This window comes from Babylonia areolata, chromosome 1 (genome assembly GCF_041734735.1).
Source record: "Babylonia areolata isolate BAREFJ2019XMU chromosome 1, ASM4173473v1, whole genome shotgun sequence".
In the NCBI taxonomy this organism is placed as follows: Eukaryota; Metazoa; Mollusca; class Gastropoda; order Neogastropoda; family Buccinidae; genus Babylonia; species Babylonia areolata.
In genome coordinates, this window is record NC_134876.1 from 73436718 (window position 1) to 73676717 (window position 240000).

At 40.9% G+C, this 240000-nt stretch overlaps 6 protein-coding genes across 25 annotated transcripts in view; 3 read left to right on the forward strand and 3 right to left on the reverse strand.

The window, feature by feature from the left end:
- LOC143287281 (uncharacterized) overlaps nt 1-21131 on the reverse strand; it is a 224924-nt gene extending 203793 nt beyond the window's left edge. For 9 of the 10 annotated variants that reach the window (XM_076595285.1, XM_076595233.1, XM_076595278.1 and 6 more), the window contains exon 1: nt 20815-21131. The gene's annotated coding sequence lies outside the window, so the exon portion shown is untranslated. The remainder of the gene's footprint in view (nt 1-20814) is intronic. The other variant, XM_076595293.1, reaches the window with a different exon arrangement.
- Nucleotides 21132-42695: 21564 nt separating this feature from the next.
- On the reverse strand, nt 42696-134448 carry LOC143287360 (delphilin-like). 8 transcript variants are annotated; one of them, XM_076595336.1, is made up of 32 exons: nt 134303-134448; nt 92449-92844; nt 91765-91967; nt 82564-82718; nt 81737-81931; nt 80329-80484; nt 79918-80018; nt 79385-79503; nt 78945-79015; nt 77859-78007; nt 77289-77354; nt 76661-76817; nt 75777-75922; nt 74248-74352; nt 73800-73834; nt 73100-73292; nt 70205-70497; nt 69431-69650; nt 68377-68489; nt 67975-68053; nt 64147-64167; nt 61282-61341; nt 60155-60282; nt 59317-59385; nt 57889-57975; nt 57276-57344; nt 55751-55837; nt 54449-54578; nt 52353-52405; nt 51265-51348; nt 49913-50077; nt 42696-47507 (listed from the first exon to the last, which is right to left on the reverse strand). In XM_076595336.1, the coding sequence occupies exons 2-32, from the start codon at nt 92822-92824 to the stop codon at nt 47469-47471; spliced, it is 3924 nt and encodes a 1307-aa protein (XP_076451451.1). In that variant the 5' UTR covers nt 92825-92844; nt 134303-134448; the 3' UTR covers nt 42696-47468. The 8 variants fall into 8 exon arrangements, 6 of the variants coding, with proteins under 6 accessions (XP_076451451.1, XP_076451463.1, XP_076451454.1 ...); XM_076595348.1 differs by lacking the exon at nt 134303-134448 and adding an exon at nt 96081-96187 and having other exon boundaries at nt 70205-70479; XM_076595339.1 differs by lacking the exon at nt 134303-134448 and adding an exon at nt 96081-96187 and having other exon boundaries at nt 69431-69647.
- On the forward strand, nt 96281-115912 carry LOC143287351 (palmitoyltransferase ZDHHC4-like). The gene is made up of 6 exons (XM_076595315.1): nt 96281-96455; nt 97347-97488; nt 99023-99096; nt 99718-100022; nt 100944-101191; nt 102091-115912. Exons 2-6 carry the CDS (start codon nt 97360-97362, stop codon nt 102460-102462), a joined length of 1128 nt encoding a protein of 375 aa, XP_076451430.1. The 5' UTR covers nt 96281-96455; nt 97347-97359; the 3' UTR covers nt 102463-115912.
- On the forward strand, nt 122142-158816 carry LOC143287420 (uncharacterized). Of its 2 annotated transcripts, XM_076595416.1 has the most exons (6): nt 122142-123905; nt 126304-126393; nt 134334-134613; nt 137862-138065; nt 142455-142500; nt 158802-158816. In XM_076595416.1, the coding sequence occupies exons 2-6, from the start codon at nt 126367-126369 to the stop codon at nt 158806-158808; spliced, it is 564 nt and encodes a 187-aa protein (XP_076451531.1). In that variant the 5' UTR covers nt 122142-123905; nt 126304-126366; the 3' UTR covers nt 158809-158816. The 2 variants fall into 2 exon arrangements, with proteins under 2 accessions (XP_076451531.1, XP_076451524.1); XM_076595409.1 differs by lacking the exon at nt 158802-158816 and having other exon boundaries at nt 142455-142794.
- On the forward strand, nt 146399-183564 carry LOC143287401 (trafficking kinesin-binding protein 1-like). Of its 3 annotated transcripts, none has more exons than XM_076595397.1 (15): nt 146399-146787; nt 167594-167670; nt 168539-168655; nt 169132-169229; nt 169909-170002; nt 171130-171208; nt 171920-172050; nt 172504-172578; nt 172949-173163; nt 174399-174584; nt 174916-175047; nt 176629-176786; nt 177587-177733; nt 178446-178554; nt 179520-183564. In XM_076595397.1, exons 1-15 carry the CDS (start codon nt 146766-146768, stop codon nt 180040-180042), a joined length of 2163 nt encoding a protein of 720 aa, XP_076451512.1. In that variant the 5' UTR covers nt 146399-146765; the 3' UTR covers nt 180043-183564. The 3 variants fall into 3 exon arrangements, with proteins under 3 accessions (XP_076451512.1, XP_076451503.1, XP_076451496.1); XM_076595388.1 differs by lacking the exon at nt 146399-146787 and adding an exon at nt 153040-153206; XM_076595381.1 differs by lacking the exon at nt 146399-146787 and adding an exon at nt 163271-164346.
- Nucleotides 183565-198049: 14485 nt separating this feature from the next.
- LOC143293534 (uncharacterized) lies at nt 198050-224994 on the reverse strand. The gene is made up of 5 exons (XM_076604458.1): nt 224672-224994; nt 206342-206423; nt 204883-205939; nt 203108-203317; nt 198050-201197 (listed from the first exon to the last, which is right to left on the reverse strand). Exons 3-5 carry the CDS (start codon nt 205828-205830, stop codon nt 199140-199142), a joined length of 3216 nt encoding a protein of 1071 aa, XP_076460573.1. The 5' UTR covers nt 205831-205939; nt 206342-206423; nt 224672-224994; the 3' UTR covers nt 198050-199139.
- Nucleotides 224995-240000: the final 15006 nt, after the last annotated feature.

A 240000-nucleotide genomic window follows, 5' to 3' on the forward strand; every position in this document is an offset into this window, starting at 1 on the left:
TCTTCTAACCAAGTAAAGCCTACGTTCCGGCAACTAGAAAGCGATAAAATGGTGTTTTCGGAATCCGGAAATATCCACAACGAAATAAATCGTTAATGATCCGGAAACACGGCTTAATTCTGGAGACTTAAAACCTATTATTGGTATAACTGTGAAGATTTTTTTCCTACTATTTTTAAGCTAAATTTGGTATTGACAAAGTATTTCCAGAGAAAATGGGAACGTTAAAGTTTACCACGGACACACAGATATACATACATACAGACAGATAGACAGACAGACGCACACACAGACTACCGAACGCTGGGTTATAACACAGACCCACTTTGTTTACACAAGTGAGTCAAAATGACTTCCCTTTGAGCTTTCGGACTGGACCATTTCAAAATATAATCACCCGAGTTTATCTGGAGAAAAAGAGTGAATGGATACACAAATAAATCAGTGCATACTGTTCCACCACCATCTTTGTGGGGTTTTTTGTGAGCTAAAAAATCCCACAAAGATGGTGGTAGAACAGCATGTCATTTCTTATATGGATGGTTCACATGATAACAAAACCATACATATTATCCAGTTAGCGTTTCGAGCCAGTTGAAAGAAAAGCGTCCAGATCAGAACAGTTGTTCTGTGTTCTAAAATGATTCTGATAGCGCAGAGTCAGTCTCGTTAATCCTCACTGATATTTTTGACAGCTAACGATTAGAGTTCGGAATATAAATATTCTCGATGTTAAGGGGCGGAATGTTATGTTATCATGTGAACCGTCAGCATAACATTAGCCATTGAAGTTTCCAAATTCATAGTCGCAGGTATATGATATTTCTAATCACACACACGTTAAATGTTCCGGAATCCATGTCAATGTTCCATGGGCCACAGAAACACAAACCTACCCAGCATGCACACCCCGAAAACAAAAGTATGGCTGTCTTTTAGGCAGGGTTTAAACATTTATTCATGTAAACGTTCGCAGAAAAAAGTCCATCTTCCTTGACTTGAGATACAATACAGTTACCCCCACCTCTCAAATCAGGTTTTCATTTTCATCAGACCGAATGGTGTGTTGGCTCACAATATATAGTGTGTCGGAGAAACCAAGAAACGTGTGTGAAAGGTGCGTGGAGCAGTCATGTTGGTGTGGGATGGGATAGTTGTTACTCACTATTTAGTCAATCAGTCGTGTGTTTCCGTGTGGATTGATCCCCGTGGACTATTTATGAAAGACACTGAAAGACGTTCTGCACACTTTCCTCTGGAAGGGGTGGCAGGGGGAACTGATCGTAGTGGTTGACAAAGATTAGTTGGACATGGCAGGAAAATTCAAGGTATGCGTCAGAACTGAGTGTCCGCTGTTGCTCTTTACTGCAGACTCGTTGCTGGGCATCATCACCATCATTATCATATCTCCCCCTCTTTCTCTTTCTCTCTCTTAAATTAATAAACTAAAGTTAGTGGAGAAGCATGACAGGGTAGCGTTAGTATCAAACGTTTTAAAAATAGCACCATTTGTTATACCTAACATGACCACAGTTTCGGCTCCTGAACGAGACACGTCAGATGCCTGGCCAGTGGAAACCCCATCCCCTTCTTCACCTCAAAGTGCCTAACTGATAGACACCGCTTACAATATAGTAGTGTTTCCAACCACCAAAAGAAAAACAAATCGCAATTCAATTACTTCATAAAGCTGCCAGTGAATGGTGACACTGACATTGGAAATAAAATGATAAGAAGAGGTACTTTGCAGATAAAATCCCTATTAAGTAATTAATCTTTTAATCTGGGTGTCCTCGAGGAATCAATGGATGCCAAAATGTGAGTTCAGCTTGAATGATCAGCTCAGATGAACAAGAGAACCGGAAGGAAATACGTTCAGGTAAACAGCCGTTCCATTATGGAATAGAGAGGATTTGCAATTGGGGATCCGTTAAATCCTGTTGGAAGAGAGGGGTCATCGGATTGCAGACGAGGAGGGGTGTCAGCTAGAAGACAGAGAAGACATGGAGTTCCAGGTGTCGTTCTGATATTTACTGCTTGCTATTACTTTTAGTGTCCGTAGAAATGAAGTCCACAGATTTGTAAGATCTTGTGCGGCAACCCTCCAGCTCCGGCAGACGGTAAGAGATCACATCAAAAACGACAGTCACTACCGAAGCCAAGTTGAAAAAACACAGTGACTTGCAGTATTCATGGACTTTATCAGGCATTTGTGATCAACTTTCGAAAACGTTCTGTTTCAAAATTCAAGCCACGTTGTACTTATTGTACTTAATTTCTGTTAACCAACGTCAAGCAGAAGAGAATATAAACTGTACATCACTGTTTCACACACACACACACACACACACACACATGCATGCATGCATGCACGCACGCACCCCCCCACCACCTACACACACACATACATGCATAGAGACATGCTCGCTTTTCCGCCAGTCAACCTTAATTATAGTATTGCACTCCCATGTTTCCTTCTTCCACTCTCTTGACAATGGTGTTTCCTGTACGCACGCAACATGGAAAACGACATCTGCTACGCCCTTCCTCACAAACACACACACACGCACGAACACATGCACACACGCACACACACACACACACATACACACGCGCGCGCGCGCATACGCACAGGCAAGTGTTGGTATCTTTACTTCCTCCTTTCCTCGTCTGTCCACATTCCCCTTCCATCCCAACCCAAATTGCTCCCTTCTCTTTTCTTGCAAACCGTCCCTTTCTCATACCTCCCTCCACTCCCCCCCCCCCTCCTCCCCCCTCCCCCACCCCCTTCTTTTTCTTATTTTCCCGCGCACGCGCGGTATGTGTGCACAAATGTGTGCTTGCGCTCAGCGCACTCAGATTTATGGGAGCAATCAGTTTCTTTAACTTTGTGAGCTTGAATTACAGTCAATATCAAAATGGTCAACCAAGTTTTTTGGGTGCCGTTGCACATCCACTTGTGCAAACCTAAACGAAACAAGTCCCTATAATATGAACGAGATATTTCTGTCAGTTCAGCCTGAGTGTTTACTTAGTCTTGGCGGTTGATCCGTTCGCCAGAATTCATTCAAATCAGTCAATTAAGTGTTCAGATTCATGCAAATCAACCAAATGTTGTTATCGTGAGATTATGTGTGTGTATGTGTGTGTGTGAATCAGCACTGTTTCTTCTTCTTCTCCCCCCCCCCCTCCACTTCCCAACACACCGCCTTTCCACGGCTATCCACACCTCCCTTCCACCCCACCCAAGCCAATTCCTTCCCTTCTATTTTCTTTGAAACGGCCCTCCTCGTACTCCCCTCCCCTCCACACCGGCATTTTTTTCCAGCGTGCGCCCCGGTGTGTGTGTGTGTGTGTGTGTGTGTGTTTGTGTGTCTTTATTCATCAAAAACACTTGAAAAACGTTGAAATCCTCCCAAAAGAGATGTCTCTTTCAGTTTAAGGCTCAGTGGTAGGCATGAACACAACACTGGTGTGAACAGCGATGGAAATTCCAAGGGAAATAACCAAATTACATACATGTTCCAGTACAGAACTCACAACTTGAAACCTGTCAGTCTGCTGACATTTATATATCTTCTTTTCATGACAGGGGCTGGTAAATATTTACATAAGCTAACATAAAATCATCGGTTTTCTCCCAAAGTCTGAAAACACTCTCCAAAAAATGATGGATTGGTTGTCCTGGTTTGTTTTCATCCATGAAGTTTGAAAATGCCAACTTTGGTCTGTATGGAAATGTATCGGGTGGCTGATCTATTTTCCTGCCGTTCACTGTGAAGACGCCAGCTTATCAACAACATTATTTACCAACCGGAAAAGGAGGGAAAGTGAAACACCAGTACAGAAGATTCGGTTCTATAAGGAAAGAGTGAAGTTGCAGCTCAACGGTGAAACAAAAAGAAAAAAAAAAGTAGAGTATCCAAGCAGTTCATCTGAGTTCAAACCCGCTATATGTGGTACTCCTCTCGTGCAAACTTTATCAATTTTTCTCCCTAGGCAGTATCCGAGGTGATGCTATCTTGTGTAGGCCTACGGCACTGAAAGAAAGAGGGAAGTGTGAGCTGAGGGAGACCGTGAAGTGTAGATTCTTATCTTCAGACAAAACTGGCGGGGTTGAGTCAAAGAATGGCAAGTTTCTCGCGCTGAACCGAAACGGAAAAAGTTTCACACGGTCCTTTTTACGTCATAACAATCATCGACGTTTTCCAGACGCCAACATCTCATAGAAACTAAAAACTAGGTAAATCACAGAAGCACAAAAGGTAACAAGTGGTTACATCACCTCGAACTCATTTTGAAAATAATAAAATCGGCTGTTCTTTTTTTTTTCCACAACCCCTAATACTATACTGCGAGTGTGGCTTGGAACAATATGTAACTGGAGTCAACATTTCAACCAAAGCCTTTCATGTCAGGGACAACTGAGTTATATCTGCTCTTCTGGAATAGGGGGCCTCTATCCACGGGCGTATCCTTGTCACGTGTACGTCCAAGATCCACATCACATGGGTACACGTAAGGTCTCCCGAGCGAGGACTCTAAAGGACTTCTATCCCTGAATACACAAATATCAAGTGTCAATGCAGGTATAGAAGCGATATCAAATGGGGCATTTTGCGAATATTGAATCAACTATGGAGTGTTGAACTATAAAAATGATCCAACCATCCTGCGAAGTCTCCTCTTATGGGTAGCCTCACTGCGACCTAATACCGGTAATTCGTTATTATAACATTGTATTTAATCTGTCATGGAAGGTTGAAAGGAATAGATAAGAATGATGATGCGGAGGGGAAGTAAAGATGCGCTAACAAGGTGCCTAAAAATTTTATTTATTTCTATTAATCCCACCATCCACCCCATCCCCGTTCCCATGACAAATGGAAATAACAGACAAAATGCAGACAAGTGAGGTCTTTCATAACAAACTCAGATATACGATTTAAAAAACGTGATCAGACATGAGAGAGGTGACGAACAGAAAGTAAAAGCACAGCAAAGACAGGCCGATCGGCAGACAAAGCCGCGGGTAGAGAGAAAGAGAAACAAGGCGAGTAACTGAGACAGAGACAAACAGAGAGAGACAGGGAAGGTGGAGAGGGAGAAAATTGGGCCCGAAAGAACCCATGTGCCAGCAATTAAGCATCAGTTAGTTCGTTTTGGCGGCTGGTTTTATCTCCAGGAAGCACTGCGAAAGCTTTACGTAAGCAATTTCAAGACCGAGAAGGAGCTGGGGTTTTCGTAAATCTAAAAAACACAAACATATACGTTTACCTACCACAATGACACGCATGCTCTCTCTCTCTCTCTCTCTCTCTCTCTCTCTCTCTCTCTCACACACACACACACACACACACACAAGAACACGACAAACGCTGCAAAGGTACACATGCATGTATACATAACAGTGTGCGCATGCATGCATGTATGTCCATAACACGGCATAAAAATACATGCAAATATTAATTTAACGATAAGATTTCATCTCTCTCTTTCCCACTTTCCCTGTCTGCCTGTCTGTCCGTCTGTCTGTCTCTGCGCGTCTCTCGCTTTTCCCGCTTTAACCTTGCATCACAAAAATAAAGAGGAAACAGGAAACCTGCAATTTGGCATACACACCTCCAGGCAGACCGAAAGCCATACCCAGAGAGAGAGAGAGAGAGAGGGGGGGGGGGGCAGACAGACAGAAAGACAGATAGGCAAACAGTGAATTTGTAGCACGTTATACAGAAATTCCGAAAAGGAAAGGAAAAAAGAGAGAAGTTTCGGTATTCTGGATCCTGGCACAACGTCCCCGGTGAAGCGTATTCTCCATGGTCTAATCAGCTCCCTGTTGTTAACCTTCGGATTGCTCTATTTCACCTTCCCTGAAGCAGGTGTATCTGGGTTCAGAGATAAACTACAGAAAGGATGGTAACTTGGAAATAGGGATGCCTTGAGTTTTCACTGCGTTTTGAGTTCATTTCCTTTTCCTCACATTTTGCTTCTTTCGATTCAGTCCCTCTATAAGGCAAGGGCTGGATGTAAAAAAAAAAAAAAAGCTTGTTCCTTGCTTACCTATTACTTTCGATGATAAAGAATTTCTCTCTCTCTCTCTCTCTCTCTCTCTCTCTCTCTCTGTGTGTGTGTGTGTGTGTGTGTGTGTGTGTGTGTGTGTGTGTGTGTGTGTGTGTGTGTGTGCTCCTTTCCTTACCTCCGGAATTATTTATTATTATGATTTTTGCCTGGTAACGCTATAGACTGGTTCCTGTTGTGGTATAATTTGCTATCACACCCACACCGACCAGCACTGCAATGGCATTTCTTCGATGTTTCTACATGCGTTTTGCTCTGTGTGTCAACACCCAGCATTAAACATGGTTCACAAATGACTTTTCAAAAAAGTAACTGTCAACTAAAAAGGCCAAAAAAGAAAAAGTAATGCATCTCAAATTAAAAAACAACAACAGCAGATGTATCGCAGAGGAGACGAACTGGTTACCTATCGGTGCGCAAGCGAGTAATATCGAGAGGACACGTTTGGAGCAAGTGTGGCCAGGGATGGGGTCCCTTTTCCGGCCATAAGGCGTTAAGCTGGAGCGTGCAAGCAACAATGAGAAAGACAATGGCTGCCAGTGTCATGCTAATGTATCTACCCTCGACAACAAGTACCAGCCTCATGCTTACCCTGCAGACGCTAACAGTCTTTCCAGGCAACCGGCCTACACAATGGACTGTTCACGTCTAGTTGACGCTGGGGGGTCATTTTCCCTGTTGGAGGTCGGGTTGGGGGAAGAGGAGATAATCATCTCCCTGGACAAAACTAAATAAAAGGGAAAATAGTGGAGGACAAGAAGGAACGAAAACAATACGACAGAAAGACCACATCACAAAGTGTGTGTGTGTGTGTGTGTGTGTGTGTGTGTGGGTGTGTGTGTGAGGGAAAGAGAGAGAGAAAGAGAGAAAGAGAGAATGTGTGTGTGTGTGTGTGTGTGTGTGTGTGTGTGTGTGTGTAATAAAATAGAATAGAATAAATTTTAATGTCATGAAACCTTAAGAGGTGTGTGTGTGTGTGTGTGTGTGTGTGTGTGTGTGTGTGTGTGCGTGCGTGCGTGCGTGCGTGCGTGCGTGTGTGTTTCTGTGTCTGATATGTCATAATAAACGTTCTTCTGATGCTGACCCCCTCCCACCACAAAAAAATGCCTAAGTTATTTTATAAGATAACATTGGTTTCAAAAGGAAATTATTCTTGTAACTGAAATTAATACAAGAATTGCCGAAACAAAAGTAATGAATGGCAGATATCATAACAGGTAAATATACCCCAAAACTAGTAAAATGTAGATACTGCAACAGGTAAATCTTTTTGCTTACTGTTGATTTGGTCGTGTTAAATATGGTATCTCGTGTTAATAATTTTCATTGCAAAAAGAGTTCTTAATAAATACGAATATAATTTTTAATGTGTACAGTATTCTTTCGAATTGTTAGAAAATTCTCCAATTTTTCAGTGAAGGGGAGGGGCTTCCGTTTTTAGACCATTTTTTTCTTCTTTTTTTGTTTTTCAATGATGTAACTGTTTACACTAATGTCCAATAACTTGCCTTTTTCAAGGAATGTTCAGTAATCTAACTGTTATGTATTATGACGGTAGTGGTGAATTGTCCAAGAATGTTGTTCCGTCGGAAGATCATCCATGTTATGTTTTGCTTCGTTTGTTGTTCTCTAAACGTTACAGATCAAGTTGTTGTTGTTGTTGTCTTAAAAGAACCTTCCTTGGAAAGGTAGAAAAAAAAAAAACTGTCATCGAAAGAAAAAGGAAGAAAGTAACGAACAAAAATAGTGACACGATAGAAGAAGATAAATCCGGGGGGGGGGGGAGGGGGGGGGGGAACAATCCAAAGAGGATAGAAGAGCTTTAACGGTGCCAAAGAAAACAAGGAAATATGGACTGGCAAAGGACTGTGTATAACACTATAAGCTCTAGCAAACTCTTGTCATCTTTGCCCAACAAAGCTTTAAAGGTGCTTCGAAGTAATAATCGAAACCACATGAAAACACATACACGCGCGCGAGATCGAAAGCAAAAAGAAACATACACACAAAAAAACAAAAAACAAATACAAAACGAATAAACCCAAAACACCACTATATGAACTCATACCAAAAGGACAGAATCGCATGGTCATTGGCCTCTCACCAGTGGTCTAACCTTTGTTAGGCAACAGCCGAGTTGATCTTGGAAGCCACTCACATAACACTTGCAATCTCTTCCTCATATGTCGTAGCTTTCCTCCAGAACACTTTAGCCCGTGACGTTTGTGCCGTCCACAAGTGTGTACTTTACGCATGTTAATGGAAGATTAAACTGGCGAAACAAGCTATGTGAATAGATAGATACAAAGGAACACATTGATGTAATCATTGAAAGATCGCATCTGACAAAGAAAAAGAGGCAGAATCAGGGGTAACTGTACACGCACATATATATGGTATCAAATACGTTATGTTTATACATCTTTATCTGCTGTATTCGTTACGAATCATCTTTCACCAAGAGGCATGAGCAGAAACGACGGCGGCTGTTTGCATCTGTCTTTTCACGAGTTTAACGGTATCTCGAATTAATGATAGTCTTGTCTGAGCATAGGTGCCGATATGAATTCCAGTTATTTAACAGTTGGCGGAAACATTATTTGAAATCTATGACATACGTTGTTTTGTTGTTTTACACAACTTGTTTTAAACGTAGGGATGGCTGAAAGGTCATATCAATATATTCAACCATACCAACATTCACATCAAAAGACAATGCAGTTCTTGAGAAAATGCCGACGTTTATTTACAACGGGCACACACTCACAGATGGGGCGATGGATATATGGATCAACCTGCATGCTTTGACGCCACTAAAACCACGAAACTAAAACCACACACACACACACACACACACACAAGTACATAAAGACAACCGACACAGGGTTGTCATTTAGACTCGGTCTGTTTACACATCAGTGTGAGCCGAAAACAGTGACACGAAGAAAAACAAAGAAAAACAGAAGAATGATTAGAATGGAGGTTCTGAGATTATAAAAAAAAGAAAAACTAGCCGGTGGACAACCAAGACCAGAATACTGAATTTCTTTCACATGATCTACACAATTTTTGCGAACAGCGTCTAAGCAAATGAATGCAAAAGACAGACAGCAAACAAAGAAGTGAATGTTGAAATCCAATAGCTTTCGGCTTGCAGAAAAACTTTGGGCCCGGTTAAAATTTCATCCTCGGAGGGAAACGTGGGAGGAAAGGAGACGCCATTGGAGGAAGAACAATCTATACTGGACCCGGCACTGAACTGGCGCGTCCTGTGTTTGTATGCTGAGCTCATCGTGTGTAGCCCAGATGCGCGAGGCAAAAAAAAGAACTCATTACGAAGAGTGCTCAACATGTCTTCTCTCTGCAGAGCATCAGCGTCTTGTGTGGGCAATGTCGTTATGAAAATTTCTCACTGATCCGAAACAGACTATTTCGAGAACATGACAGAGCAAAAAAAAGAGAAAAAGATATAGAGAAAGAGAGACTCCCGGACAGACGGACAGAGACAGAAGAGAGGGAAGGGTTATGGAGGTCATTTTAGTAAATAAAAGAAGAGGACTTCTGAAGGGTTTGTGTTGTTTTTTTAAACTTGTTTCAAGCCCTTTATACGCCAGTGTTCGTAGTTTACTTTCGAGATGGGTCCTGGAACGAATTACATATATTTGTAAGGTGGATCAAATGGCAAAATCCAAAATAGACCCTGTAAAAACTAACAGATTACCGGCCAGTTCTATACCTTCTTAGCTTGTTGATTAAAAACATTTGTTCTCAAATGCATACGCTAGGAAAACAGATTTAAAAAGAACCATGAGGCGATTTTAAAATAATGTGATTATCTCTATTTTCTCCCCCATCAGTGCAGATATGAGCATGATGATACTGAAACGTTAGATAACACTATACCGTTCACACATACATACATATGACGTGCGCATGCGCACACTGTACCAAAGTACCACATCCCTCTTCACGGCATCACAGAAGCACACATGCTGTTACGTATCAAGTTTCAAGCAAAAAATATGTGCTTCAGGTTTCATGTTGGCAGTACTCTTTCTCTCACTCTCTCCCACCACCACCCCCTCTCCTCTCTTCAAACTAAAGCGCTGAATCAACAACCTTCCGTACATCCAGACCCAGCGTCTAGAGCACACCCCAAGACACCCCGAGTCATACATCTCAAATTTCTGGAAGTCAGTAAAACCCATTCCGCACGGGCACCATCATCACCAAGGGCAAGACATTCCCAGCCGTACGTCGAGCCTCACGCGACCCACTCCCTTTCCTAGACCTTACACACACACACACACACACGCACATACACACGCTCCCTGTCTCTCGACCGCTCACTGAGCCGAAAAGTCCTCAATATCGAGCACAAACAGCTGAGGTAAGCTTTTCCCTTCCTTTATTTTCTTTTTCTTTTTTTTCTTTTCTTTTTCTTTGTTGGGTGGGGGCGAGGGTAGGGGGTGGACGTGAGATGGGGAAAGGAATGGTGGTGAGGGTTCCTTAGTTCCAACTATCACCATATCTGTGGTATCCAAATAGGGAGGGTATCGCCGAGTTTCCGTGTCAGCAATCTTTTCCCCGTTTACCGTCTGTTCCAAACCCCCCTCTCTCTCTGTACCTCTCTCTCTCTCACGCACGTACACACACACACACACACACACGCGCGCGCGCGCGCGCGCACATACACATTCAGACTACACACAATCTCTCTCTCAATGAAAGAACTTCATCCGTTCATCTTCCTCTCCAGCTCTCCTCTCTCTCTCTCTTTCTGTGTCTTTCGCATTCATTCTCACACTCTTATCCTCAATCTCTATCTGTCTGCCTCTATCTCTCTCTCTCTGTCTGTCTGTCTCTCTCTCTAAAAGAAAATAAAGGTTCCTGATACTCATCCACGGAGTTTAAAAAAGTGAAGGGAGCCCATGATGAACAGCGACCAGTTTAACTTCAATGCAATGGACTCCAAATTAATCGGTGTTCACGAAGAGCTTGAGGTCTTTTAGAATACGCTGCACGTGCTCGTCGACACGCTTGTGTTGTCCCTGCAGGTAAGTCCACTGCGTCTATCTGTCGAATACATCCCCTCGACTGACAGGAGAATCGGAACACAGCACCGCTCTACAAAAAGACTGGGCGCGAAGTGTGTGTGTGTGATTTCGCGGGAGAGGTCGGTTGGGGATGGGGATGGCAGCCGGTTGTGATGAGAGAAAGAGCAACGGACCGCAGCAATGTGGCGGAACACTGTTCCAGTATTCCTCCCCGTCAGTTCCCCCCTTCCTTTTTCTTTTGCAGCATGCGAGTCAAACACAACGTGACAATCTTATCAGCTGGCTGTTCACACTGCATGGGGGGGAACCAACTCTCTCAGCATTTCCCGTTTCCGTGTCTCGCTTTCTCCCTGTGTGAGACACGGCGAGTGGAAAACGGCATTGGTGTGTATTCTCTCAATAGCTTGGCTAGATAAAATCTTGTTTTGTTTCGTTTTTCTGCTTCTGCTTTTGCCTCTCTCTCTGTGCGTGTATGCGCGTGCATGCGCTCGTGCGCGTGAGAGGGTGGGATACTGAGAGAGAGAGCGTGCGTGCACGTGAGAAAGAGAGAGAAACAAAGACAGAGACAGAAAGGGGCAGAGTCAGCAAGAGAAGCACTACACGGACAAGTTATGACTTCTTTGTTCTTGTACAGTGTGGACCTCTATTGTGTTGTACCATAAAATACTAGTGTCAAACACGTCCGTATACCTGTATCCGAGTAATTGTATAAAACTGTTCGCACAAATCATCCATTCTAACAAATCCCAACAGCTCATTCCCTGCTCCAATAAACAGAAGTTATTGGTGCACGACGCAAGGATAACGAATATAAACTGGACTAATCTGTTTTGCTTTTTTTCTTCATGTTGACAGTTCCACGAGCATCTGATTTGCAAGATGGTGAAATCTGCTCATGTCTATTATTCAGAGTTACAAAGAACACGTGTTTTTTTGTGAACTGTAGAAATGTGCACACAAACGGTGCTTCCAAAACGACGTCCCCACTATGGAAAAGGAACGAAACATGCTCAATTTAACAAGAGAAGCGTTTTCTGCGTTGTTGTACACCTTCCGAACAATAACCTATAGACCTATATTGAAACGAAAACCGTGGCGAATCAACCTCACAAATATTTGTTTGTATTTCAGCGGTAATCGTTTTTCATACGTCACGTTTGTTGTCCATACTTTTCCTGGGCCTTTTATAGACTGAGAAACACGTAAAAAGATGCATACGGGAAAATAAAAAAGAGCCAACAGGAAAGAAGTCATGTCAAAGATAGCAAAGACTACATCAGCGCTCATTCGACTGAATCCCATTTGGAGAGACAAAAACATGACACTCAGATCTAATGTGAAACTTATCGCTCACTGGTTCAGTCAATGCTTCCCTGTGCTTGCGAAACATGGACTCTCACTGCCGACCTCCAGAAGAAGATCCAAGCCATGGAAATGAGATCCTTCCGAAAGCTACTACTCATTCACTGAGCACGTCACGAACACTGTGGTCCGCCAGAAGATCACACAGGCCATTCGACCTCACGATGACCTCCTAACCACCATCATGAGGAGAAAGCTTTTAATGGTTCGGACACGTCACAAGATCCGGAGGGCTCGCAAAGACCATTATGCAGCGCACCATAGCAGGCAAGAGGAAGACGCGTAGGCAAAAGAAAATGTGGCAGGACAACGTCAAAGAATGGACAGACCTGAGTTTCCCAGATTCCCAGAGAGCTGCGAGAGACAGGAACTGATGGAGAGAACTGGTCTGGAAATCATCTGCGGTGCCCCGACAACAATTCACTGGGTTACTGATGAGATAGGTTAAGATGAAGGCAAAGAGCAGGAAATCCTTTACTGGGGAGGACTTGGGAACAACACATTGGAAAATTATTCACAGTTCAATAGGTTGTTGTTATATGTTGTTGTTGTTTGTTTTTTGTTGTTGTTTTTTTGTTGTTGTTGTTGTTGTTTTTATGGAAGTTCTCGTTACGTGCCCACACGTGCTTACGAATGGCGAGCCAAGGTTCTCAGCAGATTGTTCAATAAACAGGGGTGATGTCTCTGGTTTCACAGTCCTTCGGAAAAGCAGTCAGCCGAGATTAAAAGCAGATAAGAGAACGTCTATACACACACACACACACACACACACACACACACACACACATTTATTTTCATAGCGTGTTCACCAAAGTTGTCATATCAGGAGCAGTTAAGTTTTTGTCTCGCGCGTGTGTGGTGGATGGGTGTGAGATTGGGGGTGGGAAGGTGGCAGAATGGTTAAGACGTTGGATTCAAATGCCAGTCACGTGAGCGTCTCGTCATTCGAATGAGACCCGAGTCCAGTATGTAGCAGCACGCATATGGCGCACTTAAAAAGAACCAGTGGCAACATATGTGTTGTCCTCTGGCAAAATCCTGTAGAACAAATCCACTCTGATAGAAAAAATCCACTCTAATAGGTACACAAATATATATTCATATATTCAAAACCTAAGCGCGTTGTGTTATGCTGCTAATTAGGCATCTGCCTAGCAGATGTAGTGTAGCGTATATGGATTTTTTCCAAATGCAGTGATGCCTACTTGAGGTACGTGCGCGCGGGGGTGAGGGGTGTGTGTGTGTGGGGGGGGGGGGGGGGTGCGTGTCTGTGTCTGTCTCTGCCCCATCCCTTACATATGAATATACATAAAAAAAAGAAAAGGGTGTCGGGGTGCAGAGACATATAAACAGAAATACACAGAGAGACCGAGACAGAGAGACAGGGAGAGTGGAGTATGAACACTTTCTTCCACACATTCAAATTCACCGTGAATTCTCATGATATTGTCTCAGTATTCTGTGTTCATCCCACACTCCCCTCACTCCTCCTATCCCAAGACCTCACATTACCTTTGTTACCGTCTACATTGAATAAAGATGAAGCTTTAGCGTGGATGGCTCTGCTACATCACTGTAATAACGATGAGTATGAGACTTTACCTCGGGGTGAAACCTGAACATAAACGCCAGGTTGTGCGTAATGGTTTGTTGTTGTTATTGTTCGTTTCCTGGTGGCTGTTGTTGCTTTTGATATTGATTTTTTTTTTTAATGTATACGGACATGAAACGTCTTGTACGGTGCAGTGTTTGCGAATGGTGTACATCTCTGGCCAAGAACCTCCGCACACTTCAATTGTATTTTTGTTATACATTACAGATCAAAATAGACAAATAAACACAAAATATGGACAGAGGAATGGAAAAGGGTGGTAGGGATTGATAGCGACACTTGACATTCTGACACTATAAATTCCATTGTTATCACCTCCAAGTGTCTAAGAGAGAGAGAGAGAGAGAGAGAGAGAGAGAGAAAGACAGAGTGAGAGAGAAGCTGCGGTAGAAGGAGGGACATCAGACTCCGTCCTGAGGAGGAAAAAACGGAGATAAAAATGTCACAATACATCAGCATTGATATATGTACAGTGTTTAGAAGGCATGTGGACTTGGATGACAGTAAATACCAATTGATAAACAACATCGCTTTCTGCCAAACAGGACTTCTCACGTCCATTGTTGTACTACTACTGCCACTACTACTACTCTCTCTCTCTCTCTCTCTAAATATTCTGGTATCATATGATTATTTCTGATCATATGATTAGTCGTGAATCCTTGAAGAAACGCTTTACGCTAATGGACTCTGTGCGCCAAATTTCCCCGTTAGAATTAAGTTAAATAGGCCTTCCACAGTGGGATGGAATCAGAGAATCCGAAAAAATATTTACTGTGATAAATTATTCATATGAAATCAGCGATTTTACGAACACGAGACTTCTCGTTTGTTTGTTTTTTCAAGTGTTAAGTGTCGCTGTTTTCCCCAACGCGTCGCAAAACAGGATGTACGGCCAACTGGCTTGCATACGCAGCTCCTTTACCGCGCCGCTACCCCACCTCCTCCAAACACACCAATTCATTCGCCTACACATATGCATAAGCAAACACACACACAAACACACACACACACACTGGCTCGCTCGCTCGCTGAAACTCGCTATTTCCTCATTGTTTTGTCTTTTTGGTTTGTGTGCCTCCCTCCCTTCGCCTGCCCCCCACACCTTCGCCCCTCTCTCTCGTATGATTCCAACCTTCTCGCCTCAGTCTCTTCATATTCTGATTTTTGCCATGAACTGCATTTGCAACCCTGTCACGGTATGCTGATAACACACACATACACTCACACACACACGCGCGCGCGCGTGCACACACACACACACACACACACACACACTTTTCTCTCAGTGCCTGAAAAGATTCCCAATGTCCAGATGATGACAAAAACCACATTTTGATGCATGTTAATATTTTGCTATGGGTTTTATACAAACGAACGCGATACAAATAGTTCTATTCGATTTTGTTGTTGTTGAGAGTTCTGTCCAGATAACTATAAAATTTGACACTCCCGCCGCGGAACTCTGTTCCTTCATTGGGGTGTAATTTTGTTGGCACAAAACTAACCTGTGAAGAAAAAGGACTGTCGACATCACTGAGATGAGGAAGTGGGGTAAAACCGATTGGAGATAATTTATGATCGTCAACAACGCTTTCCCAACCACATAGTTTCTGTCAGCACATAGAGGCAATGGAGAAAAACGCTTCTATCCCGGGTCACAAAAAAGAACTTACAAAATAACCAATCTATGCGATGATCTCTTCTTTGCGAAACTATGACATAGAACTGGCGTGTGTTTTAGACCCGACCCAGACAGTCGTAAATTCAAGAGATTTTTGACACCGCGTTCCGACGTGTCAGTCTTGGATATAGATGGAAATTACTGGAAGCCTGCACACATATGCCTACTGTATGGGTAACTGAATGGATGCATTGGGAGAACATGGGATAATGCTCTTGTCTTTGCCTTGTCAGTCCCTGATGGAATGCCACTGGAAGCGACTGGTTTGGTTTGTTTTTTGTTTTGTTTTTCAAAGTCAACTCACACAGTCTTGGAATGGGTCAGAAGCACCTCAAGAAAGTAACCAATGCGCTCTTTGGAACAGTAAGCCTGTTGGCATATGCTTAAAAATCTTCATCACAGCTAATATTAGCTGATCACTCTGTAGCATTCAATAGGCCAAGCCCCGTACCGCCCCCTTACTCCCCAGTACCTGTCCATTGTCCCCCTCCACACACACACACACACACACACATACGACACGACACGCTTTTACCATCAGGAAAAGGTTTACGTTTCATTCCGAGTCAAAGAAACATTAACTCCGTCAACATTCAAGTTTATCACTGCTCTGTGTGTGTGTGTGTGTGTGTGTGTGTGTGTGTGTGTGCCGCCTCCACCCCTTAGCCCTTTCTCCCAACGCTCTCGATCTAACCCCATCTGTGTCAGTCTGCCCCAATGTCCCTCTCCATGCCAAACTCTCTCTCTCTCCCTATCTGTGTGCTCCCATGCCTAATAACCGGAAACGAGCTGATCCCCATTATCTTACACACACAGAGACAGGCGGAACTATCTCAAGAAAGCATACAAATATAAATGAAATGAGGGAAACAAGCAACCGACATGTCAAGAAGTAGTGGGGAGAAGTGCAAAGAGAGAACAGCGGGAACAAAAGAACAAAGAGTGTGTGGTACATCTGTCCACTGATTCAACATGACAGCCCCTGAAGGGCCGTGCCATTTTCTGCTCCTGCCTACAACAATAGAACAGCTGCTGGAAGCTTATAGGTATCAAAAAGTTGGCGCAAAGAACATACTGGTACTGGATTCTTAGTATTAAAAAGGATGGAGAAATAAGAATGGAATTAAAACAAAACGTACAGTGAAGGTTTGCCCGGAAGCAAATTTTCATGATTCTGTCTTATCATGTTTCTTGTTCAGTGGACTGGCTATTGTCTGAAACGTGCGAAAGATTTGATGAACTACAATGAATTTTCACAAACTTCAAGTAACCAACTTAAGCATCTCAACCGACTTCAGATTACTGAATGGGAAAGCGAACCAAATCTGAAATAAATTGTAGTACATGAGGATGGGTGTAAAAGCTCCACTTTCTGCGTAAACACGTATATGCCATCACAGTTCGATCTATTGACGACAACGCCACCTCAAAAGATCACAGAACGTCGTAACAATTATGTATTCTTTCATTAGCATTATAGATTGTAGAAAAAGACCTCTTCATAATTCTATAGTACTTGGTTATTTTAAAAGGCACTCTGAGTCACTGTGTATGAAGAAGCAAAACTCCCCCCTTCCAAAATGAAGAATAATACCTTTGTAAACATTCATTTGTATTCGACACTGGGATTAGCAGGAGTTTTTCCTTGCAAACTTATATTCATCTGCTCATGAAAAATGATATCTTTATATCAATATGCACCTGTATGTTCTTCCTATTTTTTCGTTGGACAAAACATGACATACGCTAAACAGTAACAGACAGTATATGATTCGATTTTCCTGCTTAATATCTTGAACACTTTATGTGCGTTTTATTCCCTATTGTGCCGCATGCATGCCCAGCCATGCCTTACTTTGGTAATTTATATATCTCTTACTAGATTAGAAATGTCTGACATTTATCATCTTTTATCAGAAATATAAACGAATCTGGTTGATTTTTACAAGTCTCTCACTCGGACTCTTTTTCAGACTGCTCACTGTTCAGCCTTCAGATCCCCACAACCCTCGCACCCTGACCTTCCCTGAGGTCACTTTCCCCATCCCCATCACAGACAAATGAACTCACGCGAGGCGGACAACAAAACAACCGTTTCCTGTGTAACCCAGACTGAATTCTCTGGGGGGTTTTCCAAGCATGCCACCACAGGGGGTGTAAGATTTACGGGGATTGTTGAGCCGTTTGCAAGGTCAACACTTTTTCCAGTGGGGGGCAAGGGGGTGAGACGCGGAGGCAAGGATGGAGATTTTGAATCTCACCTTTCATAGGGGTAGTGTAAAAGGGAACTCGGGAGAAGTGAAAAGCTCGGCATTCGCCCCACCTCCACACGTACACCTCCGCATCTGGCGGCATGCGATATGCCAACGTGGAGGAGCCATCGGTGTGCATACGTCATCAAGAACTGGTCCCTGTACCAAGTCTCTGTCTTCAGTTTTGGGACTATTCTGTTCATTCGTTATCTCTACGCTATAAATGTATTGCTAAGATAATGGCCTTGGGTTGAAACTCCATTTGTGTACTTGAACATTTCTTCTTTTTTCTTTCTTTTTTGTTTGAAAGAGAACTGGATGCATCTAAATATTATTCTGCTTCGAATGTTTTACATTATGATATTTAATGTAAATATGTTGAATGTGGAGGACGACGACGCTTGCGATAACAAAGCACGAATAACGCAAACAAAATGGTCAAATCCTTATTGTCGAATAATATCCAAATCTTCGAGCTGCCCTGATCACACTTTGGAACGCATCTTTGTTCTTAGAAATAAAATACATTGTCCACTTACTGAAGAGATGATGGAGTCAATGGAGTTCAATTTACGCAGAACGCCTAATACCCAGTCAGTCACAATAGTATAGTACCAGTATATATGCAGATAAAACTTTTCGTGTCCGCTTTGGTGCATGCTTCTGGCTATTTCCTTCTTTGTTTCTACTGGGAATTCGGGTGAATGAAGCCCTTTTCATCGGCACAGCAAAGTCGATCATTTCTACCATTTGACTTGTGGAAAAAGAAAGAGAGACACAATGCTAGAGATAGATAGAGACAGATAGAGAGAGAGAGACAGGTGGACAAAGAAAGATAGATACAAAGCTTGAGAGAGAGAGAGAGTGAGAGAGAGAGAGAGAGAATATGGATTAATAGACAGATAGATAGATAGATTGATAGATAGATAGATAGGCAAATACGCAAACACTGAGATACAGACAAAAACAGATATGCAGATAGAGACATACAGGCAGACAGAAAGGTACACAAATAGACTGAAAAATAGAGAAGGACAGAAAAAATAAACAGGCTGATAGACAGAAAGATAGATAGATAGCCAGATAAAAGATAGATACATAGATAGACAGACAGACAGACAGACTGACAGACAAACACACATGCTGTTACACAAAACTTTTTGCACAGACTGACACACAATGATGCACACCGGCAACCCTCTATAATGGACGGAAATGAAGGTAAGAATAATGGTCTTATCAGGGATAATAAATGACAATTAAAAACGTTAATGACTTGAGAAAAGAAACCCACTGTCATGTTAATATGAATTGTTTTGATGACATTTTTCTTTGGGAGGTTGGTTTTGTTGCTGCTCTTCCTCCTGTTTTGTTGTTGTTGTTGTTTGTTTGTTGTTGTTGTTTTTTGTTTGTTTGTTTTTGCTCCTCTCGATTATGAATAAGAACAAAGTATTACAGATTCATAAGTCGATACTTTTCACAATCCACGATCGTAGATTTCAATCAGTTTCAAACAGGCAACTGCTTTACCTTTCTCGATACTTTTCACAATCCACGATCGTAGATTTCAATCAGTTTCAAACAGGCAACTGCTTTACCTTTCTCAGTTTCCTCCACGTTTTTTGTGTTTGTTTTTTTGTTTTTGCTTTTCACAACACACACACACACACACACACACACACACGCACACGCGAGCGCATGCGCGCGCACTCACGCACGTGCATATATATAGATAGATAGATAGAGAGAGAGAGAGAGAGAGAGAGAGAGAGAGAGACGGAGAGAGAAAGAGAGAGAGAGAGAACTATACAAATGAATCTATATATGTGTGCGTGCGTGTGTGTGACTGTGTGTCTGTGTTTGTGCATCTCGGGGTGTGTGTCTATGTTGTCTCCTGTAATTTCACTGTGTACCTTCGCCTCATATCTGCCCAGTGTTGTTTGTATCTCCAACCATGCCTCCACAGCGCTAGACAGTTACTTAGACACAGGTGCCAACATAAGTACAGCAGAAGATGGAATTCATTAGTCTTCCAACCACAGCCCTTATCCTGATCCCATAGTCATACTGTGTGTGCGTGCGTCAGTGTGTAAGCATGTGTGTGTGTGAGCGGCGCGTGCGGACATGCGCGCGCTCGTAATTTTCAAATGTTGCCACGTTGGCAGTGGATTTTTTTTTTAACATGCAAGGCATGGTTTCCCCAAACAAAGAACTCGTGGTTCATGACCTCCCATCACCCACCCCCACCCACTACACACAACCCTTCCCCACAAACTCACCGCTCTCTTACTCCCCGTGTGTGTGTGTGTGTGTGTGTGTGTGCGCGCGCGCGCGCGACGTACACACACACAAGCACTGAACATACATAAGCACACATGTACGTAGCACACACACACACACACCGGGCACACGCACACACACACACTCGAACGGACGCACACACGCGCGCGCGCACACACAAACACACACACTCCCCCCCCCACACACACATACATTGGTTAATAGATGTACATGAATATACATATATTTATATATACATATATATATATACTGCATATATGCACAAATTATATAACATTGCATTAAAATTATACTTGACCTTGTATTATATACTATACTGGCAGCACAGCCTCAATATATGCAAACATACGCACTGACAGACCACCAGACCGTGAGACAGATATGCACATATCAACTGTTGACTGCAAAACAAAAACGGAAAAAAAAGAAAAGAAAAAAAATCCCAAACACCAACAAAAAAGCGCTTACCTTGAGCCTCAGTACCGGTGGCCGGCCGAAGCACAAGCGGGAGTAAATGGGAGAAAAAAACTAGTTGCCCACTGTCACCACAGCATGCACTGTCCTTCTTGCTGAACCCTGCAACACTATTCACTCAGGCTGCGGGCAGCCAGGTTCCGCATCGAGTGACCAGTCAGCTTGGCTTGTTGTGGACAAAGCGTCTCCCACAACTATCGTGCAGCATGTAGCATTCCCAGCGTTTCCCCACTGGTGTTAGCAGTCAGGCTGCTGCTGCTGTACTGGAAGGCTGGGTGTAGGCGCTACAGCCTGATATAGTCCCTGGTCTGGCCGACCCCGCAGATTATGCCGGTCTGCTACCAGAAACCGCCACTCTGACGTTCCGGAAACGCGCCGCAAGTGGAGTCAGACCTTCAGCAACTGAATGTCAGTCAAGTCCGTCACCGAAGACCTGCATCGTAGAGAGTCGCGAGAAGTGTGGGGGCGGGGTACTGACAGCGAAGCATCACGCCAAATCATGCATGGGAAATACAATTAAATTTTCGCAGCACGCGAAACCCGGCTAAAGTCGCATTCAGCGATTCTTCGCTGTACATAAAAACAAGTGGTTAGGGTCAAAATCATCAAGATCGAGATTTTTTTTTAATATAAATATCGCATCCTCAAAGTCTTATCTTTGCTGTCGGTAAGTATCTTTGCACAAAACACCCTGGAACTGTAGTATTTTCAATGTTTTCAGGTGCATGTCTGTCAAAAGCATGTAGAAAAATACTGCACTCTTTTGCCCTATTTCAGTTGCATGCTAAAAGCAGCGAAGACTGGGAAATTCCGGTCTGTCAAGTAACTTATATATGAAAATGAGCAGTGAACAGGCATTAATCATCTTCCCCAGACCTTCTGAATCAAGATAGCGTATGAATGAAGTCGGTTTTCAACGGTTTTACTGGCTACCCTCTGTAAGTTGCGACTTCGCCGGGTCCCATCGATTCTTCGAATTTTGCCGAGTTTCCGCCGCAAAGTTAGAAAAAAAATTATTTAAAATTCAGGCTTTGTGTAGGGCATTTTAATTGATGTTGTTTCATTCTGTGGTGTGTGTGACTCACAAAAATTCATCGAAGTACCTATGTGTTCATAAAATCGACGCAACGTGAAGTGAAGAAATATGGCGTCATCGAAAACACCATCTGCAAAGCGGCTCGCTGCAATTCTCAACGCATCGTAGGCTGTCAAGTGAAAGCATGACCTGTCGCACACATGAACTGTGAGTCTATCTGAACATCTTTAGGCAACAGACATCTTGAAACGTTCTCCGTTCGGCTACAAATAGCTATGAAATTAGGCCACCCTTCACGCACCAGTCGCATTACTGTAACTGCAGATCTAAATGTTTTTCCTTCGAGCATCACTTTTGATTTTCAAACAATCAGTGTGTTGTTGTGTTATGTATATCACTATATGATTCGTTTCAGACACTTTGCTGAATAGATTTACCTCTAAACATGTAATTTGGTCACAGTATAACCAGATGTCCTTGACCGGCATACCTGAACATTTTGAGGCACATAGACCTACCAGCACTTTCTTCAAATGGCAAAATTTAGTCGCTACACGCACTGACTACATTACGGTGATTCCTGTTCAAAACAGTGTATTTGTTTATCGCACTACTTGTGACCATTCACACAAATAGTGTGCTGCACTAGATCTGTATTAGCTACATTCATAAACACTCTGATTACCTGGAATTTAACTGATTTGTGTTGTTTAAAGTCTATCAGCTGCACGTCAGGAGATTAAATAAATCTGTAATAAGGTCACAGCAAAATGTGATGGCCTTGACCAGCAAATCCATAATTAGGCCTAGAAGGTATTTCTAATGCCTGAACAACAACATACATTGCATTAGGCCGTGGTAACTGCGTATAATCATGCTATTGTAACTACCAAAACATATATTTTATAATGTGGGAAATATAGCAAGACCGTTCTCCTCGTTATAAATCATGGTTGCTATGATACTAAAAATGAATGTTTAACTCACAGTTCTCAGAAGTTTAAAAACATGTAAAACTGCTTTTACCCATCAGCCAAGGTCCTCTTCTTCCAGGTAACAGATTGTCTCTTTCCAACTGGGCAGTGTTTAGTCTTTGTGACAGTTCCTGCCATATGTACACAAGGATGTGCACTTTAAGCTGGTCTTGCAGCATTTGCACCTGTCTCTGCATACCACTGTGCAGGAGCAGTGAGTCAGTCCACATCAAGTCCACATCAAGTTTCTTGAGCTTTTGCAGAATGGTCCACAAAAGTCTTCCCCTCTCCTTTTCGCAATCCCCACCGTTCTACCTCCAGATATATGCAGTCTCTCGGATAAACTGCTCTTTGTGTGCCGTTCAAGAGCTGCTGATGTGGGTGGAGTATATTCCAAAGTTTTCTCTTCTTTAGCGAGGAGAGGCTGTCTGACCATCAAACAACAGGGCGACAAACTGCTCAACTATGTCCACAGGGACTTAGTCTGGTTATCCATCATCATTAGGAAAGCATTAGTAGTTTGCTTACAGTCTATGTGTCCCATGCTTCTCTTTTGCTTCTGCCAACAAGCAAAGCCATGTTTATGCGCGCATTTCCACTCCGAACAATACAAGATTTTTTTGTGTTCAGGAGCGCGTGGATTTGCCCATGGCCCTATGTATGTGGTTACGTGTGTGTGTGTGTGCGCGCGCGCGCATGCGTTCGTGTGCACACTCACCATGTTTTTCACACTTACAGGGAAAACACGTGCGCGCACGAACACATTTTACCATCACTCACATACACAAACATATGCACACAAACGTTCATAAACCACACACGTACACGTGGGTACACACGCACACACACTTATACACAAGGGCACATAGGCACACGTACAGATGCGAAAATGTACAAAACACACAAACGCGCACACATATGTACATGCGCGCGCGCACATACACACACACACACACACACACACACATATATATATACGCACGCACGCTGTGATCTGGATCTAGGCCGAAGTTCCAAAGATTCATGCATCATCAGCTTATGGTCGTGAAATATTTGAACATTCACAATTGCCGTCGGCTCTCTTGTGGCTGTATAATCTGTATTGCATGACGTCATTCCTTCACTTGCCATTCTTTGAGTACAGAGATAAAATACGAATTTTCCTGTGCCTTTGTCATATCGAAATATAAAATTCACTTAATTCTGAATCGTCTGACACCACATTTATGTTCAGGAAAATAATTCTTGATTTGAAGCTACAGTCAGACAAATTGTATGTGGGTTTTCCCATGAGCATATTGTGGCTGAAGAATCTGTATTGCATGACGTCACTCCTCCACTTAAATACTTGTCTTCGTTTGAATAGTGCAGAGAGAAAATACGAATTTTCCTGTGTCTTTTTTCATATGGAAATTTCTGAATCTTTAGACACAACATACATATTCAAGATAATTCTTGTTTTTTAAGTCACAGGCACACAAATATGTGTTGTTGTTTTTTCAAGAGCCGATTTCTCCATTTCTACTCCTCAGGGACACGAACTTAGAAAAAATCATAGATTAAAAAAAAACTATGACATATGGATCCATTCTGTTTTTATGTATTAATCTTTGATTTTTAAACTTTTAGGAGCTATGCAAAAGTTTTTTTTTAAAATTTTTAAAAGATAAACTGCGACTTTAGCCAGGTTTTCGCGTGCTGCGTCACTTATAAAAGTCGTTAATTAAGGGAGTTGGCACAAAAGGAATAAAGAAAACAATGTGATAAAGTTCAGATCATATAAAATCATGTCAACAATGTCGATCAGTCATCGTGCTTGATGCAACCACGGTTTTCGACAAAAGTCTAAAAGTGTACAGAACTTTAAACTTTAAAATATTACAGAAGGGTACTGTATTACCTTTTAGTCACAGTCAGGTCAGGTCACTAGATCTGCTACTGGTAACCTGTAATCCAGTACAACCTGTTCAGGGTCGGGTTGCCGGCAACTAAACCGGCACTCCCACCGCTCCCTTCTGGGACTGGTGAGGCGGGTGGCTAGACACCCTTATGGAATTAAAAACGAGATCCATAAAAGGGCGTCGGCTCAGGAGAGCCACCGACGGCCATCTAGCTCCACCGTGCTGTGTGCATGCCACACGCAGTTGGCCCCTGGGGTGTGTCTACCCATGCATGTGAAGTCTGGATCCGGCAGAATCTGCGGCAGGAACCTATCGGTTCAACGGAGAGGAAGGCGGTTACAGCAACGCACTGTGGAGTGCAGAGAGCAAGACGAGACACCGAAAGGATATCTTGGTCATCCACTGCATCTGTGCTCATCCTCCAGTCGTCTCGACTTAGTCTTGCCACTGGAAATTGGTGGACCCGGACGAGAGAGTGAGGTTGACGTTGCGCAGCTCCTCTTCACTTTAAACAAACTCACTGCGCAAGACATCAGTCATCCTTAATGACCTTTTATCATTCATCCCTTCATCACCCCCAAGTCCTGTGGCGACAAGCGATCGACGAAACGACAGGTGTGGGTACACTGGCAGTCGCAGCCGCGGACCTGCACGCAGGCGGCTCAGGCCATAGGGTCTTTCTTCATCGACAGGAGCAGCGATGGAGCTCGGCAGCCGTCTGAGCGTCTGAGCAGCCCTCTTTAGGAATGCACTGCTCACCTCCCTGGCATGAGGAAAGGGCTAGAAAAGGTGCCCTAAAAATTGCCTGCTCCGTATCACCCTGGCCAGCATACCGCGGCTGGCGGGGACCCTACATCAGCGGTCGAAACAAAGAGAAAGAAAAGAAAAAAAAACAAGGATCGTTCCTCTCACCATTGGTGCTTGGAACATACGGACTCTCCTGGACAGAGATGACGCGGACAGACCCCAAAGGAGAACGGCACTTGTTGCATCCGAACTCGCCAGATACAACATCGACATCGCAGCCTTGAGTGAGACTCGGCTTGCAGGCGAAAGCGAGCTCTATGAACGGGGACCTGGTTACACCTTCTTCTGGAGTGGACGTGAGGCTGGCGTTGGTTTTGCAGTAAAAACAGCACTTGTCAGCAAGCTAGCTGGAATCCCAAAGGGAATCAACGATAGGTTTATGACCATGAAACTCCCGCTGACATCTGGCCAGAAGCACCTCACCATTGCCAGTGCCTACGCCCCAACCATGACTAACCCGGATGAAGTGAAGGCGAAGTTCTGCGAGAACCTTCACCCTGTCATTGCTGCTATCCCGACAGTAGACAAGCTCACCATTCGTGGGGACTTCAGTGCTAGAGTTGGCTCTGACTACATCTCCTGGGATGGAGTGATTGGAAAGCACGGCGTGGGCCACTGCAACCCAAATGGATTGCTTTTGCTTCAGACCTGTGCAGAGCACGAACTGCTGATAACCAGCACAGTTTTCTGCCTCCCTACCTGTAACAGGACGTCATGGATGCACCCTCGCTCAAAGCATTGGCATCTCATCGATTACGTCATCGTCAGGAAAAGGGATACGATAGGCAAGATGTACGTGTGACAAAGACCATGTGCGGTGCCGAATGTTGGACAGACCATAGCCTTGTAGTCTCGAAGCTGAATATTCGAATCCAACCCAAGAGACGCCCCCAAGGCCAGAAGGCTCCAAAACGGCTCAACATCGCTAAGCTGAAAAACATCACCATCAAACAGACCTTTGTGGAGCTGCTGGAAGATCGTCTGGAATCCGCCTCTCTGGACAACCAGAATGTGGAGTCTGACTGGAGGACCCTGCGTGAGCTGATCTATAGTACAGCTTCAGAGACCCTGGGACCCATGACCAGAAAGCACAAAGACTGGTTTGATGAAAACTGTGATGAAATCAAGCAGCTTCTGGATGAGAAACGCCGTCTGCTCCTACCTGAGCAACCCAAAGTCCGCATCAAAAAAGGATGCTTACAATGCCATCCGCAGGACTGTTCAGCAAAAGTTACGTCATATGCAGGATAAGTGGATGAGTGACAAAGCTGATGAGATACAGGGATATGCTGATAGGCACGATATGAAGAGGTTCTATGATGCCTTAAAAGACGTCTACGGCCCCACATCCTCAGGATCATCCCCCCTCCTCAGTGCAGATGGGAATACCTTGATCACCAAGAAGGAGAAAATTCTCGAACGCTGGGTCTGAGCACTTCGACAAGGTCTTAAATCACCCTTCCTCCATAAATGATGAAGCCATAGACCGTCTCCCACAAGTCCCCATCAACGAAGCACTGGACGATCCGCCAACGCTTCTTGAGACCCAGAATGCAATCCGTCTGCTATCCAGTGGCAAAGCACCTGGCTCAGACTCCATACCAGCAGAGCCCTACAAGGATGGAGGCACTGTGCTGACTGAGAAGCTCCATCAGCTGTACTCACTCATGTGGAAAGAAGAGACGCTCCCCCAGGATTTCAAAGATGCCTCTATCATTCACCTGTACAAGAGAAAGGGGAACCGGCAAGCCTGTGACAACCATCGGGGCATTTCCTTGCTCTCCATCGCAGGCAAGATACTTGCCAGGATCCTACTAAACCGTCTCACAAAACACCTTGACCAGGGTCATTTGCCTGAGAGCCAGTGTGGATTCCGGAAAGAGCGCGGAACCATCGACATGGTGTTTGCTGCAAGGCAGCTGCAAGAGAAATGTCAGGAGCAAAATGCTTATCTGTTCTCCACCTATGTCGACCTCACCAAGGCCTTCGACACTATGAGTAGAGAGGGTCTGTGGAAGATCATGGCCAAGTACGGATGCCCTCGGAAATTTATTTCCTTGGTCAGCCAATTCCATGAAGGCACGCAGGCTCGAGTCCAGGACAATGGCAAAACATCTGCTCCTTTTCCAGTCACAAATGGTATCAAGCAAGGCTGCGTCCTGGCTCCAACACTGTTCAGCCTCATGTTCTCTGCAATGCTTACTGATGCCTTCAGAGATGGCGATGTTGGAATCAGCCTAAAGTACCGAACAGATGGCAAGCTGTTTAACCTCAGAAGGCTTCAAGCAAAAACGAAGGTCATGACAGACATCATTAGAGACTTTTTGTTTGCTGATGATTGTGCCCTCAACGCTGGATCTGAAGCGGACATGCAACTCAGCGTCGACAAGTTTGCCACAGCCAGCAGGAACTTCGGCCTTACCATCAGCATGAAGAAAACTGAAGTTCTCCATCAGCCAGCCCCAGGGAAACACTACGTTGAGCCCAACATCACAGTCAACGGTCAGAGACTCAGTGCTGTGGAGCGGTTCACATACCTTGGCAGCACACTGTCACGAAATGCGACCATCGACGATGAAGTGAACGTCAGGATTGCAAGAGCAAGCGCAACCTTTGGCAGGCTCTATGCAAATGTCTGGAACAGAAGAGGCATTGGTCTCGAGACCAAGCTAAAGGTCTACAGAGCAGTAGTTCTCCCCACACTACTGTACGCCTGCGAAACTTGGACAGTGTACCAACGACACGCCAAGAAGCTGAACCACTTCCACACAACATGCCTCAGGAAGCTACTGAACATCAAGTGGCAAGACAGGACCCCAGACACAGAGGTGCTCGCAAAAGCCACCCTTCCCAGCATATTCACAATGCACCATCCAGACGCAGTCCCAGCTTCGCTGGGCTGGACACGTGGCGCGCATGCCAGACCATCAGCTGCCCAAAAGGCTCTTCTATGGCGAGCTGCAACAAGGGAAGAGATCACACGGAGGCCAGAAGAAGCGCTTCAGAGATACTCTGAAAGTCTCTGTGAAAGCGTTTGACATCAACCCTGACTCCTGGGAGGAATCTGCAATGGACCGTGACAAATGGCGCGCTGCTGTGTACAAAGGCGCCAAGTTGTGCGAGGCCAACAGGACTGCTGCAGCTGTTAAGAAGAGGCAGGCCAGAAAGTCACAGGCAAACAAGCTCCCTGACAATGATATGCCTGTCTTTGTCTGCCCCAACTGTCAGCGAACATTTCGTGCGCAGATTGGACTATTCAGCCATCGGCGCATTCACAGATAGACTCATGAGCATCCCCCCCCCACACCCCATCACCACCACCCTCCCCCCATCCCCCAGCTGGATGACAACGATGGTCATCATCGATCTCGATGGACACACACCACCACCAGTCACGGTGACAGTTAGTTTCTTCCCCTTTTTTGAAATTCGGGCTCTTCTTCCCAGGGAGAGCATGTCGCCACAGTGCAGTGTCATCCATTGTCTTCATTTTTCATGTCTGCAAGTGTTTTATTTAATAATCAAAGTTGATTTTTATGAATAATTTTGCCACAGAGATTGCCTTGCTGTTACGGGTTCGTTTTCGCAATCTGCACATTGGCCTAAGCACCGTCTTGTCCAAAAGACTATGTCACACCAACTGTTCCTAATCAGAACAACCAAATGAAATAGTATGAAATAAAACATACCGGCTGTAGGTGTTCTTGATCACAACAATGAAACAAAATAATATGAAATAAAACGGACTGGGAGTCAGATCACTGAGTGACAAAACGCTGATCCCTTTTCGCCACAAAACCAGAAGGGTGCAACACCCATCGAATGTAGCAGATCATTCTCCTCGCTAGTCTATCCGAGTCTTTTGGGTTCATCACGTGCCACTTTCATGCAACCCCTTCATGTTTTAAAAGAAAAATGCATAAGACAGGATTGGCTAACATCAAACCTGTAAAGCAGAGTAATGATAATGTATTACACACAGTACCTATATGGCGCGAACTCCCCTTATAATGTGGCTCTAGGCGCCTCACATAAAACAATACATATGAAATGGTAAATAATAGCATTCAGCAGCACATCTAGACAGAGACGACAAAGAAAAAAACAAAAAAGAAAAACACAACTACATACACCAGACAATACTGCAAATTGCAAATACGAACAATCATATATAAAAATGATCAAACATGCCTTCACACGCACACACACATTCTTGCGCGCGCGCACACACAGAACAAACAAACACCATACATTCGCACACATGTATATGCGCGCATATACATACAGCAAACACCCATCCACAAGCACACACACCACATGAAGACTTCAATAGAGGGAAGAAAAACAAAACAAAACAAAACAAGGGGGCAACAGAACACACACACACACACACACACACACACACAGAGACGCGCGCGCGCGCGCACACACACATACACACACACACACACACACAAACACGCACATGCATATACGCTCATACACACAAACACCCACCCACAACCACGCACACCACACGAAGATTTTACCAGAGGGGAGAAAGAACAAACACATGGTGGTGTTGGGGTGGGATTAGACAGCCGAAGAGACGACTACGCTTAGTCATCCCAAGGCCATTTTGAACAGGTAGGTTTTTAATTTTGTTGGTTAGCGACAGAAATCCTGAGGAACAGATTTGCAAACAGAAGGTGCTTGAATCTAAATGATCGTTTGACCATATACCTTTGCAGAGACTTTGAGGACTCGAAGGACCTTTTTTCCAGAAGACCTGAGAGATCGGGAAGGCGCGTACATATAAGAGACAGAAGATAAATAAGATGGAGAGATCCTTCGAAGTGGGATATGCCGATGTTGTTACTGGATAAGCAGCCAATGAAGGTGACGAAAGAGATAGGTAATGACGTGATCTCTGTTTTTTTATATATATACTTTCTGAAAATAACCCTTATAGCATTCATCAAGATCATCTGAAGGTACCATCAACAGCAAAAAACACGTCAATTCAGAAGGCAAACCAGCAAGTAGTGTTTTGCAGAAGGCAATACGACTGAGGATCAAGAAGCAGAAAAGCGATCAAATGGTGCGTGTCTTTCTCATTTGGAAGTTTGCAGTTTTACAAAATTTACTGACTGAATGGACAGAACTGAATCGAAATTTGCACCCAGGTTTCGGACAAAGTTTTGATAGCTGCCATCAGCATTGCAGACAGTCAAGATAAGGTCCGAAATATGACTAAGCGCTTACTTAGAGCCTTAGAACGGCTTCTGTCATTACATCATAAAGTCTAAGCTAGTTAGTCATTTTCCATTCCTTCACTGCAACAATGCAAATGTATATGTGTTTGCGAACTTGGCAAAATCACACCGATGATGGCTGATGATGTCGGACAGTAGCTGTGTGTACAGACTAGATAGTAATGGACCAAGAACTTAAACTTGGGGAACACCATATCGAACAGGAAAAGGTCTGGAAACGAAATGAGAACTGGAGATGAACACACTTTGAGTTCGACTGGAAATGTAAGATTTAAAACTGAAGGCTGTAACAGAGATTCCAACAGTTCTATGAAAACAGCTGAGAAGAATATCGTGATCAGTTGTGTTGAAAGCTGCCGACAGATCGAGCTGACGCACAAATGAGACTTCTTTCTTATTTTTATTTATTGTCACAAAGCAATATTGTGTTAGACATGTGTAAGAGGGCTGAGTCGGTACTGTGATTCTGTCTGCAGGCAGGCTGGAACACCTCAAGGAAGTCACTGGATTACAAATGCCCGAAGGAGTTTTCGTAATACGACTCTCCAGGAATTCTGACAAAAAGGGTTACACTGAAACAGGTCTGTACTTCAAAACTTTTATTTTCCAAAACCATCATTGAGTAAAGGAGTAACTAGGGTATGTTTAAAATCTCCGGAATACGAACTTGTAGAAAGAGATATGTTCGCAATTTTTGTGATAAGTGAAAGACCATCTAAGCACAGACTGCACATATCGGCAGACAGAGGATCCAGATCGCAACATTATAAGTGGGTACTTATCAAGCAAATCACGAATTATGTTATCAGACTCAAATGGGCGCATTTGAAAGTATCCTCCATCTAGTTTCCAAAGTACTTTGAGTAATCATGTCGTTATGATCTTGACAAATGTAGAAGACAGTATGGTTTATCCAGTATTAAAAAGGCAGGGAGACAGGGACAGAGAATAGAGGAAACAACGACAACAAAAACAATCATAATAATAATAATAATGATAATATTTATAATTATAATAACCAGTGCTACGCACCTAATCTAATATGAAGTTTCACGATAACTTTAATGGAAAGCTGAAACGACCAAAACTAGTTAAAGAGCAAAGTTTCACCCACTTCGGCTATTTCTAAATGTCTCGGTAAACTTATGCGACTAAGCATCGTAACACTGATCCCTTACCAACATCCACACATCAGCTGCATTCTACTGCTGCAATACAACTGATGGCAACAGACTCAAGTTCGAGTCGACCGGCAGCATGAGGGCAGCGTGTAAAAAAGCATTATAGGCTTATGTTTAATCCTCGATAACAGAGATTTTTTTTGTCATGTCTTATTTTGACGACCATAGCCCATACAATTTGTTTCCGTGTTGGCTATGACTTCACTACAGCAAATCAACTCACCCTTTCCCTTCCCCAAGCGATCACTGTTTCCCTCAGCCCCCTTTCACCATTAATTGTTGAAAAGTTATTTTCAACGTTGTAGTTGCAGATTATTTATGTAGTCTTTTGCTGGAAATTGACCATAAAGTAGAAAGAATATGTTATCTTTTCATCATCTTTTTGTTGTTGTTGTTGTCACTAATTTGGGCTGTTCAAACCCCGCGCATGCACGCATGTACACACACACACACGCATGTGCGTGAATGCACGCACGACAACACTCAAAAACACGCAACACGTGCACGCGTGTAAAACCGACCAGAGTTCAGACAGAAAGAGAACTTTTGATGATGCTGATTACCCTATTGATGTTGACAGCCATTAAGATGCACTTCAGAACTCTGCTTAGTAACCTAGTTTCTTCTTTTAAATAGATTACGAATTTTAGATCGACTGTTAGTGTATGTTTGACAAACCCGAAAACACCTAAAACATTAATCTTTGGTTGGAAGTGTCCCAAAAAGTCCTTAACATAATTTGTTATCGTGATTAGTTTCGTTCCCTAAGTTTTGTATGTAATTTTCAAAGTAAAGCGATTCCGTATGTTGGAAACGATTCCGTTCCTTTGTACAACCTTTCATGTCTTCATTGTACTTTCTTTCTTGGGCATATCTGTTGGGCGAGGGCTAGACTTTAAAAAGAATTAGGTCTACTTGCTTGTCTGTTTTCCCCGTTCGTGAATAGTTCGACCCCCACCCCCACCCCACCCCACCCCCCGCCTCTCTCTCTCCCTTGCATTTCTTTTCTTTTTGCTCTTTCTGTTCTTTTTATTTTCTTCTTTTTTGACGTTAGAAAATTGTTGCTTGTCTTCATGTCCCTCTCTCGATCACGTGTAAAACTAAAAGCAAGTATGAGCGTGTGCGTGTGCGTGTGTGTCTGTGTCTGTGTGTCTGTGCGTGTCTCTGTGTGTCTGTGTCTGTGTGTGCGTGTGTGATTCACATTTTTTACCCGACACTTCGTGAAATGGCTTTGACGGCTGCACTGCCAACAGCAGTGGATAACGACATGAAAGAAAACGCTCCCATGACGAGGTAGAAGCGTAACAGGTTCAGAAATTAGCGATGGGGGGAGACGAGAGCTTTGCCAGTTTCATCTGCATGCGATTTTACATGCGGACTGAGACATCTCTTGTAGGCACGTTTTTCTTCGTTTTCTTGTTGATATGTCCCATCATTCGTCTACTCTTATTACCTCTCCTCCAAAGCTAAGACTTCTTTACGTCTCTACTCATATCCTCCCTCTCTCTCTCTCTCTCTGAGGCCTTATTGTTATTTCCTGTCATAGAATCCTCATGGTCGCAACATGCTTTCAATTTATTACTTCACTTTCTTGTTCTTGATTGAGACAGAAGACGGGGCAGTTGCTTCTCTTATGCACACACACACACACACACACACACACACACACACAGATTACACACACACACACACACACACACACACACACACACATACGCAAGTCATTCATTCGTCTCTTCGCCTTAACTCACTCCTCTCACTCCCAACCCCCTGCTGGGCCATGAGCAGCACACACGCGGAACACCCTGTCCCCTTCTCCATGTCCACACACACACACACACAGACACACACGTACACGCACACACACCACCGACAAACACACATGTGCTTGCTGTGACACAAGTGATTTATATACTTCTCACACTGTTGGGGGTTGGGGGTGGAGAAACCGGAACTGTCCTGTTTCTGTACCTGGAGAAATGGTACTGTAGAGTCTACATAATGAAAACTGCACAGTCGTGTATTCCAACAAAAATCCCAGTGAATGAAAATTTGGTTTGGTATGGATATGCGGACATGGACATGATAAAATCCAAGAGCCTGAAAGAGTTGAGCTGCCTCAGTGGCGAGTATGGTTTGATGTAGCCGATGAGATACTGGTGCAAGGTGTCGAAAATTATAACATGACAAAAATTTTGAAACTGTTTAGTTTTCTATCATCCACGTGTAGCCAGTTAAAAAAACTGCAACAGAATATTGAATGCGAATGTGCATATAGTATGCATATAGAAAAAGAGAAATAACTGCTTCATTTAATTGCTTTGCATATTTCATGTTCGCATTATAAATAATCTGAGTAGACTGTTATCGTTCTTTTCATGACAATGGGCCGTGCGCTGCATCCCCCTGCACCATTATCTCCTCTGCTTTCCCTTTCCAACCTCTGAAATCATGGCTCCTCCACTCCCCTCAGTTATCTGTCTTATCTTTGACAAGTTGGAAACACGTGCATGTACGCGCTGTGGCAATGAACATGCATCTTACAGACATTTGCTGTTGGGTTTGTTGTTTTGTTTTGTTGGGTTTTTTTCCGCTTTGATAGCCATCCGTTTCTTATCTTGCCAATAAGTCAAAATGAATAGGACAAGAAAAGGAGAGCAGACATGCGAGAGACGGTAACAGCCTCGGTTTTGACTTGTTTAGCACAAGACAGCAAAATCTGAAAGTATCATGGTTACGAAATGGCCTGTTCTTTCTACCCCCTTCATGTTCTCTAATAAATCAAGAATAAAGAAGGAAGGGTTCTTGAGCAACCTGATTATTTGACTCCTTCATGTTCTCTAATAAATCAAGAATAAAGAAGGAAGGGTTCTTTAGCAACCTGATTATTTGAATATATCTATGCGTGTAGGTGACACACGCACGCGCGCCTGGGTTGGTATGTATGCAGAGAGAGACAGACAAACAGACAGAGAAAGAGAAACAAAGACAGAGAGTGTGTGTGAGACACAGAGAGAGTTAGGGAGCATACCATCGTTCCCTTCCTGGGTTAACAGGGAATCCAAACATGTATACTGCATGACAGCCAGAGAAGAAACAGGGTTAAAACAGATCAGAGACAGGCATTGTTTGTAAACACACTGACCATGGCTCATGTATAGATAAGTTGAACATTTTTCAAGAATACATGACTGGCCGCAACCTTCATAGAAAATCACACTTCCAAACAGTGGGCTATGGCATTTATCAGCATTTGCACGTCAAAAAAAAAAAAAAATCAAAGCATTAAAGAATGTTTGCGGATTTTTTGTTTGTTTTGTTTTTTGTTTGTTTTGTTTTGTTTTTTGTTTGTTTTGTTTTGTTTCGTTTTGATGCAAGTACAATTTCTAATCATTTTAAAACCTCTTCAGTGCCGAGCGTTATTTTGACTTGTGCTTCCTATTTGCCAAGCCGTTTTTGGTTGCGAAGGGTGATAATTCACATACAAAAGTTCTGGCAGGCAAACTGCTACAAGAAAGCATGCATAACCCACACTTTTAAAAGGAAAATGAACAAACTATCAATTTTGATAGTTTGTAGCTTACTTAACACACTGGTTACCAATAAGTGAACCATATATCCAAGAAAAGACATATTTCACATAATTTCTGAATACATGTTATAAAATGTTAGTAACAGTAGCTGAAATGAACCAAGAAAATATATGAAAATTAAAAACTGAATGTGTTGCCGTATATTATGTGCATATAGTGTCATAGATTATAATCCAAAATTCTGGAACTCTGCCCTGAATAAGTGGATGTGTTGTCTTTGAAGTCAGCTCCAGGTCATATCATCTTAACTGAATGCAGCATGCCATATCTGCATGGTGAAATTACCTACTTCCCCTACTTAACAAGAAAAAAGTCCCTTAAATTCAAACATGATTGTGAGCAGCAGTCAAGAGGTTAATCACGGGCAACAAGACCTTACTTCTGTCAGTCCAACCATATAGTTTATTATTCTGTTGTTTGGTTCAAACGTGATTAGGAGTTTCCCAAACCGCCTTGTGAGTCAAATCTTTCCAAGCCAGTCTTACTGCATGTCATTTAACACACACACACACACACACACACACACACACACAAACACACACTTGCCTTCAGTTTTACACTGGATCGAAAGAAGAACTTGCAGACAAGCACCAATGAAAAGCGTATCCGTGTGTGTTTACGCATGTGTGTGGAAGGATGCGTGTGCATGCTTGTGTGGGTGTGAATGCAATATCGAGTTGTTCAATCGCAATGGGTCGGGTCTTTACTGGCGAATCTGAGAGGTTTAGAAAATTCACACACACACACACACACACACACACACTACCCACATCCTTCACACACACACACACACCACTCGACCACACACACACACAGTCGACCACACACGTTCAACATACACGTGCATTCACGCACGCACAGACGCGCGCGCGCACAAACACACACGCACACACAAGAAAAAATAATGAAAAATACGCACGCGTGCGATCATACATCTGCACTAAACCCCCCCCCACCCCCCCCCAAAAAAAAAAAATAAAAAATGGGGGGTGGGGGTATATGAACAGAATTCAGAGAATGGATTGCGGAAGTGGGGGCGAAAAAAAGCAGGAAGTGCTTTGATCGTATTCGCACGCGAACAAAGTGCTCTGAACTTACCTTTATATTTCGTGTTGGCCTTGCGTTTCGTATTCACCATGGAATGTTGTGTCACAGCGTGCTGTTTAAAGAACAATACACTGATTCACCGCGCGATGAAAGGAACTCAGCCATCTGGTCGTTCAAAATAAAACCATGCAACTGTTTCAATAGATCTAACAGTTTTAATTTTTGATAATTTATTCTTCCAATATCTGGCCCTCTTAAAGCCTGGGAATCGTACATGAACATTCGTCTGCTCGCTGGCTTGACCAGGCCTTGGGCTTATCGATCTGCTTGTGTGTGTGTGACACCTCCTTAAATCTAAAATTGAAACCGCATGCTGGTTACTCCTCAGTCCATCACTGATAATGGATATGCCTCCTTGACACAGACCCGACAGAGTAGATCTAAGTTCACAGTGACTTAGCTCAAGCCTTCGAGTTCGACTTACTCTTAGTTTTCAGCTATGTGTGTCCGTCTGATGGATTTCCCACCTTGATGTTTTGCGAGAATGTGCGTGGTTGTAATTCAGTACAGTACAGTACAGTAGCCGAAAAGCTTGGGCCGTTCTCGAGCACGGACTGAATATCTAGTTGTCCGAAGCCCTCCGTTTCTGACAATTACAGTGAATCCATTCCAAAATTCACCGCTCGAAAATACTTGAGGAACCTTACCCTGCGTTTGGAAACTCAGACGTTTCCTTCTTTTAAAATTGTCTGCACTGGGAGTGGGAAGCGCTGTTCACGTCTGCTATCTTAAGCAGACGACATCACGTCACAATGACGTCATTTTCATTTGGTTTTATTTATTTATTTATTTATTCATCTATCTATCTATCTATTTTACCTATTGTGTAATTCTTCAAAACAATTATTTATTCATTTATCAATTTATGTTTTACCGATTATTTGATTTTCCGACACAGACATTCTTTTCGATTTCACTCATGGTTGCTGTCAAGCAGCAGTGCTCGTTGTCGAACTGTATCAGAACTGGTCAAGTTAATCATTTTCAGTGCACAGTTGTTATCACCCCTAACCCAAAGACATATCATGGATAATCCAAATCTAACTGTTCATTCAATTATCCTTTCATCCACTCGTTCGTTTGTGTATTTCATTTTGTTTGTTTTATTTTTTGAAGGTTCTTTGTGTAAAGATTGGAGCCACACAGCTAGAGAGTGTCAAACTGGCTGTTTATTTTCTTGTATAGAGAGCTCTCAGTGGCATTGGCTGTACGGACTATTACAGAAGGAAAACTCTCTCTCTCTCTCTCTCTCTCTCTGTAGCGGGAAGGGTGGAACTAAGGGGTTTCAGAATGAAATGAGGTAACCACAAGCGTCGCTCGGGGGAAAAAAAAAAAAAAAAAAAAAAAAAACGCGTTTATCAACTTTTTTGTTCTTGTATGACGTCTTCTCAAGCTACATTGCAGAACGAATGACATTGTTAAATGTGGATTGAAATGAAAATAAAAGGAAGAAAAGACTTTGTAGGGTTGTTCTGGCATATTGTAACGACCTACTATTTTCTCTTCTCATTTCCAATGTTATTTTCTCGCTAAAAAATAATTTTCTCCACACCCACAACTGATGAGAGAGAGAGAGAGAGAGAGAGTGTGTGTGTGTGTGTGTGTGTGTGTGTGTGTGCGCGCGCACGCAAGTGTGTGTGTGTGTGTGTGTGTGTGTGTGTGTGTGTGTGAGACAATAAGTGATGCAGCTACTTTCCTGTGTGTATTTATTTACTTTATCTGACTGCTTATGCACGTGATTTTATTATAAACTAGTTTTTTTGCAATTCTTGTCTGAAACAAGCAAACATCAAATCAAAAAGTTCTCAAATGAATTCCACGGTACATGAACAGAAATTGGAGGGGGTTGGAGGAAATCAAAAGAGAGAAAGGAGATGTGAAAATGACGTGCCTCCCGGAGGTGTGTGTGTGTGTGTGTGTGTGTGTGTAAACAGACAGGAGTCTATCTTGCTATCTTCAGATTCAGACGGCGTCTGAAATGTCAGTTTATTAACTTTCTTTCCTACAAATTAAAAAAGTGCTGAAGCCATCTTGCAGGTGAAGGACATTTAAAGACAACAAGACTGATAGTTTGGATCGATAATTTTGTAGAGCGGAGTATCATTAATTCAGCATGTTCTCAATACCTACATGCTAGTGTGCTCGTTCGTCTTTTCACTTTGAGTTTGACATGCAGATTTGTTGTTGTTGCTGTTGTTGTTGTTGTTGTTGTTGTTGTTGTTGTGTGTGTGTGTGTGTGTGTGTGTGTGTGTGTGTGTGTGTGTGTCTGTCTTTGTGATGTGGTGTGTGTGTCTGTGTGTGATCTTACTTTCATTTCATTTTATGCTAGCATCTTACAGATCCAACAATGAAGCGAGATTGATGGGGTAAACAACATAATATACACATTACTAAGTACATTACAAAAAGAGTTGTGAAAGCGTTAGACAAATCGAGTACAGACAGACGAAAGGGCGTTGCTGCCATATGCTTTTAAAAAAATATTTTTAACTCCGTCGTTGCGTGGATGGAAAGATGTGTTGTGTGGGGGATAGGGGATGGATTACGAGTGGGGTAAGGAAGCTTAGAGAGAGTTTGCATGAACGAACAAAACTACAAGTCGTACGTTCGTCGCAAGAAAACACTGTATGGTCATCTGTTAGTGAGTCACAAAACTTCCCAGAGCGGATACGAATCTCGAATCTTTGCTGAGTGAGGAAACGAGTCGAAAAGAATACGTCATAATTATGGAGGGAGGGGAAGGACCATGCGAAGCAGTGTTTGATGTCTAATTGCCAACGGAAAGGTTGATAGCTGCGCTTGAGTTGATAAGGGGTTGCAGTTCTGGCCTCCTTGACCACTTCTCCAGTTGCACCGTTGTGCGGAGTATACGCGCCACACGCGTGCGAGACAACGTTTTTGTGCACATGGTTGGCCATGTAAACTAAGATTTGGGCTATCAAAGTTCGTGCATATGGGCATATCAACATAAGAGGTGCTCAGGGGTTGTGGTTAGAAACAAAAGGAAGTAATTAAGTAGCTGGTCAAATACAGAGAAAACTCTCTTTCTTCCCGTCTTTCTCTTTCTCTGTATACCGAGCGTGTGCTCGCGCGCGTGTGTGTGTATATGTGCGTGTATGTGTGCGCGTGCTTATGCGCGTGTGCATCTTCATAACAGTCAGACAATGAGCTGAGAATGCGCAGTTTGGTGGTAAGGGGTGGTGGGGAGGGTAACCAATCAGTAATATGAAATAAACGTAAGCAGTGAGAACGCAATTTGTCTTTGGGCTGAGAAAGTGAGATTGAGAATGGTGTGAGAAAACGATGGGGTAAGAGAGGCACATCACAAATAATGATTCAACTATCATCCATGCGCAATATATCGTTTGGGATACTCGCCACCAATCATGATTTGTGCAGTGAGTGCGGAGTTATTGGCGGAAAACACTTGAATGGGCAATAAATACGCAGTTTGCTATTTGCGGGGCGTGTGAATTAATCCTGCTCTCTTCTGTAAATGAGAGCTACGAAAATACTTTGCTAAATACAGCAGGCATGTCACCTACTAATTAATCACTGTTCATTGCTAATCAACAATCAACACGATTTCAATGTAACAGCAATGACGAAAACCTATCGGGAATATAGTGTAACCATGGATGATGATCACAAACAATAAAGTACCTGTTGTCCTTGACTGTCATAAGATTTCAACACTTCATGTGTAATTCAGTTCAGTAGACTGGTCACGCGCGCGCGCGCGTACAAAACACAATACACAAACAAGCACAGTCATCGAAGAAAGTTGTGAAGCTGCAATAGTTTTGAAATGTAATGTCTTGTACAAGTGTATTGACAAATTACTTACGACACTTTCTTTTTTAGATGCTAGAAGTAGACTTAAACGAAAATAATTAGGATATCTATCTATAAAAAGCAGGAGGGATATATAATGTGCTCTCAAACTAGTTAATGCAAGACGACATAAAACAAAATGCAGCTTATCTTCATATCCACTTTTGCACAATGGACACATTAAATCAAGTGCAGAATGTTTCCTGTAACGATAATAATGCTGAGAAATTTCTGAAATACCAAAACGAAATCTTGTCATGATAAATTTCAAGTGCCTGTCTAAGTTCATACGCTGGTAAATTTTAATGTCATGACCAGTACAAAGTCCTATACATGCAAAACCTATCACTATCATTAACATGAAAAATTGCACTCTTGCCACCTGCATGCAATCAGTATATCTTTAAGGTCACATAAAGATAATTTGACATCTTGCACACCTTGATTTTCCCATACAAAACCAAAACCATCCTAATACAACTTATTACGAACTTTTGAAACCCAATTTCTTGTACCTTTTGCACCCGTCAGTTAACATTTGTATAAGCTTTCCGTGGTAACCTGCAATTATACATTCTTGTTGATTTAACCCAGTAACGAATACAAATTGATACAGAATTAATATTGATTGGGTATCTGTTAGTTTCTCCATAAACGAGGTCATTTTGTGTTTTCAACTCAACCCCTTACACTTTTTTCAATACAAACAAATGAACCTTCTCACAATGACGTGCAGTATCACCAAGGCCCCAAAGTTCAGACCCATGCTGTGCACTAGACTGGACCTGATAATCAAACAATTTTAGAAATAAAGGCAAACTATTATTATTCAAAGTACGTAGTTTTCGCATTATGCATAACAAAGCATTCTGAGTTTGGTGGAAAACAAAATACCTAAATATTCCATGTATTTACCACTGGCATTTCTGCATTGTTGTGAGTCCATTTTTCTCTTACAGACAAAAATGCACTCATTCTAAACACAACTATAGTACTTTTGTTTAAATTTACCTTCAACTCAGAGAACAAACTGCCCGTTGTAAACTGTTTAACTGTGTTTGCAGTTCAACGACTGAGAGAGAGAGACAGACAGACAGACAGACAGACAGAGACAGAGACATAGAGAGACAGAGAGTGGAGGATTGCAGGAACACATTGCTTTATCACGAGATATTATCGCATCGTCAATCATACAGGAATCCTCAAGAACCATTGGGTCCAATCTAGGTCTCCTCTCTTAATCTTGTAACTGAATACGCTTGACATTATGTTCATTAGCACATTTTTGTGAGATATCGAATGTCAAAGCAGAAGGGGGGGGGGGGGGGGGGGGCGGGGGGGGGGGGGGGTCTTTACGTCAATTATCAGCACAAGAAATTCCATGTTGCGCGTTCGCCTGAACGAATGCAGTCAAAACAGATTACAAAACCACGCTGTTTCCCGTCCTCTTGAGTTTGCTGCCATGAGCATTAACTAAAACACATCCACAGCAGCAGCAACAACACAATTTTAAAGGGCTGCCAAACGCTCTTGAACTGAAAGGATAGTTACAAATCCAACAAACCTAAAACGACATACCTTCCTTTTTTCTCTTCGTTTTTCGTCTTTGGCCTGTATCTATTCATCTAAATTTTTGTGTGTGCTAGAGCGCGCGTTTGTGTGTGTGTGTGTGTGTGTGCGTGTGTGTGTGCGCGCGCGTGCGTGACTGTGTCTCTGTGTGAGTATGAATGCGTCCATGACTGTTGTCTGTGTGAGTACGAGTGCGTCCATGACTATGTTGTTTGTGTATTTGTGTTTGTGGGCGTGTGCGCATGGGTGCACGTTTATTTATGAGAGAGAGAGAGAGAAAGAGAGAGAGAGATTAGGCGTGTCGTGTGTGCACATATATTCTCACAAGCACGATCACCCCACCGACGCAGCCATTTTTTCCCTTTCTTCCCCATTTCCATCCGGCTTACTTTATCATAATCACGTATTATTCTTCGCAGTTTCGAATACCTTGATCGTGTTTCTTTTCTTAAGCCCTGCTAAATGTAATCATATGATCAATGCTGTGTATTTTAAGACTGGACTGCATTCAAAGGTGTTCAATAGCAATGACGCCACCTCCTCTCTCTCACTCCCTCGAACACACACAAACGCACACGCGCTCTTACACAGAACAATGGAAATAAATCATTCATTTGAGCTTCCATCAAGAAGCGTGTTATCAGAGTGTTTATTGAAGTTCTGACGCAAAACATTGGAAACAGATCATTTATTTGAGCTTCCATCAAGAAACGTAATTCAATAGTGTTTGAAATACATTCCGTTGACCTCCCTTTTTTTCACGTCCCAATGAAACATTGTATGATTTCCCTGCAGTCTGTCGTCAACTCTGATCACAAAGTAAAATTAAAGATATATCTCTACCCATTTTCACAGGGCAGAATGATTTTACATTATTTGTCTTGCTCTTCTGTTATATCTTTACATTATATTCATTGGAGCAAAGAAGGAGTACGAAAATTTTAAAAAAAGAAAGAAAAAAAGACGACGTAAAATATAACTTTTGTTCACTGCATTGACCAGACAACAGTATATTTAGCATTACAAGTCAACAAGAACACGAAAATACACCCATGTGGTTACACAGCTGACGATAAAATGTGGGTTATGAACTTCAACATTTAACGAATAATTCACGCTGCGGGAGTTTTAAATTTCTAATGTGGAAGTATTTTGTCGGTCTGTCTTCGAACCTTCTCCCACTGAAATAACACTCTGACCGCCCCAGCAAGCAGCGATCTAAAAGCTACAGACAACAAATAGCCGTGGCTCGATTTTCTTCATTCACAGTCTGATCATTTGGGAGAAAGATCGGGTGTGGGTTGTGATAAAGACATCAACAGAGAAAAACGAAAAACGAAAGAGAGAGAGAGAGAGAGAGAGAAAAGAGACAAGGTCATATACATTATTTGGATTTCTGACATCCCTGTCAGTCATCCTTGTCAACAGTTTTCCTCTCTGTATTCAATCGTGCCTAGAAAGAAAAACATAAACAAACAAACAAAAAACCCAAACAACAACAAAAAACAAGAAAGAAAGAAAGAAAGGGTACGAAGATAAGAAATGAAAATTTTTTTTTAAATGAGGCGGACAAAACATCGCGAATGAAACTAGAGGAGAGGTTCACATCGAACGGGTGACTAACTGATTTCTATGATGTGCACTATTTCTGTTTTCATTGTTCTCAGACTCCAAAATGCAATAAAATTCCTGATTCATTACTTTTCAGCGATTGGTTACACACACGCGCGCGCGCACACACACAAACACACACCCAAACACGCGCGCATGACACACACACACACACACGCGCGCGCGCGACGAAAGACAAGACAGCGAGACGAAAGGAAAGCGAGATAACAGGGTGGGAGGAAAACCGGGAGAGAAATAGACACTGACAGGATGGGATGGACTGAGGGAAGAAATTATTTAGTTGGTGCACCACGATATTATGGTTGTGCAATTTTGGTTGGTTTTCGTAAGTACGTTTGCTTAGAGTACTCACTAACGCCTGAAAAGAGAACATATTCATAGGAATTGACCTTCGCGTTATTCTAAGATGGGCGTTACCAAACTTGCGCAACGCAGCTTTCGTTGCTGGATGTTTTAACGACATTGCCAGATGGTAAAGATGAAAACGAAGAACGCGGAAGAAATAAACAGAAAGACTAAAAAGAAGCGTACCCACCCATTTTTATAGCGTCAGATTTTGGGAGGTAGTCATTTCCCAGATGATTCGTTAGTATCGCGTTCTGTTCCCATGCGATCTGTCAATGTCTGGGCATGGTATCCTCTTCTATTTTCTCTCTCTTGGGATTACAGAAGTCTGTTTTAGATTGCTGTTTTTGAGAGTCTCTCTTCCACCCCTCAACCCCTGCTGAGGCTTTGGGCGTGTTTTCTGCAGTTTTGAAAAGCAGCCATCACACTCCTGCTTACTTTTTACTGCTGATTTCTTCTGCTGTGTCTTATTCACTTGCCTTCCGACTCAGCCAGCTGTATTTAAAAATCCTTCGTAATTTTTGTGTCGTTTTTCACTGAGGTGGTGTGGGTCATTTGTATGACTTGCTTATCCCGTTTTATTTCTTTGGATAAAAGGTCTCGGACATGATTATTATCATATATCCTTTCTTATATTCAGAGGGGTAATACATACACAGTGGTTGACCCCAAAGGCATCTCTTGGTATTGTGTACTTGATGAAGGCGGCTTGATAACCATGCGTTATTCTTTCTCAGGAACCAACAAACTCATACACGTATTGATTTCTGCACATGTCATGTGGAAAGTGTAGAGTTAATTGTTTCAGTGGCTGTTTTGGAGAGATACTTGCAAATCACCTTTGCGTGGTCTTTGTGGCTAATAAAATCATAGAAACAGTCTTAAGCTGTCCCATCTTACTTGAAATGAGAGCACGGTATGTATTGTCCAAATCCTCTAATATCCTAATTTATGAAATCTTTACCAACGCAACCTGCAAAATGATAGTTAATCTATTTGTCTGACACGTTACGCTTACAAATATACTTTTATGTCTTAAAACATCAAGCTATGTGCGCTTATTGATGACAAGACTGCAGTTGTATTATTTACATTTTCACTAAATGATAATAAATTTGCATCCTTCACGAAAAGCAATGGTGTACTTCTTCCCTTCCCACCTCCCTCTCTCCCTCACGCACACATAAACGCACACATACCCACGCATGTTTGCATCTGCTTACCAAGAGCAGAAGGCACGTGTGGCTTGTATCTGTCATTTATTACGTGACTCCCATCCCATCATAGCATGGTTGCCTACATGTCGGGGTAAATAAGCAAAACGGTCATACACGTAAACTGTTGAATGTTACATGTCTGTCTGAGTGTGTATGTGTGCGTGCCTGAAATCTGATTGAATGACACAGGAAACGAATGATGAGCGCCCAATGGCAGCCGCCAGTCGACTCTACGCAGAAAGACAGTCTGTTGTGTAAATGACTCCGTGTTTGTAAAGCGCTTAGAGCTTGGTCTCCGACCGAGGATAGGCGCTATATAAGTATCCATATCAATCAATATCAATCAATATCAATCCTCAACACTGACCTAGATTTGCAAGAGGCCATCACGGGAATACTGATTTTTTCAAACATCGTTCAGCATGCAAATTTGTAATAGAATTCGCGTTTTTGCGATCAAACCATTACAGTTACGAATTCCAGACAAATAACTGCATCATATCATCATGAAAATAAGTCCTTTAGAGATTACTGATATCGAATCGCATTCAATGATGTATCAGCAATTCTTCTCTGGGAAGCATCTGAGCGCTGAATCTGAAGAAAAAATCCTTCCATCGGAAGCTGCGGGTGCATGGAAATGTTTGTGGATGCTACGTTATTTAGAAACACATGTGTATACTCTGGCAATTTGTTTACTGAGATCAGGTAACTCACACACAGGCATGCAGTCATCGGGCAAATAAACAGATATACATGGAGAACGAATGATTATTTAGGTTTGCTTCATTTCTTTTGAGATTTATACGTTTATCTGAATCTTTTAGCAAACAAAGTTTTCAAAAATGATCAAACCAAAAACATGTTTCCACAAACGAGCATATGGGGTGGTCAGACTTGACAGATAACTGTGTCACAAAAATGTGTATTTCCTGGTTCAAGCAACAGTTTAATGGGACCACTGAATTGCAACAGATATTCATAGATGTGGATAGGTATAGACGGATTCACACTCTATATGCATGCCTGTTAGTAGTCATGTTACGATACTGTTGAACATTGCTAATCGACTACTTTCACATAGGCACGTATTATAGGCGTGCATACCAAGATAACACAGGCGAAGGAGAAAGAAAGAAAGAGACAGAGAGAGAGAGGGAGAGAATGACAGACAGACAAACAGACGGAAAGACAGATAGAGACGGACAGAGACATTGACAGAGACGCAAAAAGAGACAAAGAGAGACAGAGAGCGACAGGGAGTGGCAGTGCACACACAACGCACCCCCCTCCGCTCCCTACACAAACACACACACACACACATACAAACATGAGCTGAAACAAAATTTTTAAAAATCACAGTCTTACAAGTGATAGCATGAAACAAATAAAGGAAGAAATCCCAACTATCACAGAATAAACAACACATTTATATACACAATAACGAATGATGATAGCATGAAACAAAGGGAGAAATCCAAACCATCACAGAATAAACAACACACTCATATATACAATAACGAATGAATGTGTGTATCATAAAGGAGCACAGACCTACCTGGGTGGTGAACAAACATGGCAATGGTGAATATATCTCTGTTAATAACTGTGCGTAACTTTTGCTTTGCTCCATGGAGCCGGAATTTACTAGAAAATAGTTAGACCTGATGTTAGTGATAAATCAGTTCTGCATTTTTTGGCAAAGAAAAAAGTACAAAACTGAAAAGTACTCTAGCTTGTGTAAAATGTTTTTAACACAAACAACAACGAAAAAGCTCTCACACAGATTTGAGATTTTCCCACAACTGTGAACATATAATTACAAGTTAAATATAATGTTGTTGATATGATTATAAATGATACGTTGAATATATATTCAACAAAAATTTACAAACAGCACGAGTGCACACTGTAAATATCATCATACAAAGAACACCTGCAAAATGAAAAAAACAACATAAGAACAAAATAGGTGTTTGTCCGAGGACGGGATGGCGATGGGGAGGGGTAAGTCAGACGTGAATAACAAGTTAAAAAAAAGTTTCTTATTTTTATTCTCTTTTGTGTCCATTTTTAAGCCGGTGTGTATTGCAAGTCTTGCATTCCGCAGACACTCGGGACTGGGTGAGACAGGTCCTTTGCAGGTCTAAAGGTATCAGTGGTGTCCATAATGTAGAACACACATGGGTGGCGGCTGTTAACGTCTCTTGTACATCATGTTGTGTCGATGGGCTCTCTGGAATGGTTAAACAACAACAACACCACCACCACACACACACACACACACACACAAACACACACACACACACACACACACACCATACACGTCGTTAAAACCAAAATACACTTTTGTGTGCATTTGAATTCACGCCAAGGTTTAAATATTCGAAAAGGAAATCCATTTTTGGCTCACCTGTGTAAACATCTTGGGTCTATGAGAATGTGATAACCATGTATGTAAGCATGCATTTCTGTCTGTGTATATATATATATATATATATATATATGTGTGTGTGTGTGTGTGTGTGTGTGTGTGTGTGTGTGTGTGTAATACGTGTCCATCGTTAACTTTGACAAGTTCATGTTCTCTGAAATATTCCAAATCTGTCTTAAGATTTAAAATCTGTCGGCTCTATCCACACATTCTAATTATAACAATACGTTTCTGGGAAGGGCACAAACAATTGTGAGGAAGGAAATAATCTTTCCACAGTCATTTTACTGTCACATTATTTCTTTTTCGCCAAAATTTTAGCACTCAATTCTGAAATTTTGACACAATAATAAATAACAGCCATTTTAAACGTTTTATTTAAAACAGAAATTTCGTCTGCTTCTTATAGACGTTACATTGATGTACGCATCTGTTGTTGACAAAAAACCCCACTCCAAGCACATGTTTGTATTCAGGCTTCTCCTTTTCTCCGTAATTGTACAGGACACGCCCCTTTTCTCTCTGCACTCCTCCATTATTTTTTCATCTAACTACACAGAGGCCGAGAATGTGCCAAGTGTATAGGAAGTGCCATAGGAAGCGGAAACAACGAGGTGTGTGTGTGTGTGTGTGTGTGTGTGTGTGTGTGTGTGTGTGTGTGTGTGTGTGTGTGTGTGTGTGCGTGCGTGCGTGCGTGCGTGCGTGCGTGCGTGCGTGCGTGCGTGCGTGCGTGCGCGCGCGCGTTAGGAAAATTAACCCCTCCTTTTTTTTCTTGAATATGAAATATGTGTTGTGGATGTGTATATTTTTGCATGTGTTTTATATGAATTTGTGGGCTTTTTTCGTCCAGAAGGTTGAGCGTAAATACAATAGTAAAAATAAAAAATGATAATAATGATGGTTATGATGATGATGATAACGCTCATTCCATTGTGCCAATGAAACAAAACTCGTTTCGTTTCGTTGCGTATCATTTCTCCTGTATTGCGTTCTCGCTGCCTCTGCACACACGTCAGTTCAAGTGCGCGGCACTAAGAATGTAAACAGTCACAATACTCATAATATAGCTGCAATGGAAAGAAGTTCCGACACGGTCTCTGCCAGAGCCAATAAATTTCCCCCCGACAGCCAGCCGTAGGCGAACAGCTGGAGAAAAAGACCGTACTGCTGACAGACTGAGGACTGGAAACGGTGCACGAGCTAGTGGCTGCCAATGACGTCAACTTTCATTTACCCACGATTTACCATCTGCTGTAGAGATTTCAGCCTTACCGAAAGAAAGGGGGTGGCAGAATGGTTAAGAAGCTTCTCTGCCAATACGGTGTCCGTGAGGGTCTGGCTTCGAATCTCGGTCTCGCTCTTTCTCCCAGGTTTGACTGGAAAATCAAACTGAGCATCTAATCATTTGGATGAGACGATAAACCGGGGTCCCGTGTGCAGCACGCACTTAGTGCACTGAAAAAGAACTTATGGCAACATAAGTATTGTCCTCTGACAGAATTCTTTAGAAAAAATCCACTCTGATAGGTACACAAATATGTATGCCTGCACACAATACCTGACTAGCGCGATGGGTTATGCTACTGGTCAGGCATCCGCCTAGCAGATGTGGTGTAACATATATGGGTTTGTCCGAACGCAGTGACGCTTCTTTGAGAAATTCAAACTGAAACTCACTGAAAAAGTTCAGTATGGATCAGAGGTTTTCAAACCGCGAGTAACGACTGATACGGTCGGCTTCTGGCAAACTTCTGAAACTAAACCGGTCGGGAAAGTCTGCTCTAACAAGGAGGTCCGTCCATGCACGTTCCTCCCTCCCGCGTCCCTCTGCAGAGCCCTGTCATTCTGAGATAACAGTATGGGTGCAGATAGGTGGCAGCACTACCATCTATAAGCTACACATGAGTGCACAAGGGTGGCATTCTCAAACACTGACAGACGAGACTTTGTACGTGTCGATCTTCAAAATAATTGCGTGTTCACCATCTTGATAGGCAGAAACGCGATACCTTTGGTAAATACATAAACAACTTATGAAAATAGTTAACTTTTAATCTGAATTTCCATCGTGCTAAAACGCAACATTAAAACAGCTTTTATTTATCAGAATCTCCTAGCACTTACATGAATAGCACACACACACACACACACACACACACGCATACGCACACACACATACACACGGCACAGAATTGACTGTTGCTCACCTCAAACTTGACAACAAAGTCATCGAAGATGTTGAATATGTCTTCTGTGGACACAATGTGAGGGTCTTCCCCAAAGAAGAAGACCATGGCGTTGAACTCCCCCATCACGCCCGCCTGCAGGCGTAACAGACTTTGGATCTCGTCCGAGGCCTCGCTAATGAAATGCTGCGTGAGTTAAGATTGATACTCAATTCTTCAGTACTACTCTTTAAGGCAAACTTACATTGTCGTTCTTTTTCTTTTACAACTTCAGTGTTTACTTCTCCTTTCTAGCCATTTACAATTATTAACAAAAGGCTACAAACTCCTACTTTTTGAAAACATGTTCCTTTGAAATTAACAAAACAGTACGGGTGGGAGAAGGAATGGAGGTCCCTTTGACCTCTCTAATTATCATATCACGATTATCAGGTTGTTTATTGCCTATGCACCTGAGAACACAGGCCATTGCAGACGAGGGGTTTAACGTCGAGAGGCTTGTCAAAACAATCACAACTGAAGAAAACTAAATAATGGCTGCCTACTGTCTTGATGAGGAACCCGAATCTGTTGCAGACCCAAGGCTGTTACCAAGTGTTTGAAGCAATAAAGTTTTTTGAATTTGAATTTGAATTTGAATATTATCGTAAACTTTGGTGAAGGTCACTTGAAAAGCTATGGAGTTCGACAACTCTCGGTGTTACATCTGACGTCAGGTTTTGTTGCAGTCTGCAAAAAGTGGACCTACGTTGACAAAGAAATGAGCTAAAAAGTCACGGGTGTTCTTCGGACTATGCCATCTTGCAGACAACTGAAAACGATGGCACACTTTTATGAAACAGACTGTGAAAGTTCACGTTAACAAGTCTACGGTACGTTGAAATCAATGTATGAATATGCGAGATTATCCCCTTTCAACCTTCGTTTTGGGAGAAAGACGCTTTTCCGAACCCATGGATCTGTATCCTTTTATTTTTGTTTCAGCGAAATATCACTTTAATTTTGACCCTTTTTTTCTCCCTCTTTTGGGGGGTGGTTATGGTCGTGGTGGCGAGGGGAGTAGTAATTTGTTTCTTTTTCTGTTTGGGATGGGGTTGAATATTATACTGTTTATCATACTGTTTAATTATACTGTTTATGTATTTTGAAAAGTAGACACAAGCATGGAAATTAGCACTTTTTGATCGATTTTGCCGGCAGTCAACAAAATGACATTGATCATTTTCAACAAAAGCCGTGATTCTATGCATGGATAAATGGTCTTGCACACACACACACAAACACACACACACACACACACACACACGCGCGCGCGCGCGCGCAGTGCCGTGGGCACATCAAATATATCGGTCAAGCGGTAAGGGAAAGGATACACCCATGACATCCTGGAAATGATCAGTACATGTGGTGATAGAGTGGCCATGACTGCCTATCTTATCCAGAGCCGCTGAGATCTCCTGTAAAGAAAGGAAAGCCGATTCCACAAAATGTTTCGTATTCAACACAATTCATGATTACCAAACGACTCATGAAAATAAGTGAAAATAAGTAAGTATGTCTCTTGTCTAAAATGTTCTCTGTTTATTTTCAGCCGAAGAAAAAAAAATAAAGATAAAACAACAGCATGAAGAAAATTCTTCAGCAGACTTCATCTTTTGACTTGAAAATCAATAGGCTGTGCCCAGGTGACAAGTGTTGGTTTTGCATTCTGAAAATTCTCGTGAACAGTGGTGTGGTGGCCGAGAGGTAACGCGTCTGCCTGGGGAGCAAGTGAAAATGAGCGTATGGGATTGACTCCCACACTCACCAGTATCTTCTCTCCTTCCAGTGAACCGTGAGTGGTGGTCTGGACGCTAGGTATTTGGACGAGTCGATAAATCGAGGTCCTGTGTGTAACATGCATTTAGTGCACGTAAAAGAACCCTCGATGACAAAAAGGATGTCCTCAATTCTAGAGAAAATTCCATTATGATTAGAAAACAAAACCTTCGCGGACAAAAAGGTGGCACTGCACCGTAGTGATGCACTTTTCCTGGGGACAGCAGCCCAAATTTCACACACAGAAATCTGTTGTGACAACACGTAGTACAAGAGTAATACAATACAGTATATTACAATATAACACAACAATAGGCTGTCACATATCCAGCAGAATATCACAATTGGATGGACCACTCATCAGGGCGTTGGGTATTAACCACTACACAAGTCAGGTTCATGTTCGTTGGAAGCCAGTACAGCTTAAGCTTTTGGCCTCAAGAATAATCGTAGGCATTTCAGATGTGTTAAGTGAAGATATTCTTACGGTTTCTATACCCACTACCTACATGTATGTGTGTGTGGGGGGGGGGGGGAGGGTGTCGGGGGTGTTTGTGTTGGGTGTGGGTGGGTGTGCTCGCATGCGTGCGGGTGTAAGTGTGTGTACAAGCGTGGGCTTGTGGGCTTCTCAGACAGAGAATACCTGCAATCCTTTGCGTAGTTCTTGGATTTCTTGAGTCAGTTCAGAACCGGACACTGAAAAGCGAAATCAGTACACTCATATAATAGAAAGTAAACGAAACAACACATTACCGTTGCGTAAATAAGAAATATCACACACTTCCATTCACGCAAACGTCCACAAAGCATACGTATATGTGAACAATGCTGATTACAATTTCTATGAAACATATACACATCCATATACACACGTCTGCACACACAAAGACACGCGCACATGTTTTATCTCTGTGTGTCTGTCCAGTCTGTTTCTGTGTTTCTGTGTCCCTCTTTCTTCACTACAAAATACAAACACACACACATACACACACGCGCGAACGCACGCACGCACACACACACACACAAATTGACAGATAGATAGAAAGATAGATAGACATACAGATAGACAGACAGACAGATATAGATAGATAGATAGATAGATAGATAAACTGCACAGATAGAGGGGGGTGGGGAATGAGATGAGATGCACACGCAGTGTTTCTTGCGCGCCACACCTTTTCCCTCTCCTCCTTCCACACGCACAACTGCCATTTCTTGTACCACTCGAGGAAAACTACAACATACTTACGACAGCCATGCCCAGGGCTGTGTGAAGCTGGAAGGGAAAGTAATCACCTGCAAAGCGGCCCGGCTCTTCCCTGCATGTGCATGTTAAATCACCACCACCTCTACAACAGAAGCGCATGCAATGTAGCCAATGTGCAACTCCAGCCCACATACATGCAATTACGAAGTGAAAAAACACATTGATTAAATTAGAGAATCAAAGGAAAGGCCTTGAACGTCAGGGAATTATAAAACAGAAGAAAACAGAAAAACATCTTGCAATGGGATATTTTTAAACAACACATTGTTGTCTGTTGTAACCTTGATTTTCGAAACCTAACCTCCTCTTTTGAAAGGGTTAGGCTATATTCTGGTCATAATCATCCATTGTATCTAGTTTGATGAGAAGTGAATGAAAAACTGAAGCTCGACCACACGTCTGTATTTTTTCATCATGCTGTATTGTAATTTTGATACTATGACCCACGACTTGACTATGTAATGGTTTTGTTCTCACAATGGCTAAACATGTCACCCAATTTGATGAAGATTGCATGCAATACACTATCTCCCATGAATAATTATAATAATTAATCTTTTATCATAATTATTGCTGTTGTTATTTACAAACACAGTCATTTGCACAACAGGCTGCCTACCTGGATAGAGCTGACAGAAAGTGCCTTTAGGCGCTCATCATTCGTTTCCTGTTTCATACCTACTATGATACAAAGTTTGAATCACATACCATCTGAATCAACTGAGAAGATGCTAACGTCAGATTTTTTTCATCAAAACACACACACACACACACACACACACACACACACACACACACTGGGTCGTTACATAGACTCACTTTATTTGCAAGAGTATGCAAAAAAGAAAATGACACACACACACACACACACACACACACTGGGTCGTTACATAGACTCACTTTATTTGCAAGAGTATGCAAAAAAGAAAATGAGACAGAAAGACATTCCCTCCTCTCTCTCCACTCAACCCTTCAGCCCCTCAACCACCATCTCCACAGAATGAAAATCCATTCAGCTGGCCAATCATACACCAACAAAGGGGGTGGGATAAGAGATAATCAACCTGAAATTTTCAGGTGAAAAAAAGGAAAGAAAAAAAAGCCAGCAAACAAAACAAACTAAACTCCATGCCAATGCAGAGTCCCACCTATCCCGCCACCAGCCTGTTATAAACCTTTACGCTCTGACAAATGGAAGAAAAAACGTCAACATGGAACTCATAAACAAAACGAGTGCCTTGTGTTGTGTGTGAAAGCCTGTTTGCGTGATGTGTGTGAAAGCCTGTTGGCTTGGTTTGGGTGATAAAAAATCATATCAGACAAAGAAATGATCGTGAGCACACTAAATTTACAGCAGTGTGTGAAATACCTACACACACACACACACACACACACACACACACACACACTCCACAGACAAACAAGCGTGCATGTTCATGAACACACACACACACACACACACACACACACACCTTTGACAGCTTCAGAGAGAGACGGCAGCTCGTCAGCCAGGGGCAGCAAGTCCGGAAACTTGGTGTAGCACGTGTCGGCCAGCACGTGCAGAAAGGTGGACTTGCTGTCTGCCGTCTTGGTGATCTCCAACTGCGCAGTGATACAACAGCTATAACAGTTGTGGCAATAAATGTACCATTACGAAGAATAATAATACTAACAACAACAAGAGGCGACAAACACGAGACGAGACGACACGATAAAATAACATAATACATCACAATACAACATAACAATACAATAAATAGACAAGTAAATAAATATACAGTTTTAAACAGTTATCAATGTCTGTCAACTCATACAGCCATATGATCAACCCTCTTCTCCTGATCTCCTGATCATAACTTCATTTTGTTTTGTTTTGTTTTTTTGCAATTGAAACAGAAAAATAAAAGAAAAAAACAACATGTTCCGTGGACGTGCATGCATCTGAGATAAAACTGCTATGGTGAAAAGAATCAACAAACTGAGCATACTGCGTTTGATTTCATACGAGACCAGCTTCCTTTTTCTTTCCTTTTCTCTTCCTTTGTTTTCTCCTACAGTTGTTACCATGTTGCCAGTTCCAGGTGAGGAATGGGTCTTCAGCATAATCATTTTTGACAATCATAAATAAGCAGGCGGGGTTGCTTAGTCAAATAAACTGCGCATTTATCATCCAAGCATTCCAGCTGAGTAACAGGCAAGCTGAAATACAGAATGTGGAGCATTGTTCTTATCCTCCTGAGGAGCGGGGATGGGGACGGGGGGGGGGGGGTTAACTCTGCATGTGTGTGTGTGTGTGTGTGCGCGCGTGTGCGTGCGTGCGTGCGCATGCGTGTGTGCATCGGAGAGAGAGAGAGCAGGGGGAGAGAACAGCAGAGACAGAGAGAGACAGGGAGAGACAGACAGACAGACAGCGACAGAGGAGCATGTGTTTTGCCTCAGCCCACCACTTAGTAGTTTAAAACACATCAATATTGTTACAGTGACAACACAGCAGCCAATAATAATCATAATGATAGTGATGCTATTAATGTTTAACATCAGTGAAAAGGGAAAATGTAAACACCATATGAATGGAACAAATTTCGCTATCAAATTCCATATGAATGGAACAAAATTTACCATCAAACTCCATATGAACAGAACAAGTTTTACTATCAAACAACATATGAATAGAACTATTTTTTTCAATCAAACTCCATACGAATGGTACAAATTTTATAATCAAACTCCGTATGAATGGAACATATTCTACTATCTTCTTGTAGTAATGATACCTGTGTCAGGAAAGTTATTCTGAAGCCTGCCGCTTCCCCAACACGGGAGTTGCCTTTGTTCATGTAGTTGCCCATCGCCAGGATCAGCTGGAAACAAAAGAGATGTGTTAACACAGAAGAAATTTCACAACACAAAATCAAAAGTTGAATTATGTAGGGAAACCAATTTCTTTAAGGGGAAGGTTAAAAACAAGACAACCAAAACAAAAACAGAAGGCTCAGCCTTAACCGTGACACTGGCCTGGAACTCCTTCCAATTTATGGCAGTCAATTGTAGTGCCACGATCGGGCGCCTGTGGTTGGGAAACATTGACGTAGCCGTGATTTCATTTCACTCACAGCCTTTGCAACCCCAAACTTTCTTGTACCAATTGTGCTGAGGAAGAGGGCATGAAACCCCCGAATCAAGTTCAACTTTTGATTCTCAGTTCTGAGCTTTCTTCTATATGTAATCAGAATCAGATAACCTATACCGACGAATTTGTTAACACCTTCAACACGTTTCTAACCAATTACTTGTCAAGAAGACTATACCTATGAAATGGTCATGTTCCCGCAGGTTTTACTGCCTCTCTCTCTCTGTACACATGAGGCCCAAATATCAGAAGCTGGTCGCTAATTTGGAAATCCGGTGAAATGTATTTGTACATGGCGGGGGAAACGTGCTTAAACTTTATGTATGTGTTCGCGCGCTTTTTAACCATAAGTTATAGTAAACAAACTTCATTAAACGAGTCACCTGCAGAAATCTTTTTGTTTTCGCTACAAAACTCTGATATTTTTACGCAGACTTCCCTGCACACGAGAGTGGGAAAAATCTGGGGTGGCCTGATTCGCACAATAAACATCCTGGAATGACACACCGCTGTTTATCCGTTCACTTATAGCTGCTGCCTCATGCTATTAGGTGCAAAGCATTTTCAACGCAAATGTCTCGTGTTTCGAAATTCCTTAAAGATGACAGAGAAAAACAAAAGACAAGAGTTTCAGTTTCAATTTCGAGGAGGAGTCAGAGCGTGCGGACAGATCCATAATTATTATACGCTAAACTACATTTGCTACAAAAATAATAATGAACAAAAAAGCAAATGCCTGCCCTTCTTGCATAAACCAAACAAGATGATCATGCCTTGAGAAAGACAAGCACATTGCACAAAAAAGAAAACAACCGAACAATGGAGAAAAACGGGGAAGAAAAGAGGACAAGGGAGAGTGGGTGTGGTGTGTGAGTTAGAAGCAGGGAAGGAAGAGGACAAGAGAGGGAGGGAGGAGGAGAGACAGAGAGAAGGTTGAGGAACAAAATCAGGTATGCATGATAATTGGGAGAGATCTGCTGGAGAAATGGAAAATGTATTTAATTATGACGTGGAGAGGGGGAGATACAGTCAGACAGATAGAGGTCGAGAGCAACACACACACACACACACACACACACACACACACACTTACACACACACACACAGATGGTCAGACAGACTGCCAAGCAAGAGACGATGAGCACACAGAGTGCTCAAAAATATTTTACCTCAAGCAAACGCGCCAGCTTCTTACTGTGGCGAAGTTCATTGGAGGCCATTCTGACACATCGCATGTTCTGCAGAGAAACGAAATGAATTAGCCATATCTGCCGCTGTAACAACATGGATTGACAGTCCTAAAACACACTCTGGCAACTACCTAGTGCCTGTGTTTTGGTAACCCCAACGCACTGAAGACACGTCTAGCCAGGTGCTATTTCCCCATTAATGAACACATTAAGGACAAAACGGCAAACTACCAGTGTGGTTTTTGAGAATGTGATTGTTTTTTTTCCACTCCGATCAAGATTGTAGTTAACAGAATCAGGCACTGAGCTTGATAAAGAACTGAGTAAAACCATAAATAAACAGTCCTCGCTTCAATTGGCCTGGCACTCTTTGGTACACTCGCGTATGAAGAAAACAAAGTTTCTGTAGGATCACAAAGTGGAGATGGCAGACTTGAGGGGAGGGGGGTGGAGAATAAAATGATTATTTTTCTCGAGAGTGTGTTCTATTTACTTATCTATTTATTTTTTCATACATATTTATTTGTCAATGTATTTGTTTATCTATTTGCTTTCTTCAATCATAATTTGTTTTATTTACTAAGTGACCTACCTCTTTCATCTCCTCCGTCTTCTCCTTGAAGTTGGCCTTGAAGAGAAGGGCTTTCAGGCGCTCCTCATATCCGTAGATCTGGCTCATCTGGTATCACACACATAGTCCTCAATAGTAATGATAATAATAATGTCTTCTTACATAGCATGCTATCCGGAAAACTGCTCTAGTTGCTTCACAAAGACATGATATTATATATGACATGTTACATCAATGTTTCATATGTACACCAAATGTACAGGTCTTGTAACATATCCACACACATAAACACAGTGCGTACATACATACAAACATGCTTTCAAACGCACATTCATACATATCCGCCCCCATCCCTACACATGGATACGTGCTAATGCCATTGAAAAATCGGCAAATTGTCATGAATGGCATATCAATGACACTGATATGTCAAGAAAAAAAGGAGCGCATTGTTGTATGTAAGTTTCTGTGCCTTTATACTCATTGTAAAAGTGATACCTGTATGTGTATCCCTCATCAAGTGGACCTATGCCTTGTGCTATCTAGAACGTTGGTTTGCTTTCCGATAGTATAAGAGACAAGAGAATGAGAAACAGACAAACATGAGTGGATGGAGAATGGCTGACAAACGAAGACACGGGCACAGACAGAGATAGAGAAAGAAAGACAGACAGACAGACAGAGAAGTAGAGGGGAATGGAAGTGATGGCGGTGGGACAACTGCACGTCTAGAAGAGGCGGGAAAAGCGAGAGGAAGAAAACTGAATGACAGATCGGGATGGGAACACAATCCCCGCAAACAACTTTTTTTTTTCCTCAGGGGGTATCACTGACGTTCGCCTACGCTGCAGCGCGAAGGTTTTATTCTTCCCACGTTCATTTTCTCTGCTCCGCGGGTGTGTATTTCATTCCCAGTCCTCGGCATATTCCTCCTTCGCATTTCCAATCTGTGACGGAAATGCAGAACCTGATCTTGCAGCCTGGCTCTTAGAAAGCTCCCAAGTCAGCTGCTAGACACATGAACCTGTTTACCCAACACGGCGAAAAAGAAAAGTAAACAACAAAGAATGTGACAGTATTAAAGGCACAGACAACGAGGAAAAAAAAAAGAATTACAGTGGAAGGAAGAAAATAACTTTCAAAATGGGTGGGAAAAGATGGCGGGAGGGCAGAAGAGAGAAACAAACTCTTCGTTTCTGAGTTTAAAACCTGGTGGATAAATAGAGAAAGAAAAAAAAAAGAGACGGAAACATGCGCATGCATGCACAACACCCCATGTAACCCACTAAGCCCATGGTAATATTTTAAAATTACACTTTCGTGAAAACGCTCGTAAACACAATATTTGTTCAGCGCGCATTCCCCGACACACGCACGCACGCACGCACACACACACACACACACACACACACACACACACACACACACACACGTGTTTTTCTGTCTTGCCTCATATGAGAACTGGTCGGGTTTACTCAATTCGTCGATTTCACCTGCGTAGGCATCATAGTGGGCCATCTAGAAATATAGAAACAAACACACACACACACACACACACACACACAGGTAGACGCTTGCATACACATGCACATGAAGGCGTACAAGCACACGCACACCAATTCAATCAGCTGCAGTCTTTTCAGACCAAAACCTGCTCCCTCTCCCTCTCTCTCTCTCTTGTTTTTTTTTCTATCCTGACACTCATGGTGGAAATTAAAAGACGTTTAAACGTTCGTTGATTTGTTGTTTTAACTTGTTTAATCACAAATTTACTCATTCATTCATGCATACGTTCGTTCACTCCTATTATTATATCACTTATCCTACGAGTCCTACTCTCTTACTCTTCCCCACCCCCCACCACTCTTTCCCCTTTCCCCTCTCTTACCTTCCCTGCCCACTCTCTCTCTCTCTCTCGTCTTTTCTTTTATGCATACTATTATATAAATATTGTAGTTGAAAACTTGGCCAGAGTTTAGTAAACCTATATGAGCAGAGCTTTGCTTTTAACATCTTGACTGCTGATGATAGGTAGGTATGTTTCGTTAGTGAATGGCTGTCACTTTACTGATTATGAGACTGAACGTTCAGGTCACGAAATCAGTTGTTTTTGTTTTTTGTTTGTTTTTCTTCTTGGGAATGCATTTCCCCCCCATAAAATCAAATAAATCATTCAAATTATACACAAGAAGTAGTTATTGTTCTTCAGATTCATGCCACAATGACTTAATTTCGTCAAGGCTCAGCAGGCAAGTGATTAAACACGTGGAAAGATGTGCGCACTCACCTCTTGTTTGCTGGGGGCGTATGTGATGAGCTGAGGCAACAGTTCAGGTGTCAGCGTCTCCTCATCGAGCAGGTACACGGCTTGTTTGATCTCCTCCACACTCAGTTTCAGGTGGCCCAACAAAATAGCTGGCACACAGGTAAGACACTTGTTTAACAATAATAATAACCATAATAAATAAAATGAAATAGATAATAATGATAATGGTAATATAACAATAACAATAATATGACAATAATAACAATAAACTCTTATTTAGCAATTAGTCAAAAAGAGCTCAATGTGCTTTGCATGTACAAAAACCTATTAACAATATAAATGAAGAAATAAAAGAGCAAATCAATAAAATAAAAAAAAAAACAACTTCAAATAGAGACCATGACACGACTGTTCAATACCTTCAGCTTCGTGTGCCCACAGTGTGAAGTCTTATTTCCTCTTGTAGCAACATAGTGGCCATATTCGCTTTTGGAATATTTCAATGTAAAGTTGGGCTTTAAGACTTAAATACCGTTTTTTCATGTAGGTAATTAAAGAATGAAAAGTATATCAAAGATGATTCCAGTCCACATGTGTTTGTTTAATTTTCTTTGGTTAACTCTCTCCATACGAACGGCGGAAGAGACGACGTTAACAGCGTTTCACCCCAATTACCATCATCAAAATATTGCAAGCGGAAGGCTCTTATACTGAAGAGGTGAATGTTGACAAAGAATACCACAGTTCTGACGACGGAAGCTAAAGGTTGGGTCATTCAGACACCCACTGGACATCCGAGGTGTCTGTGCAAAGGAGAAGAGAGGACTGGCCGTACTGAGTGAGTTAAAGAAAGTACGAATCACGTCCCTCAAAAAGATAAACAAAAATAAGTAAACAATTTACATATGTATATATATATATATATATATATATATATATATATATATATATATATATATATATATATATCATAAAATATAAATGACAATATAATAATACAAGAATATAATCACAAATAAACAGAAAATTGTATTTCGCTGAATGCTTACGCTTTATCAATGTTCTTCGAAACATGGCAGATATACTACTTCCCAAATGTAATGGAACTAAAAGCAGGAAATACAAAACATCCGGAAATCCACACTTACATATATTATAGGCTTTCTTTGAATTCATGATGCACACTTCCTTCTTCTTGTCCTTGTCTCCTGTAAACACACACACACACACACACACACACACACAGAGATATATATATATATACACATATTTTCACAACAGATGTTAAAAGTATGTCAACACTTCGAAACGGCGTACTCAAGATATTGTCACAACCTTCTTTATTTTTTTTTATTTTTCAAGACATGAAAGAAAAATGGCACAAAGTTCATGCAGCTGTTCAAGCGACCCCACAGCCCACGTAGTAAAAATAGACGATGTATATCGACACAAAAGAAGTTTTTACATGTTTATGATGGCGATTAAAATAAATTTATTGTCTTTTTCAAAGCATTTCTGCACGCACAATGAGGGGGGAAAAACATAAAAAGGCGAAAGCAAAGCTGTCCTTCTCTCTCTCTTTCTTTCCCTCTCTCTGACTAAGATTAATGGACGCAGAAAAATAAAAGAGCAGTGGAACAGTAAGAAAAAAAAAACGTGTTTCCAACGGTGGTGGGGTATGTGCGGAGTGACAGACGATGGGGACGGGGGCTGATGGTAGTGGCGTGTGGGTGTGTGTGGGGGTGGGGTGGGGGGAGTTGAGGGGTGGGGGGTTGGCTAGAGGGAAGCACCGACACCAACTGTCAGACGTTTCAAACCAAATCGTGGGGCCGAGGGGTGATGGAAGTGGTGTGTGGGTGGGTGGGGAGGCTTGGGGGAGCACCGACTGTCAGACGTCCCAGACCAACTGCTGTTACCAACGAGGAACGGGATCACAAATACACTACTTTGGCATAAAATGCAACCTTAAAGAAAAAACTATTTTGCACTCCAGTGTCTCCCTTCTCTCCGCATGAACGGGGACGGCCGGTTCTGCGTTTAGACATTAGGTTCAAGTTTGGCTCAGTATGGTGCCTGTGCACATGTTCAGTCGGAGAACTGCCACATGGAAAAGTGAAAGTGGGGGTCGGTTTGGTAGATAAGAGCTCCCTGGGAAACAGAAAATGAGACTAGCGTGAAGCCTATGGTTTAAAGAAAGGGATACATGACTTTGGAAGCTGCAGCCCCCAACTAGATTCCGCGCACAATTTGTCTTCATTTTTAATATACAGCCATCGAAATACATATCGAATCTATACACGTTTCATTTCCAGTCTATTGCATGCTCATTGTGTTTGATTGCATAGGTGTAGATCTGGAGCTAGAGGGTTGGCAGTAGGTGGATAGTGATGGTTATGTGTGTGCGTGTTATACGCGCGCGCGCGTTTGTGTGTGTAAGCGTGCGAGCGGATGCCAGTGTGTATGTATGTGTAGGATCAACATTTTCGTGTGCTTTCGCGCATTAAACCATCAGATATTTTGCAGGTACATATAAGATATTTTGCAGGTTGTCAGTCAAATGGCGGAAATAGGAAGGTCTCGGCTTGTAAAAACACTTTCCAAGTGAATGGCTTAGTTTCAACTCATTTCAGTCTTGTGTTGAAAAAGCGGTCAAGACAGCATGATGTGAAAGAAAGTCAGACATACAGATAGATAAGGAGACAGATACCAATGTTATTTGTTTGCTAAATGTAATCTTTGAAGACCTTCCTGCCTGAAGTGTATGTATGCAAATCTCGTCTTCTCTGGAAAAAAACACCAACTACTTTAGCGTCCCAGACAGGTGTCATGGAGCGGCTTACTAACTGAAAGCGAGCTTTCTTAAAAATTATCATTATCTAATACATTGTTATATATTCCTCCCAAAAATCCCAAGGACTGACACGTGGGAGTAAAATCTACTAACTTTTAAAACTCCAGAATTTGCCAGAAGACACATTTTAAGTGCAGAAAAAGAAACAAGCGTCCCATAGAATATCGTGTGTCGTCATGATGAAAAGTTCAGTTTGGGCAAGGACTTCCAGCTTAAACAGAGCTTTAGACAAGGACTTCCGGCCGAAACAAATTATTCACGTGACTAAATTCCTAAAAAAAAAAAAAAAAAACCACACACGAAACTCTGGACCTTTGTTAAACTTGAAGCCGATACAGCATACCATATAAAGCACAAAACATCCCTGTAAAAAGAAGCGACGCTCAGTGCGTAATTATGGGCCCCCGTACTCACAGCCGGTATGACATTTTTTCCACTACCACTGGTGTGGTGGTCTAGTGGTGACGAGCCCGTCTAGGAAATGAGGAAATCTAAGCGAACACCATGCTGTATCCCCCACCCCCTCCACTAAACCTTGAATGTTTGTCTGAACGCCAGTCATTCGGGTGAAACGATAAACCGTGGTCCCAAGTGTAGCATGCAGGGAAAAGATTCCACGGCAACAAAAGGATTGTCCCTGGCAAAATTTTGTGGATAAAAATCAACTTCAGTAGAAAAACAAATACATTTACAGGCAGAAAAAAATATGGGTGGAACTGCACTTCAGCGACGCGCTCTCCCTGGGGAGAGCAGCGCGAATTTCAAACAAAGAAATATGTTGTGATAAGAGAGTCACATGATACAATACAAGACTCTGTGTAAAACTGATACCATATAGCCAACGTAACCCCTTCGACATACAGATGCAAGGCGACTTTTTGAATTAATCAGCAGTTAGATCAAAGCTTCTTTATGTGCAAAGCAAACTCACCCGTAAATACATGAATAACCCTCTTTTCAATGTCCCAAATAACTTTATTTCACCTTTTGGTTTAACATCACACGCACGCAAGAAAACAAATTGCCACGAACTATAAATAATTCATGCTGGTAGTTAAACTGAACATTTGTGCCCACAACATATAACGATACAGAGAACAGGTATGAGTCTGCAGCTATTAGCTACATATAACTGGCATACATCTACATCCCTCTAACATACCACTGCCGTCCTCTGGCACTTCTGCAAACGATACAGATTCAAAACATTATAGCAAAAATACATCTTGCACAATTTAAAGAACGACATACGATGGATGTTCATCAAAGATTTTGCCTCACCCACTTCCCATGGACTGAGAGGAATGAAACTTGGCACAGTTATTAATCTTTCTTTACAAAGGTACCATCAAGGGTGACACACTTCTTCCATCCTTTTGTGCAGCTGTGAAGAACTTGTCTGTAGAAGTCTGCAGGTTGCGCCAAATGCCACGACCTGACCTCGAAAATATGCGTTTCATCGTCTGGGAAGTGCTTGCTTTTGAAAACTGAGTTTATGGTTGGAAAGTGGCGGACGTCAGATGGTGCGAGGTCGGAAGAGTAAGGGGGGTGAGGGAGGATTTCATAGCCGCAGGACCGTGCTCCATCTGTGAACCGAGGCTTTGTCTTTCAGGAGGCGCATAGCACTGGTCAGCATACCCAGCCTCTCGGTTACGATGGCTTCCCGCATTTTCTGCAGCAATGAAGTGCAGTATTTCCTGGTAAATGTGGTGCCATTTGCCATGAAATCCATCATCACTATTCCGCGCTGGTCCCAAAAGACATGTGAGCATAACCTTGCCCACCGAGGGTGGGACACGTGCCTTCTTCGGCGGTGGTGAGTCAAAATGCTTTCATTGCTTCGAATGGACTTTAGTTTCTGGATCATAGTGATGGACTCATGTTTCGTCTTTCGTGATTTGTCTGTCAAAGAAGTCCTCCTGGTTTTCTTGGCACATGGCCTAAAGATCCTGGGAACACTGACTCGTTCCTGCTTCTGGAAAGGTTTGAGCAACCGAGGAATCCATCGTGAGGACACCTTCCGCATGAGCGGATAGTCATGGATGATTTTTTTCCACAGACCCGACGCTCCTCGTGACATCTTGGGCTAGCTGGCTAACGGTTATGCAGCGATCCTCCAAAATGGCGGCCTCCACTTTCCGGATCTTGTCTTGATTAATGGCGGACTGTGGTCGCCCCGGAATGGTACGATGGGACATCCTCCCCATAAGTTTCTTTCATCTCATCGAATGTCTCCCTTCGTGTGCGGCCTCAAGTATAGAAACTTGGTGACCGCCTTGCATTCAACTGGCTTATCGCACCTTATTACACCATAGCACCTGTACAGGAGAAACTGTAAATAGTTCAGAGATGCAAATTGACACGTGAATTTTATACATGTGCAGTTTCAGCAAATCAGAGGAAATCTTTAATGAACATCCCTCGTAACAATAAACACATGAAAAACAACGGCTAAAGTGAACTGTACAGATAACACAATAAACATAAAAAGTACCAAAGACTAAACCGAACTGTGCCACGAACACACAAATTTCAGAAAGAAAAATGACTAAAATGAACTGCATTGTAAAGGCATTAAACGGGAAGATCGGTGACTAAAGTGAACCGTTCTGTGACCCTAATAACGTTAGGAACAGGAATGACTTAAGTGAACTGTACAGTTAACACAGGAACAGTAATGACTAAAATGAACTGTATAGTGAATACAATAAACACAGTAATAGCAACGACTAAAATGAGCATATCTGTGAATAGAATAAAGTAAACACGGGTTCAGAAGTGATTAAAATGAAATGGACTGTGAATTACAATGCTTTAATAATAGGAATCGAGAATGAAACTTCTTACTCCCTCAAGAAATTCAGTGTGGAAATAAAACACTAGAGAGCACGAGCGTTTTACAAAACGAACATGCCAGGTAATAACCCAAATATTTATCTAACACACACAAAGCCACACAGGCACTTACACGCAAACACACACACACATACACACGCACGGACGCACATACAGACACACACACACACACACAGACAGAGACACACACATGCGCAATGCAGTATACAGAGCACAAGAACAAAACCAACAACAGAAACACATCGTAGTGGGTGAGCAAACAGAGAAACGGGGTGCGGGTGGTCGGTATGCAGTGTGAAAAACTGGAGGCAAGAGCAAACAAGGGAGCGGGGAAGGAGAAAGAGAGACGGGGAAGGGGGTCGAAAACAAACTGGCAGAATGGTTGACAGACACAGGCAGACAGACGGAAAACCTTGACGCAAGAAATACAATAAGACGGAATGAACATGACAAACAGTACAAAGGTACATAGATGACCAAGCAACAGAAGATGAAACGATTTCGACCTTTTTCGTTTTGTCTTTCTTTACATGACGCTAAGTAGGGTCAGGTAAAGGGTTTGCTTTCCATGTTTGTTTGTCTGTTTGTTATCTGCCGACATGCAAGTCCATATTTATTACTACCTTTTTTCATATTATAATTATCATTTATTTATTTATCTATTTTTGTATTTATTTACTTATTTATGTACGCTTATCTATTATTTATTCACCTTTTTTTTTCTCAAGGCCTGACTAAGCGCGTTGGGCTACGCCGCTGGCCAGGCTCTGCTTGGCAGATGTGGTGTAGCGTATATGGATTTGTCCGAACGCATAGACGCCTCCTTGAGCTACTGAAACTGAAACTGAAACTGTTGCCTTCAGGCCCCCGTCACAGAGAGCTATGCGTTTTGAAGCTTGGGCTCAGATACATCTTCCGTACAGTTCACGTCTTTGATGATGATGATGATGATGATGCTGATAATGATGATGTTGACTGCGCAGTTTACGTCTTTGTCGGCTTCAATGATGATGATGATGATGACGGTGAAGCTCACGTCTTTGTCGACTTTGATGATGATGATGATGATGATGATGATGGTGATGAAAGTGAGGTTATAAATCTGGATTCGCTTTACACGACACCCCGGAAGGATCTGTTATGTTTGTTGTTGGCTTTCGGATACCTTTTTCTATATGCGCGGGCGGGCGCGCACATCTCACACGGAGAAAGAGAAGCGGAAGACAAACCAACATTTCGCAGGCAAAGAATGCTTGAGAGAGAGAGAGAGAGAGAGAGAGAGAGAGAGCGTGTGCGCGCGCGCGCGAGTGTGTGTGTGTGAGTGTGTGTGTTTCTGTTCGTGTTTATGGGTGTGTGTAGTGGGGATGGGTGTGGGTGTACAAGCGTCGTTGTTTATTTGTTTGTTTTTGCGTTTGTTTTTTCCCCTCTGCATTCTGAGTTGGCTGGTGCTAGCTCCGATCTTTGTTCTGTCCTGAAAGACCTTCAGGCGTCATGTGGTGTCTCAGTGCAGCACTATCTGTTTCTCGTCTGCCACAAAGGAAGAGACGGGAATGTGTGGGAGTGTGTGCGCATGTTCATACGTGTGCATGTGTGTGTCCCCCCACGCCCCCCACCCCCACACATACACACACACACGCGTGCACAAACATACCCACTCGCACACACGGCCACGCACAAGCAAAAGCACAAACACGCACACACACACATACACACGCACAGAAGCGCGCGCGCGCGCACGCACGCGCACACACAGAAGCAGAAGACAAACCAACAACAACAAATCTCACACGCAAAGGCTGCTTGAGAGAGAGAGAGAGAGTGCATGTGAGCGTGTGAGTGTGTGAGTAGAGCAAGTTTGTGTGTGTTTGTGTACGTGCGTGTGTATGTCTGTTTGTGTGCGCGTGTGTATTGTGTATGTGTGTGTGTGTTTGTAAGCGTGTGTGCGTGCGTGCGTGTGTGCGTGCGCGTGTATGTGTGTGTGTGTGTGTGCGCGCGCGCGCGCGTGTGCTAGCGTGCGTGGGTTAGATGTCGAGGAAGGAGGAAGGTGCGTGTCATGAGTGACAAGAGGTAAGCGCTTGTTATCCCCTCTTCCCTTTCACCTTCCACGTGTATACAGACAAGCAGAAGATCTTACTAGTTTTCGACGGTTTCGTGCTAAACTGGGATTCCAGCTCCAGGTATCGAATGACTTCACTCAGGTCTGTGTCACACAGCTGCAAAGCAGACATAGCATCGTGAGAAAAATGTAACTATGTCAGTCTACCGATGACATTTGTCTCTCAATACAAAAAAAACCCCAAACAAACCGACCAAGAACAAAAACGAACATACAACCCCCTCGCCACCCCAACCATCGCTCTATCACACACACACACACACACACACACACACACACACACTTACATACCCATTCTTTCTTCTTTTTTTGTGGTCGGTAAGCCGGATGACCGAAAAGCATGCATGCTGTTCCAGGTTTACCATGATGAAAGTAGGTAACCATACTGTATTCAAATAAACTTTCGTGAAGAACTCTCACCTGCTGCCAGATAGTGTTCTCCACATGTTTGTTGTCCAGCTTCTCCCAGTTGATCCGTTTGACATGCATCTGTGGCCCCCAGTTATGTGTGTCCGCCGACTTCTGATCTTTTTCTGCTCAAACATACGAAAACATTTTAACGTGAAGAAGAACAAGAACAAAAAAAACAACAAGAACAATAACAACAACAAGAGAGGAAGAAGCAGAAGCAGAAGAACAACAACAACAACAACGCGAAGAAAAACGAGGAAAAAACGAGAAGAGGCAGAAGAAGAACAACAGCAACAAAAATACATACTTAAACGATTTCAAACATCTCAAAGCGGCTTACAATAACATGTCAGTCAGTTACAACACACACACACACACACACACACACACACACACACACACACACACACACGCACAGACACACACACACACAGAACAGGGGGGATATAAAGGTTTGGACTAGAATCAGAGAGGAATCCACTCTTTAAAACAATCATTATTATTGCTTTTTTAAGAGGATATATTTTTAAATTCCACACGACTGTATTGTTGATGGAATTCCAGACAGACACTGGAAATGGAATTGATCATTAATGAACTTGGAAATTGGTTTCTGAATCTACCATCTAAATATACTGCACCTGAAAGGTTACATCTCTCTTCATTAGGGGCCATGGCCTATAATGAATAAATCATCCATATCCGTCTCTCTCTCTCTCTCTCTCTCTCTCTCTCTCTCTCTCTCTCACGAACACACATGTACACACACTGACACATATACATACATACACACGCATACACATGCGCGCACGCGCACACATACATACACACATACATGGGCGCGCGTGCTCTTAACTCCAACCAGTTTTGTAACGGAGCATGGACGGATTTCTGTTTTTAATCAAAGAACAGTTAGTTAGGCAGAACAACACATACGTATACATACATACATACACAATTTACCGCTAGACATTCAGACTGACAGCCACTACTTGTCTTTCCGACGAGACAACAAGAAAAATCGCCAAGACTGAAAACAGAGAGAAACTACATAGTTTCATACTGAAGAAAGGCAAAGGAGGAGGTGGAGGTGGAGGAGGCGGCGGAGGAGGAGCAAAGGACACGGCAGGGACGGTCTTTCTGATCTTGCTGTCCGGCAATGCCACGTGATGACGTGGCGAGTCCGGATCGGACGAAGCCTCCGCCGCCATGACGTCATCCAGTTCTTTGAGGGCCACCATGGCCTTACGATTCGCTCCCCCAGGGTACGGGTTCTTCGACTGCTGAACACATTGAGATCAAAGCACGTGTTTATATGTGTGCACTCGGATGGAAGCATTCACATTACACACACACACACACACCCGCGCGCGCGCACACACTCAGACTCGTGTGTACAACGATATGTATATATATATATATATATATATATATATATATATATATATATATATATATATACCTGGAAGAGGAAGAGATCGACAGACAGAGACAGAGATATGGAGAGAGGGTGAACAAATCCAAAACATACAGCATGCAAATCATCTCTGTAATCTCTTATCAAAATTTGCGCTTATGGTGTAACAGTTGAAATAACGTTTGATTTTAGGTTCAATACATTCAAATTTTTCTACTCGCTTGACTTCAAGATACATGTTACAAGCTGTTTGTATATCCTTAACGTTCTGCAACCTCGGTATAAAAATGAAAAAAGATCAAACAAAGTTTGATTCAATTGAAGGAAAAAAAAACGAAAAAAAGATTTACAATCATTCCAACACCAAAATGGATTATTGTACATCTAAACAACAGAACTAGTTGGATGCCTCATACTGACCTGCACCGAAAAGACCATTTCTGTGTCGCTGTCAGAACTATCGTCCTCTTGATGTTTGAACTTCAGTCCCTGAAAATCGGATTTCGTGGAGTCCACATCACCACCACCTCTCTTGTCGGCCGCGAACCTGCGGAGCTTGTGGAATTCCGGTGAGTCCATCTCTTTACTGTAGAAGGGGCGACGGCTGACATCAAAGCCCGGGTATCCCACTGGAATGATGGTGACAAAATGCTTGGAGTCCGTGGTCGATGCTGCACTGTCGTTGGCGTCGTCTTCTGCAAAGAAGTCCCTGTCTGGAATGTACCCAGAAACTTCACAAACTGTTGTTAAGCAATAGACAGCCATGATCATGTTCCGGAAAAAAAAACTTTCACTATACAGACATGGACCCACCAAAAGCCAGTTACAAGGAAACTTCTGAAGGATAGCAACGAATTCCAAATGAACAAACAAATGATAACCAGCGATTCCCAGACAATTGTAATAAAATAGCTGCAAAACAAACCTAAAAACTCATCTGTTCAGAACTGCCCTTAATTAATCTGCCGATGCCTGCGACAGTGTGTGATTGTTTCTGTTTTCTGTACAAATTGTTGATGTGTTGTGTGGAGGGGAGGGAGGGACAGTGAGACTGATTTTGAAATACTGTCAATCAAGTTGTGCATTATTTGGGCATTGTGATGTATGTCACTGGTTTTAAGTCTTCGGATTGGTTTCTGGTTGTGATCTGGGTTTAAGTAATGTGATATTGGTGTCAAGTATGGTAAATGTGAGATTGAATTATTTGTGTTATGCAATGTCTAGATGTATTTTGAGCGTTGAGTGTGATTTTTTTAAAAAAAGGGGTACGCGTATAGATTACTTTTTGTGTTTGGTTTGATGTCTGTGAGGGTTTATGTATGGAAGGTGTCGATTTTGTGTACTTGAATTTTTACATTGGACAGTGCAATTGGACATGTTTTGGATGGAAAGCGCTGTATGGATTAAGTTTCTTCATCATTTTTTTGTATTATATATGGGTGTATGCATATACGTGTTCAGTAGTAGTAGGCCTCCTTCGGTCATGGCTGACCATGGATAGAGTATATCCGACCTAATGTCTAACTGGGCTGTCTGCTTGGACCAAGCAGCGTCGCCTGTGACTGTAGAGACCGATGCGAGAGAGACAGTCTCTGTCGCAGCGATCACATGTGTAAGCTGATGCTGGCCTGTCGGCTGCCGTCCCTTTTCTGCGAGCTCGCTTTTCTGCTGCAGCAGCTGACAGTTTGTCCTCACCAATCCGTAGCTGATTTTTGAGAGTGCTTCTCCATCTGTTGCGGCCATCTGCAAGGTCCTCCCAGGACTCAGAGTTGATCTCAAGTGCCTTCGTGTCACGTTTGCAAACGTCTTTGTATCTCAGCTGCGGGCGGCCGATGCTTCTCTGCCCCGTGGCGAGCTCTCCATAAAGGATGTCTTCTGGGATGCGACCCTCTTCCATGCGGCGAACGTGGCCCATCCAACGCAGCCGACGCTGTCTCAGCATGGTATACATGGTCGGGAGGCCAGCGCGAGTCAGGACTTCGGTGTTTGTCACCATATCTTGCCAGGAGATGCCGAGTATGCGCCGTAGGCTTCTCAGGTGGAAGGTGTTGAGCCTTTTCTCCTCACAAGCATGTGTGGTCCACGCCTCACTGCCATACAGCAAGGTGCTGAGGACGCAGGCGTTGTATACTGCCATCCTTGTCTTCGTGGTCAGCTTGGGATTTGTCCACACTCTTTGTGTGAGGACGACACGTGTTCATGTATTATAATTATATAGTTTGCTAAGGACAATTATCTTTGTACTTTCTATACATTGCCTTGTCATAGTTTGTAATGTTTGCTTATTTAGTTGGACCATAGTGCATGGTTTGATGGATGTTGTAACGTGTTGTGGTGTGTTTTTAATTGAACTGCTGTATTGTAATCATTGAAATGTTTCACTTTATCTTAAAATGTAATTTTTGTTTTCTTACCTAAATCTTTTCTTTTAACATGATAGTTAATATGTATGCTGTGATCAAGGAAGGGTGTGCCAGTTGTTCATTCGTTTTTTCGGTTTTATCTGTTGATGAGCATTTGTCTTTTTGAATGTTATTATCATCTTACTGAATATTCTCCTTTTTATAATGATTGAAACGTACACACAAAACGATGCATGCGCGCACGCGGGCACACATGCAACACACACACAGTTGTTACACTCTGAATGTAATAGTATCTTACCCACATGTTTTTCTTTTTACATAATAATTGATGTGTGCATGGTGATAAGTGAAGGGTGTGTCAGGTTTTTTTGGTGGTTTTTTTTTGCTGACGGGCATTTTATTTTAAGTGAGCCTACAGAAAATTTTCTGGTTTTGGTTGAAGCAGATAATAAAGTATTTGGAATTGAATTGAATTGAATTAACTCGTTTTGAGCAAACCCATTTGATTAGGCACGATACAAAAAGATTCTTAGTAGTAGTAGTAGTAGCAGCAGCAGCAGAAGTAGTAGTAGAATCATTGCTATTATTCATGACTGAGAGACCTGTCGGAGATTAGCCATTAGTTTTTTCAAAAGATTTGCAGACAATGTTCGTGTTTGTTCAACTATCTAGAAGAATAAACAGGGTTTTCTATTGGTGGTTGTTATTGACATTGTGACAGTTGTTTTTACTGCTGTTTTGTTGAAAAATTTTATTTCTGTTCCTTTGCACTTTTTGTGTGTGTGGTTGTTTTTCTGGGGAATCTGTGATTTTTCTTATAGAGTCTATGAATGTGTCGACTTTCTTATGAAGAGCAACAACAACAACAAAAAAACATCGTATGATTCCTTTATCCGTATAATGGTCGTGAGTGTGGTAAGCAGCATGAGCAAGCAGGCCTAACATTTACCTCCAGTCTTTCCTTTGATGGCTTCTTTGACTTCTTCCACAGCACGACGCGTAGCTGCAAGTTCCTGTAATAGTGCCTGGTCTTCCCTGCTCGCGGTGCTTCTGTTTGATGAGTGAGATTTCAACTTCACTGGTTTCCTTTCAGATCCAGATTCTGATCCAATGCTGCTTCCGTTCTCATCGTCCGATGAACTCTGTGTTTTGGACGAGAAAATGTTGAGATTGTTCATAGAAAAATACATTCTGACAAACATACATATAACTGACAGACACATATATACGACCACTATACTAACTCACAGATACTCACTCATGCACCGTTATCACAAAAAAGTGTTCACATTTTTTCTTCAAACCATTAAAAAGAAAACAACACACTGATTTCAAATAAAACATGGAAAAATAAACAAATACAAACCGAGTGGTAATCGATATCAACTATTTTAAGAAACCCGTTTTATTGTTATATTCCTGTGATCAACTGTATGCTAATACATGCACTATAGCAGATGTACAAACTATGTATGACCAGCAACAAAAACATTCCCACCGCATGGTTTCACAACCCTCTAGTTCATTAGACAGGCGAGGTCATTCACGTGGCTGTCAATGTGCAGACAGACATGCACGCACATGCAGACACGTCTATACACACACACACATTCATATACAAATATCATCTTCAGAGGAAGAATAAATACCTCATCTTCTTTAGGGGGGTTGTCATTTTCTGCTCCTGTATGAAAAATAAGATACATAAACAACATAACCAACCCACATATTGTCTGAAATATGTCTGTAAATTGTCTTAATTTGTATTTTATAGACATATGACACGCCTGCACTGAAGAGGAATGTCAAAAATGTATCCATGACATGGCACGTGGAACTGACAATAAATACAACAAAAAAGCATCTGTGACAAACTGTAAATAGCGTTCAATCAGAAATTTGTGCTTTCTTTTCCTTGCTTTACATGTAGGTATATGTACACTTGTTTCCACGCTCTTAGACGTATTTACATGTTTCTGTTACTATATCATAATCCCTTATTATACACCCTAACATGCAGAGTTATCAAAAAAGGTGCCAGCTGATTTACAGACAATACCAGTTTGTGTGTGTTCAGTTTATTGTATAATGACTTACCGTATAGTATATCGTCTTCAGTGTTAGTAGCCATATCTACTTGCCGTGAATTTTCTTCGTTTGACCCAATGTAAGAGTCCATTGCTGACAAAGACAGACCTGAAACTAACACGTCATTCACAACTCATACTCAAACTGGTTTTGTTCAAATAAGTACAGACACAGACACAGACACACACACACACACACACACACACACACACACCGCAACTACCACACACCACTCACACGGATGCACTCACCCACGCAGTCAAGCGCGGTTAACTTGCTCATTCACACATAAACACACACAAAGAAACACAGAGACCTGCGCCTCGTAAATAGTACTGATTAAAAGTGAAACATAAGAGAACCCGCTAATATTATGGGCCCTACCATTTCCCGAGGAATAACGACAGTTTTGAAGTTTTCCGTTCCATGTAAAAAAAAAAAAAAAACAACTACATTATGTCGAGTCACACCTTTGAATGTGGGTTTCTGCCTTTCCGTTACCTGCATGACCCCGCATGGGCATAGGAACGTCCGAAACGGGATGCCACACCAAGAAGTATTTGCGTTCACTGCAGAATAAGTCATCGCTATATCTAAAAAATGAAAAAGACAGCTAAAAAAGAAAAGACTAACACTTGTCTGATTCGAGTATAACACCTTTAGCAGAACCAAACAATATCAGAGGGGATTGTCAAAACATCAGCAAGTAGTGGACATACTTACATAAAGAGGTTCAAACCGAGCAACTGCAATTTCTACATAAGCCTCTGTTCAGCTCATACATATATATTGTGTCTGACAACTGGACAGTCAGTCCGTAATCTGGCCACTTTGGTTCAATTAGTGTGGCAAGGATGTTTCGTTCACTCAAGCCGCGACCGGCAGTCTCCCCCTCTCCCCTTTTCACTTTTTTCTTTACCTTGCAGCCTCATCATGATCTTAACCTAACCCGAGTCAGTGGAGTGCGTGGGGAGATTGGGTGGGCATAAATTGCAGACATGGTAAGTATAATCGTTAAACCATATGTTCAAGTAGTTTTTTTAGCCACACACAACCAGCACAGTGCTGTACAAGTACAAACACCAAAGAAATGAGGAAGAGGAGCGAAGCCAGAACAAACTGAGAGGAACAAAGCTGGAAACTAAGAAGAAAAATCCAAAGGATCTTCACTATTCATACCAATGAAAGTCCCACGAGTGGAAAAAGCACAACGATAACTGAAAGTTGATCCTGAGAACAAGAAATAGTGCACAGTAAAGGAACATCAAGCTGTGCGGTTTGTGAGATACCACGTTACCTCATTATGCATGAGCGGATATTGTCAACATCACATCAAATTCCGGGACGTACATCATAACACACGAGTTTGGGGATCATGCCTTTCTGGTCAGCGCTGCCATGTTAATACAGTGCAATGCGGTGTATTATTGTATGTCACCATACAATACCGCGCATTGAAACTCATTCAATACATTGCTGTTTTTCCTCTTTTATTTTTAGCAGTGATACATTCAGTGCAGCATGATGTGTAGCCTTACCATCGTGAATGTCGGGGATGTCCATCATGTGTCTGACAACGCCTTGATGGGCGGATGTGAGATGAGGCAGCACATAGCGCCATAACATCCGTTTGGAGGGCGTGTCCAGAATCAGCCCCATCACCTCCACCAAGGGCTGCAGGTCTCTGACAATACACAGAAATTTCGGTTTCAGTTTCAAGGTGTTAAAGCGCGCGTACTCATCTGTATTCGCTTCGCCACATCTGCTGAAAAACGGCAGATGCCTATCTTCGTATGAACCTAACGCACTGATCAGACCTTGAGAGTCTACCCTACGTTTGTGTAGAACATAAACATATAATGGACAAAAGATTAAAAACAATGCATGCTCCCATACACGCGCGCATTCTCTAGTACACAAATGCACACATACAAACACCCCCCCCCCCTACCCACACACATATCAGTACACACAGAGAAACACAACGCACATGCAGCACACAGTACTCACTATAAAGTCACACAAATCAATGAAATGCAATGCAACACAAAGAATGCAGTGTAATGCAAAACAAAGAAAATCAATCCATGGTCAAGCAATGCATAATGGTTTGGTCTTTTTCATATAGCACCCCTGCCTGTTATCATTTTTTGTTACCTTTGGTCTGATTGCTTAAAACAGATGTGGTGTAGCGTCTAGGGGCATCTCTGCAAATTCAAAGAATGTAGCATTGCTTTTTATATTGTTGTATATGATGAATTTGTCCATCTGCAAGTGTGTGTAATTTGTACACCCGCATATGCGTGTGGTGAGAGACACAGAGAGAGAGAGAGAGAGAGAGAGAGAGTCTTCAGTGTGTGCTTTTAGGACTTTGGTGTGAACATTAATTGCTGATCAACGGAGTCATCAACAAGGCACTCACTGGCTGTCCTGATAGGCTTGAATGGCGCCTTTGAACTGCTGTCTCTCTGTGGAGGTGAGGAGAAAGTCGATGTGGTTTTGGAACGTGGGCGGCGGTGGTACTTCTGCTGCTGATGTCAGCTGCATGGCGGCTTGTTCCGACACACTGGCTTCTGTCCCTGTGTCAAAACGGTCAAACGAATGGCTTTTACTACAGTTGTTTATAAACGATATACAATACACGGAAATAGGTTACAGCATTTCACGGTTAAATTTCCGCATGTCCCCGGGAAAAGGGACATGCAGACAGAGGAGCACACACACACACACACACACACACACACACACAGATATACACAAGCTTGCTTTCAGACAAATTTTATAGAGCACCCTTATCAGTTTTTTACCTCACGTTTTATAGAGCATCTACGGAAAAGTGTTTACTGGGCATGTAGATGTGGCCCCAAAGAATTAGACTAACAGATACATATAGGCAGAGGCTTGGGTGAGAGAGGAAGAAAAAAAGAGAGAGAGGGAGGGCGAGAGAGAGAGAGACAGAGAGAAGACAGCAAGAAACAGACAAAAGACATGCAGTTATGGAGACAGATTGGGACTGAAAGGAAGAACTGATATTCAATGACTTCACTTACTGTTGCCACTGGCTGATCGGGGAGCAAACATGGCCAGATTTCCTGACGAAGACTGGTCCACAAGCTCTGTAGAATAGAAAACACTGAGGTATTAACTGAGTTTTACGGATTTCCCCCTTGGTCTGTAGTTCTTTATAGTATAATTTCAATGGTAGCTACTAAATGAAGGTTTTCTTTTTTCACAGTGCATATTGCCGTATATCATTTGCCTTGAATTATAACACCTTTTGTGATTTCTTGAGTAATTGGGAGTATACATTAACAGGCCATTATTTGGTTTTTTATTACTGACTTATTCACTGACTGATTTGACTGACTACTTTACTGATTCGTTTACTGATTCATTCTGTGACACCTCCGACAAATTTTGGCTGGTTAATTTTGTATCAACTCTGCTGGCACGGACCATTTACACACATGGAGCGCAGAAGGGGTGTGGAAAGAGAAATAATGGGGTGTGGGGGAAGAGGGGAGAGAGACAGACAGACAGACAGAGAGACATAGAGAGAGAGACAGAGTGACACAGAGAGAGACTGAGAGAGAACTGTTATCAATGCCAAGACCCCTGACCAGTAAGGACGTGAGCGGGCAGCCCCACTCTGTGCACGATGTAGTCGTGGTGAGGGGCCTGCAGGGTGACCAGGATGAAGGCCCACAACGTCTGTTTGCTGGGTGTGTCCAGCACAGGCTCCAGGCTGCCATACAGCCTCACCACGTCCCTGCAAAAAACATCGTGTATCACAGTCTGTCGTGTCCGACTATGACCATCAGAACAGCAGAGGAGACAGCTGCTGTCCCGACTATCTGGGCTGGAATTTGATTATAGTGGAGAGTGTCTTGCCCAAGTTATATACCCACTCATTCGGCCAAGCGGGTTTTCAGACAGTCGGCGGCTGTAGCACTAAAAGACAGTGCAAACTTGCCTCCTAGTTTGAGAGTCATGGTCCTTTACAACAGATTAAGCTGTGAATAAATTTCCATTGCAGTAGAGAAAGCATTCATCATACAGCTCTCACTTTGCAGCTGGCCTAACTGCAAGCTTGTGTCATTGAATGACAGCGCTGGGCACATGCAACCCGTCCAACTGGACAAATAGGTATCTAAAAGTGTGAGGAAAGCAGTAAAGCATCCCCGACCCACGTCTGTAAACAACATCTTAACATACAGAGCAAACTGCAATCGGTCTTTAATCTCAAACAATCGGTTGTGAAGCGGTTTTGTTTGCCTGTCCCGCTTTGATTTTTAGCTCCCGCATTAGGGTCTCTGTGTCACATACTTAAGATACACGTTCAGTGGCATACGCGCATATACTAGAAGAGTGAGGTAAGGTATGAGGCAGGTTTGCTTGGAGAAATGTTTCGGTACGCGTTCAAAGTTGGTTAATTTTGTTACTGTGTCTCAGCTGATTTGTTAATGAAAATCAAACTGCCGCGGTGCTGAAAAAAAAAGGGGGGGGGATGAAAAGAATAGGACAGTGATGTCATATATTTCATTAAAATTTGAAATGATATATATATAAGAACATTTCCTTTCAATACCTAAACCAGTTCATTCACAATCAGGTCATCTTGGCTGCGTAGTTTACTGCCCAATGCTGGTGATCTAGAAACGGAAAAAAGAGAGGTGAATATACAGTCAGACAGAAACCTTATATACCTGTTTAATTCGTACTGCTGGAGTGATCTCTTCAACACCAGTCGTTCCTTTGGAGTCAACAAAAATTCTGCCTGAAATTTGAAAAAATCCATCTAGTTCATGTACAAGTGACTGGCAAGAACACCTACACAATTATCAATGCTCATTATCGGAGCCCATGTCTCGCCAAATAATAAACAATGCTTTCTACAGCACGTTCTTAAGTCTAAAAACTAAGTTGCAAATTAAGTTGCAAACCAATCAAATATCTTCTACCTTCACATTTAGTCAGTCAGTTCGCATATAAACGTGTTGCAGCTGCACGCTCTATTTCATCATGAAACTAGACAAGAAATTGGTCACTGCTAGTTTCTTCAGAATCCTTCGTTGTACTTTGAATTTTACTAATAGAAAGACGATTTTTTCGCACATTGTATCTATTGTAGAATATCATTACGTACACGCTGTGTGAAGGTCTTTCCCTCAGTATCCAGGTTGTTCTGTTCAAATGGCATCAGGTCAGAGGCGTGGCTCGACACTGAAGAACAGGAGTTGAGTGACGTCATACTGCCTGCTGGAGCTGCCACAAAATCAGAATACAGTGTTCATAAAGACTCCAAGACTCCCACTCTTAAAATAACATTATCAAGCAACATAAGATTCTTTATTTTTTTATTTTTTTAAAACCTTTTCTACAACATATTGAGAATAAACGTAGCCCTGAAAGACTGTCATTTCACTCATCAGTCTACGCCTCCCAGTTCTCCCCTGCTCCCTTGACACCCCTGCCTGCCAGTGCTCTCCACCATACCTTTATTCTTCCTTCTATTTCTCTATTTCTTCATTCTTCCCGTCTTAATGTGTGTGTGTGTGTGTGAGTGTGTGTGTGTGTGTGTGTGTAAATACGTAAGTAAGTATGTGTATGCTGGCGAGAGTGTACGTGGTACAGACACGTATCATGACAGTAATAACAAAGAGTTTCAGCAATACATACACAAAACAGGCTGCTGTCCCTCTTGACAGCGGAGAATTTGAAGAGTCGGCGTGGACCCACTGTCCTGCAGCAGTTCTATCAATCTGTCGTGATCACAACGTCTGAAAACAAACATCGTAAAACTTGACAGGTGAAACATCTCAAAATAATTTGTTTGTTAGAATGCAGATCACAGCTGGAAATAATCAGATGTTCCAAACTGGTGCGTTCTAAAGGTGACATCAAAACAACACGATTTTAAATGGGAATGATAGTACACGAATCATCTTCGACTGTCCGAAGCTCTGATGCCTAGGTCGTTAACGTTAACGTCTGTCTCTCTCCCTCTCTCTCTCTTTCCCCTAACATTCATGAATGACTGCAAGGTTTAACGAAACAATGCTATGCAAAGGTAAACGAAATGTCGGTTACCTAACATCAAGCCCGTTGATTTTGATGATGAAGTCTCCAGCAATGAGCCCCGCTGTCTCCGCGGGGCCCTGAGGGTCCACCGATTCTATGTAGGCAGGACTGCAACCCTTCACCACGAAGCCAAAAGAGCCGTTCTCTCGTATAACTTGGATCAATCTGTTTCCACAACAAGACAATATGAACAGGAAAGTAAAGAGATAGACAGACAGACAGAAAACAGGCAGGCAGGCAGATAAACATGCAAAGAGACAGACAAAGAGGGGGAAACAGGCAGACAGGACACAGAAATAGAGACTCGTAAGAAAGACAGAGAGAGGCACAGACAAAGAGATAGAAACAAAAGAGAAGTTTGCACGCAGAAAGACAAACAAATACAGGGTGAAACAGTGAGACGGGACACATAAATATAGATTGATAAGAGAGACAGAGACAGGCTTAGAGAGAGAAAGAAGCAAAATGAAGTCGGGATGATTGGGGTATTGGTCTATATCATAACCACAAAAGTGCAGCATAACGCGACAGACCATCAAACATCAAAGATTACAATATGAATCTATCGAAATGAAAAGAAACATCGGGAATAACAAAATACTATTCGATTTTTTGTTTGTTTGTTTGTTTTTATCGTAAAACAGTTAGATTAAGAAAAAAGTTCGAGTTGGTGTGTAAAACATTGTTTACAAGAAAAAGCTTATTCAGGCTGAACAGAACAGTTGCACTTCACAAATAAAGTATTAAGAAGTTGGATATGCTATATGAAGCAGCCCTTTAGAATTTTTATTCTGATTTTGTGTGAGCATGTGTTTTGTTTTGTTCTGTTGTTGTTTTTTTTAACACAGGAATGCTCGACAAAAAACCAGCTCGTTTGGATCGCGATCTTATCTATGACCACAAGCACATGACAATGAGCTGTCTTGACCACAGATGACATATAATTTCCTTCATTCGGTTATATCATGGATGTATTATGTTGGCAAACAATATTAGTTTCAGTTTGTCAAGGTAGTGTCACTGTGTTCGGACAAATCCATATAGGCTACATCACATCTGCTAGACAGATGCCTGACCAGCAGCATTAACCCAATGCGCTAGTCAGGCCTTGAGTGCATGCATATGTATGTGTGCTCCTATCAGAGAGGATTTCTTCTAAAGAATTTTGCAAGAGGGCAACACGTTACCGTGGGTTCTTTTTCTGAGCGTCAAGTGCGTGCTCCATATGGGACGTCGGTTTAACGTAACATCCGAATGACTTGACGCTCAGTTTGATTTTTCTGTCAAACTCGGGAGAATGGGCGAAAAAGGGATTGAAACCCAAACCTTCCACGGACACTGTATTGGCAGATAAACGTCTTGACCATCTGCAAACTTCATACTTAACCACATTATCAAAGATGGGAATAATACTAACGTTTTGGTACCGACGGTGTGTGTGGCAGGAAGGGCCATTGGAGCCATGGAGGAGGGAGGTAGGGCGGCAGGGGTGCTGCGTCCTGTGGTGGGGGCAAAGCTGTGTGCCGGAGACACCCCAACCTCCATCGCTGGTCCTCCTCTCGTCATCAGCATGTCGTCAAATATGGCCCGTTGGGCCGGTGTCACCAGCGTTCTGGATGGATGTAGTGGTCAAAGTATTGACTATAGGGAACTTGGTTGTATATGTGTTCAGCTGCAGTGTGTGTGTTGTGCTGTTGCGCGCGCGCGCGCGCGTGCGTGTATGTGTGTGTATGTGTGTGTGTGTTTGAGTGTTTAAACTCACGTGTTCATTGAGTGTTATATGGATTAACTGCAGTTAATATAAAACAACAAACTGAATAAAAATCAAAATATTATCATTTCAACATGTATGGTTTATTACGCCAACGAAATAACCAGCAAATAATTCCAAAAACCAGCTGGAACATGATAAACCTCTATATGAATATCATATGAATACTAAAACGAAGCCCTCGTTTGGTTCAAATAAAGAACAATAAAACGCACAATACTGCCAGTTAACGAAAAACCACACATCATTAAATATAGTCATACAAAATCATATTGAAGAAAAACGCTTTTCAAGACACAATTCCTTTATTTCTTTCAGGGAACTACTGTGGCGATCTGATCATCAAAATAAACCATTCTGAGCAACGTTCAGAAACTACAACAGTGTATCTGTTGCAGACATATGAACCGACAATTAGTTTTCTTCCATATCCAGCAGTGGTTAAAATCTACAACGGTGTTCCTGCTGCCGACCTGATGTGCCTCAAGATGAGACGTGAGCGGGGAGTGAGGAGAACGGCGTTGAGGGAACGACACAGGATGTCGATGTCCCTGTCCTCTGCGTACTGCTTCAGAATGGCCACCACCGTCATCTTGCGGTCATATTCTTCTCCCAGCACCTCTCCTAGCTGCACACACACACACACACACACACAGATGTCTGCAATGTGAAGATTGACAATTCTTCATCTTCGTGCGATATTGTATTTTCTCTTGTCTGATATATATTCATCAACACTAGATGATCAATAAATCAAAATCAGAACATTAATCACACACACACACACACACACACACACACACACGCACACATGCGCGTATGCACACACACACACACACACACACACACACACACACTGCTTTTACAGTCTTTCTCTCTGAATGAGAGCGTGCGCGCGAGCGCGTGTGTCTGTGTGTACGTGCGTGCTTGTATACGAGAAAGCGTGCATTCTCTCTGTTGCAAGTTCACAGTTATGTAAGACAACTGCACGCGGTTACCTCTCCACAATCCCACGTTCTGGCTGTTCATTGTTTCTGCGTTCATGAAAAAAAGATGCTGTCGCAGATGGAAAATGCAGACAACGACACAGGCTGCGTTGTCTGGTTTCCTCTCCAAAGCCTGCCATAACTGTGGCACGCGCTGTCTCAAACCATATGGAATCTGCATATTTTCTGTGCCTTCAAAGGCGTCTGAAAAACAGCATTCTTTGCCATCTGTTATGCCCCGACCTGGCCGGCCCAGCTTCTCCTTACCCCTTACCGTCTCCACCGACCCTCTATCCTCCATCTAACCCCCTCATGATCCTATCGTCATATGGCAGTCTCAATCCGCTTACATATACACTTCAGTTCCAAGGATCCACTCTTCCTTCGTCTCCAGATCGTTTTTGGTCGGCTGGGCGTAAAGCAGCAGTAAAAAATAATTCACCCGTTGCCATGTACACAGCTGCCTTCAGTCTCGCTTCTCGTTCATCTTAAAACACGCTCAAACTCACTTTGTCTTTTCCTCAAAAGACCATAAAAAAGTGTTTGCTTTTTCATCTCGTTTCGCTCCTGGCTCGTGAAATTCTTTTGAGCAGAATCTACTGGCCCATGGGGGGGGTAAAACTGCACGCGCAGTCAGGCGGCTTAGAATACCTTCTGACACATTTTAGTAATATGAAATAATCTCGCGAACAATTATAAAATGAATTTTTCTTTGACATAGCTCAACCCCCCCTCCCCCCCCCTTTTTTTTTTTTTTTTTTGGTCTCTTAGTCTATAATTCTGTCTTTGTCTCCCTCTCTCTCAAATTAGTCCTGACTGTGATGTTTTCTTTTTATAAAATAAAGAATATGGCAAACAAAGATAAAGCCACTTTGACAGACAGGCAGAGAAAGAGAGATGCCGAGAATAATCAAACAGCAGAAAAACCAAGTTCAGGCGTGTATACGATGACATTCATAACAAATATGGCAAAAGATAGCACCGTTTCGTGGTGCAGAATTACCGACAAATGTGTCAGTACTTCCATTGAGATGATCACTGGTGGCAAACAAGGAATCTAAATGGCAGAGCACTTTGGTCTTTCTTCTTCGTGTTCACCCCTGGTGTTGTTTAGGGCAAATCAACATCTTCGTTCGCATAGTGCACCTAATGTAATCGACAGTGAACTCGTATTAAAAAGAAAAAGTTTTCTTTGCCGTTGTGCGAGACACCAAGGATAATAGACACGGAGACAGAATATTCAGATCATTTGTTTCCTTGCGTTATCTTGTTTGAACAACCCTGAGATCATTTGCGGTGCCTGTAAAAGTTGGCGGGAGACTAAAATGAAAAAAGTATATGTATCCTTCAGTGAAGACAAGACTTTTAGCTCATTTGGAGTCATTCTGTTGCATGATACATTCCCACACGAGTATATATACATATAATATATATATATATATATATATATATATATAACACCAGTAGAGTGTGGGTATGTACGTACGTAGGTGCATGTGAATATGTGTCTCCTATCAAGCGTGCTGTCTGGAATATAATGAATGAATGACAGTTTCAAATATACATTTAAAAAATGGAAATAGCGATACTGTCACCATTTTATCCGGCCTCCGACCCCCTGCTTTTTCATGTGTTTTTGGGTTGTTGTTTTTAATAATCTCTGTGTGTATGTGTGCGTGTGCGTCTACGTGTGTGTGTGTGTGTCCTTCAATATCTCATAGCAAAACAGTTCTGTCAATGCTGCCAGTCGGTTCACTGCATCCATTGATACTTTTAATATGAAATAGTGAACGACGGAGAGGTCCGACCACACCAACGTGATCAGCAAAATTAAGATGACAGAGAAATGTATGGGGTGAATACAACCGGACTGCTCATTTAACTGCTGGTAAACTTTTCGTCGCCTGCTCTTCGGAAGAAGTGGCGGCAGCACTTTGCAAGCTGTTTGCGGAGCGATGGCCTTCTGGTAACGCATCCGCCTTGGAAACGAGAGAATACGAGAGCACGGGATCGAATTCCACACTCACCAGTATTTCTCCCTCTCCAGTACACCTTGAGTGGTGGTTTGGACGCTAGTGATTCATATAATACAATAAATTCACTTTGCGCACGTAAAGGAACTCACAGCAACGTAAGGTTTGTCCCCAGCAAATTATGTAGAAAGAGTCCACTTTGATAGGAACACTTGCAGGCAGAAAAAAAATGGATGGCACTGCACTTTAGCTACGCGCTCTCGCAGATGAGAGCATCCCGAATTTCCCGCAGAGAAATCTGTTGTGACAAGGAACAATACAACACAACACAACACAATACAATACAATGCAAATGAGTTGCCAAGTCAGCAGTGATCCTACCAAGGGCTGCCCGACGGCTCAGCCATAGGCCTGAGTACTTTGCCGCTCCTCCCACGGCTTCCAGAGCCGATTAAAGGGCCAGCGCAACCTCAAGCGCCTCTCCAAGTAATCAGCGAAAGGCTTGCAAGAGCCACTCCAAGCGTCTTTGCGAAACAAATGCCATCTTCAGCTTGCGGTGTTTGGGTGGGGGTGAGGGTTGGGGTGGGGAGCCTGCAGATGAGGCCGACAATAGCATTATGATGTGATTTTAGACTGATGGGGTTCTGAGACACTGGTGCCAAGACCTCAGACTCATCCATTGGCTGAGACGGTTAGGTCTGTCTGAGACCTGTCAGCTGCATCCATGGCTGATGTATCTGCCTTGTGAATGATCGGTCGCAGCTGACAGTAGACTGGCACACTAACTGTGATATTCCTCAGGTGGGTAAATCACTTGTTTGCTTTTTTTGTTGTATTTGAATTGCTTGGGTGTGATGATAGGCGGGTTAGTTTATACTGACCCGATTTTCACCCATGGAAATGGACTGAAGATGATGTGTACGATAGTGATGGACATGATCTTTTCCGTTCATTCCTGAAAACTTTCTTTATTACCATGCAGTATAAATACCACTATGCATGTTACATTTCTTATTCATGCTGAATCCAATATAATCCTGTCATCATTTATTCAGTTTACATAGGGCCCTGTTCATCCGCTCTTTTTCTCGTAGTTCTTGTGTACCGATGCAGTCTGCACATAAGTGAACAATGAGTTATCAGCAGCTGTACGTAAGAATGAGCTGACGTTTACAACATTATGGAATGTAAAATTGCTCAGCACGTCCTGGCTAATGTGTAATTAAACAATGAAGTCAAACCATGTAAAATACGATCAAATCACAGTATTTTCTGTCGGGATATTAGTTCCCATCCCTATCGTCACCATCATCGTAGCCATCATCTTTGTCACCGTCATCAAAACTGCCCTTCTCAAAGCTGAGGTGATCACAGATCTTGCCATGTTTGCGGTCGGCTGGACAAGACGAGGTGATTTGTCACCTCAGTTGATTGCAGTGTACTTCACGGAAGTTTATGACGACTTTGCATACTTTCGTTGAGAAAACAGTATCCTGTTTTCATCCGATTGCTGTAGATTGTCACGGCAGCAGAGAACCACATATAGAATTCGCAGCGCGAGCAGCTAAATACTGTTATCGATCAAATGCACTTTCATATCATGTAAAATGTTGATTTGCTTGTCTTGGGCAATATGTTTAAGAACATGTGAATCATTAGTTGAGTGCGATGACTTTATTCCTTCGTTTCTTGTTTCCACACACACACACACACACACACACACACACACACACACACACACACACATGCAGACAAAAATACATAAGTAATGCAACCCAGACACACAGACAGCGACACACAGACACACATGCAGATGAAAATAAGTACGTAATGCAAGCCAGTGACACAAAGGTGGTGGAGGGGAGGTAAAAAAAAACCCAAAAAAACCCACAGGATCAAACGAAAGAGAGTGGGGTGGACTGTAACATGAAATAATAAGCACGAAACAGTGAGACTTTGAAACAATACACACGAAACAGTAAACGAAACAATATGATAAGAAACAATATCCACGAAACAATATTCGTGTTGAACAGAGACATAAACCAATCCCTGTGTGCAGCAGGGAACGGAGCAAGAACACGTCAAACCATATGTTGCCCGTGTCAATAAGCAACATTAGGGGATCAATAAGACGTGATCGCGGTTCACCAGTCCGGCCTAGCCATGAGTCAACATCGCGCCCCAACACCTGTGCTACAGCGCGGTGAAAAACATGGACAGAGCGGAAAATCGATGGGTAGGTTACACACACACAGACACACACACACACACACACACAAAAACACGAACGAATGAACACACTCTCTCTTTCTCCCTCTGTGTTTAATTCAATTTTCTCTGCTTCGGAAACGATTTGCTAAAAAAAAAAAAAAAACACGACTGACTAAAGAATATGTTTGTGAAAATATAAGAAGAGTTTCAACTATAACCGAGAAACTGACCACATGCACTTCATATGTTGATTTAACTACGCTTCCAATCACTTTGGTTCATTGTTTCGTTTGTTTCTTTTTCAATTATACGTCACCTGGCTTACCAACGAGAAATTTTAAATATATATTTGCTCTGTGGGCAGATGTTGCCAATTAAAAAACAACAACAACAATATCCACACCACTACTCGTGCAGCACACCAAATAACGTTCAAAAACGCACTGTGTTCTGGTCCTCTTCCATTAGTTTATCAAAGCGCTGAACTATTATTCAGTTTGGGGCTTTTATTTTTTGATGTGCTGCAGTCCTTCCGTCTGATCTTTACAGTTAACGATACTACTTGATTTAGACATCACTTTATTATGCACTGGGTGACAAAACACAAATGTAGAACTCGATTCAGTTACCGAGCTCGTTTCTGGCGCTCTCCCAACCAGTGTAAGCGCGAAGTCCCATGGGTTAGTTCATCACAATGTCTCTCTCCGTTGTACATCAATAACGGCGTCTACAAACAGCTCGGTGTGGTGTCAAGCATTATACTTGACAACGATTCAGTCGAGCGCCAAATTAACAAGAGATACAAAAATGATACCATGAACAACACGATGTAGAAGATACAGATTTAAGTAGAAGAAGAAAAAAAAAGCAGAAAAGATGATAAAACGGAGGAGAAAGGAGGAAGGAGGAGGTGGAGGAAAGCAGAACCAAGGAAAAAGAAGAACTTGGAGAAGAATACGATGGAGGAGGGGGAGAAGGAGGGAGGAGACAAGGGGAGGCATGAAGACAAAGCTGGGGATGAACAGAAGTGGCGTAGAATAAACGCTTTTTCTTGACTGTTAGAAGATTAATGTCAGCGACGTAACATTCATACCTCAACAGTAACTAACACTAACAATCAAATCACAAAAGACAAAATTAGACATGCATCTCCCATCAGATTTATCCCAGGATTCGTTTTGCCAGTACTCCATATTTAAGGACTCCGTGCACTCCACGCCAAACTTTGGGACCTCCTGGCAACACAAGTAGGTACATTCACGAACTTTTACTTTACATCTCTAACTTGAACCAGCTACAACTCATATTCCACCGCTTTCCCTTCCCACATAATAATGACTGATTTCAAAGTCACGCAGTTTAATCATTTCACACTTAGAACGTTGGAATGGGAGGAGGTGGGCGGAAGAGGATACTCTCGGCACAACTTTAATGATATCGCTTTTAATTACTCTGTTTAGGGGAAGAATAATGTCCACTTACTTGTTGTCACACACGTGTACTCGATCAGGGCGTATGGGATGTGGTAGAGGTTATTTATGGGTGTCATATCACTGACCCTGATAGTAATTTAAAGATAAATCCAAATAGACAAGTATGAATCAATCAATCTTCTTAGGGAGCAAATTAATGTGAATCAAGAAGACTCGTCACTGTGGTTTCAGTTACTCGAAACAATGTAATATATTGGCTTGATCGTAATTTTAACCAACGGAGCATAATTTCCGTCAGGTCACAACTTTGAAAGTTTAATGGTAATAATTCCTTTGTTAAGGTACAGATCCAATACAAGTCTAATCATGACAAAGGAGACACCAGAACAAAACCAAACTTAATCGGTTAAGACATGCAGATTTTAGAATTTCAGTGCAGACAAACAGGCGGTCATAAAAGTTAATCGAATCCAATACTCGCTCATATATATGATGCTTACATAAAGAGTAAGACTTGATCTGGAAGAGTTAAGTTCACTAAATGCAAAGGGTTTTATATTTTTGTCCAGAGCTGCTACTGGGGGGTGGGGGGGGGGGGACTACGTGTTCCAAGACACCTGCATTAACGAGCACCCAGACTATAGATTAACTGTGGTTAGGGAACGGGGGCCAAGGGTGCAGTGAGCCTCTGGTGGTTTTATTGATTTACCGCACTGCCCTGTCACTGCACATTTTCCGGCTCCGTTATCTGTTACATTATGGTTCCTCACCGCTTGAGTGTGTCATGATGTGCGTGAAGTTCGTTTGCAATACTGCCGGGGCTCTGGGAGATGGAGTATACTAGAAATAGAATGCTGGCAAGCTCTTTGTTACAACATGCAATGCCTCTGCTTGTCACGTCAACGTCAAATATACCTATATTGTTAATCAACTGTGTGTGTGTGTGTGTGTGTGTGTGTGTGTGTGTGTGTGTGTGTGTGTGTGTATACTCAAGCGTGCACTCGCAAATGCATGCTTAGTATGTGTATGTTTGCATGGTGTGTGTGTGGGTGTGTGTGTGTGTGCGTGTGCGTGTGCGTGTGTGTACTAGTAGGTATACTGCTACTAATGTGTATAACTGAACAACCGAAAAAAATCAACTTTTCAATGAAAATACCCACGACAACCCCGACTCGACCCCTGTTGTGTCAATGCCTCATGCTCTTGGCGCGTGTGGAAACTATCACAGTTCTGATTCGATGCATCCCACACGACATCTTCACTCTAAACAAGCGTTCCAAACCCTAACGCTCACTAAGTGCCTGATTCCTTCAAACGAACAAAAACAGTCCTCATACAGGGATGGTTATGCGGCTGACATCAAAGAAGTAATTGGCTTTCTCCCACAGACAACAGTTCGATGCCAACCCCCACATAGACTGAGCGTAATTACATGGACCTGAAAGTCTGCCAGTTCTCTCTCACCGAAGCACACGGTGCAGTGCGCACAGTGGCGACAGGGCCAGGCGCTGTTCCTATCTCACATAAAAAGATGCTTGCTAGACAGTGGCGAGAGAGCAAATGAAGGTTTCAATTATTTTGCCGTTCTGAAGGCTATGTGCTTTCTGTGTGTGTGCGATATACTTGGAGAAGATGGGCGAGTGTGTTGCATGAGAAATGGTCTCCAGATGCTCTGCGAGTCCATCTTTCTTGGTAAAGGAATGTTATAAATCGGGTGGCTGCAGTCTAGGTGTTTGATCAACACGCACTGGGAAAATAATATACCTTACTTCTGATCGACCGTCCGTCCCAGTTTCTGCTTGGATCATTTGCTGGCAGGGTGAGTTGGAGTTGGCATGTCATATTTTGAGAAAGCACATGGTGTGAGGAGCATCAGTCAACTTTAAACTTCACACACACACACACACACACACACACACACACACACACACACACACACATCTTATTTTCATTTCATGTGTTCAAATCACAGACAAAAATTACTGTTGTTGCGCTTTCAGTTACTAAAACTGAAAGATGGCATGTCCATTTCACACCTTCTCATGTGCCAAAGCCACACCGGCAAATGTTTCTGAGCTATTTATATGTCGTCTGTCTGTTGTCTGTCTGCCTGTGTGCGTATCTCTCTCTCTCGATCTCTCTCTCTCTCGCTCGCTCGCTCGCTCACTCTATGACATGATACAAGACATCAAACAATGATAGAGACACACACACACACACACACACACACAAAGAGAGAGAGAGAGAGAGAGAGAGAGAGAGAGAGAGAGAGAGCATCTGAAGATAGTGAATGAGTGAATGATGAGTGAATGACGATACTGTAAGATTATTTCGTTCTCGTGTCCCGAGTCGTGTAACGAAATTTCATGGGTATGACAGCTCCTATTTAAAACGGGAAAAGCTGCTGACCTTGACGAAGTGTCTTGCGAATTTCCCAAAGCAGCTGAGGGCATACACTTAATGCTTTCCTAATATCAAATAATTTTCATATTGTTTTTATGATTTTAAATGAGTATTTTAAACAAGCGTCTAATCATGTGGTCAGAAAATAAAGGTAACTTGTATATCTATGGGAAGAACAAGCTAGATTTCACAAACAATAGATAGGATACGACAGATCATAATCTTACTCTTGTACAATAAAGTTCTAAATTAAAGAAGTGTGTGTATTGTAACTGAGAATGTAAACTGTGGACTTTTTTTTTGGGGGGGGGGGGGGGGGGTACAAGTACAGTTTTCGTGGTTCTTCAGAAATCAAAACTTCACTATAAGTTCAGAGTTGGTGTATATGAAATTTCAGACTTTTCAACAATGCTCACCTGCTGAAAAACAGTGTTGTTTGTTTATGAGGGGAGAACAGGTGATTGTGGTACAATGGGGTAGGTGGGGAAGAGGACAACATACCAAGTCGAAAAAAATGGTTTTACCAGGAGAGAGAGAGAGAGAGAGAGAGAGAGAGAGAGAGAGAGAAATTATGAAAAGAGAAGAAGGAGGAAACAAACCATTTGTAAGATCAAACACATGAACTGCGTGAAGATATGTCTGGCCGAAAAGCAAACAGCTCTCACCTTCTCATACAAATCCTTGGCGCGATGCACGCGGGGATCGGAGGGGGGCAGGTTGGAAAGCCCTTTGTCTACGTGCACCAAGTTGCCGCTGCGACCCACGGGGATGGTTGTCAAAGCCAAGCGTCCTGGGCGTTCAGTTAGCACTGACCCCACGGCCTCCACTCTGTCCGCTGTCCGCCCGTTCACTTCCAATATCACATCACCTTTTGGAGGGGGAACATATTGAGAGAGAGAGAGAGAGAGAGAGAGAGAGAGAGAGAGAGAGAAGCATTTGCGGTTTAATGAAAGGCCTATGACAAAATAAGACTGACCTACGACCGATACTCGTGGAAAGTATCTACACAGTTACTAACACTTCTGGGTCCACAAAATTCCAATGTATCTTTTGTGGGCTGCACTCCCACGATCATTCCTCATCAGTAAGTAGGCTTTTAATGTGTATGACCGTTTACACTGCGCTGTTTTGGAAGCCAGATACCGTTTCGGAGATTCATTAATTATAATCGGCATAAATGAAATAAAATGGTCTACTATTTTTCCGATTCTCAACAAACGTACATGACACACACGACAGCAGACTCATTCGGCAAGAAGCATTGCAGAAAGCACAATGATATCACTTCAAATACCTTCGCTGGACTTTTTTTGAGGTTCGGCAACCACGCGCTGTCTTCATGTACTCACCAACACGGAGCCCAGCTTCAAACGCCGGTCCACCAAACTCCACCGAGCCGACGACCACAGGACGTTCGTTGAAGACAGAGAACCCGTAACCGGAGAGGCCCTGGGGTTCCAGCAGCAGGCGACTGACACAGGCCACCACTTCCAGAGCTGGAGGCTGCTGGCGGCTTTGTTTCGCCAGACTCTTGATAGCAGGGACTGCCATGGCGCTCACGTCGTGACCGTCCACTTCCAGAAGCTGATCTCCTGGGGTCAGACCCGCCTCGCTGGCCATGCTGCCTCCTTGCACGGACACCACGTAGGTCGGCCCTTTGCCGTAGATTTCGAAGCCGTAGCCCTTGGGCCATTTTGGTGTTGAGTGGAGGAATTTCAGGGGCATTCTTGATGGCGTGTCCTTGCCTGGGAATTAGAAGTGTAACTGTGGTTTTTACGAGAAATTTACCTGCACGCTACACTGCACCTGCACACTTTAAACATGGTCACATTGATGCATCCCCCTACTTCTCCCCCTCTCTCTCTTTGTCTGTCTCTCCTCTCTCTCTCTCTCTCCCTTCCCCCACATAATGTGTCCATCTGTCCATATCCCTATTACCTGTCTCCTTACTGGCTATCTTTTATGTCTCTTTCATCTGTGTTTTAAATTTTATCATTACTTTTCTGTGTTAATTTCACTCGAATCATGCTAGGGTTGTTGTTGTTGCTACTGTTTCTCTGTGTGTGTGTGTGTGTGTGTGTGTGTGTGTGTGTGTGTGTCCGAATGCTTTGACACCTCCTTAAATCTAAAATTGAAACCGCATGCTGGTTACTCCTCAGTCAGTCACTGATAATGGATATGCCTCCTTGACACAGACCCGACAGAGTAGATCTAAGTTCACAGTGATTTAGCTCAAGCCTTCGAGTTCGACGTGTCATACTGAATATGCGTTGGGCAGTGTCTGTGTATGTGTCTGCGAGTCTGTATGTCTGTGTGTAGCGTGCTACTCGCTTCCATTTCGTACAGATGTGAAAGATGTTGTGTCTCTAAGTTTGACGCTGTGTTATACTTGTACATTATACATGTATTGAGTATAACAACAATTATATGTGTATATGTTTGTGTGTCTCTCAGAACAACGACAGATATGTAAGTCGACCAAAGTGCTAATATCTTCACCGTTGGAAAATAAAGATTCATTCATTCATTCTCGCAACATTCCTTAGTCCTAGTAAACACACAGACATGCAAAATGCAACACATAAGGAAATTATAATTAGCTGTATTTTCTGTTCCAATATTCGTGCAAGTTTTATCAAAGTTATACGTGCAGTTGGAAAACTAATTTAACACGGACTATTTTAAAAAGCTCTTTTATGTATTTTTGTTATGTCTAAAAAGGTTACTTGCAGTGGTCGTAAAATGTTTTTTTGTGGGTTTTTTTTAATACAACAAATAAGTAACTAAGATATTTCTCCACGGTGGACCAGAGTGGAAAAGAGTGCCCCTTGAACCATTGAACACCATTAGTTTCTTCCGAATAAAGTTCAAGAAAGAATTAAACAATCAAGTTTAAAAGAGCTAATAAATGACAAAGTTGGTACTGAATCAGATCCGGTCAAACTGAATCATTAGAGGTCCAGTCTGCACTGTATGGCGGTGTTTTTTTGTGTTTTTTTTCTTCTTCTTCTTCTTTTCCTTGCTACCGTATCGAGCATTAAGCTGGGATGCTCGAGATTATTTTCTATATCATTTGCACCACTACCTTGTGTGTGTATTTGTGTGCGCGCGTAGTGTGTGTGTGTGTGTGTGTGTGTGTGTGTGTGTGTGTGTGTGTGTGTGTGTGTGTGTGTGTGTGTGTGTGTGTGTGTGTGTGTGTGTGCTTAATGAAATATAAACTATACTTCAAAAGTAAAAAGAAAAAAAAGAAGATGATAACAACAACAACAACATTTACGCACACATTCAGTGTTCGGCGTGGATTTGCTTCACTGCGCACAAGGAACACAACTGGGTCCAAAAGAATACAACATGCTATCGATTTATTCAGTTCTGTTGCCGCACAGGCTGCCAATGCCCCTTTCCCTCCCCACCCATCTTCCCTCCTCTCCTCTCGTCTCTCTCCCCCTCTCTTTATTTATGAAATTTCGGCTGGTGATAATTGTGTAATGGATACTGAGTGTTGTTTTTTTCTCTATGGTACAACCTACTGTGTATGCTAAGTTTTGCTATTTCGTTGTTTTTACCTCTGGGGTTCATAAATCGAAAGCTGTACTGAATGAATAAAGTATTGTATTTTGAGGTTTGCTGCGTTGCGCTGTGCTATGTTGTGCTTCGCTGTGCTGTACTGTACTGTGTGCTGTACTGTATTGTACTGTGTTGTGTTTTGATCTGATGTGTTGTGATGAGCTGTGCTATGTGTCATGTGCCGCTGTGTTATGTTGTAATGTACTGAGCATACATAAATTATGCTGCAAGTAGACATTCGCCCGGGGCATCGCACAGACGGATTTGACCGAAAATAAAAGATCTTACATGTTATAAAGATCCACTGGAAAGGAAGATATATGAGACTTTGAAAGAATTAAATAACTGCATCGGTGCCCAGTGACTCAGTTCTTTCCTTCTTGTTCCTCTCTCTCTCTCTCTCTCTCTCTCTCTCTCTCTCCTCTTTTTCAGCAAAACGCACCGCATTAAAAGAGATATTTGCGCGTATACAATCGTGCACTAAGAATGCGTACATTTACTGACTAATACAAACGCACGCGCTTATTCATTGCGCACGTATGATTATCATCTATTTCGTCTACTTTATAAAAATACATATTGTTTCTGTGGTATGTTTTCTCTCGTGCATTCCGGCATAAAGCGACAGAGTTGGTATCCCTTATCAACTTTAAAAAGGTCTATTAATTCATTTACATGATAAATTTAAGTCTGTTAATGCAGATTGCTTCTCTTTCAAAAGCATTTAATATTGTTTACTATATGGCGAGCCTGAATGTAAACTTTTACGTGTTTCAGACAATACAGCGATTGATTGACTGATTGGTATATACTGACCGGCAGCCACCCTCTCGACCCTACAAAATATCCTTGAAATCACAATCTCCAGGACCCTTCACACTCACACGCGCGCGCGCGCGCGCGCGCGCGCGCGCACACACACACACACACACACACACACACTGACACACACACACTGACATACACACACACACAGTGAGAGAGAGAGAGAGAGGGGGGGGGGGGGTCCAACTGTCTTGCAGTTGAAAACATCATAAAACTGAATCACATATATAGCCTTGATTTACTATTTAACATCAATACCTTGCTGCGCGCAAGTCATTGTAAGAACGAGGTATAAAATAAGGTGCAGTCTTGCCTTCAGTGTTCTCTCTAGTGTTGCCAAGAAACTGCCTAACCGAATCGTTGATTGATCTTCTAGGAGATGCCGACCGCTGCTCAAGACAAGTTGGCGACACCAGTATCGATCCGGGAACATCAAATTAATTTTTCATTGGCTGAGGCGGTCGTGCAGCAAGCTTGTTGTCTTGATCTGTTTTGTGCACGTTTCAAACAACGAAAAAGAAGAAATGAAATAAAACAGACACATTTCGATCAAAAAAAACCCCAGATCACAATTATTATGAATACATACCTGCATGTGTTGTGCACCAACTGTTCTTTTATGACTTATTTCCCGCTTGAAAGAACATTATTTTCCAAATGATGTCCAACTCAAAAGTGTCGTCTGCAGAAAGGTCGATCATGTGACCTTAACCTTGTAAACTTCCGTTTGCTACACATCCTGCTTCCGGTGGCCAAATCGAAGGTTGTCTGCATTCGTTAGCTCTCGGAGAGGCAACAATGTAGTAAGATGCTAGAGTATTTTTCATGAACAGATGTATTAAAGTTGCCATGATGATGTAAAAACTGAGAGTATACGATGTGAAAATTTGACTGAATTAAGGGAATATAATCATGCGATTGCGACCGAGCAGAAGTGTGGGATTATCAGTGTCGACAAGTTATGGTAAGCTAAGTGGCTTATGACGTAAATTGATTTGTATGAGATCATCAACTCTACCCAAGGATTCTTAGTCATTGTCCTATTGACAGAACATGTGTGTTCAGCGTTGGTTGTTGTTGTTGTTTTTGTTGTTTTTTTCTTGGGGGGGGAGGAAGGTCTTTTTCTTCTTTTTTTTCCCCCAAAGGAGTGTGTGTGTTCGTATAAAGATAGAACAACTTCCAACAAGGCAGTTCATTTTCATTGTCGGAATAGTCTATAGTCACTTTAGTGTGGACTTGTGATCAGTAATGGTCTGAATATAAGATAAGATACAAATTTATTGTCAGTGTCACAGAAGTTTGGTATTATGGTTTGAGTACATGTAACATAGCACATATTAAACACAATCACATTTAGAACATGAACCTGCATTAAAACATGCAACTTAATCATGTAAGTAATGAAATTAATGTTCACTACACAATACAAACTATATAATATGTCACTATGTCATTGACACAGAAACATAAGATACATGCCAACATTCCAGTTTCATATGTACATAAACTCATCCATCCAATTACGCTCACACCTGCGCACATCAGTACACACTGGCAACAACAGTATGCCAGCCATGGTACATCATTATGAAGGTTACAACTGCATAGAAAAATATTATACAGTAAAATGCCATATGATTATAAGTTAGTAGCACAACAAAAATTATGTGAACAGCGCAATCTTTTTGAAACATTCGTGAAGATAATTGATTTTGCATTGAAATAGCGTTAAGAATGAAGTTAATGGAGACCACACACACATACACACAGAGTATTCATATGATACAGCCCCAAAACAAACAAATTGACTAATAACAGTTTAACCTCAGACTACTTTTCTTTCTTTGTTGTGCAGACTGGTTGCAGTAATGGATATCGTAACACTCTTCGCTGGATACACCATAGTATTTGTAGCAGCTTGCTTAGTGTATTTTTATTCTGATTCTCCATTCTTGAACACTGGACTCCTTGGAGCCATCAAGCATGGAATTTGCCAGGTAAATCATGGTTATAAACAGTAAACTTTATACTTAAAATTGGATACATTTTCATGCAGAGTAATATGCAATTGATAACGAATGCTTTAATTACACTGTTGAAAGTATGTACACTGACATGTATCAGTCCTATAAATTTCCATGTGTATGTGCATACACATAATGATAATGTACACACACACACACACACACACACACACACATATATATATATATATATATGTGTGCAAATGTGGACACACACATGTATACATGCACACACAGTGATATTCTTATAATCAAACACACACACACACATATTTATTATATTTATGTATACATGATAGTAGACATATATGCATGCTGTACTGTGTTACCATGTACTGATGTAGTAAAGTATATTCACTTTTGCACTGTAATTTGTCTGGTTTCTCCCAGGGACACTGGGTTTTTAGATAATATATATATCTATATCTATATGTATCATTATATATATATATATATATATATATATATATACAGGGATCGCGTTAACACATGTTTTTCGCATATTTGAAGCATTTTGATTTTCGCTGACGCATTTTCACAGCGCTCACGCGTAACACTTACGCAAAACAACTTTTACTCCAAGCCGTATCAATGCAACTTTAGGACTGACTTGGCAGCTAGGTTTGCGATACTGAATCAGACGGTACAAGACAAAGTGTCTGTGCATGCGTAGCACTGCGAGATGCCTACGTGACTCTTAACAGCTACACGGCCAATTAACAGAGTACGCGCGCACACAACACTGCTTAGCTGACAAGTTTTGGAACAGAGTGGCGTCATTACAGGGCGTGACCCTGTAGCGGGAAAGTTGAGCCTTGTTTGACTGCTGAACGTTACTCGGCTAGCCTAGGCCCTAGCGTTTTTTTTGTTTTCCACTGTATCTCAGTCAGGGCTTGCGGTGAATTTCAGCGCCGACGTGAGTGGTGAAAATAGGTCAGTAAACCTTTGATTTAGTGTCATAGGTCTGACGCAATTCTGACTCTATCTTACGCGTTTTTTTGCCGACTTTGCGTAAGCTGCACGCGTTTTGAAAAAGTCTAGCGCGATCCCTGTATATATATATATATATATATATATATATATATATATATATATATATATATATATATATGCATTGTTTAACATCCATGCATACATCCACACTCAGCAACATGCTCATGCATGCATGCACATGTGAGCGCACGTGCGCACATGCACACACGCACGCACACACACACACACACACACACACACACACACACACACACACAGCATTCATGTCTACACCATTTGCTTTCAACACACAGGCATACATGATGTGGGATGTATAAAAGTGCTGAGAATTTATAATGAAAAAAAGAAAGAAAAGCAAATGAAAAAGTCTTCAACCTCTCTGACTCTGAGTTTCTTTTGTTATTCTTTTTAAGCATGACTTATGTGCTAGTACCTTGAATGGGTGATTGATTTTTGAGTCATTTAAATCTTATCATAAACCAAAGGTCATTTGTGCTTGAAAATTTCTTTCCAGATTGTCCAGTTTCTGTTGCCCAAAGTTTTGGTCAGAAGCTTTCATAATGTTGTCCACTACTTATTCTACACCAGGTACAGGTTTTACAGTTTTGTGTATTTATATGATTTCATTGAAATAGATGTACACATGGAAATTGGAATGTATCATTTCTTATAGAAAAAACAAAAAACAAACAAAAATCTAACAATAAAAGTAACATGCCAGTTTATATAAAGATGATGAAAAGCCAATATAACTTAAAAATTCACCAGGAAATTGAAGCAAAATTGTAATCCTAGTATGAAGGTGTTCATATTATAGATGATAACTTCTGTTTGTTTTACTTTTAATATCATTAAACATTTTCCATTATCTCCCTTTCTCCTTACCTCCCAGAGTTTATTTATTGTAACCTTATTTCTGAATCTGAACATCTGGTGATCATGCATACAATTAAATCAAATCAACAGTACTCATTTTATTGTACCAATAATGAATGTGTATTTGGCGACTGAATAAAAAGAAAAAAGCTGATGTTTGCCAAACATGACAAAATGATAAAAGAAAGAAAAACCTATAACACAAGCATTTGTGTGTGCACACACACACACACAAATGTATATACACACACATACATTGAACCTACACATTACAGTTAAGTAAATATAATGCAATTCAGGTATATTCATAAACTTTTTCTTTACACTTTACAGGAATCGTGTTATGCAGCTGGTGTTTGGCACTTTGATGTTTCTGGGTTATGTAACTCTGGTGGTGGATGTGCTGCCAGTGCTGACCATCTTTGAGCCGGACAACAATCACATTTTCTGGCCCATTTTCCTGCTTTCCATCAACCTTGTCTTCTACCACCTCAGCTGCACTGCAGATCCAGGGGAGGTCACCCGACACAATGTGGACTTCCTTGTGGGGGTGTACAAGGTGGATGACGTTTTTTACAAGCCAGGGTCACAGTGTGCAACATGTAAGCTGGCCAAGCCTGCTCGCTCCAAACACTGCAGTAAGTGGTTTTGAGTGTGTCTGGAAAGAAGGGATCTGTCTAAATAGCAGGAAAGGAGGAGAGGTTGGGGAAGCTGTGTGTGAGTGTGTGTGTGTGTGTACAGGGATTTTTTTATATATATGGATAACTGTTAAATTGTTTTATGAGTGCCTATACTGAGCAATGACAGCTTCATGTTCCTAGCGTTATCAATCTTCAGTGGGTGTTTCATTAATTTTTTGGTGCACATATATAAAAAAAAAAACACCAAAAAAACAGATGGCAGGTGTATATTTTGCAACCCATAAATTTTCCATAAATATTTTTTCCTTGATTTTTCTTCTGTGTATCTCATGATGGTGTAATTATTTTGTAAGTACTAGTGTGTAATGGCATAAGAAAAAGTATTCATATATCTATTTGATGCTTCCGGAAGATCCTTGGCATCACATACAGGGACCACATCACAAACGATGAAGTGCATAGAAAAGTCAAGCAAGCTATTAGGCCACATGATGATCTACTCAGCACTGTAAAGAAAAGGAAATTAAAGTGGTAAGGCCACATCTTGTGTTCATCAGGACTAGTCAAGACCTTTCTGCAGGGAACAGTGCAGGGAGAAGAAAAGAAGGGAGGACATCTCAGAGTGGACAGGTCTAACCCTGAGTGAGACAGTCAGAAGGACAGACAACTGTGAGGGAAGGAGGAGGATGGTTGCCAAATGTGTGGTGTCCTGACAGTCTATTATACTATGGGATGGATGGATAGATAGATGGATTTTTTGTTTGTTTGTGTGTTCATTTTGAATGTCAGTTACATGCATAGTATTGTAAGTTATCAGAGGTGAAAACGATGACACATATTCTTTGAAATCAAGTTACGTATATATGCTATAAGCTTTGTCTCTTAAATGATTACAGCAGGGTTATATTATCCTTTCAGGCTTTTGCAACCGGTGCATCCATCGCTTTGACCACCACTGCATATGGACCAACAACTGTGTTGGTGCCGGAAATCTGCGCTACTTTCTGTTCTTCCTGATTTCCCTCATTGCTGTCAGTATCAATGGAATGCTTATGACGACACATTCCTTAATTCTTGTGGTCCAGAACTTGAGGCTGATGGAAACCTCTTATGTTGATGCTGCCACTGGAAAGTTGCACCCCATCACCTACCCTGTTTTGATTCAGGTACCACTTTGTAGTTGTATATCTGTTATATTGAGATAACACTGTTAAATACTTTTATTGAAACGGAAAGATAGCAGAGGACAGAATGTGGATATAACCGATTTGGAAGCATGGTCAGATAGTTTCATGCTGGAATAAATGATTGCATAATTATGGATTTTGCAAGGCCACATGAAAATGTTTGTATACTTTTATTAGTTCAGAAAGCTGACAGTCTTTTACTTTAAAGAAATGAAGTAAGATGAGCATCTTTCTCAAAGTTTTAGAAGAAGAATGTTGTTTCCTAATCTCGAATGACTCCTATTTTAATGTAATCAGGTGTCTTACTTTTGATTGTATGCCTATTTCTGAAAAGGGACAAACTGAATATTTAATGTTACCAGTATATATATTTAGTTATTTTGATATTTGCAAATATTTTCATCCAAAAATATTTTTACTGATTGGTTTTTGTGTTAATACTTTCACTATTTCTGACATAAGTATGCCTTTAAGTTTAACTCCTCTCCAAGTCCTGCTTATTCACTTGGTCTTTGTTTATTTTGGAATTGTGAGATTTCAAACATTCTTGTCATGTATAACTTGGCTTATGCCATATATGCCAACAGCTTCACTGTGTTTGGTTGTTTTTTTACATGCTTGCCGACACCCAGTTTGTGTCTCTGATCCAGTGCTGACTTCATTGTGTTATCATTGTATGCCTCTTGTTTGTGTGTTTGGGGGAGGGGGTGAGGGGGGTGTGCTTATGTGTATGTGTGTGTGTCGAGGGGGTGGGGTGGGGGGTGTACCCTAACTGTCCCTTTGTTGTAAATTGCCTTCAACCTATTTAGAGAATAGACACTAAAAAAATTCATACTATTATTAATATTATTATTATTATTATTGTCTATTGTGTGCAGCACCTCTTTATGCAGCAGCCACGCAGTGTGTGTCTGGTGGGCTCTCTGGCCCTCCTCCTCTTCCTGCTCTTTGCCTTTGCTTTCTACCATGTCTACTTGATCTGCGTCAACCAGACCACCAATGAACGCTTCAAAATGGGCAACCTCCAACCCAGCAACAACAACAATGCAGCTGAGTCCTCCGATTCATCTTCATCCATGTCAGGCAGTTTTTATAACAAAGGTCTCTTGATGAATTTGCATGAAATCTTTTTTCCCCAAATGCCCAAAGCTAAAGCAGGGTCACTGAAAGAGAAGAGTCCAGTCCCTGTCAACGGACATTCAGGTGCACACAGGAGAGAAGCACCCAGACCAAGAGGTAGGAGAAGGTAGTCAGAGACAAAGGAGGAATGTGACAGAAAGGTTGAAACAATTACCTGCCAATACAGTGTCCATGAGGGTTTGGGTTTAAATCCCGGACTGCCCTTTCTCCCAAGTTTGACTGGAAAATATAACTGAGCATCTAGTCATTTGTATGAAACAATAAATCAAAGTCCCCTGTGCAACATGCACTTTGTGCACCGAAACAGAATCCTTGGCAACATTTCTTTTTTGTTGCCTGGCAAAATTCTGTAATGAGAAGAAATCCACTCTGATAGGCACACAAATATATGTATGCATTCACTCAAGGCCTAACTAACGAGTTGAGTTATGCTGCTGTCAGGCATCTGCAGCTGAGCAGATGTGATGTAATGTTTGTCTGAACACAGTGATGCCTCCTTGAGAAAATGAAACTGAGATGGTTTTGTAAATTTGCCTGACCCTTGTATACTCAGCACTATGTCACCGGTAGTTTTGCTTGAGTGGTACTTGTCCATATTATTTTCAGCTGGAACTATTCCTGAAGATGGAAATTCCACAGTAGTTGTTATTGTTAGTAGTAACATTGCTCCCTCCACCAGCTATCTTAGTTAGCTACAAAGCTAGTCACTGTCTCGCATCTGCATCCTCTGTTTACAGGCTTGTAGGATGGGACATGCACATTCAGTTAAAAGAAGTTGTCAGAAAAGGATTGATGTACTTTGAAAGGAATATTTCAGCAGACAACCAACTCAGAAGAGTAGTATGGATGCTTTCATGGCATTAAGATCTGTTGTGGTATATTGTCTTTCACTGTTCACAGATATACATGAGAGAAATATATGACTTCATTTGAAGAGATAGGAAGAAGATTAAATGAGACGAGAGGTTTTGTTCCATGACATTGCTGATATGTTATACAGTTAGTAGTGTTACGTTCAGAAAGCAGAATGATACAATGACATCTTTTGAACTAAACAGATAATTTGTAAACTGTCAGTTTATATTTTAGCAAATTATTGTAGGTCTGTTTCAGTTTTGATGTTCTTGTTAAACAAGAATTTTTACAGGTTTAGAATGAATAAGATTGTGTTTATAAACCTGATTTCTTTTGTTCATATTTTGTTTGTGTTTTTATACATGAGTCTGACCTTTACATTTCCATATATAGCCAACTAAAAGAAACAAACCCAATACAGTTTCATTCCAGATAAGATTATGTATGTGCATGTTTTTTTGTGCATCTGTAGCTTATTTTAAAAGGATGACTTATTTTAAGTTCAGGTCTGTAGTTCACATACATGCCAAACATGACTGTTGTGATGTACAGATTTGAGTGTGGTGTTTTGTGACCAGCAAATGTTTATGCTTCCCACAGTAGTTATCATGTGCAGTGAATGGAAATCAAAATAGTATAAATGATGTCAGTAGATGGATGCCTTCAAAAGTCACATGCTTTTGTTCCCTGTTATTTTTTCTTTTCTTATTCTGTTTGCGTGAGAGTGTATGTCATAACTTTGTGTTGGTTTTTCTGATGTATCACAGTATCTATATTTTGACAGTTTGTAAACTTGGTTATTCTTATTTTTACTTTGTGTTGTTGTTTTAGTTTTAGTTTGTTTTGATGTCAGTTTTTTTGCCCATCATTTTTCCCTCAGTCTGTTTTGTTTACCAATAGTGTATGCATGTGTGTGTGTGTGTGTGTGTGTGTGTGTGTGTGTGTGTGTGTGTGTGTGTGTAGCATCCTATCATAATTATGGATAGTTAATAATTTGTAATTGTGCTTCCATACTGTTTTCCTTTATAGACCAGTTGTCTTTCTTGTTGTGGTAGTGTATAATGCTGATGTAGCTTTCATTTATTTATTATTTCATGGTTACTGCTTTATTTCCAGTTTATTTCCCAAAGGAATCTGGTTGTATCTGGTTCTTCAATCATTTGATATCAGTCAGTCATGAATGACATTTATTGATCAGTTTAACAGTATTATGTGATATCTGCTTCTGAAATGGCACAGATTGCAAAATGGGGAGTGTAGGTACAAGAGGGTCATAATATAAAATATCATGTTTACAACTGTATAGATAAGGAAACTTCAGTTCACAATGGTCAAAAACAAGACAGTGTAACATCACTTTTATCAAGTTATAGTTATTTGTTTCGTCTGTTTTTGTGTGTAAGCAGTTTTTTCTTTTACCTGATAACCTTAACCTTAGACTAGGATACTCAGAGGTTAAATGACAGTAATCAGAATATTCAGGGGAAGAGGGGAGTGTATATCATCTGCGTTAAGTAGATTTGTTTCTTGAACATGGATCAGAATGTTTATTTAAATAAAGACTTTATTATCAATTAGTAAAGAAAACAGTATTATTTGTAACTATTTTTGTTTGTGATTTGGCGAATTGTTCTTCTTGTGTTTTTGACATTTTTGTTATTGTTGTTTAAACCTGTTGTAAATGTGTTCTGAATAATCAAAGGCAGTGATTTTGGGATCAGTATGATCCGAAAGTGTTGTGTTCAACATGTCTGTTGTTTTCTGCATCTATTGTTCCCCTTAGCAGAACTTTATCATGTGTTAGTACTTTTTATTTTCTTATCAGACCCTCATGGCCTGTTTCTCAGGCCTGTCTTTCAGCCTTTTAATAAATCTGATGTGATTGGTTACTACTTTATCAGTGCCCATGCACCACATACCAAATAATGATAATATATATATATTTTTTTTTTTTATAAAAAGGATCCATGGTATTAACATACCTATTCACCCTGACAATAAAAAGCCTGAAACACTATCCACAATGATGTTAAAAGAACAACCAGAATTTTAAAGAAAAAAGAAAATACGAACAAACAAAGAAACAACAGGAAAATAGTTATGCAAATGAAAGGAAAATAAATCATTTCCAGAATCCTTGTGACCTACTGTCAGCTGCTGTTCACAAGATGGAGTTTATAGCTGATCAGAATAAGGACAACAGACTCGGAAATCAATGATTGTATTTGATTCATGATAAATGTTTTGCGTAGATTTGTCAGCCAGTTTACACAGCGTTAGGTGGGTAAAACAAAACAGATAATAATGTACGAGAAACAGCATTACCTGTTACAGATGGGTGTGAGAGTGTTGGGTTTACATTTCAGAATGAACAAGAACAGAATCCTGACAATATGCGGTCAGTATAAGGATGAAAAGTTCAAAATGGAGATCAATAGTGCCTGAATACCATCATGTTTACATGCATTCTGAACAGAGGTACATGAAAGGGGGAAAAACTGTTCAACTGTTATTCCCCTTTGAAAAATTTAGCTTGCTTTTATTATATAATTTTTACAAACATTTAATCAAACTCGAGTTAGGATGTGAACAACTTGAGTCTTTTTGTTGTATTGTCTGCTGTGTGATCAATATTATAACCCTACTTACAACTACTTATTTATATTCCCATATGAAATAAATGAAAAATGAAATATAGTGACATGGCCAAATCGGTTATTCATTTGACTTCTAAAACAGTGATGACAGTTTGGGACCCCATTAATGCAATGTGTCGATGTGTTGTGTCCTTGGGTAATGCATTTTTCTCAAATTTTCCTCACTGTACCCAAATGTGAATGGGTACCTGAGTTTGATAGGGGAAGGTCAAAGCAGCAGAAGAAAAAGATTGGACCCCATCTTGTTGTGCCAAGCCTTTGACTCAGTGAATATGGATTCACTGCCCATATGGCCATAAAAAGGCAATGAGACCTTCAACTTTGACTCATTTTAATGAAATAAATGAATAGATAAGTAAGTAGGAAGGAGGACTGCAGTATTAATCATACTGTACACAATTGAAAACAAATTTCAAAAAGATACATTTATTTGTGTTCAGAAAATACTACATTTGTTATTGTTTCGCCAAAAATGTGTATTATTTAAACTATATTCTTAATCTAGCAATAATGTGCTTGACAACAGTATTTATGGACATGATTGAAACTGGTTTTAAGTATGGTTCTTGTACAATAATGTTATAATGCCACCACTTGAAAAAAAAAGGAATGTGTAAGTTTTGAAAAGCAGATGGATGATCATAATGTACCTTGGAATCTGTATAGGTCTCTGGGACATAAGGAGAGAAGGACAGATCAGTGTTGTAATTAAACTCTTCAGTGAAGCAGTTTATTCACCCAAATACTTTTATTTGACTAGGTGTATTTGTGTCTTCTGTATGGATGACTTTCTGTAGAATCACAGGTTTGACAGTGTAGATTTGCAGGTATCCTGTTTACAAAATAATCATTATATTTTGTAGAATTCCTTTTTTCTTTCTGCAAGACCATCTCAAAACGATGTGTTCCTGTATGGAAATGTGTGCGGATAAATGTTGCAAATGAACCTGTTTTCATGACGTTTTGCTTTGAAAGTATTTCTTCGACATTTGAATCCTCCTTTATCACCATTATTTCTTCTCAAGAAGAAAGGTTGTACTGCATACAGACAAACAGTATAACCAATGTGTAAGAAGGTGAATGTTTTTAGTTGCAGAAACATTCTTTGATCTGAAAGAAAGAATACTCATGGTGTTATAAGATCTTCTGTGTTGGATTTGTGTTATCATGTGTTGATATAGACTGTTGATATTATCAGTTATGATGGTCTAAAATGGTATGAATTTCATGATGAAAAGAAATGCAACATATTCTGAGTCTGCAGAAATTTTGAAGAAACATTTATTTCCTTTTAAAATCAGAATACAGGATGTTTCTTTCAAGGGTTATACTGTTATTTTCGTTTATGGTGATCATTAATTCAAAAATTTTCATCTTCTTCTGTGTTTTGGGTGGATGTAATTATGAGGCAGATCAGTCAGTATATTGAAAAGAGATTTGGCAAGGTTGTTTTTCTACCCTCCAAACTGTTTCTTTTTGGGGTATGGTATGCTATTGATGCCCTGTCTTCAGTCAGCTGTCATCAGTTTTTCTTTGTATTGAATATTTCTGTCACCTCCTTTTATTCTGCCTAGTGTTCCATTGATCTGGTGTTGTTTTGGGGGGATTTTTTGTTTTTATTATTATTATTATTTTCTTTTTTCTTCTTTTTTTTTTTTTGAATGACAGTTGCCCATTACAATCCTCTGATCTACACTAAATTGCTTTACTGTGATGCATAGAAAGTGATTGTGTTTAAATGGGATGGGCACTAGTTGCCACTATAGCAGCATTATTTGCCAGTATGGCCTTTATCTGTTCAGATTTGGTATATCAGATTAGATTTTTCCGTTAATTTTCTTTTTGTTTTTTTTTGCTCATTTTTCTTCCCTTTTTTAATTAATTATGTAGAAGTGATGATATTGGAGAAACTGTTGCCTCTGGTTGTTGTGTGTCCATTGGAGATTAAAGATCAAATTCCATAGACCCAGAAAATGACATATGAACTTTGTACTGAATCAGCCATTTTGTTAATTCATTGATCTGAATTTTGCCCAGTGTGAAACTTTTCTTTCACTTGCAGGAGGGAAACTTTTGACTTTAGTACGCAAATGCTACTAATCTTTGGGCCAGTGCCTTCTCCACTGAGACAGTATTCATTTAGATTCCCCTCAAACGGGCCTAAGACTTGAGCAAATGGCTTCCTTGTTACTGTGTGCATTTCTTGAGGATATTTCCATCAAACAAACAAAAAAAGTTCCCAGATCAGGTGGTTGCAGGCACCCTTCTGCTGCCTGAACTTCAAAATATTGTTCACTCAGTCTATCTTCTCTTTGCTTCGCATTGCTTCTTTCATGACAACAGGTCTGCATTCAGAATTCTCTCATTTTCAACATCAACAGAGTTCTTGCTTTGATTGTACTGGCACCATGGTTTCAATCAAAACTGGCAGGTAAATTTTGTGTCCATGGATGGACTGCTCTTTTTCTTTGACTGCAAAATTTGCATGAATTCTTTGCATACAAATTATGCATCATTTTCTTGGGCCTGTTGTATTTCACATTGATGGTGTGGATAAATATCTCATGTGATCAGACTGGATTGTCCATGTATGATGTCTTGGAAAAATTTGTTGGTTGTTTTGGACTGTGGATTTTGATTTGTAAATGATTTTGGCCCTGATATGGATTCTATTTTTTGCTGTCGGGGAAAAGAAAAGAAAAGAAATGAAATTGTGGTTTGGTTGTAATCAAAAGTGTCTCAAAGCTGGAAAAAAGATGTGAGAAATAAGTCCAACAAACCTGTACCTGTTTATTTGATTTTCTATTCATATGTCACATCAGTCCCAGTGTTATGATAGGAATATTTTTCTTGTTGTGGGCTATTCTTTAGCACTTTATTATGGGCTATACAATGAATGAGTTTTGTGATGAGTCTGATAAGGTCAGAAAGAATTCAAATGTGTTGCCCAAGACCATTTATGTGGTGGTGTTTTTTGTTGTCGTTTTTTCATTGTATTTACACAAATGCTTTTACCATCAGAACATTTAATTGGAGCAGTCTTCAAGACTAAGTGATACTTTGAACATCTATTATATGGAGAGATTGTGTGAGCAGAATGATGCTGGGTTTTTTTTTCCTTTGTTTTGTTTTGTACATTTTAAGTCAGATCATCATTGCATGCAACTTAGAAAATAGTTTTGATGAACCATATAGGATGTACACTCCCAGTAGATGATTCCTCATCTGTTAATGAAATAGATACTTATATCAGAAAAGTTTTTGGACATATTTTGGTTTCTGTTTGCTGTTATTGTTCCATTTTGCCAATGGTGATGATCTCACTCAGCACTGAGGCTATACTGACATGATGCATCAGTTTGCTGTGTAAATGTGTATATACAGACTCATTCCTTTATTTCATGGACCAGTAATAATGTTGTTTGTCTTTCAGCATAACAATTGCTTCAATCCCTGGTGAATGTCACTGTTTGTTTGGTGGTTAGATGGTGCTTGAGTACTGTATGGGCTGAGGCAGAGTTGATTACGTACATTTCATGTGACCTTGTGTTATTGGCTCATACTTTTTATCTTATTTCAGCATTGTTCAGAATTATTCAGACTTGTTTCATTTCATTTGCAAATGCTGTGGAAGGTCAAGGAATAGATGTGGTTCCAGCTGCTTCAGTGTGTTCTGTTGGAAGTGCAGTTACAGCTCAAATACACTCTTTTTCTGGGGAAAAATTGTGCATTCCATTTAAACTAAATCATATTGGTCAGAATATGAGCATAAAGAATAATAAGGATGGCTTTATTTATTTTTTTTCCTTTTCAGAGTGGTACAGTTTGTTAAGAATTTTGATGGATTTTTATCTGATGTCATGCTGGTGTTTGTACATAAGTGTGAATCTGTGTTATTTTGTGTGTGTTTGTGTACGTGTGTGTGTGTGTGTGTTCATTCTTTTGTTTATTAAATGTTTATCCACAGTTGTGATTGATTTGTTTGTGTGATTTTTTTTTTAAATATGTTTTTGTGTTTGCAAATGTAGATTCTTAAAATCAAGCCCTGTTCTATTTTCTTAAGATCAGATCAACAACAAAGCATCAGGAAAAAACAACAACTATTCTCCCAAGGAAATTTGTATTTATGGTTTTTATAGAACAACATAGAAGGGGATGTGAACAACTCGTAATAATTCATTCTTGAATAACTCTTAAGATTCAAAATTTGACTCCCGTTCCTTTTCTTATTTGGCCTGAAGAGTCTTTCTCAGGAGACAGTAAAAATGTAAATATTATGTGCATATGTTCTGCCTCGTTCAGTGTTTTAAGTGGTGATTATTACAAAGGTAAGTAGCATTGGTTTTCTTTTCATTTCTTGGTGTCGAACAGTGTGAAGAGCAATGGCATGACGTGTGCAGTCTCTGCAATTGAATATGATAACATGTTGCAGGTAAACAGGCAGGCAGTGTATGGGATTCATTTAGAAAAAAAGAAAAACTAAAGGTAGTAGCATTTGACATTTACAGTTATAAGCTTTGTACTCGCATATTGTGTGTTGGAAATGTATAACAGTTGCAGCATATTTCACTTTTGTCTCTTCCAGAAACCTGTTTAGCACATTGAAATCCTTGAAATGTCATTGCCATAGTCATCTTCTTTTTTTCTTTTTCTTTTTTTCTTTTTCTCTTTTTTTTTTTTTTTTGCTTTTTATGAAACCCTGTGTGTATTCATAGCAAATATGCATTGCCAAATGAAGTCTCCTTGGATTATGTATATATTATTAAACTTATTAACTTTGTACTCACCATATCAGTAGAATGATATTATACAAATCCAAAACAACGATCTTGGCTTCAGATTCTGGGTAGTTAATTTCCATTCTTATATTTCCTTGAAATACAGATGATCATTTCTAAGTGACTGTTGTTTGCAGTTGTAAAGAATGGTTCAGAGCAACCTGAAATTCTAACTTGTTTTCTCTCTTTATTTTTTTGCACTTGGGTTTTCAGTGATGCTGTATTATATATATGTATTTCCCCCCTTCCTGCCCACTTGACCCCTATCCCTTTTCACACAGATTCATTTCCTATATCTATGAACACATGTGTGTAGAGTGAATTAGCAACACAGAAATGATATTAGTGAAGAAGTAATAAAACTTACTTCATGTACTTACGTTAAACTTAGACATATTTGAAGCAGGTGAGGTTTTGATAAAAGAACATACTTTTATATTCTGGAAGCTTGTGACACTCTGAATCAGGTTTTACCTCACTTTTTAAAATCTCTCTCTCTTTCTTGAAAATAAACTTAATCAGAAGAATAAGAATTTTGGTTGACACAAGAGTTAAGTAAGTCAGTGTGAAAAATACATGTAGAAAATTTGTTACAGTTTAAAGCGATGGTTTAAAACGATATTTCATTTTCAGCATTTCCTGGCATAAAACCGGTAACCACTGTAATAAATGATTTAATTGCCAATACACATTTTCAAGTGTATTTAACATTTATACTCTTTGGGAAGCCTTTGTCAGTGAACAGACATTGACAAAAAGCGGATTATCAGTTGGTCTTCAAAAATAAAGTGTCTTCCATTGGTTTCTTCTGGATCTTATTACCACTCACTTACTGTGCACATCTGTACTTGGTATGCTGATATGGCATTATCATATTTCAATTACTTGTTCTTATTGTTTGTTCAGATTATTATTAAATCCTTGCTTATGCACTTTAACAATGAATTCAGTGACTTCTTTTTGATAATGTGTGCAATAAAATTCTCATAAATTTGATAGTGAAAGGGGTACTCGGTATATCTGGGGTTTTTTTATGAATGCTTCCAAGGACAGATATCTTTTTTTTTTAACCCTACTTCACAAGTTATGATAACTTAATAATGCATGTGAGTCGTACACTAATTGTGAAAGACTGATGCCAGTACTCTGAAGACTTTATACCCTTCAAAATATTCTTCAAGGAATTTTTTTTTTTTTTTTACTAACTAAATGAAATAAATAGAGTATTGACATGGTAGAAAGCGATAATATAGTTCTGGCTTTTGTTCACCTTAGTATGAGTGCTGCTTACATACAGCTGTTAGTGTTCCAGTTATAGTGCCCCCTATGAACTAGTGTCAAAAATAGCTGTGGGTGTTTCATGTTTAGTGTGAAAGAATGTGTCTTTGGTGACAACTAATTTGTACAAAACACCACCAGTTTCACCATGTTTTCCTACCAGATGTGAAAGTTAATGAAAATGCAGATTAGTGCACTTATTTTATTAAACATGTCTTGAACCCACTTGCGTGATGACATTGTGGTATGTGTACATCCTCTTGTAGTCCATCCAGAAAATGTAAAAGCAATGTAACCCAGTGATGTACTGTGAAGTTTGACTGTAGTGTTCACATGTGTGCGTGTAGTTCGTGTGGTCCACAAAAGTAGTACATTGCATTCTTCCGAACCATAAATTCAGCAGCACCTCTTTCTTTTGTTTCAAAGTTACAGTGAGTGAATATTTATCATTTCCTGTTTGGATAAATTCACACATTTTGTCTGTCTCATTTGTCACACACATGTACATACCACAGACATGCACTCCATCTCTGAAACACACACACACACACACACACACACACACACACACACTTAGCTTGTTATGGACTTGAGTCATATGCCATATTATGATTTATGTTGTTGAACACAGGTTGTTATGTAAATAGTTTTCCACAAAAAGAAGTTTGGTCTCAACTTTGTTTTGGTGTGGAAAAATACCATTGATTATCCCTTGTCAATAGAATTAATGTTCTGTGCCACAATACTATAGCCATAGGGATGCATTGTAATGTGGTATTATCTTGTTACTTTAGGATAATGTGCATGTATATGATATTGCCTTGCATCAGTTGTGTGTGTGTGTGCCATTAGTGAAGTCAGTTGATAGTTATGCACCAGTTACTGTAGGGCAGTAGTCAACACTTTTTATAGATGACTGGAAAGTGACAGACTACAACAGTAAACATTCTAGTCAAAACAACAATCACCTCCTAGTTCTTTATGCACTGTTGGCACCAGAACTTTTATGCAATAATCCAGGGTTTGGAAGTGAACAGGTGAACCAAAATGAGTGGTATTGGAATGTTAAGAAAATTGTTGCATGCATGCGCGCGCGCGCGCGCACACACACACACACACACACACACACACACACATTGACAGTTTTACCTGCAGATTTTTACTTGCAGGCAAATCTTTCTGTTATTTGATAGGCATAATCATAAACAATTTGCAAGCATTTGTGCATTATTACTCTCATGATGATTTTTAAAAGAGGAGCAGTTTGGACGATCTTTCCCAGCAAAATATGATTTTATGTTGTTTTTTGAGTGTTGAGAAAACAGCTTCAGACATTATGAAAAAGTTGGACAAGCACAGGAAGTTCATTTTATTGACTTGTAAGTGTGTTCATATATCTACTCACATTGGAACTAGAGAAAAAAAAAGAAGACAATTTTTGTCTAAAACTGAAGCCAGTTAAAGAATAAAATTTGAAAAAAGAGAAAGGAGTGGAGGATGAGGGGAGGGAAAGAGTGATGTGGATGCAAGAGGGAAATATAAGCAAAGAGAAAAGATTTTGTTTTTTAAAGTTATAAAAACAATCAATGCAAGTCAGAATCAGATGATCTAAGATATATCTTGTATTTCATTACAAACTTAACAAATAAGTATATACATATTTTTGCCAGATACCCACCTGGACTGTATCTTTGTTGATTGTTTTGGGCTGTGGATTGATGGACACCCTTCTGATGTTCAGGACTTGTTCTTTTTAATTCATATACAGGGAACTTCAAAAACTGATTAAAGATAAGAAAACAACATGTGGCACTAAAACATAACATACTGAACAGTGTATGCTTGCAGAAAACCACAATTAATTTGTCTTCCACTTGGAGAATAAAGTGCTGTCTGTATTGTTGATGTTAGAAATACTATGTGATAAATATATATTGATTCCATCTTCCAGAGAAGCATGCATTTTTATGAGGGTCGTTATGTATCGTTTGTAGAAATAAAATCATGGGAAATGATCAGAATAAAGCATAAATTTGAATAACATCTGGTTTGTAATAATAATAATAATGATAATAATAATAAAATGCAGGCTTATATAGCGCAGTACCCCCATCTCAGATGGGGCTCACCACACTTTACAATAAAATACACAAATATAAGACTAAGTGATGTAAAAATATGTGCAAAGTCAACACAATCTCACATGACATTCGCTAAAATTTACCTAATTAAGACTAAGTAACATAAAAATATTTAAATCAACACAGGCACCATCACAGTCTCAAATCACACAGGAACAAACCACAGAAAAACAAGGCACATCACATTCAAAGTAAAAAGATAAACACCAAGGAACCAGCATCACAAAAAAGACCAAAAAATGACCACAAATTCATACAAGCAACACAAAGAGCACATCCGCCAATAAGATCACAGCAAGCATATGCAGGAAAAGTTTCAAAGAGAAAAGTACAGTTTGAAAGGATATGTTTTGAGTGCTCTCTTGAATGCGGGTGTTGGGGTGTAACTGAGGTATGAGGGTTATGAATTCCACTGTTTAGGTGCAACAAAAGAAAAGGAATGTCCACTGTAAGTTTTTGTACAAATCTTTTTTATGTTTGGGTTTTCACTATGAAGACTAACAGATCTGAAACTAAGATTTTGTAACAGACAAAATCTCTTCCCTTAACATCCAGTTCAGACATGATAATAATCAACAACAGCCAAAAAATAAATGAATAAAAAATTATGTTTTAAAAGATGCTGATTTGTACTCATGGTGGCAGGCATGAAGGAATGTTGTGAAGATGGATGATGCATTTTCTGTATAGCACTAAAGTTCTGACCTTCATTGTACATGTTTGTGCATTGTTGTGATATTGTGTTCAGCCCTGTAGATGTGGATGAATATATATATTATTATATATATACATATAGCACAGCTGTGAAATAGTGCAGTCACAGACGTCTTTTGTGTGTGCCCTCAGCAATCATTAGGCAAGTTAAAGAAACACATAGTCAAAAATAAAGTACAATAAAATGTTTAAAAAAAAACAACAGAATGTGTGTGGAATGAGTGTGTGTATTTTTCTTTATCTGATCTCCACTTCCAAGGTCTTCTGTCTGTCCTCATCAGATCCTTGTTAAACTGTGTTCTGATTCTGCTCTTCTGTTTGTTCGGATTCTGCTCTGCCTTATATCTTTGAGATGGAGATGTTCTGTAGGGTATCATACCACCTCATGCTTAGTCTCTTTTATCTAATCAGTGATATTGTAAAATTTGTTTGCCGGGGTTATTAGTCACCTCTGTAAACGAATTTGCTCTCAATGCAATTGGAAAAAAACAACAAACAAACAAACAAAAAATGCCAGTGTTCAGCAACAGTTCAAGGTCTGCATTGGTTATTCCAGTAAATGCTTGGGGAAAACAGCTTCACATTTTCTACTAATAGTGTTATATAATGTGAGTGCTTTTCTGTATCTAAATATCCAACCAATTTATGAACATTTATCAATGCAAACTTGCACACACACACACACACACACACACACACACAGAATATACAAATATATACAGAGAGACAGACAGACAGATGCACAAAGATACACACATACATATAACACACACACACACACACACAAACAGAGAATATACAAATATATACAGAGAGACAGACAGATGCACAAAGATACACACATACATATAATATACAATACATACATATAAATCAATATAATTTGCCAGCTGTGTGGTCAGCTGGACTGTAACAACTAAGATGTGACACCATTTGCTTTATTCTTCTTTTTCTTCTTGTTTTACTTCTCCCTTAAGTATGTGAATAGACATTGGGATGCCGCCTAGAAAAACTATTCGTCAGTTTTCTCCAGGTCTGTCGGTTGTGTGTCATGATTTGCAGTTCCACTTAAAAGGAGGAGTTTGTATTATACTCCATGTTTGGTGTTACATATACTTACCATGTCAAACTGATGCATACTAGGCCTATTGGTTTGCTCTGCTTGGCCAAATTTCGCGCGGCTAACAGTGAAAAGACAGGCCCGCCCGCTCTCAGCCAATCAAACGCCTCTAAAAGCTATAAGTGCTGAATCATTCCGTGGCCATCGAAGAAAATGCCCCATGAGAACCACGGCGGAGACGCGGGGACGGACGGGTGGGCATTCAAGTTTGACATGGTAAGTATATGCAACACCAAACATGGAGTATAATACAAACTCCTCCTTTTGGTGTCATATACTGTACCATGTCAAACTGATGCAGAATTTAAAGCAAATGGAGGAGGGCAACGCCTACTGGTTCGTATGGGGAGCCCTTGTAACTGAGACAGCAGTGTTAGCCGCGACAAAGGAAATCCCCTTGGAACCGTCAGCCCTGGTCATACGGAAATTCCTGAGGTAGAAGTTGATGAAGGGATTCTCAGACCGCCAGAAGGCTGCCTCCAAGACATGCTGCGGTGGCACTGAGTGCTGGAAAGCAGCTGAAGTAGCTATGGCCCGCACTTCGTGTGCTCTGGGATGAAGACAGCTGATATCCATGTGTGCATGAGAGTAGGCTCTACGAATGACTTGGGAAACCCAGCGGGAAATGGTGCCTGCAGCGATGTCTTTCTTGTAATTCTCATTGAGGGAGATGAGCAGACACCTCTGAGAAGAACGCCAATGGCAAGACCTATCCCAATAATATTTGAGACACCAAACAGGGCAGAGATGCCTATCCTCATCATCTTGGGCAAGAATATCAGACAAAGGTCTGACCCTCAGAGAGGGGGAAGGAACCTCAGGGTCTTGGTTCTTAGCCAGAAACTCTGGAAGGAAACGAATAGTGATGGAATCATCTCTGTGGAAGGCCAGACCTTGTGGCATTCCACTAAACCATGAATCTCGCTTCTACGACGGCCTGTGGCCAGCAACAGAAGGAAAGTGGTCTTGAGGGTGAGGATGTCAAAAGGAATAGTCCCCAATGGCTCGAAGGGCTGTTTTCGAATGAAATCCAGCACCAGGAACAAGTCCCAGAGGGGCACTCTTCTGGGGTTTCTAGCTTCCTTCAGAGGGGCACCCCTAGCCACCTCTCTGAGCAGGAAATCCGCTTCAAAGGCGGGACCACCTAGCTGTTTGATTGTGGTACAGATGGCAGACCTGTACCCTCGCACAGAACTAGCAGACAGGATGAGAACCGAGGAGCAGTGAGCCAGAAAGTTGGCCAGCTGCATGCTCATAGGGTTCGTAGGGGGAATGCCCTGAGCTGTACACCACCGCAACCATTTCTTCCAGCGAAAGTCATACAAAGTCTCCGTTCCCTGCCTCCTTGCTCTGGTGACTATGGAGAGGAGGTCAGAGGAGGCACACCCCTGGGTCAGCGCAGCCGACACAGAGGCTGACCGAGGGGTCGAGGACTTCAATGGTGATGCTGACAGTTCCGACCGCCCAGCAGCCATGCGTGCAGGTGGAGCAGTTGAGGATTGGAATGAGGAGTGCCTGAGCGAGGCTGCCTCAGCAGATGAGATTTGGTTTCAAGTTCCAGGGGTGGAACATGTGTCAGGGACTGAAAGTCCAGAAACCAGGTCTGGGCTGGCCATTTCAGTGCAATGAGGATCAGCTGCGGGCGTTCCAATCTGTCTTTCTGTATCACCTTGGACAGAATTGGAAAGGGAGGAAACGCGGAGGCAATCAGACTGCTCCAGTCTAGAGAGAGAGCATCCACTGCCCACGCTTCTGGGTTGGCAACCGAAGAGACATAAGTGGGAAGTCTCTTGTTGAACAAGGTCCACCATCGGTGGAAACCACTGTTCCCACACCCCCTGAAGGCTGTCCTTGTCCAGGGTGCACTCTGTGCGTATGACACTCTTGGACCTGCTGAGAGCATCTGCCAAGATGTTGGCTTTTCCTGCTATGTGTCTCGCTGAAAGTGCAATGCCCTTGCTGTGGCACCAACGGAGGAGAGCCTCGGTCCGCAGGGAGAGGTCTGCCGAGTGCGCTCCCCCCCATTTGTTCACATAACATGCAACTGTCGTCTTGTCCGTGAACAAGCGGATGGTCTTGCCAGTGGCCTCCCCCATGAAGTGCAGGAGAGCCCTGCGAACTGCCTCCAGTTCCAGAACATTGATGTGGCATAGGCGCTCATCCAGGGGACCAAGTCCCTGCTGCATGGAGTGAGTCCATGTGGGCTCCCCAGCCCAGGGAGGAGGCGTCTGTGAATAGTGCCACCTGAAGAGTAGGTGGGGCTATGGGCACCCCCTGTGTCCGAAGAGGGGTGATTAACCACTCTGATGTCACCTCGAGGAACCACTCGCCCAGACATATCTGGGTATCCCATGGCTGAGTGCTCTGGGACCGGTGTAACCTCAGTGCCCTCTGGAGAGGGCGCTTGCGAACCCTACCCAAGGGAATGAGAGGTGCCATGGACTCCATCATGCCCAGGAGGGAAGAAAGTGTCCGCGCTGTATCTTGTGAGGAGCGGCGCAAGTGGCTGAGGAGGCCTGCCAGACGGTCCCAGCGATCTGGCGTCAGAGAGACTATCATGGACCGCGTGTCGAATCTCATCCCTAAGAAGTCGAAGGACTGACTTGGGGACAGATCGCATTTCTCCTGGTCCATGAGGAAGCCCAGTTGGGAGCAAAGGTCTAGAAGTCTGGCCGTATGACTCTGGCACAGGGCCTGCGACTGGGCCAGGATAAGCCAGTCGTCCAGGTACACACAGAGACAAATGGATTCTGAGCGGACGATGGACACCAATTCCCGCACCACCTTGGTAAACAGGAAAGGGGCAAGGGACAGACCAAATGGGAGGGCCGGGAACTGGAACACCTTGTCCCTCCACACGAACCTCAGGTACCGACAGGATGCCGAATGGATGAGGATATGAAAATAAGCATCTTCCAGATCGATAGAGGTAGCCCAATCGCCTTGTTGGATGGTCTCCCGAATCTGTGCCTGTGTGTCCATCTTGAATTTAATTTTGGGGAGGAATCTGTTGAGGGGGGACAAGTCCAAAACTGGTCTCCACCCTCCCGAGACCTTTGGAATCACGAACAACCAGCCGTAAAAACCGGGGCCCGGGTCCGAGAGTTGAGATATCGCCCCTATGAGGAGTAGGTGCGATATCTCTTTCTCTAAGACGCTCTCCTGCTCCGTCGAGCTGGGCACCTAAGGAGGAGGATTGGATCTTAGAGGGGGGCGGTCCTCCGCCCAAGGCAGCATGTACCCCGACTCTAGCACCGACACAATCCCGTCGTTGAGTCCCAGAGCACGCCACTGATGTGCATGCCGAGACAAGTTTCCTACTTGGAGGGGCTGAACGACTGGCGGTGCTGAATCGGGGCCCAGTCATTGGGGGTGCTGCCTTCTGGCCTTGGGCATGGCCGGTCGGCTTGGACGGACATAAGGTGGTTTATTCCTCTGCCGCTGATTCTGCACACGCTGCTTTGACTTAGGCGGCGTGGTATATGTCTCTTCAAAGGCATAGAACCCTGGAGCCCCTGAGAGGTGTGGGCCAAATATGAGGCCACCTCCCTGTTTGTCTCTGCCCTGTGGCTGACAAAATGGGGCGCATACTGGCCGAAAAGGGAGTGCTGCTGTGCTGGGATGGACCGCAGGGCAGCCCTCTCCTCCACAGGAATGTTAGAGAGGCGGAGAATGGCATCACGCCACGCTAGCACAGTATTGAAGTGAAGGCTGGTAGCTGTGTCTGCAGCTGCCGTGAGACACGATGCTACCCTATTGCCAAAAGTGTTTAACCTCTGGTCGGTGAAGAGGCCAGGTGGGACAGAGGAAGGAGACCCCGTGTCCTGATTAACCAGACGCTGTTCCCACAGCTCACTGGCCCTGTGGAGGAATGCGTCGAAGAAGGTGTAAGCCGTGGAAACCTCGAGGAGGCAGTGGCGGGCCAATTTGTCCCACTCTGCTAACGTTTTAAAGGATAGGGTAGCTGAAGTGGGGAAGGTGGTGCGCTGTGAGACCAACATCCTGTCCTGTGCGGAGGGCTCTGCTTCGCTGTAGGCAGGGTGGTCCTGTGTGCACCAGGACCACACCCCTCCCTTGGAGGAATCTTTAAGGAACTTTCCCGGGGAAAAGGCGCCCGGGGCAGAGAGGGACTCCCTGCCTGGAGGAGGGATGGAAGCAGCACCCCTGACAGTGCGGGCTGGCTTATTAAGCCATTCCTGCACCATTTCTGGCACTCTGAGTCGCCTTGTGGTTCTGGAGTTAGAGTCACATGGCGTAAGGAGGGTCAAGGGTAACAAAGTAGCCTGAGGGACTGATTCGGCATACGTGACCCTATTGGGGAGGGTCAGTTCGAGCTCGGCAAAGTCCGAGTTTGGTTCAGGCTGGTCCCTAGGGAGGCACGGGCTCAATCTGTCCCCCCTGGGATGTGGGCGAAGAGTGCTCATCTGCTTGTTCGTCCTCATCCGAAGACAGGGGCTCCCACTCTTGTTCGCAGTCCATCCCCTGCTGGGTGCCATCCCAAGTGGATGTACCCACTGGGGCGTCCTGTGAGCTGTGGTCAGCCCAGCGGGTGAGCTGGGACGATCCCGAGCCGGGACCATGGCCGCCGCTGTTATGTCCTTGACACCTGAAGCGGGTGGGGAGCGTGTGGACCGTAGGTCCAACCATGCTTGGGATGGTGGGTGCCACACCTTTTCAGAGAGGGCGTCCCTGGATGCAAGAGGGACCCACAAGTGCTGTGAGGGGACAAACACCCACTCATCTCACTGTAGGACCGAGGGCTGGGTAGGTGGGAACCGCAGGCTCCCCCGGGCCGAGTAGGGCCCCTCAGCAGCCGTCGGTCCTGACAAGGAGGCCGTTGTGACCGTGGAGGTCACCTGTGGGTTGACAGAGGCCCGATTTGTGGACAGAGTGGCAATATTGGTCGAGGAGCTCAACCTGACCGACAAGAAGTCGATCCCACTTGTCGGGGCTGTGTGTGTCACCCTGTGAGATGTGCTGGGTTGGGTCCGGTGGGGAGCGGACAAGGGGTTGGCCCTTGGTACTCCCGGCAACTCAGCGTGCAGTACCAGTACAGGTAGAATGGGGGTAAACACCTGTGGGCACCAGCCATACTGTGACCCGAACCCCAAGGGTCACTGGCGCCTTGACCTCCATGAAGGGAAAAACCTGGCCAAGTCAGAGGGAGGTCAGGTCCGACTTGGGTGTCAGTCCCGCCCGAAGACGAGCGGGCTGACTGCCCGGAACCGCCTGACACGCGCGGGCCTCCCCCAGCAGGGGAGACCGGCCGGATAGCGGGAAGACCTGCAGAGCAGGTTGCCACGCGCCCCGAATCCCCTCCCGTGGGGAGACTGGGGTGGCTTGGCCCGGGGTGGGCAAAGTAGAGATCCCCCCCCTGGAACCAAATTTTTCTCCCCCCCCAAAAGGAGGTGGGGGAGGGGGGTCGACAGAGAAGGGAGGAGGGGGAACAACAATGGGGCCCGTGAGGGCCGTCTCCGAGTGGGGACCCGGGTAATGGCCGGGCGCGGCCTCCCCTTGGGAGTTCGCGCCTAGCTGCGAGTCCCCACCACCAGGAGAGGACTTGCCACTCCCCCTTCTCCCTGCCTCGCGCTGGGACACCTCGGGAGGCGACGCTCGTACCTCTTTTCCCCCGGTCCCCTTCATGACCGTTTTACTGGTACGAAAGTCGCCTCCGCGATCAGCGTCTAAAGACGCATCGCCGCGGTCCGTATCGGGAGGAATCATGAGCTCCGGGTCTGGGAGAGTCTCTTGCCGAGTCTCAGTCCCAGCATCATGATCCCTGCCTTCGTGGTATGGCACAGGAGGCATGGAACCCGCGCTTAGGCACCCAGCGAAAATCCGACCCCCAACAGAGAAAGGAAAGACAGGATCGACTTAGAGGTAGAAAAAAACGAACGAATCGAGGGTGCCGAGTCGAATCGAGTACACAGAATGTAAGAATACAATAAACACAAGCCGCATGCAGCAAAATAAGGCCAAATGAATACGCTTAATAGCCAAAAAAAGCGTAAGACGAGACAGAGCGTGAACCTGACAATATGGCGTGGAGAGCCTTGGCCAAAGGAATGATTCAGCGCTTATAGCTTTTAGAGGCGTTTGATTGGCTGAGAGCGGGCGGGCCCGTCTTTTCACTGTTAGCCGCGCGAAATTTGGCCAAGCAGAGCAAACCAATAGGCCTAGTTTGCATCAGTTTGCATGGTACAGTATATGACACCAAACTGGCCGTATGTGTGTGTGTGTGTGTGCACATGCGCACTTCAACATCTGTGTGATGAGACATACAATCCCCATTATTATAGGTACTGACTTGTCAATAAGAGGCAGTAGCCATTTACTGTCAGATTGACATTGTTGTATTGACTTGTCAAGCTGCAGCTGGAACTTTTCTTTTGTATTATGTATGATAGTCAGTCGATCCTGTCCGACAATGACCATTAGAACAGCAGAGAAGGCAACCGCTGTCCTGGCTATCTGGGCTAGAATTTGATTATAGTGGAGAGTGTCTTACATGAGTTTCATCCCCATTCTCTCCGCCAAGAGGGTTTTAGGACAGTCGGCGTTGGGATGGTTCCCAAAGGCCAACTAGTCCCCAAGGCTGTAGCACTTTGAGCCAGTGCAATCATGCTTCCTAGTTTGAGAGTCATAGCCTATCAAATAGACTAAGCTGTAAATGATTTCCCATTGCAATGGATAAACCATTGATCATACAGCTCTCACTTTGCTGCTGGCCAAACTGTAAGCTTATGTCATGGTTGAAGTTCAAATGCCGGCCTGGTCAACATTCATGGCACAGCAAACTGATCAATCACATGGTTTGGCAGCAGGTACAAGTTTAAACTGCAGTTAATGCATTGCCTAGCTGTCATATTAGGTGATCAAGCAATACACATAAAGAGCACACACAGTTAGGCATGTGCATGCACACACACATACAGACCCATGATTACCCACACTTCATCACTATGCCATGCACTACAAATTATGGAATGTTTGAGTGCATAATAAAATGAGAAAAGAAACCAATTATTCAACCTACTGTCTAACTGATAAATTGTAAGACACACAGATAGAGAAATAATTAATACATAGAGTGGCATTTGAACCAGTGCACACAGGAGCCTGATCTTGTGTTTCATGGACTGTGATTAATGGTTGTAAACATTGACTCTTCTTTTCAAAATAAGTCTTATTTCACAACCCACAGTTGTTTTCTTAATAGACTTTCTCCATTGTCAGATTTATAGACTCAGCAGTCATCTTTTGATAAATTGTCATACCTTTGTTTTGTTACAAACATTGTAAAGGCTGTATCAAGCTTTAGTATCATCAGTAAACATTTTATGAAGCAGTTTGCTATGTCTGGCATATCATCAACAAAGTAGATGGACTGGATTGATTCTAGCATGCTACTCTTGTGAACAGCGTTGGTAATACTGCGTTCTCTTCTTGTATAAAACCATACCTCCTTGAGAAACTGAGCTGAACGGAACTGATGATCAGGGCAATTTGTTTCTTTCTCTTTGTGTTCCATATTTCGTTTTTCTGTTATGATATCATTATTCTTTATTGGTATTAATATTATTATCATAATTATTGTTATTATTATCATCATTGTTGTTGTTGCCGCTGTTGCTGCTGTTTTGTTGGAGGTGTTAGTGTTGTCAGAAGCTGAGGATAATAAATATCCAGCTTGGCATCAGTTTTCAGCTTACACGGGAACAAGAAAACCTTGAACAACGATAGCTTTATGCAAATATCATAATCTAATTTTCATGTGTGCTGCATCTCACTAAAACCCGTTATGTTCTGACACCACAATCACGGCTCTTTAGCAGACGGAATGTGATGGCGTATACATCCGAGCAACGCACGTTTTCAGTGGCCGGAAAAGGTTCAATGGACGAATCAAATCTTTTGGAACAGTTTCGCGAAGGAAGTGAAGGATGCTCCACAGTATGGCAGTCGGTGAATGTTATTGACATTTGAGGTCAGAACAAACACACTGTCCAGGTAACTGATTGAAAACATGGCATTGTAAATAAGTGTTTCGGTGTCCAGATATGTATAAGCCCATCAAATTAAAATCTTTTTTCTTTCAAACAATGTGAAAAATAGAATGATATCATACTCGAGCTGGGATCATTCCAGGCCTAATTTCTGTTTAGTGTTATCCCTCTGAGTTGGACGCTGCTTCTTGTTTACTTGCTTCTTCGGTGTTAGTTTTATATAAAACGTTTTAAATGACAATAAACCGTATATCAAGACGCATAATAAGTCAGTCAGAAAATCGTCACGTTTACCTGCTTCAGTGTCTGTGTCACGTATACTGTCGTCGACAAGTCAGAGCAGTCACTCAGCACGAGTTTTGCAACTCGGCCCGGTAGTGGAGATGATTTGACAGTTGGATATATTTTCTTGGTGTTATAACAACATTCATGAATGGAATATCACGACTGATTCATCAGCAACTTGGTGTTATTCGTGTAATGGAAAGAAGAATTTTATACCTCGGAATAAAACTGAAATTGAAAAAGTGCAGGTGCTCCGGCAGATAAGTTACAGAAATGGGTTACTTAGTAAAATTTTACATGTGATGTATTGCCATTGAATCCATGGGCATTTTCTTTTAATTAAAAAGGCAGCTGTTTCAGCATCACACTTCCAGGCGCAATCAGAAAGGTTGGGTGTGATTCTAATGAATATTGGGCAGTATCCACAGTGTTTTCCCCCTCAACTGGCTCAAGACAGAAATTGTAGTGTTCACAACAAGGCATGGACATTAACTTAACGCCACCAGTCACACAGAGGAGTAGTCTAGGGAAAGAAATGTGGATATAGCAGAATATTGTTTCAATTTCCCAAGTATTGTAAACAAATGTGTAGACCTGCAAGTGCTAGTGCTGATCCATTTTAATGCACATTAGAGATAGCTATCATTCAATTTGTACCATTAATATGATTTGAAAAAGACATTTTTTGTGAAACTGAAGTCAAAGTAAGAAAAAGATAGGTCATGGAATGAAGTAGATGGGAGATCAATACCCAGTAAGTATTAATCATGACAGCTCTTGCAGTTAGCTGTCAACAGTATAATTACCCAAGCATTTTTAGAAACTAGCACTGACCCAGGAAGAGCATATAGTGAACATTTGCTTGTAGTGTCTGCATGTTATCAAAAATCTATGGGATTGAAGCATAGCTGTCTTATTATGTGTCATATGATTAACTATATGTTCCCACCCATAAGGTGATTGCCCACCCCCTCTCTCTCTCTCTCTTTCTCTCTAGTCTCTCTCTCTCTGTCTGTCTGTCTGTTAAGTTCTTTGACTCATTATGTGCAATCAACTTTTTTTCATGAAGACAAGACTGAAGAGCCAGTATTGGTCTACTGAATCTTTCTAACATTTAAGTTAATAAGTAAGTAAGTTTAGTCTATTAGATCAAGGGCCATTAGTCATGCTTGACAGGACTTGGGTTTTGTCTTCTGAATGAGTTTGTGTGTGTGTGTGTTTCTCTGTGTGTGTGTGTGTGTGCGCGCGCGTGTGTGTGTGTGTGATCTCTGTGCATCACAAGGAACACATTATTGCCAGAATGACAAATGTTTGTATGTTGATAGATACTTTATTTTTATCTTTATAAAACCTTTCAAAGTAAAATCACCAGTGACAAAAACGGAACATAAAATGTTACTAGATGAACACTATAAATTATCTTTACTGGCATACAATATCTCTGCTCTCAGAATAAATATCTTTGAAAGTTGCCATCCTGTTTCTTAATAACTAATTTATCAATTTTTCAGTTGACTATATATGGAAAAAAAGACCAACACAAAAAACAACACTCACACACATAAGTGACAACCGAACAATAACATAATTTCTATTATTTACTATATTATGATTTATATTAACCCATTGAAAGGAAAACTATTCATTATTAGAATTGTTTTGTCTTATGCACACACACACACACACATATATATATATATATATATATATAACACACACACACACACACACACACACATATATATATATATATATATATATATATATATATGTGTGTGTGTGTGTGTGTGTGTGATATATATATATATATATATATATATATATATATATATATATATATGTGTGTGTGTGTGTGCTGCTGTGTTGCCAGTCTTTTTAATCTCCTTTGAATCTCATTTCAAGGGAGACAATTTCATAATATGTCCTTGAAAAGATATGACAGCCAGCAAAAGATGTCAAGGGACAGAATGCAAAAAACAAAACAAAGCAAACAGCAATAACAACAACAAAGGAGCAGACAGATAAATGACAGAAAATAACGAACATATTAAAATTGTCATACAATCTGACATTGAATTAGAAATGAATGATTTTATCTTTCAAAACTCTGCCTCCAGATGTGAACAAGAACCACTTGCATTCTGTCTGAAGAGTATTGAGACAAGATTTTAATCAAATTAATGCCATCACCTTCATTGATTCTACAGGTAAGAAGTATTTTATATTTTTAATTACAGTATCAGGATTCAGTGTGTGTGTAAAGGGTAGTAGGGTGTGTAATGATCATGATTCATCATTTTGTTTTTATTTTTCTCTTTGCTCTTGATGAAATTAAAAATATATATATATATATCATGAATTGTGCATGCAACATCGGTATATATATTTTTTTGTTTTTTAAAAAAGCCTTTGTTTTGCTGGAAGATGGAACTATATCGCATACTGTAATATTAGTTATGTACGTGCTTGAGTCAGACCAGTTTTAGTATACATTATAGTATACTTTCATGGTAAATCATTTTACCATTGCTTACAGTAATTGTAATGGGACACAGTTCTATTGCAAAAAGACAGCATAATGTGCACTTCTCTGTTGACAAATTTTGACACTGTGAACCTCCAGGAGTTCTGCTGAGATTTCAGTTCATGTGACTGTAGATAATTAATTTTTGTGTGTGGTTACCATCATTCTCTAATTCATAATCTGTTTTTTGGTCCAAGCAATACATAACGTTAATTTGGCACACAACATAATTGAATACTCTTTATAAGTTTATTGGTTTTAATTTTACTTAGAAAACTTATACTAGGAACACATATATGTATATACAAATACACACACATGAAAAATGCACACACACACACACAACACACACACACACATACACACACATTATATGGACACACATACACACACACACACACACACACACACACACACACACACACACACATTGTCACATATATGCAGACACATGCTTACACACACACACACACACACACACACACACACACACACACACACACACACACACACACACAGAGGGTTTGTCACGTACATGCAGACATATGCTTAAACACACACACAGACACACACAGATATACACACACACACACACACACGCACACACACACATATGCATGCGTGTGTGTGCATACATATGCACACGTGCGCACACACGCACATGCACACACACACACACATACATACACACACAAACAAACAAAAGCAACAACAAAACACAACACAACACAGTACAAGTTCTACAACACACTTGTATGTGCTGTGGCTGTGTTGGTGGAGGGGAATGAAGGTGAGAAGAGAGCCAGAGACTGAGAGAGACACACACTAAACCCAGACAAAGCATTAAAAAAATGTATATATGCAAAGAAGTTGTCCCTGGATAGAAAATACATAGACAAAAGATTATTGCATGAATCGAATGGGTCTCTGTCTGTCTGGTCTCTCTCTCTCTCTTGTCTCTCTCTCTGCCCCCCTTCCTCTCTCTCTGTCTCTATTTTGCTTCTGTTTTTTTTTGTTCCCAGTTTTCTGCTCTTTGGGTGTGTTTGTTTTTCCGAAAGAAGTGAGCCATGTATAACCTTACAAAATATATTAATTAAAGTTTATAAGATTTTAAAAGGAAGGAGAAATGTTTGCCAAACTGAGGCTCCCAACAAAACCAACCAAGCAAACAAGTACTAATTTTTTTTTATTTTTTATGTCAGTCTTATAAATGCCAGCAGCTCTGAACTTCTTATACTACAAGTCATACACATGTATACATGTATACTGCTAAGGTAAACCTTGTCAGCAACTGGGAAGTTCACAAGATGAAGTCAGAGTCAAAAGTAGCTATATTTTTCCCAAAAGGGACAATTACAAGACAGCCATGTGATGGAGCTGCAGGCATGAAAAGTATAATAATTAAAAATAAAAAAAAGTTATGGGTCAGCATCGTGTAGATCTATTTATATGAGATTCATACATCTAATTATAGTAAAAATGATTGATAGCTGGAAAGTTACATCACCAGAATTGATAATACCATTACATGTTATGTATTCAACATGGGACCAGTCATTACTGATTAGACCAGTGAAATCATTTGTGTCAGTTTCACTGTCACTCTCTATTTCTCTCTTTGTCTGGCTCTATTTCTCTTTCGGTCTCTGTCTCTGTCTCTCTCTCTGTCTCTGTCTCTGATTCTAATTAAACTTTTTATATTACTCCAAAAATAACAACAGGCAAAGTGAAGTTTAATCCTGAATTTGAGATGTGATCAGGATTCAGCTGCATATATATGCGATACACTGAATTTTCCTAGTTTTTTGTGGGTGGTTGTTGCTTCCCCCCCCCCCCCCACCCCCCTCTTCCATATCTATGTGACCTGTGTGGCTATTTGACACATTTAAATTGACTGTGCATTCACAGCTCTCATACAACATCCCATTTTTCTGATCACATCTGTGTAAGCAAGATTAAACTTAAGTTCAGGTTTGTACCCTAAATGTTTGCTTGTTTTGTTTTGTTTTGTGTTCGTGGGCTGCAACTCCCACATTCACTCGTATGTATACGAGTGGGCTTTTACGTGTATGACCGTTTTTACCCCGCCATGAAGGCAGCCATACTCCGTTTTTGGGGGTGTACCCTAAATGAAAATGATGCAAACACTAGTCCCGAAAATCAATAACAAGCTTAATGTCAGTTTGTTATTGATTTTGGACATGCGTTTTTTTCATTCTTATTCAGGGTCTCCAAACTTTTGATTACATGATCATGAATACGGTTACAAAAAGCCAGTCTGAAGGAACTGAACATATGAAGAGTGCTTACAAAAAGAGAAAAGGAAAAAAAGAAGAAAAAGCATCAGATTTAAAGATACATACATTTCCCCTCTTTTGCTATTCCCTGGGATTCTAACGCTCCACTGTTCACAGTCCTTTTATTGTTGCAGAATGAATGTTGGAAAAGACACTTAAAGTTTAGCACGACTAGTAGTACATGTGATACTGAATCAGAGATCAAATTGCTTCCTATATGAATTGGATCATTGTTCTTTATCAGTCGTGAGTGACAGAAATGTCTTGACGTAATTCAGCAGGTGTGGCTTAGTTGATCCTGCATTGTCCAAGAAAAACATAAAATTGTTCTTTATTGAATGAAGGACAGAGATGACAGGACTGGCTGAGAAGCGTCACGTAGGACTGGAAGATTCCCTTCCTTTGAACGTCATAGCTCCTTTCCCAGCATGCACATTAATGAAAGGTGGTTTCTTTCATGAATGATCTGACGCCAGTGGTGAGTCAGTCATGGCTGGCTGTCAAAGTTTTTTCCCTGTTTCTTAGTTGTGTGTGGATTCCTGTACTGCTTACTTGCTCTGCTGGGGATGATGAAATGCCAAAAGGTATTTTCTAAATGTGTTCTGCACTGTGTGTATTTTTATTCAAAGCATTTGCTATCTTCTCATTGATGATGTTGAATATATAACTGACAGTTATGTGGTTGAGATGTGTAGTGCAGCTGCTGCAGAAGCAGTTCATTGAGTGCACCAAAGGTTTATATTATAATGAAATGCAGACTGGTTATCGCAAAGATTAATGTGCTGACACGTGTGTTTAGCCAGCAGGCTGTCTTATTTTGATATGTATTTTGACATTTAAGTCATACACACTGAACGAGATCTTGGATAACTGTGAAAGTGATATTGATTTCTGCTTCTTGTTTTCAGTTTGATGAGTGTGTTTGCAGTTTATGTCACCTTTTATGTACTTTGTTGGAAAACTAGCTAGGTATTGTATGATTAAGATTCTAAAAGGTCGATCATTTTAGAAACTGGTTTGAAAATGAATATTAACAACTGCAGTAAAACAGTTATTTCAAAAAAGCTTATCAAAGTATTCTTTGTCGGTTTGTGGGATTAAGAATGAGAACCTATCAGCAGTTAAAATGACCACACAAATGGTATCAGGAATATCGTTTAGCATCTTCTTGGATGACTTCTTGGAAATATATACTTTCTTCTTCCTATTATATGACTGACACGGATTGCTGCAAGTATTTCTAGAACCCACCAAACCCAGATATGATTATTTAATCTATAATGTGTGTGTTTGATTTCTTCTTGTGTATGTATACACACAGACTGACTGACTTTCTTTGCATTTTGCAAAGCATATCACCAAATCTGTTGATGTGCAAGATACATAGATACATTTACAATTTACACCCTTTGAACCAAAGAATCTCAGAAAGTCCCTGTTCTCAAGCTACCAAACTATTGCATCCATCACAATTTACATGAATTATACTGTGCCATCAGTCTCTCCCAGGTGTCATGAGCCATCAGTCTCTGTTCTATCAATATCTATCTCCTATTATGATAGTTTTGTGCTCTGTTCTCTAGAATCTTTGGACAGTTTATCATACCCATTTTCCTTTTGCTGTCTGTCAAAATAATCTTTGTGAGTGCCATCTCTATCATATTCGCTATTTGTTCACACTCAGTGAATATTGTGTTGTGCTGGGGAAAATAAGAACCTGTAAATATGTAATGATTTTGATTAATTGAATATATTACAAAACATTAATTAATTGGAAGAATATTTGTGTTAATGGTTTTTCTACTCAGATCATTATTATTTACATATATTTAATATAAATGTATAATATATATATATATTAATACACACACACACACACACACACACACACACACACACACACACACACACACACACACACACACACACACACACACACACACACACACACACACACACACACACACACACACACACACACACACACATGACTCTTGAATCACTTCTTGCCTACCCAAAGCTTTTTTTAAAGTAAGTTTATTCAATACATATTTTCTTTGTGGAAAAAAATAAACTGAGTGATAGCCAAATAATTTCGCTAACTGCCTGATAAGACCATGGACAGGTTGATAAAATAAATCTTATGTATACATATGTGAGTGGTGTGTGTGTGTGTGTGTGAGTGTGTGTGTGTGTGTGTGTGTGTGTGTGTGTGTATGTTACACTTACTTTGTGTGTGTGTGTGTGTGTGTACATGTTGTGTGTGTGTGTGTGTGTGTGTGTACATGTTGTGTGTGTGTACATGTGTGAGTTGTGCATGTGTTGTTTGTTGTTGTTTGTTGTTGTTTTTTGTGTGTGTGCAAACTAGATGAGAGAGAAAAAGCGATTCAAGTCTCCAATAATTTACTGACAAAAGCATTTGCTCATATCAAATATGGATATTAACAAAATATACTTTCTCCTGATGAAGAAAAAAATGAAATCCTATATATATTGGGAAATAAGTAAAGGTGGGAGGGGGTGGGGGAGGGGGGGCGGTGGTTGGGGAGAGAAGAAAGAGGGAGAGAGAGGGAATGTGTACTAATGTGTGTGTGTAGTGTACATTGATGTGTATATGTGTGAGAAAAAGAAAGAAATTTTAACCTTGTGTCTTGGTCAGGTGTAAAGAGGGCATGTCTAAGGTGTAAAGAGAACCATTTGTTTGAATTTGATTGACTGTAATATTGCAGACTGTAATATTCTCCGTCTAAATGGATTTGTATTTGTTCAGTGCATAATGGTAAAACTCCTGATACGGATCTGCATCAGTAACATGGTAGGCAGATATATATACAGTTCAACACTTAACTCCACAATGTCAGTATTGTCTGTGGTAGATCTCTGACCATGGCTCCTACCAGTGTCATTGGCTTCTTGCCCATCAACTTATGCAAATTATATGATTGTGTTACTGGCCTGCTGCCTCAATAATTTATGCTAATATTATTTTTGTTGGCCTAAACACCAATGTTTTTGGGCATGCACAGGACAACTGTGTTTAAACAGGTTTGGGGGTGGAGGGGATTGGGGGGTTTGAGGTCATAGTGGAGGTGGCCTGCAAAGTTATGTGTGTGTGAGCATGTACACCTCTTAACAGCTTTGACATCACAGACTGGAGCAGAAAGCATGCTGACGAGTATTGTATCTGTTAAATAGTTCTGGGTGCATGCATTGGTGCATGTGTAGTTGTGTACACACAGATTAATTTGTATTGGTTCTGTACTCTGCGCCATGTAGAGATAAACATACAACAGCTGTTCTTGTGAGAGAAATGCCACTGGAAGTGATCCAGAATTCAGGATCTGTGTCACCAACGGTGGATAAACATTAGAAAGTCACATTTTGTTGACATATGTATTGGAGTGGGATTATTACCTTTTTATTTTGTCATGTCTTTTTCAAAATTGTGTTTGTGTAGTTCTGTGTGAGTAAAATAATGAAAGGAAAAAAAACTGTTATTCTGATCTGATCATGGCAAAAAGTGACTTTTACTTTGAACTTTTCTATGTAGGTCATTCAAGTCTGTCAGAATTGTTGAAAGCTTATTGATTCACATATATTCAAAGAGAGTCTATGTGAGTGTCTCTCTCTCTCTCTGTCTGTCTGTCTGTCTCTCTCTCTTTCATATTGCACTTTTATATTATTATATTTATATACATTTTTGTCATTGCATTATGATTATGTACCTGTAAATGTTAACTGTGCATTTGAGTGTATTTGAATGTCATGTATGTACTTCTGTAACCTTTTGATATCCTGTGAGTATTTTGATTTCATTTCTCTTTGCCCTGAGGGTTAGATGTAAAAAAGCTTGTGCATGCTTATTCCACTTCCCTCATTAAAACAAGTTTGTTCGTTCTTATGTCCGTGTCATCAGTCAAGTGGATCAATTAGAAGATAACTTTCTTAATTGTATCTCCTGCCAATTTGATTTTTGTCATTGTTATAATTATTCTTATTTTATTTTACTTGAAACTATGAAAGCATGGAATTAAATCAAAACTAAAGTGCAAATGGGAATTAAGTTCAATTCTTATAAACTGAAGCACTTTATATAAGAATGAAATTAGAAATATAGTCTGTCTTTCAATGCCATGAACAAGTCTGCAATTATTGTGTGATAAATTTATGTTATGTCCTTTTTTTCTGCTTTTTTTTTAAAAAAAAAGTAACCTAGCTATACATATAATATTAAGTTGCTGATGATGGGAATGAATCAGTGTAGTGTTGATAAGTGGCAAATACTTTTTTTTTTTTCTAGATTTATTTGCGAATTACATTTGAGAACAAATGCAGTTTTAGTTGAATTTTGAATGTCCTTGTGACAGACTTTCACATGACTTATTCAAATGTGGTATGTGCAAGTACGCGCGCATGTGTGTGTGCTTTATGCTGGTGATCTTCAACGGACTCTAAAAGCTCTCTCCCTTTAGCTGTGGTGCACAGGCACATAAAAATGCTGTTTCTTTTCAGTAATCTTATAAATATTCCACTTCAGTAGTTCAGACACCCAGCTGTCACCATAAATCTTCTAAACTAGGCAGTGGTTCTGTATCCCTCAAGTTCAGTTAAGCAGTGAAACAGTATGCGACTTTTAGATTTGCCTTTAGCAGTGATATTGTGTTTAACTGAAATGATTTTCAGCTTTGTCTTGGATAGGGACATTGATGTTCTTTGTTTTATTGAAATATGGCTCAGTTCCTTTCTTCAGTTGTATTGTGAACAGTGTCATGATTGACAGGAAAATGACTCAGTCTCTTTTGTGATGAAGCTAAATGCATTTATTTCACATCTTGTGGCAACACAACCTGCTCAAGTCCCATTGTATGTTGCATACTGACCTGCACCAATGACTTTCCTTTCATCCAGTCTTCCTTTTTTAGATCTTCTCTCTGGACCATTGTGTACCCAAAATGACAAAATAAATTTTCTGATGGTCTTTTTTTCTCTCTCTCTTTTTAAATTTTTTTTTATATTTCTGTTATATTTTATAACTAATGCTTTATATAGCACCTGTTCTTTAGAGTAGTGCTCATATTCTGACTTTAGTGTCTGTCATTGTGATTCGGTACCCCTTTCAAACATACTTTTAAATCTCATGTTTTTTCACAATTGCATTTCTGTTCTAGCGATTGAAGTGGTGTTCCTGATGTAGAGAAAGGGAATGTGTGTGTGCATGTGCACACATCTGAATATATCTGCACATGCATGTGTGCCCCACTGTCTTTGGTCCTGGCAGCATCCCAGGTAGATTACCTCAAGAAGTTGATGTGTGTGTGTTGCCCAGGTGTCCAGCAGTTCCCCGCTGTATCCACTGGCCAGTGTACAGACAGACCTTGCAGGCGCTGCAGAGGTAGGAGTTGTGCCATGGTGCAGCTCGCAAGCTAGCAAGCTGGCTGACCTTCCAGAAAACAGCCCCAGCCCCCATGCTGTCGGCACCAGCGCGACCGCCGTGGAAGCTCCCGCCCGCCCCGTCTCTTTACCAGTGGCCGCTCCTGCTGCTGATCCCATAGCTTCTGACCGCGTCCATCCTTCCGGCAACACCCGTGACATTGGAATCATCACTGGTACGTTGTCAGGGCTGGAACAAAGAGTGTGGAACCATCAGTAACTGTACACATTGATTTTTAGTTTTATCTTGCAGATTTTTTCTCCTTTTAAGAAATAAAGAAATGAAACTTACACTCATACATAAAATACCTTCTGGCAGCTAGTTCGCTTAAGAAAAGAAAATCCAATTTTCGTACAACAGGCCTGTGGAAGATGAAAACGTTTTATTTGCCAGCAACGCCATTATGATTATAACTTCAAAATCATTTGTGCTTGAAAAAGATTTATGAACCTGACAATATTATCCCTGAAATTTCTACAGCGTTTATTCCATATCAGTTTCTGATCTGTTCACACCCATTCTGTTTCTATTAACCGAAATGTACATGATGATAACACGACTATCTTCATGAATTTATCAGAGGATGCTCATCAACAAGAGGACACTAGGGCAGGGTGGGGAGTTTGGTGGTGGGTGAGTTCAGTGTTCATGCCTAGTCACATGCATGTGTGATCAAAACCAACAATACAAGTCTGGTGCGATGTTTCAATAATATGTTATGTCTAATGAGTTCAAGACCTGCTTCTGTTTCATTATCCACAAGTACCCAAGCCCATCGTTTACAGTGACTTGTCTGTCCATATGTACCCTCAGACACCCCTGCTATTTCATCCATTGAAAAAATGTTAAAAAGGAGTAGACAAACCTTTTTGTGTGTTCAACCAGTTGGAGAAAGCCTTCAAAAACAGAAGAGCTACATTTGATGATTGTAAGACCTGTTATCTGTACAATACACAACGTTGAGCTAGTCACTTCGCAGTTAGTTGTACCGACCCAAACAATAAATGTAACACAAATGGTACTGCATGTGACTAGTGGACAGAGTTGAAGCACTTGTGAAAAACAATTATGATCTTTTATTTAGCTGATTGCAACATTGTTAGCTTGATTGCAACATTGTTAGCTTCTTGACAGACCAGTGGTTTGGGGGGGATATGTGTGGGAAGGGAGGGGTGGAGGGATGATACTGGCCAAAAGAACTGTCGGATAATGTGTTATCTTCAGTTCACAGATATGCTCATAGACTGGACAAATGCTGACTTTTTAGTTGTCATTTAACATCATGTTTGCTTTTCAAAATTTGATTACCACCCAATGTTTGGAATGGTAGTGTGCATGCTAGACAAAACTGATTCAAAGCCGACTTTCAGTATCGACTTTAAAAAAAGGGAAGCAACCCAAGTTAGTGCATAATGCTCTCTTGAATGTTTTAAAATGGATTATGTCCCTTTTATTCTCCAAACCCATTGAGAGAATGTAAAGTACCATACATTTCCCTTTTTACTGCTGTGTTTCCCATAAAGATAAAATGTAAGGATCCCAGGGACCCTCTATGTAAATTTTGGGGGTCCGTCCAGGATTTGTAAGGGTCCTCCATGTTAAATTATAAATAACATCAACAGTCCCACACGCGTACAAAAAACAAACACAAGGACAATGCCTTATCAAGCTGAAGACTTTTCTTGCTCAGTCAGCCTGTTCTTGGTTTCCATTACGTGAACAATCATTTTATCCCATTGTGAACTATCACTTTATCTCAGCCACCACATAAGTCACTTTGTTCAAATAGGAATTTTATCAACTTCACTGTCACTTGCTTTCACTCAGGCAGCCTCTCCGCTGTCAAGAAGTGACAAGATAAAACACAATATAAGCAAAATCATGTGACCCCATAAAGCAAATAACTAAAATTCTACACTTGGACATTAGAAATGCTCTCCTGCAATCAAAAATACATAATTTATCCCTAAAAAGTAATCAGACGCACAGTGAATCACTGGATTGATTATATCTAAAAACAGAGAGAGAGAGTGAGTTTATATGTGCATCACTGCATGCATGTGTATTCAGTGCAAGCCTGTGTGTGTGTGTGTGTGTGTGTGTGTGTGAGTGTGTGTGTGTGTGTTTAAAATGCAACTCTGTATGTATAAGACAGAGAGATATAGCCAGTGTGTGTCTGTGTGCGCAGGTGAGCATGTGTTTTCAACAGTGGCGGCTGTGATAACTGCAACCAATATTTTTGCTGTATCATCGGCTGATGTACATTATTTGCTACAAAGACTTTAGTTGTGTTGCACTTCAGTGCTCAGTACAAAGTGACTGTTGCAAACAAGCCACTAGACAGAAATGGAGTGTGTGTGTGTGTGTGTGTGTGTGTGTGAGTGGTGTGTATTAGTGCGCGAGTTGTATGTGAATGCGCGTGCACGCAAGTGTACGAGAGGGATATGTGTGTGCACGGATGTGCGTTTTTCTGTGTGTCTGTGTGTGTGTATGTGTGTGAATGTTTGGTGTCTGTGTGTCATTGTGACTGTGTGTCGGCAGTGATGTTAAAGTGTATGTGTATGTGTGCATGCGTGCATGTGTGTGCATGATGAAAAACAACGGCAGAATTGATATGTACCAATGCCCAAATGAGGAACAGAATTTGTACCCACGTTTGAACAAAACATACTAAATGGAGGTAAAGCAAATGAATCTCCAGTACTCAAACAATAGATTCCTGATTTAAAGCCAGAATACTCACTGCAGCCATGAAGTGTATTGCCGCACTATCGACTGACATAATCTCAGCAACATGCCAAAAAAGTATTTACGTCAAATGCAACGAAAATTTATATTCAGGGAAAGATGTGTGCGGCGCTTCTTGGTTTCCACCAGTGCAGTGTGTGAGTGTGTTGGGAGCTTAAGTGCCGTGGTCTGGGGGCTTGAATTGAAAAAACAACAGACAAATTGTATGGACAATTTGTACCGGGCAAGTCTGCAAAAGTTGTCCGACGCATGCAGAAAAAATAAAGGACACAACTTCAGCTTCAAGCACTTGGTATCATCTGCTCAGCAGTGATTTCGTTACTGTTGAGTCAGCGGCCTCACAGATTGATTGAGAAATAAAAATTTGTCAGGAAAGTCGTGTGCATCCTTAGGACGTACAGTACTGAAAAATGGGGTTCCTATTCAGATTTCTGTGCATTAAGGATGCTATAGTGCATTATGGGAAAAACTGTAACTGTCTGATCTGACAATCCCAACACAGTTTTAATGATTTCAAATTTAAGAATTCAATATAGCAATCAGACACTTTAAGGGGTCACCAAATTTGAAAACAAAATATTTTTTCAGTATTAATTGGTGTGTTGTGTTTTGAGTATTTTGATCAAGATGGTTTAAACATAATTTTGTTAAGATCTCTATCCCTTATCCTTTCAGATCTGTGTAACGATGAAGATCCTGATGAAGTGGAGATCCTGACTCTGATCCATGAACAGATACCTCGGTATCGCCTTCGCTCCGATTCCTTTGCCAACTTTGGCTGCTACAGTCACCAAGACTGGGTCCAGACCCCAGTCATCAACCTTGACACCGATCTCGAGCTCACTGAAGAACAAATCACAGAGACCCTCAAGTATTTCAGTGAGTACTTCTTTGTCATTGCTCTAAAATTGTGTGTGTGTGTGTGTGCATACACGTTTGGTTTTTACTTTATTATAAAACCTTGAAGTCTGAAAGATTTTCCAGTACAGTGGTACCAGTAGACTTTGATAAAATTGCATTACTGAAAAACTCTTTCTCAGTTTCACACTAGCACAAATTTGCTCAGTTGTGCATTAAAACAGAAAATCTCAATCCTTGTTTTGGGGTGTTTTTTGTTTATAAAGTTGAACATATTTAAGATGGAGTTGATGAACTGTTTGTGTCAGTTCATTTTGAAAAACAGCTAGCAAACCCACCATCTATGTGGCAGTTGTATTGTAGATAAAATTTTAACAAGGGCGAGAGGAGAAGGGTAAGATAATCTGATAAGGGAGTAAATATAAATGTATTGGGCACAGAGAGAGAGACAGAGAGAGAGTTGTCAGCGTTGTCTGAGATTATCAGAGAAGGAAACTTAGTTCATCTGTAGAGCATGGTTGTTCGTAAGTGCTCTGTTTATCTTATTTTTATTCTCTTAGAATATTTTATCTTATGTTATTTAACCAAGAAATATGACATCTGATTATTTAGATTAAGAAATATTGGGGTAAGTGCTCTGTTTATCTTATTTTTACTCTCTTAGAATATTTTATATTTTATTTAACCAAGAAATGTGACATTTGATTATTTAGATTAAGAAATATTGGGGTAAGTGCTCTGTTTATCTTATTTTACACACTTAGAATATTTTATATTATGTTATTTAACCAAGGAATATGACATTTGATTATTTAGATTAAGAAATATTGGGGTTTGGGTGGTGTTTTTTTTGGTGTTTTTTTGTGTTGTTTTTTTTTTGTTTTGTTTTTCATTTTGAGACTTTTTTCTTTTTGCTCATCCTCACCTGTAACAATATAACCACGTTGGTCGACACAACATAAAACCAAAAAGCAGTAACCTTGCTGTGCATCCCATGGTAGCATTCAGTCAGCATGTTATTGTGTTAGCTGAACAGTAAAATATAATCATTGTGATATCAGAGGCTGCAGAAAACTACACAGTTGACGTGCTTCATGAATGATATGAAATGGACAGGTGTCATTTTTATGTCTACTTTTTTCATTTCAGAATTGATTTGGATAACTTACATGAGCGCTGTCCAGTTTCATTGCTATCACAGTCCTTGTGATACTATATACACAGGGAATATATTCACAAACTCAAAAATGGGAAAAAGAAAAATGTGTATTTCTTGACTGTTCAAATACATGAATAATGTGTTTGGAACAGTTAGAATATATATCTGCCCTGCAGAACTTGTTTAATTAATTTTCCAGTATCTGTCCACTTTAATTTTTTTTTCTCAAAAGTCCTCACTTTCTCTGTCTCTTCTCTACACATGACTTGGTTGTCAAGAAGCCTATTTGGGTGTGATTTCTATAGTTGATATTTTTTCAGATAACTATAATAGATAACTGTTATAGTTGACTTTTTGTCAAGTTTTTATTTATCTTTTTAGCTGTTTCTTGCAGATATAGGACACTTTCTCTGCTGTTAGCAATCATTTGTAGCAGAAACAGGAGGGAACAGAACAGTATGCTCCACATCTGTTAAAATGATTACCTCAGTCCTGAAAATACCCCAGCTCTGAATGTGTTTCTGTGTATGTATGTATGTATGGAGTATGTTTTGAAATCAAGTCAACACAGAGTATCACAGAAAACTTCTTTCTGTGCACTCTTGAACAATAACATAAAATTATTTTGTACTGTGTGTGTTTTTGTGTGTCTGCACATTCACATTCACACTTTTGCATGTACATGCATTTATCATGTCAAAGTGGTTCTGAAGTACTTTATTACTTTCTTGTTTGAAATCATTTATGTGCCATTTACTGGCTATTGCAGTCAGAAGAGAATTTGGTGATACAGTGGAGAGAAGGAATAGGCAACTAAAATCAGGGGAGATAGTACACACTCGGCTCTGGAATCAGGAAGTAGCTAGCTTACCTCCCTTATGTCTTCCCATTTTTGCCAACGTAAGTTTTCCTCCCATATCTCATTCTGTGCTGTGCCTCTGTGAACTTTGATCATTAAATTGTGAGCTTTGGGCCATGCAAAGTTACATTTTGAGATACTTTTTTGGTCTGAATCTGTTTTAACATCATATCCTCTCCATGGTCTCCATTTGCATAAAAGCAGAGGATATAAAAAATCTTTTTAAGGGACGAATGAAAAAAAGGGAGAAAAGTTTTTTAGTTTTCCCTGCCTGTGATTGTGAATGAAAGTTTGACCTCCAGTGTGTCATTGCCCACGGCATAGAGTTCTTTTATGTAGCTGACGAGAAAAACGAGATTTTAATCCTTGGATGCACATTCAGAAAGTTCTATGGTAAAGCAGTGTGGGGATTGGCAGCTCAGACAGAAAATGCTTTGTGCAGTTTTATATGCATGCTATTAACACATACGTGCACACCCACATCCACACCCACACACACATACCAGGATGAAGGTGGCAGAATGGTAAAATACTTATCTGCCTGTACAGTGTCTATGAGAGTCTGGGTTTGAATCCTGGTCTTACCCTTTCTCCGAAGTTTGACTGGAAAATCAAACTGAGCATCTGGTCATTCAGATGAGACAGTGAAATGAGACCTTGTGTGCACCACATACTTGTACTCAAAAAGAATTCAGTGTTTTTTCATACTCATTGCAACATAAGTGTTGTCCTCTGGCAAAATTATGTTGAAGATCTGATAGGAACACATGTATGTACTCAAGGCCTGACTTGAACGTTGAGTTCTACTGTTGGTCATGTATTATCCACCTAGCAGGTGTTTGCCTTGCATGCACACACACATGTGTACACACACGCATGCAGTACAGTTGAGATTTGAGGGCTTTTTGACAACAAAAAAAAAAAAAAAAAAAAAAATGTAGCACCAAAGAGATGTAGTATATCAAACATAAGTCAAACCATGCCAAGACAACTTGGCCAAATTATCCTTTGCACACTGCTGAAACATATATTTCAGTGAATTGAGAAATCAGCTGGTGAACAAATATACACAAAAGCCTCATCAGGAAAAGTAGAATTGGGAGATGATTAGAGCATTTAAGTGGGGAATCAGTCAGGGATGGCTTGATCATATTGATAATTAATTTTTATGTAAGTATAATATGTATAGATTTTGAATATTTTGTCCTATTAGCATCTTATATAGACTGATGAGAGTTGTTCTTTGTATGTGAACATATGTGTGTGTGTGTGTGTGTGTGTGGTTTACTCTTTTCAGGAGTGTGTAATTTCAGTTTACATTTTGAGTGTGCGTCATTGCATGACAGAGAGCGCAGATTTGTGTACACAACCTTGACAGCTCCAGCAACAAGCAGACATGAACAAAAATTCTACAGGTGTTTACCTCATGCATAAGATTGAAGGTGTACAGCCTTGCAGTTGTGCCTAACATACTACTAACCAAACAAACCTGTCAAAATGTGCAGTTGAATATTTTCATCTGTCTTTGATTGCCAAGCAGGGAGAAGGCATTGTGTATGTGTGTATTTGGTGTGTCTATGTGACTCTTTGTGGGGGGGGAGGGGGGCGAGGGGGGTGAAGTGGGTATTAATGTGGACAGAACTACTGTTTTTGGATTCTTTCCAACTGAAATGTTTAGAGCTGCTAAGTATGTCATGAAGGCAGTGAATATATTATAACAGTAACACACACCGTCACAAACAGGTGGGACAGAGGGAGAAGAATTTTCTTCTCCTACTTCTTCTTCTGTTATTTGTGGGCTGCAACTCCCATGTTCACTCGTGTGTACATGAGTGAGCTTTTATATGTATGACCGTTTTTACCCTGTTATGTAGAGAAGAATTTTCAGTTGGAGGAAAAAAGGGGAAGTATAGGAATTAGACTAGAGCCCCTTGGACACAGCAGTACTGCCTCAGAGACAAATAGAGAAACACTTAGAATAAGAAAAATATAGAATAGAGACCAACGGAGGTACTGAGAGATGAGCACAAAATAAAATTGATGCTTGGAATAGAGACATACATATACAGAGAGAGTTAAAAACAAAAAAAAAACCAAAAAAAACAACAACCAAAAAAAAAAAAAAAAGCTTTTGCAGAACAGAAATCTGTGTAGGTACAGTCTCAATGAGAAACTGATGGTGGGTTACCCAGTGACGTGAAAGCAGCTGAATGCTTTCAGGGAATGACCCACGAATGGTGGGGTTTACATTATGTGTGTGTTTGCATATGTGTAGGTGTGAGCAGACATACATGTTTATGTGTGTTTGTGAGAGTGTAAGCCAGGTTGTGGAGCATTATTAATGACTTAAACCCATACAGTTTATATGCCACCACATGGTTTTTCTTGACAGCTAAGCAGCAAGCCTACAGGTTTGTGAGACCACTTTCAAATGCCAGGTATGGAATCGTCATGTTTGCTTGATAGATGACACCCCCTTCTTTAGCTATCAAACCAAAATTGCAAAGGCATTTCATTTCCCCTTTACACTGAAAGGAGCATAAACATGTTGTCAGCACCTTAGTACATGCTGCTGAATAAATGTGACATCAGCACTGAACTGGTTAATGTGCAATGAATGATATGAAAAATAACCCGGATATGGAGATATTGACAAAAGAGCATTGTGTTGTTGGTGCATGCAGGCGCGGTTTTGCTACTTGGGTGTGTTTGCACATTCATGCCTATCTCTGTGCTGTAGGGAATTTTTTAATGACTGTTTAAAACGCTTATTTAAAAAGAATAAATCTGATTGTGCAAGTGGATGTTTGTGCAAAGTGTGTGTGTGTGTTTGTGTGTGTGTGTGTACATACACACAGTCAAATGCACACAGATGCACACTCATAGTCATATAGCATACACATGCATGCAAACAAACATGCAGCTGATCAAGCAAACACTGATATATACATATTATGTGCACACATGCATGCGGCATTTGCAAGCATGCAGTCACACACACTTTGACACAATCATTGCACACATACTTTCTCTCTCACACACATAGATGCATGCAAGTACTAACACACACACTTACATGCACATGCATGTACGCTCACATGCATGCATGCAGGCACATTCACACACACACACACACACACACACACACACACAGACTGAGATGAACATAGATAATATTTTTCTCCTTGGTCTGTCCCTTGAACCTATCCGCTACTCTTCGTATATATTTATTTATTACCTGTTTAGTGTTAACATGACATCATACAGTGTACAGTTTAAATCATTTACATAATAACTTACAAGCACACACATCAGCATGACCATGCTTTTTCTGTGGAATTGAAGTATCTCCCTAACACAATTATTGTTATCAGGAGCAGATAGAGAGTGTGGTGATGTTGGGAGTGGGAGTGGGGAGCCATGCACTTCAGTTAATGAGACCAGGTTTCCATATGACCTTTTGAACCAGGTCAGGAAATGTGGCCAGTATGTAAGGACCAAATGACATGCCTTCCATGCTCCGTCAGGAGCAGCTTGCTGGTTACATATCTTGGGTACAGCAGCTTGTTTAATCCTACAGGCATAGTGAATTGACTGCACTGACTAGGTTTCTGTTATGCTGCTGAACTTAATAACAACAAAACCCTTCCCAGCCATGATCTGACATTTAATGACCAACTAAACAAGAAACCACCCAGTCACAACCAGTAACACAAATAGTGTCATGAGTTATGTTCACACTCCACAAAAAGAATAAGAAAGCCACCACTTAAGCATACATATATATACTTCAGTGCACACACACACACACACATATTCACACCATACATACCAAAGAAATGGATCACATGCACACATCACTGCCGCCCCCACCCCCACCCCTGCCCCGCACCCTTCAAACACAAACCAAACACACATATACATACTTATGTATAATCATTAATGTATATATACTGAATAATAAATTACACGGTAGCCAGATGAGAGGCAAGAGAGGAATGAGATGAAAGAGAAGTCATACAGTAATATATGTGTGCACACATTCTGATACACACATAGTAGAACACACATCCATAACATCACAGCAAGAAAAATACACCCAAAAAATAGAGAGATAGAAGTGAGTTACAATAACTTACAACTCCAGGGCTGCCATGTTTATATGTACATTTTACCAAGAAAAATTATGACTGGAAATGTAAATGAGGAACATTCAAGTCCAATGTTTGTTTGGGGCATCCCTTTTGTTGAAGAATATTATGAATTCATTTCTGCTATGATTACAAATCTGTACAGTTTGAACTTAAAATGTTCAAAGAATCTCTGATAATTCAGCTTGCAGTAATTTACTTTCCTTATCCAATATCTGTCAGTCAGTCTGTCTTTATTTCTTTATTATTTTATCAGTGGGAGAAGTTGGGTGTGTCTTTTTTTTTCTTTCAACCAAACTATTCCCCCTCCACCACCACCTTAAATCTTATTCCTTGACCATTATCCTGACGTATATGTTAATTTTCGTGTCTTGTAGTCGTACTCCCTGTTTCTCTCTGCCCCCATCTCCCTCTCCTTCAGTTCTCTCTCTCATTTTCCTTCAGCCAAGTAGTGTTGTGTATGTGAAATTATTATTCATGTATCCATTATTTATGATTAGCACAGTGATTTTTTTTCAAAATTGTTTCCCTTTTGAGGGCTGGATGAAAAGAGTGTCTTGCTTATTCTGTTACCCTCAGAAAAAGAAAAAAAAGAAAGAAAGAAAATAAGTTTAGTGCATTCTATTTCCTCTGACATAACTTGTACAAAGAAAGCAGTGGGGAGTACAGGGGCAAACCAGTTTTGTGGGCATGGGGTCTGTGACCAAAATAGCATGAGGAAACATTAGCAGGGCCTCAGTGCAGGCTATCATCTCCTTGGAATGTCCTTGGAGAGGGTTGGGTGGTGGTGGGGAAAGACTAGGCTGGTTTTTGTCAGCATTGCTTTCCAGCAGTGGTTTGGTTTGTGTTTGTGTGTGTGCGCAAGCATACTTGTGAACATTGCTTCTCTCAGTTTGTCTGGCCTGTATCTCACATGATGTGTGTACATGCATTGACATGCACACACACACGCACACACACACACACACACACACACACACACACAGGATCAGTGTGTGACAGCAAATAGACCATGGTCACACATAAACAAGGATTTTATGCAGAAAGAAGTGCTCCAGTTTAGAAAATGTTGTACTAACACTGTCCTTTCTGTTTGTTTCACACTGTCATAATTTGCAGTCAGTTTTGGCTCTTCATTTTGAAGTGATCATGTACGGTTGTACTGATGTAGCTTATTTGTATCAAAGGGGCTCTTTGTTCATACGGGCCGTAACTTATAAACTGTAGTCAAATGAGAATGAGACCCTGATTCATTTGTTCCCTCTAGATAATGACCTCAGTTGAAATGAACTGTGAAAGACTAATTGATTTTATCTTATGCAGAACTTGGTAATAATGGGTGTGTCAGTGTCAGTCAGATAGAGAGAGAGAGAGTGTAAGTGTGACAAGTGTGTGTATGTGAGTGTGTGTGTGTTTCTGTGTCTGTGTGTGTTTCTGTGTCAGAACACACTATCCTGTCAACACACACACACACACACACGCACACACACACAACATCAGAATGTTTTTAAAACAGCAAACAAAACCCTTCGCAAACCAAGCAAGACAACGCAAGCCAACCAAATCATCCCCATTGAAACAAAACAATACGAACACCCTCAGTCAACGCATCAATCCAATCCAACCCAGTTCAACCCAATCCAGATGAAACCCAACCTGCGCAACTCAGGGAATTTCATTTCAAAGCAACTCAACACCAAAGGAAAAACATGTCATTGGAATACATATGAAAGCTACATTATCTCAACTTTGAGCCAAGCTCCTTTTTTTTTTTTTTTTCCTGTGTCACATTTCTAACGTTGGTCTCTGGTGACATAAAATATCACATCTTAGGTAGGCTGGCCATAAAAAGGACAGAATGTGTCCAGATAAACACGTTTTTCTTTCAGATTGAAAGGTAGTATTATGATTGTACAGATGTACAAGCACTGCAACATCAGCAGAACAGTTTGCTAAAATATTATACTCCTCTGTTTAGTTGGGCTGCTCTTCACCAAGCTGTAGCCTTTCAACAACGTTGTCATTTACACCTGTGCTTCCTGATAGTGGGGGTGAGGTGTGTGTGTGTGTGTGGGGGGGGGGGGCTGCTTGCTGACCTTTTGTCTTTGAGCTTTGCTCTGAGAACGAGTGCACTGAATGCGGAATGCATCTTCTCAGCGCGGCACGGTAGTGTCTGTCGGGCAGCTCGCCAAGGAAGTGGCTGTGTTCCGTTCCTCTTTTTCCAGTATTGTTTCTTCTGTGAGAAAGAAAGCTAGCTGGCGAGTCATCTCTCAGTTTCTGTGCTGGGGCTTTTGTTTCCTCCCTAAGGAGGCCACAGGTCATGCTTCAGTGGTTTTAGAGCACTTGGGACTTTTCGGGTACCAAGATGTCGGTTAACAGGCGAACGAGCTTGTGACCTGTGTGTTCTTGTACGGAGAGAAAAGTTTGGTGGCACCAAGTGGCATCACAGACAGCTGAAGGTTGTAGGCTGCCGCTGTGTGCCCAAGTGTGCTCGTTATTGATCCAGTTAGACACTCTTGGGATGTAGAAAAACTACGCATCACCAGTCTGACATGGCTTTCTTTTCGGATGCAGGTAAGCCACACTTGGAATATGCTTTTGTTTTCTGCCAAATTTTAACTCTCTGTTACCTGGTTACCTGTACTTCTGACAGTCAGAAAGGCGATAGGTTGAGTTGTGATTCGTATAAACGCCATCAGTAACACACTTCTAACTCACAGAGCGAATTTTTCATCTAATCTCTTGGGGTGATTCACGGAAACAACACAACATGCTTGTAGGAAGAGACACGTTTAAATTTTTCTTGCAACTTTGTACAAATTTTTTGGATGGTCGGCATTTTCAGTTCATTATGTTGGAAGCTGTCAAAAGTTTATTCTTGAGGTCGCTAGAGGAAAGTTGTGTTAGATGGGTCATTGAGTGTTGTGTGTTATAAAGTAACAGAAAATGTGTCATCGTGTATAAGATTGGGTGAGCCAGGGAATACCAACTGAGCCAGGTTTGAAGGTCATGTTTACACACTATCTCTCTCTCTCTCTCTCTCTCTCACACACACACACACACACACACACACACACACACACACACACACACACACACACACACACACACACTAAATAATAACAACTAAATAAGTGCAGTGGAAACCGGATGTACACATGTGTGCTGTGTGTGACTGCTTCAGTCATTGTGTGTATAAAATTGTAGAGACAGACATGTGTATATACATGTGTGTGTTGCTACATTCATGAACAATGAGATGGCCAGATCTGTATTGTTTTCCAAATGCCTCCTGAAAAACATAACAGATCTTTAAAATGAAATGTATTTAATGCTCAATATGCTGCTCACCATGATTTGTATTCCAGTTTTCAGTTTTTAAAGTAATATTTAATTACTTCAAGCATCCAGCATTATCACACATTTCTTATAGTAGCTGAAATGGAACTATAGACAGTGATATATATTTAAATGTTGAGTATTTGCTAAATTCAAGAAAAGAAAAAAAAAGATTAACTTCAAACATCAAGCATTATCACTCATTTCTTATAGTTGCTGAAAATTGAAATGGAAGTATAGACAGTGATAGATTTTTAAATGTTGATTATTTGCTAAATCTGTTGAGCAGATGCCTGACCAGCAGCATAACCCAACGCGCTTAGTCAGCCTTGAGTGCATGCTTACATATTTGTGTACCTATGAAAGTGGATTTCATTTTACGTAATTTCGCCAGAGGACAACACTCTCGTTGCCATGGGTTCTTTTTCAGTGCGCCAAGTGCGTGCTGCACACGGGACCTCGGTTTATCGTCTCATCCGAAAGACTAGACGCTCAGTTTGATTTTCCAGTCAAACTTAGGAGAAAGGGCGAGAGCGGGATTCGAACCCACACCCTCACGGACTCTCTGTATTGGCAGCTGAGCGTCTTAACCATTTCTGCCACCTTCCTCCATTATATGACTAATCATTACTCATCGTGTTGAGCAAAGCCCTCAAAATGTGTACCAGCTGTGAAGGACTTCCTGTCATCATATTATTCAGAAAGAGGGGGAAAAAGGGGCCACAGGCACAAGAAAATGATCAATACAAATGAGTTTGTACCATGAACCTGTTTCTTTGTCTGTCTCTGTCTCGCTGTCTTTCTTCTTTGCTGATGGTATCTACAGATGACAGAGTTATAAATTCATAACTTGGCTTTAGATTTGTCTAAAGCTTTTCGCATAAGAGAGAGAGATATGTCATAATTAACTGGTATAGTTATAGTGACATAAAAAAATATATTATCACCACTTGTTCATATTTGGTTATGGCCTTAATGAATGAATCATCAGAATCTGAATCTGAATCTCTCCCTCTTTTATTTTCATAGGGGAGGGGGTAAGGAACAGTGAGGAGGGTTGGGATGATCTAATATTAGTAATAAATGATAAAGTAATATTTACTCTGGAAAGACAAACCAAGGATGAACAAGCACTTGTAAACACACACACAAACACGCATGCACACACACGCACACATGCACACACACACACACACACACACACACACACATTTGTGTACACATCCATCAGTGTAAACTAATATAGTTTTAGAAGCTATAAAACCACTTCCATGCTGTTTATACTATACACATGTGTACACATATCTATCAAAGCAGACTACTGTACATTTAATTATACAAGCTAGAAAACCACTCTCATGTTCTCCACACTGCTATTAGTCCTTCAACCTCACATGCAAATTATTTGCCCAAAGAAGAAAGTAAGTTATCCAAATACATACATCATGAAGATGACAATGCAGCAAAAGGAGACAGAAATAAGAGAATGCCTGTAAAACTTGAAAACTTGTAAATTAAATTTATGACATTCGCGATTTACAGTTCTCATTGTAACAATAAAACCATTAAAAAATCATTCAACAGAGTTCATCTTGGAACAAAAAGCAGCATATTTATCATATATATGTTTCATTCAGCAATTCAGCATGTCTGCCTAAATTTATGTGGGTCATATCCAAGTTGTGCGGCAGAACTTCATTTCAAATACTCTGTTTTTAACTTAATTTGCTTGCAAGAGAGAGAGAGAGAGAGTCATAATCAGTAAAAAGGTGGGGTTGAAAACAAAAGTGAAACCAGTAACAGCAGTAAAAGGTGGGGTTGAAAACAAAAGTGAAACCAGTAACAGCAGTAAAAGGTGGGGTTGAAAACAAAAGTGAAACCAGTAACAGCAGTAAAAGGTGAGGTTGAAAACAAAAGTAAAAGGAGTGACAGCAGAACAAAGACAAATCAGAACTGTAGTGGATTCATTTGCTTCTAATTCTATTGAGTTCCAATATTTGGAAATAGAAAAAAAGTTAGTGCCCTTTGATCTAGCAGATGGGGAAAAAAGTTGGTGCCCTTTGATCTACCAGATGACTGGTTTTTATGTACACAGAGGTCAGATACAAAACCATACAGTTTCAGGTTCAAGGAGGTGTCAATGCATGCAAAATGATCAACACTACACCAGATCTGCTGAATGAAGGGGGAAAAAAAGAGCATATGCCTTATCTTTGCGTAAACCCAACATGCTGATCAGACTTGCCTACCCTAGGTTTGTGTAAAACATTAACATACAATGGGGGGAAATATGTGTATACCCACACATTCCTGAACACGTGACACCAGAAAGCAAATACACCCACATGTATCAGAAGGCATCAGCATGGTTGATGACCCCTGTCTCACCATTTTATAGTTCATTTTCAAAAACACTTCACCAGTCGCACAAGGTGTGGCCCCAAATGAACCCTGTTACTAGGATGATAGCAGTTATTTTTTTAATTTTAAAAAACAGGCTGTATGAAGCAGTAATTGCATCAAGGACTTTGACGTTGGTTCTACTTCTGGATCTGCCAAGCTTAGGAAAAATTGAACATTTATACTAATTATAGATTAATTTGGATACAATAACTTTGTTTTACTATCATTTTTGCCATTGAGAGTGGGAGAGACAGGGAGGAGAGAGAATGTGTGTGTGTGTGTTTAACTATTAATGTGAGAGAGAGAATGTATGTGCATGTGCCTGTACATGTTGACATTTGAATTTGTTTTGACTGTGCATACATATATATTCCGTCTCCTAAATGCCCTGTGTTTATGTCATTGTGCACACATATAATATGATTACTTGCTTCATAAACATGTCAGATGTACTATTGCATTTATATATATATATATATATATATATATATATATATATATATTATGTCTGTTGACCTGAAAAAAGCGGACACACCTGACTGATTATGGATGACACGCCTCACTGCCATAAACAGCCTGTCCAATATCAATACAAGGATGGCCTTGACTGGTATCCAAAAAAACCTGCATCAGCTGACTCACTCAATTACATCTGCCTGTGTAGCAGGTTATAAGATTATTGTGACAAATGTGACTGTCAACTTTCAATAATGAACGACAGATTCATCAATAAAATTCCTAGAAAGCACTCATTGTCATTTCGTCCATGCCCCATTACATTGTTACATTATGCTTTTAGTATCATTATTATACAAATGAATATTATAACACATAGAGATCTCCCAGATCCAGATGAGACAGTGACAACAGTATAGGTTGCAGCTGAAAGAAAAAGAACTGGGGTGTTGTTGGAGTGAAGAACAAAGAGGAGCACAGAGAGAGGTGCATTATAACAGGAGCAGACTGCAATGAAGGGAAGGATGGGAGATGAGAAAGAATGTGATTTTGAGTATAGTACATGTATATAGATGATTGGGGTTTTTTTGTGGTTTGTTTGTTTGGTTTTTTTTGTTTGTTTTTTTTTTTAATGTTTGTAAGAGCCTGCAGCAGAGGGAAAGACATAGGGTAAAGTGGTAGAAAGAGGGATACATCATATAAAACCAGTAAAAAGACAGATCACTATTGCCGACAACAGTGTATGAAAGAGTTCACAAAGAAAAGGGGGAAGAGGGGCCAGAGTGTTCATTACTACTGAATGAACTGGAAGAAACTATTTGATTGTTTAATACAATTAGGAAATACATGCAGTCCTCAGTCGATACTCTATTGTATCGATCATTCTCAGCTATGCGTACACTTACATTCAGATATTGTGAATTAGAAGCCATTGATACCTGGGTATATGGATAACATCATTTGTACAAGTTTTTTTATTGTTATTTTTCAAATTATAAAATTCCGCTTATTTGAGATGATTAGATTTTCTATCATTAATTTTAGTGAAGCAGCATGATATAATTACACTTTTGGAATCTTGTACAAAGAAAGAGAGAGGGGTGTTTATTTGTGAGAGAGGAAGTGGGAAGGATGGGTGAGTGGTTTCCTAAGTGCAAGACCCTGGGGAGAGAGGTGAAGATGCTGTTGTGGTCTTTGCATGATCCAGGGACTAGGGAAGACAAGCTCAGTGTGTCTCCAAAGGGTGAAGTGGTCATCACTTACTGTAGCTGAAGCTGAACTGTGTTGAGAGAGAAGCTGAGCACCACTTGAAGTATACTTTTTTGATTTTTAAAAATTTGTTTACCGTATATCTGTGTGTGTGTGTGTGTGTTTCCTGAATGCCCCCCTACCCCTCACCTCTAAAAGTAAAGCACATGTGTGTACACACTTTCGTCAAACTTTCATCATTGAGGGATGACAGCTGGAAAGAACATTTGGATACACTGAAGTTTTATAATGGCAAATTGAATTCAGAGTATGCTTTAGGCGCAAAGATTAACATGTTTTGCTGTGTCACACAATGAAAGATAGTGTGGGCACAAAATACAGGGGAATGTGTACATAGACATGATTATTTTGAATGTAGGTAAACATTTGTTGACTGTGTCAGATTATCACTGTTGCTATTGTTTAATAACCTAAAGAAGTTGTGTTTTGCCCTCTGCAAACTATATCCTGTTTTTGAGCAGATAAGGATTAAAAAAAAAAAAAATCATCTATCTTTGCTTCAGCATGTAGAATGGTACCAGCCTGTTAATTTTATCTTTCTTTGCTTCAGCATGTAGAATTGTAATTCATACATAGCTTGTTACACTGAATGAAAATGATGCAACTCCATGGCCATCTGTAGGTGCTTGAAGGACAAGGCAGATAGAAAGCCTGAAGAAAAAACATGGCCAGAAGAATTACACTGTTGATCAGTATACTTGGACTTACCTGAATTTTAAAAATTAAAAAAAAAAAAATTAATAAGTGCTACTAGACCTGAAAAAAATCTTCAAGCAGAATTGCCAGAAATGGTGGACCTCACATATTAATTGTGCTCGTGTTATTACACATTAATGTTGTTTCATTAGCTACATACAATAACTTTGAACAAATAGCTGACTGAGCCAGTCATGAACCATAAACAATCGGAATCACACACACACACACACACAGGCTTGCACTTACTTACCAGGCGCAGAAAACACGTGTGGCATGCAGTCTGTCAACTGTTACATGGACTCCCATCCTCTGCACTGACCTGGATTGTGCAAGAGCCCAGTGTACAGAAGCTTAGGCAGGCTGCAAGAGCAATGTCCCACGTGGTGCTAGCGTGTTCGTGTGGGAGAGACAATCCCCGCTGGAGTTGATAATAGCACATACTGCCGTCGATGGAAGTAGTACACGTGCACTCATCTGGACCGCCTTATGCAAATACGTAGCCACCCGATTATATAACATTGACAGCCAAGTGTAAAACTGTTGATAAACATTAACAGCCGAGCCTGACGAACAGACAGGGAGTTTCGTGTTACGGAAACAAAGTCTGCTGGTGTGGACCGCCCTGAGTCGCACATCCTTGCTGGGATGAGTCAACGGCATCCTGTGATTTGAGAGAGAGCCCTTGTGACCCGGCACTGTTGTAATTTGTGATGGTGGTGTAGTTTTCCCGAACTTTGTCGCCTCGTCAACGTGAGGCACCATAGCTGTCTTACTGAACCCAACGCGTAACAGAGTGTGAAACATGTTCTCAAGAAAAGTGGATTATGGTAAGTGTGAATGCGAGTTGTATAGTAGAGTGTGGCATGCAGTAGTGCAGGCCTTCGCACTGTTGGGGGACGTCTCGGCTGCTCTCAGCGTTAGCTCTTTCTGACTGTCCCTTTCTGCCAGCCGCGTGTTAAACAGCAGAAACCTGGCCTGTGGCCAGTAATATTCCTCTTTATATACCCTTCATTAAAGTGAGTTTATGCATTCACTCATTCGTGGTTTCTTCCTTTCATTATACACTCGTTCACCCACCCATAATTGTAAATTTGGCTGATCGTATGAGATGATATTTTGTAGACTTTCACAGTTGGACTCGCTGGTGGGATCGATATATTATATATTTACGGTTGATCACTGAGTCACTACTTTGCAGAAAATGTGGCAGGATAGGCCTGTGTCGATGAATACGTGGGAGTACATGTTTGCACATGCGGATTACACACACATGTGTGTGTGTGTGTGCTCACACATGTTTGTGTGATAGGTGTAAGCTCTTTTGAAAACTCAGGAAGAAAAAAAAAGATTAGACTAGAGTGTCCTTTCACAATGCACAAATTAATGAATTATACTAACATGAATAGGCTCAGAGAAAACGGCTCTTTTTGTTGTTGTTGTTGTTGAAAGACTCGGTTATATGTGGCTTCTTAGAATCGGTAATGATGGCTGTGAGTGCGAGGCAGATGAAAATAAGGAAACAACTGTACTGATGGTGTTCTAGTATAGGTTTCTGCATAAAGTATACACAAAGTTACAGGTATGATTCCACACTGTGCTTTTAAAAGAAAAAGATTAAGATCATTATTTTAATGATTTTCAGATATCACTATTTTAAGATGATTTTTTCTTAAAATATGTTCATAAAGTATGGATGCAACAATCTGGAAGGCTTTAGTATTGTTACTTTTTCTTTTTTTGTCACAACAGATTTCTCTGTGTTGAAATGGGGCTGCTCTGCCAGGGGAGTGATGTATTGCCACAGTGCAGTGCCACCATTTTCTCTTCTTTTTTTCTGTCTGCAAGTGTGTTTGTTTTACATTTCAAATGCAGGGTAGGTTTGGCTTCATACTTACAGGAGGCTTTTGAAACAGGGACACCGCTGTGGCAGTCATAGAATGACTTTGTAAAGTAGGTTTGACTCTACAATAAAGATACCACTAAGTGAAGAGGGCTTTTTATGATTTAAGAGTAGGTTTTAAGTGGCCTTGTTCCTAAGGTTTTTGAACTGTGAATGCAACTGCCAAGAGGGCTCCGTAAGTCTTTAAACCAAGCAAAGTCAACAGACCAGAAGTGGATAAGAGGACTGTGTCATCTTCTTAGCTTGAGTGAGTTGAGAAGGCGGGGTAATGGGTGCAGAGAGACAAACAAGTAGACAGGCTGTTCTGGGGTGAGGATTAATTTTATCAGTCCATTGGGAGTAAGGGTGGAAGAGGAGGGGTAGGGATCAGTACCCTGTGACACTAAGCTGACCCGTGGGTATTTGACCCCTGTGACGTGCAGGTCAGCACAGCTGAAGGAACCACTACCTGCATGTTGTTGTGAAGAGTCAAGGGTGCTTTCTGGGCAGGGTTTGTTAGCTGTTTTATTCTATTTTCCTTTCATGTAGTTGCTGTCTTGACCCTCTGTGACTGAAAGGGGCTTTTTTCTTTGTCTTTAATGTACAACCCTAGTCAGCAATGTTCACCTCACTTGTCTTTTGTTCTCTTTTCCCAGACACAGGGCAGTTTAAGACTGGAGAAAGACCTTTGTTTTCTCTGCTGTCTGTAAGGTTAGATTGGTTCAGTTAGTTGACCTGATTTCAAAACTGAGATTGTTAGAGATTGTTGACCTGATTTGTCAGATGTCTGTCTGCTTACTTGTGCTCAGTATCAGTTAGGAAATGGGAATAAGGAAATTGGAACAGCTCACTGTGTGTTTGTTTGTTTGTTGTTGTTGTGTATGTGTGTCTTACAAACATTACTTGCAGTTTTTACGCTTGAGTATATCTCTATTCGTCAGCATAAACATTTCTTTGGGAGAGAGAGCCTGAGAAACATTATTATTATATATATCATTTTACTGTAGGTGGGTTTTTTTTTGTTTGTGTTTTTTTCAGTTGGATAATAATCAGATTTTGAAAGAAATTGCTAAGTGACTATCTTTAGGGAGAGGAAATGCATGTCATGGGTGTTAGACCACCACTAGTGGTATTACTGGTTTGTATGCTACTGATGACTTATTTTTAAACGAAAGTTCATAGGCATTGTGAAAGCCCTTGTTAATGTATGTCAATAGTCATTGGCTGCTGGATAATATTGGACAGTCTGAACATTATTGACTTCTTTATGAGTGCTAGTAGTGTGTGTGTGTTTAACCAAGTAACTTAAAATTTCCAGTCACTTTAAAATAGTGTGTTTAAGTTCTGCAGGGCAGTTTTATACCAGGCAGTTTAATTCAGTGCACATTTTTAAATATCAATATCTGATGGACATGATAGCTGAGTGATTAAAGAATTTAATTTCCATCAGGGATCCATTTATGCATGTGGATTGAATCTGGTAGGCATGATTTGTTAATTAAGGGTAAAATTTTTCTGATTTTTCCCTGTCACCGCATGTATAATTCATAAATTTACATGACATCAGAGACATGATAATAATAATGATAACGATTAAAATATTGTTTATCATGCACTCCTGGTTTAGATGAAAATGCATACATGTCCAAGTGCTTTACAAGAAAAGTTGTAATAACACAGACTGACAGAGCTAGAGAAACATGACAGAATGATTTCAAACACCCACCATCCCCCAAGACACAATGCATACATAGTGCAGTGATCATGTATACATTCCCATACTCACACATGAACATGTGCACATGTATACACTCACACATACACCCCCACAAACCATCTTAGACATTGTACACACACACACACACGCACGCATGCACGCATAACGGATATAATGGAAATTAATTACAAGCAATATATTCCTAGACAGCCAACAGGTCAGGGTACCAAACAAACAAACAAAAAGTAAGAACATCAGGAGTGGTTATAATGTGTTTTGAACAGACTGGCTTTGAGAGCTGTTTTAAAGGTGAAATGGACAGTGTGAGGAATTCTGTATAGGAGTGAATTCCTGACTGAAGGACCTGCAAACAGGAATGTCTGTTATAATATATATATATATATATATATATATATATATATATTTATGGTTTTGTTCTGACATGTGAGAAGAGAGAGAGAGAGGGAGATGACAAATGAATGACGAATGTTTCATTAAACTGATTAAGGGTAAAAATGGATGAGCTCACTAAAAACAATAACAAAAATCCTCTTTAAAAATAGATGAATCAACACACACAGAGAGACACAGAGAGAGATGGACTTTGACATTCTGCCCTCAATTTGAAGTTAGTGTGATGAATTGTTGACTAGACTTCAGGGGAGATAGTCAATCATCAGCATGCATTTTCGAAAACAGGATGTGGTTGCCCTCCCACCCCTCACCAAAGCAGTTTGTACAACTACAACTCTGGTGCACAAGGTCAGGGTTCAAAGGGATCCTGCCTGTGAATGGGTTGTGTTGATTGTTTGAGGCCTCTGCACTTTGAAGGTGGGGTCATGGAGGGTGGGGGTAAAGGAAGTGCCTCAGTTGTGTGTGTGTGTGAGAGAGAGAGAGAGAGAGAGAGAGAGTTTGTGGTTGTTGTGTGTGTGTGTGTGTGTGTGCGTGCACGTGTGCACCTGTTTGTGAACCCCTGCTTGTCACAAAAGTGTCTGAATTGAGGAACATTGTGTAAACAAACAGATATCCCTGTCTGGGGAATATGAATCCAGTCACATGTTCACTTTATGAGAAGCCTCATTGTGGTGTATGCTTTTCATACCACAAACTGATAAATCAGTTTTATCACCTGACACTTGCTGTTTAGCTGTTTTCATTAATACACCTTGTCTCTTCCTGTCACCCACTACCTGGCCTTGTTCCCAGTGGCAGCACGCTTCAGTTGCTGTGATATTTCCTGGTGACTGACCCCTCCCTTTCACCCTCCTCCCTATCTCACCTCTAAAATCAAGGTGTACGTGCTCAAGTTCAGGTAACAGGTGGCATGAGAACAACAACCTGGGTGTACTGCCACATCCTGTTAGAGGATCTACACAAGAAGTGCATTAAAAACAGCTCCATGAATCCCTTTACTCTGCATAATAGCTGAGGGGCTCGAGGTATTGAATGGGGTGGGGTAGGGATTGGGTGAAGGTGGGTGGGCTTTTCTTCCAGTTGTGTGCTAGACCAGACTGGTTTGGTCTTGACATGGGAAAAAAAGGGGGAGGGGATGGGCGGGACTCAGAAGTAGCTAACAGCCCCGCCCCTCACATTGAAGGTGAATGTCCAACAGTGCATTGGAGCCCTGACTATATTTTAATGACCCATTGTTTAATTTCCATGGACATATTATAAAAGAAGAAAGAAAAAACAAACAAATCCATATACAAAAAAAGCAAAATATGTCTTGTGTCAGAAAAAAACGGAGTGTATAACTGTAAGTGCTCAAACTTTGTCCCAAATAATGAGATAGGCCAAGCAGAATGTCATGAATCATAAAATGGCAGACCCAGCTGTGTTGTTGAGGCCATATGGTGCATGCAGCCAGCTCTGCAAAAGTAATGAGGGAGTTCTCGATGGCTATAAAACTTAAATTACGTATATGTAAAGAGCAGTGCAAAGCTTGGCTGAGTTCAAATGAATGCTATCAGACTTGGCACCACCCAACCATCCAACACAGAATAGTTCATAGGACAGCACAATATCCTGTTCTCTCAGTGCACTGCACTTGCAGATGGGAGAGAAAGGGAAGGAGAATTTCTATACAGATCCAAACTCTGATCTTTTTCTGCCCAAACTAATTGTGTCTTCTCAACTTTGTGTGTGTGTGTGTTTTCTTCTTTATTACTTACATCACTTTAAGTGTAAACTCTCTTCTAGAAGCACAGGATAGCAACAACACTCCTTTTCCTTTGTGGTGATTTTCTTTTTAATCTTGTTGTGCAGATATGATGATTTTCTGTGATAAATTTGACAGGAAAAAGAACAACTGCAATGAGAGAATTGAATGAGAATAACAGTAACAGTGGTAGCTAATGGTATTCATACTATTTATAATACTATGATAATAATAAAATTGGTGATGATAATAGTATTGGCAGTTCCTCTTCATTGTTGAAACATATTGTAGGGCTTCAACTTTTATGCTTGGGATTGCATTATTCTGGTTTTGTGCATGGGGTATTCTGAGCTTGGGATGGCAATATTATAGTTTTATGAAAGACTTGGGATAACAATATTAAAATTCTATGCTTGGGATAACAATATCAGGGTTAAAAATTATGCTTGGGAATATAATGGTTTTGTGCTTTGGATGACAGTATGAAGGGTATATTGGGATTTTTTGTTGTTGTTTGGGATTATACCATAATTTTAATTATGCTTTAGATGACATCAGTGATTATGGTTTTGTACTTTGGATGAAAATATGGTTTTATGCTTGGGATGACAAAATGATGGTTTTATGTGTGGGATGACAATCTGGCTTGGGTTTTTTGTTCATGTCAGCTTATGACGAAGGAGGTAAGCCAAGTCCCTTTTGCTAGCTATCACCATTGTGTTCTGCTCATATTCTGTACCAGAATGTGTCTTCATGTCCTGTACACTGTTTGAATAGACCTGTGCATCTTGTTCGTAGATGTGTCATTGTGTTTGACATTGAATTGCTATGTCAGGGAATTTTGTGTTGTTTTTTGTGTTTTGTTTTTTCCTCACACCCTTTCTTGATGCAAGAGAGTGAGAGATGAAGAGGGAGGGTGAATTTTCTCCAGCCTCTCCCACCCCCATCTCTCCTCAGATTTGTTTTATTTTGTTTTGTTTTATTCTGTTCTGTCATGTTTCATCTTTACACTGGTAGTTCCTGAACTATTTTCTTTATTGTTGTTGTTTGCATCTGTTTTGTCTTTCACAGTCACCCCTGAATCTGCTCTCAGTGTGCTTCTCAGCACTGCAGTCTGATATGTTTTAGTTATAATCAACAGTTAAATATTAGTTAAACATTGCGGTTTACAGTATTGGAGGAGGAAGTTGGAGGATTGGGTTCAGGGGGCAGGGGTGGGGGTGAATGAAAAGGAGTGAGTTTTGTTGAGGGGTGTTGGGGTCATCACCCCATGGCATTCATATTAATGTATGTATACATGGTGTTTGTCTGTGCATGTACAGATGCTTTGATGTGGCTAGGATTGTGTACAAGCGTATGTCAAGAAGAAAATATCTGAGCAGGGTTTTTTTAATGTTCTTTTTGTAGGGTATTGAATAGAATGAATATTTATGTGGCATGATCTTGGTGAAACTGACATTTTCATTGAAACTGTATGAAGGCAGTCTCTCTCTCTCTCTCTCTCTCTCTCTCTTCTCCAAGCGGGCAATGTGTCTTGTGTTTCTGGTTGTGACAGCTTGAAGGATAAGGAGTAGTTGATTTGCTCAGTGCTGTCTGAAGTGTCCGTGGGGACTAGGAGGAATCATTGAACCAGTGTGAAGTTTAGGTTCCAGGAAGAATTATTCCGCTAGTTTTTAAAAGTAGGTGTTGTTTGTTTGTTTATTGTTGTTATTATTTTTATTCTGTGCTGTGCATTGTCAGAAGTCTTGAGATTAATGAAGTTTGGGATCAAATTTAGTAGGAAGACATTATATTAAGTCATTCTTATCTTATTAATTTCTGTATCAAGTTTTGGTGGGAATATCAGTTTAATTTCTTTATGAAGTTGGATACATGTATTATTCATTTCATATTATTTTATGAAAATGGTTGTGTTTCAGACTCGTAACCAGTATTATAATTCAGTTAAAGATTTAAATGTAACCACAAATTTGAAATGAACTCCTAGTTTAATGCAGTAACAGAGTCATTAAATGAATGTAAAGATTGGAAAAGAAATCTAAATTGCAAAGAAAAAATACTATTGATAGGCATTTTTTGAAAGGAAGATTCTGTGTGTGTTATACGTTGTTTTTTTTTTAATTGGTACTATTTCCTTTGATGATGTTCACATGTTTTACAATGTATTGATTATATAGCAGTTAAGGGGGAGGGGGGGGGGCAGTGCTTTTTATGTCTTTTTGCATATCAATTCATCGTTTTTATGCTTTTGTTTGTGAATTTATGCTTCTGTGTTTGACAATATTATTTAATGTATTTGAGACTTTGTAAGGTTGCCGTCTTGTTATGATGTTGTATTTCCTTTTTTGTTTTCTCAGTGATATATATTTCTCTGTGTGTGTGTGTGTTTGTGTGTGGAGGGGTGGTTGTTGGAGTGAGAAAACTGTGTGTGGAGGGTTGGATGCTGGAGGTGAGAAAATAAGCACATTTCCATTTTCCTGCTTATTAAGTATTTCATTGTGTTGATGCTGTTTTCAGTGAAAACGTTTGAGTAAATGTGTGTACTTTTGTGTATGATCATTTACTTTGTGACCATTATGTAATGTTAGTTATGGGGAGGGAGGGTGGGGTGTCCAGTGAGGGAGAAAGAGAACAAGTCATTGTCCATGTTTTTATGTCAGGTCTTTTGGTTTTAGATGAAATTATTAAAAAAAAATTTTAAAAATGCTGCACACACACACACACACACACACACACACACACACACACACACACACACACACACACACCTCCAGAGACACAAATGCACACATGCATCTTCACACGTACACATCCACATGCATACAAACAGAAACTCATACACATACTTGCACATTATCAGCAGATCAAAAAGAACAAATCACTTGCTGTAGATAGTGGATGCATGAAATATACCAGCTAAATGCAGGTTGAATCAATATGATTATATAAATCATATAATTATATGAATATAATATTTTCTTATTTACAAAGTAACCACAGCTAATGTACAATTGTTGAAACTGACAGGAAGCAAATGAGTGACTACGTGTCATGTGGCAGAAAAGTCTGATACACATTGTATTTGTGAGGGGAACAGTGGCGTATGACTATTTAGTGTTTGCCGATAGTTTCTTGTTTTTTTAGTCTTATGTGCTCTTGTTCATAGCATACACACTTCTTGTACACACACACACACACACACACACACACACACACACACACACATGAACCCAGGCATGCAGCCATTCTATTACTGGGGATACACTTATTTGCAAGGACACACACACACACACACGCACACACACACACACACACACACACACACACACACACTTGGGGCAAGCACACGTGCATGCACAGTACACGTTATTTATACACATAAATGTACACTTTGTCCCTCTGTCCCTCTCTCTCTCATCATTTTGTTTCTCTCTTTTCCCGTCTGTACAACCACCCTTACCACTTCCACCATCATTTGCCAATATACCCTGATCATGTATATTCGTTTTTTCATGGGGGGAACCACACACTTTTATTTTCTCCTGAACACACACACACACACACACACACACACACACGCACGCACGCACGCACGCAAGTGTGTACACACGCGTTCTCGCGCGCGCGCACACACACACACACACACCATGTCCCAACTTCCGTTACCACACGAGTCTCTGTGTGTCTGTCTTTCTCGGTCTCGCGCAAGCAGGCAGGCACGTACACATCGGGGGTAAAACCTCTTCTGCTCAGCGGGTAAAACCCTTGAAAGTTCTCCACGGAGTACACACTGACCCACCTAAAGTATCATTAGTTACGACCGGCGCACAGATGCCCCACATAAAAGGAAGACCCGCCTCATATCAGTTTCCACGTTTGTTAACTACGTTTTATACGAACTGGTCCGTGGTGGTTTTGTCAAAAGCAGTTAGCTAGGGTGTGTGTTGACGTCGGGAGCAGCTTTTGTTTTGGAAAATATGAGTCACTGGCGGAAAAAAAAATAAACAAGAAAAAATCCACACAAAAAAATTGTTGGAAAGGTAAGAGTAGTGGATGTGGAATTGCCTCTGTGTGTGTGTGTGTGTGTGTGTGTGTGTGTGTGTGTTGGTAGGATGGAGGTTTTTGTGTGTATAATAAAGCACTACTGACGATCAGAATGTTTTCAGATTGACCCCTCCCCCCCCCCCACACACACACACCCCATCCCACCACCACCCACACACGCTCACCAACTGCCGCCTGCACTTCTGATATGAAAAACTCCATGGAATGAATAACGTCTGAGTTGAAAAGTAGCGCAAAAAAGTAAAAAGATCAATACAATAATTCAGGTATACAAAGTGACAGATAGAAATAGCTTTTTTTTCTGACTGGTGGACAGAAATAGCTTTCGTCTTTTTTTTTCTTCTTCTTCTTCTTCTTTTGCTGACTGGTAGTTAAAGTTTGGATATATTGGGTTTTTCTTTGCAAGAAAGAAAAAATCATGGGTTTTTTTTCTTTTAGAAACTGGCCTCCCCCTCCCGACCCCTTCCCTTCTTTCGCTCTTTGTCTTCTCCCGTCTCTCTCTCTCTCTCTGTCTCTCTCTCTCTCTCTCTCTCTCTCTCTCTCTCTCACACACACACACACACACACACACACACATTTTCAATAAGTTATAAGTTGTTTTTTTACACGTTGTTTGTATTCATATAAATTCAGAGTGCAGTGTTTGAATTGAAAGTGGACTATTGGGGTATGCATGCCAGTGCAGTGAACAAAATACGTGCTGGGTGAGCTATCGGTAGCAGACACACAGTGCTAATTCGTTTAAGTTTTTTGTTGTTTTTTTCCTCGTCGTTTTCACATGCATTCTGTCCACAATCGGTGAACATGCCCCCTCAGGGCCTTTTGACTTGTCGCCGTGGCATTAAAGTTGGACGGTCATAACTTTTTCACGGGTACAGTTGTAACTGGTCCTATGGGGCGGGTGGCGCCGTGTTTGCGAGGCCAGACACCAGCCGTCGTCAACACGCCACAACCCAAAACAAGCCAAGGACGAGAAGGTTTGTTGACAACCCGAGTCCCCCGCACACGCCTCGCCACGCTGTATTGATAAAACAGCTGTGACAGACTTGAAGCCCGTCCTGCCCTCTGATTGGTGCTCTGCCACCGTCTGATGGCTCCGTGCTGGCTGTCATGCCGCCCACTGCACAACCTGGCCACTGAGGGCTATAAAGACGGCAGCAGCCCCGTTTCTAATCTGTATCATCAATCAATTGGCCGAGGAATCGCTTGTGCATGCCGACTTGTATTTGGGAGCAACTTAAACAGTTTATGCACAGCTTAGACTACTACTATTGGAAGAGAAGGCATAGAACGGCGAAGTGAGGGAACCCAGTATGAACAGGATCTCTTCCACGCCCAACCTGAACAGGAGGCAGGAAGTGGGCGGTGTCATGCACACACCCCTGCCAGACAACTGGAAACACCTGAGCAGAATGATCCACTCTCACAGTGTCCCTCAGATCATTATGGAGGACGAGGAGACGTCGGTGGCTGCTGTGGCCACTGTCGACGTCAACCACAGGGGGTTGGACTGTCAGGGCAACGTGGTCCCCAGACACAGCATGGCATGGAGCAGCTCTTCAGAAAGCTTTCCAGACAGCCACTGCCTCAGTTACAGCAGCTCCTCAGAAGGCATGGACGACGTGGATGATGGCAAATCCAGGATCAGAACCATGTCCGTTGACAGCTGCTGCAGTTCCATCCTTGATGACAGCCACAGTGCCGACGTACACTTCAGCCCCTCTGAGAATCGCGAGGACTGCAATATGTACGGTGCACCATCCACAGCCAGATATCCGTCCCTGTATGGTGTTGAAGCTCAGGACGAGAACACCAATAATATCGTGGTGCGGTTCACTCTTCACCCAGACGAAGAGGAGGTGGGGAGTGAAGCGGACGTGGAAGCCATCACCCCCAGCACACAGACGCCTGTCGGGTTGGCGCCAGACGGCAGTTTCTTCAAGCTTCAGAGAAGGGCCTCCGTCGACAATGGGGTGTTCGGTTTGCCGGACCGCATTCTGCGACAGGAGGTGGGAGGGGCGGGAGGAGAGCGCCTGGCTGTGACGGCGCCGGCCACCCCGGCTGACCCCAGCACCCCTGTACCCAGGTACCTGAGCCAGGAGGAGTTGCTGAAGGATCCTGAACAGGTGTTCAACAGGATTTACAACCGTGAGTGGACGGCTTGTTGCCATCTCTCTATCCCGCCCTCTGTATGCGACGAGCGTTGACCTCCTTGAAACTGTCTTTACGAAGCCGTGTTTTGACATCAGTAGATGGGTTCCTGATGCGGCGGACGATCGGTCACTGTGTCAGTTTACCGAGCAGTAGCATTAGAAGAAAGAATGTCTCCGAAGTCGTTCGAGGGGTGTTCTGTGCTTTGGGCCGAGAAGGGAAGATGCGGCCGCCTAGCTTGGTAGTTCCCCAAAACAAGTGAGAGAACGCGTTTGCTATTCACATCAGTCCTGATGACAGCCAGTAAACTTAGGACAAATGGCAGCTTGCAGGGTGATCGATGAGTACAGCTGTGAGGTACACAGAAACATACATGTTTAATGAACACACACTATCACGCATGCATGTATACGCTCACTCTGTGCAGGCGCACGAGAACATACACGCGCACGCGCTAATGCTCGTGCTCATGCATTTTCACTGTTTTTATCATTTGATATTTCAGGGAAGAAAGGAGCAGTCTTGATGTGCGAAAACGCACAGAGAGAGCGAGCGTGCTTGCGCTTGTGCGTATATGTGTGTGCTGCAAAAGTGAAAAAATAACAAACTTTGAAGTAAATGGTCAGTTGCAGTTAAAGCTTTTTTTTTTTTTAAATCTCCCATTTGTTTATTGAATCGCGACCACATTGTGTATTTTTCTACGGCATCACGACAACCATCGATTAAAAGACAAATACGTAAATAAAACGGACTGTTGTGGGGGATGGTGTTTCCTGTGTTCTTGCACAGAGAACTTGAATCTTGCAGCATACCATTCTTCAGTCCACATATACTTGACTGTCCGGTCATTGTTTAGGAGCTGTGTTTTTTCATTTAAACAGAGCACTCATTGTAGATGCACGGTGACGTTAGCCATGTTTGTTGCTGCTTGAGCACTGATAAATATTTTGGCAGACATGAATTCCGTGCCATGACTGTCTCAACCGTCGTGGCCGCGCTATCGTCGTCGTTATCGCATTTGACTTGTCGGCTCTAAAAATCATAGTCTGGCGATGGGTGGACGGGAAGTGCGTCAGCCTTGTGTTTCTTCCAGTCAGGCGGGATGGGGCATGGATGGTAGGGAATCGGAATGGTGGTCAGAGCGGCAAGTGTTAGAATGAGAAAGAAAAGAAGAACATGAATCGAAACCGCCGTTGTCGCTTTGCTCAGTCACAGTTAAAACACTTCAGACGCTAGGAGTTGAAATGTTTCTGATAACATCATATCCACATACCTGTACCGCTTCCATGAAACAGAATAAAATTAAAAGAGAAGACAGATTCTCTCTCTCTCTCGCGCTGGGAACAGAAACGCTTTTCCGAGAAATATTTCCCTCCCAAGCTCGGGGAACAGAAGACTGAATACAGTTCTTTTTGGGGTCGGCGGGGAAGAAGGGGGAGGGGGGTAATGGCAGATGGGAATGATGAGGCGGGGTACCGCTGGAAGGGATAAGTAGGTTGAGTGAGGAAAAGAGTAGAAAGCGTGGAAGGGGGGTGGGGGTGGAAGGAGGGGGTGTGGAGGGGGGCTGAACTTCGAGATCTCCTAGCAACGGCAGCAGTCAGGAATTGGGAGGTGAACGTCCTTGTAGATCCATGTTTATTTCTGGAAAGTTCCAAGGGCAGACCAAAGCAAGAAGACAGATGTGTCGAGGGTTATTTGTTGGTCACTTGGCAGAAATTACACACACACACACTCTCTCTCTCTCTCTCTCTCTCTCACACACACACCATGCGCGCGCGCGCACACATACACACTCACACTCTCACACACACACGCACGCACGCGCGCACACACACACACACACACACACATGCTCACACTCGCGCGCGCGCGCACACACACACACACAGGTTTTCTGTGCAGGTGCACAGCAGCATATTTCTGTCTTTTTGTGTGTGTGTGTGTCTTTTTTTTTCTTGTCTTTTTTTTTTTTTTACTACTCACAATACATGCATTCCATATTATTACAAAAAGCATAAAGATAACCTCTTCTCCCCAGAACAGACAAATCAACATAACTGACTTATTGAAGCAGAAACTTAATTTTTGTTTTTTGTTTTCTTTTGTGAGATATGGATTGGGAGGACAGTGGAAGAGTGAGAGACATGGGTAAGAGTGGAGCATGTCATGGTAGATGTAAGAGGAGTTTGGTCAATAGTTGACTTCAGTCAAGGTAGATGTAAGAGGATAGTTTGGTCAGTAGTTGACTTCTGCGTAGCCTTTGCCTGAATTAGAGTGGGCTGTAGCATGGTAGAATTACTCAGGTGAAAGAAGGCTCGCCACTGTGTAAATGTGCGTTGTCTGTAGGCATCCACAGAAAATGCATGCAACTAGGTGAATCTTCCAGTTGACTGCATGCATGGGACATTTTCCAAGGATAAGGGGTAGCACAGTGCTGTGAATTACATATATATATAGTACCCTTTTTTTTCTTCTTCTTTTTTCTTGTTTGGTGGAAGATTAACTTGTTAGCAACATCGCAGAAGTCTTACCATTGTCATCAAGAAGCCTCTGTTTGTTGATGTGTGGAACTTGATAGTTATGTAACATTAACAAATGCTGTCTCTTGTTTTCATAGCATGTGAATTGCAGATGGGGTGGGTGACTAGGTGGCCAGAGTGGAGGGAAAGTAAACAAGTGGGAAAGGTTACTCATAGAATAAGTAAAAATGATTTTGACAAGATCATTCAAATATGTCTTATCATTCTTGTAAGTCAGGAAGAGGATATTGACTTACATTTACACATTTGTCATGTGTTGCTTTTGGTGTGTGTTGACCAGCTGTGACAACCTGTTTGTCATGTTTTGCTTTTGGTGTGTGTTGACCAGCTGTGACAACCTGTTTGTCATGTTTTGCTTTTGGTGTGAGCTGACCAGCCATGGCAACATGTTCGTCATGTGTTGCTTTTGATGTGAGTTGACCAGCTTTGACAGCATGAAACTGCAGAAAGTCCTCAGTGGACATCTGGTTGCTCTGTAATAACAGCACAGATTCTTCAGTCTGTGGTCAATAAGTCACTGAACATAATCATCATCTTTTTTCTTCTTTTTTTTTTAACGTGTTCAGTAGAACTTAATATGAATTATCTGATCAGAGACACTTTCTTGGACCTAAAGTAACAGTTTATAATGACAATACTTGCATTTCAGTTGAATCAGTTCAGCTGTACTTGTAATCAAAGATATGTATTTTTCTCTGTTTCAGTTTTATGTGCGGAGAGGGTGACCCAAATGACCAAGACCTACAATGACATCGAAGCTGTGACTCGGTTATTAGAAGAGGTTAGTACCACCCAGCTGTGTTACTTTGCACAGTAAATAGGGGTTGTGCATCACAGACACAGTTTCACTTATGACAGAATACAGAAATGGAATTTAATCAAACGGGTGACAGAATACAGAAATGGAATTTAATCAAACTGGTGAATGAATTGGACATTCTATGACTAAATTACTGTAAAAACACACTTTACACCATTTGTTCGCTTTTATAGTGTTTATTGATAACAGGGAGAAAGATATGAATGAGATTTTCACATTTTGTGAGAGTATGCGTTCACTTATACCATGGGATAATGCTTGATGCAGTTGTATTGTTGCTATCCTGATTTCACTGACTGATTACAGTCTATATCAGAAATGGTGAAATAAGGGAATATAAGCTGGAGTGAAGCTTTGAAACTTGATTCCATATTGAGGAGTGCAGAGGAAAAACAGTACATGAAAGACTTTTGACGAAATGGTGTGGACCAGTTGTGACGGAATGGTGGGGCATGATGCCATTGGCAGTCTTTGGCACAGTCTCTGTGGTGATGGCATTGACACAGTCTGTGTGATGATGGCATTGACACAGTGTGGTGCAAAGTCTCTGTGGTGATGGCATTTGCACATTCTCTGTGGTGATGGCATTGGCACAGTCTTTGTGGTTATGGCATTGGCACAGTCTCTGAGGTGAAGGCATTGGCACAGTCTCTGTGGTGATGGCATTGGCACAGTATTTGGCACTGCCTCTGTGGTGATGGCATTGGCACAGTCTTTGTGATGATGGCATTGGGACAGTCTGTGTGGTGATGGCATTGACACAGTCTCTGGTGATGGCATTGGCACAGTATGTGTGGTGATGGCATTGGCACAGTCTGTGTGGTTGCAGAAAGAACGTGACCTTGAGTTAGCGGCACGCATTGGACAGACCCTGCTCACCAAGAACAAGGAGCTCAGCTGTCGTGGAGACACCCTTGATGAACAGCTTACCCATGCAAATGAGAAGGTGCTGCTCTCTCCTTCTTCCTCTTCTGGCTTTCAGAAAAGATTAAATGTGTTCCTGTTAGAAGTTTTGTACAGTTAAGTGTATTTCTTACTTAGTTAAGGAATAAATAGTGAAAAAAATGTGGTAGAGTTTAACAGCCTTTTAGCTTGCACACTGTAGGCCAAGCTGTTCAAGGCTTGGATCTCATGGAAGTTTTGTTGTTGCTGAAAAATGCAAACAGCAATTTGTTTTTGGATGCTTTGTCACTGAAAAGTTCTGTCATTCACAAATTCTTTATATCTGATAGTATATTGTTCAGTCATGGAGTTAAATGTAATGAGTGTTTGATTATAATTTTATTGTCCAGACCAGACATAGTGTTTAGTACAGTGATTGATGTTTGATATGTTGTTAAGTCTTGGTGTTGAATATGGTGAATTTGGAAATTGTACATTTAAATGGAGTAAGAAGGAGATGAAAAAAATATCTGTGTGCAGATCAACCAGCTGAGGCATGATGTGGCTGTGAAAGATGAGCTGCTCAAGCTCTACTGTGAGGACCTGCAGGACCAGTCACCAGGCGATGGGTCCCCAGGGTAAGGGTTATCATCATCATTGATACTTACTTAGTGTCTATCCTGTCAGAGATCAAACCCTAAGTGCTTAAAATCAGTCGTTTGCACAACAGGCTTCCAATCTGTGTAGAGCTGGCTGACAGCTGTGTTTAGGCACTGATCATTCGTTTCCTGTATCATTCAGTCAGGCTTCAGTCACACTTACACACCCTCAGATTGTCTGGCTTCCTGGGCAGACACATTACCACTTGGCCACCACTCCACATCTGCACAGAGAGCAGCCATGGCATGTGGCAGCTGTGCACTCTTCTGTTGTGCGCACTCACAAATGCTTGCGCATGCACAGACATATATGTGCTCTGAGGAAAACTAGGTACAGAATTGAGCATACAAATACACATACATCCCATGGACATTTGAATGCATGTGCATGTACACACCTGTATAAAGGGGCATACACACCCATGCAGCAGCACACTTAATTATTTTAACAACTGCATGCACACATGTATAAACGTATGGACACACTCATACACCACACATGCACACACACAGGCACGCACAGAGCACCAAGCACAGCACAGTGCCAGAAGAGAGACATTGGCTGACATTGTAAATGAATATGAGAGCATCAACAGCTAATTTTACTGGTTCTCTGTGATGACAGACAGTCAGAACTTCTCTCTTCCTTTTGTGTCAGTGTTGGGACAACCAACCTCAGCAAGATCAACTTGGACTTACTGCAGAAGAAAGTGCAGATACTGGAGGAGGAAAACCTCACACTCCGGTTTGAGGTAAGGCAGTATGATGTTTATGATTACACTGGAGATAGGATTGTTAATAGTGTCAATATAGCACTGGGCTGGAGATTGGGTCATGTTTTACTAGTGTTCACTTTGGCAACATGCTGGAGATGGGGCCTTGTGTCACCAGTGTTCACTAAGCACTAGGCTGGAGATAGAGCATTGTGTCACTAGTGTTTACTAAAGCACGAGGGTGGAGATAGGGACTTGTTTCAGTAGTGTTTGCCATAGCACTGGCTGAAGATGGAGCTTTGTGTCACTAGTGTTTACTAAAGCACTAGGCTGGAGATAGGGTTGTGTTTCAGTAGTGTTCACTGTGGCTCTAGACTGGAGATAGGGACTGAGATAGAGCCATATCATGTGTCGCTATCGCACTAGACTGGAGATGGGGTCATGTTTTAGTAGTGTTCACTATAGCCATCAGTAGGCTACTGGTAACCATTGTGTAATTGCTCACAGGAAAAACTTGGCATTCCCTTCAGAGTAAACTTATTATTTTAAGTTTCTTTAAATTTTAATGACATTGAGACCTTTGTCCGACAGTGTGTTGACAAAACATTATTTTGGTGTGTTTTCCTGCAAAATTTTGATATTGATAAAAAGAAGGGCTGGTTTTGAGAGCAAAATATATGTTTTTGTCATTGTTTTAATTGGTGTTGGTTATGGATGGTGTGGTGGTTGATTGGTTTTGTGTATGTGTGTGTATGACTCTCTCTTTTTTCTTTGTGTATGTGTAAGAGACAGAGAGAGAAAACATAATGTTTCTGTCATGAATTATTGGCTGTTGAGAGACAATCATTTTTTGGATTTCATTCATCTCATGTGGAAAATAGGAAGGTAGTAATGCATGTACTGGATACCAGAAGGTAGGCATAGATACCAGAAGGTAGGCAGAGAGAAAGGCCAAAGAATACATGGCACAAACAGTTGAAGGAGAACTCCAGTCCCTGAAACACACCTGGGTTACCATTCAGAGACCAACCCAAAACGGACAAGATTGTCAGTTCTTCCTTGCTGCCTTACATGCTAGAAGGCATAATGGACAGTTAGTAACTAATACTGATAATGTGTAAGTTGTTGATTGATGTGTTGACTGTGGCTTTGTGTGTGTTCTCCAGAGTGCCCAGCTGCGCTCCGACACAGAGAGCTATGAGGAGAAAGAGAAGAAACTGGTGGAGGACTGCTTGCAGCAGCTAGGTAATCAGTCTTCACCATTCTGCACACTGCATCAATTGAAAAGTTGATCCTCAGTGTTCTGCATGCTTCGTCAACAGTAGGATTTAATGTTAATGTTCTGCTCACTTCATGAATAGGAGGATTGAACTTTCTTTAGTGGACTTTGTATATAGGATTATTCCTCACTGTTATTGCACACTTCATAGACAGGAGGATTTACGTTCATTGTTCAGCACACTTCAAAAATAGGACGATTGATTAATGTTCAGTGTTGTATTGGATTGATCAGCCATCTTCAGACACTTGTCTAGACACAGATGTTGAGGTCTACATTGATTACAATGGATAAATGATATATTGATATATATTGATACAAGATACAAGAATATTTAAGATATCTTAAAGATAATGTGTTATGTTTGCTGACAAAAAGGCGATGTGCATTAACACACAGCAACACAAAGACCATCCATGTTTCCACATTCCAACAAGAACACCCATTCATTTTAAACACCTGTATGCCAAACACAGCAAAGGTTGTATAACCCATGTTGTTTTGTTATGCCCAGTGATCCAGACTGCATTAAACATAGAATAGAGGGAAATGAAAAGATTTTATATGAAATAATGATAAAATGCAAAATACAATGCACACATTACAAATAGAACATTCAAGGTAGTAATCACATATAATTAATACATGCATTCATGTAACCCTTGTGTTTTGGCCAGGTGAGGTGAACCAGCAGGTGGAGACGTTTGCCGAGGAGCTGAGGATGAAGACAGAGGAGAGCTCACGTCAGAAGGAAGAAATGACCAGTGTCCTCTCACAAGTGGCAGACCTCCATAAACGTGTGCGACAGGTCTGAACGTATACCTCTTCTGTTTCAGTGTTTAATTTAGTGTGTCTGTGTGCATGTTTGTGTGCGTACGTGTATGTGTGTGTGTGCATGGGTTTGTGGGTTCTTGAGTGCTTTGCTTTGTGTCTGACTGATGTGTTATTGTATAATACTTTGAGAGGATTGAAAGTGCTATGAATTTTTTCTCTGCATTAATGATTACTTAGTATGTTTTACCATAAGCATTATCAGTCAGATTATAGTGTGCACAGACATGAAACCCATAGCTTTTGATTTTGCCAACACAAGAAAAATAGAGGAGAAAAAACGTCCTTGACGTCTGTATATATGTGAAGTGAGAATAGGTTTTTGTTGAGACTCTTTGGATCAGTGATGCTCCAACATCAGTTTTATCAGAAGTACCAAAGTTTTCAAATGAAGAATGTGTCAAATCACTTGATATTTTGTGTATTTCAGCTGACGATTGAGAACATGGATCTGTCAGAGAAACTGCAGGCGTCTCATGAATCACAAAGACAGCTCACAAAACAGGTATTGACATTTGCTGAAATTAGGTGTTAGTTAGAAACGTCCACACCCTTCCCATATTAAAATCAGGTCAAAAGATTTCTTTTGTTCATACAAAAAGGTTTAGATATGTCTGGATACTTGTTCGCATACATACATGTGTGCACATGCTCATGCATACACACACACACACAATTTATTTATTTTTGTGAGTGTCATATCTGCGAACTTGCACACATGCATAAAGACAGACAGACAGACAGACAGACTGACTGACAGAATTGAGATGAAAAGTAAGCTGAAAGTACTTGAACTCTGTCATAAGTTAAATTTCAGTCATACGCCCAAGCCAACACAGTGCTCAGAAATGAAAAGAGTGACACTGTGTGTGCAGCTGAGCGGACAACAGGACAAGTACGACGAGTTGTTTGAGATGCTGGAGGAGGCTCAGGATGAACTGCGGGGCCACAGGAACCGCAACACCCCCAAGGCCCGCTGCCACCTGTACGCCAGTGCCGCCCTGCAGCAAGGCTCTGGGGCCTTGGACTCTCTGGCCTCTGAGCTGCAGAACTCCATGCAACAGGAGGATGAGGAGAAGAGGGAGCGAAGGTGAATTGCTTTGTAATGGATTATTCTTTTGTCACAATAGATTTCTCTGTATGGAGCTTTGGCTGTTCTCCCCCAGGGAGAATGCATCACTGCAGTGAGAGTGCCCCCATTTTTCTCTTTTTTTTCTGTGTGCAGTGCTTGATGGTGTGCAGTCATGGTAGTCTGAAAGTTTTGGAAAAATGAGAGAACCATTGCCAGGAAAAGTTTTGGAAAGATATGTTTTGCCCTTCAACAAGTTCAAGGTCTTAGAAAGTCTTTGAATTTTATAAAACACTTGACCAGAAGTACCATGCCACAAAGAGCTCTGCATTAAAAAAAAAAAAAAAAAAAAAGTGATACTGAGTAAACACTGAGACTGGGATATCCACCAGTCTCTTTCATCAGCAGTCCAGCAGACAAAGTTTGGATGCTGTTTCACTTTTCGTTTGGTGTGGACAGTATTCGTTCTGAAGGGGTGTTTAAAAAGCATAGAAGTTATGTGGTTTCAGTAATGGGAACCCTGATAACGCAAGCCACTAAGGGACTACCATGCTTGGCCATACTGTTGTGTGATCCAGTTCACATGTACTGGTGGATCGTGTGCTTTAAACACACCTTGCATATTTCCTGCTTGATTGAAACAACTGTTAGACTGTTTCAGAAATCCAGCCAACAGCATCCTATTTGAGCACCCCTTATACTGTGTTAAATGTCTGACATTATTTGTCAGGCTGCAGTACTATATGAAATGTCTTTACCTCTCTCAAAACATCTGCATCCAAAATGAACACCTTGCTTGAATTTTTGAATGGGCAGTAAACCGTTTGTCATTTCCCTGCTTATTTAGTGATGTGGATGATTGTTGCAAGGGAAGTAACTCAGCATGCAGAATGAGGAAATGTGGAACTGGATCAAAAACTGTGAAATTCAAATTCATGATTTAGTTTTAGTATGCGTCCTTTTCCCTCTTTCCCTATTCTTCAGTTTACAAACTATAGCATTATAATTGTAGATATTATTTCCATATGAAAAGTATTTGTGAAAAGTCATAAAAATAACTTTAGTAAGTACAAAAAACAAAATGAAATATCCATCCAACATTGAATTACTCCACAAGGTTTTCTGTCTCTTTCTTCAGTTAGGTTTGTACTCTTGATAGTTTGGTTTTTATTATACAATTAAAGCAATCATCATGGAGATAAAGTCTCAAAATGTATGCAGTGTACATACGTGCAAAGTGTTCATTTCTGTTGCAGAGCTCGCAGCTGGAAGGTGTTTGAAACCGCCAGAGCTGCTCGCAAAGCGGCCTCCAAATCCTCACATGATAGTTCGGTGCGCATGTCTACCTCAGTGTCTGATAGTCAGACTGCCTCCATGGTCAACTCTGACTCAGAGTCTTTTTACAGTGATGGCTACAGTGCAGACATGGACAGCATTTGTGGGTGAGTGGGGGAGAGAGAGAGAGACTGTGTGTTTGTGTGTGTGTGTGTGTATTAAGGTGAGAGGAAAGTGTGTATATATCTGACAGATTGTTGGTTTCTTGTTGTGTACATAAAGTACTGGATGATGGTATGTTGTGCATGAGTGAGTGAGCATCAAAGATTGTTGCTTTTCTTTTTATGCATGAAAAATGCATATGTGAGTGAATGTGCAATGTGTTCTCCAGTTTAAATGTACCAAGATATTGATACCAGATAAATTTGTGATAGTATATGCAGTCAGGCATACTGAAAATGGAAGACCTGAGAACTAGATATTTCTGTGATTGGACAGTTCCAGCACAGAACTGGGTCGGCCAGGTATCCCAGGATCCAATGACCTGGAGAGTGCCTTGAAGAGATTGGCCATGAGGAGAGCCAATGACATGAACGAGCATGACTACATGGAGGCTCATCGGGAAACCAGGTACAAGAAAAAATGTTTAGGCAGATTGGAAACCTACTTTTTTTTCTTTTTGACTCACTTGTGTAAACAAAGTGAGTCTGTGTCATAACCTGGTGTTCGGTTGTCTGTGTGTGTGTGTCTGTGTGTCCGTGGTAAACTTAAACATTGCCATTTTCTCTGGAAATACTTCGTCTGCCAATACTAAATTTGGCTTAAACATATTAGGAAAAAAATCTTCACAGTCATACCAATGATAGGTTGTACATCTCCCGAATTTAACCGTATTTCCAAATCATTAACAGTTTATTTTGTTGATGTTCATTCAGGATTCCCAAAGCCACTGTTACCCCTTTGCAGCTGCCCAATTGTCTGGTGAGAATGCACCCTGACCTCGTTTTTCTTGTTCGCAATTAAAAGCAAAGAAATACACATTCTGGACAGAATACGTACAGTGACACTAACTACATTATTGACATGTTTACTGCATATGAATATTCTAAAGTGGACACTAAATTAACGAGAATGAACAGAAAAGAAAATCTGAATCGACCATTTCTCTAAATTAAGGTCAGCATCATCTGCACGGCACTGTTCGACGCCGCAGATCTTGACAAAACATGTTGCAAAGCCTGATGCAATGGCAGTGTCTCCTTTTCCGTCAAATTTCTTAAATTATCAGTAATGTGTTTACTGCAAATGAATGTTTAAAGTGGATACTGAATTGACTGGGACGAACAGAAAAAAGAAATTGTATGGACGGTGTCATAGTTTCTTAGTAAGTGGAAAGACAACCTTATCGAACACGGATCTCTGCAGATCTATAAAAATGGACATATATTGCAGTGTTTTTAGAGGTGATGGGAATGTTTCCTTTACCTAAAACTTGACGGAAATTTCTGAATGCCTGAGATATACCAAATTAACATGATTTAAATGGCGTTATCACTTCGCTGCTGCTGTCGATTTATTCTGCTAAAAGAACATGCACAAATGATGATTTTTGAACGTCAGCGTTGTGGATAAAACGTTAGCGCAGTGGATAAAACCACTCATTCTCGGCCCAAGCATCCATGGTTCGAATCTGCGTAGATGGCTTTTTTCTTTTTCTTTTTCTGAATAATGAATAATAATGAGTAGAGAACACATTTCAACAATTTTTTTTTTTTTTTTTTTTTCTTTAAGTGTGTATCACAAGTGAGTCTTGAAGGCCTTGCCTTTCTTGTTTTGTTTTTGTTGTTTTAAAAGTTGTTGTTGTGTGTGTGTGTGTTTAATACTCCTTTTACAGCTTAAAAAAAAATTTTTTTCTTCTTTTTTTAATCAAATACTCCTTGCATGTGTTTAATCTTTTATTTACAGGAAAATGTGTTTGCATTTGCTCAGAATTCATAAAAAGGGGGAAAAGAAGAGAGTTTTAGGTTTGTTTGTTTTTTGTTTATATTGTGTGCTTAAGTGTCATGAATCAAAGTGTTCTGCCAAATTTAGATTTATTTTGATCTGTATAGAAATTTTTGCATTGAAACATTAATCATTTGCTTACAGTCTGGACATGCATTTTCAAGAAACTTTATCTTAAAAAAAAAAAAAAATTCCATGTCCATTCAGGAGTGAGGGCATGGTGAGTCCCGCCAGGAAACTGGACACTCCAGATGGCATGGCATCACCAGCCAGCTGCTATTCCTACCTTGGCCACAGCAGCAACAGTCATGGGGCATCCTCGTTCAAGATGTCGGACAAGTTGCAGATTGTCAAGCCACTTGAAGGTTGGTGGACATGAAGTTTGGTAATGTCTTATTGTTTTGTGTTGTTGGTTTGTTTTTGTTGTTATATTTTACTTGTTTGTGTAAACAGAGCATCCATGCCTTGAAATTGTTATGGTTTGTGCTTTTACGTGGATGTGTGTGGCACTGTAACGCCAAAGGACAGGTCTCATGTTTTTGACACTGTGTTATCTGTGTTGTGGAGTGGAAGCAGGTCAGTGTTATTTTCTGGTGTATTTATGTAGAACTGTGCATGTGAAAGGCAGACTCTGTGTGATTGTATCACTTTCTGTCTGCTATGGACTTATATCGTAGGCTTAGTTAACTGTCATTTGGGTTCGTGTGTACAGTTACAGGCTTGATAACTTTCACTATTTGCTATTTATCATTGACATAAATCGAAGACTCAGTGATGGTAAGTGTGTTTGAGTTACTTTGGTTCATATGAACTGCAGGCTCATTTGTGTGATTTACTGTGGTCTACATGAACTGTGGGCTCAGTGATTTATGGTTTGCTTAAACTGCATGCTCAGTGACTTACTGTGGTCTACATGAACTGCAGGCTCAGTGACTAACTGTGGTCTACATGAACTGCAGGCTCAATGACTTTTTATGGTTTGCATAACTGCATGCTCAGTGACTAAATGTGGTCTACATGAACTGCAGGCTCAATGACTTTTTATGGTTTTCAAGAACTGCAGGCTCAGTGACTTACTGTGGTTTGCATGAACTGCAGGCTCAGTAACTTATGGTTTGCATGAACTGCAAGCTGAATGACTTATTATGGTTTGCATGAATTGCAGGCTCAGTAACATTGCGTCACTGGCAACGTCTGGCTCAGCCTCACCTGGGGGGACTGTTTGAACGAAGAGAGGGAGTGAAGGTGAAGGGGGAACGCAGGCTGGATCTGGAAGGAGAGGTCTACACTTTGAGTGACTTTGAGGAAGATGGTGAGACTCTTTGGGGATTTTCTTAAACAGTCTTCCTCTGTGTGTGTGTGTGTGTGTGTGTGTGTGCATACCAGTCGCCACTGTCCTTAAGAATGTTTAAACTGTTCATGGATAGACAGGAATCAACTTACTTTATGATAAGATCTCCCTTAGTGTGATATAGATTTAACGTCACATGTGTACATGCAGGTCAGCAGACCCTTTAAAACAGTATAGTGTATGGTTCCAATGTGGAATAATTGCCCTAAGAGACTGTTCAGCCTGTAACAGGGATCAGAAATAGTGGTGCTGACACTGATCCTGTTGTACATGACCAGCAGGTGGTCAGCTCTGTCTTTGCGCTCTCCTCCCATAATGTATCAACTGACCGCATACATCTCTCAAAAGCAGGCTTAGAGGTTGTTAGTTTGTCCAATGCATTTGATTTCATTGCATTTGTTTGCAAGTTCAAAATTATGATTCTTTTTAATGTATTATGTATGTTAAGAAAACATTTATATGGTGATGGTGTGAGTAAGAATGAATGCTCAGGTCAGCGTGTGATGATCTGTGTACTGTTTTGGCTGAAGATGATGTGGTTGAATTATGTTCTGATGTGTGTACCTTTTTACAGATGTTGTTTAATGCCCGGGTCATGGAGTGATGCAAGTATTGTTACACAGAAGATGATGTGGTTGAATTAAATGGTGATGATGTGTGCACTGTTATGCAGAAGACGATGTGGTTGAATGCCCGAGTCGCAGAGTTGCTGACAGCTCCACCATCTACACCTTTACCAACTCTGTAGTCAGCCATCCTGGTGAACAGAGCCAGAATCCTGGGTGAGTTCTTCACCTTTTTCACACCTTCCTTTGCTCAGCTCTAATCACTGTAATAGGTACAGGCCTTGATGTTGCTCTGTGGAAGATTTTGCAAAATGTAAGCTTTCTCTTTCAAGAAGTACATAGTTTTTGCTTTATTTATTTATGTTGCTTTGTTCCATTAATATTTGGACTTGCAAACACATAGAAATTGCACCTCAAGTGCTGTTTTTATCAGTGGGAATATATTCCTGACAACAAAGTTATTAGCTTTGGTGTTTGGCTTCAGGTTCACAGTTCAGCAGAACTTGAAGGACAAAAACAACAACATTACAACATTGAAGAGGATACAAAGACAGACTGGAACTGTTCAGTGGTCATGAACTGAGAATGAGGGTTGCATAGTCCTTTATGATTTTTTTTTTAACGAGGTGACAAGTTTTCTGGTGAAGATGCGCCCAAGAATTGTAAAGGTTTTTGGATGAGTGGTTCTTCTGTGCTATGTTCAACAGGCATTTCACATCTTTGAAAAAGGGGAATTTTTTATGTGTGGGTTTTGAATCACAGATCCTCAGGATTGAATTCTTTACGCTCTCATCATCTGGCCAACACACGTCTTACAAGGGTTCTCTTGACTTGGTATTGCTGATTGCTTCTCTTGCTTCCTGGACAGGTGTCTTCAGTAGTGTGTGGACTGTATTTTCTGAAAGGAACAGTCCAAAAGAAAAAGTTCATGTTTGTGTCATTTGTTTTTCAAGTCGTATTTCTTGTGCATGGCTGATGGTTTATAACAAAGTATAAATACTATTGGACAATGAAATAAAGCATTGTAGATTGTGTTCATTGTATCAGGCTTTATTAGTATTTCAAAGTTAACTTTATACTCGAAAGTCTTCTCTCTTTGATTTGATATCCATTACTCTTGACACATTACGTGACCGTACCTGATGATGAATTCACCATAGCTAGGCTGTATTCTGTTGCAGGGAATCGGGGAACTGTCTGCAACCTGTAGGATCTTCCAGTCCACGGCCAGAGAGCAAGCGAGCCAGTAACACGAGCAGTTCGTACACCATGTCATTGGGACTGGCAGCCATCTTGCAGGACAGGGGGATGTCATCGTCCACCACTGGGTCAGTGCTGAGACCCATCGCGTCCTGCCCCGTCATGCCCCCACCCACCACTGCCACACTGACCGCCAGCACAACCATCACACCCACCACTGCAACAGTGGACACCACTGACTCCATCAGCACCACAGGGGGCCTCTTTGGCAAGCTCATCAACACAGGCTACTCATTGCTGTGGAACAAGTCAGACTGCCCCGACACCTCCACACCGTCCCCTGTCTGTTCTGACCCCACAAAGCTTTCCTCTCCTGCCAAAGCTATGCCAGCAGATGGTGCTAAATCAATGCAGACGGCCAAAGCCAGCAGTCCCGGGTTGTTGGGGGGTACTGGGGGGGTTCTGGGAACCATGACCTCCTTTCGTAAAAGTGGCATTTTGTAGCTCCTGCTGACTGATCAAGACTTTAGTTATCGCCTTCTTTTATCAGTTCATGCAAACAGATGGTGCATTTGGTGTTGATACTGATAGTTGTGATCAGTACGTTGTCACAGTATCATGTCACTGTATCAGTGTGCAAGTCAAGAGATTATCGCAAATGTGTGTGTGGTGCAGATTGTTCTCGAAGTGCCAGATGTCTTTCAGTTTCCATTATCATCTCCATTGATGAGGAATTGTGTGATTGGATAATTATGTTCCTGATTGGCATTTATGAAGCCATACCAAGGATTTGTAAATACTAATACGCAGACAAATGAATTATCTAACATGTTTCTGGGAAAAAAAATCTGGAAAGCTTCTCAGATTTCAACCAACTTGTAGTTGGAGGAAAGTTGGATCCTTAAACAGAGATATATTCGGCAAATGTTAAATTTGGACATATATTCAGCAGATGTTTTAATTGTAGCTTTTTATCAGTGGTGTTGGGATGTTACACAGGACATCCTTGTGGCGGTCTCCAACCACCCACGTGTCAGACACAAAGAGCGAAGCTTGAAATACCCGCTGAAAATGTCCATTTACAATCTTGCGATCCTCTCTTTATCCTGGTCAATTTCAGATGATCCTGTTGTCCGTTTATATACATTTTTTTCTTTTTGCTTTGTTTTACTTTATAGAACCATGTTGTAATGGTCAGGTGTACATATGTAGAATGTTGTGTTGTTTGATCTGCTGCTGTAACATCTGTTTGGAGTCGGCTGTTGTTCATATCCATCATGAGGAAATGTCTGAATTGGTGCAAAAGAGCTGCAGCAATTGTTAGATGCATGTGAAGTTTCACTGTGAATTCAAACATTGGTAATTCACCAAGTCTAAATAGCATGGAATAACTGCTGCAGTCACATGTGTGTTCACAGAATGTAGAGTGCTTCATCAAACAAAAATGATTTTAATGCATACTGTATTATAATGTTTTGCTATGTCACTTCAAGTCGCATTGTTGTGCAGTATTTTAACCAAGTATTCTAAACAACAAACTGAGGTGGTATTGTTTGTTATGTTTCCCCTTCCCCATGTATGCTGCACCTTTGATTTTGCAGTTCCTGTTGGGTTTTCTTATCTAGTCATTTTAACTAAACACAAGAGTAGCATGCTAATTTCATGCTTTTAACTTTGAAACCATTCTGCGTTTTTTTTCTTTTAATTTTAGTCCTTACATTGAAATTCTCATAAAAACAGCATTACAAACTAACATCAACAGAAATTGTATTTTTCAAAAAAAATCTCAGCATATCTGCTTCTTTGGCTTTCGCTTTCTTTCGTAGTGAGAATAAGTCAGCTTCAGGAAGATGTTTTCTTGATTGATAATCACTCATACCAAAGAGTAGGTTTGCTTGTGATAAGAGTGTATGTTTTCCTCTTCTTAAAAGTTGTTTTTTTCCAGAATGGTTCAGTGAAAATTCTCAAATTCATTTACTTGGTAATGTCATTGTTAAAATGGTATTCTATCTTTAATCACACAGACACCACACATGCACATGTGTACGTGCATGCATGTGTACACTCACAATGGCTGCACAGGTCTAACATGGAGGATTCAGACAAGTTGTTCATCCCTAAGGAAATATTAATAAGTCAGTATTTGTTGACAAGTGACAGGTTTCAGATCCAGAATTGATCCTTTTCTATCCCAGCCTGCCTTTGCTGGTCGCACAATACTGGGCTTAAGTGGTTTTGTTCTTTGTTGAACATATTACAGGATAGCTGTCACACTTTGTGCAAAGAAAATTAGAAAAAGGGATATAGGGTGAGGAGACCACAATGGAACACAACAGGGTCAAAGGGAAATGGTTCAAAGACCTTCAGTAAATGACCTTAGAGTGACTTATTCTGTTGTTTGTTGCAGACATGTAGTTGAATCAAAACTTTGGTCATGTCATTCAACTTTAATGAGAGCAGATAAGTGAAGCTTTAAAAAGTTGTGAAAGCAGTGCCTTTAAAACATGGCTATAAACATTTATGAAAGCAAGTAGCTAAGAGTTTGATAACATTTATTGAATTTAAACATCATTTTGTTGTTTGTCTGTTTTGTTTACTTGCGCAAACAGAAAAATATTTTGCGGCCTGTGTGTATGCCTGAACAGGTGTGGCTGTACAAAGCAACTATTAACACCAGCATTTTCCCAGCAACCAGATGGTAAAAAACCAATGTTAGGTGTCAGTAAAATCTCCCCCCTGTTTGTTAGGTGCTACTAAGTTTCGTGTTTGCATTTAGCCTGCATGTTTCTTTTGCTTCTCAATGTGTATGACTGGATTTTTTTCCCCTTTTTCAGTAATTTCTGTGCTTGTTTTAGTGGATATGACATACAAGATCCTCACCTCTTTGTTGTTTTTGTCGGTTTCATTTATTATCTATTTAGAATGTTTAGAAATTTGGAGTGATGTTAGGATCTTTCTCTGCTCCATGCTGAAAAGAGAAATATACTGTCATTCTTGGTCAGGGAATCCATGGACGGATATGTTTTCTGTTGTGTGTGTTGTTTTTTTGTTTTGTGTGTGTGTGTGTGTTTGTATATATTGCTAATACGTAAATGTAGATGTACAGATATTTTTCAGCAAGATTGTGAAGCCTGGGCTTAACACATTCCTGTTAATGATGGAGTTAATAAAGACATAAAATCTACAATTGAAATGGTCATCTGATATCATTCTAAATTATTTACTGTCCAGGTTTGTGGAAAAAGAGCACTAGGTTGAGATTCCAACATCGAAAAACCTGACACACAGAACTTGGCAGCTTCGTTATGTTTAGGAATCGTCATGTCTGAACTGGAAAAGCTTGTGTATTGTTTTATACAGTGTGATTGAATGATCTCTTGGGCCTCAATTGTATGTCTATGTGATGTGAATAATTTGATAACTGTATTTGGTATCTGGGTTTTCCTTTCTTTTTTTTTTCTTCTCTAAGTTTCCTGAATGGCATTATTTGATCTTGTTTTATTTTTTTCTCATCTGTTACGTTTTACGAAAAATTTGTCTAATCAATGTCAAGTCTAAAAATACAATTAATCTCCTGTGTTAGAATTTATTTTCTGTCTACACAAATTGTTTTATCAAAAATAATGTTAACAACTTGAGTGCTAGCATTGCACAAAGTGCAAATAATGGCTTCACAGACACTGAAGTTTTCACTTTCTATTGTTGATTATTATTTCTATCTTGTGTGAGTAATTGTGATGTTGATTACAGAGGTTTTAGTAGTTAATGCTTTTGTTTGCACGTTAATATGATTCAGGAAGAGGAGTTGCAAGAAGGAATTGTGAAAATGTTGGCGAACTGTTTTCCATGGTGTTCCCAACAGCTATGTACATACCTCACTATACTTGGCCTTCTGCAGTCTTAATTTTCCCTTGAAAAAAATCATGGATAACCATTATCTGGACTGATCAGTGTGGCAGTGCTGTTGATTTTTTTAAGTAGAAAAAGTGGACACAGAAAATAAATATTAGACCAACTTTATACTTACTCCTGGTGTTCATGGCATTTTCTGCTCTAATTTATTATGTACACATTTAAACATTTATACACTTTGACTTAGTTTGCATTTCAAATCCCCTGGTGCCAGTTGCAGTGCTTGGTTCTAACTTTCTGACAGTTACACGTGACTAAATGCCTACGTTGACCGAATTACGCCATTGGTCAGTTCCATACTACACACAGTAGCGGGTTACGACCATTCTGGGCTCTTCCGTCCGAGCAATGCAACTGGCTCCTGAACACCCACATCCAGGCTCACCCTGTGGCAGTAGTAAGTAGTCCAACAACTTTGCTGACAAATAATTCACACCAAGTGTGGAACTGAATCGAATGCATCACCATTTTTGGAATGCACTTTCTCTGGAGCAACTTGTCAGCTCAGGTGCTGTGTGTTTCTAACTCATCTACAGAACAGTAAGTGTTCCCCTAGCTGTTCACAAGTCCTGCACATAATAAAATAACACATTTTATTAAAGGCAGAGTAAACAGGTGAAGAAGGTGAAATGACCAAACTGAAACACAAGCAGTGTCTCCATTTTTTCTTTCATGCACACATCTCCACCTCATCCAAATAGCAAACAAATGTAGAACCCAGATACATACCATCATCTTTAAATCATGGAGGGAAGGAGGTGGGGTAGGAGGGGAGACAAGCACTGGCCTCACAGGGATGCAAGTCGGGTTCCCTAGCCAGTTAACTAAATATAGATTCCTTGGAGTAATATTACTATTAATATCTTGAAGACAGAAAAAAACCACCTTAATGCATACAGGTGAACAACGATGTAATAATACACACACATAAAGTATACTCACTGGATCATACACAAGAGTTAGACACTGCTCCAGAAAGCTTACAATTTCTGCTTCAACAGTTTGAGCACCCTCACTTACCTTGATAGAACATGCATATATATATATATATACTTTTTTCCTGTTTTTAATCTGATACCATTCATGTAGTAAACAAAAACCATCATAAAATATCCCACATTAGACAAACCACCAGAAATAAAAAAATTACAAATTTCTAATCCAATTTTAAGAAAACTTCAGATTTTTGGGGTATCATCCATAAACTTCACCTTGCCAGTTGTTCAGTACCTGAACCAAGCTGCCCTGATGTCAAGTTATTTCATTAAAATGGAGTGCATGTTCTCTCAAGCACACACTCAAACGGCAAACAAAAAGAACTTCTACAGTATTTCTGGCTGTGTCACCATGTGTCAATTTGGAGGGTAAACCAAGTCAATTTCAGAATATTTTCTTTGTCTTTCGCATTGATATGGCAAGGAGGAGTGTCGAGGCTGTAAACTCCTTGGGGTCCATTGGGTTTAAGGTAAGTCATTTGATGATCTCCCATCAGATTAATTATCATACATCATGCAGGCTCATTAACACCTACTGTGGACTCATCCATTAACAGGTCATGACTGGTACACTGCTGAAGATGTCCTGCAAAAACTTAAACATGATCTGAGGTTGGAGAATATCACACATTCAAAACTAAAGTCAAGATTCCCCCCCCCCCCCCCCCCCCCTCCAGCACAAGGTCTCTATGTTTTATTTGTACCTGGAGTTGTGTAAGAGGAGAGACCACAATTTCCGACATGACTGGTGCAACACTCTCCTCTCCATCCCCAACCCCCACAAAACATTGCGCAAAACTGCGTGTGATTGAAAGACCAGCTGCAAATGACCACACCAAACTGAGCACTGTCACTTTATGGAAAAAGTTTGAAACAGCAGCATGAAATGCACAGGGTTAGTACAGGTTGGGGGACAACAGAAATACTGCACTTTTAGCAAAACATTCAAACTGCAAATAATCCAGAACAAAGCAGCCAACTCTTTGGGAAGCTGTTTGCTCCAGAGATTCAATACATAATTTATGCCTTTCATGTGTACTTAAAAATGAGTTAATGAATCTCCCAATAAAAAAATAATTAATAAATAATAAAATTACATCAGTGTTATTTTCTATAAATTTTAAAAAGTCCTCTAATTATAGACCTTAATATGAAAAAAATATTTTAGCCTTTCATAAAAATTGATGAAAAAAACTACATGATGGCCATATTTGGCAGCATTTGGGTCATCAAGTGAACATAACACAAGGACATTTTACCTGGCCCAGTAAAAAGATCGAAACTGGTAGGTATAGTAATTCCTGGACTCAGAAACAAAAGATAAACAATAAAAATGGAAAGGACTTCCCCAAACTGACCAGAATATCTCCTAAATTATACTGAAGGTTATAATTCACTGGACCTTAAGTCACATTTACGGGAAGGGGGCTTACAAAATAGGTCAATGAGCAAACAGGAATTTTATTTATAATTGTCCATCTGTGTGTTTATAAATTCTGAAACTGAGAAACTTTCCCTCCGAAGTTGTCAGCATTCATACAAATTGTGAGAAAAACCTGTTCCAATGGTTCCAAGGCATAAGGCTTTATTCACTACAGTGCCCTAAGTTAACGACTTGAAAGGATGTCAAAAAATCTGATTTGCTGCTGCCTCGCCATTGAAAAACTGTCCTTGTAACATCTTGCCTGTGAAAAAACAACCAATTTGAGGCAGGGCAGTAACATACGATCCATTCCATTCCATTCCAGAACACTGCATTTCACCATGAATGTAATGGGAGCCAGTACTAAGGGTTAAATGAACACATTTCTGATGGGAACATCATGGCTTTGAACTTCCTTCACATAGAGAATTCATCGTCCCATCATTTGCCACATAAGAACACATGCTGCAACCAGCTTTCATATGTGTGCATGTTGATTATTCCTAAACCTTCAACCTATTATACATGCCTCCAACCCAAATAAGCCCACAACTTGTGCACTTACCTTATATATCCTCATTGTAAGGGCATTTTTGCTGAAACATCAACTTACATTTCTAAAGACAGAGGGCCAAGCAACTGTCCTGTTTAGATCCTCCAAAACTGGCCACGATCTTACTTGCTATAAGCTCTGCGTTAGTTTCTTGAAAACAACAACAACAGCAACAACAACAAAAACAGAACACAGATAAGTTTCTAACTTCTAAGTCCATCCGAACCTGAAGACATGTTTCATGTCACAACTGTGCACATCTGTTGATACTTCCATCAGTAAAAGTCTCAACCTTCTTCACAAAGCCTTTTGGTCAATAACCTTTCTCTTCCGAAGTCCTCAGTTACACTCTCACTCTTAAGAAGGATACTCAAGTTTTCTAAAGGAAATCTGAAATGCCATTCACTGCTGGAGAGAATTAGCCCTAGCACATGGTTTCCGCATTTATGTGATGACATTCTTTTTTGTACACGTGTGCATGATACATGTGTGTACAAGTGCTGTGTGTGTGTATATGTGTTCACCAACATGGCTGGTGTCCCTAGAAAGCAATGTGCATGACATCACTAAATCCAATAGTTCTTATCTTTTCATCCAGTACCATCCTTATCAACACTGGGACACAAGTACCAAAAGGATATTACTGGAACTGTCCCTGATGCTTCAATCATCTCTGCATATGACTGGCCAAGAAGAGACAATGTGAAATGGATAACTGGCAAAGGACATGCATTTGAGTGGTAACAGTGTGCTCAGTGTGTATTATCCAACAGCACAGTTTGTCTTTCTGAGCCACACAATGAATCAGGGTGCTACTGTGAGCCAGGTGTGGTCCAAAATCTTTCACCATCAATTTCAGCAGGCTTGATAAACATTTCAACTGAACTGACTTTATGGTCACACAGTTCAACCATTGTGACAAATCTGCAATGTCAAAACTGAATTAATGTTTGACTACAACTTTTATAGCACTCCCAAACACCTTAGTCATTTCTTGTTTGGTTTCTCTCTCCCAAAACCCCCACGACCATGGGAATGACCCAGACTTATCAATTCAATTTGTGCATGCAAAAACATCTGTCATCAAAGTAAAATAAAATATAAAAAACTTTTCGGATGCAAAAAATGTTTTCACTGGTATATCATTTTTGTGCACACATATTACACGTTTGAAAAGAAAGGCAAGTTTCGATGTTATCTCAGCATACTGAATAATGTGAACAAACAGAGCTTTTTTCTCCTTTTTGCTTTGATTAATGCAAGTATTCACAGCATCTGGCAAGCTTCAGCATATAATCTTGATACATATATTTGTCTAAAATTGAGTGCTAGACAAACTATGAATGCTTGAAGGGGAAAACATGAAGACATACATCAATAATCAGACAACTTACACAAGATCAATCACTCAGTGTACAAAAGTATTCAAAAAACTGATACACAACTCTCAGGACAACCACCTAGTTTGGCCGTATCCATTAACATTGATAAAGAGGGAAAGACAGGGCCGGGGAGGATGCGTGACTGGAAAGCACAAACTTTGACACTGATCAAGAGGTTATGACATGAGAGTACAACAAAACCCAAGACATAGTTATTTCCAGTTGTTGGAGGTACACTCTCAGACATTGAAACCGTCAGTCATACAGGATTTCAGGGTTTGGAAACAGTAAATTACTTTGGTACATGCAACTGGAAGTGTTGAAACAGATTCACAAAAACATCCAAATAAAAAAATGTACAATGACCAAAATCAGACAACTATCCAGCTCTCAGGAGGGGTGAATGTACAATAGTGTTAATAAAATAATGTAGTACATATCTGAAGTCCATATCTTGACCTCTTCACTTCAATGTTCAACCCACCTGACTGCATGTTTGTCTTTTAGCTTCAACTTCCCATTGCTTTCACATCTAAGTGCCTAATTTTGGCTGCATTTCAAGAAAATTCATTCAGCAATCACAAATTCAAGATAAAACACCACATATCATGAGGTCCAACTACCATATAGATCAACAACCTGAAGGACACTTTTGCTATGAAATCTCAGAGTTGAATTATGTTCAAAATATATTCTAATCTACCTAGTGAGTCAAAGACAATGAATATAATCTGCAGCATTACTTTATCCATCAAGTTAAAAAACAAGTGAAAACAAGAGGCAAATGAATGTCCAATCTGCATCTGCCCGATACCAATGACAGGGTCAATGTCTGAATTTGCCAAACATTGTACCAGGAATTCTTCTTCACATATGTTTACAATTCTCCAAAAACAACAAATTTTTGAAAATTCACCATAACAAATTAATTTAGAAGTTTTGTTGTTTTTTTAATCTTTATGGAATGATTTATTATTATTATCATTTTCGTTGTTGCTTATAGTCATGCCGACTGCACGGGGCCATATCAGGACTGCCCAACTACACAAATGTCCAACTGCGTTAAACGACAAACTGTCACATGCACACAAAAAATTTAAGATAAACCTAAAAAAACACAGTTTATGACACATAACCATTTACCTCCTTTGGGCAAATAAGACAAGGCTGTGCTGAGAACATCGGCCATTCCGCTTGATTTATCATCCCTAGATTACAAAAATTGTATAAAAAAAAAAGAAAGAAAAAAAGGAAAAACAATACTTCAGGGCAAATAACACTGCAGAATGGACTGTTAGCACCCATCCCTGATTTTACATTTCACTACCTAATCTCCAGAGCAAAACCACACAGATAGTACATCATAGACTGCGGAAAGAGAAAAAAGTCTCAAAGCTTGCTTGAAAAAAGAAAGGGGAATGGACTGGGAAGGCAGAAAAAATAAGACAACAGTGAAGGAAGAAAAAAGGCAGAAATAAAGAGAGAAACTGGAAAGAGGAAATTTCTAGCACAGGACTTCCAGAAAGTGGGGATGCTGTTTATGCTAAAAGACCCCTGACATTCCAAGGGGAAATACTGACTGCCTAATAAAAAAAAAAAATATGCCTTTGAGATCAGTTACTTTTCATGACTGCTTTCTTTTAATTTTGTATGAACTGTGAACATTCACAAGTGAATATTTCTCTTAAGTCACAAGGTAAGATAAAATGCAGCAAACAATGCCATTTATTTTACTGTTTAAACTGTCTGTAAACGAAACAAACCGTGGTATTCAAACTTTTAGAAAATGATTGCTTGACACTGAAACCATCCCAACCTATAGGCATACATAAGTACACTGTTATCAAGAAACGTCAAAAAAGTGGAAATTAAATGATTTATAATAAAAGAGTATGTGGAACTTACACCAAATGTTACTGAAAGGAATGGACCTGACAAGCCTATAACCCCCTTTAGTTCTCATAATTATAAAGAGAAAGTTAAAACTGACGATGAGCTTTAATGTATTTTTGAAACAACTAAAACACATAAATTTCCTTTTAATCAGCTCCACATATCTGCAACATATTTTCTTGAAATCCATTGTTTGACAGCTGTGAAAAAGTATCAGTTTTTGTTCACGAAATATAAATTCATGTCAGCTAGTTTACAACCCTGAATAAGATATTTTTAAAAGAAAAAAACAGTGAATTAAAAAAAAAAAAAAAAAAATGGAGATGTCTATTGCATGAAAGGTACTTTAAAAAATGTATAAAATCTAGAATGCAGTTTAGCTTCCATGTTCAATAATGCTGACAGTTGTGATCTGGCTTAGTTTTCTTTTGCTGACCTTTTCCTCAGGTAAGTATTTTTAAGTTTATCTGTACTGATGACATGGCAAATTTGAAAATAACTGTTCTGAAACTTTTTTTTAAGGAAAGTGATGCATGCATAAATGCAAACAGCATCACAATCCTGCAAAGTTTTGAATTGCAAAAACATCATTATCAGAAACTGGAGAAGTGACTCAACAGGTAGCATATCAATAAACTGCAGCTATTTTGTAAAATGTATCTCCCTCAATTTAATACTTTTTTTTTTAACATTAAACCCCAAAACAATACATGTGTTAGTTTTCTTGGTGTGGCCAATACATTCAAATATTGTGAATTTGATTACATGTAAAAAGACTAACAATAAACCACCGGATTTCAAACAACAATGTCCAAACATAGTTTTTCTTTGGTTGTGATTCATTTTTCAAAAAAGTTAAAAAGAAAAGACAGAGAACAGAACACCGGTACTTTTGAGGCTTATGTTTTGATGCTGCACACAAATTTAAACGTAATGCTTTTTCGTTAAAGTGAGAAAGTAACACTGATGACCTATTCACACAAATCTATGATTTATGAATATTTCTAAAAGCAGGAAGTTTCAAGCAAAATGACAGGCTAAGCATAAAAAATCGTGCCCATATAAAACATGAGAGGTAAAGCTTCATGGCTCAAAAGACACTCCCCTCACAATTCAAACAAAAAGTTACTGATCTTCTCAGCCACAGTGCCCAGATCATGTTGGAAGCAAGAGTCCTTCCTATTCACACACATTACTCCCTACACGATCTTGACATGCGTATTGATTTGTTTGCTCAGCAATACAGCAGACTGTACTGAGAGTAAATATTTTTTTTTTAAAAACACTAAAAATCTGTGTTCCATTTTTTGGGCCATACTCAACACAATTATCACTCCAGACAAGTCCACTTCTTTTGACAAAATTACTAACGATGGACAGGATATGTTCTCCTACTCTTAACATTTCGATCACAAATTTTCTCCCTAAGTCAAATCACAGTGACCAAAGGTGTGCACACAAACAAGAGTCACTGACTGCGCAATCTGAGTTTGTATGAGCCTCTATTAACATTATCTGTTCCACACAGAAGCCATAAGATGGCTGCTCCTTGTGAGAAATGGTGAAACTAGAATTATTCTCTCCAAGTGATCACTGAAAACAGACTATCATTTCTCCATTCAGAAACCAAAGTGACATTCAGTTGGGGATAACTTATTATTTAAAAGCTTGTCCAGTGTGCTGACATTCAATAGTTGACGCTTTATGAAGGGGTGAGTGAGGGTAGTTGCCTTTGGCCATAAACAGATGTTTTCAGGTGCTGTGCCCAGCAAATAAATGTTATGATTTATCCATTAAACTATTTCATGAATTATCCATTAAATATTTCTTTTAAATGACAAACTGTTCTGTAAATTCTACATGGATAATCGTTCATGAACATTATGCACTTACTGATGAGGTCTTTCCACAAAGCATTCTGGGAATAAAATTCAGTGACCTCCTTCCATTCCTTTCAATATGTTATTGCATTCTCTCAGTACAGTCTACATCTTAATCAGATTGATAACCCATTACACTGCAGTTTTGCTGCTCAAGGGAAATATCTCCATCAATGTAACTTTCATACAAAGCAGAAGATACTATTTTCTCTAAAAATAATATAACGATTGCCATTAATCAGTACGTCAACATTCAAGACAAAAATGTTAGGCCTTTGTAAAAGAAAAAAATGCAAGAGTAAAATGAATGTTCATTTATCTTTTGCTTCTTCACATTTTTTGTGCTTTTCCCAGAAGTGCATAGTCATTACAACTGGGATGTGTGATATATTTCTATCTTTAAACCAAATTTGGTGTTGATCAAGTATACACACACACACACACACACACACACACACACACACATACATAAAGGCAACTAAAATACATTCAAGAGGATTTCCGTTTGAAGGAATATATGCAAAAAGCCATGAAATGTAATTAAAAACAATCATTATCCCAAGAACTCAATATATGACGCAGAAATAATCCTAAAGAACTGCATGTGTCTTGCACACATGTGTCTTGGAGAACAGCGTCAAGTTCACAAGAATATCACGAAGTAGTAATTCAGAATTTTGAATGAATTTAGAGCAGAAAAAAGATGTTTTCAAATACGTGGGTATTCCTTATAATATGAAGTGCCTTGTTATCTATAAAATATGGTATGTCAAAAGTATAGTTATCAATTTCAGCTGATTTTGTTTTCTCTTGATTATCTTTCATTAAAGGAAATGATTCTCAGACCCGCTACAAGAAATATGTCAAATGCATTATGAAGGAGAAAATACATGTACATAATATTATGCACCAATTCCCAGTCCTTTTACAACACATTACAGCATTCTGAAAAGAGATCACTGACAATATAGCTAATTTTACCAAAAATTACATTCACATAATTCTCACTGACTTTCATTTGAAACAATGAATAGAAAATGAACGTCACATGTATGACCTGACTCACTGGGCAATGAAATTGTTCGCTGTCAGTTTAACAGTAACAAAACAAGAGAAAATATAACAAAATAGAACAATCTGTGAACAATGCTGGTTTTTACAATGAAAGAAAAACATTTGCTCAAAGTCACACATCGCATTTCCACTGAGAAAACCCATGTCATGAAGACAGACTATATACACACTTATGGACTCTTTCCCATTGTCGTAAGACCAGATCTGTTATTCCTTTTGGAACTGGCTTTGTTTAAAAGAATAAGAAAGAAAAAAACAACAACCAGATCTAATGAATCTTAATGAAGGACACAAAGTGATTTACGTATACTGAATATCACCGGTAAGCTGATGACAATATAACAAAGAAGTCAACATTCATTACAAGGCATAATGTCATCAACAATTCTAAACTTAAGCTGCCCACACTCAAGGCATTGTCCATTTGTCTGTGCAACAATACTGTTAAAAATGTGTTGTGTGTGGAGGGGAAAGCATTTCACTTCCCAAAGAGATCTGACATACAGATCGTCAGTGAGCATACTGACAGGAGCTACATATGAGGCAACTAAACGTCACTACACATATGTTTGTATGGCATGCTTGGTGTCTTGACTGCATTCATAACAGCACAAACATGTGTGCCTAAATGGGTGTTAGTCACAGATGATAGCTTTTTTTTATAATTTTAGCAAGATCAAAAACAATATCCAAAAATTTCTACAAGGCAATTATTGATAACTATTACTGACATCTGAAATGGTTTCCTTTTCTTAATAGTCAGAGCACTGTTACTTAAAAAAGCAATACGCTAGTTCTGATAATGCATGCATATCCTTTTGTTTATTTGTGTTTTGTTTTGAACTTCCTGTATAATCAATGTTATCTGTACATTATGAATATGCTTTAATTCCTAGCTTTTAACCTCTCTCATGCTCTGTGAATGCTGTGTAACTCCACTGGTTATTTTGTTCTTGTTAGTTTTCACCACCTGACTGCATTGTGTTCCTTCCTTCACTTATCTGTCTGCACAATTTCATCTGCTCCATGTGAGTGTGCACCAAACAGGTAAACCGGACAACAAAAACTATAAAGAGCAGTGTGCGAGGCCTGCTCTGGCAGACTGACTGACCTTGATCAGTGTGTTCATTCACTGTTCCACAATGCACTCAAATCACTGTTGTGTGCCATTGCACACTGGTGAAATCTCCATACAGAAGGCAGAAACCTTTGCAACAAGCCCTTCACCCTTCAGAAATGTACTCAGTTCTTGATAAAGCAAATGAACTGCTTGCTCAGACTCACTGGTTTCATGCCTTGAGCTCAAGAACAAGGTTTCAACAGTCCATTCATGCTACTGAACATGTGAAAAAAGTAACAGAGAAGAAAAAAAATAAAAGCATTACTGAAGCACATTTACCGTAATTAATAAGCATAGTCAAATTTAACAGTGTTTCCTTCTTTCTGCCAAAATAAGAGCTTGCAGAATTTAAAAGTGAGTTTTCCACAGACAGTCTGAGTTGGGCATCAAGTATAAAGTTGCTCCGAATGTAATATTAAGGATGCTTCAGCATCTACTACCAGCACTCTGTGATGTTCCTAAGGACTGGAATAAAGTCTTTATCCACTGGTCTACACCTGGCTGTTCCAGAATGTCCTTTCATCCTTAGTCTGGTCCCATTTCCAATCTTTCTAGCTGCTGACATTTGTTACCTGGAGCTGTCATTTTTTTTTCCCCCCCTAATTTTTTGGATGCACTGTAAAGTCAGGTAAGGTAACATTTTCCATGAATGTGTGAAATCTGACATCTTCATCTGTGTGGGTTTTTTAACATGCATCTGACAGAACTGCACAGAACACATTCTTCTTTGAATATCTGGCAAATACAACATTGACAACATTACCGAAAGTGGAAGAAGAAAAAAACAGTACTAATACACACAGTATTCAATTCTGCTGTCAACTTTCAAAGTCATTATCTTGACAGACATGATCAAAAACAAAAAAGAGAGAGAGGGAAAGTGACACAGAGATACACAGGAACACCATTTGCTCCTTGAAAGGAAACAAACAAAAACAAAAAAACAAACAAAAAAAGCAGACACACAAGACCGCAATGTTAAATGAACACACATAACTAAAGATTTGATTGCACAAGTCCAGAGCACCTAAACCTTCCTGAAAATTATATTACGGCTTGTTGAAAACAAATGGAATTATTTGTTGGCTTACAGAGTTCATTTTTAACAAGAATTTAGCTATGTAATCCTTTACAAGCTATAAAAATTAACACAGATATATGTTGGTTTATAGGGGAATGACTAGCAGATTAAGCACTATTAACAAGACAACATGCGCACATGCAGTACATGAAAATATCTGCCTCCAAAATTTCTTTCCAAGCTGCTGAACACCTCTCGATCCTCTCCTTTCTTTCACTAATCCCCAGTTTTTATCTTTCCATTTCAACCCCCCTCCCCACCACCAAACATTATCACAATTCTAGATAACTGATATCAGTTTCTAAGTGTCTAAAATGTATATGCACATTCATTTAAAGAAATATGAAAAGTAATGTTATTAAAAGGACATGCTGCTCTTCCTTTAAGAAATGAAAAATAGGTAAGGGGATGGGGAGCAATTAAAAGGAATTTTTACATTATCTGATTATGCTTGTACACACACACACTCTCTCTCTCTCTCTTTTCATCCTGCTGTTATAAATGTCAAGTCCAAGGCAAGACGCCCACAGAAATCTTTCAATTACAAAGATCAACTGAACTATTCATCAATCCTGAATGAAGAAAAAAAAAAAAGAAAAAAAAAGGGAAAAAAAGATGAAAATTTCATTTATATGAAAAAAAAAAAAAAAAAAAAAAAATCAAAACTATGAACAGTTTCATGTTTAAATAGTATTGCAGCATGGTGGGGAAAGATACTGACATTTTCTTTTCTTTTTTTTTTTTTCTTCTTTTTTTTTTTTTTTTTTTTAACTTTTCAATAAAAATATGCAATATATATTTTGTTTTACATTTCCGACAGGAATGTTAGCTCTGGCTCTTTTTCATATCAATCATACACACAACACACAACACACATACACACACACACACACACAAATTGCACCACTGATGAGTGAAGAATAAACAATATACTTAAAAGAGGAGACTAACAATACCAGAGAATCTTATTCTTAGGCTGTGGTCACTGATAAAGTTTATGAACAAATAACAGTAATCATAAAATACCAATGATGATTTGTATCTCCTAGTAATAAAAACGAATTGCAACAAGTATCCTTGCACAAACCACAGCTTTTAAAAATGTTTCTTCCAAAATACAAGCAAAATATATTAGTATGTACACAAATAAAGCCATACAAAACATATTGAAAACAAAAAGAAAAGAAAACATGCACATACATAAGCTTGAATAAATGACCATTTACCTACAAACACATGTAATAAGAGCAACATATATGTTCCCTCAAGAATGAAATCTTGTCAAGGCAAACAAAATCATAGGATTATATCTGTCCATGGTGACAAGCATCATTTGATTTAAACATTCAAAACTGATCATGCAACTCTGATGGAATACAACTTCACATTATGCCCAAACAAAGGCATAGAAATGCTCTAAAACACTGGTTAAAATAAAAATATATATATATATATCACAAAAAATCCAATGACTGATTTCATCGAAACATGATCACAGAAGCATAAAGTTATCTTTCTTTTACATTCTTTTCTTCTTCTTTATTTCTTTTATCTTTTTTTTTTATCTTTTTTTTTATTTTTTTATTTTTTTTTTATAGAATAATCCATTTAGTATTCTTTGATACAATTTTCATGAACATTATTTACACGTCACAGTTTGAGCCTATTGTACAGATTCACTGAGAGAGGTCTGATACAAATTGATGGCACTAGTATCAATGAAGCAGGCAAGACAAAGACAAGTGATCACAAGATGAAGAGGAAAAATAGTGTAAGAAACAACATTCAATTTCACCATTTTTAACATGGAAAAATGTAACAAAACCTGTGGTGATGTAATCAATATGTGACACAGGTAGCAGGGTCAGTTGGAGTGTATGAACCTCCAGGTACTGCTACAGCCACTAAACACCTTTACACTTGCCACCTCTTGCAACTGCCCGATGTTATGATGTAACAAGAGGCAAAGCCTTCAAGACTCACTTGTGCTTCTCACTTAATACAGTAAATGAATCATGAGGAGAACAAAAAAGAGATTTTAAAAAATTGTTGAAAAGTGCACTATATTAAATATGACATATAAAATAAGCTTGGCAGAAAAAATCTTATGAAAAAAATTTTCATAAAAGGCATGCAAGCAGGATTGAACCATGCATGTTCAGTTCCGACGCAAGCAGACTAATCCCCAAGGCTGCCGGACATCTGACATCAAATGACTAAACTTAATATTTAAAGCAATGTTGATGTTTTCTTCTTAGTGCGATAAATAGATGTGATTGCTGTGGACATAATAATGCCGTTTAAATCATGTTTTTTGTGTGTTTCATTATATCTCTATTATTCATTTATTTCGTTAGTAAAAGAGATGCTGCCATCGCTTCAAGCAAATCGCAACACACGGTAGATCTCTAGATCTGCACAAACCAGCCTACAATGGACTGAAAGAAACGATCGATTCAATTTTTCTTTCATGTTCATTCCAGTTAATTCAGTGTCCACTTTAGAATATTTATATGCAGTAAGCACAATGATGGTGTAGTTAGTATCACTGTAAGCGTTCTGTCCAGAATTTGTATTTCTTTCCTTTAACTTGTGAACAAGAAAAACGAGATCATCGAACACAACCTACCTTCTAGTATGCCAAACTCAATAGAAAGCATTTTTTTTTTTTTAATTTTCAGATTACGGAACATATCTCAACGAAATAAACTGTTAATGATTTGGAAATACAGCTAAATTTGGGAGACTTACAACCTGTTATTGGTATGACTGTGAAGACTTTTTTTGTACTATGTTTAAGCCAATTTTGGTATTGGCAGACAAAGTATTTCCAGAGAAAATGACAATGTTGAAGTTAACAACACACACACACACACAGACAACTGAACACTGGGTTAAAACATAGACTCACTTTGTTTACACAAGTGAGTCAATAATAAAACCTTGCTCTTGCCACTACCATGCCCTCACCCCCTCCCCACCCACCCACTGTATCTCCACTTCCCCTTTCCCAACCATCCCCTTAACACCTCATTGTAACAGGTTCATGGTTTCGTTTTAGTGAAGCACACTCAAAACACAACATGTGAAGTTGACTGGATGCCACAGACTATCCCCCCCCCAGCCCACACACACACACACACACCCCTCCCTCCCCAAGCAAAATGGGTTCTGTTCTCTCAAAACCAAATACGGACATTCTGACAACCCCATAATTATATTAATCATATGATATAGATCAATGTTAACACATAGATACCAAAGGATTCTCCCAACATTTATGAAACTTTCAAAGCCAAAATACCATTCAAACAATCCTAGATTTAAACTTTCGGGCATTGCATGAGTGAGCGGTTTGTTCTAAGGTTCAATAGTTCAGCATCACAAGACTGCTGAACAAAAGATGATGTGAGAATTCTGTGAAAATGGTCCACAATGATAGCAGCTGGGGCCACAACCAACCCCTCTTTCTCACTCCGTTTGTTTTCAGAGACTCCATTGAAAAAAAGGTTTTGTTCCTGTGAGATCAGTCTTGTAGTTGTACTCTGCTCACTTCCTCGTCCCCTTCCACTGGTTCACTCATCCTTCAGCAATCCTGTTTGTCACTGGTTTTGTTTTTCTTCTTCTTTTACCCAGTATTTTTTATGATGACACCAACTCTGCACACCAGTACTGACTATAGTATGCTACATTCCAGATGTAACCACTTGACACAGACCCTCCCAGGAGTGAGAGGTCCTAGGCAGAAACCTGCATAGTGCAAGAATGGGGATGGTTTTCTTTTCCTCTTGACTTAACTTTTATGCAATGCATTCAGAGCCAGACTTTCAGATCAGATGTTACGCACAAAGCACTTCACTGATGCCTAATAAAAATCCAATACAGATGCACTGGCTTCTGTAACTAAATTATGCCTTGCTTTTATTGGGGGAAAAAAATCCAAAAATGAAATAAAATACAATACAGAAAACAAGCTTTTGTTGGTTCACATCTGTACACACAATCAAGATGAGGATAAGCTACACAGCATTGTAGCAAAACATTCCCTTCAGGTCGAACAGTGCAAATTTTACATATAGTAATCTTTTGAAATGAGAAACAATAATACCTTCCAGTGGTGTCCTTAACAACCTGTCACCTGACTGTACATACAACATTCCCAACCCACCAACAGTTTCAAACCAATCACAAGCTGCCAGTCAATTTGTTCTGCATTTCACCAGCTTGCACAAAAACAGGAATTTTTAGCTCTGCAATTCTCTACAGACATATTAGTCTTTGGCTGCAGTTAACTACCGTTCTTCCCAGGTGTTTGAGAACTAATAAAACACTTCTGGAGGTTTTGTGCCTCTAACCCTACCATGTCTGCTTGATTTTCTACCTCGTCCTCCATTCTGTCCTTTTCTCCAGGTCTAGAGGGCTGAGGATCAGTGTCAAGGAAAGCATCATCCACAAGGACTTCTCGTATAACAGCTTCTTCAGAGTCGACACTCTCTACACTGGTTGTTGACCAGTTACGTCCTTTGCGATACTGCATGAAGCGATTATATGAAGAGCCTCCTTCCAGTCCTGCTTGCCCCTCACCGGCCTTGTCCAACATCTTGTGAGAGAAGTGAGAGGACTGGGAACCGTGAGGCAAGCGGTCTTGGTCAGGAGACAGTGCACTGTCTGCACTTGTTCCTTGGTACGGTGGTGGATGTGGGGAATGAGTGGACTCTGACTCCACGCTGTCCACTGAGGAGACGGAACAGTGTCCACTGACGGAGAAGTCCTGAGAGTCTGTTCTGTCAGTGCTGGAGACAGACCCTGAGGGTTTGTAGTTGTCTCCCTCATCAGGCACTGACAGATAACGGGAGCGCCGTGACGACTGTTTGGTGTGAGTGCGCATGTGACGTGTGATCATGTCCCTGCGGCAGGCAGAGTAGGGACAGTGAGGGCAGCGGTACGGCTTCTCACCAGTGTGTGTGCGACGGTGTGTGTTGAGGTGGTCACTACGACTGAACACCTGCCCACAGTCATAGCATTCGTAAGGTTTTAGGCCTGTGTGAAGCCTCATATGGCGAGTCAGCATATCAGATCGGGAAAAAGAACGATTGCACACTTTGCAATAATGGATCTTGGTGTCTCCGGATCGCACAGTCTCTGAAGGTAAATGTTTAGCTATGTGTTTGGCCAAACTGTCATTGGAAGCAAACACATGGCCACACATGGGGCACAGGTATGTCATATCAGATTCAGACAGAGACCGTTTGCTGTAGAAGTCTGCCTCATCTCCCCACCTGGCACTGTGAGCAAGACCACTGGTGTAAGGTTTGCTGCGCATGAAGGGAGGTGGAGTGTAGGGGGCGCGAGGTGACAAGGCCAAGCGATTCACTTCCGACATGGGGTTCTGCAGGGAACTGTGAGGAGGAAAGGTAAAAATGCGTGGTGACATAGGACTAGGAGAGATGAGATCTGAATCAGAATGCACTCCTTCTAGAGGACTGGGCACATTGAAGTTGAAGATACGTCCCCCCTCTGGTACTGAACACAGAGGAGACTGGGACTGGGGGGACATCAACCCATGGGGAGAGTAAGGCAAACGATGGGGTGAGCGGAACACCGGAGAGATCTTTGAAGCTGGACTCAAATGTTCAGGATCAAGCAGGGGACTGGAGCCAGAACTGGAACGAAAACTAGAGAAAGGATATGCACGAGACAGATCCAGTGGTTCTCGCTGATGCAAGGAGGAAGGTTTAGATTTTGTGCGCTCCAACATGGTGGGTTCCATGAATACGTCTCCTTCATCTGCACTGGTGGCCCCAACTTCTGTATTCTCTGCAAGCGCTGTGTCTCCACCTAAGGATGACCTGCGGGCACTTTTGGGCATATGACTGTCTGAGAAAGCGGGACTGTCTGCTCTTTCCAGCTTGGGCACAAATTGTCTAGAACCTGAGTCATTGTCAGAGTCACACTTCTCATCATTATCTATTGACTCTTCCTTGATTTTCTGTGGGGCTTCAGACGTGTCCTTCAAACTCAGCATGTAGCGTTCATGGAGACGTCTCTTGAACTTGGAAGGATGAAACTCTGACTCATACGAAGGAGAAGAGGTGTGAGCATCACCACTTCCTTCCACCTCCTCCCCCAAGTCCTCTCTGTTTGAAGCCATCATCTCTGGCTGAGGAGACTTTCTGGTAAGAGGGGAAGGGGGGTGTTCAGGGGAGTGCAAGGACAGACTCTTTGCCATAGTGGAAAAGGGAGACTGCTCCCGACTGCTGCTGCTGCTGTCTTCCAGGACACTGGAACAGGTCTCTGAGTCTGCCTCCACACCACCTGCAGGCACGTTACACTGCTCCCACTGGACCTGCAGCAACAACACACCACCTTACACTTTGATCATACAGTCTTTGTAACATTACCTGTAGTTCATGACTATTCAACATTGTGATTGACAGGGTCTATTGCAGTTATCTCCATTTGGTCATACTGACAAAATGACTGTGTAAATGCAAGTTTGACAGGAGGACATAATCACTCAATCACCAGAAATCAAGAAAAGAAAATGGAAGATCAACAAAAATGCAAAAATAATTAGCTGTTCAAGAAACTGTAAAGAGACAATCTGTGACAACATTTATGTCACAGCAGATTTCTGTTATGCTCATTTTGGGAAGAAAAAAAAAGTATCACTATAGATATGTGTGTGTGTGTGTGTGTGTGTGTGAAAATGGGTGTGGGTGTGTGTGTGCTTTTACTTCTTATAAAAATTATTTATTTATTTTAACTTACTTATCCATTCATTTATGTATTTCTGATATATTTTAAATGCTTTTACTTCTTATAAAAATTATTTATTTATTTATTTATTTTTAACTTACTTATCCATTCATTTATGTATTTCTGATATATTTTAAAAACCTGAAAACTGTGGTGAAATTGTGACTGGTGTGTGTTGTGTGTGTGTGTGTGTGTGTGTGTGTTTGTGTGTGAACAACGGGTGTGGGTGTGTATGTGCTTTTACTGCTGATAAAAAATATTTATTTATTTTAACCTACTTTATTAATTTATGTAATTATATGTTTACAACCTTGAAAACTGTGGTGAAATTATGACTGGTGTGTGTGTGTGTGTGTGTGTGTGTGTGTGTGTGTGTGTGTGTTTGGTTTTATGTGAATTATGGACCTCAGGATGTGGGGATGGGGTGGAGTGGGGGAAGAATGTGATGCTAGGGGTTTTTGATTTAGTATGAATGAGTAAAATTGTTTTACTGTGTTGCCACTAAAATTTTAGTGATCTATGGAAGCGCAGCTTTCAGGTTTGTTATCTTAGCCTGTTGATTGTGTGTGTGTTACATGTGTATATATGTATATGCATGTGTATGGGATATGTGTATGTACGTGTATATGTGTATATATATATATGTGTGTGTATATGTACGTATGTATGTGTGTAGGTATATGTGTGTATGTGTGTGTACATATGTGTAAATGTTTAAAAATTATATATTTATGTGTATGTATATGTGTGTATATGCATATATATATATATATATATATATATATATATATATATATATGTATGTATGTATGTGTGTGTATGTATATATATGTATATATATATATGTGTATGTATATGTATGTGTGTGTGGGTATACATGTGTATGTATATGTGTATGTATATATATATGTAGATGTATGTATGTAAGTATGTATGCATGTGTGTGTATGTGTATGTATGTATATATGTGTATATGTATGTGTGTGTATATATGTATGTATGTATGTGTACGTGTGTGCGCATGGTGTGTGTGCATGGGGTGTGTGTGTAGGGGGGGGGGGGGTTTGGCTGACTGAAATGGAGAGGCACGTAAACTTCAGTAATCTGTATATTTGTATATAGCTATTTCCATTTGGTGCCATTTAATTTTTAATGTATCTTTTTATTTTCTATTCATTTTATTTGTTTGTTGTTTTCTTCTTATGTTGGACATGTGCTGCTGCCAAAAAGAAAATCTCTGTACCAAAGTATAGACAAAGTTTGTGTATTGTGTGTGTGTGTACTGTGATACTGAGCTCTGCTACTATCAATTTTCATTTCACTGGCCTAAAATCAGATGTAAATCTTTTTCTTTCTTTTTTTTCGGATATGCATTTTGCATGAAACATGAAGTCCAATATATACCAGCTCTTGTGTAGGTTTTTTGTTGCTGTCATTGTTATTATTGTTATTAATCCATGAAAAAAAAGTTGTTTTTTTCCTGAATTATCATCCCACCTGGTGCATTGGAGAATCCATTTCTGCAGCCTTTGGTGCAGTCACCACATCCCAATTTGCTTCATGTTTGCCTGGAGATGTGTAAAGGGAATCAGCACTGCTGGGGGCCACAGAAACTGAAGGGGAGCTGGAATGTCTCTCAGGATACATGAAGTGTGGAGACCTTGCAGCATCGCCGACAGGACTGGCAGGTGAACGGTCTGTCATCACCTGCATATAATTCAGTTTCACAGGTGAATGGTCTGTCATCACCTGCACATAGTTCAGTTTCACAGGTGAACGGTCTGTCATCACCTGCACATAGTTCAGATTCACAGGTGAATGGTCTGTCATCACCTGCACATAGTTCAGTTTCACAGGTGAATGGTCTGTCATCACCTGCACATAGTTCAGTTTCACAGGTGAATGGTCTGTCATCACCTGCACACAGTTCAGATTCACAGGTGAATGGTCTGTCATCACCTGCACATAGTTCAGTTTCACAGGTGAATGGTCTGTCATCACCTGCACACAGTTCAGATTCACATGTGAATGGTCTGTCATCACCTGCACATAGTTCTGTTTCACAGGTGAAGGGTCTGTCATCACATGCACACAGTTCAATTTCACAGGTGAAGGGTCTGTCATCACCTGCACAGTTCAATTTCACAGATCAGGTTCACAGGAGTAGTTCTGGCAAAGAAGATGCCTTATCTTTGTCTGGAATTGGACTGTGTGAATGAAGACAGACAGATGAAAAAGTCTATGGAAACTGGCCTTTCTTCCATATGCTGATAACATCTGAACTGAAAACAAAAGTCATCTAACATGTTGTTCTTGTCTGGACACAAGCTTTCATCCCAACTGCAAGGTGCTCTTCAGGTAAGCTGTGCAAAATCAAGGTTTGAGTTTAGTGTTTCATATATGCTACCATGTTACTGAACTGAACTGTATTACTTTTTGTCAAAACAGATTTCTCAGTGTGAAACTGGGCTGCTCTCCCCTGGAAGAGCGCAACACCAAGGTGCTGTATCACCCTCTACACCAAGGTGCTGTATCACCCTCTTTTCTTTGTCTGCCTGCAAGTGTATTTGTTTCATTACAAAAGAGGATTTTTCTACAGAATTTAAGCAGGGAAAGCTAGATTTATTACTGTGGGGTGAGCTAAGTGCATGCTGCACACGGGAACTCAGTTTATCTGTCCAAAAGACTTGCACCCAGACACTTCTCAAGATCTTTTGAAGTGGGAAGTAAAAAGTCCCAGTCCGTGCAGGACTCAAACTCATGGACACTCACTTCCTGGTCAGGCAATTACCACTTGGCCATCGTTCCTTTACTTACTCCATCTCGTGAGCAGAATGCATGATCAATGATAAGATTTCAAATTAAACCAAGGTAAAGATGATTTATATTCATGCACGCTCATGAACGGTTTTGATCTGTGAGGTTTTCTAGTTTCATCAAATGTAAATCTAAGATGAATTCAAAACAGAAGTTCTTTTGTTTGTCATGTACATGCACAATTACAGACATAAAATTATTGTTTTTATTGGTTTTATTAAGAAAGAGTATATATGCATGTATGAAGGAGTGAATGAGCTTGTGAGTGCATATGAGAAAGTGAGCACAGAGAGAGAGAGAGAGTGTGCGTTCGTGCATGCGTGCGTGTGTGCATGTGCACTCGCACGCGCATGTGTGGTCTCAGTTTAAATCAGCAGTCAATTTTTTGCCTGTCTGGCTAAAAGAAAATGAAACTAATGGGTAGTACAGTACAGCAACAAAGATGATGACAACACCTGCAGAGTAGGCTTCCTGTCCAGCATGATGGAGGGACTGGCAGGTCGGTGGTAAGGCTGCTGGCATACAGCTGGTGTCACAGCCTGCTGGTGGTGGTACTCTGGCTGACCCCCCTTCTGCTGCACAGTGCTCACAGCACTGCCCACAATGGAATGACTGGGATACTGACTGGCTGAGGTTGGAGCCAGGAAAGAGGAGGTGGCTGTGTGAGGAGGGGATGACCTGGCTATAGGGGACTGGATAGAACAGGGTCCTGCTGAATGCTGCCACGGTGCCACACAGTCAACAGGTCTCGTTAAAGGGGGCTGCGTATCTGTGGGAACTCTGTACCTCTGCTGCTCTGAAGGTCGGTGACAGGGGTGATGTGGGGCAGGGGCCTGGATCTGGGACACCACTGTTCCAAAAGACTGACCAAGGAGACGTCCCTGAGCGACTTCTTGTGCCAGAGCAGCAGGCTGCTGCTGTGAATGCACAATGTGTGTTGAGCGTCCAAAATGGTACTGATGTTGCTGAGCCTCTGATGTTTCGCTGAACTGTGAACCTGCAGCATGTGTGATCTGAGGAACATGGCCTGATCCAGGGAGGTGGGGATGAAAAAAAGGAGAGGTCTCGGAACTGGCAGGGTGTCCTGATTCCTGTGGCTGCAGTACTTTAACATCACTTTGATGCTGGCTGGGGCAACACTGGCACTGACCGGATGAGGGCTCTGCAGAAACAGGACCAACATAGGGCTGCTGAAACGTTGGGTCAGCCGAGTAAGGTCTCCGCTGGTCCAAGAAGTCTGTGTCTGGCTGGGAAGGGTCTGGGTAAGCAGAGACTGGGCCCGGATCACTGGAGTCCCTGGTGTGACAGGGTGCCGTTGTGCCTTGACCCTGAGGGTGGGTGGCCAAGGTGTAGAATGCCTGGGGTGAGTGATGGGCGGAGTCATGGGGCAGGCAGCCCGTCATGGTATGGGGTGGGCGAGCCAGGGCGGTGGTGGGCTGGCTTCAACTCTACAAGTCACAGGTGTTGCCGCCTCCACCACTGGGCTGGGCATCCTGATCACAGCACGCTCACCTGCCACACCCAGCACACTGCCCGTTTCAAACACAACAGTTTGGGTAACTTTGTAACACAGGACACTAACTTTGTAACACAGGACACAGTGCAGACTGTTTGATATTTTTCTTTCAAATAACCATTATTTCTCCCTATCCTATTTTATATCATTTGAAGTTCAAGACAGTGGAATGCTAAAATTCACAATGGTATACAGTTTTTCTTCTTTTGAATGTCAGAATCAGAAAATAAATCCCATGTCTAGATGATTCAATTCCATGAAACCATTTGATAAGATAATTTGAGGAAATCACAAGACATGCACACAAGATATTCACATTTAACCTTTCACGGAAACAGCAATTACAATTACATTTAACATTTTAATGAAGCTGACTGGACAACAACAATATGTACTACCTGAAAACTAGAGGCATGTAGGGAAACAACTTTGCAAAGAAAGATGCTGCCCCAACCAACCATCACTCCTGCGGGACCCCATCTGAAACAGAGAAAACAGAAAGACATGAAGTCAGTCCACTTCACAAAAACACTGAAGTGACTGAAATGAAAAGTCTTTTATCAGACATCATTTTACACCAGGATCTTTTGTTTGAGTCTGAAAAAGTGTGCTTTCAGACAAGATTATTTTGTAGTTTTATCATCTTTTCCTGCTGATATATATATATATATATATATATATATATATATATATATATATATATATATATATATATATATAAAAGAAAAAGAAAAGAAAAGAAAAAGCTAAAGAAACAATCTTCGAAACATGCAGGAATATGAACTGGTACTACCTGGTGAAACAAGAAATGACAGGAAGAATGAGAAGGCACATGCATGCTTTCAGAAACACTTCAATCCATATTTCATTTCATAATTGCAATTAGAACCAAAGAATATTCTTAACAAGCTGCTAGAAAGTTTGAATCCTTTGGGAAAAGATTTTTCATGACAGTGCCATGGTATCAATTTCTTGCACGAGAACTACACACACCCAGGGTCAGTTCTGTATGGGTAAAAGTAAGTGCCAAAAAGAATAAAACACGCCATCTTGCATCCAATGTGTACATTTTGCATCTGTGTATTAGGTCCCAAAATCAATTCTTTGGCGTGCATTTAAAACACTGTTTTTGTGTGATATCCAAATGATATCCAAAATTGGGAAGGCAGGTGTGGGAAGGCATGGTGTCAGCTGTGACCGCTCTCTCACTAGAATTTAGTCAAACGTTTTTTTGTGTGTGTAAAAGCATGTCATCAAAAACAAAACAAAAAAGAATTAAACAGATCTTTTTTTCAAGTGGAGACAATCTACCTCATTTTGCCAAACATGTGCACAATGCAAAGGGAACAGATTTAAAATATGTGTCAAGTGACTACATCCAATATAAATTTTTTTTTAAAACTATGGATACTATTTGAGACCATCTCCACTATTGTATCATTTTTCACACTTTCACTAGATAAAAGCACTCACTGCTGCACCACAGCAGGGTGCACCTACAGAGAAGGTAAAAGTTACAGTTCTGGGGATGAGGATGATGATGAGAAGGGATTCCCTCTCCTCCAAGACATCCATACAAATGCCATGACATCAAAAACCACTCAAAAAGGGACATGAATTATTCTCTTTTTCTTCTTCTTAATATTTGTATGTTAACCTGCCATAATCACAAGATCCAAGAGAGCATTTTCACATTTATACAAACACGGAAAACTGTGTGACTGACTCCTGAATAACCTCGATTAAAGTCAAGGTCACTGTGACAATACTGTACAGACAGCAAAAGTGGTCTCAATCTGCATCAACTGGCTAAAACCTATCAAGGGGTTTGGGGTGGGCAAAAACTACAGATACACACAAAGGTTCTATTTTTTAGTTTACAATTACTTTTTTTATTGATGTTATTTTCGGAAATCTAACTCATGGGGATGGAGCTGGATTGGGTGAGAGACAGCAAATCAAAGCATCCAACTGCAAACTGAATTTGTGTTCAATTTAAAAACTTATTGCACAATCTTGTCTGCATTAGAATCCGACCAATACTGGAACTGAAAAAATAAAACAGGGAGTTGGGGAGGAGGAAGTAGGATGCGGGAGGCTCAGGGGGCACCATGCATGCACTGATGGGGGAAGTAAAGGGTAGTAGAACAATGCACCATCTTACAAGCAAACAATAATAACAAACGCTGTTGTTCATTTGACATCAAAAATACAAATGCACACGCGCGCACACACACACACACATGGTGATGGGACTTTGAACTATGGAACAAACACATGCACACATCAGACACTTTCTATTATTGCTGCTTGCTATCTATAGCCCTGGCAACCACATAGCCCATATCTGGGCTGAAAAACTGTAAATACTGATCCTGTATAACCTGGAGGGAAAAAAAATGCCCATAACCCCACATATGTGGAAAAAGACAATCAGGAGCAAGTACAGTCATCCATGCACAGAAACCTGAAACATGTCTCTGATGTTGACTATTCATGCAATTTTTGGCCAGAGGATTAAAAAGATGTTATCCAAAACATATGCGTACACAAAACCAAATGTAATAACAAGCATACAAAACAGGTAAACAACTGGCAACATGACACATTCCATGTGCAAACTATAATCAACACAGTAAGAATGCCCAATAACTAAATCAAGAAAAAGAACAAAAAATATTCAAGGTTTTCCAGAAAAAGATATAGTTCAATGGACCAGCAGAGAAGGAAATAAGAAAGAAGAGACAACAGACAGAAAAGGCCAGAAATAAATCAAAGAAAGCCAAAGAAAAACTGAAGTTTCTAACACAGATTTTCCGTAACTGGGGTGATACTATTTACACTGAAAAAGCCTACAGCACCTCAACAGGGGTCATCAGAAAAACACAAACACACTGGACTCAAAAGTATGCATATGCACACACAAATCCGCATATATACAATGACAACATATCTTGCTGACAATGTCAAATCATTCTACAAGTGTCAGACTTCTTGGTGAAAGTTGATAACTACCTAAAAGTAATGCCAACTACAGACATGCCTCATAAAAACCAAACATTGCCCATATGTATACTTCCCTATTCTGACCGACTATAAAGCTTTGGCATGAGAAGCTGTGAACCATAAATCTTTGATCTTCCCGTTGAGAATGAACATGACCCACTTATGTGATGGTGTCATTGATGAGTCTGTCTAGTATTACAGACAGATCATACACACTAGGCCCCAACTTCACTGTCAGGTTGTCATTAGTTCTAACCCAGTGCTGCCAAACCAGAAAGTGTGGGTCTCAGGTTTGATTAATGCACAGGCTGGGATTTTTACTGCAAATTTAAGAATTATGATTTATGCACAGACTGGGATTTTTACTGCAAACTTAAGAATTATGAGTGGCAGTCTTGTTACTATAGTCTTTATTTAGTATGCGACATTATGAACTCCAAAGTGCAGTATGTACTTGATGCACATTAAATAAAAAGTCAACACAAGAGATGTCCCCAGAAAAATTCTGTTTGTAAAAAACTCCATCTTGTTGACAATTAAAATAGAAAAAAAAGAAGAAAGTGGTACAGCACTGTGGTTTGGGAGAGGTGCCAAAATTCCAAAAGGAGAATTCTCTTGTGACAAAGAACTGCACACAGTACAACAGCCCAGCACTCAGCCAGTTGTGCTAAGTCATTATGTGCCATTTGCCCATGTACTGGAAAAACAAAACCCTTCAAAGACCTAGCCAGGGCATATGACCCATGCTGAACTCATGCATATGGCTGAATACAGGCTGTTTAACAGTTCCTGGGGAAAAGTAAACACTGTCCACACCAAGAGATTAACCTCCCAATTTGCCCAAGTTATGGGGGAGGCTTTTGACTTTTTTTCAGCATGTGTGTCACTGCATGCACCAGTCCTCTAACAATTAACCAGTCATTATAAATATGATTATATGAGACAGACAGACAGACACATACAGACAGAAGGGGAAGCGAAAAGGGTCCAAAGGAGAAGAGAAAGAGAAAGAAGTGGGAGAGACACGTTGGGACAACATTTTTCATTTTCCATGACAGCAGATAAGAACTGGTAAGCTTCTTTCCCCATCCAATCTCACCCAAAACATTGGGTCTACACTGCATAATTGACCCTAAAGCACACAGCTGGGGTACTACCCGATACTGTTCAGATACTAGCCAATAACAGACAAGAGTGGCAGTTCTTCATTTTGCCCAACATGCCAGAGGGCATAATGGTCACTTTGTACACTGCTTAACACATGACACTGATGAAATCAAAAGTATACAACAGGGAAAGAATTAACATACGCAAACACACATATAAAACAAACAAGTGTTATATAGCAGTCCCTGGCAAAATAAAAACATGCAATGGAAAAACAAACACAAGCAAATATGAAATGAATATAAGTGATACAAGTTATAGTGACATACTGACATTGAGAGGGGGACAGAGAGGGAGTGTGTGTGTGTGTGTGTGTGTGTGTGTGTGTGTGTGTGTGTGTGTGTGAGTGAGACAGACTGACAGACAGACAGGCGGAAAGAGAAAAACTGTGACAATGTGTCGCTGCAAGTGCGTACACGCACGCTGCCATGCATGCATACCAGTGAGGACATAATAATGGACATACATACATACATACACGTAGAAGACGGGGACAAAGACTAACAGAAAGACAACAGAGCTTCTGTTTTGGCTGCAAAGGAGAGAGGTGCCCACACCGGTGTTCGCGTGCCTCGATCTCATCACCAATCAGTGAACTACCAACTGTTGCGGTCAGAGATTACTCCAATTCTTTCCTCCATTGCACTTAGTGTTCCAGGGGCCTACGGTACATCCATTTAAATGCTCCCATGGAGCTGGGCGGCAGCTGACACCTCTTCCTCCTTCCCTTCACCCCACCCCCCTCCGCCCCCCTTTACCCCCCAACGAACGTAATGGACTGAAATTGCGGTGACCGACTTTCAGCCCCCGCTACTCTCCTCCCGAGTTTCTCCATTCCTGCCTGTCCCCCGCCCCCTCCCACGCATCACCCCCAACCCGCCCATCTCCACCTCAATCAGCTCCCCCGCCCTCCGTCCCCCACTAACCCCCATCGCCTCCCCAACTCTGCAAAGCCCCTTCTGTTCTTTCCCCGAGCTCTTCGTTTGAGTGTCCTTTCCACATATTTACGTGAAAAGTACGCGCACGTACGCACGCACGCGGATGTGCATGTATGCACGCAAAAAAATATTTTAACGATTAAGAATACACGTCTACGGACAATGTGCATGCCCCCCACCCCCCTTCCTCCTCTCATTTTGTCTCAGCGCGCGTGCGCGTACGTGCGTGCATGTGTGCGATCGTGAATATGTGTGTACGCAATGATGGACATGAATATTGTACTAATAAATATATGTATGTGTGTACCTAGTGTGTGACTGCATTCGCCAAGACAGCATTTCGTTGTGTCACTTTCTGATTTCTTTATTTTCAATTAATCCCGGGAAACCGACGTACACAAATCTGTCTCGATCACCAGACGTGTAATAATGTAAAGGCATTCTTTGTACAGTTACGGCTATCCCAAACTGATAGTGTGACGATTTGGTGAAACATTTCATGTCATAATGACAGACCGAGATAACGGACGGTTCGGTTAATTAAAGTGGGCTCAGTGGGTGCCGACAAAAATCTTTCCCTGAAATAGTTATGACTGAGTGATGACTCGACTGTGCCTATATTTTTCTTCCATGTTGATGGGTTTTTTTCTTTTCAGTTTCAACGGAATCGATGGTAATTGACGGTATATCCAGTCCTGTATATCGTAAGTTGTGGCCTTAGTGCAGTCGGCTGGGCTGCAACCTAAAAGAGCAAAAGAAGCAACAACAACAACAACAACAACAACAACAACAATAATAATAACAACAATAATGACGCTGGGGTTGTAAAGAAGCCCATGCAGTATCATTTCGGATTTAAAAAAATAATAATAATAATAAACCGCCTGTGACATCCCGACACCCTAAATTCACTCAAACACTATAGCAACAACACCGAAACAATTTCAGTTTCAGTTTCACTTTCTCAAGGAGGCGTCACTGCGTTCGGACAAATCCATACACGCTACACCACATCTGTTGAGCAGATGCCTGACCAGCAGCATAACCCAACGCGCTTAGTCAGGCCTTGAGTGCATGCTTACATATTTGTGTACCTATGAAAGTGGATTTCATTTTACGTAATTTCGCCAGAGGACAACACTCTCGTTGCCATGGGTTCTTTTTCAGTGCGCCAAGTGCGTGCTGCACACGGGACCTCGGTTTATCGTCTCATCCGAAAGACTAGACGCTCAGTTTGATTTTCCAGTCAAACTTAGGAGAAAGGGCGAGAGCGGGATTCGAACCCACACCCTCACGGACTCTCTGTATTGGCAGCTGAGCGTCTTAACCATTCTGCCACCTTCCTCCGTGAAACCGAAACAAAAGATGAATAACGAAACCTTCCGAAACAACGCACTGTTCAGAAATACTTCTTTCCATCCAATACGACAAGCACTATGCAATGGCTAGATCATAGGTCAACAGACCCTCACAAATGGGTCAGAAAAAAAATGTAATGAACTCGCGATGACAGGGATGACAGCGTGAACAAGGGCGGGGATAAAACTCGGTCACTCCCCTATTGACCTGTAAGCATCCCAGTGATCATTCCAAACCAAACCAGGCTGCGGTCAGTCAGCAAACGGTGTCATGTTTTAGCGAAATGGGGGCGAAAGAGGTCATCCCCCGAACACAGGTACTTTAACCACAGCCTATTATACAGAAAGGTAAAGGTTATTTGCTTTTTCTCTCTGTATGACCTGACCCCCAAAAAAGGTGCTCGTTGGCAGGACTGACCGATGTGACCACTTAACCGACTGAGGCTCTCTTCTCACCTGGCACGTGGCTAACACGGACAGCCAAGCACCTCCCCCGCTTCCCTGCCCTCAGTGAGAGACTTTAACGACTTACTGGCGTTTCGCCCTCAAGGTCAAGTTGTTCCCTGCCCCAACTCCACACTTATATACGTCTGTGCCCAAGCTCCTGTCGGTGGAAGGTCAAGGGCAAATGACCAAACGGACAACTCGGTGAATTAATAAGTTATGAAAGATACGGAAGAGAAGGTGTTGTATACAGCAGGAGGTTATGGACCTAGAAACCCCGGCCTCTATTCGACTGATGGAAAAGGTGTACGAAGCGGATTCTGGGAACAACTCTGCGTGTAAACCGAATGCTTCCATGTACCTGTGTCAGATCAAAAGATTAACACCAAAATCTCTCTCTCTCTCTCTCTCTCTCTGAGAGAGAAAGAAAGAGAGAGAGGGGTTTGAGGAACTTAAGCTGGGGAGAGTGAGCTGGGTGGAATAATGTTCAGTTTATTAACTGAGACGGGGCGAGTTGCGACTCTTGCATGATCTTGATCTTTCCTCAAGGGCCCTTGCTTCATCAACCATGGGGAATCCGTCATCATACCCCCCTCCCCCCCCCCCCCCCCCCCAACACACACACACAAGAAGCAACAAAACCAAACAAGAAACAATAACAAGTTGTAAAGACAATTCAAACAATCAGCAAATGTTGATTAACTAGGATGGTATGTATAATCATGCAGGTACATTATATTCTCCCTGAATATGGACAGAAATAAATCAAGTGTGATGCACTTTTGATGCAATACACATTTCTGCTCCAAACTTTTATTCCCACTGACCTTCTTTCTCCTCAACCCCAGTGCCACAACCACTAACAACGAATTTTCCCGTAACAGGTGGTGCTATTTTTGTGTGTGATTAGTCTAAATGTCATAAGCTCAGAGGATGTTAGTTTTTCTTTCAAACTTGGTCAGAACTCTCTCTCTCTCTCTCACCACCCCTAAATATATGCATGCATGTGCACGCTGAACAAGCAAATGATCAAAGCACGGATCTATATATCACAGGTTTTTGTTTCTGTTTAATTTTTGTTCATCAATTTTCATTATTTCAGTTTCATGACAGAAGAATGTGTAACTGAGTCTCTTGTTGCTTGCCTGATATTCTTACTTGTGCTTGGGAACCTGAAGACAAAGCATTGTGTTTTGAAAATGATATACACACATAACCAAGTCAGCCAAACTTACAATTTCCTCAAATGGCAGTTCAAAAGGAGAAGTGACTGAAAAAAAAAATCATTTTAGCCTCAAGTGCAGAGGCTCTAACGATTTATCAAATGCCCTATAGTTTTCTCAAACCATCATTTTCCCCCCTATCTTTTGCTTTCACTGTTACTTGCCCACAAATATACAGCTGAGATTATTCTGGATACAACAGTTATATCAAGAGCAAATGATGCACACTGTTTCAATCTGTAGACATATACTTTTTTTTCTTCTTTTAATTCTTTCCTTCTGTTTAGTATTAAATAATCCATCATCACAGATCTGAGCACCATGGATCAGCAGTTGGATTCCAATCAGACAGACCAAGAGAGCAGCCATTGTCCACACCAACCTATAGTACATATGCACTGGGTTGTAACAAGTGTACTGAACCAATATGATTTTTTTCTTCCCTTTCTTTTTTCTTGTGAGGGGTGGGTTCTTTGGTGCCTCTCAACCATGAGATGCCAGACTGAGAAAGGGAAGGCAAATATGCCATTTACCTGTAGAATATAAGACCTGCTTATAATATGCATAATGAACATGGAACATGAAGGCATGGATGAGTCCAAACAAACTACAATTAAATGATTGTAAAACTGAAGCTGTTATCATTTCTTCAAGCAGACTGTCTATAAACAACTCCTTGCCTTCCTCTCTTAAAATTGGAGATTCAGATGTAGACTTTTCAAGTGAAAAATCTGGGTGTGACGTTTGATTCAAACCTCACAATGAAGAAACACGTGAACAATCTCTGCAATGCTGCATACTTTCAAATTCGAAAGATCAGCTCCATCCACCATCTCCTTACTACTCAAGCAACACAACCTCTGGTGAGCTCTCCTGTCTTGTCCAGAAATGATTATTGTAACTCACTCCTCATTGGTTGTCCTAAATACTTAATAACAAAAACTCCAGAAAGTTCAAAACGCAGCAGCAAGATTAATCTTTAGAACCAAAAAGATGGACAATATCATTATCTTCTGCATTCTTTTCACTGGTTACCAATTTCTGCCCACATTCTGTACAAAATTGCAATTCTCTCCTTCAACTCGATTCTGGGTGCTGCTCCTCAGTATCTGAGAGAATTGATTCAAACCTACACCCCCCCACAACAGAACAGATCATTTTCCGATTCACGGCTGCTACTTGTACTTGCTCCCAGTGTCAAAACCCAATCCTTCGGTGATTCTTCCATTTCTTATTCAGCTCCATCTGTCTGGAACAGTTTACCTCATGATCTTTGCCACTCTCCCTCATTTCAATCTTTTAAAACTGGTCTGAAAACACATCTTTTTGAAAACGCCTATCCATAGACCTTCCATACCTTTTCAGTTACAAGCCATGCAAACTCACTCTCTTTCACTGTGTGTGTGTGTGTGTGTGTGTGTGTGCCTGTAATTTTGTAATGTAATACGTGTAATCTCTGAATCTGTTTTGTATTACTATTATTGTGCGCTAAATTATTATCTTTCTTCTTTCTTCATGTATGCATGCTGCGTGCGTGTTTAATGTTTTTTTGTAAAGCGCTCTGAGCTCTCTTTAAGGGAGGAAAGCACTCAACAAATGTCCATCATCATTATTATTATTATAACATGCCCTCTTCCATCAATATTGAAAACTAATGATCCTGCACAGCTATCAAAGTATCACTGCTCACTGACTGAACACATAGCGATGAACCAGATGTCCCTTCCTCATCAGTTTTGTATGGCAACAGACAGTACAACTGCAAAGAATCCTTTTCCTTTCTTGTGTGTGCGTGGTAAAGCAAAAACTCTTATAATTATAAAATATATCAAAATTATATTGGTGATATATGCTGGTGATCACTGTCTTGGAAAACAAACTGCTGTTGCACAAAAACACTGAGATGAGTCTGATGTGGAGATTAGTTTATGGATTTTAACTGCTGTACAATGCATTATTGTGACCCTAGCAGTATTCTATTAACCATTCCAGTGCCAATCCTAATTTAGGTTCAGTGATTACTTTCTGAGGGATTTTTGGTCATGGAGAGTTTTTTTGTTTTGTTTTTGATTCTAGCATGCAAACTACTGAAAGGAAGTATATTATAACCTATACTTTTCTGAGAATAAAAATGACCGTACTGTCCATTTATGACAACTTCACATAAATTTAGTGATTTTCCAATGGGAAAATTCCTACACTGACGTGGACAAGGCACTTTTTTGCACACAGGAAGATGATGGAAATTTCCGTCCTGAAATACTCAAGGGTTTTATCTCATTGACCATATTCCATTGTCGCTTGAAAACAATATATGTCAGCCATTTATTTGGAGGAATACATCATTTTCAAATTAAAACACAAACAAAACTATGGTGTACCTTAAAACCACTATTTGCAGCCTGTATGGTCCAAAGAAACAAATAATATTATGCTATTTCAACTTTACTCTGTGTGTGTGTGTGTGTGTGTGTGTGTGTCAGATGACATATGCTGTTAATTCCTGCAATACTTCCCTTCGTTCTGCTTACTAAAACTCTTTACAAGCATGCTCCTAGTCCTGCTCTCAAGCCCATAGCAACCTTATGCTCTCTAGCCCATAGCAACCTTAACAGGAAGTCTCCTTCACTCCCATGCCATGGATTTCCACTCAGTCCTCCCCTGTCAGATTCATGCACCTGTTCCCTCCCCCTACCCACCCCTTGATCTCTAATCATCCTTCGTGTTGGACACTCCCATTCCATTTAACCCACTTCCTCCATGTTACTTTGATCCCTGTCTGAAATGCCCTCTCTGACTGCCCATCTCTTTGGAAAAAAAGTACCCTTCTTTGGCTCCTAACCAGCCCTTCCACAGCCATTTCCCTGGTTCCCCACCCCTCCCCTCCCTCTGCCCAATGACACTCCATCCCAACTCTCCCCTCTCTCACCTTTAAAATTATTTTCAACTCTGATCCCTACCTCCATCTCCATGTGTCTTCAGTCCCCAAATGTCCTCACTAACCCTCCACTAAACCCCATCACCTCCCCACCCCTTGCAACCAACCACCCTCCCCTGTCTGACATTCTACCCCCATCTGCCTCCACCCAGCTATCGCAACAGTTTGTCGCCTGTCAGCCTGGGCTCTGTCGCTACCGTTGGAGCTCCTGTCATTGAGAAAACCATGTACCCTCACCCTCAGCCTAAGACATACGAACACCACCACCACTCCACACACACTGCATCCCCCTTCCTCTCCTAACTTCCTGTTTACCCTAACAGATCAGTGAGGCTGTCTGCGAGGCCCCCCGATTTCTTGATTAGCATGGCAGGCTGGGCAGACACAGAGAGCAGTGTACAGGGGAGTGAGGTGAGGGAGGAATCATGTGGGCAAGGTGAACTACACTATCACGTGTTCTCCTCCTGTGTCAAACTTGACACCAGGCGCTTTTGGCGGCCATCCACTGTTCATGACCCACCTCTCCCCCCGGTCACGTTCAGTCAAAGTTCATCCCATGCAGTTTATTATCAACTTTTTTTTTAACCTGCGAAGGAAGAAGTCAGTCCCCAAATGAGATAGAATGTATTGATTTCGTCAAAGTGTGTCTTATTTAACATTTGAAGAACAACAACAAAATAGCAATACATATATAATTTAAACAAAATCAGAAGGATCTAAACCACAGCACCCAATACACTAAACCACACACATGCTTAAAAAAATTTGCGCTCACTCGGTCACTGTATGCAGACAAGTCGATTCTGATGTGCGAGTAAAAAGCCTGGGGTAAAGAGAGGGAAGCGGTACCACTTCAGGCGAGAACACCCACACTCCATCCTCCTCACTCACCCCGCCGCCCATTGACAAGAGGTGACCACCGCCAGCACGGCAAGTAGTTTTCACCGCTAACCCAGTTTCCAGAGGGAGGGGGGGAAAATCAATGCGTCTCACAGAACTAATCCCTGTCTCACCACCATGTCAACACCAGGTCAATATATTCAATAGGCATAAGAAAGGGGTAATAAATTTTGATATGCCAGTTTGTTTTGGGTTTTCTGATGTTGTTTTGTTTTGTTTTTGTTTTCATGGGGTGGGGGTGTCTTTTTAGTTTTTGGTCTTTGTATCGCCACCAACGGAAAATGCAGAATGCAGGCATGCCCCCCAAGACAAAGAAGGGAAAAATTAAAATGTTGATTGTGTCCACTATAGTACTTGAGGAAGAAGAGAAAGAAAAATAACAAAGATGGGTTGGGGGACTGTGAACAGCCATGTATTGCTATTAAGACTACGTGTGCAATCAGTGCACACTCACACACCTCATACACACACATTGGCACGCACATATATATATGCAAATTTTGTGTCAGTGTGTGAACACAGAATGTGAACAATTCAGATTTATTCAAAATGCTGGGAAATTTGTGAGTGCTTATGAGATATTCCTGAGAAGTTTAGTGTCTAACAGAAGATTTTTTTATCACCAGAAATTAAAATGGGTCATATCCCTTAAAATATCTTTCATAAAATATCAAACAGAAAAAAGAAAAAGAAAAAATCCAATGTTTGAAGAAATAACAATCTTATGTATACATCTTGCTTCAGTTTCAGTTTCTCAAGGGGAGGCATACCTGTGTCCAGAAAAATCCATGTATGTTAAACCACACAGGTCTGCTGGACAAAGAGGAAGGTAGCAGAATGGTCAAGAGTATAAGACACTTATCTGCCAATGCAGTGTCCATGAGGGTCTGGGTTCAAATCCTTGTCTCACTCCTTCTCCCAACTTTGACTGGAAAATCAAACCAAGCATCTGGTCATACAGATGAGATGGTAAATCGTGGTCCCATGTGCAGCATGCACATGGTGCACGGAAAAATCAACTACAGCAACAAAAGGGTTGTCCTCTGGCAAAAATATGTAGAAGTCTACTCTGTTAGGTAAATAAATATGCATGGCCTCAAGGCCCGACTAACGCATTGGGTTTTACTGCTAGTCAGCCATTTGCCAAGCAATGTCATATAGCTTATAACTGAATATAAGGACTTGTTCGAATGCAGTGGCACCTCCTTGAGAAACTGAAACTGCGAGGCAGATACCTGACCAGCAGCATAACCAAAAGGCCTTGAGTGCATGCATTTATTGCATTTTTGTGTACTTATCAGAGTGGATTTCTTCTACAAATTTTGCCAGAGAACAACACTTATATTGCCATGGTTTCTTTTTCAGTGCACCATGTGCCTGTAGCACACAGACACTTATATGCCAATACACTGTCTGTTAGGGCCTGGATTTAAATCCCAGTCGCGCTCTTTCTCCCAGCTTTGACTGGAAAATCAAACTGAGCATCTAGACATTTGGATGAGATGATGAACTGAATTCCCATGTGCAGCATGCACCTGGAGCACAGAAAAAGAACCATGGCAACAAAAGTGTTGTCTTCTGACAAAATTCTGTAGAAGAAATCCACTGGTAATGGGTACACAAATAATGACATATATATATATATATATTTCAAGGCACTCAAGGCCTGACTAAACACACTGGATTCACAACTGAATAGCAAATATATGCTATATATTATGGATTTGTTTGAACACAGTGATGCTCCTTGAGAAACAAACTAAAAATCTTGCTACCCCGGATATAAATGGGAAAACATCACAAAGAACCGTGCTTGCTGGAGATAGATTGTGAAAGAGACTTTCAAGCAAACAGATGAGAAGCAAAGCCAATCAATTTAACAAGAAAAAACAGTGCAGCAAGGTATATTTTGCTTCTGATCCAGCTCCATCAACCTTCAGGTGTAAATCTTGCAAAAGGAAATGCTGTTCCAGGATTGGAGACACAATGCAGACAGTGAGATGCTGTTCGAGTTCCAACCAAGAAGCAAAAACCCATTGTCTTTAGAGACAGACAGACAGACAGGCTAGGAAGTACTAACAGGGTACACTGTATGTATTCTATCAAGAACATGATGATCCAAAGAGTGTGTTGACAAAGAGATACTTTAACTGTTTAAGAACACACTTTCAGCTATCAGGCCACATTTATTTTGTGACAAATGTAGAGAAAGGATTTTACACACTCCCTCATGGCTGCCAACCTTACGAAAGCGAAATCATGTTTAGATCAGCAGAGGCATAAACTTGGCTGGAAACAGCCTTTAGTTTGGAAATGACTGAAAAAAATGAAGAAAATTGTTGATTTAATTATACAGTTTACTTTACCATCCATGTTGTAATTACCTACCTCACTATCAATTTCTATAGTTCCTCGCCAACACCTGGCCAGTAAGAAGTATAAAAGATAAAGGTCAAAGTGCAAACTACCAGGTGAAAGGATTACTCAACTCTGGTGCATGTCTGTGAATGTGTGTGATATATCAGAAAACTGTGAACTGATACATCAAACTGTACCAGAAAACTGTGAACTAATACATCAAACTGTTACAGCACAACCTACTGGATCAAGGTATTTTCTTATGTGTCACCAATCAGTAAAGCTTGGTTAACAAAGTGCATAAGAAATCACTCTAAACTGGGTCAAAAGAAGAAGACACCAGAAGTGGTCAGTGTGCCAAATTTGAGATACACTGGTCAAGACATAAATACCGACAAAGTACTGGAATCATACAGCCAAAGAGAACTTGTCAAGACATAAACACCAGCAGAGTATTGGAATCATACAAAGAGAATCATATGCCTGCCCCAATTACAGATCCATACTTGAAGGTGAGAACAAAGGTAAATCATTTTGTTTTTAAGTCCCAGCTTTCCAAACCTCTTTGCTACAACTAATCACTGCTGATTTCATGCAAACACCCAAGTTATGTTGAACTGCACATCCTTATAAATGATAATATATTATGAATATATTATAATCAATACATCTATATATAGCGCCAAATCTTGTGTGGAAACAAATCAAAGCTCTTATCCATTAACTCAACTGTTCTTCATTCCTTATGGAAAGCACAGTCAGTTAGTCTGCAGGTTTGTCTTCGGTCTAGGTACAATCTTGTGAACTGCAGTGCTGGCTCAGACTTGATGGTCAGTAACTGTTTCATTCAAGGATGACCACTGCTGATTAAAAAAAAAAAAGTTATCAAGGAGCAGGATGTTTTTTGGTAAAACAAAAAAATGTCAGTTAATGTTGTTGCTGTAAAATCACCTTTTTCTTAATTCTGAGTAAATATACTTCAGATGCTGAAATTTATACCCCCCACTGCCTTCTTGACATACAGTATTGGAGTGTGCAGAGAGAGTCTGTATGACAGAGAGACAGACAGACAGTGTGTGTGTGTGTGTGTGTGTGTGTGTGTGTGTGTGTGTGTGTGTGTGTGTGTGTGTGTGCGCGTGTGTGTTTGTGTGTGTGTGTCCGTGTCTGTGTGCATATACTGATGAGTATATATATATAGTGCATGTGTGGTACTGTGTGTAATTGCCATTCATATACGCTGGATCATGGGCTGGGGAAATAAAACTAAAACAGACACCACTGAAAAAGCTTGCCATCTTTCCATTCTGCCTCTGTCTCCCTCCTCAAGGCAGTAAACATTATAGATGTGTGCAAAACACACACACACATGCACACATATGCACGCGCGTGCACACACACACACACACAGAGCTGTCATGTGGATTATAGTTTCTACAAAAAAAGAAAGAAAAAAAAGAAGTAAAAACAAGTACTGCTAAATAATACAGAAAAGCACCAGCTGTAAACTTTAGCAAACAACAGATGTTGACACAGAGAAGCCTGCTCACAATCAATATATTCAGCTATTTTTTTAATTATTTTGTCTCATGTATTTATAGGAACAATAGGGAGCCACATGTGTGCACGCACACACATGCATGCACACACACACACAACAAAGTAACAAAGACACACTTGTACAGATGTGTGCATGGTCACTCATTAGACTTTCAAAATAAGAACAGCAGAATGTGAACAGTACTGAAAATCTATGGTAAACAAAATGGACAATGTATATATATATATATATATATATATATATATATATATATATGTTTTCTGAATTAAATTTTCTGTTTTAATCAGAATCATCCTACTTTACTGCCCTGAAAAAATGTGTATATGTATGAAAACAATATAGTTTGATCATTTCTTACATGAGGAAGTGAATGGTGCTAAAATAAAATTCAAGCTTTTGGCATACTGCCAGCATGAGCATGTGTTGATTCTGAATCTTATAGATCTACAATACCCAAAGCAGCAGTCCCAAGTGAAATTTTATTCTAATTACAGGCCAAAGCAAAACAAAAACTTTTTTTTATTTATAAATATGTAGGCTTATTCCATCCCACTTATGGGAATCATGGAAGGCACAAAGACAGTTAGGGTAGGTACGGGTAATTGCGAATGATCCAGTCTAAGCAACCAGCTCAACATGTTTACTGTCAAGATAACACGTTGTACGATAGTCAAACATAGTTCTTTTGCTTTTGAAAGCTTTCTCCAAGTTCCACCAGGAAAAGTTTGTCTGCTCATTCTTTTCAATGTTTTGTCAATGTTTGAAATGGCAGAGGTGCCACTGTCATTAGACATAATTTATTATTGGAACATCGCACCAGACTGTTGTATTGTTGGTATTGATCACACATGCACATAAACACACAGACAGACATTTAAACCCCACCCCCCCCACATCGCACACAAATACACCCTTTTGAGAGTGCTCAGTAACTGTGCAGCATCATTCGCACAGACTCACATCAAAATATCCTATGGTCTGATTGCAAACGACACTATTTTGCAGATGCCTGTAAAAACTGATGCTCTGATCTGTCACCAATATGCTTTCCTAAATTTTCCCAGCACTGGCAGTGCGCATTCAACATATCCGATCAAACCAACTATTTTCAACTTTATCAAAGTTCAAGTCCTACAACTTGCTTCCATTTATTTTAGGATTTTGAGAGCACGTTTGTAACCTTGGTCGGCAGTGGTGTGCGAGGCGAAGAAAGACTGCGGAAACAGCCAGAAATAGCTGATGTTTGACTGTTTCTTGGAAATGGATATTCATCAGAGTATAAGAAAAAGGTTGAAGCAGACATTAAATTGTGAAATGCAACCATTAAGAACGCTTCAAAATGGTGCGTTATACGAATCGTTGGCAATTAGACACTGTTCGCAATTACCCATACCTACCCTGTTTTCTTATAATACAGTAAAATGTACGCAAAATTATCATCACTCGTGTTAAATTCAAGGTAATGACATACAGCCACTTGAATCAAACATAAAATACCACTGTGACAATTTCCTCTCACTTTGAAAAAAAGTTATTAAAAACTAACACAGTGAGATGGGTTTTAATATTTGACTTCAACAGATGGATAGTGTCACAAAACTGGCATGTGATGGAGTGATGGTCTATACATATATGATATAAACAGATTCCATGACAAGACTTCTGACAAACAATCAACAATACTGAAACTATCAACACTGGCACAGGATTACTTTTATAAACAAAATGTAAATAAACATTACATAGTAGTACCAAAAAAAAAGAAGAATTATCTTCATAAACAAAACATAAAAAATAATAATTTACAATCAGTGGGAAAAAAATAGTTTCAAAGAACTGTCAAATTAAATGAGCTGAATATGTAATGCAACTGTGATATAACAGTATCACAACAATTGTGTCAATTTCACAAGTCAGTAAGACCAACAAATCAAAAACAATAAACCACACAAATGCAGCTGGTGAAATGGGGTGGGAGCCATTTCATTAGCTGTTATTTCTTTCCCATTAGGATAATAACTTAAGTTTTGTTATCATATCAATAAATTTTACAGTATACTTTTGTGAGAAAATTTACAACTCAATTCACAAGATATTAAAAAAAAAAGGGAGGGGGGTGGGGTGTGTGATGGGGGATCTGTTTAGGAAGAGATGCAGAACTGGATCTCAAACTAAAACATGTATATATATATATATATATATATATATATATATATACATATGTGTGTGTGTGTATGTGTGTGTGTGTGTGTGTGTGTGTACATACACACATGCATACATACATACATACATATATATATATATGTATGTATGTATGCATGTGTGTATGTACACACACACACACACACACACACACACACACACACACATTTGAATTTGTGGAAGTGTGGAGTCACATTGACAACTCTCAATGTGTCGACAAGCCTAACACTTTGGCAGTGAAGGCACATGTAAAGCTTAGTCACGGCAAGTACTAAAATAGCTGAAATTCCACAACGAGGTTGATCAACCAAGCCCTAACATCCTGTTTCTGCTAATCATAATGTATTTGGAAATCACAACTGCAGCCAACAGTGTGGGTCAAGTTTTAATCTCAGCCAATGAATCTACGACTACCAGTGTTAACTTGGCGGGCAGTGAACCTGAGATTGCATGCAGCTAGCGTAGGGAAAGCCCCCACCCACGGATCGGCACACTTCAAAGGGCACGGAAACCTTGCGTGGGATGATGGCCCAGTTGTGTTAGCCTTGACAGCCACCACGACGGAACGCATTTGAAGATTTAAGTGCCACAAAACCGAAAGGACGAGTGACGAAACAAATATTGTAATTCACTCACCGACAAAGACTCCCTTCAGTTCTTGCAGGGGTTATACTCTGTCGCCTTCGATATCTGCAAGAATGCTGAGAAGTCGGTGAATCGATGCAGGAGGTGCACATGCCTGCAGCTGACAGGCAAGCAGCTGGCTGACCTGTTTCAGTGAATTAAAGCAGTCCCAAAACGCAACAGATTTGCTATGGACGCGAAACAACAACAGCGGTCCTCATCTTGACAAAATTAATCCAGGCATATTTTCCTTCGTTGATAAATAGTCAAGAAACCGCCCAGTCACTTTGCGTATTCACAAATGGCTTTCAAATTTCGCCCCCCACCCACGCACAGACAGCCATGGCAGACAGATTGGCAGACGATTATGAACAAAGCTATTCTCCGCAGCTTCGTAAACAGCATTCCAAAATTTAAAAAAAACTGCACAATCATTCAGATAAAATGGCAATGTTTTACTGAAATGCAGAATTAATATAAACGTTAAAATAAAACTGTACCCTCATACTACATCCTAAATTATTGATTTTGCTCTCCCGTTTCCAGGCAGTCTATTTACGCAACACGCTGACGTCACTGACCTATCGCCGGGAAGGTTTGGGCTTGGCTTGTGGTAAACTCAGTCTGATGTTAAAAACAAGCGCTGAGCCAAGCGATACAAAATGCTCAGCGAGTCGATTACTTTATTTTTTTATCAGAAAAGTCGGCAGTATTTTCAATGCAGACTCGACTGTTCTTTGCAGTCTCGTTAGTGTTTGCACGCGCTGACCTCTGTGAGGCAAGGCCAGAAGAGAGGGTAGGTATCATGCGAGGTCTACTTTCTGAGCGCGGGTCAGCTCAGGCTATCGTGAGCAGGTCATGGTCGCAGTCCAAGGCCTATCTCTGCTTGGTTCGCCACTCAGACTGCTCTCCCTTCCAGCGAGTGATACCCACTTGACACTGATGATGGTGATGTATATCATTTTTAAACTGAAACGTTATTATCAGTGCAGTGAACCTATATTGGTCTTACATTATTTCACTCTGGCTGATTCACAATCAATAACTGAGTGTGATTTAAATATCTTTTCAAATGCGCATCAAAAAGTGAAAAAATTGTCACACAAATACAAATTTTCACGGTGACCATGGCTAAGTTGATGATGTCTAACTTTTAGTCACTTTAGATTTCACGGTGTTAATCCGGCAATGACGAAAGTGGAATTTCTGCAATTTGCCACGGACAGTTCTCTTCTTGACTTTTTGTTCTTGTTGTTGTTAGTCGTGCACTAAATGCATCAGTGCTGCGTTTTGATACCCTTCAGTGTCTGAAAGACTCAGTAGAACCCTGCAGACCACCAACTTGAAGCAGTGGCGAGTGGATGAGGAGATAAAAAATATGTTAACGAATGCCTTGAATCAGTTATGACCTAATACTGATATTCGAACGGTTTATCCCCAGTCCGTCCACCAGCAAGCCCCCATAATTTCACTTAAAGGAATTGAGTCAACTGAACTGACTTATGAACTTAAAATCGTCTAATGGAAAAAAAAATCAAATACATTCAGCAACAAAGACAGTAAACCGGCAGTAAAGGGAAAACATTAATAATGCCGAAATCACAGTGTGTGTTTGTGTGTGTGTGTGCGGCCGCCGGCGACGGCACGCACGCACGCACACTGAGAAACATATACAAACACTGGCCCGGGTTATCTTTATCATTTTCTGCCGTCGTCAGCACCATAAACATCATCACCGTGTAGTGTGTGTGTCAGTATGCTCGTGTTTGTGTGTGTGTGTGTGTGTGTAAGTCAGTGTTACGTTCGCAGACACGTGAGCGCATATGCTTGTGCGTATTTGCGCATGCCCACCCGCACACACTGACCCCCAACCCCACCACACACACACACACGCACACACACACACACACACACACACACATACACACACACTATCACCGCTAATAATTATTACTGAGGCGCCTTCAACTCAAACCGTGGCAACCCGCACTGCTATTATACCACTGTGAGAAGGAGAGAGAGAGCTGTCTGAACACACAAGTTATTAACTTAAAACAACATGGCGAGACAGAGAAAGGTGATCTGAACACACAATAATTTATTGATGACTTGTAAACAACACAGCCAGAAAGGCAAGAGGAAGAGATGGACAATGGGAGGGCAAGGAGGGACAGACAGATGGGCGTAAAGACAGAGAGAAACATAGAAACAGGGAGATGAAATGTTTTGCAAGTTTGCATGTATGCAATAAGTGCATGTGCGCGCATTTTATATATATATATATATATATATATATATATGTGTGTGTGTGTGTGTGTGTGTTTAGTCATCTTTTTATCCCTCCCCCTCACTCCCATTCCTTCCTCCATCCCCGGCCCCTCCCTCTCTCCGCACACCCCACTCCTATCTCCTTCGTGGCCATACTTCAATAATGTTGATGAACTTTGCGATCGAACAGCTTACTCAGCGTGGGGAAAACCCACCAGGTATATGTACGCATCGTGTGTGAAGGAATGGGGGAGGAGTAAGGGTCAGGAAGTAGAGGTGGGTGGGGTGTGGGAGGGCCGGGGTGCGCAGGAGGCGGCGGTAAAGCCGTTCAGAGTGCAGTAAACCCGACGCGACGAGCACGTTCACGTGAAAACTAAATACGGTCATTGCGGTGGCGTTGCTTTCACTTAATTACTGCACAGATGTTGCCTACCTTGTTCGTAGATCTCAAGCCCTGTCTTTGTGCCTGTGTTGTCTGTGTGCCTGCCTGCCTGCCTGCCTGCCTGCCTCTCTCTCTCTCCGCTCTCTCTCTCATTTACTCATTCACTCACACATAAATACATACACTCACACACAAGTACCCAAGCTTCAAAACGCATAACATATTTTAAACGCTTCAATAAAAAGAAAAAAAAATCAGTTGAAATACACCCCCCCCCCCCTACTCTCGCAAACTCTCAACAACAACAACAACAACAAAAATCCCAACACACTCGGACTTGAACAACATTACAGACCGAGGAAGTGTGAGAAGATGGAGATAGATGGAATCAGGGAGCCAGGAGGGAAGCTTACATTTCATTTTCAATTGCATTACCGTGGCAGAAAGGACAATAGCTATCATCATTAGCTAAAAGGGGTCTGTATCGCAAATAAGTGTATCAGTTTTATGGCGGACATACCAGTTCTAAACTTAGCAAGACACCTTCGTAATTTTACATTCTTAAGCTGATAAAAGTAGACTTTGAGAGATATTGACTGATTGAAACTGGAATATACCTGAAAGAAATCACGTTTTTCAAGTGAGGCATGCCAGTCTTGGCCAATAGAGTCTATGATTCTTTGTTTAAATTCTGAAAGGAACAAATTTACATTCCCCACCTCTTGAGCTTCCCAAACATGCCAAAACCGTACTTGTGAAATGTATTTCTTACACGACACACCCACGTAAAATAGTTTTGTCTTTGCAGTGATAATAACATTGTAAGCCTACTTTGGATACATATTTTCGTCCATGAAACTAGTCGTAGCCAAAATTTAACACATCGTGGATAAGTATTAACAAAAAGAGGAATTCGACCTGTCTCTCCATAACTATATCAAATGTCTAGGCGACTTTGGGCTTACACACATAAATCGTTTCAGGGCAGATAAATGAACTTTGTCAATGTGGTCCTGGTCAGGAGTCAAACTCCATATTTCGGATCCATATGTTAGTATTGGCTGTATTTGACAATCGAACATTTAAAAAAAAAACTACCTGGGGTGAATGTTCACCTATAGTCCAGAGTAACTTGGTTATGGCTGACACCTATTCTAGCTCTGTTTGCAAGATATTTGAGTGTATGAGAAAATGTAAGCGTAGTAGAAAGATAGATTCCAAGATTGTCTGTAATTCCTCGTTTCCAAATGACCATCTCTCTGTTGAGGATACGTATCCACCCTTTCTGAAAACAACTGCGTTCTATTTTTCTAGATTAACAAGATCAAGACGGTTTGCTGTTCTGAATAATATGTTTAGCTGATTTTGTAAACCAGTTACACTATAAGAGAATAGAACAATATCATCTGCAAATAACATAATAAATAATTCTATGAATTCTGGCGAAAGCTGAATCCCATATTTTCCATTACTAATAACATCTTTTGAACCTGACAAAGATAGAAAGAGGGAGAGACGGGGAGCGAGGGGTGGGGATGGGAGCAGAATTGTACAGTGTACTGAATAAGGGAGAAAAAAGCACTTAGATATGAAAACCATAAATAAAGCCATGCTAATCTTTACATGTTCCAGCATTTTACAAATAAGATTAATAGTGAGCGCGCGCACAGACACACACACACACACACACACACATTCATTAAAAAGTTAAACACGTTAAAAACAATTCACTCTGAATAACATACATTGTCTTCCTACTCATGCATCCAACATACTCATATGAGAACAGACAGACGGACAGACAAACTGACAGACGGGCAGACAGAGACAAAGAGGCAGAGAAGAGACGGGCAGGAGTTGGGGCGGACTGCACATAAAAAAACCCTATACCATACATAAGAGAAGTGCCAAAATATTAGAAAAAATGTTAGAAGAAGCACACAAAATATTCCCACATACTCCATTGTAATCATCGCCATCAACAATAAGTATGTAAACAATCGTCATATACTAAAGAAATAGAATGATAAGAGAATGTGTAATGAATCCAAAAATCGACAGAATGAGAAACAGGGTGGAGACGGGTGGCTTGGTTTAAACAGTATTTTATTTGGAACATGTCACAAGAACAGGACAAGAAGATGATGGATGGCTTACTGATGGAGATGCACTTCTCGTCACGTGCTATGGGTGGTCAAACTCCACACAATATGCTGCTGATTATCGACCAGTCCCAGGCAGCAATATCCCCCACGCTGTTCGTACTCTATTATCATCCTTTTTGTTCTCTATCCGTTTTTGTCCATCCTCGGCCCCCTTCTCCCCAACTCTCCCTTTCTCGGCAGCTTGTCTTGTCAGATTCTGTGTTAATGTCGCTTTGCGGTCTCTTTCTGTCTCTGTTTGTCTCGCTGTCTGTCTCAACAGTAGTTTGCTGTGTTGCTGGCAGTGGCGAAATAAAATATCGTTGTCTTTGTGCGTCTTAGTCTCTCCCAGCCTGACTTTACCTGATCAGCTGGTATCATGCATTCCGGACAGAAAGATCAAGAGTGCTGTGATTGATTCTACTTCTACTTCCGACTCCTCCCACCCCAAGCACTTCCCATTCTCTCTCTCTCTCTCTCTCTCTCTCTCTCACGCTCTCTCTCCGGCTCTCTCTCTCTCTCTCTCAAGAGAAAGATGGACTATTGCCTGTTGTCAATGTTTTTTTTCTTCTTCTTCTTCTTCTGCGTTCGCGGTCTGCATTTCCCACGTGCACGAGTGGGCTTTTATGTGTATGACCGTTTTTACCCCGCCATGTAGGCAGCCATACTCCTTTTTCGGGGGTGTGCATGCTGGGTATGTTAATGTTTCCGTAACCCACCAAACGCTGACATGGATTACAGGATCTTTAACGTGCGTATTTGATCTTCTGCTTGCCGTATACTCACGACGGGGTTCAGGCACTAGCAGGTCTGCACATACGTTAACCTGGGAGACGGATCGGAAAAATCTCCACCCTTTACCCACCAGGCGCCCTTACCGAGATTCGAACCCGGGACCCTCAGATCGAAAGTCCAACGCTTTAATCATTCGGCTATTGCGCCTGTCGTCAATGTATACTCAGGTTTATATTTTTCGACACGTTTGAATTTTGCCTTTCTTGTAAAGATCTCGCTAGCAGAGCTAAAAATACATTGTTGTGTACAATGAAGAAATCATCATTGTTAAACAACGATTCTGCAACTTTGTTTTTAAAGCTGTTTGATTCACAGATTCAACTTATGGTACAATATGGAGCTGAAATCTGGGGTCTCGATTCTGTGAAAAAATCCTCCTGTATGCTTTAAAGAAATTGCTCGGCCTGTCATCGCAAACACCTAATGATTTAGTGTATGGTGAAACAGCTAGACATCCTATCTTTTTTACTTCCATTGCCAAATGTATTCAATATTGGCTGAAGATAACTCAGATGGAATATCACAGATTACCCCATAAAGCCTATAAAATGCTATTAGATTTAGATGATAGAGGCAAGAGAAAATGGGTGTCTAATGTGAGAATGAAACTTTGTGAGTATGGTTTGGGTTTTGTGTTGCTGAATCAAGGTGTTGGAGATATCAGCAAATATACCCTTGTATTTCGAAGAAGATTAATAGATTGTAGATGGCAAAATTGAATTCCCATATTCAGGATATGACAGATTTGATTTGTATCGAATGTTCTGTCATATACCTTGTAGTATGCCAGTTTATATGTCAATGAGACTTGACAGACATCTGAAAATATGCTTTGACAAAGTTTAGATTGGGTGTTACTGAAATATTTACCCATTATTATCGGTATCGAAAATCATGTGTCCAAAGTTTGATTTGTCCAATGTGTCAACAATCTAAGAAGACGAAGTTCACTTTGTGCTGTGTTGCCCAGTATTAAGAGATATTAGAGAATAGTTCATTCCAGTAAAATAATTATTGTCAATACCCTTGCCTGTTTAGACTAGTCATGTTAATGTCATCAACAAATGAAAAGACTGTCAAGGAGTTTTCTCCTTACCTGTATAAAGCACTCAAAAGGAGAAATGTATACGTTACATCATGAAGACTTTTGAATGTATGACTTCAGCATTTTACTGTATATTTCCAAAGAGGTTGTGGCCTTTTTGAATAAGCCCCCCCACACACACCTCTCTCTCTCTTTCTCTCCGAGTCTCTCTCTCTCCCATTTTCTCATTTCCTATTCTCTTCCTCTGAGTTTTTTTTTTTTTTTTTTTTTGTCTGTCCCTCTCCCAATACCTGTCTATTAAGTTCCTCTCTCTATGTATGTCTGTCTGTCAATCCCTCTTTCTGCCTCTGTCACTCTCTCTCTCTCTCTCTCTGCAGACTTGTCCCCCCCCCCCCCCCCCCCCCCCGCCACCCATCTCTCTGTATATATGAGTTGATATCAAATGATATCATTGATATCATATTACTTGTGCCATTTTCTTTCCTTTTCTGGAAACAACAGCGTGTGTTGCAGAATTTACACACAAACTATATTTATCGCCGTTTAGACTAGTCTTGAAATTGACTGCGCGAAACTTAAGCGGCGTCACGGAAGATGTGTTGCACAGTGTCTATTCTTGATTCCATCTCCGTGCAGGAAATCATTCTTTCCCCCCCCCCCCCCCCCCCCCCCCTTCTTTTTTTTTCTTTAAAAAAAAATTCTTTTCTTTAATTTTCTTTCTTTTTTTCTTTCTTTTCTTTTTTTAATTTTCTTTCTTTTTTTTAATTTTCTTTCTTTTTTCTTTCTTTTTTTCTTTCTTTTTTTAAATTATTTTTATTAAAAAAATTTTTTTTTGCCAGCTGCCATGACTTCATGACTTCGGATAGCAAAGGAGAGAAAGGAAAAAAGACAGGCCAACAGATTTACGAAAGCGGCCTTTATCTGCGCCACTCTTTTGTGTAAATCGTGACCCACGTTTCGGTGGTCATCAAAATACAATCAGAGTGGACGTAACCGAAAATTGTTGCTGCGTCGGAAAGCAGATTTGGTCCATGTGTGCATGTGTGTAGGGGTGTGGGTGTGGGAGGTTGATTGTGCTCGCGAAGTACACCCACGTACACGAGATACGAATTTGTGATCTCTGCAGTCACGAATTCACCTCGTCTTCAGTCAGTCAGTGGCTGAATTTGGATCGCACTTCTACATTTGTTCCGCATGAAAAACAAGTGCAATATGTACGGGGCTATTTTAGCTCTGCATATATTTTCGCCCGAGAAATATCTGTGGTGTAGAATACAAACGACGTGGATTTGTCAAAAGGCAACACGAGAGGAGATGGACATGTAGACAGAGACAAAAAATGGGGACAAGAGACTCATTGAGAAGGGACATGGGACTGAGATAAATTCACTCTCTCTCTCTCTCTCTCTCTCTCTCTCACACACACACACACACACACACACACACACACACACAGAGATAGGAGAAAAAGAGAGAGACAGGCAGAGACAGAGTGAGAGGGAGGGAGAGACAGGGAGGGAGGGAAAGAGAATGAGAGAGAGAGAGAGAGAGAATGGGAGAGAGAGATGAAGTCGGAGAGAGAGATTCGGCCGGATGGTTTGTATACATATTAGGCATGGGATCCTTGTAAAAGGGAGGGAGGGGGGGAATCAAAAGATAACTACCAAAGAAAGAAATGCGGTCGGGTATACATAAAATTAACTCCGGACTTTCTCGAATGAAAGAGAGGGGAAGAAAGTGAGAGATAGACAGTCAGAGAGAGAGAGAGAGAGAGTGAGGAGAGACAAACAGGTAGGCAAAGAGCTCGACAGTGAGAAAGATAAGCCAACAGGCAGACACCACGGAGATCTGATTTAGGTCGAGGTGTCCACGTGAAAAATGTCATAGAGGATACCAATTCAAAACTTGGACATTACACACATAATGAAAGAACCACAGAAAAGCGTAGGTGTGACACTTCAAATGGAAATGGAAACGGAGACAGGCTCGTGTAACTCTTCACAACGATCAACTCGATGTCAAAGAATATTTGTCACCAAAGCTATGACTACAGACTATCAACACAAGACAAAACTATACACACACCCAAAACCTTGACACTGATAAGCCTATGGCGACAAATGTTACTACCATTTCTTCTCCAAATCTGATATCTTAAATGTGCAATAAGTACCATTGAGGCAATTACACCATTAACATCGTAAGGCAGATAAGCAATGGTGTCATCCCGATTCGCGGATTCCTAGTTCACCATTTGCCTTCATACAATTCTGTTAAGCCCATGTCTACGTGCATGACGGTATAAAATATCTGTAAACGTTAAATGTATTTTTATGTGCCGTCCAAAAGCTGAAAGGGATTTATCCCCCAATTAACTCTGTTTTCAGCTTGTCCAAAGTTTCTCTAACTCTCAAGAGGCCACTGAGTGTGGCTGTATCATCAAAGAGTAGGCGAACTGGACCTGATCTTAAGTAATCCTTTTCGAAGGAGTCGAATCATTCCACTTCAATCATCATCTTCAAAAAATAAATCAAATAATGAAAAATAAATGAATAAGCAAAAGCAAAAAAAAAAAAAAAAAAAAAAAAAAAAAAAAGAAAGGAAGAAAAAGAAAAAAAAAGAGGAATCAACAAGCCATAATATCAGGAAATAATGCTACCAAAAAGGGCAGGCTTTTCCATTGTTTGCAAATTTTGGGTAAATATCGACATTAAACCCGAATAATAACTATGAGCACAACCATCTGTTGCAACCAGTCCTTATCCTGCCTGCCAAGTGTTCGAACAGATCCCGATTTATGACCGACTTAACAACCAAGAAACTAAAACCTACAGCACGTTAGTGTGACAGCTGTGCATATATCCATTTACCCTTCCTGTTAATTAAGTATTGTCACGAGTAAGCTTTACAATGTGCAGGTCACCTTTCGCCCATTTCTCGTCGCTTTTAGAATTTCTCCAAACTGAAGGTGGCTTTCCGGCGGGCCTAAAAATGGCCCCTGCGGTCGGCTAAGTGAACAAACAAACTGTAAAACCAGTTTCGTCTTCATGTTGTAAGGAAGAACATAAAGCCATATAAATATGTTACGACGTCATTGCCTTGGTCAGCTCCTAAGATCAGATTAAACAGCTTCTGCTTTGGCGCTTTTCTAACTCAATGCCTTCGGTTTAGCGTGAACATGCGAGATTTCAGAGGTATTACTCGACATCCGCCTTATAACCCACCGTTCTTTATGCGCATATAATCCACTTCCTTAATTATAGCATTCGCAGACGGACGAAAAAAAAGGTCGTCGTTAGACAAAGACCCGCTCCACAAACGTCACAAAGGAGTGAGCAAATAATTCATTTTCCCACGATGGATCTAAATCTAGTCTGCCCCTCTAATCTGTTTTAAAATGCAGTTGGAAGAAGAAGAAACTAGCACAGTTCTCTCATTTACATGTTTCTCAGTGCTGGTCAATACTCAGTTTTATGGGTCATTATTTTCACAGATCTGCTATTATTCAGTCTTTGGGGGCTATGTAAGTAATATGTAGAAGGTAGAGTTGTTGGCTGAAGGTAATTGTTTGATACTCTACTTGTCTTCAAAGTTTTGCTTCTTTGGAAAGGAAGGGCACGGATCGAGAAGTTCAACACCTGACATCAACAGTGACACACAGAATGACTAAACACAAAGGCAGGCAGTAACTGGCATACACGAAATGTCGCGAGGACCCCAAGACAAACTCTCAACCTTCATTTTGTCAGATTCATGCTTTGTTGGTCCGTCTCGGATAATTTGGAAGTGGTCAATTTTTGGCTTGAAGAGGGATTGAAAAACCGACAAGAAGTAACAGTTCACATGGCACAACTTTGACGTTTTTGTTTTTATATAGTTGAAATTGTATAGAATCTGGAAGTGGACGCAATATTAGTTTTATTACACAAACGCAACGAACGACTTGCCCACATATCAAATTGAGAAATCTCCAATGGATGTACAATACATCAAAACAGAATCCATCATGAGCAAGACATGCAGTTCCTACTGAGCCCCCTTTTAGCTACAATATTAGTAGGTTGTAATGATTGTGTTAAATTTAATTTTAGTTTCAGGTTACAGCGCCATATAAGTCTCGTTTTAGTTCAGAATTTTAAATTTTGGATGAACAGAATGGGGTCACTGAGTGTCAGCTTGCATTATGAATAAAGAATAACTCGGTCACTTATATTCAGACAGACAGACAGACTGATTGATTAACTGATTGATTAACAGACAGACAGATGGATGGATGGATAGATGGATGGATGGTTGAACAGACTGATAAGTAAATGCTACCATGTATGCCGAACATGCATGGGCACTGTTCTTATCAAGACAGCCTCTTCGTCTCGTGACGATGGGGAAGAGATAGACAGACAGAGGCAGAAAGATACACAGAAGAGAACTTCCCCAAAAAGGATACAAACTGACGGACAGGTAGAGATGGGACAGAGACACACACAGACAGGCTGACAGACAGACAGGCAGAGAAAGCCAATGTTTTAATCAGGACTCTTGAAAAAAAACAGAAGAAAAAAAAGAAAACGCAAACCGCCCAGTCACCGGATATTGAAAACCATGAACCAACATGGGACGCGCAAGAAAACGTGCTGGACAGTACACTGTTTGGCTGAATGTTTAGCGTCAGTCGCTAAGTGCACGCATTCGCTCCAAACAACTCACTTTTCTCCACTTCACAAACAGTGCACCAGACTTGGGTCAAGAACTGCGGGACTAACATGTTTAAAGTTGTATATGCCCTCCCCCCTAGCCCCCAACACACACATCACGAACCGTTTTCAACTGAGTTGTTAGGTTCTTATGGTAATCTTAACTAAATGTTGAGCGTTTACGGTTATTTGGTATATCTCTGTCTCTATTCTGGATTCCTCTTGCACGCACACTTTTTATACTCTCTCTCTCTCTCTCATGAAAATGTTGCATTTGCCAGTTTCTCGCTGTCTGTCTCTGTCTCGTCCTTTTCGTTTTTATTGATGTATTCAGGAATGCAACAGTCGCACACCATGTGACGTGTGAGTGAGTGTGAATTCATCAATCATACAGATGGATTTTTTTCTTTATTCACGCGCTGTGCAAATCCCTCCAATGAAAGCAAGTGGGTCAGCTGATTACGCTCCAATGCAAAAAAGACCGCTGAATGCGACACACACGACCGGAGTTTCAACCCCCGGTGAGACTCATCATCAGAAGTCAAGCCAGCGGCAGTGACTTTCCAGATTAACACAGATGCATCACAGTGGTAATACACAGGTCTTTCCATCTCCATAAGAGGCACAGTCACAGTTAATGAATCCCGAAGCTGCTGACGATGGTAACGATGGTGACAATGAAAATAGGACGAAAACTAACAGAGAAACACAGTACTAAAAGTAAGAAATAAACAAAGCTGGTCCAATCACAATATTGGAGATTCTGAAGGGCACAGAGGAGATCAGCAGAAGACGTGAAAAGCAAGAGCGGTTACATAGCTCAGCTGACCGAGGATGCTGTCGTAAGTGAACAGCTCTGACACAGGCAAAGAGTATTAAACACTATCAGATAAAAATACTAATATCAGGCCCCTGCTCTCACGACGGATCAGTTCATTCTGATTTCCTTTTCCAGTTTGTGGCGTCTGTGTCTCCATCCTGTTTCTCTCTTCTTTCAAAATGTCATTTCTGAATTCCTGATGAGGAAAGAATGTGTATGTATACGAGGCTCTATGGCAATAGGCTTCTGATCCAGTGGTCAGGGTTTCTGTCTGGTGCCGTGGGAAAGGCACTTCGGTTTTCCTCACCCCACCCAGGTGTGAATGTGTAACTGACTTTTGTATAAGGGGAAAGATCAAAACGGCGGAAGCCCTAGACAGAGTGGATATGAATCCACTGCCACGACTGCCGTAAAAGTCAATGGGACCTTTAATCTTTTAATATGGTACGTGTGCCTTGAAGACAGAATCCTTTCTTTGAAACCAGTTGGATACTTTGTCCCTATTCCGAAAAATAGGTACTCTCTCTCTCTCATTCTGTGTAACACACACATGCGCGTGCACACACACACACACACACACACACACACACACACACACAATTAAATAGTATAGTTCCCTGACATCGCGGAGACATCTGACTAGTCAGCAGGTGACGAAACTGCAATAATTCCAGTGGCACCCATTTCATGTCTCTCAGATAGAGCCGCTGAGGTTTTCTTTTGTTTTGTTTTTGCCCAGTATCTTTAAACTATTTTGTGAAAATGTCAGCTAAACAAGGCAATGACATCATATCAAATAGTTAAACACAAAAATCAACAACGTGAGGAAAATAACTGTTTCAATAGATGACTTCAGTACAATTACTGCTATGGTATATCACTCCGTCCCTTTCCCCATCCCTCACCCCGACCAAAATTAAAACAAAAAACTTTCCTAAAACGACCATTAAAATAAAGATTGGTCCATAGGGTTGTCTTTTAAATAACTAGGTTTAGGAACAAAACTATCATCGTCAGGAATGCCAATCGTGTTCAAACCAAAACCACCTCGGCCTCTTTCAATGCCATGCAGTACATTTATATTAACATTGAAATCACCGAGTAATAACACAATGCGGTCGTCAAAACCATTTCTAAGGTCAACAACGGCACATTCAGTGTCACGAAGTAAATCAACATTACAGGTCTACTGTACTGTGGTGTCCCACATTTCTCATGCCCACAGCCCCATATGCCCTCTGGTCTGTCCTGAAAGGACGACGAAAAGAGGACGAAAACGGAGATGAAGCCATCTGCATCAGTTCACCTGAAAACGTCCCATCAGACCATCACTGTCAAGCCTCTCCCATAGGAATGCCGGTGGTGGAGGTGGAGCGGGTGGGGGGGGATGATGATGGGTGGGAGGGGGAGGGTCTTTCAGTTATAAATATAATAGTTTTTTTTTTTTTTTTTTTTTATGTGTGTTGTTGTTTTCAGTGCTGATTAGAAATGTCCTACTTTTTGTCCCACTCTTTGTCATATATCATTCGTTCCTGTCGTCTCCTCAATTCTGCCTTTCACATTAATTCACCTGCATCGTTTCCTTAAAAAGATGAACAAAAAAAGCCCGGAGGAGTTTGTTGGTGTGACTGGATGCCTATTGCGATTGTATATTGTGCGTTTGACGTCTAACAATTGGTTGGGGATATCAATTTCTCAGTTCCCCCATAAGCCCCCGTCTGTTCCAAGTCCGGTCACACATGAACGGTGAAATCGTTGCTCCCGGTTTTCTGGACAGCCACATGTCAGCAAATTAGGTGTGTGTGTGGGGGGAGGGGGGGGGGAGGGGCTTGGAGGGGGGCGCAACATTTTTTTTTTTTAAGGTGTGTGGTTTTGTTTTTTGTTTTGTTTTTGTCTGCATGTTTGATCTCTTTCTTTCTCACGTTCACAGAGTCTTCAAACACAGACACATTCCTACACACAAAAGCAAAAGCTTCCACTGAAACAGGACTTACTCTTACCTTCATTAATTTTATCTACCATTTTTCCTCCATACTTATGGTTTAATGTTGACCCCCATGACGGCGGATGCGGACGACGGGTGTAATCACCCGTGAACAGTGCAGCGGATGGGGTCGGCCGGGGTTGGGGTGAGGGCACAGATCTACAGGGGCCTATCTACCGCAGAACAACACCGCGTCGCACTGGATGGAGTCTCCCGTCAGACCGACGGATGAGTAGGCAGGCGGGCTTATCTGTCGGTGTGTGTCCTCATATGGGAGAAGAGGCCGATTCTGGCGACATTAGCCTGGTTGCCTGACCAGCACAGGTGACGTTTTTTTTTAGTGAAGAGGAGTTGTGCAGTCCTTCCTCACTCTCTCGCCTACCGACGCTCACAGTCCCACAGGTGCAGATACTGTCACGTGTAGGACGGCCTCGGCAGGTGCAGGTGTTTTCTTCGGAGTTCCGTCTCCTAGGAGGACTTCCAGCCAAGGATAAGAGCTCCCCCTGCCCTTTGATCATCCTCTTCCGCCTTCACAGCCTTTGGAAAAGGTTTCCTCCTCCGCCTGGTCTGTCGTTGGGAGACTTCGCATGCGGCAGGTAGTACTGGGTTACATGGTACCAGCAGCAAGGGCTATGCCCCTGACCTGACAACTAGCGTCGTACTAACCTGGATAGAAACAACAACGAACTGTTTTTGGTTGTTTGGGAGAAGGGGGCAGGGGGGTGGAAGGGGGGTGGGCATCTCTGCATGCTACTCGTCATCGTCTGAATGCGGGTCAGAGGCTCTACCGACTATGTTACGAAAGCTTGCGTTTGATATGTGAAGACCACTACTGTCTTACTTGAAACCGTTCACGCTGAATGATGGTCAAACTTTGCCAGCCAGGTTTCCATGTCAGCCATGCTTGTACAGCAGAATTATTCACACTCAATACGTCCGACACTGCCAACTGTCGTCAACCACACATCACGTGTTGTAAATGATGCTAAGGTGTTGTTGTTTTTTCTTGTAGTTTGAAAAGTTAGTGTGACCTTTCAATCTGGATTATCATGTGTGTATCTTTGTATGCAGAAAGAGAGGTAATCAAGTGGCAGTTATTGTCTAATTTTCTTAACGACCACAGCTATAAATTTGGGTGTATTTTGTGTAAAAACATTATCATAAAATGAACTAAATTAATCAAAATAAGATAAACAAATACGTAAATACATT

Coding starts and splice junctions, on each gene's coding strand:
- LOC143287360 (XM_076595336.1), bottom strand. CDS start 92,824: ATGCCCCTGAAATTCCTCCACTCAACACCAAAATGGCCCAAGGGCTAC. Junction 64,168..67,974: donor CACGAAACCGTCGAAAACTA/GTAAGATCTTCT, acceptor TATCGTTTGCAG/AAGTGCCAGAGGACGGCAGT. Junction 52,406..54,448: donor TCTCTCTGAAGCTGTCAAAG/GTGTGTGTGTGT, acceptor TTCGCTTTTCAG/TGTCCGGTTCTGAACTGACT.
- LOC143287351 (XM_076595315.1), top strand. CDS start 97,360: ATGGATATCGTAACACTCTTCGCTGGATACACCATAGTATTTGTAGCA. Junction 100,023..100,943: donor TGCTCGCTCCAAACACTGCA/GTAAGTGGTTTT, acceptor TTATCCTTTCAG/GCTTTTGCAACCGGTGCATC. Junction 101,192..102,090: donor CCTACCCTGTTTTGATTCAG/GTACCACTTTGT, acceptor TATTGTGTGCAG/CACCTCTTTATGCAGCAGCC.
- LOC143287420 (XM_076595409.1), top strand. CDS start 126,367: ATGCCATCACCTTCATTGATTCTACAG. Junction 134,614..137,861: donor TGACATTGGAATCATCACTG/GTACGTTGTCAG, acceptor TTATCCTTTCAG/ATCTGTGTAACGATGAAGAT. Junction 138,066..142,454: donor AGAGACCCTCAAGTATTTCA/GTGAGTACTTCT, acceptor TTTTCTTGACAG/CTAAGCAGCAAGCCTACAGG.
- LOC143287401 (XM_076595381.1), top strand. CDS start 163,512: ATGAACAGGATCTCTTCCACGCCCAACCTGAACAGGAGGCAGGAAGTG. Junction 176,787..177,586: donor GATTGTCAAGCCACTTGAAG/GTTGGTGGACAT, acceptor CATGAATTGCAG/GCTCAGTAACATTGCGTCAC. Junction 177,734..178,445: donor GAGTGACTTTGAGGAAGATG/GTGAGACTCTTT, acceptor ACTGTTATGCAG/AAGACGATGTGGTTGAATGC.
- LOC143293534 (XM_076604458.1), bottom strand. CDS start 205,830: ATGACGGGCTGCCTGCCCCATGACTCCGCCCATCACTCACCCCAGGCA. Junction 203,318..204,882: donor ACAGGAAGCCTACTCTGCAG/GTGTTGTCATCA, acceptor AATTATATGCAG/GTGATGACAGACCGTTCACC. Junction 201,198..203,107: donor TGGATTCTCCAATGCACCAG/GTGGGATGATAA, acceptor TTGTTGCTGCAG/GTCCAGTGGGAGCAGTGTAA.